Source organism: Adiantum capillus-veneris, chromosome 5 (genome assembly GCF_014529385.1).
Source record: "Adiantum capillus-veneris isolate H3 chromosome 5, ASM1452938v2, whole genome shotgun sequence".
Taxonomy (NCBI): Eukaryota; Viridiplantae; Streptophyta; class Polypodiopsida; order Polypodiales; family Pteridaceae; genus Adiantum; species Adiantum capillus-veneris.
In genome coordinates this window covers 148,347,044-148,635,401 of record NC_140935.1, presented here as the reverse complement: position 1 = coordinate 148,635,401, position 288,358 = coordinate 148,347,044, and the positions used below count along the sequence as shown (strand labels likewise).

Here is a 288,358-nt window from a genome sequence, read left to right as displayed (position 1 = left end):
CAGCCATGGTTGCCTATCCAAAAGCGTGCCGCGCCGGCGCGGAGAGGTTTCGAGCACAAAACGGGCTTTCACTACCTTGAAGAGTCTCCTATAACCTCCGTCTCCTCTGCCCTCACAGCATGTTTCCTCCATGCTCCCTCTCACTCGTTTCTTCTCCTTTCCTCCTTGCTCATCACCCCTCTATGCCACGTTGCCACCACCTCTCACACTTTTTTGGTGAAGAGGATACATCCCGGATTGGAAGCTCCCCAATAATTTTAGGAAAGATTATCAAAACACCCCTCTAAATTGTGGAAATTCCAAAAATACCCTTGGTATATTGTCATAAATTCCCAAAATGCCCTTCAAATTTTCCCTCGTTATGAGAGTAAATTTCTCCAAAAATAATTTTTTTTGTAGCTCTTCATAAGAAGACTGATTGTCTATCACACAAGATGCTAACACTACAATTTGAGTTGGTTATGCATGCTTTGGAGATGAATTGCTTCATTATTTTTAGACTTAATTGCCTTTTTTGTGAGGTAATTTGTAACAAATTACATGCTAATAACGCAAAAATAGATATCAATTGTCAAAAGGGAATAAAGATTAGAAAATCTTGAACAATCCAACCAAAATAGATACAAAGGTATTTTGGGAATTCATGCATTTCTCTCTCTCCCTCTCGCTTTGTTGTAGTAGGTTGACCATGGTCCACCATGCAATCACTCCTTCTCCACCTTCCCTCATCGTCCCTTCTGACAAACCTACACAACAACATGCCTTCTCCTTTTTCCTCTAAACGGAGGGCACTGTTATCTCCTTGCTCTGTGATTGTCCCCCCCCCTCTTGATCCTCAACATGACTTGTCTATGCCCTGGACTCTTCTTGTGCTATGTTCGAAAGTATGCCATGTTCGTGCGGTAACGTAGAGTACATCACCAAACAAGGAGGATTCATTCCACTTCTCATGCCGTGATTCTCAATAGGACTCCTGTTTTCTCTCTGTTGTACTCTGTCTGAATGTATGTTGTGTCCACACGAAGATGGTTCGAGCACAAAACAAAGCAAAATTTAGATATAGTGCTTATATGTCTTTTCTGTAACCACTTCATTCAAGCGCTTGATTAAGATCCTTTCATGGATAGAGAGGATGAGTAGAGCTTGTCAAAGGGACTTGAGGTCTCGCTCGGTTTTTCCTTTTGCTCGGTAAAGTATGCTCGGTGTATGGTAAGACTCCAAGCCATGCAACACAGGAAGAATAGTGAGATGGTTCATCATTATTTTGGAATTTGATTTCACTATGGTTGTAGAAAAGGGCACTACACATCAAAGAGAACATCATTTGTCAAGGATTATTTCAAGAGAATCACCTAAAGGGGTAGACAATGATCTACCAAATGCCTATTTGTTCTCCATGGAAATGATACCTCAATGGTCGAAAAACATGGTATCGTTGATGACCATAGCTCAAGTGGATTCTGAAATACCACTTGCTATTACAATCAGATAAATCGAGCAATTGGCTATGTATCAATTACTAGCTGGTAGGCTATACAAAAGAAATCGAGATGAAATATTTCTCTTATGCATTAATCCAGAAGAGAAAAACCAGTACCTAAGTCAAGCACATATTATTGTAGTAGGACTTCACTTTGCGGAAGATCAAACTATGCAAAGAACCTTGAGACTTGGAGTATTTTGGCCAACTATGAGTAGGGATACTGGATCTTTTGTAAAGGATTGTCTTCAATGTAAAAAAAAAAACACCCATACCTCATGTAACATTGTTTCAAATGTCGCTTGTTGCTAAGTGGAGTAACTATCTGGTTACTTACTTATCAAGACGAACATTTTTGGAGGATATGAGTAAATGCCATCAAAGAGCAATTGAAACTAAAGCAAGAGACTATGCTCTTATTGGAAACCAATTGTATCGGAGAGTTAAGGATCAACATTTGTGTCTTTATGCAAATGAAGAAAAGTATATTCCAATTATAGAACAAGCACATGCTGGATTAGCTAGAGGTCACTTTTCTAGTGAGACCTCCACAAGAGCAATCTTAGTGGCAAGCATATGGTGGCCAACACTTTTTGCAGATGCCAAAGAATATGTTCAAAGGTGTGATGCTTGTCAACGAGTAAAAATGCCAACATGTGTAGATAGCATGCCCTTAAGACCAATGACGGGGGCTAGAGCTTTTGTAAAGTGGGGTTTAGACTTTGTTGAGCCAATATAGCCACCTGCTTATAGAACCCAAGCTCAATATATCATTGTAGCTATGGACTATTTGACCAAGTGGACTGAGGCTAAAGCAACTCAAAAGAATGATGCCAAAACCATTGCCACATTCTTATATGATTATGTATTCACGAGGTATGGACTGCCAATAAAAATTGTCAGTGATACGGAAACTCATTTCCTCAATGAGGTAATCGAGTATTTGCCTAATGAGTTTATGGTCATCCATAAAAAATCATCTCCCTATCACCCACAGGCAAACGGACAAGCTAAGCATACAAACAAAATTCTTAGCTCGATATTGACTAAAGTGGTTAGTTCAGGAAGGACAGATGTTAGCAGCGGCTAACACAGGCTACACCATTTATGCACCAAGTTGTGGATGTGCCATAGTGCACAGTATTTACTTTTCATTGTATAGGGATTGGGTTCATTTAGGACTTCCAAAGTTGTATGAGTCTAGGCTAGAGAGCTCACGTTATCCCATAGTTGAAGGGTTTGAGGCCCAAAGCTATAAGAGAGCGCTATGCTTAATGAGAGGTGATTCTTGAGTGGTACTTTTGAGAACTCTCTCCCTATAGGAGGTCTTGATGGCTTAGCCTTTGAGCTTAATGCCCATGCTTAGAAGGCTAGTGCTAATCACATGTAATTAGTGTAATCCTCTCTTAATTAATCTAGTCTTCATTATGTTGTCAATCATGTTTATCTACTTTCCTTCATTGTTTTGAAGTGTTGATCTTCTCTAATCTAACTCTTACTTATGCCAAGCTACTCCGATTAGTGTCCTTATCTAACTCTCTCAATTAAGCGGAGTGGATGTACTCGTGATTGAAGGATTAGAGTTGTCCTCTAATGGTGTGCTTATGTGTGTGTAGGTTTAAGAAGCCTTGAGCTTAATTTGATTATGTGTGGCTTGATTTGGACACCATGATTGGCATGGTTGGGGTGGCCGACTTGAATGTGATCTTGTGTGCTTAATCGTCAATGCATTTAATTAGAGTTGTGCTTGAGAGATTCCAAGATTAGTGTGTTTCACTTCGTTGCTTGATGTGTGTAGATGATTGCTTGAATTGATGCTTGATGTGCGATTAGCATTAGTTGTTTGGGACCATTTCTATTTGCATTGGAGGATGCACGCTCTTGAATCCTCTCAATATTTGCATCTGATGACGCTCTCGCACATTCTTTGTGTGATGCCTCCAAGCCCTAGCCGGGTCATGCTCTCTCTCTCTCCGGATTGATAGATTTTGTGGGAGATTGCCTATGCTATGGCGAGGCTCCAACATAGGCAATCTCCCACAAAATCTATCAATCCGGAGAGAGAGAGCATGACCCGGCCAGGGCTTGGAGGCATCACACAAAGAATGTGCGAGAGCGTCATCGGATGCAAATATTGAGAGGATTCAAGAGCGTGCATCCTCTAATGCAAATAGAAATCATCCCAAACAACTAATGCTAATCGCATATCAAGTATCAATTCAAGCAATCATCTATACACATCAAGCAACAAAGTGAAACACACTAATCTTGGAATCTCTCAAGCACAACTCTAATTACATGCATTGACGATTAAGCACACAAGATCGCATTCAAGTCGGCCACCCCAACCATGCCAATCATGGTGTCCAAATCAAGTCACACATAATCAAATTAAGCTCAAGGCTTCTTAAACCTACCCACACACAAGCACACCATTAGAGGACAACTCTAATCCTTCAATCATGAGTACACCCACTCCGCTTAATCGAGAGAGTTAGATAAGGACACTAATCGGAGTAGCTTGGCATAAGTAAGAGTTAGATTAGAGAAGATCAACACTTCAAAACAATGAAGGAAAGTAGATAAACATGATTGACAACATAATGAAGACTAGATTAATTAAGAGAGGATTACAGTAATTACATGTGATTAGCACTAGCCTTCTAAGCGTGGGCATTAAGCTCAAAGGCTAAGCCATCAAGACCTCCTATAGGGAGAGAGTTTTCAAAAGGACCACTCAAGAATCACCTCTCATTAAGCATAGGTCTCTTTTATAGCTTTGGGCCTTAAACCCTTCAACTATGGGATAACGTGAGCTCTCTAGCCTAGACTCATACAACTTTGGAACTCCTCAATGAGCCCAAGCCCTATAAAATGAAAAGTAAATACTGTGCACTATGGCACATCCACAACTTGCTGCATAAATGGTGTAGCCTGTGTTAGCCGCTGCTAACATTCCCCCCTTCCTAATTTGGCGCACGTCCTCGTGTGCCGATGAAGAAAAACACGGTGACATGGTAGAAAGCAAGTCCATGGAAGAAATGTTGAGCTGCAAAACATAAGAACAAGTAATGAGCATCAAAGGCCACCAAGATTGAACAAAACATGAAGCATAAATGAACAATCATGCAAAGTGATTTTTTGCTTCTAAAAGATGGGTCAATCATAGTCAAAAACTAGACAACATAAAGCAAAAAAATACTCAAACTATTGTGAAGATTAAACCACTTGAAATTTCGATTTTATGCATGAAACACAAGCAATCAATTATGATCCTAGGCTAATGTAAGTTGATAAACTTACTAGCCTAAAAACTATGTGAACAATCTTAATAAATCATTCAAGTCTATCATGTCTATGGGCTATAAAAAAGCTCCTAATCTATTAGTACATTGTCAAAGTTTTTTGAAGCTCATGGAAGTTTTGATTTAGTCATTCATTGAAAAATTAAAGCACAATCACAAGGCTACCACCCCAAGGCAAGTCTAGGTGCGACTCTCAGCTTCTTGAACCCTCAAGAAGGTGTTCCAAAAGCCTACTAGCTTACCAAGGCGACGGCTAACCCCTATCAGCCCAGGGCATCAGTTTAGGGCCTTGACCAAGCGAGCCAAGGTGATTCCCCTTGCCTACCAAGTGCCGATAAGGCGCTAGGACTTTACAGACACAACATAACATAGAAGTTTTATTATCATGTGTCTTAGTAGCATTTTTGCTACTTTTTTGGACATTTCTCTGCTTCATGGTTCATTTTTTAGCACTTTTTTTTTGCTTTCTTTATGAGATACTAATGGCAATTGGACTAAAAAAGACTAAATCCTAATCATAGCCCTAGGTCATGACAAAAATGAGTGGAGTATTACGACTGTCACTAAGAATCTAGGACTAGCAAGAAATGAACCTACATTAACCTAAGGTCAAGGTCAATTACCTATGATTAACATACATAAAACCTAATTTTTTAATGAGTTTAATTTTCACAAAGCAAAGTGTTGAAACTTTAAAATGCCTAGCTTTTGAACATGAAAAAAAACCATAGCTTAGAAGCAAAATTTCACTTAAACCAAGCAGGAGAAAGGAGAGATAAAAAGAGCAAAATCATGGAAGGATTACACCTATTCATGCTCTTTGTACATCCTTGAGCAAGCATCCCCTTTGTGTAGAGAAGTCTCTTGATCCTTTTTATTTGCAAAAAGAAGCCTTTTGAAGCTAAGTGTGAACACAAGCTCCAAAAGCCAATTATTGAAAACCAAAAACACACAAAAAACATTAATGAAAACCTAAAGCTAGGGTCTTGCATACCCGAATTTGCCAAAGGGAAAAAACCCAAGGGAAAAAAATGCCTTTGGTTATGCACATGATGCTCTAAAGTACTAGCAAATTTTTGCATACATATCAACCGTGAGAGATAAAATGAGCTTTTACATAAGCAAATAGTGCAATTTCAACCATCTCTCATGCATGATTCAAAGTTGACTAGTTTCTAGCTCACTTGAAGTATGGAATTTAAAACAAGGCAAGAGCTAAAACATAATGCAACTTTGATGAAATGAAGTGGCTCTCGATAGCCAAATTTTACAATTTAAAGCTTTCCAAAAAGTTGGCTAACAACTAGCTCAATAAATTTTACAATTTTAGAGCATACTCTATGAGCTAGAGATGACTACAACTTAATGAAATGAAAATGAATGGCTCTTTTTTAACTCAATTTAGTATTGCACACACACAAAAATTAGGTGCACGATTCCAATTTTTTTGCTCAATTAGCAACGAAATTAGGCCAATTATTAATGCTTGCACACACATTTATTGCAAAATCATCAATCTACAAGCATTTAGGCATCCTATTTGATTACAATTTCATTCCAATTTCATCAAATTAGGCATAAATTCCATCAATTAGGCACACACACCTAATTTTAGCAATGATTTAGTAACTCAATGGGATCAACTTAATCAATCAAAAATTGAACGGAGTAGGTCAATCCACTTACAATTGATTGCTTGCTCGCTTAATTCTTGCTCCTCGCGCAGACACTCCATTGCACACACATGTGTGCAACTCCGATTCGGTCCAAAATTGATCAAAAAATTGACCAAAATCAACACTCAATCACGTGATTAGGCTTAGATTAGAGCAATTACGAGTGATGATCCTCCTCAATTCAGGGGATTTAGCATACATTCCAAATCAAAATTAGTGGTAAGGTTAGCACAATTAGCATGAAATTAGCATGAAATTAGCATGAAATTAGCATGGAATTAGTACAACTAGCACGAAATTAGCATGAATGGGATGCAAAATTAGTGAAGGTTAGTGAAAAATTAGCAAAATCAAAAGAGAATCTAGGGGTTTTTGGGGTGAAATGACTCTATACACATCCAATTAAACCTAATTACACTACACATAAATCAAATCCTACCTAATTACAAGAAATGGGTAATCAAATTACTCTTATCTTTTGCAACCTCAACTCCACTAGCGTAGGCAACCCGTCCCCGACAACGGCGCCAATGTTGGAGGCTCGCCATAGCATAGGCAATCTCCCACAAAATCTATCAATCCGGAGAGAGAGAGAGAGAGAGAGAGAGAGAGAGAGAGCATGACCCGGCTAGGGCTTGGAGGCATCACACAAAGAATGTGCGAGAGCGTCATCGGATGCAAATATTGAGAGAATTCAAGAGCGTGCATCCTCCAATGCAAATAGAAATCATCCCAAACAACTAATGCTAATCGCACATCAAGCATCAATTCAAGCAATCATCTACACACATCAAGCAACGAAGTGAAACACACTAATCTTGGAATCTCTCAAGCACAACTCTAATTACATGCATTGACGATTAAGCACACAAGATCGCATTCAAGTTAGCCACCCCAACCATGCCAATCATGGTGTCCAAATCAAGTCACACATAATCAAATTAAGCTCAAGGCTTCTTAAACCTACCCACACACAAGCACACCATTAGAGGACAACTCTAATCCTTCAATCACGAGTACACCCACTCTGCTTAATCGAGAGAGTTAGATAAGGACACTAATCGGAGTAGCTTGGCATAAGTAAGAGTTAGATTAGAGAAGATCAACACTTCAAAACAATGAAGGAAAGTAGATAAACATGATTGACAACATAATTAAGAGAGGATTACACTAATTACACGTGATTAGAACTAGCCTTCTCAGCATGGGCATTAAGCTCAAAGGCTAGGCCATCAAGACCTCCTCTAGGGAGAGAGTTCTCAAAAGGACCACTCAAGAATGACCTCTCATTAAGCATAGGGCTCTTTTATAGCTTTGGGCCTCAAACCCTTCAACTATGGGATAACGTGAGCTCTCTAGCCTACTCATACAACTTTGGAACTCCTAAATGATCCCAAGCCCTATACAATGAAAAGTAAATACTGTGCACTATGGCACATCCACAACTTGGTGCATAAATGGTGTAGCATGTGTTAGCCGCTGCTAACAACAGACTGGGAAATGAATCTCCATGCAGCTCTATGGGCTTATCTTGTTTCATTTAAAACAAATTTAAATGCTATACCCTTTAACCTTGTTTATGGTCTTCATGCCATACTACCAATAGAATTTCTATTGCCGACATTAAGGGTAGATAAAATCCTTGTGTGGATTGGACATGAATTGTCAAAAAGGCTTGAAGATTTAGAAAATCTAGATAAGCAAAGGCTAAATATCGTAGCTCACATCTATGCACAAAAGCAGAAACAAAAACAGCTTTTTGATTCCCATCTAATAACAAAAATCTTCAAGAAAGGGGACTTAGTTTTAGTCTATTCCCTTAAGCAACACATTTCCAAGTTTAAGAAAAATGGAAACGGATCGTTTATCATTGAAGATGTGTCTCTAAGAGGAGCAGTTAAGCTATCCACCCTAGATGGTGAACCAATGGCTAATTGGATTAGTGGATGCCATTTAAAGAAATACAATTTTCCGCTAACCAATGAATTGCTAGAATGAATCCATGCCGCCAAGCAAAGGAGGATTAAACGACAGAGCAGGTTATTGATGAAGCCCAAGAGGAAGCTTGTCTTTGGGTACTCAAACAGAAATTTGCTCTCAAGAATCAACAGATACCAATTTCCATCAACACTTTGGAACTAGATGACCGACAATGGGAATTGCCTAAAGATGCAGTGTCAACAGATGATGAATGGTTAGACGGAATGGACCTGCACATCAAAGTACAGCTCAACAATCATAGCACAAATACACACTCCTTCTTTTGGTAATCATTTGTACTTTGTGACTTTCATTGATGACATTATGCACAACATGCACGGGTATATATGCTTAAGAGGTAAGTTTAAAGTGTTTATGTGCTTCAATTGTTATTTTTTGACTAAAATGTATTTGATTGTAGTATGGGCACCCTCCTTTGTGATCAAGGGGAGAGTAGATGTCAAAAGAATTTAGATGCATTTTTGGTTGGTTGTGGGATAAAATAAGAATGTACAATGCCTTATACACCTTAAAAAAATGGTGTTGCTGAGAAGAAAAACAAGTCAGTTATTGAGATGGCACAATGTATGGTCAAAATCCAAGCTTTTTCACATGCTTTCTGGAGAAAGGTTGTTATGTGTGTTGCCTATATACTTAAAAGCGTCCCACTCTTGTCTCACTAAAGCTTTGTAGTTTACAACTCCATACGCCGCATGGCATGATAAGAAGCCATCTAATGGTCATTTGCACATGTTTTGCTGCTTGGTTTATGCTTTAGTACCCCAGCAACAACATAAGAAATTGGATGATAAGGCTGCAAAATGTATCTTTGTTGGTTACATTGTTGAGATGAAGGGTTATAAGTTATATCATTTGTAGTTGATGCATATCTTGACGTCTTGAGATGTTGTTTTTGTGGAAGATGCAATTAAACCCTTATTGTTGTGTATTAAAGAGACATGTATAAGCTCACATGAAATGTTTGATACCTTGCTGCCTATTTTCAATGGTGGGAATACAAATGTAAGCCCAAATAAAGGAAATATTCATCCCTACCCACGTTTCAAGTGATGTTATATATCAGCCTATTTTTTATGCAGATGTAAATGATGCACTTGAAGAGAATATGGTTGAAAATGAGACAGCTAAAGGTATGCCAAAATTGTTGGTGCATACTTTGCATGATAGTAAATAGGATGCTCCTTTGTTTAGTCATACTCATTGGGATCCTTTAATGCTTCTTGTTCATCAAATTGCCATGCTTTGGCTATGTCGAGTATGCACAAAATTCAAAAAAATGGATGCCTACTATGCAAGATGAATATGACGCACTTGTGAAAAACTACTCTTGGTCTTTATGTGACTTGCATACTGGTAAGAAGACCATGGTGCAATTTGGTTTTGTATGCTAAAATGTAAGCCGGATGGTAGTATTGATTACTACAAGGCAAGGCTTGTTGCAAAAGATTATGCTCTCCCACTTGTTGTATGACTACTGCTCATTTCATTTGTGGATTGCCACCTATGTTGGATGGGATGTACATTTGTTGGGGATGATAAAACTAATTTCTTGAATGGTGACTTGTATGAGGAAGTGTATGTAATGTGGCCTCATTGTTTTTTCAAGAAAGAACAAGAGAAGAAAGTGTGTAGATATAGTAAAGCATTTTATGGTTTTCTATGTTCTTGTGCTTTGTATGAGAAGATGGATAATCACTTTACTGCATGTGGCTTTTAAAATAGTCCAACTAAGATAACTTTGTATGTAAAGCGTGCAAATGATGTATATCTTATCGTTGTGCATGTGGATGATTTATTGTTGAGTGGTATGCATGAGACACCTATCGCTAAACTTTTTAAGGCTCATTTGAAATTTGGAGCTTTTGCATCATTATTTGGGTACCCAATTTAAGCACTATGATAAAGGTATTACATTATGCTAAACAAATTACTCACAAACATTGATTAAAAAATATGGAAAGTTGATGATTACAAGCTAGTTGCCACTCCTATCGAGACATGTCTAAAGTTAAATCTAGTAGTTTACATGATGTTGGAGATCTTGCAAATGTTAAAATCTACTAGACAACTATTGGTTTCTTCATTTATGTATGCTTTAGAAGGGCATATATTATGTTACAGTCTCACAAGTAGAAAAATTTATGCATAAGCCAGGGTCTAAGAATCATCAGTAGGCAATTAAGTGATTTTTTGCTACTTAAGTGGCACTATACATCTTGGGTTGTTTTATCCTCCAAAGGGGTATCACTGACTCCAAATTTACATTCCTTTTCTAAATTGGATTGGGCTAGTTGCTATGATAGAAAAGTTTCCATAAGTGGTTTTTGTGTCATGCTTGACAGTTCATGCATATCTTGGTTGAGCAAGAAGCAACTTATTGTGGCCAACTCTAGTTGTGAGGTTGACTACACAACTATGGTTGAGTGTGTGTGTCTCAAACACCTTATGGTTGATTCAAGAGTTGGATAGGAGTTTGACACTCTCATCTACATTGATACTGTGAATTGGTAGTTTCAAGAAACCTAGTCTCTCATGCTCACAATAAGCACATTGAAGTGCATTATTACAATGTCAGGAAGAGACTCTCAACTCGAAAGATCATCTAGGCTTATGTGCTAGCACAAGACAACCTTGTAGATATATTCATAAAGGTATTGCCTTGTGAGAAGTTGGAAGCTTTTCACACATCTTTGGGCTTGTTTCCCCTTGTGGACTGAGTCCATAGAGTATGACACTTCCCTATACTCTATGTGCCATCTCTCATTCACATCACTCGCAAGGGGATCATTACCATGTACATGGCAGTGATGTGTCTGAATGCACTTAGGACCATTGGTACACTTTTTCCCCATATTAGGGGGTATTGTGTTTCTTGAGTTTCTTCTCCATGTCCAGGCGGTATGTGTATTCTTGCAACCCTAACTCAACATCTATGACTTTGTTCAAGTCCTTAATCAAATCTAATAGACACTCTTGCTTGCTTGTTGGACCCTTGGCCATCTGTTGTCTCTTGTAGAAGAGGTATTTTTTCTCTAGAAGCAAGTCATAGTCCATGGAAATTGAGCTATATCTATTATTATGTACACTCTTTCTTGATATTTGGTGGATGGGTGTGAGCATTGTTTTGTGAGACGTGATCCTTCTTCATCAATGCAGAAGACACTCTAGAGAACATGAGTTTTGTGATGTGTGTAGAGATGGTGGTAGGGAATGGTTGGTTGTGCTTCTACACACTCATCTATCTTGCAAGACGGTGCTCCAGATGTGTGCTCTCTTACCAAGTGTATGGACCTACTAAGTGACTAAACTTTGTCTTGTAGCTATATATTTAGCATTGTTGTATATCATTATGTTTTTGTAACTCCGAGTTAAGTCATAATTATATTGATTTATACAACAATTAGACCTTAGGTGCAATATTCTTACACACAAAGCATATATATAGTAGTGAGAACACATTTAAGTTTCTATGGATAATAAGTTTGCATCACACAAATGCAGCTCCAATGGGAAAGGAATGGGCATGCTATTAGCTTGACATGATGGGTTCCAAAAAGAATGTATGTGCCTGTTTCACTACAATACACCTTCTTTATAGCAATAGATGACTTGGCATTGATAGAATTTGAGCATGCCTTAGCCTACAATTGTAGCGCTTCCTCCTCACTTGCATTTAGATGAATAATTTGATTTCAATCAATGAGAACACACCTTCAATATGACCTGATTGTCTTGAGCACTTTATTTGTTCTTTTTAAAACCATCCACATGGGGAAGTTAGCAAGTAGAAGGTTCATATATATCCATGTATTTACAATTGCACACAGCTATACATTACACCCTTGATAAGTAGTTGTAAAATGACCTCCCTTATGGGGGAAGTATGATTCACCCACACTGAGAACACAACCCATGAGTCTTGAACCCACCTTTGGGTTACATCACCACTAAGGCCTCACCAATTGAGCTATGCTTCTTGGGTGGCATTTTCTTTTTGTGATGCACTTGATCTTGCTTGAATAATTATTTCTTGACCTATTAACTGAATAAAATCATCTTTGGTAAGTAGCAAGCATATATGACTAAATTTTTTAGGTTCTAGCGTGGTTATATCACTTGTTAACCATAAGTGTAGGTGAATACTATATTAAGAAATAAAAAATCATTTTAAAATATTCGAGGGAGGATTTATGCATCTGGGATGTATATTATGTGTTCTTAATACACTTTCTTGTACATTTAGTGTCTACATGTTAAGCTTGCTATTGTTAGAAAGCCTAACAACTAGCGATGTTCTACATAGAATTGTGATGGCGACAAAAAAGATGAGAAGCAATCTAGAGATAGATTCTGAGGTTTTTCACACCAAAAAAGGAAAAACACAGCCAATGGGATCTATATTAACATGTCTTGAGAACAACGAGCTCTTATATGGTTATGTTTGGTCCTCCCCTTAGTAGTTTGCTTGTGTAAGATGTTGGGGTTAAGGTGGTATGCCTTACCCTTGGTTGGGCACAATGTCTGACCGTCTAGACTCCCCTTTCTTTTACCTTATTCTTTGTACATATACAAGAATATGGTTATGTTTGGTCCTCCTCTTAGTAGTGCATGCTCGAGTGAGCTCCCATCTCTTGCCTATGTGGATGAGATGTGTTTGTTTGTGTAAGATGTTGGGGTTAAGGTGGTGTGCCTTACCCTTGGTTGGGCACAATGTCTGACCGTCTAGACTCCCCTTTCTTTTACCTTATTCTTTGTACATATACAAGAATAAGGAGCTCTCTCAGTCTTCTACTTGAGAGGTTAGCTCCACCCACACACAATCTCCTTCTTCTCTTTCCTCTTGTTAACCACTTACGGACACCCTATTACCTTTGAAAGATACCTTATCACTTTATTTGAGTCATGGATCGGGCTTCTCAGTCCTATAGGTGCGTAGGTGATCATCGATGAGAAGCGCACCACTTATCTCATTGTTTACATTATTTTTTCTATGACCGACCACTGTGGGCGCCCATGTGTGAATGGGTTAGATTCATATAAAAGGTCCATTTTTGACCTAAAATCCTCATTCTTGAGGTGCATGCTAAAGAATTTCTCTTGCTCTACCTCTACCTTCTTCTCTATCCTGTGCTCACGAGTGTGTGTGTTGAGAGAGAGAGAGAGAGAGAGAGAGAGAGAGAGAGAGAGAGAGAGAGAGAGAGTAATCGAGCATTGCGGCGGCATCAACATCGGTGAGGCGATTGAGCACACTGGAGGCTCCCTCTTCTTCGTGCCATGGAATCCTTCATGACGACAAGCATTGAGCGGTGAGTGACACACCATTTCCCATTTGAGCTTACTAGGATAGTCTAGTTGTGTGCTTGTAGCCATTTGTGGCTCACACACAGTGTTCGACAAGTCCCCAACCTTTGACACGTACAGTAAAAGAGCACATATTTTTAGTGCCACTACCGGGGATTCCCCTGCACCAAGCTCGAGGAGCACTGTCTTGTGAAGCCATTCATTTTTTTTATTTTTATTTTTTTATTAGATCTATCACTGCTACAAGGTGTGCACAGCTTTGTGTAGGTTTTGTCAAATCTGTTTAAGCTATGTAATGTGCATGTTTGTTAGTGTTAGTACATGTGTACTGTGCAGGTTTTTTGAAGTGGGCAGTATTGAGCAGATTGTCAGTTAATTAGTGTTGCAGTGTGCAGTGTTAATTAGTGTTGCAGTGTGCAATGTAGCTAGTTTTGATAGACGTGCAAGGTGCAGCTACGCGCATTAGGCAAGCTTTGTGCACATGAGCTTGACGTCCATGCAACACAACCTTATCCACGGAAAGTTTTTTTCTTTTAAAATGGCCAAAAAATTTGAAATAAAAAACCAAAGGAAAAAAGAAATTTTCTTATATTAAAAGAAAGGGATCGGGATCATTCCCCAAGCCCATGCCTCAATCCTAAGTCTTATGATATAGTATAGACACTACTATATATATAGAGAGACTATCTTCTCAAGAGGAAGGGAGGGCATGTGGTACCCTTCCCTTGACACTTACACCCTTGGACTTACTAGTTTTAGCCTCCTTTCCGACTAGAAAAATACATTTTTGAGGATTTGGAGGGCCTTAAGTAATCAAATCGGGGGCTGTAAAGCACAGCACATTCCTCTAACCATGACACTTGTTTTGAGCTATCACATGCTATATTCCATGTCTTGGTAAAAAAAAAGGACCAAAAAGACAAAAACAATTGAGAGTAAATTTGGGTTGCAAAACATTCAAAAAACTAGGTGAGTAGCCTTTACGGGTACTCACCAACACTTCTACGGTGTTGAGGGCACATGCACCTATGCTCTGGTTGTGTGATAGAGTATGATCATATAGAGATTGTCTCCATTTACACGGGCACCCATTATTCCTCCACATTAGGCTCTAGGCCCTTAGAAGGGAACCAAGGAAGTACCACTCAGGACCCACATATTGCTTCTAGTGACTCTTCCTTTGACTATGAAATCATGGAAGGTTACCCAACGCACAATCTCGATAGTTTAAGACAAAACATACATGCCATGAGCCCATAGTGGGCCCATGGTCCAAGCTGAGCGTGCTTAGCCGCTTGACCCACATATTGCATCTAGTGACTCTTCCTTTGACTATGAAATCATGGAAGGTTACCCGACGCACAATCCCGATAGTTCAAGCCAAGACATACATGCCATGGGCCCATGGTCTAGGCCGAGCGTGCTTAGCCGCTTGAAAGAGACTTTTAGTAGAGCCACTCGCTCTGAACATGGAGCTAGCGATGTAAATGAAGGGAGTGGGGAAGTAAATTCACTATTCATCATGACCAATGTAAACCCCATGCTCCTAGAGAGTGTGCATGTGAATACTCGATTCACTGCACTGCTTGACTCTTTAGAGCTATTCTCCTCAGAGGTTATATTACTAGATGGTAGAAATCTTGCCAAAGTTCAAGAGGTTGAGTGATATATCCTTGTAGCTAGGGAAAAGGAAATCTAAAGCTTACGCAAGGCAGAGCAACGAAGAGAGCTAAAGTAACAGGCCCCTATGTCCTCTTGAAGTAGCAACCACTAAAGGTCAATCCATAGAGAGCCACATTGCATCTAGTGCAATGGACACCCCTAGCACCTCAATCCTAGATGGAACATTTCTAAATGAGAATTGGGAGTATGAACTACAAACGGAGACTTTAACCGAGCTATACATAGGTCATACCTATCACATGGGTTGGTAAGATGTCCTACAATCCACATCGGGTTGCTACTGGTGTAGAGGAGCAACAACAAAGAGTATGTGATGTCATCCATATGGTATTGAGCTGGAGAGGCAGAACAAAGGGATCCACATGCCTTCAACAGGTCTCATGAGATTCTTGGATACAGGGAAGTCTAAACAAACAAATTTATCACAAATGGAGACTCCCTCAGTAAGCCCACTGGATCCTCCATATGATGTTCTGTAAGGGGTCTCTGTACAATCTGAGTCCACAAGCGATAGCTCTACCTTTCCAAGTTTAGCTCATCTTTCTCTTGATGACACCATGGCTACCATGCCTACCTCAGTGATGGGCATGACAAAAAACATGCCATGGACCTCATTTATTAGTAAAGAACCACTACATGGTGACCCAATGCCTACAACAATACCTACAAGTGTGTATCAATCATATGCACCTATAGGCCCTCAAGCTTCTCATGTAGCACCTATCCCTCCCATTGTTCTAACAACTTATGCTCCATGACCACAACATCCAAGCCCTTATTTCAATGAGACCATACCACTTGGCATTTGCATGTCATATTCCACATCTGATATGCCCAGGGCCACACACATGAACTTTGGGCCACCGCATGGCACAACATCATACGCAGCTTGGGACCGAAGGATCACCTGTATGTCTAACCCTATACAAACTCTCATTCCACATGCAGTCCCGAGAGCATCTGTCCCCACTATACATGCTCACTTGGGTGACTTTGGAAACATTTTCTCAAGCTATCGATCAATCTATTGCTAAAAATATGCATAACACGCTGGAGAGGGGGAATGGGGAACACACTCGACACACATGCAATCGCCCCTATATAGCTCAAGGTATTCACAGCACCCTTGTCCTCATGAAAACACCTTCAAAAAAGACAATTCACACCAACAAGGCCTAGCTTGCACTTTGCTCAACGGACACACGACCTGCACAGTCGCTAATACACAGCGATCACACCGATCTTGCCCGCTTCTAGCTGTTCCACAACTCAACACCTCACTCTCTTTCTCTCTCTCACATAGAGGGGGCCCGGGGGGGTGCACACGCTCACACACACCGGCACCACACACCTTGGACAAGGGCAAAGAAGAAAGGGGGGAAGGGGGAGAGACAACATCAAAATCGACAATGACAGCTTCTCCTTCAAACGAGAAACCATGTAAAAACTCCATAAACCGTGCTCAAGGAATCTCCATGGCCATCGCCGCTTCATACAGAGGGGCACACACCTCCCTCGACAAACCGAATCAATCGGCACACGCCGTGATGGGAAAATTCACCTCTCGCTTCACTTCGGCCGCAGCTCCGTGTCTTGGTAGCCCTCACTAGCTTTTTCTCCTACAAAGCTCGTGCCCTTCCAAGCCGCTTAGCGGATAGTGCGTGTCAGCCTCGATCGCTGAGAGCACGAAGCCTCCTCTCTCTTTTTTCCTCCTCCTCTGCAGTGATTATCCGTCAACTTGAAGTTGGCGCATCTCGATGCCACTGACTCCAATCGGTGAGCCAAAAATTTTGGCTGACTTTCCAACTTGCATGCGATTTTCTAGAACTGCAGCGAGCTCAAAAATTCTGGTCGGCACGCCTACCAATTGGACCCAGTGAGTACGTACCCGACCCCTTGGCGAATGTTCCACATGCGATAACTTTCTCGTCTAAGCTCTGAATGGCAATCGGAAAAGACCGGCATGCTCCACATCTCAAGCTTTACAAGCGTACCCATTGATCCCCTTTTTTTCCACCTGTCTGTACCTGCCCTGCCCATCGAGGATCTCCAAAGCACTCCATCTTCAGACAATCATAACTTTCACATTGGGACTCTGTTTTGACGAGCCGTTTGGACGGGCTCATAGAGCATCTCGAAGACCACATTCTAGAGGATCAACTCAACATATTGGGCACCTTTACCTATCATCCCAATTGGACGAGTCTGGGGCCCTTTTGGCCTAAAAAATTGCATCGCGTATACATCTGCGCTCCCACTTGCCTGCCCATGGCCTTCATACCTGCTTTAGCTATCTAGCTTGCACCTGCTAGAACCCTTTGCACTACATAGCATACTTCACATCATCATTCACACTGAACATACCATGCCCTCCTTCCCAACCATATAAAGTGAGATCCTCCTCAAGAAAATCCTGCACCTGCTCGACAACCCACTTCATAGTTTCACTTATGAGCATACCTTTCAGCCACCACACACAAGCCTCCTTTGACATCTCGAACAAGCCCACACCCTTGGACTTTTCTTCATGCTCAAAAGGACCACTCCACTTAGCGGGAAACTCTTTCAACATAGGCACCTTGGTCGCCATAACTTCCATACTCACCTCCATACCAGCCTCTGCCGATACCACCACAGCAATAGACTTTTGCTCTCCAAAAGAAACCTCCACATGTAGAGGGACAGACCCTCGTACCACCTGCTTTCGGGTCAAATCTTTCCTAGCAAGAACCTGTGTCTCTTCATCCATCTGTTGGGGTATAAAGCCTAATGTGGTCGCCCAGGAAAGTGGGCGGGCTGCCAGGTATGTACACATATTCTTTTGTAAAAACCTAATAAGAACTCACTATGCTCTACACATTACAGTAGAGCGAGTTCAGCATATCGTCGTGCTCTTCTTCTCGCACTCTCTCTCGCGTCGCGCTTCCGCTCGTACTCCTTCAACTGGTATCAGAGCTCAGATCGAGGCTCGGTGTTCTCAGAATTTCATTCTGAGGTCATCTCGGCCACCGTTCGGCTTCGACAAAGGTCTGCGCAGGTCATTTTTGACTACGTGGTCTCGACGGATGTGTAGATCCGACTCTGCAAATTTGGGGTTTTTGGCCTACGACTGTAGGTGCTGAGGATATCGACACTCCCAGAGTGTTGATTTGTGGTTGTCTACACATCGAAGGACGGCTCACAGTTCTTGGAGGCGTGTCACATACGACACGAGCGCATCTACACACAGACTGTAGGCGACATCCACTAGTTTATCAGGTAGCTTGTGTTTGCTACTTGATATTCCAGATTTCATCCTGACATTGCAGGTACTTCCACATGGGATGTATTGTCAAAGATGATGTATGTTTGTTGAGGGTTTGCTGGCTGTGAGTCACGCAGCAAACAACCGCCGCAGCGGTTACAGCATATAGTGGGAAATTTGTGGATGTATGACTTTGTGGGAAGTCTATGTACTGTCAGATTTACTGCAGCCTTTGTTGAGGTTCGAGTGAGGTTTTATTGAGCTGGGGGATTCTCGAATGTTGAGATCCTTTCGGTGATACAGGTCTTGGAGCGATCCCTCGAGCACCCTTAGATAGGCAACTAGGATGTATTGACTGTGAGTTAGACAGTTGGGATTGCATCTTTGCTTTACTGCCGTTGAGGCATTGTCATAGTCTATGCTTACAGGACAGTGACAGGACAGTGAGAGACAGTACAAGTGCATGACAGGTTTACCCGCAGCTTACAGTGTCAGAGAGACAATGTTTTTTGAGCTGTTTTTGGTCTGTTTTTTAGTACACCAGAGCCATTTTACAAAGGAGACTATGCCAAAATTTATGCAGAATCTGAAGCTTTCTTAGTTCATTTGACAGGTTGATATTGGTTCAGAGGTCAGTTTACAGGGGAAACTCTGCCGAATTTTTCCCAAGAAAGTAAACCATTGTGAAGCGTAGCTATGGCTGGATCACAGGACACTGCTCTTTACAATATCAAGAAGCTGGATGGAACCAATTTCCCATTGTGGAAGAAGCAGATTTGGCACGTGTTGGTACAAAAGAAGCAGATAAAACCTATAAAGCTCAAGGGGATAAAACCAGAAGATATGGACGAAGATGAATGGAGCGAAATGGATGAATTGGCACTTTCTACCATTATGCTGACTTTGGCAGAAAGCGTTTACTTCAATGTAGCAGACGAGATGTCGGCTTATCAAGCATGGTTAAAGCTGAGTGATCTTTATGAGAAGCAGAGTGCAGCTTCACAGGTATACTGGCTTAAGAAGCTTGTTGACTTGAAGATGAAAGAAGGGACACCTATGTCCAATCATCTGAATGAATTCAACACAATCTATAGTCAATTGTCAGCTCAAGGTGTCAAGTTTGATGAACCTGTTAGAGCTATGTTCCTGTTGATCACATTGTCGGAAAGTTGGGACACTTTTCGCACAGCTTTGAGTAATTCTGCACCTCTAGATGGTTTGAACATAGCAGGTGTAGAAGGAAGTTTGCTTACTGAAGAAACCAATAGAAAGACAATGTACAAAGGCAAAGGAACAGCCTTAGTTGTCAGGGGAAGGACCAAAGAAAAGTACAAAGGTGGAAAGAGGAATCAGTCTCGTAGCAAGTCCCGCAATGCTAAAGGCAAGAGTGACATAGAATGCTACCATTGTGGCAAGAAGGGTCAGATGAAAAGAGACTGCAGAGAATGGAAAGCAGAAAAAGGCAAAGAGAAAGCTGAAGACCATGGTGAGAAGAACAAGTCCTCAATGAAGATTCAAGAAATAAATGTGACAAACACTGTTGCAGAGGATGAAAGTCTAGTGTCAGGAGACATCTACTTCTTGAAGAATACAATGGACTCGGCTCTTCTTACAGCATCTGATGGAAATGCACTGAGTGACTGGATTATAGACTCAGGGGCATCACTTCATGTGTCTCCAAACAAGGAGTGGTTTACCTCTTATGTGACCACTAAAGATCATGTTCGGCTAGGAAATGGGCAGATATGTGAGATCTTAGGTGTTGGCGATGTTCAATTGAAGTTTCAGAATGGCTCTTCTTTCACACTGAAGAATGTGAGACATGTTCCCGCAATTACAAAGAGCTTGATCAGCACAGGTTTACTTGATGATGCTGGCTACGTCACCACTTTTGGACAGAACATGTGGAAGATATCCAAGGGTTCTATGACAGTAGCACATGTAGTAAAGTCTGGAGGACTTTACATGATTTATGTATCAAATGTCTCTAAAAATGTAATCAATGTAACCGAGCAGCCGAACGTTTCTTTGTGGCATAGCCGGTTAGGACATATGTCCAAGAAGGGAATGGAAATCTTGTCTCGTTCTGGTTATTTGCCTGGCTTTTCATTTAATGATTTTGAATTCTGTGAACATTGTCTGTATGGTAAGCAAACACAGCAGCCACATAAGCATAGAAGCAGTAGAAGAGATACACAGTTGGCACTTGTTCATAGTGATTTGTGTGGACCTATGCCTAACATATCTCTAGGGGGAGCTTCTTACTTTATGACATTTATAGATGATTACTCGAGGAAAGTATGGGTTTACTTTCTCAAGCACAAGGATGAAGCTTTTGGTGTTTTCAAAACGTTTGTGACACTTGTGGAGAATCAGAGTGGCAAGAAGCTTAAATGCTTACGCACTGACAATGGTGGAGAGTATGTTTCAAAGGCCTTTCAGGACTTTTGTGAGTCAAAAGGTATAAAACGTGAACTTACTACTCCTTACAATCCTCTTCAAAATGGTGTTGCTGAGAGGATGAATAGGACCATACAAGAGAAGGTCATAAGTATGTTGTCTACTGCACAACTGCCAAATGGGTTTTGGGCTGAAGCTGTATCAACAACTGTTCATCTTGTAAATAGATCTCCTAGCAAGGTTTTGCAGAAGGATTCAGTGCCAGAGATGGTATGGTCAGCCAAAATGCCCTCATACAAGCATCTCAGAGTCTTTGGCTGTGAGGCATATACTCACGTTCCAAAGGAATTTAGGAACAAACTTGAGCCAAAGAGTAGAAAGTGCATCTTTCTAGGCTATGGTAATTCTGGTGAGATGGGGTACAGACTTTGGGATCCCGAGTCCAGAAAGGTTGTCCGCAGCAATGATATTCACTTTAATGAATCCAAATATCATTCTAAACCAGAGAGGGTTGAGGAGATTAGAAGAGTTGTCTTCCAAGAAGATGGACCTGCACGTGCAAGACAAAATGTCAGGGCTCAAGAGGCGCAAGGGCAGGATAGAGTGGAACCATAGGTTGTGGCTGAGCCTGAGCCACCTATTGTGCATAGATCTGGACGTGTCACGTGACCTCCTGATAGGTTTGTTCCATCTATGAACTATGTCATGTTGACTGATTGCAATGAGCCTTCATGTTACAAGGAAGCAGTGCAAATGAAGGACTCCGGGAATTGGCAATTGGCCATGCAGTCAGAGATGACAGCTCTGCATAAAAACAAGACATGGAAGCTAGTTAAATTACCACAGGGCAAAAAGGCTCTACCTTGTAAATGGTTCTATAGGTATAAGATGACCGCTCATGATAGTCAGCCAAAGTACAAAGCAAGGCTTGTTGCCAAGGGCTTTAAGCAAGAACAAGGCATTGACTTTGATAGAGTCTTCTCTCCGGTGGTCAAGATGACTACATTGAGATGCTTTCTTGCATTGGTTGCCATATTAGATTTGGTGTTGCACCAAATGGATGTCAAGACAACGTTCTTGAATGGTGATTTAGATGTGGAAATTTACATGAAGCAGCCAGAAGGGTTTGTTGAGAAAGGCAAGGAAGATTGGGTATGCCAGTTGTTAAAGAGTCTTTATGGCTTAAAACAATCACCGAGGGCATGGTACCATAAATTACACAAGTTTATGCTTTCTCAAGGCTACAAACGTAGTGAGTTCGATCACTGTCTATATACAAAGAAGGCTAAGGATGGTAGTTGGCTGATCCTTATTTTGTATGTGGATGACATGTTGATTGCCGGCAAGCACTTGGAAGAAATTTCAGCTTTGAAGTCAAAGATGGCAAAATCGTTTGACATGAAAGACATGGGTGAGGCAAGTCATATACTTGGTATGCGCATTGAGAGAGACAGATCAAAGAAGTTGATTTGGTTATCTCAAACAGAGTATATTGACAAGGTTTTGAAACGTTTCAATATGGAGAAGGGAAAGGCACTGAGTGTTCCATTGCCACCATATGTGAAACTTAGCAAACAAGATTGTCCTGTGTCTGAGGAAGAACAGGCTGAAATGGATAAGATTCCATATGCATCTGCAATGGGTAGTTTGATGTATGCAATGATTGCTACTCGCCCAGACATTGCATTTGCAGTGGGAGTAGTAAGTCGATACATGTCAAACCCAGGCAAGAAACATTGGGAGGCAGTGAAAGGAATATTGAGATACCTGAAAGCTACAAAGAGTATGCGTATATGCTATGGGAGTTAGGAGCTAAGTGTAAAGGGTTTTACAGACTCAGATTATGCAGGTGACTTAGACAACCGAAGGTCTACGCCAGGGTATGTCTTTACATTGGCTGGTGGAGCAGTATCATGGCGTTCTAGATTATAAGATTGTGTTACTCAGTCTACTATAGAGGCTGAATATGTTGCAGCATCAGAGGCATGCAAAGAATCAATTTGGCTTAATCGACTAGTAACAGACTTGGGAATCAAAGAAGAGATGCCTGTGTTATATTGTGATAGTCAAAGTGCTATACAATTGGCTCGCAATCCAGTTTATCACTCAAAGACAAAGCATGTGGATGTGAAGTATCATTTCATCAGGGAAATGGTCGAGGATAAGCAACTTCAGCTTGTCAAAGTTCACACCACAAAAAATCCTGTTGATCTACTTACAAAAGGACTTCCCTCAGAGAGCTTTGCACATTTTCGCAAGCAGTTATGTGTAGGGTAGTACATCACTTCTCTACATCTCTTGTATATTAGCTTGTATAGTAGCTTCTCTCACACTTAAAGTACCACATTGGACTTTAAGTGGGAGGTTGTTGGGGTATAAAGCCCAATGTGGTCGCCCAGGTAAGTGGGCAGGCCGCCAGGTATGTATACATATTCTTTTGTAAAAACCTAATAAGAACTCACTATGCTCTACACATTACAGTAGAGCGAGTTCACCATATCGTCGTGCTCTTCTTCTCGCACTCTCTCTCGCGTCGCACTTCCGCTCGTACTCCTTCACCATCTCACCCACCGGGTCATCAAACCCCCAGTCACTTTCATCTTCAATGCATTCCTTGCCAAAAGAACCTATATCCCTACCTGTGCAATCCACAGGTGATTGCAGTTGCTCTTCCCTTCGATAAGTATCCGATGCCTCTCCCTTTCCATCTTCTTCAACCTGTTCTTCTTCCTTAGCCACAACAACTCTCTCCTTCTTGGGAAACCCTTGTATCTGTCGTACAATTAAAGCACCTTCCACAGCTACCTTGATAAGCATCGTCATTATCATGGTGCCACACAACACCCTCACCTGCATGTCGTCGCTCTCAAGCTCCGACACTCTTCTTTGCTCTTCATTCATAGTGGCAACCACCACATCTTCATGCATATAATAGGGTAACCTTACCTTTACCAACATTGACCCTTCGGATTCTATCTCCCAGCTTGTATCTCTATCCTCCTTGATCGTTTCCCAAAAACTCGAGTTTGTAGACTCATCATCTTCACCATAGGCCGATTCAATTTCAACACTATCATCCTCTAGATGCTCCACAAAAGCTGGACCATCGCCGTGCCCACTTTTGTCATCCAACCCCAAGCTCTTAGCACCTACAACTTGACCATGATCTGTTATCTTTTCATACAAGCACTCCACCAGAACAGGCTCCACCTCTTCAAGTTACCTTGGACACTTGGCATCTGCTAACTCCTCTACACACAAGCTCTCTTTACCAAAGGGCTCATCTTCGCCTACAAGCTCCTCCACAAATGGAGTAGATGCTTCACCAACAAGTAATTCCCAAGGAACATAGTCAATCATAGGTCTTACCCTAGCAGGATCCACACTTCGCATCACTCGCACCATCCTCGACAGGCCCATAGAACAAACTGTTGCTTCAACAGACACACAATCTGCAGGCTTTAACAAGCCTAACTCCAGTTTTCTTTTCATTTTCTTCCTCTTCACCCGGGCAACTCTGACTGCCTCGCCATAAGTCTTTGGCTCGTCATCATTCACTTTATCTCGAACTCGAGGACACATGCAAGCTAGGAATTTCTCCATCTTGAAACCATCCGCATTGACCACTCCGGTGACAGCCACTAAATCCTTCTAGCTTGATTCAAACTTTTCGATAAAAGCATCGACATTTTCACTTACTTCTTGCCATAGCTCTTTAATCTTTGCATCCGCTTCAGCAAGCCGACACCACTTTTTGAAACTTGTGTAGAAATTGCTCTCGAAAACCAGTCCAATCTTGCTTATCCGCAGCTTCTAGACCATCAAACCAGGCTTTTGCTTTACCTCGCAGCATCAACGGAATTGTCTCCAGCTTTTCTTCATCACTCCACATTTGCAATGAGAGCATAAATAACTCAAAATCTGCCAGCCATTCATCCGTATCTTCATCACCATTGAAAATTGGGCCAACACTCTGCCACATTTTCGCTTACAAAAACATCACAATCGAGCAATCAGCGTGCTCCTCAGTGGGGGCACCAGAAGATGGAGAGGGGGAATGGGGAACACACCCGACACACATCCAATGGCCCCTATATAGCTCAGGGTATTCACAGCACCCCTGTCCTCTCGAAAACACCTACAAAAAAGACGATTCACACCAGCAAGGCCTCGCTTGCACTTCGCTCAACGCACACACGACCTGCACAGTCGCTAGACAGCGATCACACTGATCATGCCCGCTTCCAACTGTTCCATAACTCAACACCTCCCTCTCTTTCTCTCTCTCACATAGAGGGGGCCCGGGGGGGCGCACACGCTCACACACACCGGCACCACACACCTTGGAGAGGAGAAAAGAAGAAAGGGGGGAAGGGGGGAGAGACGACGTCAAAATCGACAATGATAGCTTCTCCTTCAAACGAGAAACCATATACAAACTCCATGAACCGTGCTCAACGCTACTCCATGGTCATCGCCGCTTCATACAGAGGGGCATACACCTCCCGCGACAAACCGAATCGATCGACACACGCCTCGACGGGAAAATTTACCTCTGGCTTCACTTCGGCCGCAGCTCCGCGTCTTGGTAGCCCTCGCTAGCTTCTTGGTAGCCCTTGCTAGCTTCTTCTCCTGCAAAGCTCGTGCCCTTCCAAGCCGCTTCGCGGATAGTGCGTGCCGGCCTCGATCGCTGAGAGCATGAAGCCTCCTCTCTCTTTTTTCCTCCTCCTCTTTTCCCACGCAAAAAAGAACCCCCTCCTGCTCGAAAAAAACCTCGCTCTTACCCTTCTTTTCCCTTTTTCTTCCCTTATCAAACTTGCTTCCAAAGTTTTTCTTGAGCCGTAGCGCCCGACGCTATGCTTCTTCTAAAAGCCCACAAATCCTTTTTTTGACTTAATTGTTGTGGCTCACTCCCTTTCTTTTCTCCAACTCGGGCCACAACTCACCTTTTTCATTTACAACAAAGAAAGTCCAAGCATTCCATTCGCACACGGTCGGTGCTCCACGTGCTCGGGTTTGCCCAACACTCCTCTTGTCAAGCTACCCCCTCCCAGCTTCACCCCCTGGAGAGCTTTTTCGCATTCGGAACACTTCCCATCCTTTCACCGCAAGTCGCTCCATTGGAAACAAATCAAGTCCGCCCCCCTCTGCAGTGATTATCCGTCAACTTGAAGTTGGCATCCCGATGTTGACTCCGATCGACGAGCCAAAAAAAAAGGCTAACTCCCCAACTTGCATGCGATTTTCTAGAACTGCAGCGAGCTCAAAAACTCTTGTTGGCACGCCTACCAACTCGACCCGCGGAGTACGTACCCGACCCCTGGCAAATGTTCCACAGGCTATAACTTGCTCGTTTGAGCTCTGAATGGCAATCCAAAAAGACCGGCATGGTCCACATCTCAAGATTTACAAGAGTACTCATTGATTCCATTTTTTGCCACCTGTCTGTACCTACCCTGCCCGTCGCGGATCTGCAACGCATTCCATCTTCGAACAATCATAACTTTCACACCGGGAATCTGTTTGATGAGCCATCTAGATGGGCTCATAGAGCATCTTCAAGACCACATTCTAGAGCATCAAGTCAACATCTTGGGCACCTTTACCTATCATCCCAATTGGACGAGTCTGGGGCCTTTTTGGCCGAAAAAATTGCATCGTGTATACATATGCGCTCTTACTTGCCTGCCCATGGCCTTCATACTTGCTTTAGCTCTCCAGCTTGCACCTCCTAGCATCCTTTGCACTGCATAGCACACTTCCCAGTGCGGACCAACTTTGGTTGCACCAACGCCTGATAGAGAGCCTAGAAGTCAGGTAGTACAAATAGCCAAACTTACACAAAAACTTAGTGGAGACGGGAATGTGAGAAAGCATATCAAAGTATTTGAACAAATATGTTATTCCCTAGGAGAACACAATGAGTTTCATAAGAGTAATGCTTTAGCTTGACCTTGAGTGGGAAGGCTAGAGATTGGTATAGGACCCTAAGGGTGGAAGACAAAACGACTTACCCTACTCTTAGGAGACTGTTCTTGAAGAGTACATACGAGAGGGAGTTCTTTGGGGTGTAGCCTCTCAGCTCCAAAAAGACCAACAAGAGGAAGGGGAGTCCGTAAAAGACTTTATTAGTTTCTTGAAGCATTTGAACTCTCTTTGTAATCCAAATGAGCGCTTCAATAATAACCAATTGCTCAATAGATTTACTAGGGGACTATGGCATGAGGATATCTACAATGGCCTAGTCAGTAGAGGTATAAACACTTGGCAAGCAGTCACCACCAATGCGATCCAACTGGAGGACAATTTAATGATGCAAGGAGAAAGAGTGTCTGTTGAGCCTAAATCTACTAGCTCGCAAGGAATGGGGCATGAACCAATGACCATAAAGCCTATTGCTAAAGAGCTAAAGATATCTGAGATGAATTTAGCAGATCTCACCAAGGCCATTCAAAAAAGTCTTAGAGACAATCCTGCTCCACAAAACAATCATATGTATCCAAGAAGAGAGCAACAATAGTGCTTAGTTTTCTTTGGTCCACATAGTACCAGTGAATGCCCTACATTTAGCGTAAAATTTATTGGGAATTGCAATGCATGTGGGAGGTATGGTCATCAAGCCAAGGATTGCATAGTATTTAAATGTGCAATGGCCAATAGACCAACCTTAGCATGGACGGACACACCTTGAGTGCCTGCATTGATGCCGATCCCCACTTCGTGAACAACCATCTCAACACATGGTCCCTAGGGTCCAGAATGTTGTTCAAACAACACCATTACCACCTCTAGTGCTACGACCCTAACCCCCAAAGAGAGAGAGAGAGAGAGAGAGAGAGAGAGAGAGAGAGAGAGAGTATGTGTGAGTGAGAGAGAGTCTACGTGTGTGCAAACTGGCAATGTTTTCTTTTTGAACCACCCGAGAATGTGTGGTAGCTTGTGAGGGGGAGGCTAGGTCTTTATATAAGGGGACAAGGCTGATGAGGATCTGCCAAATGTCAGGTACAGGAGGAGGGAGCTCTCTGAGTTAACTAAATTCTAATTCACTTAACTTGGGCATTTTATGCATGTCCCGATACTTGTCATGTGAGTGCATGGCCCTTTAGCCCTTCAATTTTTCCATAATTTAAAAAAGTTTACCCTCTTAAGTGTGAGCTAAAGTGCACATTCTAGACCTATTTTGGATGCCACCAGGTGTGTTAGAAAACTCTCTTTAGTGACTTCAAGATGCACACATTGATACACATTTTTTATTACCTACGATTAGACTAATTTGTTTTACAAAAATGGACATGCTGGTGCAGCCACATTTGGTCGGCCCAGGGAGATTTCAAAAGCCAGTACATGGAGGTTCACAAGCAGGTAGCAAAGTGCTTGAGCAGGTAATCGATGGTGTGTACACCTAATGCTATTCGGATGTGTATACCAAATGAGGTACTTAACACTAGAATGGTAACAGGACACTTTTATGTCCTTGGACACTTTTGTGTACTGTTAAGTGACCATTTTGCTTGAATTATTTGAAGAGTATGAAAATGAATTTCTAGGTGCTATATATCCACAAAGTTGCCTTATGAGCTTAAAAAAATTAGCTTTTTTTTTTTTGAGTATTGATCTCACTATTAACCTTACTCTTGCACAACATTTTTGAACCTAAACTATGTGAAAAAACGGGTCCTGTTTTTGGCCTTTTTTTCAAATTTTGGCAACTATACCACTCTAAACTTCATGTTTGTGAGGTTTAGATGGCTAGAGGTTAGGCCTTCATAGTTCTCAACATGTTTTGATGCTTGTAGGGAGAGCTAAGTGTTAAAATTGAAAGTTATGACCAATTTATAAGAATTGCATAATCTTGTTTTTTTGGCCAAAATTAGCACTTTTATGATTTTTTTGGTGGCTTTCTTGATACCCAAATTCAATTTTGATTGTGTAAGTGTAACGTATAACATAAAGCTAATCTTCCTTGAGTTTTGGGGGACCTAATATGCTATATAGCATAGTATATGATGATGGTTGAGTTTTTTGATTGCTGAAGAATACGATACATTTTAGAGTAGCAAGTATAACTTTCTCAATATTGCTAGTTTCTTAGGCCAATTGTGTGTATTTTGTAGGTAGTAACCATATATAATCATAGACTACAAACTTGGCTAGATATTGAGTAGTTTTTATGGGTTTCTAGAGGTCATAATGCTAAACCCAGTTTTTTCATGTTTGCTGTATTTAGCACTTTATCATTGCCCCCAAGGTTCCAATTGTAAGAGATCCATTATCCTTTTGACATGCTCCATGGCTCCTTTTGAATCCAAAGACCCAAAGGAAACTAAGAAAACGTGTATATAGTATCTGTATTGAGCGTGGCTATAGAAACTTTGATGATAGGTCCGCAGAATGGCAAAAATGTAACTTTTTTGTACCTATTTTTTTTGACCAAAAAAAAATTAGTGAGGTAAAAGCAACCATATGTTTTGGTCACCAACGCATTGAAGTTAACGGGGCATTTTATCTCACATCCTACAAAAATCCCCAGTCTTATTTATATGCAATCAACTGTAAGAAATTGCTGTTTTGGGCAAAATGCACTAGTCCATCAACTTTAGAGGCTTGTAGTGACCAAGGGATGAGAAAAATTACAAGTTTCTCATTTTTTCCATATGTAGTACTTATTGAACTATAAGCTCATGAACGGATTTTTCAAAATGAGTGGATCTACTATGGTTTTGGAATTTTTTCCCAATACCCTGAAAGGACACTTTTATGTCCTGTTAGGTTACCATTCCAATGTTAACAAGCCAAGGGTGTCTTCAAGCATTGTTGAATGTAACTTAAGGATGATATAGTTTGATGGGTTTCCCCATTAGATCGTGCCATCATGTGTGAAGGATGGTTGCTCAAGTTCGGCGAGCTCAAATCTTATTATGTGCTTGAAGTCAAGTTTACTACATCTTGACGATCGAGAGCTATTTCCGAGGAGCCTACTATGTGACCATTTCAGGGACTAAGTATCAAAGAGATCGATGCTCAAGTTTGAAGGAGGCATTCGAAGGTGTGACATGAGTTGGCGTGTTGGGGCCCTGACACTCAAAGTTTTTGAAAGCTATTAATAAAAAAAAAGAGTTGCAGTGGATAGAAGGTGGCGCCATCTGGAGGGCAAGCAAACCGGAGGGAGGCGTTATCTGCATGCCGGGGGTTCCATTAGAGAGGTGGGTCAGTTTTTGCATAGGGGGAACCTCGCTATTGGCCTGAGAAGGTAGAGGGGTCCGGGGGCCGAGCTGCATGGGAGGGCAGCCTGTTGTTGCAGGCAAGGATCAATTGATGCAGGCGGGCTACTGTAGAAGGAGCCGCCATACCAGGGCCGCCAAGGCGTGAGGAATGAGGAGGGCGTCTCCAAGCATGAAGGGTGGCGAGGGTTGCTATAGGGCCTAGATCTGAGGAGCCACAGGTGGCTACAAGGAAGGCAAAGGGGCTGAGGGCAACCAGGGGGTGATGATTGGTTGCAGAAGGATGCAAAGAGGGGACCCAAGAGTGGATTCAAGAGTCTGCAAAGAGAGGTGGCAAGCTGCCTATGAGGAGCCAGCACTCCAAGTCATAAGCTGGTGGGCACGCAGGTGAAGAAGTAGAAGGCCGCAAGCCATCAGTGTTGAAGCCTGCATATAAGGATGACCAACATCATAAGGAGTCAGTTCTATGCAAAAGGAGTAAGGACGAACGAGGGCTAAGGGGAAGGAACGTCAAGAGCCGCATGAAGGGCCTGCATGAAAACTGCAAGACTTTCAGTAGCGTAAAAGGGAGGCCGTAACAGGTGGGCGACGGCTGTGGGTTGAAGGCCATGAACACAAGGCACCAAAGCAAGGTATCTAGGGTGGTCGTCAGTTGTAGGTTGGTGGACGCCAAGAGAGGACACAAGAGATGCTGCGGGAGCTATCTAGGTGCATAAAGAGGTAAAGATGCAAGCTATCTAGAGCGGGGCCAAAGAATCGAAGGGTTGCAGGAAGAGGAGGAGGGAAATCGGGCCATTCTCTTACTCATAATCCACCAAGGGCTCGTTGAAAGCTTCACCAAGGAGCATGTCTTTTTGAAACCCATCAGTATAGTGCTTGCTCTAATTTAAGCCAATTGAATTATCTCTAGTCTCCATATGCTTGTTGTTTTCGGGACATATATAATTTTTCTTTCCCCCTTGCATATGCTTATGTGGATGTCATAAATGTAAGTGGATCTTGTGTGTGGGTACTCTATCTAAATGTGGCGTATACCAGGCATTTCAAAGTGTCTGTGTATGCCAATGGTTATGAAAGTATCCGTATGTGCTGGCCTACTCTTGATTACATATTTATGGGATCGGGTGCTCTTAAGGGTTGAGGCTTGGTCGTATGATTGCATGATGGGAGGTTGGGTATGGGCAGTCGGGGATGTTCAGGTTTGAGCAAGTTCAATAGAGTCGATTGCAAATCAGGTTTCTAGGTGTGTGTTAAATAGGGGATCGGGGTGCTGTGGAATCACTGGGCTATAGAGAGGCATTGACTGAGTGTGCTGGTAGTTTTTCGACTTCCTCCTTTCCATCTTGTGGTGCCCCCACTGAGGACCCATTGATTGTTTCCTAAGAAGGTGTTCGTGAGTCAAGATGAAGCAGGAGTTTGGTCCAGTGTTCAAAGGAGATGAAGATGCTGATGACTGGATACCCGATTTTGAGCTATTTATGCTGGCAGTATTGTAGATGCCAGGTGATGAAGCAAATCTCCAGACTCTACCTTTGGTGCTGCGAGGTAAAGAAAAATCTTGGTTCGATGGCTTAGAAGATGCTTACAAGCAGAATTGAATCGGATCTCGAGATCACTTTCTACAACGTTATCGAAAAGTGGTCTCGGTTTTGGAAGGCTTGCAGCAGGACGTAAGTGCAAATTTTGATGCTTTTGTTGATAGATTTGAAGCTTATTGGGGGGATTTGCGGCTGCTACCCAGGCAACAAATGCGGAATATTTTAAGCGGGAAAGGTTTCTATCTTGCTTGCATCCCTATGTTCGTGAGGGTGGACTATGAAGATCCAAGAACCTTTGATGAAGCTGTCAAAGTTGCCAGAGAAAAGAGTCGAAAGATGACGAAGAAGATGGAGGTAGGATTGTTACAATCTACAATCACGGTAGCCAGTGGACCAAGGCCCCAACAAATTGATGAGCAGCAAGAGGTAAAAGCTCCTTCTTTTATTGATATGCATTTGATCAAAGCATGTGAAGCTGATGCCAGGCTAGAAGAGGTAGAACAAGTACCAGTAAGGGCTCAAAAGGTGCAGAGGCATATTCAGAGTGCCACTCAGCTTGCTTGCTCAAGAGGACGAGGTGATAGAAGATCTTAAAGAAGAGGTCTCAATTCTAGAGCCAGCAACAGCAAGGATGACAGCAAATGTGCAAGAATCGGCAAGATCAAAAGAGGAGTTTGAAAGTTCTCATAGCTCCAACAGCAGTTTGGATACCGATGCTACATGGGAGACAGAATCCATGTATTCTAGGTATGAAAGTTATGATTTTTTTCGTGTAGGTGAGGTGGAGCAAGATGTATGCGAGTTTCCTACCACTCAGCTAAAGGTCGAAGAGAAGTATAGTGCTGCACCTTGTGTGAATCTGCCAGTCGAGCAGCCCTATCAAATGTCTCCTGATGGTGAGTTCCTATTGGAGGAAGAGGTATGGTTTGATTGTGCATCTGACTTAGTTGAAGAGAAAGTTTTTGAGGATGACTTGCAGGAGGTAGGAACAAAGGCTTTGGTAGGTCAAGTTTATTTATCTATGCAGGGGGTGGGGCAACCTTGCCTTGATGGGCATGTCGAGGTGTACTTTGAAGTTTGAGTTTGTGTGTAGCCGTGGAGAGTTAGCTCCGGAAGATGACTCTATGGAAACGGATGCAGGTGCAGCCTATAAGAGTGATGCTTCATGCAAAGAGGAAGGTGCCACCAACCTTGCAAGTGATGAGGTGTTTGATGAATAGGTTGAAGCTCGAGCAAGTCATACTCTTGAGTATGAAAAGGTGGCCTTGGAGCCATTTACAGAGGGTTTGGGTATACGTTTGCAAAGGGAACATATTTGCTTGGCTATGCAACAGGTGGAGACAAATGGAAAGGTCTTGCTATTTATGTGATGCTATGGATACATGTGTTATTGGAGGTTGCTTTACAGGTATTTTTGTATCAGTGGCGAGGCTTTTTTGAAGTGGACTACCATGGAGGGTTCTGTAGTAGATGGCAGGATAGCTGCTTATGATTCAGGTTTCTCAAGTGATGGTAAGTGTGCTTATAGCAGACACGAAGAATTATGGATGCAGGGTGACAAAGCTCCATGCTATGGAGAGCTAGAAGGGTGGCATGTCTGTTGGCCTACAAATGCAAAGAGGGGCTTCTGCAAAGTGCATGCTTTACAGGTGGATGACAATGAGCAATGCTTTGTTTTTTATCCAGGTGGACTGTATGTCATGCTTGGGAAGCTAAGGCTTTCCATTTGATCCCGGAGGAGTGGACAAACACTAATTTCTTCCTCTCTTTATCTCTATACCACTTATGTAGTCATTATATATCCTTTTTCTCATGTAATCCTATTTTACCTAAATAATGCTATGGTTGAGCATAAATGCTCAACTAGGGGGTGGGCAATGATGGTGCAACCAGATTTGGTCGGCCCAGGGAGAGTTCAAAAGCCGGTACATGGAGGTTCACAAGCAGGTAGCAAAGTGCTTGAGCAAGTAATTGATGATGTGTACACCTGATGCTATTAACTGTGTATACCAAATGAGGTACTTAACAGGCCAAGGGTGTCTTCATGCTTTGTTAAATGGAACTTAAGGATGATATAGTTTGATGGGTTTCATCATTATATCGTGCCATTGTGTGTGAAGAATGGTTGCTCAAGTTTGGCGAGCTCAAATATTTTTATGTGCTTGAAGTCAAGTTTACTACATCTCGACGATAGAGAGCTATTGCCGAGGAGCCTACTATGTGACCATTTCAGGGACTAAGTATCAAAGAGATCGATACTCGAGTTTAAGGGAGGCATTCGAAGGTGACATGAGTTGGTGTGTGAAATGGGGGCATGACACTCAAATTTTTTGAAAGCTATTAATAAAAAGAAAACCGAGTTGCAGTGGATAGGAGGTGGCATCATCTAGAGGGCAAGCAAACCGGAGGGAGGCGTTATCTGCATGCGGGTGGTTCCATTAGAGAGGTGGCACCATCTGGAGGGCAAGAAAACCGGAGGGAGACGTTATTTGCATGCGGGTGGTTCCATTAGAGAGGTGGGTCAGTTTTTGCACAGGGGGGAACCTCGCTATTGGCCTGAGAAGAGAGAGGGGCCCGGGGGCTGAGCTGCATGGGAAGGCAGCCTAATGGAGGCAATGTTAGGAAATAAGACGTAGCTAAATAGATAATTGAGTAGATTACTTAATGGACAGAGACAGATTTACATACACGAGATTATAGAGTAGAGAGAGAGAGAGAGAGAGTACACATGATATACGTGGTTCACCCAATGTGGGCTACATCCACGGGAAAGCATCCACTCAATGGCTTTAGTACTTCAAAACAAGAAGTAGTTTACAAAGGGATTATACCCTTAATGGAGCTCCCGCCTTGCTTCACTCTCACCACCTCACACTCACCTTGTTGCATCAACTTCACACACTATGAAATGTGTGTAGAAATGGCCTCCTTTTATAGGCCAAAAGGGCTACCCTCTCTCATGAGAGGCAGCCATGTGTAGCCTCCCTTGTGTAGATAAGTCCAAATCGGACCCTCCAATCCACCCATGTGTGGCCGCCCTTGAGAAGACAAGTCCGCTTTTGAATTCGGTCACCGGCCATTGACTTCCAACCACCGGCCGCCGGCCATTGACTACCGACCACCGGTCAACCGATGGTTAATTTTCGATCACTTTCCGGCCGCCGTCACGGCCATAATATTCCGGCGAGGAAAAAAAGTTGCCCCTGACTCTTGGCCGTGAAAATTTTGGTTTCTGATGAGTGATTTTCCTTCATGCACGATGGCTTCTCCTCACAATGGGGGCCTTACAAATGTACGCTTTTATCGTAAAAAATTACAAGGGTAAATCAGGCTCCATACTTAAAAGGCAAGGACCAGTTGATGCAGGCAGGCTGCTGCAGAAGGAGCCTCCATACCAGGTCCGCTAAGGCGTGAGGAAGGAGGAGGGCGTCTCCAAGCATGAAGGGTTGCGAGGGATGTTATAGGGTCCAGATCTGAGGAGCCATAGGTGGCTACAAGGAAGGCAAGGGGCTTAGGGCAACCAGGGGGGTGATGATCGGTTACAGAAGGCTGCAAAGAGGGGACCCAAGAGTGGATTCAAGGGTCTACTGAGAGAGGTGGCGAGCTGTCTATGAGGAGCCAACACTCCAAGTCATGAGCTGGTGGGCATGCAGGTGAAGAAGTAGAAGGCAACAATCCATCAGTGTTGAAGACTGCATATAAGGATGACCAACATTGTAAGGAGACAGTTCTATGTAAAAGGAGTAAGAACAAACAAGGGCTAAGGGGATGGAACATCAAGAGGCTCATGAAGGGCCTGCATGAAAACTACAAGACTTTCAATACTGTAAAAGGAAGACCATAACAGGTGGGCGACGGCTGTGGGTTGAAGGCCATGAACACAAGGAACCAAAGCAAGTTATCTAGGGTGGTCATCATTTGTAGGCTGGTGGACACCAAGAGAGGACACAAGAGATGCTGAGGGAGCTATCTAGGTGCATAAAGAGGTAAAGATGCAAGCTATCTAGAGCCGGGCCAAAGAATTGAAGGGTTGCAGGAAGAGGAGGAGGGAAATTGGGTCATTCTCTTACTCATAATCCACCAAGGGCTCGTTGAAAGCTTCACCAAGGAGCATGTCTTTTTGAAACCCATCAGTATAGTGCTTGCCCTAATTTAGGCCAATTGAATTATCTCTAGTCTCCATATGCTTGTTGTTTTTGTGGACATATATCATTTTTCTTTTTCCCTTGCACATGCTTATGTGGATGTCATATATGTGAGTGGATCTTGTGTGTGGGTACTCTCTATCTAAATGTGGCGTATACTAGTGATTTCAAAATGTTGGACGGGAAGCGACTCACACACCCATGAAGTCCATGCAAACACTACCTAGATCAACATAATGTCAATCGACACGATAGGCACACGGAGGAAATCTTTTTAGCTCGTCAAGCTGAGACCATCCTACACATACAACACTCAGGAAGGCCAACTAAACCACAATCAAGAACCTCACTGCTCTCAACTACACCACCTAGCCACATACACACATACGGAAGGTAACTCACCTAATCATGCCAGATTCATACGAAAGTTAAGGAACACCATCCCCTCACTAGGATACACCTGTCCCTAAGCTTCTACACTCAAAACCCTCACTCTAAACCCATCTGTGAAAAACGCGTTTGATGACAGAGCCGAATTCTGAAAGTGCCCAAAACTGAAATTTATGAGTACCTATGCGTAGCTTATGTCGCCACGATTCTATAGACTACTAGCACGCAGAAAACAGACATCGTTTGATACACTTACGACCACAAGTAGCTCGTAGATGCGTCTGCGTGTGCGCTTCGTCTCGCGTAGAATGCTTGGCGTCGTCACGTAGCTCTCCTCGAGCCTACAACAATGGTGCAGTCGGATCTCCAATGTGTTGAGCGAGCCGGGCGTAGCAAGAGGATGAAGCTCACGCTCACTCTCCTTCTCTCTCACACACAGTAGACGGCAGCGCTAAAGTTTGATTATGATTAAAGTATCTTTACAAAATGACCTAGGTACCTTATATACTAAGGCTACCTTAGGTTTAACCAAAAATGGGGTTGAAAGAGTCACATGGCTTTGTATTTACAATCTGGAAGTGCCATTGCACTCCGGCTTCTGAAACTAGAATAACTACTCATTACAAATGACGTTTATAGCCATAATCCGCAGCATTTCATAACTCGCAAAAGATAAGACTTTGGTACGAAACTTAAGTTATGTCGTGTTGTTGACCCAACGGTCAACATTCTCCCCTTCCGCATTCATGTCATCCCCGACATGACCTGATTGTCGATGGCGATGTGATTTTTGTTGTCGTTTTGTTGTTATAAAGAAAGTATAGACTATAGCCTTTGTAGTAGCTTGTCTTTTTCGTCCAATCCAATGTACATAGTCTTCACATGATTTAGGAAAATCATAATTGATGACGAACTTTATATCTTTCACATCCACGCTCCGAGCTGCAGCATCTGTTTCTGTCATTATAGGTCTACTGCCAGATCTAAATTCAAAAAGAACCCAATGTCGTTTAACTTGACTCTTATCATCATGGATAGAGAAAGCTCCATCCATCATTTGCTCCAGCAAATTTGTGAATTCGGAGTATTTGTGATTCTCAGAAACAACTTCTACAATCTGTAGAATTCAGTGATTGGCTTTCTGATCTTGTAAGCCAATAACAACTTTGTAAGGAGTTATGTTGTGTTGTTGACCCAGCGGTCAACACTTTGCTGTTGTTTTGGCTTCATCTGTTGCACTGCTTGTATCTTTGTCGAACCACAACAAGAACTATGATCCATTAGAGCAGACATCTATCATCATAACCATTTATCTTTTGAGATCCTCTGATTACTTTTATTTCTGCTCTTCTTCATTAGGGACTTCTTTGTTCCTGTGCAATCATGTTGTTAGTGTTGTCTGCAGCGTTGTCATTGTAGGCCATTCTTCGACTCTCCATTGAGGAGAAGTATGCTATGATCTGAAATTGGTGCTCCAATTCATTTGTCAATTGATTTGAGTAGCATTTCCTTATTGTTGATGTAGAAGGAATATGTACAAGAGGATGGTGATAGGTGTCTTTAAATTAGGGTCTAAAATCTGGATGACCAAAGAGAAAAAACCCAGTGGAAAAAAAATGCCTTTGGTATACTCTCTTATTGGAGTCGAGCAGTTGAACGTGAAGTACATGTTCATGAAAGGTGAGTGCTTGGGTGAAACACGGAAAGAGTGCCTGGTGCAAGTGCCAATTATGGGACACTCTATATGCATATGACAAATTTGTCAACAAAAGCATGCAATGTGAAAGAAGGAGATGATGGGTGTTTCGAGGAATAAATGTAGCACATGTGACATCAAAAGATGTCTCAATAGCTTCCACCTTTCCAAGAAGGGTTTCTGATGTAGAAGTTTCTCCACTCGTATCTCACTGTGCTTAGTACATGAGTGTCTTTTGGACCTTCTCCTTCACTTCACCAGACCTAAGTACTTTGACTTCGACTCTTTTGCTCACCTATACCTGCATGAGCGATACAATGTAAATATGCTCAACTCTTCCAGCTTGAGCAGTACCTAGAATAGCTAAGACGCTTAGACCACAGAGAATATTACTTGAAGCTTTGGGACTAACACCTCACTCATTTTGTGGCTTAGCCACTCGATTCTGTCTTTTATGACTTGTCGGTTGCATGTTGACACTGCTTTGTGACAAGTTCTTTGGCTGTTGTAGTGGCTGCTGAGACATACTTCGTGAAGTTTCATCGTTTTCCTGTACCTTCTTCTCTTTGTAGTGCTCAGGCCTCTCGTCAGTCTTTTCTTCGTGTGGATTATGGAAATTTTTATTTATTTTTAATCATAAACAAAGAAAATCTTAAAACAACTAAACAAAAGAAAAATCATTCAAATAGAAATCTAAATGCTATGTACACTATACACATGTCCCTAGGTGCTCATATATGGATTTTGTCCCCATACTCCTCTGTACACTACTATGAGGGCATATACTCTAAATTTCGTCAAAAAATTATCACAATAAAACGCAAAAATTCAATGCATCTCACAAAACATTGCCCTCTAATAGTCATAATGTTAGGTCCGCATTGATAATGCCTCCCCCCTTCCTATTTGGAGTCATCCTTTACGACAGGGTATCGCAAAGGTTATGTGTTGTGCTTGGGCAATTAAAAGTTGTGCTTATGCAAGCCTTGTAATGTAGCCCTATTATGCATACACAGTCAATGCATGGAAAAGATTTATGTTGTGCAAGATGTGGGTATAAGCAATTTTCTTATTGACATTTGTTGGCGAGGCTTCCTATTCTAAGCAATGTAATGGTCTTTGAAGCTCCTGTATCGTTGCTTGATTGAAGCGACTTGCTCTCTTCTAACCGTACTGTAATCGTAGGAAGAATTGTAAGAATTCAAGTGGTGATGCACTGACAGTAGTTTTGTTGTTCTTCGACCCATTTCTTTGCGATTATTGGTTGTTTTGTTGTTGCTGATGCTTGTTTGGGAACCCATACTTGCCCGTGCTCCGTTTGTGTTTGAAGAGACTTCTTTGGGATACACCTTTTTGTTGTGTGAGTCGACAGTGGTCTTTGCTTCAGCCCTTGTACGCTTGGTTGGGGATGGGATTTAGGCTTTGAAAGTTGATACTGTGGTTGTTTTGTAATCCAAATGAATTCCCGACTTTTTGGTGATTGAATAAACTTCTTTGGAGCCCACACCTGAGTTGTGAAAGCTTGCGACTTTGTGATATTCTTACCCGTTCGTGCACCCTTTCCTTGTTTTTGTTTTGGTGTTGGATCTTGTGATTTGTCATTAGAGATCTTTGTCTTCTTGATCCATATCTGTTTTTGGCCGATCTGGCTTTTTGGTATCCAGATTTGTCGAGATTTTTGGCTTTGACTTGTTGTCCTGTTCTTTTGACCTGTCATGGTTGTTGCTGAAGGGGTTGGTGATAATGATGGCCTGAGTTGATGATAGGGGATGTCAAGATTCATCATTATCGCTACTATCCTCAGGAAGGTTGACTTCTTGTACTTTCCCTTGATTTTTTGGCTGGTAGTGGAAAGTTACTGTCTGTTTTCTCGTGGGTGGTAGTTTCTTGGAGGACTTTTCTAGCCCATTGATTAGAGCATTGTTAGCTCGTTGTTAGCAACGAGCATTGTTAGCTCGTTGCTCTGGTCGTATTCATCCTAGCTGAGTCTTTGCATCCTTACTAGGAGCCATGTATGAGGATGCTTGTGGTGGCTGTGTCTTCACGAAGGACTTTGGTATCCACTTTTGATGCACTTTATTCGTGTAGCGATGACATTGATTCCCGGGTCGTTGATCTTCTAGAAGTTCGAAGTGTTCTACAGAGTCATAGAACTGGTCGTCTTCTTCATCTTTTGATCCTCCACATTTCTTTGTTTGCTCCTTATTTCGAGAGCTTGTTGATGTCTGGACCTCTTCGTTTTCCTGGATTACACTTACTGCAAAATAAGGAACGACATCATAGTCATTTTCATCACAAAACTTTGTTGTGGGAGCATCCTCCACGGCGCACACGTCCAAAGTAGCCAACATGTGTTCCCATCCAAAAGGCTCTAACTCTTCTTCAGGAAATGGTTTAGGGATATAGTCCCTGTCCTCTATAAACCGCTCTAGGATACATTCCTCATGTTTCAAGCTACAACATTGTGAAGCTCCACACATCCACAGTTCTTTAGGCTTACCCAACCAAGCTGCAAGTTCTGATCCTGCTACTGTGGCGGAATCAAACTCCTCAAGCGGTGTTCTCGTCACATCTCTATAGCTATGGTCTCTCAAGTTTACCTTTGTTATGGTTTCCATATGTCTTAGGTATATATGGTCATAACCCCAATCTTGGACCATTTTCAATTGTCGCATGAATGGTCTTCCCAGAATGATGTCAAAGTTGTTCTTCTTGCCAAAGTCGACAACAGCAAAAGTGTGTTCATATTCAATGCCACAAGAAGTAACAAGTACTTTTTCTAGCAGTCCTAGGGGCTTTTCCTTGTGTCCATCTGCAAGCTCCAGGGTCATTTGTGTGGATATCAAGGCAGGTTTTCCCCATTTTTTCCAAACTTCTTTGGTTACAATGGCCACGCTAGCTCCACTGTCAAGGATTGCCATGGTTTTTACACCACTAAATTCCATAGGGAGGGTGGTTTTTCCATCTTCTCCCTCGTAATACTCACCTACCTTGTTTAATGGCATTGGCCTAGTATTTAGTTGAGGCATTTCAAGCTCTTTGATGCCTTCCTCGATTTGAGTCATTGGGGTTTTTACACCAAATTTCTCTAGACATTTACCCACATTAGCTCACATGTTTGGTCTTATTCTGAGCAGCTCAGCTAACATTATTGTACAGGTGACTGGGGTAGATAGAATATCTACTAGCCCCTTTGAATCGATGGCCTTGTTGGGAGACAGTCTCTGTGATGGGACTGCAACCACATCTGACTTGGTCTCGTACTCTCCCATGTAGGACGGTAGTGTTCTTAGTGAATGGGGTTGACTATCCATAGATTGTACAGATCCTTTGTCGCCCCAATACGATCACACGTCTAGATTCATTTGAGATCCAGTCTCAAATTCCTCTATTGGTGGTAGAAACACTCCTCGTTCATCACCAGTCTTGTCTACTCGTCTTCTTAGGTCATCGGCTTCATTGGCCTCTCTGACTTGTTTCCACAACTCGTCAAGACCATCTATCTCTTTACAATCCTCAGGTATAGCTTGGTGAAATCCCTCGGAAGAGTTATCAGTGGTATTCAGTACTATCCTTGGTTCTAATGCTGGGTCTTTGAGGTTTGGTATGTGCTCATGACTAGAATCTGGCTCTTTTAGTTCCTGGTTTGGTGGGATTACTTGTGTAGGCATGACACGGATCACGTACTCAGGTTTTGCAACTGGTGGTTCTAGTAAATCTTGGGCTGTTTGTTGGAGCCCCATTGGTCCAACTGTTGTAATGAGCCCATTTGTAAAGCATATCAAATTCCATTTTTTATGTCAAAGACGTCTTATCAGTTTGATCCATTCGTCTGGATTATGTAAATATTAGTCAGTTAGTCAGGACTCAGATTTATTCCCACTTTTGTAATCATGAGCAAGAGAACCCCATGTACATTTTTTGAGCTAAGGTGACTAAAGTATAAAAGTCACCTTAGAACCAATTTTTGAATAACATTTGAATTAATCCTGTGTCGTACGAGTCTGAGAGAGAGAGAGAGAGAGAGAGAGAGAGAGAGAGAGAGAGAGAGAGTGTCTTAATTATCCTCTTCGCTACGCGCTTCTCCCTCACCGGATTCATGGCGCAACCACACCACCACGATAGTCTCTCCGAGAGCTACGCGTCCACACCACGCATTTGCCGTTTTGAGTTGATCGCGATCGATTCTTCCTCGAGCTTGTTTTGCTTGTAAGTAGCACAAACGGTGTCTGTTTTCAATAATCAAGTGCTTCATGGAATGAGAAAGAGATTAGCTACACATAGATATTGATAAACTTAAGTTTCGCCCACTTTTGGATTATGACCTGTTGGTCTATCGCGACAGCATTCGAGATAGCTAGGGTTCAAATCTGGTGAGATTAGACTTATAGGTAAGTATGTCCTAGTGAGAGGATGGTGCCTAGTAATTTTGATGCGATTCTAAGTTCATTGGACGTGTAAACTGTGTTGTGAGAGTTAAGGGATAGGGTGGGTTGCATTCTACCAGGGTTAGTGATTGATGCATCATAAAAGTGCATATGTGTAGATTGGTCTCAGCCTGACAAGCTAACAAGATTGCCTACGTACACCTACGGGTTAGTCGTGTCATCGGATGATAAGTATGTTGTCTGTGTCATGCTCATGAGTATGAACAGGGGAGTAGTTAAGCCCTAAAACATCGGCGCCGCTGCCGGGGACACAAGACCTTAAGTAGGGAGAACTACGTCACTCGTGTGATGGTTAGCATACTTTAGTTTTGACTAGAGAGAGCTTAAACTTTTAGAACAAGATCCAGGATAGAGTATCCTGAGGTCTAGTGGATAGCCAGGAAGCTTGTGTCTTGCTGAGGGTCTGCGACTAGTTAGATTTAGTTAAATAGGATAATGAGGAGTTATGGGTTTTGGTTTTGAGTGCTTGTTATACTTGTGAAGAAATAGAGTAGAAAAACGCTGTAAAACCGCAAAAAACAAACAAAAAGAAGAAACAATAAGGTTGTTTGCTTGCCTTGAAAGCAAAACCCACCTCATATACCCTTGAAAGGGGTGAAAAGAGTAGACATTGAACTTTATGATTCAACACTCGAGAAAACATAAAAACTATGACCAAAACCAACAAAAGAAAAAAAGAAAAAAGAAAACAGGTGATTGTCATAAGGAAACACTAAGTGAACCTAAAAGAGGCCAAGATGAGATATAACCATTAGCCAAGGGTAAACTGACTGTGTCATGAGGTATGACTGATGTGCACAAGTTTAAGATGCAGTGTCATCAAATTTGCATCACTTCAAGTGCAATGGAGTTGTGAATTGTCAAAGAAAAGTGAAATTTTTGAAGTGCTTGAGTTTGAGGTCAAAATAAGTCCAAACTTCACAAAACTTGGGGGATAGACTTTTATGGGCACAGGGAACAAGAATATGCAAAAACAGACAAAAAATTGAGTCCCTATTGCTCACTGCCTGGTCTATCGCGATAGACTGGTGAAGGTGGTGTTTGTCTAGCAACAAGCAAAAAACCCTTACACCACAAGCTAAACACATCAATACAAGGGTACTCACAAAAATTGAGTGAATTTGAACACCAATTTTGACCCCAAAACTTCAAAACTGGTGTTTGGAGTCTGGATTCTGATCCAAGGGCAAGAAGTCTTTGACCAGATGTCCAAACAGTGCCAAAATTGGTCAATGAACTACACAAGGGGAGACTAAACTAACTGTGGGGAAAACTTTGGAAAAAAAGCTAAAAATGAAGAAAGAGCTCAGTCTATCGCGATAGACCAAGGAACTTTCTGCTAGGGAACTTTTCTTTCAAATTTTCCCTAGGGAGAGCTTTATCAGGGCCTAAATAGCAGACACACCAAAATTCAAGGCATTTAGATCACTAAAGGTCAATCTAAGGGTCAGATAGAGAATCAATCTCTGACTGAAATACTAAAAGGGGACCAAAACCCAAGCCAAGTGTCCACACTTCACAAAACTTGAGGGATAGGCTATAGAGGGTAACTGGAACCCAAGGGTAAAGTCACAATTTTGAACTGACTTGTGCTGAGCAAACTGCCAGTCTATCGTGATAGACTAAGGAAGTAGTGAGTCAGACATTTTTTGCATTTTGTGACTATACTGCTAGAACATACTCTCTATATAGATCCCAGCCATCATTTCATCATTGAAATTGGACCACCAGAAGACTGACTAAGTGGTTGCTGCATATACTTGAAAGATTTTTTGGTAATTCAGGGAAAACATTTGTGAACAGACTAACCATCCTTGTGTAGATCCCAGAAGGAGGTCATCACAAAGCTATACAGGAAGAAGGAGTCCAGGTAATCTTTAAGTTTGCAACAAAACTTTCATTCTTATGTATTTGAGGTCAAGAGCCTTTGTTAAGTCGGGAGCTAAAAGTGTCAAAAGTCAAGTTAGCACCACGTCCACAGAAGAGAGTGTAACTCAGACGAGACTAGACCCATTGGCACCAATCATTGAAGGGAAGTGATACTGACACTTCGTCAGAAAAGTCCTTCTTCATGATGGGGAGTCAACAGCCAGTAGGTTTCAACGGTGAAGGACCAATGCCAGGGGGGAGCACCTCCGTATATCCTTTAAACAAAACCAAGTTCACTATAATCTTCTTGGAAGGAAGTAACTCGAGGGGAGACCTAGTCTAATCTGACTATCGGGGACGCAAGTGTATCTGTATTGAAGAAAGACCGGCTCAGAGACTAGAGATAATTCAAGTCTACGATGATGGAGACAGATTCAGAGACGAAAAGGGAAACCACTATCTGATAGTAAGTAACCCTGAGGATTACAACAGATATGGGGATAACATGGCCAAAGGGAAAATGGTTTCAGAAACCCAAGAACCGCCTCCTAACATTGATCGACTTGGAGCACTTTTTATGTATGATAAGAAAACAACCAGAGTCCCAACCTATAATGAGAATGTAGGGATTTACAAGCATGAAAGTGAAGGAATAGTCTCTTACTTTCAATGCAAGGAACCCTACCCAAATGAATTAAGCAAAGACAAGGTTCTTTACTTATTTTCTTATGAAACTGCTATGGGGAAGGATATTGTTTTTGTTGACAGATACGGGCGAGAATACAAACATATTCTCCCAGAAGAGGTTGAAAAGGCAACAGTTCCGGGAGCATCGACCTATGGCCCCGACGAGGTACCAAGAGCCACCTACTCCCCTAGCAAGTCGACTAATCCCTTTTCAGAAGAGTATGATGCTACCTCATATTCTACCCGACCATCGACGACCAACTACCAGGACCAACCAGCTACTCAGCCATCACTGTAGGCATGGCTTCGACAGAGTGCTACATTAGAATAAGACCGAACCCGAGAGGGTTATCAAACCGCACGAGGGTTAAGGGATTTACAAGAACCACCACTCTATGCACAAGTAAGCCAAAGACTCAGGGGTCAACTCAGCTTGGAAGAACACCCCGAGAACGAGTTCGGAGAGATGAACCATCTCTCCCGAGAGCTGTTAGAAATTATGGATTAGGAGCACCATTGGGAGAAGAACCTGGCCACTACAGAAGACTAGAGGAGGTATATCGACTAAGACAGGGAGATCCCATGATGAGATTTGGAGACCATCATAGAATTAGACCTTCTCAAGTGCAAAAATGGATAAACAAGAAATATACGGGAAGCAAGGATCCAAGAGATCATGTAGCAACCTTTGTGCGTGTAATTAGAGCTGAAGAGGTGCTACACTTTCCCACCCAATTTGTAGGATTCGGTTTAACCTTAGAGGATGATGCGGCTACATGGTTTGACTCGGTGGAGCGAAGAGACTTTGAGTCTATGGAGGAAGTGTTTGACAAGTTTATCGAGGAATTCTCACAAAGGGGGATAGCTCATAATACCGTCTCGCAAATCCATAAATTCAAACAGAAAGATGGAGAGTCCATGCGAAAGGCCGCCCTCCGATTAAAAAGATATGTTAAATTCTGTCCTGTGGAAGAACTGCCAACTCAGTCCAGACTTATGCTTATATTTATATAAGGACTAAGGAATGCAGATCTTCAAAAGGACTTACATATGAAAAGGAGCACTACGTTGAATGATTTGACCAAGGAAGCGCTATACCTTGTGGACAATTGTGCGGTCTACAAAGAGGGTGAGTTCAAGGATCTTTACGATGATTCTTCCTCACAACAAAGCGGGAGCAAGTCTGCTAAGACAACACTGAAGGGGGAAGTAGCGGTAAGCCAAGAGCAGCTTGTAGAGGAAGTGCTTAAAAAGATTAACTTGTATTCCAAACCACAAGCTAAACAACCAAAATGGTGTGCGATTGAACAAAAATGGACAAACCATGGAACGGAGGAGTGTTATTATAACAAGGGATATGTGAGAGAACGACCATATGCTCCACAAGCTCAGGCGACATCTCCTCAAGTCCAACCGATGCCTAGATATCAGACTGGCAACCTACCAAGACCTGTAGGTGCAGAAAGACCACAACCAGTGTTGGGACAACAACCACCCCTACCAGGATTACGACCAGTCGGCATAAGATACACACCCACAGTAACTAAGTCGGACGAGAAGGCTTTGGTACCTATGCATGCATACTACGACGAGCCCAATGGATATGCGGAAAACTCTGTCTATTATTCACAGGATGAACCCTCTACACCAGAACCATGGAGCATGATAGGAAATACAGGACCACCAATTGCTGCACAGGCAGCGGGAGAAGGACTATATAGCCTGGATGAAAGAACACTATTTTTCATAGCCAACGGAGGCATGAGCAGGCAAAGAATTGCTCACCAACAAAGAGGAGTTCCAGGAGCACCTCAACAGCCTAAAGGACCATGCTACAAGTGTGGAGGAGACCATTGGCTGAGGGATTGCCCTCATGACGAAATCATTAGGGTCAACGCATATTGCACGGAGTGTGGAATTACTCACTTGATCCCTGATTGCCCTAAAAACCCAAGCAAAGGAGCAAAAACTACCTTGAATATGCTGGGAGCGCTACCGTCCAGTGGAGGGTCAGAAAACGAAACTCCGATTCCTGTTAAGGTCTTGACGAGAGCCCAAGCAAGGAAAAATGACAATCAGCCCAAGAGTAACGATGAAAATCAAGAAGAAATCAAGACTGAAAAGTCTAGTGTCAGTCGTGAAAATCCTTGGAAAGAACGAAGAGCGAAAATGAAAGCTAGACGTGAGCGAAAACAAAAAGATGTAGAAGTTGAGCTAACGATAGCTTGAGAACAACTTAAACAGCAAAGAGAGTCCGACTCTCTAAAATCAACAGAAGGACCAAAGAGTGCAAGCTCAGGAGGGTCGGTATTGGTAGATAAGATCAATGAACCCTTAGATGCAATCTTGCAAGCATATGAAGCAAGATTGAAGAACAGACAGACCCTAGAGCAAAGCTGGATGACATATCCATATCCAGAGATAGAAAAACAGAGACAAGAGATGTGCAAACAGCTGATTGAAACTGTACAAGCTTTATTGGAGCCTCCACCTATGGAAGCGGGAGATAGAGTAATCAAACCACCAAACCATGAAACACCTCACAAAACCGAACAAAGGATACCCGACAAGATAGAAAACATTAAATCCTTGCCGGATGTAGAGGATGCAAAAGACATACCTAATAGCACTGATGAATCACTGAAAGATTTTCCACCATATTCGTCTATTGTGAAAGAAAATTGGCCTGAAGAGCTATGGAAAACGGTGTGAAAAGCTCAAGAAAAATATGAGACAAAAACAGTCGAGTCAACGCCTTTCTCGGAGCTGAACTTGAATAAGACTCCATGGGATTTGGACGTTAAATCATTTCAAGGGGATAATGGTTCAGTTGCATCCGAAGATAGCAGACCACAATCTCTCAGAACTTTTCCATCATATATGGGGGACTATGAGGCAAGATCAGAAATTCGAAGAGTACCTTCTCAGAGAATAGGCAGTTCAAATCAATTGGACACTAAAATCCTGACAGACTTGTTGACCACTCCGGTCAAGTGTACAATCACATTGGCAGAATTGTTAAAAATTAGGCCAAGCATGTGGACGAAAGTGGGCAAATGTCTTGAAAAATTTGGCATAAGGACACCTCTTAAGTTCTTCGAAACCGAGCTTAATGACACAGAACCGAAGAAAGTCAACACTAGACTAGTGCCACTCAATAAGGTAGGAGAGTATTGTGAGGGTGAAGACGGCAACACGACCCTACCAGTTGAGTACAATGACATAGAAACTAAGGCAATACTTGATAGTGGAGCTGGCATTGCCATTGCGACCAAATTGCTATGGGAAAAATGGGAAAAAACAGCAATACGAACAACTAAAATGAAATTGCAACTGGCGGATGGGCACATAGAAAGGCCTATAGGATTGCTTGAGGCAATCGTGGTATCTTCCTGTGGCATAGAGTACGAACATACCTTTGCCATAGTAGATTTCGACAAGAAGAACAACTATGAAATTATCCTTGGTAGGCCGTTCATGAGGCAACTCAAAATGGTGTAGGATTGGGGGTATGATTATTTGTATCTAAGACATGGTGAAACTACTACACGCGTAAACATGAAAAATCATAGCTACCATGATGTCACGAGAATCCCTGTGGAAGAATTTGACTCAACCACCATTAGTGGATCAGAAGTCCCAACGTGGCTTTGTAAGAAAAAAGAGATATGGTTGTGTGGGGCATCTCAACGTAGTGAATTTGACCACGATGAAAGGACACTAGAGAGGGTCTTGGAAGACGATGCCTATATACGAGAACCTTTTCCTGAAGAGAAGCTTGAACCCCTAGAATGGTCTCAAATTTTAGCTACATTGGATGTATGCATCAATGAAGTCACTCCCACCAAATTTTGTTATGAGAATGTCTACGATATCATACCATACTACATGTTGAGCAAAATTGTGGAGGAGGACGAGGACGAGGTAGATACTGAGAATACGAGGATCCATAAAACAGAAATGAAACTTGAGATTAAGATAGTGGGCTATGTGGACATCCCCACTAAAGAAATCAATTAGGAAGGAGAAGAATTTTATGATTCTTCTGATCAAAGTGAAAACAAGGATAACGCGGATGACGAGAAGTCCAAAAATACAGAGGGAGACGACAATCAAGATCAAGACAATGACGTCTTCTACAATTTCCCAAACCAAAATGAGAGACGTCAAAAAAGATACAAGAGTAAAAGACACCACATCAATACACCAACCAGGTTGAGACCTATGCCGAAGTTTGAGGGTAAGACACATTTCCTTATGAACATTCATGCTGTTGATTGTGCTAAGGATAAAGTGTCAGGAAGATTTCTTAAGGTTGCTAAAGACTCAGGATTTAAGTCCAGATTGTTGAAACCTAAGAAAACCAGCAAACAAAAAAAAAGAGTTCCAACAGAAAAACTGAATGTCTATAGTAGTCCAATTATGACAAAAATTGAACGGAAAACGAGATACAATGAGTGGAAACAAAAAATTAAAAATGTATGGACAACTGAAATGGAAAGTAGCGATGGAACGAACGCTAGTGATGGGAGTAAAAAGATAGATGTACCTCCTCACTATTGTAAGTACACCATTCAGGAAAGAAGATTGGTGGTTCAGCAACCAATGAGGGAGCCTAAATCAAACAAGTCCTGCGACGGGCTAGAGAACGCCAAGAAAATAGACTTAGCAAAGCCAAGAGAAAATCCTCGACCTGCTTACATTGCCACAGATCTAGGTCGAGAAGAGGAGGACTTACTGATCAAAACACTTAAGGAATTTCGAGATGTATTTGCCTGGTCATATAGAGATTTGAAGGGAGTGGATCCTAACATTTGTGAACATTCAATCCCTCTGAAGTCTGATGCAAAGCCAAGCAAACAACGTCCATACACGTACAATGAGACATTCGCCAAAAGGATAAAAGAGGAGATAGACAAACTTATGGAGGCTGAATTTATTTATGAGATAGAACACACGGACTGGGTGTCCCCGATAGTGGTGGTACCTAAGAAAAACGGGAAATTATGAGTGTGTGTAAATCTCAAGAAGGTAAACGCAGCAACTATAAGAGACAACTACCCTTTACCTATCACTGAACACGTCCTGGAATGAGTGGCTGGCAAGCAAGCCTATAGCTTTATGGACGGATTCTCTGGTTATAACCAATTGGGGGTCAAACTAGAAGATCAATACAAAACAGCATTTGCAACAAAATGGGGCATATATGCATTTAGAGTAATGCCATTTGGCTTGACCAATGCTCCAGCCACATTTCAGAGATTAATGACACACGCTTTTAAAGAATACTTGCAAAAACTCTTGGATATTTACATGGACGACTTGTGTGTCTATTCTCTATTGAGAGAAGACCATATAGATCATCTGAGAAAGGTATTTGAAAAATGCAGAACGTATAGGATTTGCCTCAACCCAGAAAAATGCGTATTCATGGTACGACAAGGTAAAATCTTAGGCCACATAGTGTCGGCTAATGGAATTACCACTGATGAAGACAAGGTGAAGGTGATCATAGAATTGCCAAGACCAAACACTGTATGAGAGGTACAATCATTTATGGGACATTGTGGATACTATCAACATTTTATCTACATGTACGCTATAATAGCAAAACCCTTGTATAGTCTAATCACGCTCTTCATTTGGACAAATGAATGTGAGGAGTCATTCCAGAAATTAAAAGATGCATTGGTATCTGCACCAATTCTAAAAGCACCAGATTGGTCAAAGATCTTCCATGTACATGTAGATGCTTCGGCATTTGCAATAGGCTGTATACTAGCACAACCAGATGAGGGAAAGACGGATTTTCCAATCAGTTATGCTAGTAGACAACTCAACAGTGCAGAAAAGAATTATACTACCACTGAAAGAGAAGGATTAGGTATGATATATGCCGTAAAGAAATTTCGGCATTACTTACTCGCGAAAAAATTCACATTCTTTGTGGATCATCAGGCACTCTTATACTTAGTAAACAAACCTTGCAACACGGGACGAATTGTAAGATGGTTCATTGTGTTGCTGGAGTTTGATTTTACGGTAGTGGTTAAGAAAGGAAAAACTCATCAAAGAGCAGACCACCTTTCTCGATTACTACATGGCAAAAAAGCTACCGGAGTAGATGATGATCTCCCAGACGCATACCTGTTTAATATAGAGATGGTACCGAAATGGTCAGAGAAAATTATTCCGTTGCTGACATATGGAATGAATCTTGACGACAAATACACGGTGGAAGACATTAGACAAGCACGAAATTACACAATGCTTGTGGGAAGAATGTACCATCATGAAAACGATGGGATTCTAAGATTGTGTATAGACCCAGAGGAGTACGAAGCGTATCTAGAGGAGGCCCACACACAAACAGGGGGATTCCATAGAGGAAATCAAATGATGTATGCACAATTAAGAAGACTTGGAGTGTATTGGCCAGGAATGGCAGGCGATGTAGCCAATTACATCAAGAAATGTGACTTTTGCACATCCAATGCCACTGTGGATTATGCCACATTATACCAAGTGACAGTAGCACCCTCATGGAGTCATGCTATTGTGGATTATTTGACTAATAAGGAGCTGCTAGGAGATTGGTCTAAAGCCAGACAAAAGGCTTTACAAATCAAAGCAAATAGGTATACCATCATTAGTGACCAATTGTATAAAAGAGGAACTAATGACCAGCTGAGGTTAGTTCCTCATGAAAATGACTACTTTCCATTATTGGAACAGGCTCATGCATGCATAACAGGTGGTCATTTTTCAACAGAGAGAACTGTAAAAATCATTATGATTGCAGGGATTTGGTGGCCGACCATGATTCAAGACGCAACAGAATTCCTGAAAAGGTGTGATGAATGTCAACGCACTAAGGTACCAGTTAAAAGAGACGAAATGCCTTTAAGACCAATGGTGAGTGCCCGAGCATTCGCTAAATGGGGATTGGACTTTGTTGGTCCTATCACTCCCCAGCGTATCATTCACAAGCACAATATATCATAGTGGCCACGGACTACATGACCAAATGGGTGAAAGCAAAAGCCACAACAAAAGCAGACGCTAGAACCACGGCACAATTCTTATATGAATATGTGTTTACACGTTATGGCCTTCCAATCGAGCTGGTAAGTGATAGTGGGACACACTTTGTAAATGAAGTTATCCAACATCTCTTAAATGAGTTTATGGTAATTCATCGCAAATCTGCATCCTATCATCCACCCTATCATCCACAAGCCAATGGCCAAGCGGAAGCGACAAACAAAGTATTGTGCACGGTTCTCACGAAACTGGTTAGTGAAACAAGAACATATTGGGATCAGATGCTCTATTCGGCATTGTGGGCTTATCGAGTTGCATATAAAATAACACTCAATGCTACACCATTTAATATGGTATATGGGTTAAATGCAATATTGCCTATTGACTTTTTGATCCCACACTAAGGGTAGCAAAATAGTTGGATTGGACAGGGCATGAACTTTCAGAGCGGTTAGAGGACCTTGAAAAATTAGATGAGTTACGACTCAACGTTGTAGCGGACATCTATGCAAAAAAAAGACAACAGAAAGAGTTTTTTGACAAACATGTCAAGAAAAAGGACTTTAAAACGGGCGACTATGTCTTAGTATACGCCCTTAAACAGCATGCAAAAAAGATAAAGAAAAGGGGCATGGGACCTTATTTGATCCAAGAAATATCGTCCAGCGGAGCAGTAAAACTATCGACACTAGATGGAAAATAAATACCGAACTGGATTAGTGGGTGTCGTTTAAAAAAATATCATCTCCCTTTAACACCGGAAATGTTGTTTCAACTGCATTATGGAAAAACATATAGACAGGAACAACAACGAATTCAAGACCAGGCACAACAAGAAGCAAAGGAACGGATTGCTAAACGAAAGCAGTTTATCAGGACAATAAACATGGTCACCCCAATGATGACTGACGAATATCCTCTTTCAACATCCCAAACAATCGAAGCGGATATACAAAGCGACGAATTAGAAAAGACCATGACAGATCTTAAGGCTCAGGACGATAGCATCATCAACGACTTGGAAGATACATGGTGTAGTCCTTACATAAAAGCTTATGTAGGCACAAAACAAGTTGAAATCTATGCATTGCTTGACACTGGAGCAAAAATGAATGTCATCAGCTTTGAGCTCTTTCACAAACTTGGACCAATGAAGACGATTCCAAAGACACACAGGTTGAAAGTAGCGTCGGGTGATGAGGTGACCACAATGTGGTCTATTATAATACCAATCACAGTGCAAGCACACCTGTACACTACAAAATTCCATGTATTGCCACCAAGTAGGTCAGCAACTCCGTGTATCTTAGCAGTGTCATGGATGAAAGCTAGCAGGGTATTAATTGATTTGGATACGAATGAGGCACTGTTCAGAAAGGAAAACTTTTTAGAACCCTTCTTTTCATATAACCAATTCATATCAAGGAGGAAACAAAAGTCAATACAACCGCAAAAATCTTTCCAACAACAAACAAAGTTTACAAGTCCAGCAACGTCTTATCAAAAATCAGCAACCATGCAGGGAACCAGGCAAGTTTGGGTACAGCGTACAGAGCTGACCGAGGCACAATTACATCAAAAGCGGCAATACAAAGTGTGGATAAGGCGCGACAGCCTAATTCCTATAAAAGAGGAGTTTGAAGAACAGACACAACACTGAAAGCCAGCAAATCTTCAAAGAAACATAGTCAATCTGTCAAATACGCAACGGACTATATTGGTATGGAGGCCAAAAGTTCCAATTCAAAACGAGCCAACAACAAAAGAAGGGCGGACAAAGATGACAATCGTGCAGCTATCTATAACCGTGAAGGTCAAGCAACATCATACAAATAGAACGAGGAAACAAACAGAATCAACAATGAAAACTACAAGGATGTATTAGACACAAATCATCAAGGCAGCAAGAGAGAATGTTCCACCAGATACGACAATAGCGATTTCAAAGGCACCACATACGCCAATTCAAAACCAGTGGAAAACAATCAAACAACGGGCGGCGGAGTTACAACTACTACTTGCAAAGAAAATCTGCCAGCCAATTCAAGATACCACAGAAAACCTCAACGACAAATGTCAATAAGCGAATCGCTTATACCTTCCTCTTGCACTGCATACATTCTTTCTACATGCATTGACCGTACACGCATATAGGGCTATATTACAAGGCCTGCATTAGCACGAGTTCAAACCCCTGCACAACACATACCCTTGACGATACCCTGTCGTCCGGGAGGACTCCGACTAGGAGGGGGGGAGGCATTCCAAATGCGGACTCATCATGTCATATATTAGAGGGCAATGTTTGCGAGCAATTTTTCAACCATTTTTTGCGTTTTATTGTGTGATTTTCGGAAAAAGAATATGCCCTCGTAATTAATCAGAATCGGGGACCAAATCATCATTCATGAGTCCCTAAGGATGTATATAGACTATAAAGAGAGTCAAATCTGGCCAAAAACTGTCTAAAAACAGCAAAAAATAGGCCAAGGTTGACGATAGTGACCGAGATTGTACATAGAAGAGAGAAAAGTGAGCTACAAAGTGTTTTGCTTCTCATTGGTATTTTTCTAGGTTAGAATTGCTATTTTCGGATTATTTTGGGATTTATTTGCTTTATTTTAGCCATTTTCTAGCAAAAATTATAGAAAAAAATCCGCAATCCAGATGGAAACACAAAAGAAGAGACACATGATCATAGCAAGGTAAAGAAGACACAAAAAAAATAAGGACTGCAAAGGTGACAGAGCAAAATGACCACCGTCATGAAGGGTCCTCCAAAAGGAGAAATCTACAAAAATGGTAAAATTGGAGCAACCGAAGTCCAAATCAGGAAATTTGCGAGCCTAAACCGCATCTCGTAAAAAGTTATGGCCACAGGTAAAAGATGGGAAAATTTGGTGTCGAAGTCTCGATTACATATAGAGAGACTAGGCTAGAAATCCCTCATTTGAGTCATTTTCCATAGTGAGAGAGAGAGAGCTCCCTACAGCAGTTGAGAATTCCAGGAGCTCATCCATCGCGCACGGTCGCCAAATCGACATCAGATATGAGAGGTATGCTCGTCAACACTGACTCTAAGTGTTGTTTACTTCAGTTAGTCGCAAAACCTAGCCGGCCTCACAATCACAACCTGTGCACACATACGGTAGAATGGCTGTTAGGGAGACCTAGAGGCCACCAAATGGGACCAAAAGTGAAAGGCACAATGCTAATAGCTTAGGGATCGAGCCTATGACCTCGGTAAGCGTGAAGGAAGCCGCTCAAAAAACCCTAATTTAGCAGGACCTGCAAATGGGCGACAAAACCAAGGTGATCGAAAATGAGCCAAAATTCATAGACAGCAAGCCAATGACCTCGACAAACCGAATGAAGGGTTAGATTATGAAAAAGTTCGTCAAAACGGAGCCTAAAGTCCCTATCTGACAAAAACCGCACAAAGCGTCACGATACTCTAACGGGACGACCAAGTGACAAAATTACACCAAATTCAACAAGGAACATCGAAAGGAGGTCAACTACGGGATGGAATGTGTCCACTCTAGAAAAAAAGTTCTTCCACTAGGGCAAATGCCAGCAATAGGCCAGAAAGACGTCCAAATGGTCGTTCTTGGTGTTTCAAACACCAAAACAAAAACCGGCTGCTTGGATGGAAGGTCAAAAGGAAGTAGAAGACAACCGGAATCATACAAAAGATCAAAAGGAACTGCGGCTATCACCTAAGTGGTCTACTTCGACTTCAGGACCAGCTAAGTGCTGCAAACAGGGAGTACATTCTGCTAAATTGATTAAAACTTGATGTGTGTGTCTAGGAGGGCCTATTAACACCATGAATGTCAACTAACATCAAAAAACTGGTAAAAATGACAACAGTCTATCGCGATAGACTTGAACTTGCACTTAGATAAGGGAAACTTTGACTTTGGCTTCATGAGGGGTGCTAACAAGGAATGTTAACCACCAATATCAAGTCAAAGTGCCAGAAAAATCTATTTTGGCCAAAAAGCTCAGTCTATCGTGATAGACTTGCTGCAACAATTTTTGGGGGGAAAGACTTTTCAAATTTTTATAAGCTAGACTTGGGGAAGAAAATGAAGGTAGTACACCAAATTTTGTGCCAAGATGAACTCATATAGCAAGCTGAGAAAGACATGCAGACAACTCAGAGTCAGAACAGAAATTCTCAAGGGCAGACAGGTAAAATTTACATGTAAGGGGTCAAGAAACCTTGCATCAACTGGGAGAAGGCAGATAGATGGTCACAAAGCCAAAAAATGACAAACTGACACTAAGTCCCAGTCTATCGCGATAGACCAAGCAGAGGGATACTGGACCATCTTATCAAAAATCTGAATTAGCAGCTGTCTTCAACATGATGCAAGATGACCACCCACTAAGTTTGAGCCCAAAACAACACAAAATGAAGGAGATAGACCAACATCTCTCTAAAGGGAATCTGGAAAATTGGGAGTTGATCCAAAAAGGGGTCACTTGACATTCATTTGAGGTGAAAAGGGGATCAGACCATGTGCAAGGTATGGGAAACCAAGTGGTGGAGTCACAACTGCAAAAAAGGACCCAGATCAAAAAAATGCCAGTCTATCGCGATAGACTAAGAAAAAGTAGAAAAGGGACAGGTTTTGAGCTTTGGCTTATGGAGTGACCTTACATGCCATGAGAGAATACACCATACAAAGTTTCAAGGCATTTGGACTTGTTCTCCTTCAACTACAACATCAATTTAAAGCCGCCAAAGTCGAACAATGGAAGAACTTGTCTATCTACTAACATTTTATCTTAACTAATCTTGGGATTAAGAAGGCTCATCTAGATACATGATTAAGTGGTAATCAATTTAGGAGAGTAGTACTATGTTTGTGCATTAACCGATAATTGTGATGACAGGATCTATGGAGGCTTCTTAGGGAAAAAGAAAAGGCAAGAACCTGGCAACGGAAGGTGCAGCACCCTATGCACTTCTACCCAATTCTTTAAAGCCAGAAGCCACATGGATACATGCAGATGTGCAACAAGCAGCGGCCTTTCAGATATATCAAGGTTCATATATGGATGACAAAAGAAACTTAGTGGATACGGTGATGATTCCCAAGGAGGCAGAGAATTACTTGAAAAGATCACCACAAAGGTCATGGCTCAAAAAAGTCGGCTTGTGGAACTTTGTGTCACTACCACCAGTAGGGATAGATTTCAAGAGGGTACAGCATCTAATAGAGACTATCCAAGAAGATGGAACTTGCAGAGTGGCAGGCATGGATAATGAAGTCATGGAGATCCAGATCACCAAAGAGATCAACAAAAAGGCATTGAAACTGTCAGATCAAGGAGCAAACATGAGAGAAAGAAGGAAAAATCTCACAGTTTACTTGCAAAAGTCCAAACTACCTTCTTTAGAACTCATAGCAAACCCAGAAGTAAGAGAGCTAACATAGATCTACAGTCAATGTTTGTTGAGCTACAGCAAAAGGCCGCCAAGATACACTACACCGCACGGGAGCATCTCAACCACATTGACATGGGCTATGGGAATGACCTGTGAGTTCTACATAGATCACGCGTCATATCTGTTTGAAGAAATGACAAAGCTAAGGCATGACAGACCCAATTACATTGCAGGAGGAGAAGTCCTAACCAGAGTAATATACCATGCCATAGGTGCGGCAGATCAGTTGCCACCTGCCCCTCATCAGAACGACTGGCTCGTATTAAGGGAAAATAGTGAAGACGGATCACAAAGGAAAGTACCGGCATCTATTAATACCATTGGAGGATGCAAGCTGGAAAGAGTGACAAGAAGTACACAAGAAAAGATGGCTGAAGAAAAAAAGAACTGAAGAGGAAGATGCCCGACTAAAGAAGCGAAAAGCGGAAATGGAAAACAACACCAGGTTGCAGAAGATAGCAAAGATGGAAAGGATGCTAGAAGGGTTTGATCTAGAAAGATCTCTACAAGGCGATGTAGGCATCATTTGAAAACCGTCTAGTAGCACTTTCACACTGAGAACGAAGAATAGAAACAACCCAGCTTTTGAGCTGGACTGGTTCGAGAAATACATCCAAGAAAGAAATGCGAGGGATGAGCCAGAACTGCTACTAGAAGAGGAGGATCTCCAAACTTTGAGAGATCAGCTGAGGCCGACTTCACGTGATCAGGAGACACCGCCGCCATCTCCAAGGCCAGATACAAGTGAGAGGCAATCTAGCCCACCTGCTGAATCTACTTCGTATTCAAAAAGCTCACGTCGAGATGATAGAGTTTACACACCGCCCAATGAACAGGAAGAAGAAGAAGGAACAGATAGACGCCAAAACATTGGAACCATATCACAAAGTGATAAAGGCAAGCAAAAGGTGGTGGATCAGTCTAAAGATAAAGCTTCCTCCTCTCAAGAAATTGAGTTGGAAGCTACTATAGATGAAGATTTGCAGTCAATGGCGGCAATACTAAACCGAACAAGACTGCACAGTCAATGGTTAGCTGATCAGAACCGGTCCAACAAAATGAAGCTACAAAAAACTGATGAGGAAGTTCAGAGACTGCAAGAGCAAAGAGAAGACACTCTAAAGCTGATCAGCATCAGAGATACTGAAATATTGGGGCTCAAAGGCACAGTAAATCTTCTCAAGGACAATTTACAGGAATCGGAAGACTTCAATGCCATATGTGAAGATACAATAAACGTGTTCTTTGAAGATGTCAGTGAAAGAGACGAATACATCCAACAGTTGGAAAAGGAAAAGCAAGATGCGCTAGAGGCCATCACAAGTTTGCAAGTCTTCATCGATGACTTACAAATTGAAGTCAAAGATTTAAGAGCAGTAACAGATATCCAAGCAAGAGAAATCGAACGCGCCACAAAGCAAAAAACGTCGCTACCAACAACACCAGTAGTCCATCCAGAAGAAGAAGTGGCTGCACTAAAGAGGGAGCTGGAGTTAGAAGGAAAACAGCGTTTAATGATTGTTGAAAGTGCGCTTAGAGAAGAAGGTGAACTACAAAGACAAATTTCAGATTTGCAAAGTGAACAGCAACAAGGACCATCTCCTGACAGTGAAATGGAAAGCATTGTTTTCGCACTCAGGGAAGAAAATGAAAACCTGTACATCACGATAAAACAGTTAGAGGAGTCGGCCGCTAAAAAAGACATGGAATTTCAAGCTCTACAAATCAATAGTAGAACAATGACCGCACAAATCGCAAGTCTACAAAGTGCAGGGCAACACCAAGGACAGGGACGAGTGCACATGGAGCCAGTAACAACGAATTTGGCTGGACTCACCGAAGTTTATGGGGGTCAAGATGAGTACGACGAAGATTCAGATGAACAGGAGTCACATACGCAGACTGATCAAACCGGCTCCAAAGACCAAGAGACAGAAGAAGATTCAGTCACGAAGATGGAAGAGCAGAGGCTAGCCGAGCAGATGGAAAAGCAAACAGAAATGATATGGTACAAGGCTATGCAACTCGAAAAGGAGTTGCTACAAGGGCTTTCCAAATCAGGCAGAACAGCAACAGAGCTACGGCAAGAATGGAATGCGCCTATGTTACCTTATGCTCTGCTGAAGTATGAGACTCTAACACATCAACGGCAACTCGAAAAAGAAGAACAAGTGCCAGTATTTGAAGGAGAAGTACAAGATAGGGAACGGCAAAACAGAATAGTGGACAGCTAGCCAAAGTGGAGGCGTCAATGGCTATTCGACCATCCTCATAACTTGATCCACTTAGTCAACGCACCGCCTGAGCTGAGGAATGACAGAACGTTTTGCCCAACTCCCCGAACATACACCTACAACCAACATAAATCACTATAGAGCAAAAATCCGACATGGCTGAATTATCCAGTAATGCCAGGGCTAGTAGAGGGAGAGAGAATATCCGGTTCTTACATGGTAAAAACCCTGCAGGGCGCTATAGCAAAATTCGGAGGCTCTCCTGACCTATCCTGCAAGATGCTATGTAAAATAGCTCGTACATTTTTGGCCTGTCTCACAACCTTCTCAGAAAGCTGGACATCAGAGTATATGAATACTGAAAGAAGCATCTCAGAATTGCCATATGATCTAAGTGGGCCATCGACAGAGCCAGTATTGTATGCTTATTTCAAATGGCTGATGTTTCTGCGAAGCTACCATCTTTAGACATTTGAAGAAGCATTTTACACGGGCTTCTTCATGTATAAGTCAAAAAATTTTGGCCCATTAATGGCAAGTGACTCTATGCGCTATGATGCGTTTCTACAGCAAATCACTCAAGAAAGGCGACAACGACAATAAAGACAAAGACGATCATGTCGTGGTAGACATGAACTAGGAGGGGGGGAGTGTTGGAGCCCCATTGGTCCAACTGTTGTAATGAGCCCATTTGTAAAGCATATCAAATTCCATTTTTTATGTCAAAGACGTCTTATCAGTTTGATCCATTCGTCTGGATTATGTAAATATTAGTCAGTTAGTCAGGACTCAGATTTATTCCCACTTTTGTAATCATGAGCAAGAGAACCCCATGTATATTTTTTGAGCTACGGTGACTAAAGTATAAAAGTCACCTTAGAACCATTTTTTGAATAACATTTGAATTAATCTTGTGTCGTACGAGTCTGAGAGAGAGAGAGAGAGAGAGTGAGTGTGTCTTATCCTCTTTGCTACGCGCTTCTCCCTCACCGGATTCACGACGCGAACACACCACCGCGATAGTCTCTCCGAGAGCTACGCGCCCATGCCACGTATTCGCCGTTTCGAGTTGATCGTGATCGATTCTTCCTGGAGCTTGTTTTGCTTGTAAGTAGCACAAACGGTGTCTGTTTTCAATAATCAAGTGCTTCATGGAATGAGAAAGAGATTAGCTACACATAGATATTGATAAACTTAAGTTTCGCCAACTTTTGGATTATGACCTGTTGGTCTATCGCGACAGCATTCGAGATAGCTAGGGTTCAAATCTGGTGAGATTAGACTTATAGGTAAGTATGTCCTAGTGAGAGGATGGTGCCTAGTAAGTTTGATGCGATTTTGAGCTCATTGGACGTGTAAACTGTGTTGTGAGAGTTAAGGGATAGGGTGGGTTGCATTCTATCGGGGTTAGTGATTGATGCATCATAAAAGTGCGTATGTGTAGATTGGTCTCAGCCTGACAAGCTAACGAGATTGCCTACGTGCACCTACGGGTTAGTCGTGTCATCGGATGATAAGTATGTTGTCTGTGTCGTGCTCGTGAGTATGAACAGGGGAGTAGTTAAGCCCTAAAACACTGTTTGAATCATTTTATGGCACATTTCAAACCTTTGCTTTTCTAGCTCCGCATAGGGATATGTCATCCACCTTTGTTCTTGGGTTTGATTGTTTTTGAGCCTCGCATCATAGGCTTTCAAGAGGGCATCTAATGTCTCACTAACCTTGTCTGCCAACACAGATCCTCCTGAACTAGCACTTCTCGGTTTCTCATCCGTTGATGGTTCTTCTAGAGGTTTAACCATCTGTGTAAGAGAAGGTGCCTCCTTTTCCTCATGTTGTTTTATCTTCTCCTCAGCTTCGGTAAGCTTCTCAGCTAAGGATTTTTTCTCTCGTTCCCTGCGTGCTTTCATCCTAGTCTTTCTAGCTTTCCAACTATTTCGTTTGCTCTTGGTTTTCTGACTAGGTGCGTCTATCTTTGGTCCATCGTCTGTCTTTGTACTCGTGTCACTTTCCGTGTTCTTTGTCTCTGGATTCTCATCAGATTTCTTTTGAGCTTGTGCTCTCGTAACCACTTGAACTGGTACGACATTTTTATTTTCTGAGCTACTAGGGAGCTGAACAATCCCTGATACATTTGTAGTGATTTTTCTGATTTGGTTTGGTTTTTTCAGGCAATCGAGGATCAAGTGAGTGATGCCACACTCAAGACAATAGGCATTTACTTCAGTGATCTCCGTATGAGGACATTGTTTGACCAAGTGGTTGTCATGACTTTTGTGACAATCTATCTCTGGTTGAGGAGATTTTTTTAGCATTCCCTCTTGGCTATAAGCAAGCTTTGACCTAGATAAGCCGCTATTTTCAATGAATCGCAATGTCCTTTTGTCCATTTCATACCTTCTTTCTTTCGACTGAAACCCAGGAGGTGGAGGTTGTACCTGCCTCACTACTCCATGTGTTTCTCTAACATTTTGTTTCTCCTAAGGGTAGTACCCACTTTGGTTTCTATACCACATTGTAGCTGGTACTGGTGTTGGTTTATTTGATGCTTCCATCATTGGCATGTATCTCATGTCTACCGGCATTCTAGCACCTGGCAGCGGAGGTTGTTGTCCTAAACTTGTCCTAAGACAAGTTGTGGCCTTAAAACTCCTACTGGTCCCGGCGCATTCCCCGTAATGTATCTAGGTGGAGTAGGTGCTTCTGGAACAGGTTGTACATACCTCTCCCTAGCATTTTCCATGCTATAATAGCACTCTTCCCCCATATGGTTCGTCCATTTTCTCTCAATTTCACACCACTTCGGCTCTCCCAAATCAGACCTTACAAGAGGAATCAACCTCTTGACCAAGTCGTTGATAAGCTTTTCTTGATCAATAGGTGCCGTTGGCTTGGCAATGGACTCACTTATTTGTGAAACACTGTGCTGAGAGGATGTGTCATCTGCTTGACTCTTTAACACTAGGTTGCTAATGGGACACTTTTATGTCCTGTGAAGTGACCATTTTTCTTGAATTATGTCAAGAGTTTCAAAATGGATTTGGAGGTGCTATCTGTCTAGAAAGTTGTCTCATGAGCTGAAAAAAACTTGACATTTTTTTGGAATATCAATTCCATCTTTAACCTTGTCCTTGCACAACATTTCACAACCTAAACTGTGTGAAAAAACGGGTCCTGTTTTTGGCTTTTTTCAACTTTTTGCAACTATACCACTCTAGAATTCATGTTTGTGAGGTCTATAATGCTAGAGAACTATCTTTAGCAGTCCTCAACATGTCTTGATGCTTCTAGGGAGAAATAAATGTTAAAGTTGTAAGTTATGACCAAATTACAAAAATTGTCAAATCCTGTTTTTTAGCCAATTTTAGCTCTTCTATGATTTTTTTGGTGGCTTTCATGATATCCAAATGCAGTTTTGATTCTCTACATCGCATATTGTAACTTAAAGCTAATATTTCTTGAGTTTTGGGGCACCTAATACCCTATTTTGCATAGTAGACAACGATGGTTGATTTTTTCAATTATAGAAGAAAACGAAACATTCTAGTATATCAAGTATAGCTTTTTTAATATTGTTAGTTTCTTGTGACAACTACATGCATTTTGTAGGTAGTAACCATATCTTGTCATAAGGATCAAATTTGGCTAGATATGGAATAGTTTTTATGGGATTCTACAACTCATAATGTTGAACCCAGTTTTTTCATGTTTGTTGTATTTAACACTTCATCTTTGTCCCCAAGATTCCCCTTGGTAAGAGATGTATTATTCTTTTGACATGCTCCATGGCTCCTTATGAACCTAAAGGACAATAGGGAACTAAGAAAACATGCATATATTATTTGTATTGAGTGTGGCTATAGAAACTTTGATGATAGGTTTGCAGAATGGTAAAATATTCAACTTTTTTGTACCTAATTCTTTTGACAAAACAAAAAATAGTGAGTGAGAAGCAATCATATGTTCTGATCACCAACCCATTGAAGTTAACTAGGGACTTTATCTCAAGTCCTACAAAAATCCCTGATCTTATTTTTATGCAAAAAAACGTAAGAAATGACTGTTTTGATGAAAATGTACTGGTCCATCAACTTTGGAGGCTTGGTGTGACCAAAAGATGAGAAATTTTACAAGTTTCTTATTTTTTCCATGTGTAGTAGGCCTTGAACTATAACTTCATGAAAGGATTTTTCAAAATGAGTGGATCTACTATGGTTTTGGAGGTTTTTTTCAAAACCCTGAAAGGACACTTTTATGTCCTATTAGGTTACCAACCTAGTGTTAAGTCCGTTTCTTTGTATGCCTCACAGTTATCCACTAGATAAAGAGCTTCTTTGATCAATTCGTTTAGCGTCATCCTCCTTATCATATGCAGATCCTTCTGAAGGCCCGCATGTCTCATTCCCTGGATAAAGATCAGCATCAGTCGTGCTTGCGTAGGTAATTCCGCTCTCGGACAGAGCTTAACATATCTCTTGAGCCGTAATGATGCTTTGCGTACTGATTCATCCTCTTTCTGTTTGAATCTATGGATTTGCGAGACTGTGTTGTGAGCAATGCCTTTTGGCGAGAATTCTTCAATAAACTCCTCAAACAACTCATCTAGGGTCTCAAAATCCCATTTTTCCATCGAGTCAAACCATGTAGCTGCATCATCTTCTAGAGTCAATCCAAATCCCGCAAACTGTGTCGCAAAATCTGAAACTTCCTGTGCTCTAATCACTCTTCTAAAAGCCGCTACGTGATCTCTCGGATCTTTATCTCCGAAGTATTTTCTATTTACCCATTTCTGGACTTGGGATGGTCTAACTCATCGATTGTCTACAAGTCTAGACAGAGACTCTCCTAATCCTTCTCTCTTTATCGCTCTTGAAGGAAATCCTGGTGGCTCTCTTCTTGGAATTCCTATAGGAATTCTCGTGTTTGGTGGAGGCATTTGTGGTCCTTCATTGACCAAATATCCACCTCTTTCTAGTACATTATGTGGATTTGCGCTTTCTACAACTCTCTATTCTCGTCCATACTTGTCGACAACTATAGATCTCCATTGACAGTCGACTCCGTATGTGTAGACATATAAGAGCTTGTAATCCGTTATCTCTTCTAGGTATGGATCTGAGCACCTATAAAGATTGACCTCATTGTCGTCAATGTATCTATATAGTCCTTCACTCTCACGACCAATTATCCAAACTCTCTCAACAAGATGGGTCTTTATCAATTGCAAGTTTGGAAGATCCATTGTGGGAGGATATTCCTCTATCGTCAGGATCTTCAAGCTTGTGTAAGCTGCGTTTGAATCTAGGGTAGACATGATTTCTGGGCTTAAGAACTTTTGCTTGGTCAAAGTAGACTTAGTCCACTGTGTTCAAGTTCTTTGGTTGGGGAAAAGTCGAAACTATGTCCAAAACCGCAACCGTTTTCTCACAATTCTCGCAAATTGTCGCTTTCAGACACCCCTAACTTCCGGATGAATTTTGAGGCCTTAAACGTCGTTTTTTTCAAAATCGATCTAAATGGTTGGCTACGTTTTGATATAAAAAATTTTCGGATCCGATACCGTTTGTGAAAGTTATGGCCAAAACAGCAGTTTAGAATGGTCAAAATGAGTCCAAATTCAATTTTAAAAGAAGATTTGGGATCTCTGTGACACTGTGAACACTCCTGTATGGTCAAAAGTACAGTTGGACCCTAAAACTGGCCTAGAGACATCCTACGCGTAGGATGTCTATATGCTCAGAATTTTACCTAAAAATGGCCTTGAGACATCCTATGCATAGGATGTTTTTTTGCTCAGAATGACTTGAAATTTTCACCCCAGCTTCTCCTTGATGTGCTGATCACAGTGGTGTGCTCATAGGTTGGTTTGAAGTCCTAAATCATGCTGGGGACATCCCACCCGTAGGATGTCTTTTTGCTTTGTTTCAGCTCAAGCTTGCACTGTAGCTTCCCCTTGATGTGCTTAACTCACAGCTATTTTTACTTTCTGATTCTGACACCTATAGGTTGGTCAAATGATCAAGAATCTGTTCCAAAAGCTTGATGTTTGTTCTGATGAATTCACCAGTCAAATCAACTCCAAACTGGACCAAAATTGACTAGGAGGCTTGCCTAAGGCTATACAATACCCTGCTATATCCACAGTTTGAATTTTGGTTTCAGAATTATGCCTTAGACATCCTACGCGTAGGATGTCTAACTGCTCATAATTGCCCCAAATTTGAACCACATACTCTCCTTAAGGTGCTGATCACTATGGTATGCTTAGAAATGTGTTTAGAGTCTTAAATCACACAGAAGACATCCTACGCGTAGGATGTCTTTTTGGACTTTTTGACCCCAGACATGTCCCACAGCTTCCCCTTGATGTCAACAACCCAATGCTATGCTTAGATTTGAGTTTGGATGTCAAAAGACCCCAAAACTAGCTATTCTTGCCTTTTTCAGTCAAAAATGTTAAAGTCTGGTTAGGACCCCCGTTTCTCCCCCAAATGAGATGAAAACTCTCTCAGTCACTCAATATATCATGTAGATCATGCTCCTGCAGCCATCGTATGGTTTTGGTCTTGGAATAATGCCTTGGCACAATTTGGGTAGGATGTCTGGCAATTTCAGTCTATCTGGCCTTATCCTATCAAGATATGGTCAAGTTCCCCTTTCCATGTGAAAATAGGGTAAAACCTATCTTCTAAGCACACTGGTAACCTCAGATTTCCAAAAAAAAAGTGCCCAGATCACCCTGTAGACATCCTACGCGTAGGATGTCTACTGCTGATTTTTTGAGACTAAAGTGTCCCTGATACTTCCTTATGCTCTCAGCAAGTGCAAGTATGCTTCACAATTGCAAAAACATGCAAAAATCACTCAATTAAGCCTTTCCTGAAATTTTACGTTTTCTAACTTCGCCTTTTGGCTTTTGGTCAACAAAAATAGCGAAAAACACCCAAGTCAATATGTTACTAGGGTAAAACCTACCCTCTGAACCCACTGGTAACCTCAGTTTCCCCAAATTCCCTACCAAAAGTGCCTTGGAGACATCCTACGCGTAGGATGTCTACTGATGAAATTTTTGGCAGAAATCATCCATAGGCCTCCCCAAGTCTTGAGCACTAATTTTCAAGCATTCCTAGCAGTTTTTATGCAAAATTGTGCTCAGAATCTTAAGTTCCTTGTTTTCGCGTTTTTGACACTCCGTCTTTGGTCTTTTGGGTGTCAAGAGTTGGTCAAAACTCTAGTTTCAATGTATGCTTAGAGTAAACCCCCCCTTCTGAACACACTCGTGCAGTCAGAATTTTCAAATTTGGTCTCCAGAACCCCCTTGAGACATCCTACGCGTAGGATGTCTATGTTTACAAAATTGCAGGTTTTCTTCACAGAACCCTTGCAAATGCTCTTTTATATGCACAACATCAGTCAGTCATACAAAAATATCCACAAAAGATTGTTTAATGCATTTTTACCCTCAAAAGCACACTTTTTCGTGATTTCAAATGCAATCAAGCACTTTAGCAAATAATTCAATACTGAATAGCTCTAGATCAGAATCGGATCACTTACCTAAAGCTACTCCTACAAATCATATGGGGTTTTGCATCTATGAGTAGAAAAACGCTTCACTGCCAGACACGGACTAGTAAATGCTTTTATCACCTCACAAATCACTCGACCACCAACAACTACTCTAATCCATAGATCCTAACTAAACCTATCTAGTCGCAGACCCTCGGCAAGACACACGCTTCCTGGCTATCCACTTGATCACGGAATATCCTCTTCCGGATCCACTTAAGAAAAACGCTTTCTTTAGCCAAAACTAAATCAAGCAACCATCACACGAGTGTTAGTAGGAAACCTACTTAGGTCCTTGTGTCCCCGGCAACGGCGCCAATGTTGGACGGGAAGAGACTCACACACCCATGAAGTGCATGCAAACACTACCTAGATCAACATAATGTCAATCGAGGACACAGATGACACGATAGGCACACGGAGAAAATCTCTTTAGCTTGTCAGGCTGAGACCATCCTACACATACAACACTCAGGAAGGCCAACTAAACCACAATCAAGAACCTCACTGCTCTCAACTACACCACCTAGCCACATACACACATACGGAAGGTAACTCACCTAATCAGGCCAGATTCATACGAAACTTAAGGAACACCATCCCCTCACTAGGATACAACTGTCCCTAAGCTTCTACACTCAAAACCCTCACTCTAAACCCATCTGCGAAAAACGCGTAGGATGACAAAGCCGAATTTTGAAAGTGCCCGAAACTAAAATTTTTGAGTACCTATGCATAGCTTATGTCGCCACGATTCTATAGACTACTAGCACGCAGAAAACAGACACCGTTTGATACACTTACAACCACAAGTAGCTCGTAGATGCGTCGGCGTGTGCGCTTCGTCTCGCGTGGAATGCTTGGCGTCATCACGTAGCTCTTCTCGAGCCTATAACAATGGTGCAGTCGGATCTCCAATGTGTTGAGCGAGCCAGGTGTAGCGAGAGGATGAAGCTCACGCTCACTGTCCTTCTCTCTCACACATAGTAGATGGCAGCGCTAAAGTTTGATTATGATTAAAGTCTCTTTACAAAATGACCTAGGTACCTTATATACTAAGGCTACCCTAGGTTTAACCAAAAATGGGGTTGAAAGGGTCAAATGGCTTTGTATTTACAATCTGGAAGTGCCATTGCACGCCGGCTTCTGAAACTAGAATAACTACTCATTACAAATGACGTTTATAGCCATAATCCACAGCATTTCATAACTCACAAAAGATAAGACTTTGGTACGAAACTTGAGTTATGTCGTGTTGTTGACCCAGCGGTCAACACAAAGTGTCTATGTATGCCAATGGTTATGAAAGTATCCGTATGTGCTGGCCTACTCTTGATTACATATTTATGGGATCGGGTGCTCTTAAGGGTTGAGGCTTGGTGCTATGATTGCATGATGGGAGGTTGGGTATGGGCAGTCAGGGATGTTCAGGTTTGAGCAAGTTCAATAGTCGATTGCAAATCAGGTTTCTAGGTGTGTGTTAAATAGGGGATTGGGGTGTTGTGGAATCACTGGGCTATAGAGAGGCATTCACTCAGTGTGCTGGTGGTTTTCCGACTTCCCCCTTTCCAACGCTTAGGGTACTGCTCCTTCAATTAATGAACGGGGGTACAAAACGTCATTGAGGCATGCATAGTACATTCTCCCCAACCTAAGAAATCAAAATGACCTCATTTTGGAATAAGTCGAGAAAATCCTTCAAGAGATTTCTTTCATCTTCCCAAGTGGCATCTTCTTCAGGGTAATCTTTCCATTGGACTAGATGCTCTCTTAGGGTTCTATTTCCAAGGTTTCTTTCTCTAGATTCTAGGATTCTGTCAGTTTGAAGCTCAAGAATTCCTTAGTTGGGCACTACAATTTTTTCATCATCAAGAACATGATCTGTGTTAGGGATGTATTCCTTCAATTTACTAACATGGAATACATTATGAACCTTGAGATGAGAGGGTAGCTTGAGTCTATAGGCTTGACTCCCTATATTCTTTTCTATCAGATAGGATCCACAATATCTGTAGCTAAGATTCTTATACTTGCCCAAAGATAGGTTACTTTTCTTTGGCTTTACTCGTAAGAAAACTTGATCTCCAAGATTGAAGGTTCTTTCTGATATGCTTTCGTCTGCATACTTCTTTTGTCGATCCTTAGCAGCTTGAATGTGTGTACGTATTGCCTTAGTCTGGGCCTCCATATCTTCTAGCATTTTCTTGGAAGCTTTGACTCTTATAGTTGGATTTGAGAAATTTAAAGGTGATAAACAATCCTGACCATAAAGTACGCAGAAAGGTGTCATTTCAATACTTTGATGGTGGGATGCATTATATGCAAACTCCACTAGGGAGAAGTATTGGATCCACTAGTTAGGTTCTCTTTTGCAATATGCTCTTAGGATGTCTTCAATGACTTGATTCACACATTCCCTTTGACCATCAGTCTGAGGATGTACTAAAATTCAAATGGGCACCATTGGCTCTAAACAGTGAAGTCCAAAAGTTAGAAGTGAAATTAGTATCTCGGTTGCTTACTATACATTTTGGAAGTCCAACAAGTCAAAAAAGCTCCTTGACAAAGAGTCGGGATACATTTGAGGCAGTATAGGTAGTCTTTACCGGGATGATGTGGGCAACTTTAGTCAGCATATCCACGACTACCATTACGGAGTCATATCCTCCCTGAACTTTGGGTAAGCCGGATACAAGGTCCATATTGATACACTCCCACTTCATTTGAGGTATATCTAGAGGTTGAAGTTTCCCGGGGAGTTTTACCCTTTTATCTTTACCTCTTTGGCAGATTAAGCATTGGTGAACATACCATAGTGCATCTCCATTCATTCCTTGCCAATAAAAGCTCTTCCTTACTGCATTGAGAGCTTTGGCATAGCCCGGATGTCCAAAGTTTGGCTATCATGAGTTTTATAAAGGATAGTTTTTCTTAAGGTTGCATTCTTCGGCATACACAATCTATGCCTGTAATATCGTAATGATGCTTCATTTTTGAGATATCTTATCCTTCACGATAGCAAGTTTCTTATGATAATCGGGGTCCATTTGTGTAGCTTCCCTTACCTTGACCCAAATTGGGTTACTAGGCATAGAGATTAAGCTTACAAAGGCTTTACGGCTCAAGGCATCCACTACTGAATTCTCCTTGCCTAGTCTATAGACAATTGCAAAGTCAAACTTCTTGAAGTAAGCTGACCCACCATCATTGTCGCATATTGAGTAGAGGTTGAGTAAAAATCCACTTAAAGCTTTTGTGATCAGTCACTAAAGTAAATCTCTAGCCCAATAGAGAATGCCTCCATAGCTTTAAGGCATGAATGAATTCTAATAATTCAAGATCATTAGTTGGACAATTTTGTTCATGAATCTTCAGCTTCCGATAACGGGTCTTCTTTCTTGCGTAAGCACTCCACCAATTGCTATACCACTGGCATCTGTAACCCTTCAAAGGGCTTTGTGAAGTCACGTAACTTTAAGCATGGAGATGAGGTTACCTGTCATTTAAGAGCTTTGAAACTCTCATGGTTTTTAGCATTCCATTAAATTGTTGTTCCCTCCTTTAGAGGATTAGTCAAAGGGGCAACATTTGCAGCATAATCTTTGAGGAAGATGCGATACCTACCTGCTATACCAAGAAATCCTCTGATTTCACTAACATTTTGGGGTCGAGGCCAATCCACAATACCTTTAACCTTGCCTGGATTTACTGAAATTCCATTAGTTGATACAATAAAACCCAAGTATTTGATCTATGGGGATGAAAAGATACACTTGCTCTCCTTAGCGTACAGTTAGTGTTGGCGTAGGATCTCAAGAACTTTTTGTACATGATTTTTTCCTCAAAAAATACGAGGACAAAATCATCTAGGTGTTCTTTGAATATATGTTGCATAAGACAATTGAAGGTTGCTGAGGCATTCGTCAATCCAAAAGACATAACAATGAACTCGTAATGTCCATAGTGAGTGTTAAATGTTGTCTTCGGAATGTCTTCTTTCCCAACTCGAATCTGATAGTAACCTCACCTTAGGTCTATCTTTGTAAACACTTTTACTCCGTGAAATTGATCTAGTAATTCGTCGATGCGAGGTATCGGGTACTTGTTCTTTACTGTAACTTGGTTCAATTCTCTGTAATCAATACAGAGTAAAAGAGTTCCATCCTTCTTCTTTTGAAATAGAACAGGTGCTTCCCAGCTTGAATTGCTGGGTCAAATATATCCTTGTTCAAATAACTGACAAAGATGCTCTTTTAGCTCAATCACTTTAGGTAAGGACATTTTATAGGGTCTTTTTGACACAGGTGCACTTCCTGGAAGAACTTCAATTTCATGATCTATATTCCTTTTTGGTGGTAGCTCGGTGAGTTCCTTAGGAAATACATCGGCAAACTAACTTAACCATGGGTTTTCAATTTTTACTTTCTCAGGGTCCACTTTGTTGGTCTTTACTACATAGATTTTTTGTCCTAATTTTCTATGGGCTTTTAGGAGTTGACTAGCTTTAACTAAGTAAACCTTTGGAGCTCCCCTCTTTCCTTGGATTAAAGCTTCTTCGCAAGTTTGATCCCTAAAAATTAATTTTCCTTCTGAACGCAAGATGCTAGCTGTGTTTGCTACTAACCAATCCATTACCAATATTCCATCGTTGTTCGAAGCGGCTAACGGCTACACCATTTATGCACCAAGTTGTGGATGTGCCATAGTGCACAGTATTTACTTTTCATTGTATAGGGCTTGGGCTCATTTAGGAGTTCCAAAGTTGTATGAGTTTAGGCTCTCTCCCTAGAGGAGGTCTTGATGGCCTAGCCTTTGAGCTTAATGCCCATGCTTAGAAGGCTAGTGCTAATCACATGTAATTAGTGTAATCCTGTCTTAATTAATATAGTCTTCATTATGTTGTCAATCATGTTTCTCTACTTTCCTTCATTTTTTTGAAGTGTTGATCTTCTCTAATCTAACTCTTACTTATGCTAAGCTACTCCGATTAGTGGAGTCCTTATCTAACTCTCTCGATTAAGTGGAGTGGACGTACTCGTGATTGAGCGGTTAGAGTTGTCCTCTAATGGTGTGCTTGTGTGTGTGTAGGTTTAAGAAGCCTTGAGCTTAATTTGATTATGTGTGACTTGATTTGGACACCATGATGGGCATGGTTGGGGTGGCCTACTTGAATGCGATCTTGTGTGCTTAATCGTCAATGCATGTAATTAGATTTGTGCTTGAGAGATTCCAAGATTAGTGTGTTTCACTTCGTTGTTTGATGTGTGTAGATGATTTCTTGAGTTGATGTTTGATGTGCGACTAGCATTAGTTGATTTGGGATGATTTCTATTTGCATTGGAGGATGCACGCTCTTGAATCCTCTCAATCTTTGCATCCGATGACGCTCTCGCACATTCTTTGTGTGATGCCTCCAAGCCCTAGCCGGATCATGCTCTCTCTCTCTCCGGATTGATAGATTTGTGGGAGATTGCCTATGTTATGGCAAGATTCCAACATTTTCACACACAATTTATGCAAAACTACCATTCCTCAAGCATCTAGGCATCAAATTTCATTCCAATTTCATCAAATTAGGCATAAATTCCATCAATTAGGGACACACACCTAATTTTAGCAATGATTTAGCAGCTCAATGGGATAAACTTAATCAATCAAAAATTGAACAGAGTAGGTCAATCCACTTACGATTGATTGCATTCGAGCTAATCCTTGCTCCATGCGAAGATTCCATCATTGGCATGTATCTCATGTCTACTGGCATTCTAGCACCTGGTAGCGGAGGTTGTTGTCCTAAGACAAGATGTGGCCTTAAAACTCCTACTGGTCTTGGCGTATTCCCCGTAATGTATCTAGGTGGAGTAGGTGCTTCTGGAACAGGTTTTACATACCTCTCCCTAGCATTTTCCATCTATAAAAGCACTCTTCCCCCGTATGGTTCGTCCATTTTCTCTCAATTTCACACCACTTCGGCTCTCTCGAATCAGACCTTACAAGAGGAATCAACCTCTTGACCAAGTCATCGATAAGCTTTTCTTGATCAATAGGTGTCGTTGGCTTGGCAATGGACTAACTTATCTGTGAAACACTGTGCTGAGCGGATGTGTCATCTCCTTGACTCTTTAAGTCCTTTTCTTTGTATGCCTCACAGTTATCCACTAGATAAAGAGCTTCTTTGATCAACTCGTTTAGCGTCATCCTCCTTATCATATGCAGATCCTTCTGAAGGCCCTCATCTCTCATTCCCTGGATAAAGATTAGCATCAGTCGTGCTTGCGTAGGTAATTCCGCTCTCGGACACAGCTTAACATATCTCTTGAGCCGTAATGATGCTTTGCGTACTGATTCATCCTCTTTCTGTTTGAATCTATGGATTTGCGAGACCGTGTTGTGAGCAATGCCTTTTGGTGAGAATTCTTCAATAAACTCCTCAAACAGCTCATCTAGGGTCTCAAAATCCCATTTTTCCACCGAGTCAAACCATGTAGCTGCATCATCTTCTAGAGTCAATCCAAATCCCGCAAACTGTGTCGCAAAATCTGAAACTTCCTCTGCTAATCACTCTTCTAAAATCCGTTACGTGATCTCTCGGATCCTTATCTCCGGAGTATTTTCTGTTTACCCATTTTTGGACTTGAAATGGTCCAACTCGTCGATTGTCTACAAGTCTAACCAGAGACTCTCCCAATCCTTCTCTCGTTATCGCTCTTGAAGGGAATCGTGGTGGCTCTCTTCTTGGAACTCCTATAGGAATTCTCGTGTTTGGTGGAGGCATTTGTGGTCCTTCATTGACCAAATATCCACCTCTTTCTAGTACAGTATGTGGATTTGTGCTTTCTACAACTCTCTATTCTCGTCCATTCTTGTCGACAACTATAGATCTCCATTGATAGTCCACTCCGTATGTGTAGACATATAAGAGCTTGTAATCCGTTATCTCTTCTAGGTATGGATCTGAGCACCTATAAATATTGACCTCATTGTCATCAATGTATCTTTATAGTCCTTCACTCTCATGACCACTCATCCAAACTCTCTCGACAAGATGGGTCTTTATCAATTGCAAGTTTGGAAGATCCATTGTGGGAGGATATTCCTCTATCGTCGGGATCTCCAAGCTTGTGTAAGATGCGTTTGATTCTAGGGTACACATGATTTCTGGGCTTAAGAGCTTTTGCTTGGTTCAAGTAGACTTAGTCCACTGTGTTCAAGTGCTTTGGTTAGGGAAAAGTCGAAACTATGTCCAAAACCTCAACCGTTTCGTCACAATTCTCGCAAATTGTCGCTTTTAAACACCCCTAACTTGCGGATGAATTTTGAGGCCTCAAACGACGTTTTTTTCAAAGTTGATCTAAGTTTTTTTCAAGTTTTGCTCTAAGATCTGTAGAGCCGCTCTCAGGCTACGTTTTGATATAAAAACTTTTCCGATCCAATACCGTTTGTGAAAGTTATGGCCAAAATAGTGAAATGCAGTTTAGAATGGTCAAAATGAGTCCAAATTCAATTTTGAAAAAAGATTTGGGAGCTCTGTGACACTGTGAACACTCTTGTATGGTCAAAATTACAGTTGGACCCTAAAACTAGCCTAGAGACATCCTACGCGTAGTATGTCTATATGCTCAGAATTTAACAAAATTTGGTCCAGATACTCCCCTTAAGTCCAACAACACAATGGTATACTTAGAATTTTATTTGGACCTAAAATTGGCCTTGAGACATCCTACGTGTAGGATGTCTTTTTGCTCAGAATGACTTGAAATTTTCACCCCAGCTTCTCCTTGATGTGCTGATCATAGTGGTGTGCTCATAGGTTGGTTTGGAGTCCTAAATCAAGCTGGAGACATTCTACGCGTAGGATGTCTTTTTGCTCAGAATGACTTGATATTTTCACCCCAGCTTCTCCTTGATGTGCTGATGATAGTGGTGTGGTCATAGGTTGGTTTGGAGTCCTAAATCAAGCTGGAGACATTCTACGCGTAGGATGTATTTTTGCTCTGTTTCAGCTCAAACTTGCACTGTAGCTTCCCCTTGATGTGCTTAACTCACAGCTATTTTTACTTTTTGATTCTGACACCTATGTTAGGGTATAAAGCCCAATGTGGTTGCCCAGGTAAGTGGGCGGGCCGCCAGGTATGTACACATATTCTTTTGTAAAAACCTAATAAGAACTCACTATGCTCTACACATTACAGTAGAGCGAGTTCACCATATCGTCGTGCTCTTCTTCTCGCACTCTCTCTCGCGTCGCACTTTCACTCATACTTCTTCAACTGGTATCAGAGCTCAGATCGAGGCTCGAGGCAGCACTGCAGGAGGCTAGAGTCACCAGCTCAGATTGGAGTGAAATTCGACAGGCGAAGACACAGCCCCAAATCTCGTGGGAGAGCTCGAAGGCCCTGGTGTGCTCAGAATTTCATTCTGAGGTCATCTCGGTAACCGTTCGGCTTCGACAAAGGTCTGCGTAGGCCATTTTTGACTACGTGGTCTCGGCGGGTGCAGATCCGACTCTGCAACTTTGGGGTTTTCGGCCTACGACTGCAGGTGCTGAGGATATCGACACTCCCAGAGTGTTGATTTGTGGCTGTCTACACATCGAAGGACAGCTCACAGTTCTTGGAGGCGTGTCACATACGACACGGGGGCATCTACACACAGACTATAGGCGACATCCACTAGTTCATCAGGTAGCTTGTGTTTGCTGCTTGATATTCCAGATTTCATCCTGACATTGCAGGTACTTCCACATGGGATGTATTGTCAAAGATGATGTATGTTTGTTGAGGGTTTGCTAGCTGTGAGTCACGCAGCAAACAACCGCCGTAGCGGTTACAACATATAGTGGGAAATTTGTGGATGTATGACTTTGTGGGAAGTCTATGTACTATCAGATTTACTGCAGCCTTTGTTGAGGGTCGAGTGAGGTTTTATTGAGCTGGGGGATTCTCGAATGTTGAGATCCTTTCGGTGATACAGGTCTTGGAGCGATCCCTCGAGCACCCTTAGATAGGCAGCTAAGATGTATTGACTGTGAGTTAGACAGTTGGGATTGCATCTTTGCTTTACTGCCGTTGAGGCATTGTCACAGTCTATGCTTATAGGACAGTGACACGACAATGACAGACAGTACAGGTGCAGGACAGGTTTACCCGCAGCTTACAGTGTTAGAGAGACAGTGTTTTTTGAGCTGTTTTTTGGTCTGTTTTTTAGTACACCATAGCCATTTTACAAAGGAGACTCTGTCGAAATTTATGCAGAATCTGAAGCTTTCTTGGTTCATGATTTGACAGGTTGATATTGGTTCAGAGGTCAGTTTACAGGGGAAACTCTGCCGAATTTTTCCCAGGAAAGTAAACCACTGTGAAGCGTAGCTATGGCTGGATCACAGGACACTGCTCTTTACAATATCAAGAAGCTGGATGGAACCAATTTCCCATTGTGGAAGAAGCAGATTTGGCACGTGTTGGTACAAAAGAAGCATATAAAACCTATAAAGCTCAAGGGGATAAAACCAGAAGATATGGACGAAGATGAATGGAGCGAAATGGATGAATTGGCACTTTCTACCATTATGCTGACTTTGGCAGAAAGCGTTTACTTCAATGTAGCAGACGAGATGTCGGCTTATCAAGCATGGTTAAAGCTGAGTGATCTTTATGAGAAGCAGAGTGCAGCCTCACAGGTATACTGGCTTAAGAAGCTTGTTGACTTGAAGATGAAAGAAGGGACACCTATGTCCAATCATCTGAATGAATTCAACACAATCTATAGTCAGTTGTCAGCTCAAGGTGTCAAGTTTGATGAACCTGTTAGAGCTATGTTCCTGTTGATCACATTGCCGGAAAGTTGGGACACTTTTCGCACAGCTTTGAGTAATTCTGCACCTCCAGATGGTTTGAACATAGCAGGTGTAGAAGGAAGTCTGCTTACTGAAGAAACCAATAGAAAGACAATGGACAAAGGCAAAGGAACAGCCTTAGTTGTCAGGGGAAGGACCAAAGAAAAGTACAAAGGTGGAAAGAGGAATCAGTCTCGTAGCAAGTCCCGCAGTGCTAAAGGCAAGAGTGACATAGAATGCTACCATTGTGGCAAGAAGGGTCACATGAAAAGAGACTGCAGAGAATGGAAAGCAGAAAAAGGCAAAGAGAAAGCTGAAGACCATGGTGAGAAGAACAATTCCTCAGTGAAGATTCAAGAAATAAATGTGACAAACACTGTTGCAGAGGATGACAGTCTAGTGTCAGGAGACATCTACTTCTTGAAGAATACAATGGACTCAGCTCTTCTTACAGCATCTGATGGAAATGCACTGAGTGACTGGATTATAGACTCAAGGGCATCACTTCATGTGTCTCCAAACAAGGAGTGGTTTACCTCTTATGTGACCACTAAAGATCATGTTCGGCTAGGCAATGGGCAGACATGTGAGATCTTAGGTGTTGGAGATGTTCAATTGAAGTTTCAGAATGGCTCTTCTTTCACGCTGAAGAATGTGAGACATGTTCCCGCAATTACAAAGAGCTTGATCAGCACGGGTTTACTTGATGATGCTGGCTACGTCACCACTTTTGGACAGAACATGTGGAAGATATCCAAGGGTTCTATGACAGTAGCACATGGAGTAAAGTCTGGAGGACTTTACATGATTTATGTATCAAATGTCTCTAAAAATGTAATCAATGTAACCGAGCAGCCGAACGTTTCTTTGTGGCATAGCCGGTTAGGACATATGTCCAAGAAGGGAATGGAAATCTTGTCTCGTTCTGGTTATTTGCCTGGCTTTTCATTTAATGATTTTGAATTCTGTGAACATTGTCTGTATGGTAAGCAAACACAGCAGCCACATAAGCATAGAAGCAGTAGAAGAGATACACGGTTGGCACTTGTTCATAGTGATTTGTGTGGACCTATGCCTAACCTATCTCTAGGGGGAGCTTCTTACTTTATGACATTTATAGATGATTACTCGAGAAAAGTATGGGTTTACTTTCTCAAGCACAAGGATGAAGCGTTTAGTGTTTTCAAAACGTTTGTGACACTTGTGGAGAATCAGAGTGGCAAGAAGCTTAAATGCTTACACATTGTCAAAAGGTATAAAACGTGAACTTACTGCTCCTTACAATCCTCCTCAAAATGGTGTTGCTGAGAGGATGAATAGGACCATACAAGAGAAGGTCAGAAGTATGTTGTCTAATGCACAGCTGCCAAATGGGTTTTGGGCTGAAGCTGTATCAACAGTTGTTCATCTTGTAAATAGATCTCCTAGCAAGGTTTTGCAGAAGGATTCAGTGCCAGAGATGGTATGGTTAGGCAAAATGCCCTCATACAAGCATCTCAGAGTCTTTGGTTGTGAGGCATATACTCACGTTCCAAAGGAATTTAGGAACAAACTTGAGCCAAAGAGTAAAAAGTGCATCTTTCTAGGCTATGGTAATTCTTGTGAGATGGGGTACAGACTTTGGGATCCCGAATCCAGAAAGGTTGTCCGCAGCAATGATGTTCACTTTAATGAATCCAAATATCATACTAAACCAGAGAGGGTTGAGGAGATTAGAAGAGTTGTCTTCCAAGAAGATGGACCTGCACGTGCAAGACAAAATGTCAGGGCTCAAGAGGAGCAAGGACAGGATAGATTGGAACCACAGGTTGTGGCTGAGCCTGAGCCACCTATTGTGCATAGATCTGGACGTGTCACGCGACCTCCTGATAGGTTTGTTCCATCTATGAACTATGTCATGTTGACTGATTGCAATGAGCCTTCATGTTACAAGGAAGCAGTGCAAATGAAGGACTCCGGGAATTGGCAATTGGCCATGCAGTCAGAGATGACAGCTCTGCATAAAAACCAGACATGGAAGCTAGTTAAATTACCACGGGGCAAAAAGGCTCTACCCTGTAAATGGGTTTACAGGTATAAGATCACCGCTCATGATAGTCAGCCAAAGTACAAATCAAGGCTTGTTGCCAAGGGCTTTAAGCAAGAACAAGGCATTGACTTTGATGAAGTCTTCTCTCCGGTGGTCAAGATGACTACATTGAGATGCTTTCTTGCATTGGTTGCCATATTAGATTTGGTGTTGCACCAAATGGATGTCAAGACAGCGTTCTTGCATGGTGATTTAGATGTGGAAATTTACATGCAACAGCCATAAGGGTTTGTTGAGAAAGGCAAGGAAGATTGGGTATGCCAGTTGTTAAAGAGTCTTTATGGCTTAAAACAATCACCGAGGGCATGGTACCATAAATTCCACAAGTTTATGCTTTCTCAAGGCTACAAACGTAGTGAGTTCGATCACTGTCTATATACAAAGAAGGCTAAGGCTGACAGTTGGCTGATCCTTATTTTGTATGTGGATGACATGTTGATTGCTGGCAAGCACTTGGAAGAAATTTCAGCTTTGAAGTCAAAGATGGCAAAATCGTTTGACATGAAAGACATGGGTGAGGCAAGTCATATACTTGGTATGCGCATTGAGAGAGATAGATCAAAGAAGTTGATTTGGTTATCTCAAACAGAGTATATTGACAAGGTTTTGCAACGTTTCAATATGGAGAAGGGAAAGGAATTGAGTGTTTCATTGCCACCATATGTGAAACTTAGTAAACAAGATTGTCCTGTGTCTGAGGAAGAACAGTCTGAAATGGATAAGATTCCATATGCGTCTGCAGTGGGTAGTTTGATGTATGCAATGATTGCTACTCGCCCAGACATTGCATTTGCAGTGGGAGTAGTAAGTCGATACATGTCAAACCCAGGCAAGAAACATTGGGAGGCAGTGAAAGGAATATTGAGATACCTGAAAGCTACAAAGAGTATGCGCATATGCTATGGGAGTCAGGAGCTAAGTGTAAAGGGTTTTACAGACTCAGATTATGCAGGTGACTTAGACAACCGAAGGTCTACGTCAGGGTATGTCTTTACATTGGCTGGTGGAGCAGTATCATGGCGTTCTAGATTACAAGATTGTGTTACTCAGTCTACTACAGAGGCTGAATATGTTGCAGCATCAGAGGCATGCAAAGAATCAATTTGGCTTAATCGACTAGTAACAGATTTGGGAATCAAAGAAGAGATGCCTGTGTTATATTGTGATAGTCAAAGTGCTATACAATTGGCTCGCAATCCACTTTATCACTCAAAGACAAAGCATGTGGATGTGAAGTATCATTTCATCAGGGAAATGCTCGAGGATAAGCAACTTCAGCTTGTCAAAGTTCACACCACAGAAAATCCTGCTGATCTACTTACAAAAGGACTTCCCTCATAGAGCTTTGCGCATTTTCGCAAGCAGTTAGGTGTAGGGTAGTACATCACTTCTCTACATCTCTTGTATATTAGCTTGTATAGTAGCTTCTCTCACACTTAAAGTACCACATTGGACTTTAAGTGGGAGGTTGTTGGGGTATAAAGCCCAATGTGGTCGCCCAGGTAAGTGGGCGGGCCGCCAGGTATGTACACATATTCTTTTGTAAAAACCTAATAAGAACTCACTATGCTCTACACATTACAGTAGAGCGCGTTCACCATATCGTCGTGCTCTTCTTCTCGCACTCTCTCTCGCGTCGCACTTCCGCTCATACTCCTTCAACCTATAGGTTGGTCAAATGATCAAGAATCTATTCCAAAAGCCTGATGTCTGTTCTGATGAATTCCTAAGTCAAATCAACTCCAAATTGGACCAAATTTTCCTAGGAGGCTTATCTAAGGCTATACAACACCCTGCTATCTCCACAGTTTGAATTTGGCCTCTAAATCATGCCTTAGACATCCTATGCGTAGGATGTCTAATTGCTCATAATTGCCCCAAATTTGAACCATAGACTCTCCTTAAGGTGCTGATCACTGTGGTATGCTCATAATTTTTTTTAGAGTCCAAAATCACACAGAAGACATCCTACGCGTAGGATGTCTTTTTGGCCTGTTTGACCCCAGACTTGTCCCACAACTTCCCCTTGATGTCAGCAACCCAATGCTATGCTCAGATTTTGGTTTGGATTTCAAAAGACCCCAATTTTAGCTGTTCTAGTCTTTTTCAGTCAAAAGTGCTGAAGTCTGCTTAGGACCCCCGTTTCTCCCCCAAATGAGATGAAAACTCTCTCAGTCACTCAATATATCATGCAGATCATGCTCCTACAGCCATCCTATGGTTTTGGTCTTGGAATAATGCCTTGACACAATTTGGGTAGGATGTCTGGCAATTTCAGTCTATCTGGCCTTATCCTCTCAAGATATGGTAAAGTTTCCCTTTCCAGGTGAAAATAGGGTAAAACCTACCTTCTGAACACATTGGTCAACTCAGAATTTCAAAATTTCCACCAGATCACCCTGTAGACATCCTACGCGTAGGATGTCTACTGCTGATTTTTTGAGACTGAAGTGTCCCTGATGCTTCCTTATGCTCTCAGCAAGTGCAAGTATACTTCACAATTGCAAAAACATGCAAAAATCACTCAATAAGCCTTTGCTGAAATTTTACGTTTTTTGACTCCGCCTTTTGGCTTTTGGTCAACAAAAATAGGGAAAAACACCCAAGTCAATATGTTACTAGGGTAAAACCTACCCTTTGCACCCACTGGTGCAGTCAGAATTTTCAAATTTGGTCTCCAGAACCCCCTTGAGACATCCTACGCGTAGGATGTCTATGTTTACAGAATTGTAGGTTTTCTTCACAGAACCCTTGCAAATGCTCTTTTATATGCACAGCATCAGTCAGCCATACAAAAATATCCACAAAAGCTTGTTTAATGCATTTTTATCCTCAAAAGCACACTTTTCCGTGATTTCAAATGCAATCAGGCACTTTAGCAAATAATTCAGTGTTGAATAGCTCTAGATCAGAATCGGATCACTTACCTAAAGCTACTCCTACAAATCATATGGGGTTTTGCATCTATGAGTAGAAAAACGCTTCACTGCCACACACGGACTACTAAACGCTTTTATCACCTCACAAATCACTCGACCACCAACAACTACTCTAATCCACAGATCATAACTAAACCTATCTAGTCGCAGACCCTCGGCAAGACACACGCTTCCTGGCGATCCACTTGATCACGGAATATCCTCTTCCGGATCCACTTAAGAAAAAAACTTTCTTTCGCTGAAACTAAATCAAGCAACCATCACACGAGTGTTAGTAGGAAACCTACTTAGGTCCTTGTGTCCCCGGTAGCGGCGCCAATGTTGGAAGCTCGCCATAGCATAGGCAATCTCCCACAAAATCTATCAATCCGGAGAGAGAGAGAGAGCATGACCCGGCTAGGGCTTGGAGGCATCACACAAAGAATGTGCAAGAGCGTCATCGGATGCAAAGATTGAGAGGATTCAAGAACGTGCATCCTCCAATGCAAATAGAAATCATCCCAAATCAACTAATGCTAGTCGCACATCAAACATCAACTCAAGCAATCATCTACACACATCAAGCAACAAAGTGAAACACACTAATCTTGGAATCTCTCAAGCACAACTCTAATTACATGCATTGACGATTAAGCACACAAGATCACATTCAAGTCGGCCACCCCAACCATGCCCGTTATGGTGTCCAAATCAAGTCACACATAATCAAATTAAGCTTAAGGCTTCTTAAACCTACACACACACAAGCACACCATTAGAGGACAACTCTAACCCCTCAATCACGAGTACGCCCACTCCACTTAATCGAGAGATTTAGATAAGGACTCCACTAATCGGAGTAGCTGAGCATAAGTAAGAGTTAGATTAGAGAAGATCAACACTTCAAAACAATGAAGGAAAGTAGAGAAACATGATTGACAACATAATGAAGACTAGATTAATTAAGAGAGGATTACACTAATTACATATGATTAGCACTAGCCTTCTAAGCATGTGCATTAAGCTCAAAGGCTAAGCCATCAAGACCTCCTCTAGGGAGAGAGTTCTCAAAAGGACCACTCAAGAATCACCTCTCATTAAGCATAGGTCTCTTTTATAGTTTTGGGCCTCAAACCCTTCAACTATGGGATAAAGTGAGCTCTCTAGCATAGACTCATACAACTTTGGAACTCCTAAATGAGCCCAAGCCCTATACAATGAAAAGTAAATACTGTGCACTATGGCACATCCACAACTTGGTGCACAAGTGGTGTAGCCGTTAGCCGCTTCTAACAGCAAATCACTAAATTGATGTGTATGTGAGGCTATTCTGGTCATGGAGTAGGGCTAATTGCCAAAATTAGGGCAAGATTTGAATGTGTGTGCCTATTTTAAATAACTTTGATGAGAAGATGTATGGTCAAATTGAACACCTAAATGCTTGTAGATTGATGATTTTGCAAGAAATGTGTGTGCAAACATTAAGAATTGGCCTAATTTCGTTGCTAATTGAGTAAAAATTGGATTTGTGCACCTAATTTGTGTGTGTGTGTGCAATGTTAAATTGAGTAAAAATTTGATCAATTTTTTATTAAAATTGAGTTAATTTAGCATGTATATACTGATGTATGTGTGATCAAGTGTGCAATTGATGAAATGCAATGAGTGTTTAATGAAATTTTTGCACAAATCGACGGCCTAAATTTAGGTGTGTGTGCCTAAGTAATGGCCAATTATGCCTAAATTGGGGATGAATAATTGGAAGCAAGTACCAATTATGATGATTATTAGACCTAAAGATTGGTGTGTACATAATTGATCGATTTGGGATTTTGATATGAATGACTCAATTTGTGCGTAATTGGGGATGATTGAGGTGCAATACCATTACCACATATGCTAAATTGATTAGATATGGTGTACTTTTAGTTTTCCACAGCCACGTATGAATGACGAATATAAATCGGGTGGAGCGATTAAGGGTATTGGATATGAGCAATTAATGTTGCAATGATCTATAAATTGGGCTTGGATTGGAACTCCAACTACAAGCAATGCGAATAGGAAGTGGACACATGAGGTACACAAAGGAAGGAGAGATTTTAGTTTTTTTTATAAATGGCTCAAATTTTCAATATGTCGGACCGTGGCATGATCTGTACGCGTTAAAATTGGCTTGAAATGAAATTAAGGATTGCAAATATCACTAGATGTGATATATTGCAATAGAAGCCTAAATTGGTTGCATGGTTGTGTATAGCATAGGGCGTCAATGTGTGATTTCTTAAGTTTTGGTTTTCGAACTTTTTTACACTACTATAGGTGTTTGCCGTGGAAACGAGCTCCAAAAGCTTTTTCTTATAAAGTAAAAGGAGAAGAAAAATAATAATATAAAAAAAACGAACCTTGCTGGCCTCATTTTTTCACCAAGCCAAGAAATGAGCAGCCTGAGCACCCAAGCCTGGCTTATAGCGACACACACACCCATTTTCAACTAAAAGCCAACCAGCCTGACAGTTTTGGCTTGGTGCGCACTTGAATCCCACACACATTCACACACCTACTGACCCGGGGCCAACCCCACCCACTTGACTGACTGGGCGAAACGCACAAGGGCCGCATGGTTTCCCAAGATGGCGCATCATCCCTACACACACACACACACACACACACAAAATGCTAGGCCCAAGTGCGATACTGCTTGTGGTGTGTTGAACTGCGAAGATTTCACATGTGAACTCCCGCCAAAGTCACAACTGGCTGCCTTCTAAGGGCCATACACCTGTGACCCACCCTAACTCGCCTTGGCTTGTAGCTCACATGAGACACTCACACAACGTTTTTGCGACTGTTTTCTGCAGCTCGCCCACCCCGCCCTAATGCTCTCCAGTATCCTCGCGACTCACGTCACACACACACCATGACGCCTGTATTCCTCCACCTTCAGAGTTTCAACTTGCACCTGCACATGGCCTTGGTCTTCAAGTATGACCTACTCACACAGCCTCTGCGGGATCTACGCATATCGACAAGAATCAATTTGTCGTTATCCTTGGCCCCACTACTCGCATCCCAAAACTTGCTTGTTGACACACAGCATTTACTGCAGCTGCTCCAACTCGCAACAGACATGCCACTCTTGGTCCAACATCCCAACTATCTTCCCTCCCGATTCTCCCCTTTCACACTCACTCGCCCTTGTATTCCTATTATGGGATGCAACCCACCACTAGTAGCTGGTTAATGTTTTTCTGGAGCGGGTGTCAGAGCCCAATAAGATGAGGTGAATATGATTCAGCCTTTCTAAATTGAACTCCTTCCTTGTTATCATTGAGAAGCTTTGCTTCTACTGACACAACCCTCACCTCCCAACCTTTGCACTGGTCACATCAATGCAATCCCCAAAACCTGAGTGCCTCCTGACTCCTGTCCTCGATTGCATTTTGTTGCAGGGTTGCAGCAGTTACTGTAGTACTACACGCTTGTTGACTATTCTATCCATGCTGCAATTGATGCCACAATCAAAGGAAACACACACACACACACACACACACTCGATCTCTGCCACCACTGTCGGTGTCCTTGATCCACACACAAACACACACAAGCACAACCACTTGCCCGCCATCTATGCCTCCTGAGCCCTGTTTCCTCGCTACCTAGCTCAGACTCTGCTCGACAATTCTGTCTCATCCTTGCCCACTTGCCATCGAGCTCGCACTGATCAAGCTCGAAGCTATTCGGCTTGGAAAAGGTACCGTTTCTGTGCCGCGTTTCTCCCTGCTAAAAACTGGCTCGTCCTGTCACCTGCACGCAGCCACCAATTCCAAGGCATCAACATAAAATACAAATAAAAATACTATTGAAAAAAATGAAATGATGATTTAGGGGGCTCGTTCCCACCTTTTGGCATTGCACCCAGCTCTGCCAAAAGTCTTGCTTGGAAATGGGCTCGTCTCTTGCATCTTCACCACCTTGCAGCTCTATCACCTCGATATTAGCTACTTAGCTTGACTCTTGTGTGTGTATATGGCATTTAATATTTTGAGCTCATTTGAATGTCAATGGATCCCTTTGACCTTATGCACACGTTTTTTCTTTTTTGTAGACAAATATCAATCTTTGCACGGATGTGTTTTGTGTTAAATTTTGTGTTTAGGCTAAATGTCAAATGATTGCCAAATACTAAAATTGATTATTTTAAACAAGATGATTATTGGTTTCCAGAGTGTGGAGCTTCCATTTACCTATTGAAGGGCATCTAGTGCACTCAATTGCAATTTTTGCCTTCAAAGGGTTACATCATTTTGAGTTTATGAGCTTAATGCTTTGCCAAATTCCCACTAAGTTAACTCATAAATGATCATGACTAGCTGCACTTTATAGCCATTATACTCCCCCTCTTTCTTCACTTGTGCTATATAAGAGAAAATTTCTAAAATTTGTGTGCATCTATTTGGCAATGGGGCATTACACTTTTAGTGCTTTGCAAAATAAAATGAATTCTTTTTAGCATGCAAGCCACCATTGAATGATAAAAAGAGTTTTCATCTAATCATGATCACTCTTTTCTCGTATGTTATGTCTGCCATAATTGCTCTTTAAGAGCAAAAGTGTGAGCATTGATACGGTGTGATGATTGTGAGCATTTCCATGCATAAATGAATCTCATTGCACCTAATTTTTGGCTTATGCATTAGGTTAGTGCCAGCCACCTTGATTGAAAACTTGGTTGAAAAAAGGAAAATTTTTCTTTGTGATATATATATGCATGCGGACATGAGAGTCACATTGTTGGAGGATGAGTTGATGCATATTTGGGACTTTGTGCTTAAACTTAGCATTGCTTTTATATTAGTGCTTGACTTGAATGACATGCTTGCATAGCACTAAAATTTAAGCTTGTTTGATGGCCAAAAGTAAGCAGGAAAATTTCGGGCTTGTGATTGAGCATTCTTTAAGTGCTTGTATTCGATGTACAAATGCTTAAAAGCTCTAACATTTGAGTTGTTTTGAAGGGGTGTGGCAGGTGTGTGATTCCAAATGATCCAAAAAGGGGTCATCATTGCAATCTATTGCAAAATTTGGCTAATTAGAGCCATTCCAAATGTTTGGATTAAAGTTCTAATGCTAGCTCATAGATTGGTCTAAAAAAGCAAATTTCTTCATTCGAGCCAGTATTTACCCAAAAATTTTGAGCTTTCAAGTACATAATTTGGCTAGTGAGAGCCATTCATTTTCATTTCATCAAGTTGCAGTCATCTCTAGCTCATAGATTGCACTAAAAAATTGTCAAATTTATTGAGCGAGTTGTTAGCCAACTTTTTGAAAAGCTTTAAAATGTGAAATTCGGCTTTCGAGAGCCACTTCATTTCATTCAAAAGATGCATTATTTTCAGCTCTTGTATTGTTTTTTCCATACTTCAAGTGAGCTAGAAACTAATCAACTTTGAATCATGCATGAGAGATAATTGAATTTGCACTATTTGCTTATGTAGAAGCTCATTTTATCTCTCATGGTTGATGTGTATGAATAAATTTTCTATCAAAGAGAATCATGTGCATAACCAAAGGCATTTTTTTCCCTTAGGTTTTTTCCCTTTGGAAAATTCCGGTATGCAAGACCCTAGCTTTAGGTTTTCATTAATGTTTTTGTGTGTGCATTTGGCTTTCAATAATTGGCTTTTGTAGCTTGTGTTTACACTTAGCTTCAAATTGGCTTCTTCTTTTGCAAATAAAAAGATCAAGAGACTTCTCTACAAAGGGGATGCTTGCTCAAGGGTGCTCAAAGAGAATGAATAGGTGTAATCCTTCCATGATTTGGCTCTTTGTTCATCTCTCCATTCTCTTGCTTGGCTTAAGTGAAATTTTGCTTCTAAGCTATGTTTTTTTCATGTTCGAAAGCTAGGCATTTTAAAGTTTCAACACTTTGCTTTGTGAAAATTAACTCATAAAAAAAATAGGTTTTATGAATGCTAATCATAGGTAATTGGTTTGACCTTAGGTTAATATAGGATCATTTCTCATTAGTCCTAGAATCTTAGTGATAGTTTTAATATTCCATTCATTTTTGTCATGACCTAGGGCTATGAATAGGCTTTAGTCTTTTTTAGTCCAATTGCCATAGACATCTCATAAAGGAAGTATTAAAAAAATGTGCTAAAAAATGAACCATGAAGCAAAGAAGTGTCCAAAAAAGTAGCAAAAATTCTACTAAGGCACATGAAAATAAAAATTATATGTTATGTTGTGTCTATGTGAGGCCTAGCGCTTTATTGGCACTTGGTAGGTGAGGGGAATCACCTTGGCTCGCTTGGTCAAGGCCCTAAACCGATGCCCTGGGCTAATAGGGGTTAGCCATCACCTTGGTAAGATAGTAGGCTTTTGGAACACCTTCTTGAGGGTTCAAGGAGCTGAGAGGCGCACCTAGACTTGCCTTGGGGTGGTAGCCTTGTGATTGTGCTTTAATTTTACAATGAATGACTAAATCAAAACTTCCATGAGCTTCAAAAAGACTTTTGACAATGTACTAATAGATTAGGAGCTTTTTTATAGCCCATAAACATGATACACTTGATGATTTATTAAGATTGTTCACATAGTTTTTAGGCTAGTAGGTTTATGAACTTGCATTAGCCTAGGGTCATAATTGATTGCTTGTGTTTCATGCATAAAACTGAAATTTCAAGTGGTTTAATCTTCACAATAGTTTGAGTATTTTTTTGCTTTATGTTGTCTAGTTTTTGACTATGATTAACCCATCTTTTAGAAGCAAAAAATCACTTTGCATGATTGTTCATTTATGCTTCATATTTTATTCATTATTCGTGGCCTTTGATGCTCATCACTTGTTCTTATGTTTTGCAGCTCAATATTTCTTCCTTGGAATTGCTTTCTACCATGTCACCGTGTCTTGCTTCACCGGCACATGAGGACGTGCACCAAATTAGGAAGGGGGAGTGTTGGAAGCGGCTAACGGCTACACCATTTATGCACCAAGTTGTGGATGTGCCATAGAGCACAGTATTTACTTTTCATTGTATAGGGCTTCGGCTCATTTAGGAGTTCCAAAGTTGTATGAGTTTAGGCTAGAGAGCTCACGTTATCCCATAGTTGAAGGGTTTGAGGCCCAAAACTATAAAAGAGCCCTATGCTTAATGAGAGGTGATTCTTGAGTGGTCCTTTTGAGAACTCTCTCCCTAGAGGAGGTCTTGATGGCCTATCATTTGAGCTTAATGCCCATGCTTAGAAGGCTAGTGCTAATCACATGTAATTAGTGTAATCCTCTCTTAATTAATCTAGTCTTCATTATGTTGTCAATCATGTTTCTCTACTTTCCTTCATTGTTTTGAAGTGTTGATCTTCTCTAATCTAACTCTTACTTATGCTAAGCTACTCCAATTAGTGGGGTCCTTATCTAATTCTCTCGATTAAGTGGAGTGGGCATACTCGTGATTGAGGGGTTAGAGTTGTCCTCTAATGGTGTGCTTGTGTGTGTATAGGTTTAAGAAGCCTTGAGCTTAATTTGATTATGTGTGACTTGATTTGGACACCATGATGGGCATGGTTGGGGTGGCCGACTTGAATGCGATATTATGTGCTTAATCGTCAATGCATGTAATTAGAGTTATGCTTGAGAGATTCCAAGATTAGTGTGTTTCACTTCGTTGCTTGATGTGTGCAGATGATTGCTTGAGTTGATGTTTGATGTGCGACTAGCATTAGTTGATTTGGGATGATTTCTATTTGCATTGGAGGATGCACGCTCTTGAATCCTCTCAATCTTTGCATCCGATGACGCTCTCACACATTCTTTGTGTGATGCCTTGTAATAGGACTAAGTTTTTAAGTTCTAAAAGTCGAAAAAAAATGGAGTAGGACATATCTTTTGTTTAGCACGATTTGGAAGATTGTTGAATAGTCTATTAAATAGAGCTTATATGAATGAGTTTGAGATATTAAGAGAGAACATATATTCTTTTTTTAAATAATACACTAAAGACGTATTTGATAAAGATTAATGAATAACAGATAGTCTGTCTATGAACAGTAAAATTGAAATTTTTATTAATATCAATGTTTTATATTTATGTGTTTTAGCTTAAAATGCATGGATAGGCTTAAAATAAGTTGCAAAAGTAGTGGAGACCCAAAAATAGAGGTTTTATGAGTTGCGACCTAAAAGTTGCGTTTTTAGCCAAACAGAGACGTTTCTCACAATTCTGTCCTCGCTGCCTTGTAGACTAGACCTATTCCCGTCTTTTTGAGTACCTGGATTGCTCTGTTCTGAGTTCTTTTGTAAAAGTTATGATGGAAACAAACAGAAGGAAAAAGCAGTGTAGTATACACAAGGACATGCAGACATACAACATCATACAGCTCTCCCTGCTATCAACCAAGAAGTGGATTGTTTCTTCATGGTGGAGTATTGAAATTGAGATTATGAAGGTATATAATTATGTTTTTTTATTATTATTATCATGTTGAATTGGTTGCACGAGTATGTTCTTTTGGCTATTTTGTAGGCGATGCAGAAATTAGTGTATGAAACAGGATCTGTGCAAAGTGTCATGATAAAAATCTAACCTTTACGGATCGCTTAGCAATCACGTTCTTATCTTATTCTCGTAGGTATACTTTGTGCGAAAATCGCGCAGGCTTTTCGAGGAAAAGAAGGATAAAAGCACGACGGGTGGTGCATTTGGGGATCATTCAAAGATCTCCTCTTCTGCGAGTGCGAGTGCGAGTGAGACGCTCCATGCAAGCGAACTAAAGCTCGGGGGTGGTCGGGAGGTTCGAGCTCCGTACAACGGAGTGCGCCTATATTCAATTGCTCCTTTGTTGTATCAAATGTCTGCAAAGATTCATCAATACAAAGATCTCTTTCTCTACCTTTTGCTATCTATCTCTATTATTCTATTCCTGTGACAATTGGTATCAGAGCAAGCGGTTGATTCTGGACATGGAAGGATACAAGAGGAGGATGAAGGAGAAAGAAGACCTTATTCGACGACTATAAGAAGATCTGGAACAAGAAAATCGGGAGCGTGCTGAGCCTCTGCGGGGCAAAGCAGCACGAGAGCCTGATATCTATGTGGACTGGATGGCAAACATGAAGGCAAAAACCATGCTACTCCACGAGGAAACAATAATCATCGTGGCGGCGATGGGGCACCTGGCGGTGGTGATGGTGGGAACGGTGGTGGTGGACGTAGAGGTTGTCAACACGAAAAGGAAACGATGACCATATGGAAAAAGCGACAATCAAATCATTCTTAATGAAGGCTAAGCTTAAAGATTTTGATGGCATAAGAAAGATATACAAAGATTTAGAAGCGTGGATTGAAGAACTCAAAGATTTGGATTATACTTTCAATATCGAGAACACGACCACCAGACTTTCGAATGCTCGAGCAAGGTGACCGATAAGACAATACGTACCAAGATGGCTCAATTGGAGACTTTTGGCGATGCGTACAATAAAGGTAAGTCATCTACCCCTTCTTTGTGATGTTTTATGTCTTTGATACGTCCTTTGAAAGCTTCTGTGAGATCGAATTTATGCGTAGAAGTTGAGATTAAAATTTGAATTTCTTAATTGATTTGGATAGTTCATTGCTTCTTATCGTCTAAATTGATTGAGAAATTAAACTTTAAATTAAATCGAGAAGTTAAAAGACTTGTGGACTTAACTAGTGGTAATAATAGTTTCACGAAAGAGTTAGTAGAAAATTTGTTTTTTTTTCTTTGAAGAGTCAGAAGCATAAAGATGATTTCTATATCATAAACATTGATATGCATGATATTATCATTGGTATCAATTAGATGATTGAAAATCATGTTTTGATTGATTGTTAAGAAAGAAAAATATATCTTTAATCATTTGATGATGATAAGTCACACTCTTCGTGGAAACAAAGAGATTCTAAATCTAGTTTTGACCGTGGAATTGATAAGGTGACTTAGATAAGGGTGTGAGACGTTGCTTGTGTTTGCTAATGATATTAAAGAAGAATCTGGGAATAAAGAGAAAGAGACAAATCTAGAATTTGTAGAGGATCTCTTATATGAATTTAAGGATGTGTTTCCGGATGATCTTCCTGGTATACCTCTGCCTAGAGCGGTAGACCATGCCATAGATCTATATCCAGGAGCAACACCTTATTCAAGGGCTCCATACAGGCTCAATATTGATGAGCTTAAAGAGCTCAAGATACAACTTGATGATATTTTGAAAAAGGGTTTCATTAAACCTAGTGTATCTCCTTGGGGTAGTCCTGTGTTATTCCAAAAGAAAAAGAATGGTACATATAGGTTATGCATTGACTACAGGGGATTAAACAAAAAGACCATTAAGAACAAATATCCTCTTCCTCACATAGATGAATTTCTTAGTGGTGCCGCAATATTTTCAAAGGTCAACCTTCGTTCTGGCTACCATCAAATCTGCATCAAGGCCGAGGACATTCCAAAGATTGCTTTTCGTACACGTTATGGGCATTATGAATTTACAGTTCTTGCTTTTGGTTTAACTAATGCACCAGCAACTTTCATGTGCTTAATGAATAATATTTTTCACCCGTATCTTGATGACTTCATTTTGGTATTATTGGATGATATTTTTGTGTATTCTAAGAATGAGGAAGATCATGCATTACACTTAAATAAAACATTTGAGGTTTTGCGTGAACATAAATTCTATACCAAAGCAAGTAAGTGTTCTTTTGCAAAGGATCAGATTGTGTATTTGGGAAGAGTGATTTCTAAAGAGGGGATTCACATTGATCTTGACAAAGATAAGACTATTGTGGAGTGGCCAACACCTAAGTCATTAAGGGATGTGAGAAGCTTTATGGGTCTAGCACAATAAGAGAGAGCACACATTAAAAATTTCTCTAAGATAGCAAGTCCTTTGACCGAATTGACCAAGAAAGACAAGGGTTTTGTGTGGACTTCTACCTGTGAGACTGCTTTTGAGACCTTGAAGGCTAAAATAGCAGAAAATTGTGTTTTAAAAGTGTCTGAGATGGGCAAACCATTTGTTGTGTCATGTGACGCTAGTGGTGAACAATTAGGTTGTGTTTTGACACAAGAAGGAAGAGTGGTTGCATATGAGTCTAGGAAATTAAGACGACATGAATTGAACTATGCAACACATGATCTAGAATTACTTGCTGTTGTTCATGCATTGAAACATTGGCGTCATCTTTTGCTTGGTGTCAAATTCGAATTGCGTACTGATCATCAAAGTTTGAAGTATATTTTCACTTAGCCATTGTTAAATAACAGACAAAGGAGATGGATTGAATTGCTGGCTGAGTATGATTTTGATTTGAAGTATTTGTGTGGAAAAGAAAACAAAGTTGCAGATGCATTGAATCATAGGTCCATGTGTAATTTGTTGACTATTGTGCGATCCAATTTGATTGATGGGATACATGCCGAAGTTGAAAATGATTCTTTTTACATGCCTATTTTGAAATTCTTGCGTGAAAATATTGGTGAGATGTATGAGAACAGATATCACTTGTATAAGGAAAATCTGTATTATTATGACTGCTTGTGTATTCCTGCAAATTTCTGCTTTTAAGAGTCAAATTCTGCATGAGTGTCATAATTCACCTTTTTCTGGTCATCTTGGATTGAATAAGACATATGAAAAGATTAAAGGTTCATTCTTTTGGCCGCGTATGAAATTGGATGTTAAGACTTATGTGCGTGAATGCTTTCAATGTCAACAAGTTAAGATTGAACATAAGAGGATGCCTGGTGACCTTTAACCCTTAGACATTTCTTTACAGAAGTGGGAATCTATATCCATGGACTTTATCATTAGACTTCCTACTACTACTCGTGGAGGGTATGATTCAATATTTGCGGTGGTAGATAGACTCACAAAACAAGCTCACTTCTTTCCTGTAAAAATAACTGATACTGCATTGACCATTGCACGCTTGTTTGTGAAAGAGATATTTCGTTTGCATGGCATGCCCCAGAGTATAGTGTCTGACAGAGATTCTAAGTTTACTTCTCATTTCTAGAGAGCGACTTTTGACTCTATAGGTACCCAGTTACGCATGTCTACTGCTTTTCATCCTCAAACTGATGGGAAAACGGAGAGAGTGAATCGTATTTTAGAAGATATGTTACGAATGTATGTCAATGAAAACCAATCTAATTGGAATGAATATCTACCTTTGGTTGAATTTCCATATAACAGTTCATATCATTCATCTATTAGGATGACTCCGTTTGAGGCAATGTATGGCTACAACTGTCCCACACCTATTAATTTTCTTAACTCGAGGAATAAGGTAGAACTGTCACGTGAGATGCTTGAGAAAATGGATAGCGAGTTGGCCAAAATCAAGGGAAATATTAGAGAAGCTCAAAAGAGACATAAATTGTATTATGACAAGAAACATCGTGTTGTGAAGTATGAAACTGGTGATATGGTTTTCTTAAAGGTTATTCCTGAGAAGTCTTATTTGATTCTTGGAAAGGATAGAAGATTGCCTCCACGATTTGTTGGGTCGTTTAAAATTTTGAAGCGCATTGGTTCATTAGCTTACAAATTAGAATTGCCTCCTCATGTTAAAGTGCATCCTGTATTTCATGTGAGTTTATTGAAAAAGTATATTCGTAATGTGCATCATGTTTTACAGGACAACTCTAAGTTGAAAGATGACAGAACATTGATTGTAGAACCAGACTTAGTGCTAAATAGGCATGTTAAACATCTAAGAAATAGAGACATTGTGGAAGTTTTAGTTAAGTGGCAAAACTATCCAGTAGAGAATGCATCATGGGTTGATCTTAGTGTTTTGCAAAGAGAATTTTTCTCTCTTTCCAACTCTGAGGACAGAGTTAATTTTGATAAGGGGAGAAGGTAATAAGACTAAGTTTTGAAGTTCTAAAAGTCGAAAAAAAATGGAGTAGGACATATCTTTTGTTTAGCACGATTTGGAAGATTGTTGAATAGTCTATTAAATAGAGCTTATATAAATGAGTTTGAGATATTAAGAGAGAACATATATTCTTTTTTGAAATAATACACCAAAGACGTATTTGATAAAGATTAATGAATAACAGATAGTCTGTCTATGAACAATAAAATTGAGATTTTTATTAATATCAATGTTTTATATTTATGTGTTTTAGCTTAAAATGCATGGGTAGGCTTAAAATAAGTTGTAAAAGTAATGGAGACCCAAAAATAGAGGTTTTATGAGTTGGTCACTAAAAGTTGCGTTTTTAGCCAAACAGAGACGTTTTTCATAATTCTGTCCTCGTTGCCTTGTAGACTAGACCTATTTTCGTCGTTTTGAGTACCTGGATTGCTCTGTTCTGAGTTCTTTTGTAAAAGTTATGATGAAAACAAACAGAAGGCAAAAGCAGTGTAGTATACACAGGGACATGCAGACATACAACATCATACAGCTCTCCCTCCTATCAACCAAGAAGTGGATTGTTTCTTCATGGTGGAGCATTGAAATTGAGATTATGAAGGTATATAATTATGTTTTTTTTTTATTATTATCATGTTGAATTGGTTGCACGAGTATGTTCTTTTGGCTATTTTGTAGGCGATGCAGAAATTAGTGTGTGAAACAGGATCTGTGCAAAGTGTCATGATAAAAATCTAACCTTTACAGATCGCTTAGCGATCACGTTCTTATCTTATTCTCGTAGGTATACTTTGTGCGAAAATCGCGCAGGCTTTTCGAGGAAAAGAAGGATAAAAGCACGACGGGTGGTGCATTTGGGGATCATTCAGAGATCTCCTCTTCTGCGAGTGCGAGTGCGAGTGCGAGTGTGATTGGGAGTGCGAGTGAGACGCTACATGCAAGCGAACTAAAGCTCGGGGGTGGTTGGGAGGTTCGAGCTCCGTACAACGGAGTGCGCCCATATTCAATTTCTCCTCTGTTGTATCAAAAGTCGGCAAAGATTCATCAATACAAAGATCTCTTTCTCTACCTTTTGCTATCTATCTCTATTATTGCCTTTGGTTGTCATGCATGGCCCTGTTGGACACCATGTGGTTGATTATGGCCCTGTGGGCCTGATGTCCCACCACCATTGTTGGGATTGTGTGCGTTTGACATGCAATTGCCTAATTTGCCTTGAATGCCATCTGTCGTCAACAGTGTTGGTACAAAAGTACCCAATTCTAATTGCACGTTATTAAAGTTATCAATTCATAGGGTGGGGTGGTGAACTTTGCAGGGACGCATCAAGGATACACCCACTTGAACATCCCATTTCGAGTTCAAGAATCACCCATTCGATCTTTAGGGTCTCTTTGGATAATTTCTATGCCCAAAATAAAAAACTTTATGACAGAAACAAATCCTCTCCTTCTATTTATTTCTATCAATGATGGAAATCATTTGAGTTTCCCATATATTTATTTATTATTATTATTTTGTTTATAATTATTTATTTTGGATGCGTTCGCTTGCTATTCTTTCTCTTTCTTGCTATGTGTCAAATATCTATATGTCCTTTATATGGACTAGTAAAGCAGCGCCGCCTTCGGCGGCGGCATGGCCCCTCTTACCCTCAAGCTCTTCACTGTTGACAAATTTCACAAAAGAAGATCAAGAAAATTACTCTCTCTTCTTCTTTCTATCTTATCTCCCCAATGTCCCCCGCCCCAACTCCCCCCTCCGTCTCTCTCTCTCTCTCTCTCTCTCTCTCTCTCTCTCTCTCTCTCTCTCTCTCTCTCTCTCTCTCTCTCTCTCTGTCAATCACACTTGACCATGTCAATCAACTTCAAAATTTATGCTGAGGAAAAATGTGTCTCAACTTAATATCATGCCGTTTTCTATCTGCAGCTCTCTCTCTCTCTCTCTCTCTCTCTCTCTCTCTCTCTAGTTGTCTTTCTTGCCATCCCTCCTCCTATCTCTATTTCTATCTCCCCAATGTCAATCAGCTTCAAAATCTGCGTTGTGAGCAGTTTTGGGAAAAATGTGTCTCAACTTAATATTATGTCGTTTTCTATCTCCGGTTCTCTCTCTCTCTCTCTCTCTCTCTCTCTCTCTCTCTCTCTCTCTCTCCAGTTGTCTTTCTTGCTCTCCCTAGTCCTCCTCTCTCTATCTGTATCTCCCCAATGTCAATAAACTTCAAAATCTGCGTTGTGAGCAATTTTGGGAAAAATGTGTCTCAACTTAATATCGTGCCATTTTCTATATGCGGCTCTCTCTCTCTCTCTCTCTCTCTCTCTCTCTCTCTCTCTCTCTCTCTCTCTCTCTCTCTCTCTCTCTCTCTCTCTCTCTCTCTCTCTCTCTCTCTTCAACGCAAGGGGAAAAGGAGAAATTCCACCCCAAAATAGAGTAAAATAGTGTAAAAACCCAAAAAATAAACCTAAGTTTCTAAAATTTCCTCTTGGCTCTCTCTCTCTCTCTCTCTCTCTCTCTCTCTCTCTCTCGCTCTCTCTCTCTCTCTCTCTCTCTCTCTCTCTCTCTCTCTCTCTCTCTCTCTCTCTCTCTCTCTCTCTCTCTCTCTCTCTCTCTCTCCCTAGCTCTCTCTAGCTCTCTTTCTCGCTCCCCCTCCTCCTCCTCCTCCTCTGTGTGTGTGTGTGTGTGTGTGTGTGTGTGTGTGTGTGTGTGTGTGTGTGTGTGTGTGTGTGTGTGTGTGTGTGTGTGTGTGTGTGTGTGTGTGTCTCTCTCTCTCTCTCTCTGCGTGTCTGCGCTCAGAGAGCATTGCCCGACCTCCTCTACTGAGTTTGCTCTCTCTCTCTCTCTCTCTCTCTCTCTCTCTCTCTCTCTCTCTCTCTCTCTCTCTCTCTCTCTCTCTCTCTCTCTCTCTCTCTCTCTCTCTCTCTCTCTCTCTCTCTCTCTCCGTCGTTTTCAATTTCGAAAATGCCGGTTGAGGGCGAGGGGAAAAGGAGAAATTCCGCCCGAGAATAGAGAAAAAGAGTGTAAAAAACCAAAAAAATAACTCTCTCTCTCTCTCTCTCTCTCTCTCTCTCTCTCTCTCTCTCTCTCTCTCTCGTACATGTGGCCATTTGGTAACGCGAGCACGTGGGAGCAGGAGTGCGCAGTGCCAGCGGCCCGCCTCGCGTCCCGTCTCTCTCTTGCGATGCGCACAGTCAAGGCTCATTTTGCGTTCTCTCTCTATCTCTCTCTCTCTCTCTCTCTCTCTCTCTCTCTCTCTCTCTATCTCTCTCTCTTCGCGCTCAGCTCGCCTTTGCCTTAAAATAGAGAACTCTCTCTCTCCCCCCCCCCCCCCCCCCCCTCTCTCTCTCTCTCTCTCGACTCTGCGACGTATGCAGTGTTCGGGAAAAATGTGTCTCAGCTTAACATCATGCCGTTTTCAATTTCAAAAATGCCGGTTGAGGGCGAGGGGAAAAGGAGAAATTCCGCCCGAGAATAGAGAAAAACAATGTAAAAAACCAAAAAAATAACCTCTCCCTCTCTCTCTCTCTCTCTCTCTCTCTCTCTCTCTCTCTCTCTCTCTCACGTGTGGCCGTTTGGTAACGCGAGCACGTGGGAGTAGGAGTGCGCAGTGCTGGCGGCCCGCCTCGCGTCCCGTCTCTCTCTTGCAATGCACACAGTCAAGGCTCATTTTTGAAGGGTGACGCTACCCTTCATTAAGCTATATTTAGGCAAAAATTAGAAGGGCTACTCATAGATTTTTCAATATTCTACCCTTCTTTTGAAGGGTAAAAATATTTTTGCCCTTCACTGAAGGGTAAAAGTGCCTTCGAAGGGCGTCGAAACCTTCAAAAATTAGGCCTGGCGGAGCAGTCCCCTCTCTCTTAGGCTCGCGTCCCGTCTCTCTCTTGCGGTGTGCGAACAGTGGCGGAACAGCGCGCGTGTTTGGCTCAGAGGCCACTGTCGGGAGGTGCCGGTTCAAGCAGACAGTGATGCGTGGCAGGGGAGGGGGGGGCGGAATTCCCTCCCCCTTTATTTGTAGTATAGATATGATAATTTTCGTGTGATTATCCGCCAGGTCCACCAAAAATGTTTCACGAACCCTGCTTGGCCTCTAAAGATTTCAACTTTTTTATTTTTTGGGGTCTAGAGATGGCAGCTTGATCGCATGAAATGGCCCTCCTCTTTCTTGCCTGCGATGGATCGCATCTTGCTCGTCGAGGCAGGGAAGAAGGGTGCCTTGCATGACCGTGGAGCAGTGCTCGAAACAAACCTAGGTGTAGTGTAATCCCACCTACAAATATTGACATTTACCTCTAAATTTTATTTTTGAAAGTGGAAAAACCTACAAAATTTCGCAAAAATGTTTTGCGAACCCTGCTTGGCCTCTGAAGATTTCACCTTTTTCATTTTTTTGGGGTGTAGCGATGGCAGCTTGACGCGAAATGGGCCCCCGCTTTCTTGCCCGTGATGGATCACATCTTGCTCGTCGAGGTAGGGAGGAAGGGCACCTTGCACGACCGTGGACTCGTGGAGCTCAGGCCGGACTCCGGAGGAGATCGTGCGCAGAGCTTGGTATGAAGGCAGTGTTTGGGAAAAGTGTTCCTCAGCTTAGCCTTGAGCCGGTTGCAAAATCAAAGTAGCCGGTTGAGGGGAGGGCAAGAAGGAGAAAATTGCGCTTAAAAATACATGAAAAATAGTGTAATTTTGTAAAAATGATGGCTAGTATTGTAAAATTTCCTGTTCAAGTCTGTCTTGGAGGGATTTTTGGATGTTGGTGAAAATGAATTTTCTTCAACACTGCATGATGAAGGCCGCCTCTCTCTCTCTCTCTCTCTCTCTCTCTCTCTCTCTCTCTCTCTCTCTGTGTGCACACTGGCGTGCGGCTGCAAAAGGCATGTCTCGGGATGCGTGGCACGGGGGGGGGGAGGGGGGGAGGGCTCAAAACGGTGCTTGACAGGCGGCAGTAGTCACTCTCTCTTTCTCGCTGTGAGCACACTGTGCTGCCGGATTGCAAGCACCACTGGCCGATTGAAACAGCACTCGCCATGTGGGGGGGGGGGATCCCTCCCCCTGTATCTGTAGTATAGATTATGAGATGTTCCATGAAAACATTCGTTTTATGATATCAAATTTACTTTTCTTATTTTCCTTTGCTCTCTAAGCAAAAATCCCTACTCTAAATTTCTATGTGGCTTCTATTATTAAAAAAAATGCTTCCCATGATAATGATAAGCAAACAAAAAGAGAAGAGGGGTTCCACTTTTGCATCGCCTTCCCTCTCCTTTTGCAATCTACTTCTTTGTTATTTGTTAGTTTATCTTGATTAAATTTGTAATCAAGTTAGCTAGTTTTGATAAGATTGTGTAACGACATTGAGCACTTTTGAGGCAAAAAAAAAAATCATACATTTAAAAAAGCATCAAAGAAGTGAGCTAGGAGAACCTAGCTTTAAAACTTGTCTCAGCATGCCTCTCATTGTTGGCGTGATTTTGACACTACTAGGAGTGTTCTACTACAAGTAGAGCGTAGAGGGCCCTACAAAATACCAAGAATAACATGCTATAAGCGATAAAGTACAGATTTTCATACCTGGAGAGACGCATGTGTTAGGCTGTGTTAGGGAGGATGGAGGCGGCCGAAAGCCATGGCGAGAAGGGTGCAGAGAGAGAGAGAGAGAGAGAGAGAGAGAGAGAGAGAGAGAGAGAGAGTCGACACACTACACAAAAACAACACTATGTCTCGATTACTTTGCATAATCACTTTTACATATATAGAGTGTGACTTACTTTCCATGCAAACTACAAGTAGATCTGCATGCCTTTAAGAGACATTTCCCATGGGTATACCAACAAGGGCTTGAACCCAACAACCCCCCCCCCCCCCCCCCCCGCCCTTCAAGCCTAAACCACTAACAATGGACTCGAGATAGACTTTGGTAGAGTTCAATCACCTGAAACTATGAGTAGAAGTCCCCACCTGACAATAACATAGGTGTGTGTGTGCACTTCCCTCATGCAACTATCAGTGTGACACAAACCAGAACTCAGAACCAAACATAAAGGGACGGTCTTACCAATGATGTGTGGCAGTGTCGATAACCCGTACATTTTGTCATAGTAATAAATATCTAATTCTCCTAAATGATTTTCTCATGTTAAACTGATCATTTAATATGGGGAAGTGACAAGGGAGAAAAAGCTAGAATATTGGTTAAGCTAGCAGACCGACCACAGTAGGGATCCAACGGAGGGAAAATAGGGATCCAAAGGGGGGAACCATCTGCAAAAGAGAAATGTGCAACAATGGGCTTAAAAGACCCTAAGGTTCAGCCCAGTAGGTGCTCCCAATTTTGGGAAGGGGTTATTAATTAGAATCTGGCTAGATGCCCTTGAAGGTTTGAGGGAAAAGAGGGGTGGAGGGGCACGTGGTGGATAGAGGAGAGGAGAGAGGAGGAGGTAGATTTTCCTGCGAGGCGAAGGGAGGGCGCACATTGCAGGGAGCGATGGGCGATGAGAGTGATGGACGCATGTGCACTACTTGCGTGCGCGCGCCGAAGGCCATCATAAAAATTGCTGCAATTTATAGCAGGGTACGAGCCTCGGTTGTGCATGAAAGCAGAGGGAGATACAGGCCAGGACAATGCAGTGCAGGCCATGGAGATTCATGGCGTAGAGGGAGGGGAGTGTACGAGCATGCAGGCTGCCGAAGGCCATCATCTGTTGCTACAGTTTATTGCAGGGTGCGAGCCTCGGTTGTGCACGAAAGAAGAGGGAGATAGAGGCCAGGACAATGCAGTGCAGGCCATGGAGATTCATGGCGCAGAGGGAGGGGAGTGTACGAGCTGGAGAGGAGCAAGGTTGGAGACGGTGTTGTCCGCGATGGAGCTGTTCTCCATGGCTCTGCAAGCACGAGGCGAAGCAGTCGAGGGAAGAGAGAGGAGAGATGGAAGAGGATCTGGCCAGATTCGGGTTAATCAGACCGCAGACCCAGTAGCCCATTAAGACCTCAAAAATGCTAAGGTTCCAAAATTCAAAGGTTGTGTCCAAAGGTCAAACATTAGGGGAATTGGATGCTTTGTGTGTGTCACAAAAAGTCTTCATAATCCCTACATAGGAGGGGGCGAGCCTTGCAAGTAGGGGATGAGAGAGAAACTCACACACACACTCACACACACACTCACAAGCTTCATTTGTACACAAGGGGAACGAGGAACACATGACAGCTCCCTAGCCCAGATGCCCACAAGGTGTACTCAAATCCTATTGGATGGCCTTGGAGGTGGACCAATGATAATTAGGTTAGAGTAAATCTAGTTTAATTAATTTAAAAACACTTAATAAAAGAACCAATAGGAATTAAGCTCTCTAGAAGACTATTGGACAGTATCCCAAGGGGACCAATGAGCATTCAACAACCCAATGGCTTGCCTAGTTCCTATTGGCAAGGAGGCAAAGGGGTCCAATGAGAGTTTAGTTGCATTTATTAATTACCTAAAGCTCTTACAAAAGGGGAAAGGGGGACACATGTCAGAAGGCTATCACTTATGCTGGTTAATTTCCGTTGGCTAGGCCTGGGGAGGTCCAATAGGGCTATAGCATGAGCAATTAGCAAGGAGGGTCAACCAAGAGAGAGAGGGGGATGATTTTTGCAAGGCAATATCACACACACTCACACATCTCATGTGTGAAGCAAAGAAGACTCGATCTCTCTCCGTCTCAAGCTTTAATGGAAAGCTTACCACCTACTCCAAGCTTGTGAGAAGGGAGGCCTACACCAACAACTCTTGGCTTTGTGATGCACATCCAACCAAGAGCCAAGCTTCAATGCATGCTCATCTCCTCTACCATGCCGATTACTAAGCTAAGCTATGCTAATATCAGTGATTATATACATCTTTCACGTAAGAATACTCCTTCTTCCTCTCAATCTACTCTCATACCTCGCTAGCTCTCACCATCTTCGAAGGTGTGTGAGGTCTTGGGTCTGAGACCGTGAGGTAATTGATGTTGTGTTTGATAAGTGTTTTGCTTAGTGCATGAAGTTTCCATCTTCATTGCACTTTGCTAGTATTGAAGGAACACAAATAATTGTATTGTAAAATGTCTCTCTTGATGGGAGAAACCATAATACAAAGCTTTTTGGAGGGGGGACCGGCTCCATGCAAATCCAGTCCTCAACTCTTGTAAATTGCTTAATTTCTCTCTCTTTTGAAGTGTTGTTCATGCCATCTAACTAGGTGTTATGCTTTTTGTTGCTCTCTCCACCCAAGCACTCTTGTTATTCTCATTAGGAATCTATTCTAATGAAATGTTCAATATGTTCATGCTATTTTCCGCTACACACAAGTTACTAGACCATTAAATGTTACATTGGTATCAGAGCACAAGGTTTCTCTTTTCTTGCTCAAGAAGGAAGGTCCTCAAGCTAGCTATAAATGGTTGGTACTATTAATTGCATATGAGTAAGTAGAATAGGGAATTTTTAGCCTTGCAGTGCACCTGCCTTTGTGCAGTTACGGGGCATCATCGTCGAGAGCTATGGTCTTAATAGTGGAGTCCTACGGGGCTTGCCTACGGCTTAACCACTATTGAGATATTAGAAGCTTGATAGGAGCCGGTGTTGTTTTGGTGTTGAGAGACCCTCTCTTCTATTCCTTGCAATTAATGATATTCGAGCCACGGGTACACTAGCTTGAGTGCTTTTTCTAAAGGAATAAAGAGGAGTAGCAACTAGGGCTTGAAGTGATAAAGTACACCTAAAAGTGTTAGAATGGCTGACAATAGTAAAGAGAGTGAAATTAATGTTGATAACTTTGATTTTGCTAATGAGGAGGCTACTAATGATGCCCCAATGCTTGTTAACTATCTTGTTTCTAGGCTTCAACAAGCCATGGGCAATCCATCCCTCCAAAGTGAAGTGCAGCGGCAGCTTCGTGCTCATGGGATTCTGCAAGCTCCCCACCATGACGAGAGAGCACTTAGGAAGCCTCCTTGCGAGACTTCCAAAAGAGGCCTCTCTCCGATTCGGGAAGAAAAAGAGGATCCATATGAAGGGCTCAAAAATTTTCTCCTTGATGATGCATCTCCTTCTCAAAGGAGAAATCAAGAGCCTCCACCGAAGGAACGAGAAAGAAGTGAGTCTCCCGCCACCTCGGTGGAGATGGCTCCACGAAGACGGCGGGCTAAACGCTCTCCATCACCTCCAAAATGGAGAAGACCATCGCATACTTCTCCACACCATACTTCAAAGAGGGATGACAAAAAGCAAGAGAAGAAAAAGGTGAGAAAGAGGACACCCTCTTCTCCATCTTCTCCATCATCTTCCTCTTATGAAAGTGATGTTGAAGACAAAGAAGATCAAGGAAAGAAAAAGGCGAGAAAGAGGTCACCCTCTTCTCAATCTTCCTCAAATTCTTCATCTTCTGAAGAAAGTGATGGTGCCACCTTTGAACCATAAAACAGAAGAGGCCATAGGAAATCCTATGCCGCGTGGAAGAGGTCGTCCAAGCTCAAAAAATTCAAAGATGGAGGGAAGAGCATCTCTTTCCTTACCTATGATGGCACCTTTGGTGCTGCGGACAAAGTTTTGGCCTTTATCCAACAATTCGATGCGGCATATGGAAATGAGGGCTTCACAGAGTCCTCTAAGCTACGCCATGTAGCTATGCACTTTCAAAAGTCCGCCAGACAATGGTGGTGTAGCCTACGGGCCAACGGTGAAGCTCCACGAACATGGAAATCTTTAAGAGCTTCTATTATGAAGCAGTTTTTGGCCACCGATGCCAAAGACAAAGTACTTACCAAATGGAGAAGCTTGAAGCTTTCTCCCTACAAATCCATTCACAAATATCTAGACAAGTTTTGGGATTTACAAATCAAAGCCACTGTCTTCAAGAAGTTGGATTTTGGAGAGCAAAAGCAACAATTGTGTGCGGGCTTAACTAAAGAAATGCCGGAGTATGTCAACTCCCAAAGGCCACGCAACATATCGGCGGTTATATACCATACTATGGTGGCCTCTCGAATCAATTTCCAAACGGGGGCTAAAAGAAATTCTAAGCCCACGAAAAACAAGAGTTCCAATGAGCCTAAAGGGAAGGACAATGTCCACTGTCTCCTAAGGGTTACTCCAATAAAGCTAAAGAGAAGGGAGTTTATAAAGACAAAAATAAACTCTCTCCTGTAGAGCTTGAGCGTTATCGCAAGGATAACCGTTGTTTCAAGTGCGGCGAGCAAGGGCATGTGTACCGCGCTTGTCCCCAAAAGAACACCCACCATGAACCTCCTAGAGCTACCTTGGTCGAAATCCAAGAGGAGGAAATTCACCACAAAGGATCTCCTCTATGCCATGCTTGGGGAAAGTTAAGAGAACATGATGCTTTTATTCTCTTTGACCCTGGTTCTACTCACAATTTTATATCTATAGAGTTGGCCACCAAGCTAGGCATACAAGCCTACGAGATGGGAGATGTCCTACCTGTAGACGGTGCTTTCAAGGGGCAAGAAGCTTCAGTCACTCCCTTAAGCGGGAAATTGAGGCTCCATGTCCAAAGCTATGTGGACAAAGAGGACTTCTTTATCTCTCCTCTCAAGCATGAGGATGTAATCCTAGGGGCACCATGGTTTGATCGCATGGCTACCAATGTTAAATTTCCTGAAAGGAGAATCTTCTTTAAGTTTAGGGAAAAAGATATGTATGTAGATGCTAAGGAAATGGGTAACACTATATCCATTGTACATACACAAGCTTTCAACAAGTCAATAAAGAGCTCTATTTCCATGTACATGATTTTTGTTAAAGATTCTCAAAATGAACCAATTGTTTAGCAAAAGAAAATATACACAATCAAAAGGAATTAGAGCTATCCAATTTTCTCAAGGGTTTCAAGATGTCTTTATTGACGACATCCCTTGTGAGCTACCTCCTAAAAGAGGCAATGATGACCATGCAATTGAACTTCTTCCAGGAAGTTCACCGCCTAACAAACCTCCTTATAGAGTTTTTCAAGCTCAACAAGAGGAGATTATGCGGCAAGTCCATGAGTTAGTTGAGAATGTCATGGTTAGGCCTAGCTCATCTCCATTTTGTTTTCCTGTGCTACTAGTGCAAAAGAAAGACAGCACATACGTGTGTCGACTATAGAGCACTAAATAGGATAACTATCAAGAATAGGTTTCCCGTTCCACGGGTAGAAGACCTATTTGATAAACTAGAAGGGTCCACCTACTTCAATAGGATTGACCTAAAAAGTGGCTATCATCAAATAAGGATAGTTGATCAAGACATTGTAAAGACCGCATTTCGCACTACATTTGGTCTTTACGAATACATTGTCATGCCTTTTGGCTTGGTCAATGCACCAGCACATTCAACCACTTGATGGAGAAGCTATTTAGGCCTCACCGAACGTGTTCTTTGATGATATCATCATCTACTCTAATTCATTAGACGAACACAAGCAACACCTCCAGGTAATATTTCAAGTTCTAAGAGAGAATAAACTTTATGTTAATCGAAAGAAAAGTGAATTTTTCTTACAAGAGATTCAGTATTTAGGTCACATTATCTCTCAAGATGGCATCCAAATGGATCCATCAAAGTTAGATGTAATAAAAGGATGGCCTAAACCAAGGAATATCCATGAGTTAAGAAGCTTTATAAGTATGTGCGCATACTATAGACACTTCATAGAAAAGTTCTCACTAATAGCAGGACCATTACATGACCTAACAAAGAAAAACGTTAGGTACACATGGTTTGCCAAGGAGAACAATGCTTTTGAAAAGCTTAAAGAAAAGCTTATTTCTCAACCTGTGCTTCCACTACCGGATCTGTCAAAGCCATTTGAGGTCCAATGTGATGCTTGTGGTGATTGTGTTTTGCTTTAAGAACGGCATTCCATAGGCTATGAAAGTCGAAGGCTCGACCGTATTGAGCAAGCTCTAGGGATATATGAAAAGGAACTCCTCGCATTTCTACATGCCTTAGACTCATGGAAGCACTATTTATTGGGAACTCCTTTCATTCTGCAAACAGATCACCAAAGTCTTAAGTACTTTATGACGCAGAACAAGCTCTCCAACAAACAAATGAGGTGGACAAACTTTCTTTTGCAATTCATTTTCATATTTCTCACATTGTTGGCAAGCATAATCAAGTAGCCGATGCACTCTCAAGACGGCCGAGAGTGAATGCGGTTTCCATAGCAACTCACAATGATCTATCTTCTATGATAGATGAGTATACTATTGATCCCGGTTTTAGAGATGTTATTTCAGCCCTTGCACTAGGGAAGAAAGAGGAACCATTTACTTTACAAGATGGTTCTCTTCTCTATGGCAATAGACTATGCGTTACTAGCTCACTACGTGAGAGAGTAATGTATGAATCTCATGCTCCTCCTTATGCAGGGCATAGAGGGATTCAGTCTACTCTAAAGGGGATTGAAACACATATTGCTATTGGCCTACCATGAAAGAAAACATACAAGAGTATGTTTCTAAATGTGTGGTATGCCAAAAGACAAAGTTTGATAGAGAGAAGCAACCTGGATTGCTTCAACCTTTGCCTATCCCTAATTCACCATGGGAGAGCATATCCATGGATTTTATCTTTGGATTGCCTAAGTCTATCCATGGGAATACGGGAATATGGGCGATAGTAGACACGTTCAGTAAACAAACTCATTTTATACCTGTCAAAGAGACTATCAAAGCCCATCAAATGGCAACCCTCTTCATTTCACAAATCTTCAAGTACCATGGCTTGCCAATGTCCATAGTGTCGGATAGAGATCCTAGAATGACCAGTAACTTCTGGAAGGGTCTCTTTGAGAATTTAGGGACAAGGCTAAATTTCTCTTCAGCCTATCACCCGCAAATGAATGGCCAAAGTGAAATAGCTAACCTAACAATTCTTGATCTACTAAAAGCCTATGTAACGGAAGTAGATCAAAGGTCCCAATAGGAGAAGTACTTACCCTTAGTGGAGTATGCCTACAATAATATAGTACATACTTCCATGGGAAAAGCACCTTTTGAGGTAATAGAGGGAAGATCAAAAAGTCCCTTGCTACGTAAGGTACACGGGAAGATCTTCGCTGCAGATGAGTATAGGCGACACCTACAAGAATCTTTCCAAAAGATTAAGGATGCTATCTCTATCTCACAGCAAAGGAAAAATGCTGCTGCTGACAAGCACAGAAGAGTCGAAGCCTTTAAAGAAAATGATTGGGTCTTACTCAAATTTCCCAAGGGTCGATTAAGGCACACGACGAGCAAGAGTCCTACGGGACACCAAAAGTACTATGCTAAGCTAGCAAAAAGGTACTATGGTCCCTTCCAAATTTTTAGGCCAATCAATGAGATGGCCTATCAACTCAAGTTGCCCAACCATTGGCTCATACACAATGCTTTCCATGTGAGCCTACTAAAGCCTTACAAAGGAGAACCACCTCAAGAACCAACTATTGAAGACCCACCGGAGATCGAGGATCAAGAAGAGGTGCTGCAGCCCGAGTCCATTCTCCAACATGAAGACAAGGTACTAAGAGTCGGTAAGACTATCCCACAATATCTTACTAAGTTTAAGAATTATCCTTTTGAAGATGCTAGATGGATGCAAGGCATACAATTAAAGGATAACCTAAACCTTGCCAATGCTTACAATGCTTCCCTAGAGTAAGCAAATGTACAAATGTTAAAAATGAACAAATTTTTTGTCTTATAAGACTCTCTTTTTCTTTATTGTGCACAAAAATGTAGTATGCATGCTTAGATCAAGTTTGTGGATATGACGTCTCTCAAACACTAAGTAGACATTATCACTCTACTATGGAAGATTGATAGGACTAATGTGCAGACATGCTTGCGGCAGCTTAGGCTCTCAAGCGCCAAATGGACTAGTCATCCATTCTGGAATGATGTTGTAGGGTAACATACGGATCCACTATCCGCTAGGAAAAAGGACTAATGAATATGCTTTATCTTCTCTACCCCATAGTCGAGGACGACTATGATTTCAAGAGAGAGGTAATGTCATAATAATCAATATCTAATTCTCCTAAATTATTTTATCATGTTAAACTGATCATTTAATATGGGGAAGTGATAGGGGAGAAAATGCTGGAATATTGGTTAAGCTAGCAGACCGGCCACAGTAGGGATCCAAAGGAGGGAAAATCGGGATCCAAAGGGGGGGGGGGCATGTGCAAAAGAGCAATGTGCAACAATGGGCTTAAAAGACCCTAAGGTTCAGCCCATTAAGACTTCCAAAATGCTAAGGTTCCAAAATTCAAAGGTTGTGTCCAAAGGTCAAACATTAGGGGAGTTGGATGCTTTGTGTGTGTCACAAAAAGTCTTCATAATCCATGCATAGGAGGGGGTGAGCCTTGCAAGTAGGGGATGACAGACAAAACTCACACACACACACACACTCACAAGATTCATTTTTACACAAGGGGAAAGAGGGACACATGTCAGCTCCCTAGCCCAGATGCCCACAAGGTGTAATCAAATCCTATTGGATGGCCTTGGAGGTGGACCAATGAGAATTAGACTAGAGTAAATCTAGTTTATTTAATTTAAAAACACTTAATAAAAGAACCAATAGAAATTAAGCTCTCTAGAAGACTATTGGACAGTCTCCCAAGGGGACCAATGAGCATTCAACAGCCCACTGGCTTGCCTGATTCCTATTGGCCAGGAGGCAAAGGGGTCCAATGAGAGTTTAGTTGCATTTATTAATTACCTAAAGCTCTCACAAAAGGGGAAAGGGGGACACATGTCAGAAGGCTATCACTTATGCTTGTTAATTTCCGTTGGCTAGGCCTGGGGAGGTCCTATAGGGCTGTAGCATGAGCAATTAGCAAGGGGGGTCGACCAAGAGAGAGAGAGAGGGGGCTGATTTTTGCAAGGCATTATCACACACACACTCACACATCTCATGTGTGAAGCAAAGAAGACTCTCTCTCCTTCTCAAGCTTTAATGGAAAGCTTACCACCTACTCCAAGCTTGTGAGAAGGGAGGCCTATACCAACAACTCTTGGCTTTGTGATGCACATCCAACCAAGAGCCAAGCTTCAATGCATGCTCATCTCCTCTACCATGCTGATTAATAAGCTAACCTATGCTAATATGAGTGATTATGTGAGGAGATGTACATCTTTCTCGTAAGAATACTCCTTCTTCCTCTCAATCTACTCTCATACCCCGCTAGCTCTCACCATCTTCGAAGGTGTGTGAGGTCTTGGGTCTGAGACCGTGAGGAAATTGATGTTGTGTTTCATAAGTGTTTTGCTTAGTGCATGAAGTTTTCATCTTCATTGCACTAGCTAGTATTGAAGGAACACAAAGAATTGTATTGTAAAATATCTCTCTTGATGGGAGAAACCATAATACAAAGCCTTTTGGAGGGGGGACCGGCTCCATGTAAATTTGGTCCTCAACTGTTGTCAATTGCTTAATTTCTTTCTCTTTTGAAGTGTTGTTTATGCCATCTAACTAGGTGTTATGCTTTTTGTTGCTCTCTCCACCCAAGCACTCTTGTTATTCTCATTAGGAATCTATTCTAATGAAATGCTCACTATGTTCATGCTATTTTCCGCTACACACAGGTTACTAGACCATTAAATGTTACACATTTTATTGACAAATGACTCACATAAAAGGAAACATAAAACAGAATGAAAACTACAGGACATCACTATTTACGAACACATCTTCATCACTTTCAACCTTACTGATCTTGTCGCTTATTCTTCTTATGAAGTTGATTGGCCTTTCCACAATGGATGCAAGGATTTTTGCTGAGACAATACTTGGTTTGATGATTGCTACCACCACATATTGCACACGGTCTGGTGCTGGTAGTAGGCCTAGTTGAAGTCGTATCCCTGGTTGAATTCGTAGTCGAAGTGCAACCACGAGCTACATATGCAATCAGTACGAAAGAACTAATATGTGGTACTCGTTTCTCTTCGTCCTGCAATGAATTAACAATACCATCCAAAGAAGGCAGCGGATCCTTCTCCTTTAAAATAGTTACAATTTGACAAAATTTGGCAGGTAGCCTCTTAAGAAAAACGGCTATAAGATCTTTATCTGGGACAAGAGCTTCAACATAAATCAGTTGAGTGCGGATGCTTTGCAGATTCTTAGCTAAAGCTGCAATATTCTCATCATCACGCATAGAAAGAGATATAACTCCATTATAAGGCTCATTTTAGAGTATTTCGCTTTAGTACCAAACACTTTCTCTAGTTCCATCCAAGCAGTGTTGGCAGATTTCATTTCATCCAGACAATGAATAAAATCATCTTCAAGAGATGTCATAATAATACCTAATGCTTGCTCGTCCTTGCGTTGTTTCTCAGAATATAGTGCTCTGGGTAATTGCAACGTGTATGCGTGCTTCATCGGTTGACAGGGGCTTCACGACACTCCATTAATTTTTTTGCATAAGATAGCCTTTTACTTTAATTTGCTAGGTGTGGAAACCGGACCACATTAAACTTGTCGATTTTGGACACCATAATTGAATCTTGAAAATTTGATGAGATGGAGATTCCTGTTGAGGATTATACTGCATGCGAAGTACAATTTGGATGACACTTCATTAGTCAGCATTGCTAGGCTATACCTTGAAAAACTCTGCCTGTAGCTTATCAGCATCATGGGAATTTCTTGTTGATGTACTTGCTTAGCACATGCAGTGCAAGGAGGACTACCACTAATAATAAAATGTGTGCTGCCTGGCAGTGTATGTGGATGGTTTGAAATGCTAGACTTAGTGGATAATCACACTATTTGTGAACCCTAGCTTCAATAGGAGATGCATTAATCAAATCTTTAAGAATAAAAATAAAAAATAAACGAGTGTAGTTTGCAGACAGTCGACGATGGCGTTTTTAGCCTCCTGGAAATGTCGGCTCTGTGAAGCACCACGAGTAGACCCACAGTAGCCCCGAACGGCTTAGCTCTCAAGCCCCTGTGCGCGGTTTCTGGCCTTCACCTTGCTTTCAAAGAACAAACAAGAAAGATGATATGATTTAGTAAGATCAATGCAAGCATGCACACCACATACACAAAACCATGTCCATTTTCTCGAGCATCTTCAACACCTCCATACCTATTTCATCTATTCTCTGCAAGTGTGACAGTAGCAAGCAGGGATGATGACCACCCAGGTACTGATAAAATGGCCTTTCCTTTCCTTAACCGCTCACTTTCAAAGCCACCCTTCACATGAATTCCAATAAGTGGGTTTTGCTCCCTTAGAAGCACTCTTCTCAACAACACTTTGTGGCCTTTCAGAGAGCTCTCCCTTTGAACCCCAGTGCTGCTCTGATACCATTGTTAGGCTGTGCTAGGGAGGGTGGAGGCAACCGGAAGTCATGGTGAGAAGGGTGCAGAAATGAGAGAGAGAGAGAGAGAGAGAGAGAGAGAGAGAGAGAGAGAGAGAGAGAGAGAGAGAGAGAGAGAGAGAGAGAGAGAGTCTACACACTACACAAAAACAACGCTATGTCTTAATTACTTTGCATGATCACTTTTACATATATAGAGTGTGACTTACTTTCCATGCAAACTACAAGTAGAACTGCATGCCTTTAAGAGGCATTTTCCACGGGTATACCAACAAGGGCTTGAACCCAACAACATGAACACATAAACCACAAAGAGACTGATTTGATAGAGACAGACAGTGAGAGAGAACACAAAAAACATGTGCAAGTGCACCTCCTTGCACATATTTATTTATGGATTTCTTGAATGCTCAAATAATTAGCCCAAATATACAGTGACCATGGCTCATAAAGAGCACTTTAATAATAAAATAGTCATAAATGTTGTATCCTCTTGCATAGTCCATTAACTTTCTTTTTCCACCTGTCAGCTGCAATATATAAATATATTTGCATTTCTATTACACTACTGACCTAGTGCTAACCATCAGTAGATTGGCATAAGTTGAAAAATTCCTAATATTATTTCGAGGATTACTATATTAAAAAATTTGAATGTATTGTTGATTATTGTTCTACTACTGGGACAAGGGAGCTCGAATATAGGAAAAAATTTCAATTTTCTTACTTGCTGACCTACTCAACCGATCGCTAAATTTCAACCTTGCCTTGACGCTGCACTTTTGAATTGGACATCATCATCACTGACCTTACATTTAAAGTTAAAGCATAGTGTCAATGTGATTTAATTTGTTAAGGTAGAAATGAAGATGTATAGGTCTACATTCATCATTTTTGGAATTGTCTCATTCAGCTTCAGGCCATTGAATATGCCAACAGCCATAGAAAACTAAAGCGTAAGTATATATGTGGGTTAGTACCACATATTCATGCTAAGGTAGATATGTTTGGGCCACCTTCACTATCAAAAGCTATTAACTTGACTCTTAATGCAGGGAAGAAGAAAGATGGACATCAAACCCACACTGGTCAACCTACTAATACTAACCGCAACAAGAGAGTTCATTTCTCTCCTAATTTTGACAGGAACAAGAATAAAATCCGTACCTTCTTTAAGAGGCGTATATTTGACCATTTTGCTACACGTTCTCATCCCCATGGAAACAAAAAAACAACGTGCAGCAAAGCGGAAATTAAAATCATTCAAACAGTCAACGTCCTAAACTTTCCAACGATAATAAAAAGGTGAACTGTTTTAAATGTTTTCAATTCAGCCACTATGCAGATAAGTGCCCAAACAACACTGCTAAGAGAAATGGTCATTCCAATGGCCAACCCGATGGAGTCACACATAATGTCATGCCAAGGGTAGGACCGGACAAGGCTAAGGGCCAGGACGGACATGCAATCAAGGGGGTCTCTATGTTTAGCAGGCAAGGGGCCTATATACAACATGGCTGGGTGGAGACTAGCATGTTTCAATCCCCTCTGCCTTTCACTGGTATCAGAGCAAGGGCAACGATGAGAGTTTTCCATAGACACACAATTCAAGCAGTGAGCAAGGCAACTCGGCAGGAGTACTTCAGAAGGTACGTAGTGCCTTTTTTTTAGTTTGGACACATTATTCAAGTATATGTACAAAATCTTGCTCCAAAGTGGTTATGAATCAAGGTAACATTTTGTAAGTTATCTAGTGGCAGTAAAGCAAGAACAAGCAAGTCTTGTGGCTTGTGAAGTGACACTATGGCTTATAAGATAGCAGTATTGGGCAAGGCCTATTGCTGTTAATGCACCGGTATTCGGCAAGGCAGACAACTGTCAAACAAGTTTTCTAGGGCATGGCTCCTATGCAAGTTGTCTACCATTGATGCAGTCAGGCAAGGACAAAACATTGTGTTACCTAGAAAAGAGCTGTTAGCAGCAAGCTAACTCAAAGAACTCGGATAACATTTTTTGGAGCTCTTATTGTAAAAACACTTATTATTTTGATGAATCGGGAATGTTGTAACTCCTACTTTCCAGATAAACAATGTAATTGATGAGTCGGGGATATAAGCTTCCAGATTGTATCAACCTGTTTTTAGTTAGAGCTCCCAGATTATTAGTTTTGACAACAAAAACCTTGGCTAAGGTATAAAATCCAGTTTTTGTAAGTTTTTCAGAAGTTTTGGATAATAGAAACACAACGTGAGCAAACGGCGCTCACTTCTCTCCTTCTCGCGCTTCCTACTCCCTTCTTGATTGTCACATTGCAGTGTAGTCTATTGTGTTGCAACCACAGGTAAGATCTCTACGCATTGACATAAGCATTTCATGGTAATCCATAGCTTTTGGCTTCGCCGACCCGTGGCCTAATTTCATCATAAGTAGGAAGTTAAGCTTTAAAATCATAAACTAAGTATAGGCGGGGTATTAGGACATCATTGCTAAGCATTTAGATGCATTCTGGGTCGAAAAAAACTAGGTCAAAAACTCACTGCTATTAATAATTGTGATTTTTGCATTGACCTAAAGTGAGATTTGAGACCATAAGTATGTGTGCTTAGGTTGTTTGATGCTATAACGGTTGTGATTTATTTGCTGATGAGAGATTATCTTTTTGTGATTTCTATCATTTGAGTGTTGCTTGAGTTAGATCCGAGTTGTTTGTTGTTTTCCAAGAGATTGACAACCTCTTGTAGCCTCTATGCACTAGTTGAGTCAGGTTCGTCCCATGGATTGACAATTATATTCGTGGTTCTCGCTCTGTCTGCAATTTGATAGGAGTGAGTTTAAACACTCGTTGGTGCCGTTGCCGGGGATTGAAGAGATCTAAACTAGGAAAAAACACGAGCGTCTTGTGAAGTTATCCTTTAACTTCCTCTAGGATCACCTAGAGTCAAAACTTTCTTTGTAAAACCGCATAGCTTAAGATTGTCGTCTTTTGCTGTGTAGAGGTAGCTTGGAAGTAGGTTGTACTTGCTAAGTATCTTTTAGGATTTTGAGAATGATTGATCGACGAGACAAGTCTTAAGATCAAGGCTCAAAAAACCATAAAAAACAAGAAAACGAGTGTTTGTGGACACTTTCCACACAACCCCATTGCAGTAGAACCTAGGAGTAGGGTAAGTAGAATCCGAGGTGAACTCTCAGAACATTGCTCTATCCAAAAGAATCAATTGCGAGTTTTTTATGTGAAGCTATAGAATTTCAGGTCTATGGCTAGAAATAGCACCAGAAGACTGTCCACCATTGAATCCGACTGGAGATTATGCTTTTAAAGTTGTATGAACCAGTGGCATTTGATGTAAAATTTCAAGAGTTTGCAAAAACTCAAAATATTTTTTTTTTCTTGACATTTTAGGACAAATTAAGTTTTGACTTGACTCAGAGGCCTAAAATAGCTCATGAAAAGACTGTCCACTGAAAAAGTTAAAAAAAGTGCTCATTTGACTAAAGTAAATAATAGCGATTATTTACTTTTAGCTCAAAATCGACCAAGGTTGATACAGAGACTTTGTGCATGTGTACAAACATCTTTTGTAAAGGCCCATAGAATTTGGATCACCAAACTGACCAAAAACTTGGTAAAAACTGAAATCTGTACTGACTGTCAAGAACTTAATTAAGTGTAAATTGGGAAAATTTTATTTAAACTCAGTCAAACTTGACTCATAGGCTTATATTGATGTGATAAACAAGTGTACATGCTCAGTTGACCAAAAAGATGCAAAAATTTATCAAAAGTAAATAATCGCGATTATTTACTTTTGTCCCATTTTTCAGCTTTTTTGACCAAACTAGCATACCACTAGTTTTAGCATGTTATATTAAGCCCACAAATCAAATTTGGTAAGATTTGGATCATTGAAGTGAAAATTGTGGCCAAATTTGCAAAGTCAGTCTGCAGACACAAAACTGTTGACCATTTGAACAAGAATTATCCAAACTTGATGAAACTTGGCTAGGGAGCTTAAGTTGAGCTGCTTAACCAATCTGTGTCAAGATTGTGACAAAAATTTGCATAAAAATAACAAGAGTAAATAATCGCGATTATTTACATCTCTTACAAAACTAGACATTTTTGCACATTTGAAAATACCACAAGGTCAAGCATATCAAGTAGACCACACAAATCAATTTTGGTGAAATTTGGATCACAAAAGTGAGACTTAAGCCATGAAAACTGAGTCTGTGGACACGAAACAATTGATAACTCAGCCAAAAATTTTGTTCAAACTAAGTGAAACTTGTCCAGAGACCTTAACAAGTTGCATACTTGACAAAACAAGCCAAAAAGTATAAAGAATTAAGAAAAGTAAATAATCCCAATTATTTACTTCTGATACACAGAGAGACTTTTTGACTTTTGAGCTTGTACAGTGTTAGACCAACATAATACAAGGCCATCGAGAAATTTTGGGTTCAATCGGATCCAAATTGGTACATGTTCACTCAGTTTCTAGCTTGCAGATTAGTCCTTTGGCTTTCTGCTAATATAGAATCTGAAAGTCTCAAAGGTTGACTCACTTAGGAAATTGAAGTGATACACATAGATCAATCACAATAGTTAGCAATAAATTGTACAGTCTTTGTAAAAGAATAGCTAACTTGATTAAAACTGATACAAGAATCAGGTTGCAGACAAGGAATTGAAAGCTTGACATAAGTTGCAATCAAGTCAAGTGGAAGAAGTTGACAACAAGTCAATCCAATAGTAAGTACTCTATCCAGGGCTTCACAAGTCTATATGAACCTTAGATCTGGTCGTATGCTAGTAAACCAAGGCATATTTGGAGAGACCGCTAGTAGAGTATCCACCAAAGAGAGTGTGAATCAAGACGATCACTTGGACACTATATTTAAAGAAGTCTCAGACACTTTTTTAGAATCAACATCTGAAATGTCTTCCTATGAGACTCATTCAGAAACTGGAACGACAGTGCGGTATAAGCACATACTCTCTTTTTATAATACTAATCCCATGGAGCTCAGGTTTACCTGGATCCTAATGAAGAGTATGCTATTCACATTGATGACCATGACATAGAGTTTGAAGAAGAAATCAGGGCAAACAAATAAGGAAAAATGTACATGGATAAAAGCGGAACATAGTATTTACAAGTTGAAAACCCTGACATGATAGACAAATGGGGATTAGAAGTAAATACCATAATTCCAGATATGCAGCAAAAGAAGGACCCCCGACTATAGAATTTGAGGGATACGATCAAGTTGATTAAAAGCCTTTGAAACGGCTTAGTATGGATAATCCTAGGATCGAAGTCTATTGTTGGGAGGATAGAAACGTCAAAGATCTTCTATGGACTGCTCATGCCAAATCAGGACAATTAACACCCATGAAGATCATCTATATCTTCAAAATTAAAGATAAGGGTTCAATAGATCTACCAACCTACCTATTTAGGGATTGTTATAACAATAACTTTGTTATGACGAGTCCTGAAGAGGTAGAACAAACCAAATACCAAGGGTACTCCATAAGGGATTGGATATTGGGCCAAGGACAAGAAACTATTTCAAGAGATGAACTCCACGAGAGATCTTTTGAGAGCAATGTAAAAAAACCAGAAACTACCTCATCACGAAGAAAACTGGGTAACACTAAAGCCTGTCCAGGGCTACATGAGTCACTATTTTCAATAAACTGGTTTGAAGAACTCGAAACAGAATCAAGTGCCAGGAGACCGGGAGTTGAACCAAATAGACGTGTCAGATTAGCTGATTTTCAAAAATAGGTCAAAAAATACAGTGGATTTGGGGATCCATATGACCACTTAGCAAGCTTTAAATAAGTGCTAAGAGCATAACGCATATTTGATTTCCATACTCAATTTGAGGGATTTGGAATGACATTAGAAGGAAAAGCACTAACATGGTTCCAAAACATTCCACCAAGGTCAATCATGGACTTAAATACATTAGCTCAAGGATTTGTAGTTGCATGTTCCAAGACAGGGATAAAACATAATATGGTATCTCACATCTATAGCTTCAAACAGAACCAGGTGAGTCCGTAGGGATTGTGCAACTAGAATGAAGCAGTACATTGCAAGGTGCCTAGAACTAGAGATACCTTCAGAAGAAAGACTAGTATCATTGTTTCTAGAGGGACTGCTACACAAAGAACTTCATGCTATATTGTATAGCAAGAAACATATGACCCTAGAAGAGTGTGTGTCAGATGCTATTGACTTAGGAGAAAATTATGATATTTCCAATGAAGAAGATGCCCCTAAGGATAATCAAAGTGAGAAAACAGCATCCACCAAACCAGCACAAGTGGGAATTGCTACTGCAACATCGTTTATAGCCATAGAAGACATGCTCAAAATAATGAACGACATAATGAATAACATACAAAAAGCACATATGAGGGGATCAGAGAAAGGGATACCTCAATAGGGACAACCAATTAGGCCATAGAAATGGTGTGAAATCAAGGGTAAATGGACGAACCATGAGACCAATGAGTGCTATTACTGACCAAAGTATGATGGAAATGTTCAATACGTGCCTATGAGGTCACAAGGACAACACATGCTACAGATATCAGCCTAAAATGACCCTAGATCAAAGACCACCGATGGGTATGGAAAGACCTCAACCTGTGTTGGGTCAACAACCTCTATATCCTGGACATAATGCAGTGCCTGTAAAGTACATGCATTTAGAGGGAGTAATAGATGAAGAAGCACTAGTACCTGTTACACCCTATGCTGAGCCTAGTCCATCTACAGTAATGGTAGAAGGAGATTGGTATAATTCACATCCACCACCAATGGAAGAACCTGTGACTTATACTACACCAGAGCTTACACCAATGTACTATGTAGCTTATCAATGTGTTAGACCTCCTTTGGTAAGACCCATGATTAAGCCAAGAACTGGAAACTGTCATAACGGTGGTGCAGATGATCCTTGGAAAAAGAATGCCCAGAGCCTGACAAGAACATTAAGCTAGTTGAAGCTTTTTGAATACAATGTTGTAAAAAGGGAGGACACTTCCCTGAATATTGTCCAAAAAATCCTTTAAACAAGGGTAAAACAGTAGTAAACGTAGTCCAATTGATACCTAGTAGCTCATTTGAGAGTAAATCGATTGTTCCAATCAAGGTAATCACCAGAGCCCAGGCTAAGAAAAAGAAACATAACTCCTCTGATGATTCGGAGAATACTAAAATTTCCTCTCAAAAGACCAAAAGAAGTAGAAGCAAAAGATACGAGATGAAAAAATAAAAAAAAGGACTGAAATTGAGGAGAAAGCAAAGAAACTATCCCAAGAAAAAGTGAAAGAAACTGGAAGTGAAATCAAGGAAACTACCGTGAAATCTGGAGGATCAATTTTGGTAGATAAAATTTTTGAGCCAATTAATGCAGCCTTGGAAGCTTACCAAGCGGAACTTAAAACATGCCAAAACATGGAAAACAAATGGAAAAACTATCCTTCTCTAGATATGGAAGAAGCTAAGCTTGAAGCTTAAAATTTTTGAGCCAATTAATGCATCCTTGGAAGCTTACCAAGCGAAACTTAAAACATGCCAAAACATGGAAAACAAATGGAAAAACTATCCTTCTCTAGATATGGAAGAAGCTAAGCTTGAATCTTATCAAAATTTGGTAAGAATTACTCAAGAGATGCTGGAAAAACAAAAAACCAAGCTCGAGAATATGGCAAAACGTGAGGAGCTTGTGGTAGGAACCAGTAAAGAGAAATCCAAAGTGGTGGTAGAACCCCACCTTGAAACAAAAGAGCCATAATTCATAGCATCGGACAATGAATATGTCTTCCATTTGTAGAAGAAGATTGGCCAAGACACTTATGGGAAAAATTTAGAGAGATTAATGATGGGACCCTAACTTTGAAGTCGGCTCCTATAGAAAAAATTTGGTTAGACAATCTACCTCCAGATATGGACAAGGATGTACAATCCTTGTATGATTGCGGCTCGGAAGCTTCAAGAATGTCTAAATCATTGACTTTGAAAATACTACCCTCTTACTTGGGAGATAACGAAAATGAATCCATAGTGTGTAAAACCCCACCCCTCAGATGAAAAGAGCCGAACAGACCCTAGAGGTAGACAACGTCCAGTCAATCATGTCTACACCCATTCAATGCACTCTTACTTTAGGAAAACTATTAAAAATCAGACCATATCTATGGAATGATCTACAGAAAACTCTAGAGAAGGTGGGGATAACAGGGCTAATCATAAAAAATTTGAGAAAATTGAAATGTGAAATGTATAACAAAGAGATTATATCTGTTCTAATGAACAAAGCCGGAGAATACTACGAAGGGGAAGAAGGAAACACGACCCTTCCAGTGAGATATAATGATATAGAAACCATGACAATACTGGATAGTGGGGCAGGCATAGCCTAGCCATGAAAGCAGTATGGGAATCATGGGGGCAATCGGCCATTAGACAAACTCAAATGAAATTGCAATTGGCTGATGGACACATCGAAAGCCCCTTAGGACTGCTTGAAAAAGTGATAGTTAATTCTTGTGGGATTGATTATCAACACACTTTTGCAATAGTGGACTTTAGAAAGAAACTCAACTACGAAATCATCTTGGGAAGACCTTTCATGCGACAAGTACGACTCATCCAGGATTGGGGAAACAATTATTTGTACATGAACCAAGTGGGATCAATAACAAGGGTTAATCTAAAAGATCACACTTATAGAGATGTCATGAAAACGTCCATACAAGAATTTGACTCAGTCTCATTCAGCTAAAATTAAGCTTCCATCTTGGTTGAACAAAGACACACCTATTTGGATGTGCGGAGCCTCAAAAAATGGGAGCTTACAAGGAGAAGAATGTATCTTAGAAAGGGATTGCACAGACGAAGCCTATGTACATGAACCCTTTCCAGAGCATTTGTTTGAGCCATTTGAGTGGACTCAAATTTTAGCAACAATGGATGTATGTGTAATTACATCTATGCCTACTCAATTTTGCAATGAGGATGGCTATGACATAATTTCCATACAAATGAGCTCAACTCTTCACATTGAAGACAAAATTCAAGAATCCAAGGACTTGATGAAAGCTCAACAAGTCTTTTCAGACCTGTATTATGATGCAACTTATGAGTTGAAAGAACATTCAGCTACCTCAGATGATTTAAGGTTAGAAAAAGAAGATGTGAGAGCTAAGCTACTCATGAAAGGAGGGGAGGAAAAGGTTTCTTGACTTTCCAAACCAGAAACCGAGAAGACAGAAATGGTATAGAAGAAAAAGAGACACAAAAAACTTGAAAGCTAGACCTATGCCATCAGTCTCCAGTAGAACATGGTTTCTGATGCAGATAGATGCACATGATTGTGTCAAAGACAAAATCAATGGTAGATATCCTTTAAACGAAAAGCAGGAAATATAAAAAACATTGAGAAAAACAAAAAAGAAAACTCAAGCAAAACCTAAATACTAGGACAAGGATTCAACCATGACACGAGTTGAACGGAGAAATAAGTATCAAGAGTTGAAGAAATCTCTAAAGGAGATATATACAACTGAAATGGAAACCACTGAGAAGGAAGGTAAAGATGTAATGAGTGTTCCATCCATTACAAGAAATATACTCTCCAAGACCAAAAAATCATAGTCGAACAACCTATCAGGGAACTACAAAAACAGGGCGAGTCCTACGAAGGGCTTGAAAACGCAAAAAAGATAGATATGGCCGAACCAAGAGAAGAGCATATAGCATATACCTGCCTACATTGCGAACAACCTGACGGAAGAAGAAGAAGAGCTTTTGTTAAGCTTACTGAAAGAATACCGAGATATCTTTGCTTGGTCTTATAAGGATCTCAAGGGTGTTGATCCAGAAATCTATCAACATACCATACCTATGAGAGATGATGAAAAACCAAGCAAACAAAGGCCATACACTTATAATGAGACATATTCCAGGAAGATCAAAGAAGAGATAGAAAAGCTAAAGGACGCCGAGTTCATTTATGAAATTGAACACACAGATTGGGTGTCTCCAATTGTGATAGTACCAAAGAAAAATATAAAATTAAGAATGTGTGTCAATCTCAAGAAAGTGAATGCAGCTACCATTAGAGACAACTTTCCTCTCCCAATCACTGTGCATGTTTTAGAACGAGTTGTAGGCAAATAAGCTTACAACTTTGTAGATGGCTTTTCGAGATACAATCAACTTTTGGTTGACCCCAAAGATCAGCATAAAACTGCTTTTGCAAATGAATGGGGTATTTTTGCCTATCGGGTAATGCCTTTTGGGTTAACTAATGGTCCTGCCATTGTAGATGGCTTTTCGAGATACAATCAGCTTTTGGTCGACCCCAAAGATCAGCATAAAACTGATTTTGCAACTGAATGGGGTATTTTTTCCTATCGGGTAATGCCTTTTGGGTTAACTAATGGTCCTGCCACCTTTCAAAGATTGATAAGCCATGCTTTTAAATAATACCTTTGGAATTTCTTGGAAGTATATATGGATGATTTATGTGTACATTCATCAATCCGGGCTACTCATTTTGAACACCTCAAAAAGGTATTTGAAAAATGTAGACTTTATAGTATTTGCTTAAATCCTGAAAAATGCACATTCATGGGCAGACAAGGAAAACTTCTTGGACATATAGTGTCTAAAAATGGCATAGCTACTGATATGGATAAAATTCATGTTATTGCTGATTTTCCTAGACTGACAACAATCAAAGGGGTTCAAGCTTTCATGGGACATTGTGGATATTATAGACGATTCATTTACATGTACGCTATGATTGCAAAACCCATGTACAGCTTGATTACACTCTTTGAATGGACTGATGAGTGTGAAGAATCCTTCATGAAGCTTAAGCAAGATCTCACTTCATCTCCAATCTTGAAAGCACTAGATTGGAATAAGATAGTTCACATACATGTAGATGATTCCAATTTTGCCATTGGGTGTATAGTATCTCAACGAGGAGACGGGAAAATTGATTTTCCTATTTATTATGCTAGTAGACAGTTGAATATGGTAGAGAAAAACTATATAACCACCGAAAGGGAAAAATTAGGAATGATTTATGCCGTAAAAAAGTATAAACATTACCTATTAGCTAACAAATTTGTGCTCTTTGTGGACCACCAAGCCTTATTGTACTTGGTCAACAAGCCATGCAACACAAGAAGAATAGTGAGATGGTTTATCATTCTTTTGGTATTTGATTTCACTATAGTTGTGAAAAAGGGCACCACTCAACAAAGAGCAGATCATTTGTCAAGGATTATATCAGGAGAACCACCGAAGGGAGTAGACAATGATCTATCCAATGCATATCTGTTTTTCGTGGAAATGATACCTCGATGATCCAAAAATATGGTATCCTTGATGACCATAGATCAAGTGGATTTGCAAATACCACTTCCTATTACAATCGGATTAATTGAGCAATTGGCTATGATCAATTACTAGCTGGAAGGCTGTACAAAAGAAATCGAGATGGAATATTGCTTTTGTGCATTAATCCTGAGGAGAAAACTCAATACTTAAGTCAAGCACATATTACCATAGTAGGACTTCACTTTGCGGAAGACCAAACTATGCAGCAGATCTTGAGACTTGGAGTATTTTGGCCAACTATGAGGAGTGATGTTCACTTGTTTGTAAAACAATGTCTTCAATGCCAGGAACAAGCACCCATACCTCATGTGACATTGTTTCGAATATCACTCGTTCCTAAGTGGAGTAACTATCTAGTTACTTACTTATCAAGGGAAACATTTCATATGAGTAAACGCCACCAAAGAGCTATTGAAACTGAATCAAGAGACTATGCTCTTATTGGAAACCAATTGTATCGAAGAGGAAAGGATCAACATTTGCGTCTTTGTGCAAATGAAGAAGAATATATTTCCATTATAGAACAAGCACATGATGGATTAGCTGGAGGTCACTTTTCTAGTGAAAGCACCACAAAAGCAATCTTAATGGCAAGTATATAGTGGCCAACACTTTTTGCAGATGCCAAAGAATATGGTCGAAAGTGTGATGCATGTCAACGAGAAAAAATGCCAACCCGTGTAGATTGCATTCCTTTAAGACCAATGATGAGGGCTAGAGCTTTTGCAAAATGGGGTATAGACTTTGTTGGGCCAATACAGCCACCTGCTTATTGGACCCAAGCTCAATATATCATTGTAGCTACTACTGACTACCTGACCAAGTGGGTAGAGGCTAAAGCAACCCAAAAGAATGATGCCAGAACCACAACCTCATTATTGTATGAGAATGTGTTCACAAGATATGGACTGCCAATAGAAATTGTCAGTGATAGGGGAAATCATTTCCTCAATGAGGTAATTGAGTATCTGCTTCATGAATTTATGGTCATTCATAACAAGTCGGCTCCCTATCACCCACAAGAAAATAGACAAGTTGAGCATACGAATAAAATTCTTAGCTCGGTATTGACTAAAGTGGTTTGTTCAGGACGGACAGATTGGGAAATGAATCTCCATGCTGCTCTATGGGCTTATAGAGTTTCATTCAAAATAGCTTTAAATACTACACCATTTAACCTTGTTTATGGCCTTGATGCCATACTGCCGATAGAATTTCTATTGCCGACATTAAGGGTAGCTAAGGATCTTGAGTGGACTGGACATGAACTGTCAGACAGACTTGAAGATTTAGAAAAGCTTGATGAGCAAAGGATAACTGCTGTAGCTCACATCTATGCACAAAAGCGGAAACAAAAATAGTTTTCTAATTCCCATCTAGAACAAGGATTTCGAGCTAGAGCTGAAACTAGAGCAATCACCAAGAAGAGACCTTGCACTGATGCAGGTCCAAAGAGAGGAGCAACTGCTCAAAGAGATATCAAAATTAAAAAGAGTCAATCAGCTGTTGAGAGAGGGACAACCAGAGACACAAGAGGAAGCAGGTACCTCTGAGAAACCAACTGTTGACATACCATCAGTCTCATTTACAACTGACAGCAGGGATAGAAGGAGAAGATGATTTTCAAATACCACTCACTGTAGCTGAGTAAGTACCCATGGTCCAACTTTCTAAAGTTGAGTAAGATGCATTCAAAGAGCAGATTGCCCAGGAGACATATGCAGAATGGAAAGCAACAATGGATTGGGAGTTGAGAGTTCTCCACTCAGTCGATGTAACTCAACTCACTCCCAACCAAATCAATGCTCAATGGCATCAGCAATCATTGCCATACCCTTTGATCATAGTGGAGCTATTACAGGTAAAAGAAAGATATACAAAGATATGCAGGCAGAAGGCTTAGAGGATGTCCACCCCAAGTGTAGAAAGAGGTAGTTAAACAAGAATTCAAGATGTCTGATTCTGTTCACAAGAGCACTTGCCGCACTACAGAAAGACCCAAGATACTGTCTTTGTACCAAGAGTGAGGACATGGCAAGCATTAGAAGCACTAAAAAAGAAGAGTTCGACATTGATGAACTACCCACGTCTACCAACTTTAGAGTAGGGACAGACAACAGAGGAATACATGGTGAAAACCCTAACGGGTGCCATGACTTTCTTCAAGAGCCTTCCTAACCTCTCATGTGCCATTTTGTACAAGATTTGCAAAATGCTCCTCACATGCATTCAAGCTTTTCACGAGCCAGAGCAATCCGGAGCACCATGGATGTCTTTCTTCGAAGGCAATAAGGGCCTTTGTTACGACTTAAGTGGCCAACCTTCCGAAGAAGTCCTTTACGACTTCTACGCCCGATGCATGTTTTTGCCCTCTAGCAATATGTTGGCGTTTGAGGAAGCATTCTATACAGGTTTCTTCACTTGGCAAACGAAGATATTTGGGCCAGTGATTAGTAACCTTACATCAAAATTTGTTGACTACTCAACCATTGAGCTTAAAAACAGAGTCACCATGCAATTCCTGCAAGTTCTTGACAAAGAGAGAAGACTCAGATATAAGAAAGCATTACCCTCTCTTCTATTCCTTGCAATTAATGGTATTCGAGCCACGGGTATTAGCTTGAGTGCTTTTTCTAAATGGGTAAAGAGGAGTAGCAACTAGGGCTTGAAGTGCCAAAGTACACCTAAAAGTTGTTAGAATGGTTGAGAATAGTAAAGACAGTGAGATTAATGTTGATAACTTTGATTTTGCTAATGAGCAAGATACTTATGATGCCCCGATGCTTGTTAACTATCTTGTTTCTAGGATTCAACAAGCCATGGGCAATCCATCCCTCCAAAGTGAAGTGCAACGACAACTTCATCCTCATGGGATTCTCCAAGCTCCCCACCATGACGAGAGAACACCTAGGAAGCCTCCTTGTGAGACTTCCAAAAGAGGCCTCTCTCCGATTCGGGAAGAAGAAGACAATCCCTATGAAGGGCTCAAACATTTTCTCCTTGATGACGCATCTCCTTCTCAAAGGAGAATTCAAGAGCCTCCACCAAAGGAACAAGAAAGAAGTGAGCCTCCTGCCACCTCAATGGAGATGGCTCCACAAAGACGGCGGGCTAAACGCTCTCCATCACCTCCAAAACAGAGAAGACCATCGCATACTTCTCCACACCATACTTTAAAGAGGGATGACAAAAAGAAAGAGAAGAAAAAGGAGAGAAAGAGGACACCCTCTTCTTCATCCTCTTCCTCTTATGAAAGTGATGGTGAAGACAAAGAAGATCAAGGAAAGAAAAAGGCAAGAAAGAGGTCACCCTCTTCTCCATCTTTCTCAAATTCTTCATCTTATGAAGAAAGTGATGGTGCAACCTTTGAACCATCAAAAATAAGAGGCCATAGAAAATCCTATGCTGCATGGAAGAGGTCGTCCAAGCTCAAGAAATTCAAAGAGGGAGGGAAGAGCATCTCTTTCCTTACCTATAATGGCACCTTTGGTGCTACGGACAAAGTCTTCGCCTTTATCCAACAATTTGATGTGGGGTTTGGAGATGAGGGCTTCATGGAGTCCTCTAAGCTACGCCATGTAGCTATGCACTTTCAAAACTCCGCTAGGCAATGGTGGTCTAGCCTATGGGCCAACGATGAAGCTCCACGAACATGGAAAGCTTTAAAAGCTTCCATTACGAAGAAGTTTTTGGCCACCGATGCCAAAGACAAAGTACTCACTAAATGGCAAAGCTTGAAGCTCTCTCCCTTTGAATCCATCCACAAATATGTAGACAAGTTTTGGGACCTACAATTCAAAGCTACTGTCTTCAAAAAGTTGGATTTTGGAGATCAAAAGCAATAGTTTTGTGCAGGCTTAACTGAAGAAATGGCGGAGTATGTCAACTCCTAAATGCCACGCACCATATCGGCGGTTATACACCATACTATGGTGGCCTCTCGAATTGATTTCCAAATGGAGGCTAAAAGAAATTCTAAGCCCACGGAAAACAAGGGTTCCAATGAGCTTAATGGGAAGGATAATGTCCAAAAGTCTCCTAAGGGCAACTCCAACAAAGCTAAAGAGAAGGGAGTTTACAAAGGCAAAAATAAACTCGCTCCTGAAGAGCTTGAGCGTTATCGCAAGGAAAACCGTTGTTTCAAGTGCGGCGAGCAATGACATGCGTACTGCGCTTGTCCCCAAAAGAACACCCGCCATGAGCCTCCTGGAGGTACCTTGGTTGAAACCCAAGAGGAGGAAACTCATCACAAAGGATCTCCTCTATGCCACGCTTGGGGAAAGGTAAGAGAACATGATGCTCTTATTCTCTTTGACCCTGGTTCTACTCACAATTTCATATCCACAAAGTTGGCCACCAAGGTAGGCATACAAGTTTACGATATAGGAGATGTCCTACCCGTAGACGGTGCTTTCAAGGGGCAAGAAGCTTTAGTCACTCCCTTAATCGGGAAATTGAGGCTCCATGTCCAAAGCTATGTGGAAAAGGAGGAATTGTTTATCTCTCCTCTCAAGCATGAGGATGTAATCCTAGGGGCACTATGGTTTGATTGCATGGCTGCCAATGTTAAATTCCGTGAAAGGAGAATCTCCTTTAAGTTCAGGAAAAAAGATATGTACATAGATGCTAAGGAAATGGGTAACACCATACCCATTGTACATACGCAAGCTTTCAATAAGTCAATAAAGAGCCCTATTTCTGTGTACGTGATTTTTGTTAAAGACTCTCAAAATGAACCTAATGTTTTAGCAAAATAAAATATACACAACCAAAAGGAATTAGAGTTATCCAATTTTCTCAAGGGGTTTGAAGATGTCTTTATTGACGACACCCCTTGTGAGCTACCTCCTAAACGGGGCAATGATGACCATGCAATTGAACTTCTTTCAGGAGAGTAGTCGATGCACTCTCAAGACGGCCGAGAGTGAATGCGGTTTCCATAGCAACTTACAATGATCTATCTTTTGATAGATGAGTATGCTATTGAACCCGATTTTAGAGATGTGATTTCAGCCCTTGCACTAGGGAAGAAAGAGCAACCATTTACTTTACAATATGGTTATCTTCTCTATGGCAATAGACTATGCATTACTAGCTCACTACGTGAGAAAGTAATGTATGAATCTCATGCTCCTCCTTATGCAGGGCATAGAGGGATTCAGTCTACCCTAAAGGGGATTGAAACATATTTCTATTGGCCTACCATGAAAGCAAACATACAAGAGTATATTTCTAAGTGTGGTATGCCAAAATACAAAGTTTGATACAAGGAAGCAACCCGGATTTCTTCAACCTTTGCCAATCCCTAATTCACCATCATGGATTTTATCTTTGGATTGCCTAAGTCTATCCATGGGAATACGGGAATATGGATGATAGTAGACATATTTAGTAAACAAGCTCATTTTATACTTGTCAAAAAGACTATCAAAGCCCATCAAATGGCAACCATCTTCATATCACAAATCTTCAAGTACCATGGCCTGCCAATGTCCATAGGGTCGAATAGAGATACTAGAATGAACAGTAATTTCTGGAAGGGTCTCTTTGAGAATTTTCTAAATTTCTCTTCGGCCTATCACCTGCAAACGGATGGCCAAAGTGAAATACCTAACCTCACAATTCTTGATCTACTAAAAGCATATGTAATGGAAGTACATCAAAGATCCCAATGGGAGAAGTACTTACCCTTAGTGGAGTATGCCTACAATAACACTGTACATACTTCCATGGGAAAAGCATCTTTTGAGGTAATCTAGGGGAGATCAAAAAGTCCCCTCCTACTTAAGGTACACGAGAAGATCTTCGTTGCAGATGAGTATAGCAGAGACCTACAAGAATCTTTCCAAAAGATTAAGGATGCTATCTCTATCTCACAGCAAAGGACAAAGGCTACTGCTGACAAGCACAGTAGAGCCCAAGCCTTTAAAGAAAATTATTGGGTCTTACTCAAATTTCCCAAGGCTTGATTAAGGCACACAACGTGCAAGAATCCTACGGGACACCAACAGTACTATGCTAAGTTAGCAAAAAGGTACTATGGTCCCTTCCAGATTCTTAGGCCAATCAATGAGATGGCCTATCAACTGATGTTGCCCAACCATTTGCTCATACACAATGCTTTCCATGTGAGCCTATTAAAGCCTTACAAAGGAGAGCCACCTCAAGAACCAACTATTGAAGACCCACCGGACATCGAGGACGAGGAAGAGGTGTTGCATCCTGAGTCCATTCTCCGATATGAAGACAAGGTACTAAGAGGTGGTAAGACTATCCGACGATATCTTATTAAGTTTAAAATTATCCTTTTGAAGATGCTAGTTGGATGCAAGGCATACAACTAAAGGATAACCTAAACCTTGTCAATGCTTCCCAAGAGTAAGCAAATGTACACATGTAAAAAATGAACAAAGTTTTTTTTGTCTTATAAGACTCTCTTTTTATTTATTGTGCACAAAAATGAAGCAGTATACATGCTTAGATCAAGTTTGCTTAGACGACGTCTCCCAAACACCAAGTAGAGCTTATCACTCTACTATGGAAGTCTGATAGAACTATTGCGGCATACATGCTTGCGGTAGCTTAGGCTCTTAAGCGCCAAATGGACTAGTCATCCATTCTGGAACGATGTCGTAGGATAACATAGGAACGCTCTACCCGCTAGGAAAAGGACTAATGAATATGCTTTATCTTCTCTACCCCATAGTCAAGGATGACTATGATTTCAAGAGAGAGGTAATGTCATAATAATCAATATCTAATTCTCCTAAATGATTTTCTCATGTTAAATTTATCATTTAATATGGGGAAGTGCCAGGGGAGAAAAAGCTAGAATGTTGGTTAAGTTAGCAAACCGGCCACAGTAGGGATCCAAAGGAGGGAAAATAGGGATCCAAAGGGGGGGCCATCTTCAAAAGTGCTATGTGCAACAATGGGCTCCAAAGACCTTAGGGTTCAGCCCATTAAGACTTCCAAAATGCTAAGGTTCCAAAATTCAAAGGTTGTGTCCAAAGGTCAAAAGCCTAGGGAAATTGGATGCTTTGTGTGTGTCACAAAAGTCTTCAACCATCCCTACATAGGAGGGGGCGAGCCCTAGAAGTAGGAGATGAGAGAGAAACTCACATACACACAGACACACACAAGCTCCCTTTATACAAAGGGAATGAGGGACACATGTCAGCTCCCTAGCCTAGATGCCCACAAGGTGTACTCAATTCCTATTGGATGGCCTTGGAGGTGGACCAATGAGAATTAGGCTAAAGTCTAGTTTAATCAATTTAAAAAAACTTTATAGAAGAACCAATAAGAATTAAGCTCTCTAGAAGACTATTGGACAGTCTCCCAAGGGGTCCAATGAGCATTCAGCAGCCTAATGGCTTGCCTGATTCCTATTGGCTAGGAGGCAAAGGGGTCCAATGAGAGTTTAGTTGAATTAATTATTTACCTAAAGCTCTCCCAAAAGGGGAAAGGGGTACACATGTAAGAAGTCTATCACTTATGTTGCTTAATTTCTATTGGCTAAGCTTGGGGAGGTCCAATGAGGTGCTAGCAAGAGCAACGCAAGAGGGGTCGACCAAGAGAGAGAGGGGGCTGAATTTTACAAGGAATTATCACCTACACACTCACACTAGCTCATGTTGGCAATAAGAAGAGTCTCTCTCTCTTATCAAGCTTTAATGGAAAGCTTATCACCTACTCCAAGCTTGTGAAAAGGGAGGCCCTACACCAACAACTCTTGGCTTTGTGATCCAACCAAGAGCCAAGCTTCAATGCATGCTCATCTCCTCTATCATGCTAATTACTAAGCTAAGCTATGATAATATGAGTGATTATGTGAGGAGATGGATATGTTTCTCATAAGAATACTCCTTCTTCCTCTCAATCTACTCTAATATGAGTGATTATGTGAGGAGATGTATATCTTTCTCATAAGAACACTCCTTCTTCCTCTCAATCTACTCTCATACCCTGCTAGCTCTCACCATCTTTGAAGGTGTGTGAGGTCTTGGGTCTGAGAGTGTGAGGGAATTGATGTTGTGTTTGATAAGTGTTTTTCTTAGTGCATGAAGTTTTCATCTTCATTGCACTAGCTAGTCTTGAAGGAACACAAAGAATTGTATTGTAAAATGTGTCTCTTGATAGGAAAAACCATAATACAAAGACTTTTGGAGGGGGGACCGGCTCCATGCAAATCCAGTCCTCAACTGTTGTCAATTGCTTACTTTCTCTCTCTTTTGAAGTATTGTTCATGCTATCTAACTAGGTGTTATACTTTTTGTTACTCTGTCCACCCAAGCACTCTTGTTATTTTCATTAGGAATCTATTCTAATGAAATTCTCACTATGTTCATGCTATTTTCCGCAACACACAAGTTACTAGACCATTAAATATTACAGTGTTTCTCAAGTTAGTCTCATTGGTGCACTTCTCTCAACACGCTTTGAAGAAATATTCATCAAAACCAAGCTTCATAAGCTACGACCATCACCCTTCTTCATTCATTGGGGAAGGAATGGGAAAGTTTTTCTTTGAGGGTATTTATTGCTATCATGGGCTTCTAGGTGAAATTTTTCAAATCAATGACCATAGTTCACATAAATCTTTTGAAAAGGCTTATTCAAGCTTCAAGTGGTAAAGATTAATCTTTCTTTATCCAATCATTCATAGAGTGATGGACAAACAAATGAGCTAAATCAAGTCTTAGAGCAGTACCTTTGATGCATAATCAACTATCATAAAGACAATTGGGTAAAATTGATGGCCCTGGTTGAGTTTGCCTACAACAACACAATTTATGCTTCCACTTGGTATACCCCATTCTTTGACAACTATGGCTAGCACCCAAGGATGGATGTCCACATGAATCATTGAGTGAAGAATTCGACTGCTATAGATTCAACCACACATCTACAAAGCATTCACAAAGAATTGACAATGAATATGAGAAAAGCTCAATACACTACAAGAGGTTATTCATATTAGCGACGCTCAAAAAAAAATTTCCCGGCGTCGCTATGAGCGTCGCAAATTAACTTGTAAATTTGCGACGCTCATAGCGACGCCGGCTGGGCTAAAAAAATAACAGAGAGCGCCCAAAAACACAGATCTCAGATCTGAGTTTTTCGGCGCCCTCAAGCAAGGAGCAGGTAACGCTCTCCCTCTCTCTCTCTCTCTCTCTCTCTCTTCTCCACACACACACACACACACACACACACACACACACGAGGAGAGGAAGGAGAGCCAGGTATGCTCCTTCCCTCTCCTCACTCTCATGTTCCCTTCCCATCTTTCTCTCTCCCTCTCTCTTTCTCTCTCACACACACACACACACACAGTGTTTTTGAGAGAGAGAGAGAGAGAGAGAGAGAGAGAGAGAGAGAGAGAGAGAGAGAGAGAGAGAGAGAAAGACTACAAACATAAACAAAAACGCACACACACATACATAAACAAAGAATGCACACACACATTGAGAGAGGAAAAGAGAGAGAGAGCATGCATAAACAAAAAACGCACACATTGAGAGAGGAAAAGAGAGAGAGAACATGCATAAACAAAAAACGCACACATTGAGAGAGGAAAAGAGAGAGAAAACATGCATAAACAAAAAAACGCACACACATTGAGAGAGAAAGAGAGAGAAACTAATTTAACGTCGTAGGAAACTAATTAAAATTAAAAGACCTAAAGATCTAGCCGACGAGGAGTTGAACTCAAGACCTATTATTCAAGAGGGAAATGGCATAACCAATCTATCATACTTGGCATGGGTGATAGAAAGGTTATACCATTTATCTCTTTTTATTGGCACACACATCCACACACGCGCACACACACAAGAAGAAGAGAGTTATAACGTCGTAGGAAACTATCCTGAAAGACGTTAAAGATTAGGTTAGATGTAGACTTACGTTAAATTAGATTTAGGTTTATTTAAGTTAAATTAGATTAGATTTAGGTTTATTTTTAGTTAGATTTACCTTTATTTACGCTAGATTTAGATTTACGTTATATTAGATTAGATTTAGGTCTCCATAGACTGCGATGCCTGCATGAAGCGGGTGAAGAAAGCCCTCAATGGAATATAGGGTATTGCTGCCTTTACTCATGGTGGGCTCCATCGATCCAAAAGTACTGGTGAAATTTCTTCAGAAGATAGGGAAGAAGGTGGATCTTCAGGGCGGCAAGAATCACTACATCCCCGACAATGACCATCTAGACAACCTCTAGTCATTCAACAGCAACTTCAAAGTTAGTAACAAGAGCAAGAACGGTCCAAAGGGCCAATTGCTGCCGTCAGATGTGGATGCAGATGAGGCACCGTCACCGCCGGAAGTTAACTCTCACATCTTTAGTGATGAGAATGCCAACTCTTGCCGAGTTATGTGAAAAATTATGTGTTAAATCAGTTTTAAGGTTCTTATAATCCCTGTTAGTTTAGTTCTTTGTTTTTAATATAACATAATTTACGTTAGATTTAGATTTATGTTATATTAGATTAGACTTAGGTTTATTTAGGTTTACCCACACACACACACACACACACACAAGAAGAAGAGAGTTTTAACGTCGTAGGAAACTATCCCAAAAGACGTTAAAGATTAGGTTAGATGTAGACTTACGTTAAATTAGATTTAGGTTTATTTTTAGTTAGATTTACGTTTATTTAGATTTACGCTTATTTACGTTAGATCGAGTCCACGCAAGAATTACTTACGGTTTAGGGTTTAGAGTTAGACGAACAGTGAAAAGATCTACTGTGAAAAGATGTTAAGATGCTGTGAAGTGCTACAGCTAGAGAAGAGGCAAAGGGGTTTTGTCCACTACATGCAGTATCATGTAGACGTGGGTCTGTAGATTTCTTGTACCCACAAATATAGGTATTGACCAATAAAGATGAGATTATAACCCGGTGGTTCTGATCTCCGTGCACCTCTAGACCGAGGTGTGCGGGGATTGGACATGACTAGAGAATGTGAGGTAGAGAGAGAGAGAGAGAGAGAGAGAGAGAGAGAGAGAGATAAGACGAACAATGCCGATAGAATATTAAATTTGTTGTCCAGGTTATAAGATTTTTATCCTCATTATGAGTAGTGACGAGGATGTGGGACCATCCAACCGAAACACCTATCTCTCAACGAGGGTCTTATGTCCTTGTAATCAATGCAAGCATGTTGTGCGACGGACAAGACGTGTTTCTTTGCAGCACGTTCGCAAATTTAGCGAGTTCGATCCATGTATTATAGATCGAGTTGTTGCCAATTATAACTCGTCGGACTCTGACGCTGGCCAACAAGCAGCAATCTTCCAACCCAATAGACGTGTTCACAGGCGCTTTGGTCAAGTAGCATATGTGAGGCCACAAGATGTAGCCTCTGACAGCTCCGGGGATGATCATGCAGAGCACATTCCCAACGAGGCAATGTTTGAGCCCGAGATTGATGAAATGATCGAGACGATCATGGATTCAGAAAGGCTTATCTATGATGATATGAAAAGTGAAGCCGATACGCCATTGTATAATGGAGCACGTATGTCTAGATTGAAAGCACTCCTGGTTCTTCTCAACATGCAGGCAAAGTTTAGATGGAGTGACACTAGCGTCACAGCACTTTTCAGGTGATCTATTACAATTAGTTTACTTTAATAAAACTCTAAATGTATAATGATCCGATAGATTTTTACACGACTGTATCGTATTTTTATGTTGTGTAGATTGCTTAAAGAGCACATACTACCAGCTGACAATGTGATGCCAGATTCCCGAGATGAAGCAAGAAAGATTTTGCAAAACTTGGGGATGGATTACAATTCTATCCACTCTTGTCCTAATGACTGCATTCTTTTCAGAGGGGAATACATAGACATGGAGAAGTGTCCGAAATGTGATTCCGAAAGATATCGAGTAGATCTCCACGGGACAAAAATTCCACAAAAGGTGTTGCAACATTTTCCTCTGTTTCCTCGCATCAAGCATTTCTTCGAATGTATGTCCATGGCCGCCCTAGCATCATGGCATGAGGAGAATAAATCTTCGGATGGTGTGCTACGAATTCCTACAGATTGCGCAGCCTGGAAACATATACATGGAACATGGTCGGATTTTGCGAGGGAAGCTCGAAATTTGCGCAACCGGCCTGGCTATGGATGGCGTAAATCCATTTGGTCAAAGATCAACATCTTACAGTGTATGGCCCGTTGTCATCGTCAACCACAACATTCCCCCGTGGTTGACTACGAAGAAGGGGCACCTATGGCTAAGCTTGATTGTTCCAGGGCGATATAAAGTGGAGAATATGGATGTGTATCTTCGTCCACTATTGGAAGAGCTACAACAATTGTGGATTGGCATAGAGGTGGTGGATATGAGCCGACACACAAGACGATGGAATGCTTTGATCAGAGGCATTCTAATGTGGACCATGCATGACTATCCCGGGCTAACAGAATGCTCAGGTGATCTATTGACACTCCTGACTCAGACACTGTAAATCTTGTTTTTTCCCATAGTTGATCTATTATCATGTGTATACACGCAGGGCTTCAAACAAGCGGATACAGAGCATGTGTCACATGTGGACCTATACTGAATGCACGTAGGGAGCCCTCACTGAAGAAGCAAATCTACGAAGGTCATCAAGCGTATCTTCCAGAGAATCGTGTGTTACGCGACGGATTTTTGGGAAGAGAGCCACCAAGGATGTCTGCACAAGCATGGTTAGAGCAGAAGGAGATGTGCGATGACGGATTGCCTCCAGGGATGAAGAGACTTTAATCTAGACGTTCATAGTGGACTTTAATATCATTGCATAAAATGTGGACTTTAATATCATTGTTGCACATACTTTACAGTTTATTTTACCGGTTGCCATTGAGGGATGTTTGTCTCTCGACATCCTGTGGTGGCGGAACTCACTTACTTCGGCACGATACAAGAGATTTTGAGGATCGATTACAGAGGATTTTTTGTCGACTTATTCGACGTGCAATGGTTCAAGATAATCATGGAGGGTCGCAACGCTACTGTGCGTAGAGGAGAGTCTGGTTTTCTTGAGGTGGATTCTACTAAGAAATGGACTGACCTAAGAGACACTTTCGTACTACCCGAGCATTGTGAACAAGTAAGTATGTAAATAGTTAACATCCCCCTTTTACAAGTTATGTGCTTGAAAGCTCTCATGTAAGTTATGTGGCTCTGGCAGGTAATATTTCATCCTACAAAGTCTACATCAAACTGGTGGTACGTCATAGAGGTAGCCCCTCGTAGTGTAAGGACGTATGAAGGCTACCATGTGCCAATCACAACGGCATCAATGGAGGAGATCAGAGAAGATGCTCAATCAGAAGCCGCTGCAGTGGTGCCAGACGAGCATCAAGATGCTACTACTCTATATGGGGTGGATGCAGAGGAGCTACAAAATGAAACAGAGGATATGTGTTTAAACGGAGAGCTCTATATAGATATAGGAAGTTATGCTGAGTTATGCGAGGATGAGAGAGAGATCTCTTAAAGCCACAAATATTGTATTTGAACAATTTTGCTCTGTGTTGTAAAAGCTCTGGCTCTCTAAGTACCTTCCATGGTGTATAATGCTCTTTTCTACTCGCGCTCACATCTTTTGATTGAAAATTCTGAGTTTTCGACTTGCCTCTTCTATCACTCAATTCATTGCGTCATTGTATTTATATGCGTCATTACGTCATTGTATTTAATGGTCTTTGCGTCATTGTCTACTCTTTTCATTCAATATTAAGTTTAAATATTCGTGTGTTTAATGCAGGTATGGATGATGAGGAGTTTCTTTCTTCTTTGTCACCGCAGCAGAGACAGTGGTACGTGGAGGATCATCGCTCTGGCGCATCATCGCGCGTTCCTACTCCATCCGCATCTCCCTCTATTTCGGAGCATTCGGCGCGCTCCGAAGCTTCGGCGTCGACGAGACGATCTTCACACTCGTCTAGACACCGGCGCTCTAGTGGTGGCGGTGGCGGTTGTTGTGGGGATTCCTCCGCCGATGCCTCCACACCGCCTCGTGTTCGACGAGGCTCTTTACCCTCCCCTTCTTTGCCCGCCCCCACACCAGACACAGCATCGCCATCTACGCCAGGTTTTGCGCGGCTGACTGTTCCTAGCAGCTACACACCTCTACCTACTCCGCCAGGAGCCACCCCACTCGACACTCCTCGCTTCGGGGCCCTGACGCCGGTGGAGACACCTGATGTCCGTACCCCCATCGACACGCCGCTAGAGACCCCTGTCGGGACACCCAGGTTCATGTGTCACCGGCCAGAGGGCTTGCCTTACTCCGTCGAATTCAGCGGCGGCATCATCATGGATGATGACGGCAAGAAGGTGATCTCGCGCATGCGTGGTCTTTGCTCTCAGCTGTTTAGACACTACATACTAAACAAATGGAGTGAAGTACCAAGTGATTTAAAAAACAGAGTCATCAGCATACTTCATGATGAGTTTCCCGTTCCAACACGGGATCAGCGCTTCAACGAAGATCTGATGAAGATTCGAATGCGCGAATATTGCAAACACAAGCGTTCCGAAGTGCAAAAAGCAATCAAGCATGGGTGGAACAGGCCAGATTGGCTGGCCAAAGAAGATTGGAAGAATGCAAAGAAAGCAGCGCGCGAGAATCCTGACAAGTGGAAGCAACAAAAGGATGTAGCCAGAGCGCGAGTAGAGGCAGGGAGCTCGCACCACTTGGGGAGCGGTGGATGGGCATCATTTGAGGCCGATTTTGTAAGTGTTTTGGCATTTCTCTTTATGTTTGATAGTTTAGGGTTTATGAGTTTTTTAATTCTAACATAATGAAATCTTTGTATGTTTTGACAGTGGTCGATGACAGGACGTGATCCCTCACCGTACGAGCGCGAGTACGCAGGCAGGAAGGGCTTAAATGCCCTGATGGACATTCTCAGTTCTCGCGGCGGCATGGTTAGTATTAGGGTTTACTCTTTTCTATTTTTTGTATTGTTTTATAAATGTCGTTATATGTTTATACTTACTTAAAGCTGTCTTATTGTCTTTTTTTGCAGAATCTGACAAATACGCCGCTTGGATGCGATGAGACGTCTGACTAGACGACGTCAGTTTAGCCGTAGCTAGATAGCATTAGTTTAGGGTTTCTCATAGCTTATGTATCATGAGACGGATTTTATACGTCTTTTTGAACCATGTATATTATTACTGCAGTTCATTTTGCCAATCAATTCTTTATGCCTATGATGTTGTACAATCGTCATAATTACATTTGCCAATCAATTCATTTTGCCTATGATGTGTACAATTGTCAATTTTACGCTTGTCAATTTTGCAAACAATGCGTCTTGTGGGTGACTATTTTGGGTCTATTATCTACCCTTGCACTTTTCTTAAAAAGTGAATCAAGTACAATATGGTTGATGGGTGGCAGGGCATTCAATGCCCTGTCACCAAAAAAAAATTCTCTCGGGCGTCGCTATAACCAATGCTATTTATGGCTCTGGAGCGTCGCTATAGACTTCTGTGTAAACGTCGCTATAATCGTCGCTATGACCGTCGCTATATAGCGACGCTTTTAGCGGCGCATATAGCGACCCTCTCGTAGCGACGCTATTAGCGACGTCGGGGGTTATAAAAACCCAGAGTATTTCCGTCGCGAACAGCGTCACAAGAGCACACAACCTCTTGTAGTGATAGAGGTATAAATCCAGTGTAGACAAACACTGAATGCAACATCCACCATATGAGATTGGGGATCGAGTGTGGCTTCTCCGCCACGATCTGTGTTCATCTCGTCCTTCACAAAAGTTGGACTATCAAAGACTTGGGTCATTCAAGATAATTGGCCAAGTGAATCTAGTCACATACCATCTCCAGCTACCACATTCCATGAAGATTCATCCAATCCTTCATGTTTCATTATTGGAACCTTGTCATCAATGCTAGATTCCTGGCAGATGCTCACAGCCACCACCACCCTTCAAGATTGATGGTCATATACAGTTGAGAGAAAACTTGACTCCAAAATCTCTCGTGGAAGACTTTAGTACCTTGTACATTGTAAAGTCTATGGTGCAAGCAAACAAACATGGGAGCCTACATCTAACCTTCATCATGCACCAGCCAAATTTTGTGAGTTTCTTCAACAATATCTATCGGACCTTGCCCCTACATCAAGAAGGACGACCGCTCCTCGTGGAACTTTGTTAAGCCTCACGCACATTCCTATCACCTAAGACGGACGCCGTATTATTTATTTGGTAGAGTCAGGTACTGGGCTTGTTGGTCCAATAGGAAAAGGGTAAGAGTGATCGCGGATGAGAGTCGCACTCTAACTGGAACATTCAAGGGATTAGTTGGCTAAGCATGGGCGCCCAAGTGTGAATGGAGTGAGCTCATATAAAAGTCAACTAAACCTAAAATTCACTCATTCTCTCATTTGTGCAATTGAAGAGTACTCTTGCTCCATCTTCATCTCCTTGTGTGTGTGTGTATGAGAGAGAGAGAGAGAGAGAGAGAGAGAGAGAGAGAGAGAGAGAGAGAGAGAGAGAGTGCTATTGAGCATTGCGACGACGGCACCACGGGGAAGCGGTTGAGCACGGCGCAGCGGTGGCTCCTTCTTCTTCGCGGCGAGGAATCCTCCACGACAACAAGCGTAGAGCGGTGAGTGACACACCATCTCCATCTTTGAGCTTACTAGTTTAGGCTAGTTGCATGCTTGGAGCCATTTGTGGCTCGCACACAGTGTATCGACAAGTTCCTTTGCATTAATACGTGCAATAGACGCGCACATTTTTGGCGCCATTTCCGGGGAATGCCATACACTAAGCTTGAATGACACTTTGTGCTTCTTTGTGGTGCAATTTCAATTGTAGGAAAGGTAGGGAAGGGAGGTGTGTGTGTTGATAAGAAGGAGTTTGTTTTGCTACTGTGTATTTCTTTGTTAATGAGGTTTTGAAAGGTATTGTGTTTTGTTTTCTTTGTGATAAGGTGTTAGTATTAAGGTTGTAGATCCATAATGTTAGTTCTGTGTAAAGTACAGTAAGTAGGAAGTAGATCTATTAGAGCTAATGAAGTGTGTTAGTGTGTAACAATAGGTGTATTAGTTGTAAGTAGGTAGGTAGAGTGTGTGTGCTCACGTGAAACAGCGCGGCCGTAGCGACCTTATCCCAAAAATAAATAAATTTTTTTTTTTTAAAGTAAAATTTTAAAGGTAGGATCAGAATTGGGAATATCCCCCAGACCCAAGCCTAGACTTCAAAAATCTTCGGTTCGGTCATGGAAAAAGTTCTCCAAACAACTCTCCGAATTCTAGAGAGATGCTTCCACACCCAAGTTTCAAATCTTGATTCCGAAGAAAAGTTGGGGAGAGACGTAGTGGCAGTATCTAACTTGATATCTGCATAGCCTACATATTTATTTTCGTGACAAGTCACACACTCCCATAATCCAACTGTTTTTTCTCTCCCAAGCCCAAGCTCATGCTCAAGCTCAAGCCTCAGTCTCCTTTTAAAATTACGTATTTTAGCCTCACACGTAGCTAAAAATCGACCTTTTTGACGACCAACGAAGCTTCAGGTGACCGAACGTTGTGCTATAAAGCACATCGCGATCCTCTGAGTGATACGCTTGTTTCGAGCTATCACACACTCTAATAAAAAAACCGATCATTAAAAAACATTTAAAAACATCAAAAAACGAGTGAAAACGGACGTCTAAAAAAGTAAGCTGTTAACCTTCGAGGTTATTCGCCGACACTTGTAGGGTGCCAAAGGCACATGCATGTGCGCTCTGGTCGTGTGCTAGAGGCAGAGCAACTAGAGGGAATTTTGACTTACGCTAGTTCTCAATATCCAGCTACCTTAGGTTCCGGGCCCTCAGCGGGGACCCAAGGTAGTGCAAACCAAGACCCAATCATAGCGGCCACACATATGAACTTTGGGCCACCACATGGCACAACATCGTACCCAACATGGAACCCAAGGGCTTCCTATGCGCCAAGCCCAATGCCAATACCTACTCCACATGTAGTCTCTGGAGCACCGTCACCCACGGTGCCTGCTCACTTAGGTGACTTGGCAACATTTGCTCAAGCTATTGGTCGATCTATTGCTGAGAATATACGTAACACGCCTGATAGACAGCCTAGAAGTAAGGCAGTACAAATAGCCAAGCTCACACAAAAATTTAGTGGAGACGGGGATGTGAGAAAGCATATCGAAGTGTTTAAACAAATATGTGATTCTCTAGGAGAACACAATGACCTGCATACGAGTAATGCTTTAAGCCTAACCTTAAGTGGGAAGGCAGGGGATTGGTATAGAACCCTAAGGGTGGAAGAAAAAACAATTTAACCTAATCTTAGGAGACTGTTCTTGAAAGAATACATACGAGAGGGAGTACTTTGGGGTGTAGCCTCTCAGCTCTAAAAAGCCCAACGAGAGGAAGGAGTGTCGGTGAGAGACTTTATTAGTTGCTTGACGCATTTGAATTCTTGTTGTAATCCAAATGAGCGCTTCAACAATAATCAATTGCTTGATAGATTCATTAGGGGATTACGACATGAGGATATCTACAATGGACTAGTCATTAGAGGTATCCCCACTTGGGAAGCAGTCACCACCAATGCGATCCAATTGGAGGATAATTTAATGATTCAAGAAGAAAGAGTGTCTGTTGAGCCTAAATCTATTAGCTCACAAGCATCAAGGCATCAGCCAATGACCCTAACACCTATTGCTAAGGAGCCAAAGATATCTAAGATGACTTTAACAGATCTCACCAAGGCTATTCAAGAGAGTCTTAGAGACAATCATGCTCCGCAAAACAATTATATGTATCCAAGAAGGGAGCAACAATGGTGCTCAGTATGCTATGGACTGCATAGTACCAGTGAATGCCCTACTTTTAGAGTAAAATTCAATGGGAACTGCAATGCATGTGGGAGGTATGGTCATCAAGCTAAGGATTGCATAGTATTTAAGCATGATGGCCAATAGACCAACCTTAGCATGGACAGACACACCTCGAGTTCTTGCATTGATGCCGGCCCCACCTCTTGAACAAACATCACAACACATGGTCCCTAGGGCCCAAAATGTTGTTCAAACAACACCCTTACCACCTCCAGTGCTAGGACCGCAACCACCACATCCGAGAATCACTTCTGTGAATCAAGTGGGTTGTGAGTCATCTATTGCTTGTTTGGAAGGCTATGAGGAGGATATAGACCCTAATATTGCCTATGGGATGGATGTGCTTGAAGAAATTCCACAATACTACATGGAGGACTATTGGGGACAAGTCAAACCTGTCTATCAAGTAGCTGCTCTTGCTGCAAGAGGCCAAAATATCAATTACACTCCTAAGAGACCACCTCTTCAATGCTATGAGTGTGGAGGTCCACATTGTGTGTCCGAGTGTCCTATTAGGCTACAAAAGAATGCCACACTAATGCAAACCAATCAAGCGAGCACATCTACAATGCTGATACTCATGTGTAATCGATGTGTCATAGATCATTTGATTGCCCAATGTCCAAATAATCCAAATGCACCGAAGATCGCGTCATTAAACTTGATTGAGGTTATGGAGGAGCCATCACAAAGTACAATTGTGGTACCAGTAAACGTACTCACATGATCAGGCTCCAAAAACAAAATTATATTCTTGAGGAAAGACACACGGCATGAATTTCCCAATCTCAAAAAAGGAATAAAACACGAAGGAAGAGATTTCAAAAAGCAGCGAAGTCAGACCTCAGTTCAGAGACCAACATAGGGACTCGTGATGACCCCGTATATATGAACGATATTGAAGAGGATTCTGATTCAGGTGAAAACATGGAGACCAAAACGACCACTAAGATAGAAACCAACAAGGAAGATCTTCATGAGCCACTATGGCCAGGATCCAGGAAGAAGATAGGAACTTATCCAAACCCTACAGAGGAGATCGAGTGAGTCAAGCAATTAAGGAGTTTGGTAGAAGATACCCAAAGGGATCTAGAACCAACACCTAGGCAGATCCAGATTATAGACACCGTGTTCCCTACGCAACAACAACCTCACCAAGTCCATAGACCCTTAGCCATACCTAGTGTCATCCAGGAAGAAAGTGACTTAAAGTCATGTGAAAGTGTGCATGCTCACTTCTTGATGGAAAGAATGTTTACAGAGGGACTACCTGGTCCTATCAAAGAAATAGAGATCCAATCTTCCCCACTTCAAGGGACTGAAGCCCAAAAGGTGCCGTTGAACATTTCCAAATTGATGGATTTCATGTCTTCAGAAGTTAGAACCACCATCATGTCCAAACTATATAAAGACCCTGAGCTAGTCTCAACTCTTCGAACCTTCCTCAATAGAGAACTGAAGTTTGGGCTACCACAATTTGCACAGATGGATGGAGCTAGGGAGATGCCAATAGAGGAGGAACACTTAGATCCACAACCCAACCTAGATGAGAACCTTGTGGTAGAAATACCTGTTAACAAGTTGGGACAATACTTTGAGGGTGATGAATCCAATGCGACCATACTAATCACTACTAAGGGATTAACTGTGAAGGGAATCCTTGATGGTGGCGCTCGGGTTAGCATTGTGACTAAATTTTTTTGGGAAACTATGGGAAGACCTCACCTTGCGACCACAACCATAGTAGTGAAGATGGCCAATGGGTCTATTGTTAAACCTATTAGGATTCTAGAAGATCTCAAGATCAAGGTCTTTGGACATAAAATAAGAATTACCTTCATTGTTATGGATTTCTCCAAGAACACTATGGCATCAGAGATGATCTTAGGACGTCCTTTCATGAGGGAAGAAAAAATGGTGCATGACTGGTGTAAAAACCATGTCTACTTGCAGTTCCAAGATTCTGTTATTCGAGTAGATCTTGTAACACGTCGAGCACATCCTCTAGGAAATAGGTTCATAATTGATCATAGACCTGACACCACAGTTCACTCGGCCCCATTCGAGTATTGTTACACATGTAAAGTGGACACTGATGTTGGGGAAGATTCTCCTTATATGGATGTACTACCTGGGATGACTGAGTCGGACAATGTGGATTGGGTCCACCTAGCAGCAACCATAGACACTTGGGGAAACAGGGGGATGACCTGGGTAACACCTGAGGGGGATGAAATTCCACCACTCGTACCCTTAAATATGTTACAAGCAATGCATATATCTTCTGAAAAGACTTATCCTAAAATAACAAAGAAAACATACAAGTGGGTCCCTAAAGCTTCTTTAGCGACCATAGCTTGTGCTAAAAAACAAAAGCCTTGTAAGAAACGTCCCACTCGCCCCAAAAAATGTAAGAAAACGTGGCGGTGGATTCCTAAACGACTATTGGAAGCCCAAGGCTACTATCAAGCAAAAGATCAAATCTGTGTGCCAAAACGTAAATTGTGCTCTTACTTGTCACCGAGCCCATGTGAGCTCAATCCCATGGATCCAAAACAAATTGAAGATCGCAGAAAGGAAAAAATCACAGAATGCTATACACCCACTCCAGAGCTAGTTTGGGTACCAAAGAAAGAACGATTTGTTTCACCTAGCTCAAGAACAGGGACATCAAATGAAGCTTCTTGCTCTTCGTGTAGTTCCTATACGAAAATAGAAGCTTTGACACAACCTCCACCTACCATTGTACATATCCATACAAGCAAGAAAGGGCTTGCACCTTCCGTTGTAAGTTCACCACCTACAACAATGTTGTAAATAAAATCATGGGAGAGTACCTTACCACCCTTGCAACTAGATGAAACATATAGGGTGGTCGAAAACTATTGGTTAAATCCTTCACCCATAACAACTTGGAACAATTGGTTTTAAAAGGTGATGACATCATTCCAAAAGGTATGAGCTACCCAAGGAAGGGGAGAGTGTTTGCTGACATTCATCATTCACTTTATTCCCTCTCAACCTTCCTCCCTGAACTCTCAATCTCCAATCTTAGGGAATGTATATATAAAGCCTTATACTCAAGATAAAAAAGTAAAAGAGCAAGAGCCATAACACAAAATCATAAAAACACATTATGCATAAGAACATAACCCTTGTAATATTTTCACTCTAACCATCATCTATTTGCGTGTACAGATATGGCTAGTACGCTAGAGTCATCCACTCCTGCCTTGAGTGAGAGGTACCCTCGTTACTTTTCATAAATGTTTCACATGGTCTTTTCCGTGCTTGCCTGTGAATGGGATTTGTTAAGTACGCTAGCATGTGAGAGGAATTTTGAGGAGTTAGAATGGCTGATACGTCTCTTGACCACGACTAATCCATACTTAGTAGAGAGTGTATCTCCCATTGCACAAGCCTATCCTTTTGACCAAGATGACTATAGGTGTCTAGTGACCTTCTTCGTAAACATTGGTGCCTCTGATGATGAAGAAGATTTACATGATTATACGGATGGCACATATGGTCTCACAGATGATGACTTTGTTTTTCTCGACGATGAGGATAGGGGTTTAGCCTTAGGGTTTCCCCCCAATCTCTACAATATCCTATTTTCTTGACTCTCTAGGGGGAGTGCAAATAATTAGGTTAGGTTTCCTTATGTTTTTTAATTATGTTCAATAAGTGTTGGTACCTTTTTCCATTGATGTGCCTCCTAGAGGTATTCTTTGTGTTTCCTAGTGTGTACAGGAACGTGTTGCTATTGTTAGGATTTGGACCTTCATAGAATCTTTTTCTCATTCACACTTCAAATCAAGCGTGACCATCAACACAAACAGGTGTTTCTTGTCCATTAGCATTGCCCCTTATCTTTTTGCATCCATGTTTGTCTGCTTTAATTGTGATTGGTAGCGTAATATTCAATGTATTTGCTTAGTATCAAACATTAAATTCAATGTAATTTTTTGTCATAATCACTTGTTTAGGTTTAAAAATCAAGCAGCCCGACTAAGCTAGTTTGACCAAGCTAGGCGTTAGAGATCTTCTCTTAATACCATGGGGAATGCCTTCGTAATAATCTATGGTTACTTAGGCTCTTAATCCGATTTAGGCAGCATTGTGTGCAATGTACTAGGGATTTCTAGTGGGCTTAGTCCCTATTGACCTTTAGCTTAAGTATTATAAAGGGAGTTTACTAGTGTAATGAGCCTGGGGAGGGTAACAGTGTTATATGACCCCACAAAGTTACAAAATTAAAATGCTGAAAATGAACAAACAAAAAAATCAGAGTGCCATAATGTAAAATCTTAAGTTGGAAGAGAAACCTCAGCTTGATTTGTTACTCCACTCACATGTATCGCCTATGATACTAGAGCCCTAGAGGTTCCCAGTGTGGGCACTTTTCCTTGAAAAGCAAAAAACCCAAGGCATACAAAATAAGCACACACATCAAAATTGAAACAATGTGAAAAGACTTTGTGGGATCAAAAAAAAGTAAACAAGTCAGGCGATGATTTCATGAGAATTCCTTTTATCGTAGCTTAACTACGAGGTCTTTTAGGTATAGCCTCTAGTCAGCCCTCGGACATGAAATACTTGGCTCTCGCGATTAAACAACTTAATTGACCAGAGAAAATTGAGAAGCTTACTCATGGTATTAATAGTCGATCTTTAGTGCCTTTTGATCGTTAAATTAGCGACCCCAAACTTGTTTAGTTTTTTACCTTCCCAACTGTGTATGCGTTTGATTATATTAAAATTTAATGTTTATTGCTGACAAATGGTTTAAAATTCTGTTACCAATCAAATTGTCTGCCTACAACTGCATATGCTTTTTAATTGTTTATGAGAATGCAATTACTATGCCAATGTTGTCTGATTTTGCAGTGACTAAAGGAGGTTAAGGACATTCATCTCAAATGCTCTTCCACCTCGACGAACGAGCTTCAACTTAATAGCTTCCGAGGATGGAATCTACATCAGGAAGGGGGGCATGTTAACCCTCACGCACATTCCTATCACCTAAGATGGACGCCGTATTATTTATTTGGTAGAGTCAGGTATCGGGCTTGTCAGTCCAATAGGAAAAGGGTAAGAGTGATCGTCGATGAGAGGCACACTCTAACTGAAACTTTCAAGGGATTAGTTGGCTAATCATGGACGCCCAAGTGTGAATGGGGAGAGCTCATATAAAATTCAACTAAACCTAAAATTCACTCATTCTCTCATTTGTGAAATTGAAGAGTGCTCTTGCTCCATCTCCATCTTCTTCTTCATCATCTCCTTGTGTGTGTGTGTATGCGTGAGTGAGAGAGAGAGAAAGAGAGAGAGAGAGAGAGAGAGAGAGAGAGAGAGAGAGAGAGAGAGAGTGAGATCGAGCATTGCGACAACGCCACGAAGGCGGCGAAGCGGTTGAGCGCGGCGCAGCAGCGGCTCCTTCTTCTTCGCGGCAAGGAATCCTCCACGACAACAAGCGTAGAGCGGTGAGTGACACACCATCGCCATCTTTGAGCTTAACAGTTTAGGCTAGTTGTGCGCTTGGAGCCATTTGTGGCTCGCACACAGTGTATCGGCAAGTTCTTTTGCATTGACACGTACGCCAGACGCGCACAAACTTGTAGCTAGAGGAGGGAGTATTGTCACAAATACGAGCTCTTCAAAAAGTCCTAAAAATTTCTATAAGAATCTAGAAGATCCTAGAAAGTTCTAGAAGCCACTACAACAAAAAAAGGTGTCATCGACGCAGATATCGACGCACTGCGTCGATATACGCGTCCCTGTGAGCCAATTGCTATTTGCGACGAAGATATAGACGTAGATAGCAACGTAGATAGTGACGCACATAGCGACGCAGATAGCGACGACCATAACAAGAAAAAAAAATCTTGGGCAAAGGGCAGGTAGCCCAGCCTATGCCCAGTTAAAAGATGGACACAGCCACAGCCAGACTTCCTGTCCTCTGCCCAAGAAAGCGAGCATCACCAAAATCAACCATGCTCCCATGCGCAAAAATTTCGGCAGAGTTTACTTTGTTTTTACATAAACTTTTCAAAAAAAACCATATCATGTATACGCCTCCTACATGCTATCCATGTAGGATCTCACATGAGATTTAAGGCCAATGAAAGACAAGTACCGTACCAACTTAAAAGCATAACCATAACGAACCATAACCATAACTTAAAAGCATAACCATAATCCAGATAACCATAACCATAAACAAAATTAACAAAAGCCATAAGCATTACCAGAAAGTTAAACATGACCATTAACAAAACCTGAACCATAACTATGTTTATACAAGAATAGGAGAAATAACCATGTCTATACAATGACAATGACAATAATCATAACCATAAGGGAAACAATAACTGTCTGAACAATACTTGTCTATACAAAAAAGAGACACAGAAGCGTGTCGGTGTCTCACAAAGCATATATATGAAATCCGGTCGACTAATGACTAGGCGTCGCAACCTGCACATAGGACAACTCACAAAATTAGTATTGATATTACTTCACATATACTTACTTAATTAAATCAACTCACACATATTAACGTCCCACCTCAAGCGATCAGCGAGACTGTAAGGCCTCCCAGTCTACAGGCTCTCCTGAAGCTTCAAGATCATTCAGTACTTCATAGATACCTCTGCGATATCCATCTGGCTCCTCCTGGCGTGTCGGAGCTCGATGCATCGCAAGATTCTGCGTTTATACAAAAATCTAAGTAATAAGAATACATGATTCATCGCGTTTTAAAAAACGCCATAGTTAAGATTGGATTAGAAACTCACAAACTCATAGCGAAAGGTGTCGAAGCCTCCGCTACCAAGATCAGATGTCCCCCTGGTCATCTTTCGTACCTACGTGGCCTCACGCTGCTGTCTCAACTGCGTGTCCGCTGTCCGCTCATCCTCCCTGATCTACAGCCACGTCTCGTGTGGGATGCCCGAAGGCTTCGGCGAGCCGGTCCTGAAAGCCTTCCGAGCTGCATCTCGTCGATGTTTCACGGTGTCCCGTGCAACACCCTTGATCCACCTCCTCAGAACAACGGAAGAACCCTGAGCAGGCTGGTACTCTCTCAGGATGGTCTCCACTATGTAATTGACTTTGTCCCCATCCTGACCACCCCAAGACGTCAGAAGGTTGGTCGAAAACTACAGCTCCGCGAGCTAGCGAATCCGCTGTCGCATCTCAGTCCCAACTCTATCCATGTCAACAGAACCATCTGCCTTTATAGTATAGAGCTTGGAGACACTAGGATTGTATGCCCCCCAAGGTGTTAGAGGTGTGTCGAGAGGTGTACCTGGGTAGGACGGGGGTCGTGAGCGAGGAGGGGTCGAAGCATCTGTGGACCCTCCTCCACAGCAACCACCACCTCCACTTGACGATCTCCGAGATCGGCGAGTGCGCCTGTGCTGCGGACATGAGGACGTACCCGCCTCTGTCCCACCCCTAGGTGTCGAGGCGGCCGTGATGGGAGAAGCAGGCGTCGTACCCATAGGCATCCTCCCCTTCGTAGCATCCCCCCCCGTAGCGTCGGACCCTCCGGTGTGAAGCCCGGAGGCGTAGTACCCGTGCCTCTGGCTACCGAGTACTGAGTAGCCTCTGCCATCTGAGCAGGCATCATCCGTGTAACGAAGCCCATGAATGCATCTGCACTCATGGAAGCGGGATCTGGAATCTGGTCTGCCATACTAAAGTCCTGCACAAAGAAAGTAAAATAAGCATCAGAACACAATTGTTTAAATTAACTTTAAGCTTAATTTTAAATCAACGTCTTCACACAAACACTTACAGGCCTAGGCCTCGACGAGTCAGGCATCATCGATAAGATCTTGCACCATATCATCGTCTATCTCTAATTGCAAACATAACTCTGCCCCAACTCGTTCTGGCAGATTGTCTTCATCCATTGCATCTTCATCTACAAGTGTCAATTCTGGCTCGTCTGCGTCATCCCTCGTATATCTGTCAGCTTCCTCTGCCATACCTTCGTCCATCTCATCTAATGTCATAGCAGTATGGACGTCGTCTGACTGACTTTCCTCCAGGAGATCTTGCCCTTCAAATACTTGTTTATTTCTTGGAGCAACCTGAACCACAAACCACCATTGTCGCTCTCGAGGGTCCGGTACAAAGACCACTTGCTCGCAATTTTCGGGGAGAGCAAATGTGTCGCTCGCATCTGTCCAAATCTTTGTAGAATCTATTTGCACAAATTTGTTTCCATCTCTGCGTACCGTTGCATTGCGACCAGAAGTAATCACCTTGAACCACTTCACATCCAACAAAAACATCTCAAACCGCCTGAATCTTACTTTCAGGATATCTGACACCAGACCACAGTAATCCAGGTTGCTAGTGCTTTCATTCGTGTCTCTAGCACTGGCCCTTCTCTTTTGATGAAACTAACCATTACCCCACTGTCAAACGTGTTTCTTCTGCTGTCAATTTGTTGTGTTCTAAAATGATTTCCATGTGACCACAGTGCCATGTATGTATGATACTTCCAGTCACATCCAATAGCCAGCTCTTCCTCTTCTAGAGATATGGGTTCTCCGATCTGTCGAGCTTCTCTCACTGTCTTTTCCAACCATGCCATTGTAGGGAATTCAGGTAAAGGAGCGAGATAGTCTGGCAAGGGTAAGCCTCTAGTCGTTCGACTTCGCCTGAAATCCTGTTGCTCCCTATTGCGTCTCTCTTTCTCTTCTTCGTGCCTTTCAAGCCATTTTTGCATCGGCGCTGAATTTAGTATACAGAACTTCATGATCTTTTCTCGCATGGCCAGGTTCATTTTCTTCGGCACCCCTTGCCCTTGCGACTCCTCTCCCACCAGTCTTGCATCCTCCTCATCGCTCCACAGTCGAGGCATTTCTGGGTCAGAAACGGATAGAAATTCGGTCGTCAATACAAGAGACTCTTGCACCAGCCATCCTTCTGCCATGCTCCCCTCTGGACGCGCTTTTTGGTGAACAAAACCCTTAAGTGTTTTCATGAACCGCTCTAGAAAGAACATCCAACGGCTGTGGACTGTACCTACCACACTGCAACCCCATCTACTACATGGACGAGCAAGTGCATTTGGATAGTTAGGCAGCTCGTGGGTAGATACTTCTCAATCATGTAAACTGCCTCAATGGAGTTAGCCCTTGCGAGTGCAATAGATTCCTCCCGTATCTCCTTGGAAGAGATCCACCGCACTAGCTCTGAAATCTTGTATATGCAGGTCCGCACTTCCTCCGTTAAACATCCCTTGATCGCAATTGGAAGAATGAATTGCAAGAACTTATGCTAGTCGTGCGATTTCAATTCTGACAGTTGATCGTCACGGGTGAATGCTATCTTGAGACATCGCATATATCCTGTTGGCGTCCTGAACTCTGAAATCACCCTTTTCACTTGTGGCTCTTCGTTTTTTAGCAATACCCATGGCGCTCTTGGAAGTTTTGTTTGGCCAACTACATTGGTGAAAGGCCATAGCTCTGGCATCTTTCCAATTGACTGCAAATCATCTCGTGAAGCTCGATTGTCTTTCATTCCCATGATTGTCTTCCAGAGGAGCTCTCCGACATTCTTGAATATATGCATTGGATCCAGCAAATGGCTAATTAGTAGATCACCCCAGTATGGCAACATATGGAGAATGGATAAACGTTTCATTCTTGGAACAGGTTGCCCCTCATGTTGCCCCCGTCAGTGACACCACTCTTGTACATGCATAGGACGACATTCGACGCGACCAAGCTGACCTTCGCGCAAGTGATGGCCATCTGGAAGATAATGGTGGTGGCCTTGATAAATTGTCTTTCGAAGAGAGGCAGAATAGCGCACATCCAAAGACTGCCCGCAAATTGGACATGCATTGTATCCCGAAGTTGTTAGCCCTGTATATATTAAACCATGAATCAGGCCAAGGCAAAGGGATTGCGAATAGGGAGAATTTTTTAAATCAATAACCATTACCAGAAGCTTCTCCGTATCCTGGTCAATCATGCATAGTCCACATAAGAAGTCCATGGATCCTTGCATGTTGTTGTCCTACTGGTTCAACCGCATCTGCTATGTTGATCCCATGCCATAACTCCTGGAGCTTGTCAACTAGTGGAGCTTTGCGTCTGGCCTGGAGGGGGGCATTTCATTGCCAGTCGGGAGAAGTTTCTCCCACAATAACCTGTTTAAGCCACATTAAATTAAAAAGCTCTCCGAGCACATCACCGTTGCAATCGGAAAATCTCTTTTGTAAATTACGTACCTAAACAAAGCAGTGACGCTTGCATCTGACCACCCGTACACTGACTGAAGACTCAAAAACGCCAGACAAGTACAAAGCACATATATTTTGGTGCCTTCATAGATTAGTTGACGTGCCAACTTCCTCAACATGTCTTCAGGAGATAGGCGCACGGCTTCTGGTGCTGCTTCGTTCACGTTCTCCTCGCTTATCTAGAAGAAGGCATCCAGCATCTCCTTCATGCCATCGTCTTCTGTCTGTAAGCCCTTTTCTGCTTCCATCCATGGCTCTGTATTGGTCGGACCTTCACGCATAATCTTTTTTCTCTGTCTCTCAGATGTAGGTGCTATGTCGCAGAAATCAATGCCCGTTCCGTAGGAGTCGTATCGCAGATTCTGTACGGTTTCTCTAGCAAACTCTCCGTACTTGTGCACATGCTCATTACATATCCTACGCTTGCGCAGGATTTGATACTTGCAGAGCGTGCACGAGCATGCAATATTTTCCTCCATGTTAGTTGATGACGTTGCCATCTACAATGATTATGAATGTTGTTTTAATATATATATATATATATACTCCTCACAATGTTAACTACCTCGCATTCTCTAGTCTTGTCCAATCTCTGTACACCTCGGTCTAGAGGTGTACGGAGATCAAGACCACCGGGTCAAAATCTCGTCTTTATTGGTCAAATCCTATATGGAAAGACACATACGTGGACTCCCAGGTGTACATGGCAATGCATGTAGCAAGCAAAACCCCTTTGCCTCTTTTAGTTCCATAGTTTCTTCTCTGTCTACGTACCCTATCTCTCGTTCTTTCTCTCTCGATCTCGCTCTCGCTATCTCTCTTTCTCTCTCTCTCTCGATCTCGCTCTCGCTATCTCTCTCTCTCTTTCTCTCTCTCCACTTCCCTATCTCTCTCTCTCTCTCTCTCTCTCTCTCTCTCTCTCTCTCTCTCTCTCTCTCTCTACTTACCTATCTCTCTACTGATCAAACGAGCGACTGAGCTAGGGAGATCTAGACGCCCACGACTGCGGAGGACTACACAACATCGACAGAGGCTGCATCAGAGGATCTAGCTAGGTCACTTTGGCTCGACATGCACAACGCCCGGTCAGACTACTGACCATGGAGGAGATTAATGATGAGATCCGTCAGCGACAGATGCTGGATCTCCTATGATCTACCTATCCCAACTAGCTGGTTCAGCCGTTTAGTCCACACTCAGCAATTTAGGATTCCATAATATTTTATTTTGTCATCTTCTTACTCTGACTTTGTATCAGATCCATCACATTGTAACTTTCTTGTCTCATGTCTCATAGGTCACTTTGGCCTTTCGAAGACGTTAATATAACATTTCATTTCATTTCTCTCTTTAATTTTAATTTCCTAAGCATACATTAATTCTCTCTCTCTCTCTCTCTCTCTCTCTCTCTCTCTCTCTCTCTCTCTCTCTCTCTCTCTCTCTCTTTCCTACACACACACACATGCACACACACACACACACACCGCTCTCTCTCTCTCTCTCTCTCTCTCTCTCTCTCTCTCTCTCTCTCTCTCTCTCTCTCCTACACACACACACATGCACACACACACACACACCGCTCTCTCTCTCTCTCTCTCTCTCTCTCTCTCTCTCTCTCTCTCTCTCTCTCTCTCTCTCTCTCTCTCTCTCTCTCTCTCTCCTACACACACACACACGATGTAGAGAGAGAGAGAGAGAGGGAGGGGTTGGGGGGGGCAGGGATGGACATAATACCTGCGCAGCAGGTTTCGGCCAAGATCTGAGCAGGCAAAAATGGCCCCTGCACGCGGGTTTCGCTTTTTTCCCCCAAATTTTCTTGCGTCGCTATAGGCGTGGATATACGCGTCGATATACGCGTGGAAAATAAATCCTTTCCAAGTGTATATCGACGCACACTGCGATGCGTATATCGACGCGTATAGCGACGCACGCTAATTACGTCGATATACACGTGGAAAAGCATGGCCGTCGATATTTCCGGTCGATATCTTCATGTAGTGTTGTAGTGAGCTTGAGGAAGAACCTAGAAGGTTCTTGACCTCCTTAAGCTTGAGAAAGAACCTAGAAGGATCTTAGCCTCCTTAAGCTTGAGGAAGAACCTAGAAGGCTCTTAACCTCCTTAAGCTTGAGAAAGAACCTAGAAGAATCTTAACCTCCTTACCCTTGAGGGAACCTAGAAGCTTCTTAACCTCCTTGAGCATGAGGAAGCACCTAGAAGGTTCGTAAACCTCCTTAAGCTTTAGTATAAAGAGAGGTCTTGAGCTAGAATCCCCTCCGTCTTCTCAGTACGAGTTGTGACACTCTTGCAAGGTACATCTTCTTCCAGTTCTTGTTCTGTTTTCAAGTCTTGCCTTGTACTCGAGTCTTGTAATGCAAGTCTTTAATCAAGTTTTCTTTATCAAGTATACGGTCTTGTATCAAGATCTCTTAATCAAGTATTAAGTATTGTAATCAAGATTAGTGTTGTAATCAAGTTACAAGCTCTTGTATATTGTGAGCACTTCCTCTCGCTCTCTTCTAGTGCGTCTTGAGCTAGAGCGACATGAAGTGCTCACAATATACAAGAGCTTGGAACATGATTACAGCACTTAATCTTGATTACAATAATTAATACTTGATTAAGAGAACTTGATATTTGGTTAAGGAAACGTGATACAAGACTTGGATTACAAGACTGGAGTACAAGGCAAAACTTGGGTACAAGGACAAAACTAAAAAACAAGACAAGAACTGGAAGAGGATGTACCTTGTAGGAGTCTCACAACTGGTGTTGAGAAGAATGAGGGGCTTGTAGCCCAAGACCTCTATTTATAATAGAGCTTAAGGAGGTTAGGAACCTTCTAGATGCTTCCTCAAGCTTAAGGAGGTTAAGTTCTTCCTCAAGCTTAAGGAGGTCAAGAAGCTTCTAGGTTCTTCCTCAAGCTTAAGGAGGTTAAGAAGCTTCTAGGTTCTTCATTAATTAGGAAAAATGTGGACTCTCCTTGGGCCATATAGGATTAAGGTTAAGTAGGCTCCAGCTAATAGGAAGAGAGCAATGTATATAAGTTTAGAATCTAAGAAAGTAGAGAGAATAATAGGGTTGTCCACTCATTTATTGCTTTGTATCCTAGAGGGAGGTGGATGGGTAAAAGAGGGAGGGGGAAAAAGGGAGGGGGGGAGTGGTGGGCCCACAGATACGTTTTTGCAAAAACCCTAAAATTTCAAAATTAAAAAAAAAAATCAAAATATTTCATCCAAAACTCCCCCCAAACCTATTCTATGATCAAAAAGTCATTTTCTCACTCTAGAACCTTTTTTCCAAGACTCCCTTCCTCCATAGGCCCTTTCCATAACACAAAGTTCTCACTCTCTCTCTCTAAACTCTTACACCTTCCTCCTTCTTCAAGCTCTCCATTGCAACTTTAAGCTCCCACTCTCTCTCTCTAAACTGTCTCCCTCCTCCTTCCTGAAGCTCTCCATTGCAACTGTAAGCTCCCACTCTCTCTCTAAACTGTCTCCCTCCTCCTTCCCCAAGCTCTCCATTGCAATTTCAAGCTCCCACTAGCATCCATGGCAAACAATGGTCAAAATAGACGCCCCAAACCCATCATTCAAAGTATGGTTCTCCACAACTCGAAGAATGAGGAGCAGCAATGGGAACCTCAGGTTTTTCAAGAAGGTGTGTGGGTCTACATGCAACCTTCCGCAATCGGTCCCCATCGTGTTCGTGAAACAACAAACGTTGATCTCCATTGGAAGGGAAGACTAATAGGCTTCAAGCAAGTAAGAGACAAGGGTACGCTGGCAATCGTTCAACATGTTTTCATGTTTGGACACATGCGTCTACGAGGGATCACCAACCCAAGAGATTTCCTTGTAATTGTATGTCCCTTGCATTTCAATTGTTTTGGTGGTAACAAAAAAATGGACTTTTTATATCTCACGGACTGTTTTGTATCTATGTAGATGTTTTCCCTTCTAGCCTTGTGGAGGAGAAACCACTCTCGTGCCTTTCAGGCACATTTACGGCCATGCATGCAAGTCTTGGGGATATGCTCTTCTCCAACACAACTTCATCAAACCTTGCACGACAAAGGGTGTTCTTCTACACCCACAAGTACATTGTACCTACAGATGAGGAAGGCTACGGAGAGCTATAACCTTTGGAGGCTACAACCTTGCGTAGCATGGAGTGGCCAAAACCAGATGCATTCACTGTAATGTCTTTGAAAGCCAAGATTGTAGTTGATGTGAGAGCATCATTAAAATTTGGAAAAGCCTCGCGTTCCGTTGGGCTTGGATGGTGTTGTCCTATTCATGTCTTCGCTAGCACTTTGGATCTTTGCCTTTCCATCATACAAATACTATGTATGTTTGCAAAGATGTACAATACGATACATTGGAAGCCATCCTTGGCGAGAAGTGGGGGTATCTTGAAGGACTTCACAACGGAGATCGCTTTTGGTGTCAGGTTGGAAGTTTTGGCATTGCTATCCGTTTCATCAAGGTGCGCTCCACCCTTTACATGCGGTACCTCTATGAAAGGTGGATGTGCAAGCTTGGTGAATGGATTCCATTGCAATCCACCGATGCTACAATTGAGGTATTTGATATTGCAATCAAATTGTCGAGTGGTGCGGTTGAAACCGTCCAAGTGAACAAGCACTGGATGGCCAATGTGCGAGAGCACTTAGTGATAATGGGTTTAGAGCATGGAGAAGATACAAAATTTTGGATCGACCGACGTAAGGTAAATAATTTTTCTCTCTTAATTATGTTATATTTATGTTCTTTTGATTATTCCCTGCTCTAAGTTGGGTATGTTATTTCTTTTTTTTTTTGCTAGATTGCTAGCCGCATGGAGAGCACGATTCAAATTGAAAAGGCGTGGACGTCGGAAGAGAATTTAATTTTATCATTAGAGCAGTTATGTTTTGTACTTAAATTTCTTATAATATCACAATTGTAAGTTCAAGCAGATGGTTGTATCAAATTTTGGCAATGCACATTATCTTAAAGTTGTAGTGATGTGTTTTTAGAGTTAAATGATTGTAATTTAGTTTATAAGTTTTTTATAACTTCTTGTTATTTGTGTTACTTTATGAAAATTGTTTAATATTTTAATTATTGTTATTATTACTATTATTTTTTTTGGGGGGGAGGGGGGGGGGGGACGTGCTATATAAAGCCTCCTAAACCCTACCATTTTCACACTCTTTGCCTGTTCACACTCTCATTTGAGCTCCAACACTCTTTGCATTCCTACTTTAAAAGCTAGCATTATGGCATCCTCCTCCACCCCTCCTGAAGCCACGGCGTTACAACGCTTCCAAGCGTTTTTACAAACAATCGAGTGGCAAGATCGTGACGATCTTCACAATTTCTTCACCCAATTCCCTGATGTGAACGCAACTATTCACCTAAACAGCCAATCTTTTCAGCCTATCTTGGAATTTTTTGAATTTTACATCGACAAGTATGTTGTACCAATTGTCGGACAAGGGGAATTGTGGATTCCATGCGATTTGCTCGCTATATACACAAAGGCGATCGGCCTTTCACCCAGCGACTTCAGCGATTTTGTGTAATTGCGGGTGAGGCAGGTCAGTACATTGAAGATTCACGTTTGAAAAAAAAGAAGGTCGGCACCCAGTTTTTAAGTCGCTTGGCGACTTTTGTGTTTCTTCTTGCGGAGGAGCCTGAAAGATCTGAGGTGAGTTTGCCTAATTTGCGCCTTGGGGGTGTCGTCAAGGACACAAAGGAGCCCATTACAGCACCCTGGAATGCAAGCAAAGAGGGAAATATTCCTGCCCTAACCTACCCAGGAGGTGTCATGGATGCCGCCAAATCCATGGGTGATGAGGGTGCAAAAGCATCCTTTAAGCCCGCTGCAGATGCGCCAGAGGAGACATTAACTCCGGAGGTTTTTTTTGAACACCTCTCCCCAATTGTGATAGATGGGGAGGAATATTTGTTTTTACATGATCTTGAAAAGACTTTTGACATCCGCATGGATGAGTGTCTGTCCATCCTCTGTGCCACTGTAGAGTCTTCTGCCATTGATCCCTCTTCCGATCCTTTGGATCGAAGCCTCCTTCCCCTTGGAGAGAGTGTGGTAGATACAGTGGAGTTGGCAATGGTGGCGGTGATAGATGCACCGCACTCATCTGTGTCGGAGGATGAATTTGTAGCTACACGCGCATTTCTTGAATCCCAACGCACTCCTATGCCTGTTCATATAGATGAACTTGAGAGTGTCGCTATGGCTCCCAATTCATCTATTTCTCTTGACAGCAAAGGCATAAACAATGAGGACGACGAAAAACAAGAGGTATTAATTAATTTTTGTTTTGTGATTACGTTAATTTTCATTGTTCCATTCTGAAATCTTATTTACCTATTGATTCCTTTGTAGAATTTTGTGGAGCTGGATGAGCATGCAGGTCGGGGAGAAGATGGTAGGCGCCAAGCTTTTGGATGGCAGTCGTCTCTTGCGCATTACCTTGGCAAGCTCCCCCAGGACGGCTTTGCGATAATCCACAAGGAGTACACTCCTTGTGGTCAATTTTGGGTGTCAATGATGAAAGCAATGAGCCGCATCCTATGCCTGTCAACCATATCTCAAGCCTCCCAAGTTATATATCTTGTAAATAAATCTCTGGCCAGTGCTGCATTTGTGACACACATTTGTGGTCGTGTGCTTTGTAACGTGGCCTTAAGCAAAGCAGTAGGTCTAAGCAATGTGGAACAAATTGCTTGGGATGTGCTGCACAAACAGCTTCCTTGCGCCCAAGAGCTCCGAGAAACATTGCTCGCCATATCTTAGATGGCTCAAGCAGTCAATAGCTGCATAAATCTTGTAATTAACTCCTTCAAATATGTAATGAGATATATCACATCTTTGTACTTTGTTATTTTAAAATTCAAATGGAAATTGATTTTAACTGGTACTTTCCAACTTCTGTATTGAGCTTATGGTACGATAGATGGTACGTGATTGGTTCTATCTTGCGATACGATTGTGCAATTTTTTGAATCAAAATATAGAGTTTTTTTCATATAAATAACATCAATAAAACCATAATATCATATAATTCTTATAATTTTAGCCTAAAAAAGGTTTAAATAGGCTGTCTAGAGGCCTGCCGTAAAGGCGCGCGAGAAAGCAAAAGTAACTTTTACTTTTGCCTTCTCGCGCGCCTCTGCGGCAAGCCTCTAGACAGCCTATTTAAACATTTTTTAGGCTAAAATTATAAGAATTTTATGTCTTTTTTGGTTATTCAATCAACCACACTTGGTTGACAGATCTTATATCCACATCTCTCTCTCTCTCTCTCTCTCTCTCTACTTAGTTTTACTTATATCACTTAAAACACAAATGTACACGACTCGTTATGTTTGAAAAAGCCACGACTCGTTATATTTCAAAAAGATATCTTTACATTGGCAAAATTGCATAAAAGTCAAATTCAATCTCTTTCTCCTCTGATTCGGCGCGTAAGAGCTAAATCCTTGGGCATTATTGTCACCCATTTTGCATGAATAGCACACAAGTTGGTGTCTTCAAAAATAGAAATTAGATGATATTATGCCACTTCTTGCAGAGCTTCTACGGCGATACCTTGAACTCGAAACGCCATTCGGTAACTTTGCATGATCTCTTTCACCAAACGTGCGAATGGTGCCTTGCGTATGAGAAGGTCTGAAGTTTTTTTATAGTGACGAATCTCTTGCAACGCCTTTGGAATGCGTCGCTTCACAGCACGAGCCCGCTGCTGAGGGATGGTAGGATCTGGGACATGGGCCTTGCGAGGGCGAACCTTGAAAAACTTTTTCTTTTTACGAGAGGGCTTGCGAGGAGGAGCTTGTGCATCTTCAAGGTCACCCTGTGCTCTGAATGGCTCTTCAACTCCACCGTGCGCTCCAACTGGCTCTTCTGCTACATCCTCAAAATCCTCTTCATTTAGTAGCCCATGATCACCTCTAGGTTGATCTGATGGCAGAGCGCCGAAGCCACGTGGCAATGTCTTCCCAGCCGGAACTCGATGATTGCTTGGGATCTCCTGTCCACTCCATGGTGGGCTTTGTGCTTCGTTGTCCGTTTCGGTTTCTGTGTCTGATGTCACTACCCGTCTCTTCTTGCGTGACAGTTGTCCACCTTGTTGCTCTTCACCTGACCATTCTCTCTCCATCTCTTCTAAGAGCTCTTGTTCATGTATCCAAGGTGGTTTTTGAGCACCTTGGATGGTTGAGTGAGAGTGAGCGAAAAAAGGTTGATCTTTTCTTGCTGTTTGCTTTGTGCGTGCCATGGTGTAAGAAGGGGCAAGATTGAAAATGAGACTCTCTCTTCTCTAAAAGCCCTCTATCTTTTAAAAAAAAGGTCTCTTCACACTTGACCACTTAAAAAGCCTCTTAATATCATCAAAATATAAAAAACAAAAAATGGATAAATGGAAATGTATTATATGCAACTCAACAAAGATATCTACAAACATAAACATTACATTGCATAGCATCATTTGTTTTACATGTTGGGTAACCAACGTTTGCCCACTCTATGGCGATTTTCATGCCACCTAGCATGATTAAGGGGTCCGGTAGAGTTTCTCCATTTCTCTTTAGCAGTAATTCGAGATTGTCTCCTAACCTCCTTGGCAAGACTTGACTTTCGCGCTCGTTCTATGGCATGACATCTCCCCAAAGAACAACGAAAGAACCAATCAAACATCTCCTTCATGTAGTTGGATCTCGTAGTTCTACCACCGTGACGTGTATTTTTAAAGTAAACTCCTTTGGCTCGATAATGTGATTTTTCCATTCCTTGAGTGCTCCACACGTCTAATGAACCATATTTTGACATAAAGAATGCTCCATGCGCATACAAAATATGCTGCATCAAGAAAAAATGCTTAGATCAAATAAATATTTATGTATGGCATCAAAATTTGAACTGAACAAAGTAACTTACCATGTAGTGTGTGATATTGCTCTCTCCCCACGCTTGCACAAATGCTTTAGTGAAATTCAAAATGTGATCTTTGAACAAATTTTGTTGCTCGCTCGTGGTTTGGGGTTTCCACATGATTTGAAGCACTAACTCCAAGTGGTGCCACACTTGCCTACGTAGATTTACAAGCACGGGATTTGAATCTTGATCGGTCGTACACTTGCAAAGCGCTTTCCATAGCTCCCATGGAGCATCCTCTTCAACCCTCTCCTTTCGCATCTCTGGTTTCTTGAAAAACCTAAGTGCTTTCACACCATTCATAGATACTTTTTGTGGCACTTCATGCATATTTTCCACCTCACCGATGATAGAAACATTGCCACCATGACATCCAATCGAAGTTAGAATTGTTTCAACTATTCCAATGGCTTCCACGGATCTGGAAAGTGGTTTCATTGTGAAAGCGTACTCTATGTGAAGCTTTAACAAGCGATCAAATATACGCATAAAGGCATGCAAAGTGCAAAAGTGTACATTTGTAAGTGGAAAATTGATAATGGGATGCCATGTTCTATCTTTTGTCGACCGATTGGGGACCTCCATGATAGGACACTTCAACACCGAGCACACCCAATCCCTTGCATCATCATCCATTGACCCTGTTGCTTGACTTCCCTTGACATTTTTCTTTGAAGACGTGGAGCCACGAGTACTCTCCTTCTATCCTCGTACACAATATGGACAAGGAAGAAGTGATGAAGCACCTTGTTTACACCCAAGTATACATTTGATTGTTTTTAGATCACCTCCTAAGTGCCACTCAACATCAAATGTACCTACTCCATCTACTTCTAGCTTTTCTCCCTCTAGTTGTGCCTTAATAACCTCTTTGATCCACGGGATCATAGAGAAGACCCATGCCAACACCTCATGAGTCTCTTTCGGAACTTCAAAAGCTCCTAACCACCAAATTTCTTTTTCCGATTGTACACTAAATGATGGTTTCTGAGAATGATCATTGATAGCATCGACTTTTGCAAAAAACATTGCCTCATTCATGAGTGTCACACTCATACGTTCCAATCTCCCACTACAAGAGGTTGTGTGCTCTTGTGACGCTGTTAGCGACGGAAATACACTGGGTTTTTATAACCCCCGGCGTCACTAATAGCGTCGCTACGAGAGCGTCGCTATATGCGACGCTATATGCGTCGCTATATAGCGACGCTTATAGCGACGGTCATAGCGACGGTCATAGCGACGGTTATAGCGACGTTTACACAGAAGTCTATAGCGACGCTCATAGCGACGCTACAGAGCCATAAATAGCGACGGTTATAGCGACGCCCGAGAGAAATTTTTTTTGGTGACAGGGCATTGAATGCCCTGCCAGCCATCAACCATATTGTACTTGATTCACATTTTAAAAAAAGTTCAAGGGTAGATAATAGACCCAAAATAGTCACCCACAAGACGCATTGTTTGCAAAATTGACAAGCGTAAAATTGACAATTGTACACATCATAGGCAAAATGAATTCATTGGCAAATGTAATAATGACAATTGTACAACATCATAGGCATAAAGAATTGATTGGCAAAATGAACTGCGGTGACAAATGTAATAATATACATGGTTCAAAAAGACGTATAAAATCCGTCTCATGATACATAAGCTATGAGAAACCCTAAACTAATGCTATCTAGCTACGGCTAAACTGACATCGTCTAGTCAGACGTCTCATTGTGTCGAAGCGGCGTATCTGTCGGATTCTGCAAAAAAAGACAATAAGACAGCTTTCAGTAAGTATAAACATATAACGACATTTATAAAACAATACAAAAAATAGAAAAGAGTAAACCCTAATACTAACCATGCCGCCGCGAGAACTGAGAATGTCCATCAGGGCGCTTAAGCCCTTCCTGCCTGCATACTCGCGCTCGTACGGTGTGGGATCACGTCCTGTCATCGACCACTGTCAAAACATACAAAGATTTCATTATGTTAGAATTAAAAAACTCATAAACCCTAAACTATCGAACATAAAGAGCAATGTGAAAACACTCACAAAATCGGCCTCAAATAATGCCCATCCACCGCTCCCCAAGTGGTGCCAGCTCCCTGCCTCTACTCGCGCTCTGGCTGCATCCTTTTGTTGCTTCCACTTGTCGGGATTCTCGCGCGCTTCTTTCTTCGCATTCTTCCAATCTTCTTTGGCCAGCCAATCTGGCCTGTTCCACCCATGCTTGCTTGCTTTTTGCACTTCGAAACGCTTGTGTTTGCAGTATTCGCGCATTCGAATCTTCATCAGATCTTCATTGAAGCGCTGATCCCGTGTTGGAACGGGAAACTCATCATGAAGTATGCTGATGACTCTGTTTTTTAAATCACTTGGTACTTCACTCCATTTGTTTAGTATGTAGTGTCTAAACAACTGAGAGCAAAGACCACGCATGCGCGAGATCACCTTCTTGCCGTCATCATCCATGATGATGCCGTCGCTGAAGTCGACGGAGTAAGGCAAGCCCTCTGGCCGGTGACGCGTGAACCTGGGTGTCCCGGTAGGGGTCTCTAGCGGCGTGTCGATGGGGGTACGGACATTAGGTGTCTCCACCGGTGTCTGGGCCCCGAAGCGAGGAGTGTCGAGTGGGGTGGCTCCTGGCGGAGTAGTTAGAGGTGTGTAGCTGCTAGGAACAGTCAGCCGCGCAAAACCTGGCGTAGATGGCGATGTTGTGGCTGGTGTGGGGGCGGGTAAAGAAGGGGAGGGTAAAGAGCCTTGTCGAACACGAGGCGGTGTGGAGGCATCGGCAGCGAAATCCCCACAACAACCGCCACCGCCACCACTAGAGCGCCGGTGTCTAGACGAGTGTGAAGCTCGTCTCGTCGACGCCGAAGCTTCGGAGCGCGCCGAATTCTTCGAAAGAGAGGGAGATGTGGATGGAGTAGGAACGCGCGATGATGCGCCAGAGCGATGACGCTCCACGTACCACTGTCTCTGCTGCGGTGACAAAGAAGAAAGAAACTCCTCATCATCCATACCTGCATTAAACACACGAATATTTAAACTTAATATTGAATGAATAGAGTAGACAATGACGCAAAGACCATTAAATACAATGACGTAATGACCCATATAAATACAATGACGCAATGAATTGAGTGATAGAAGAGGCAAGTCGAAAACTCAGAATTTTCAATCAAAAGATATGAGCGCGAGTAGAAAAGAGCGTTATACACCATGGAAGGTACTTAGAGAGCCAGAGCTTTTACAACACGGAGCAAAATTGTTCAAATACAATATTTGTGGCTTTAAGAGATCTCTCTCTCATCCTCGCATAACTCAGCATAACTTCCTATATCTATATAGAGCTCTCCGTTTAAACACATATCCTCTGTTTCAGTTTGTAGCTCCTCTGCATGCACCCCATATAGAGTAGTAGCATCTTGATGCTCGTCTGGCACCACCGCAGCGGCTTCTGATTGAGCATCTTCTCTGATCTCCTCCATTGATGCCGTTGTGATTGGCACATGGTAGCCTTCATACGTCCTTGCACTACGAGGGGCTACCTCTATGACGTACCACAAGTTTGACGTAGACTTTGTAGGATGAAATATTACCTGCCAGAGCCACATAACTTACATGAGAGCTTTCAAGCACATAACTTGTAAAAGGGGGATGTTAACTATTTACATACTTACTTGTTCACAATGCTCGGGTAGTACGAAAGTGTCTCTTAGGTCAGTCCATTTCTTAGTAGAATCCACCTCAAGAAAACCAGACTCTCCTCTACGCACAGTAGCGTTGCGACCCTCCATGATTATCTTGAACCATTGCACGTCGAACAAGTCGACAAAAAATCCTCTGTAATCGATCCTCAAAATCTCTTGTAGCGTGCCGAAGTAAGTGAGTTCCTCCACCACAGGATCTGCATCAGAGAAACGTCGTCGACTAGACTGTTCAAATTTTGCCATGATTCCACAATCTTGAGTAAAACGCTTTTTGTCGATCCGTTTCACCCTAAAATGTCGACCTTTACACCATGTTGCTGTGTATGACTTATACTACAACGAACAAAGATTATGAGTGGCCGTTCAAACGTTTAGAAATAAAGTCACTAGCTAGTCGTACATTGCAAACTTACCTTGGTCGCGCAACCCCGAGAGTACTCCCACTCTTCCTCAGTCACTTCGTCACCGCATTGTTGTGCGCTTTTCAATTGGTTGTTCAACCATCTTAAGATCATGAATATTGGTAGGCTCTCCAGAACCGTCGGATAGTGCATCGGTGGTCGTCTTCCCCGTCTCCACTCGATTCGTGCCCTTTGTCGCTCTTGCTTTGCATCCTCATATTGTGAAATCCACTTTTGCATCACTGGATTGTGAAGCATGCAAAATCGGTTGATTTTAGCCTCTAGATCTTCCGTCATCTTCTTCTCAACACCGAGATTGCACATGACAATCCCAGATATGCGCTCATCATCTATGGTTCGCCATAGCATGTCCCGGGCTTTATCAAATCCGTCTAGCCACTCTCCAATGTACACTAGGGACTCTGATACCAACCAACCTTCTGCCATGCTACCCTCCGGACGTGCCTTTTGACGCACATATCCCTTAAGCGTTTTCATGAAAGGTTCTAAGAAGAACATCCATCTGGAATGAACTGTGCCAGCTATTTCCACCTCATCAACTATGTGAACAAGAAGATGCACCTGAATGGTTAGCATGGTAGTAGGAAAATGTTTCTCAAACATACACACAAGCTCCGCAGCATTTAGTTTGGCGAATGGTATGGAGTCTACGTTGATCTCCTTTTGTGAGATCCATTGCACCAGCTTTGCAAGTTTGTAGATTGTGTTACGGATGTCGAGAGACAAACATCCCTCAATGGAAACCGGTAAAATAAACTGTAAAGTATGTGCAGCAATGATATTAAAGTCCACATTTTATGCAATGATATTAAAGTCCACTATGAACGTACCTGACACATTTTATGCCAATCGTGTGACTTCAAACTGGTAAGCTTTCCTTCTTTAGTAAAACACGTTTGGAGCGAGTGCATTACGCTAGTGGGGGTCTGCAAAGATCGAATGGTCTCTTTTACTTTGCGTTCTTGGGCTCCTATGAAAATCCATGGTGCTTTAGGGAGTTTTATCGATCCATCAGACGCTGTTTGCGGCCAATATTGCTCCATACGATCCACATTTCTAAGGTCAACTCTGGCTCCCAAAGTATCTTTCTTGCTGGTCAGATGGTCCCATAGTAGATTACCCACATTCTTGAATATGTGCATTGGATCGAGCAAGTGATTGATCATGAGTCGGGGCCAGTATGGTAACTCGTACCATAGAGATAGTCTCTTCATCCATGGAGGCAATCCGTCATCGCACATCTCCTTCTGCTCTAACCATGCTTGTGCAGACATCCTTGGTGGCTCTCTTCCCAAAAAGCCGTCGCGTAACACATGATTCTCTGGAAGATACTCTTGATGACCTTCGTAGATTTGCTTCTTCAGTGAGGGCGCCCTACGTGCATTCAGTCTAGGTCCGCATGTGACACATGCTCTGTATCCGCTTGTTTGAAGCCCTACATGTATACACATGATAATAGATCAACTATGGGAAAAAACAAGATTTACAGTGTCTGAGTGAGGAGTTTCAATAGATCACATGAGCATTCTGTTAGCCCGGAATAGTCATGCATGGTCCACATTAGAATGCCTCTGATCAAAGCATTCCGTCGTCCTGTGTGTCGGCTCATATCCACCACCTCTATGCCAATCCACAATTGTTGTAGCTCTTCCAATAGTGGACGAAGATACACATCCATATTCTCCACTTTATATCGCCCTGGCACAATCAAGCTTAGCCATAGGTGCCCCTTCTTCGTAGTCAACCACGGGGGAATGTTGTAGTTGACGATGACAATGGGCCATACACTGTAAGATGTTGATCTTTGACCACATTTGATCTTTGACCAAATGGATTTATGCCATCCATAGCCAGACCTAAGCACAAATTTCGAGCTTCCCTGGAAAAATCCGACCATGTTCCATCTATATGTTTCCAAGCTGCGCAATCTGCAGGAATTCGTAGCACACCATCCGAAGATTTATTCTCCTCATGCCATGATGCTAGGGCGGCCATGGACTTACATTCAAAGAAATGCTTGATGCGAGGAAGCAGAGGAAAATGTCGCAACACCTTTTGTGGAATTTTTGTCCCATGGAGATCTACTCGATATCTTTCGGAATAACATTTCGAACACTTCTCCATGTCTATGTATTCCCCTCTGAAAAGAATGCAGTCATTAGGACAAGCGTGGATAGAATTGTAATCCATCCCCAAGTTTCGCAAAATCTTTCTTGCTTCATCTCGGGAATCTGGCATCACATTGTCAGCTGGTAGTATGTGCTCTTTAAGCAATCTACACAACATAAAAATACGATACAGTCGTGTAAAAATCTATCAGATCATTATACATTTAGAGTTTTATTAAAGTAAACTAATTGTAATAGATCACCTGAAAAGTGCTGTGACGCTAGTGTCACTCCATCCAAACTTTGCCTGCATGTTGAGAAGAACCAGGAGTGCTTTTAATCTAGACATACGTGCTCCATTATACAATGGCGTATCGGCTTCACTTTTCATATCATCATAGATAAGCCTTTCTGAATCCATGATCGTCTCGATCATTTCATCAATCTCGGGCTCAAACATTGCCTCGTTGGGAATGTGCTCTGCATGATCATCCCCCGAGCTGTCAGAGGCTACATCTTGTGGCCTCACATATGCTGCTTGACCAAAGCGCCTGCGAACACGTCTATTGGGTTGCAAGATTGCTGCTTGTTGGCCAGCGTCAGAGTCCGACGAGTTATAATTGGCAACAACTCAATCTATAATAGATGGATCGAACTCGCCAAATTTGCGAACGTGCTGCAAAGAAACACGTCTTGTCCGTCGCCCAGCATGCTTGCATTGATTACAAGGACATAAGACCCTCGTTGAGAGATAGGTGTTTCGGTTGGACGGTCCCACATCCTCGTCACTACTCATATGAGGATAAAAATCTTATAACCTGGACAACAAATTTAATATTCTATTGGCATTCTTCATCTTATCTCTCTATCTCTCTCTCTCTCTCTCTCTCTCTCTCTCTCTCTCTCTCTCTCTCTCTCTCTCTCTCTCTCTCACATTCTCTAGTCATGTCCAATCCCCGCACACCTCGGTCTAGAGGTGCACGGAGATCAGAACCACCGGGTTATAATCTCGTCTTTATTGGTCAATACCTTTATTTGTGGGTACAAGAAATCTACAGACCCACGTCTACATGATACTGCATGTAGTGGACAAAACCCCTTTGCCTCTTCTCTAGCTGTAGCACTTCACAGCATCTTAACATCTTTTCACAGTAGATCTTTTCACTGTTCGTCTAACTCTAAACCCTAAACCGTAAGTAATTCTTGCGTGGACTCGATCTAACGTAAATAAGCGTAAATCTAAATAAACGTAAATCTAACTAAAAATAAACCTAAATCTACTTTAACGTAAGTCTACATCTAACCTAATCTTTAACGTCTTTTGGGATAGTTTCCTACGACGTTAAAACTCTCTGCTTCTTGTGTGTGTGTGTGTGTGTGTGTGTGTGTGTGGGTAAACCTAAATAAACCTAAATAAACCTAAGTTTAATCTAATATGACATAAATCTAAATCTAACGTAAATTATGTTATATTAAAAACAAAGAACTAAACTAACAGGGATTATAAGAACCTTAAAACTGATTTAACACATAATTTTTCACATAACTCGGCAAGAGTTGGCATTCTCATCACTAAAGATGTGAGAGTTAACTTCCGGCGGTGACGCTGCCTCATCTCCATCCACATCTGACGACAGCAGTTGGCCCTTTGGACCGTTCTTGCTCTTGTTACTAACTTTGAAGTTGCTGTTGAATGACTAGAGGTTGTCTAGATGGTCATTGTCGGGGATGTAGTGACTCTTGCCGCCCTGAAGATCCACCTTCTTCCCTATCTTCTGAAGACATTTCACCAGTACTTTTGGATCGACGGAGCCCACCATGAGTGAAGGCAGCAATACCCTATATTCCATTGAGGGCTTTCTTCACCCGCTTCATGCAGGCATCGCAGTCTATGGAGACCTAAATCTAATCTAATATACCGTAAATCTAAATCTAGCGTAAATAAACGTAAATCTAATTAAAAATAAACCTAAATCTAATTTAACGTAAGTCTACATCTAACCTAATCTTTAACGTCTTTTAGGATAGTTTCCTACGACGTTATAACTCTCTTCTTCTTGTGTGTGTGCGCGTGTGTGGATGTGTGTGCCAATAAAAAGAGATAAATGGTATAACCTTTCTATCACCCATGCCAAGTATGATAGATTGGTTATGCCATTTCCCTCTTGAATAATAGGTCTTGAGTTCAACTCCTCGTCGGCTAGATCTTTAGGTCTTTTAATTTTAATTTGTTTCCTACGACGTTAAATTAGTTTCTCTCTCTTTCTCTCTCAATGTGTGTACGTTTTTTTTTTAATGCATGTTTTCTCTCTCTTTTCCTCTCTCAATGTGTGCGTTTTTTGTTTATGCATGTTCTCTCTCTCTTTTCCTCTCTCAATGTGTGCGTTTTTTGTTTATGCATGCTCTCTCTCTCTTTTCCTCTCTCAATGTGTGTGTGCATTCTTTGTTTATGTATGTGTGTGTGCGTTTTTGTTTATGTTTGTACTCTTTCTCTGTCTCTCTGTCTCTCTCTCTCTCTCTCTCTCTCTCTCTCTCAAAAACACTATGTGTGTGTGTGTGTGTGTGTGAGAGAGAGAGAGAGGGAGAGAGAAAGAGGGGAAGGGAACATGAGAGTGAAGAGAGGGAAGGAGCATACCTGGCTCTCCTTCCTCTCCTCGTGTGTGTGTGTGTGTGTGTGTGTGTGTGTGTGTGTGGAGAAGAAAGAGAGAGAGAGAGAGAGAGAGAGAGAGAGAGGGAGAGCGTTACCTGCTCCTTGCTTGAGGGCGTCGAAAAACTCAGATCTGAGATCTGAGTTTTTGGGTGCTCTCTGTTATTTTTTTAGCCCAGCCGGCGTCGCTATGAGCGTCGCAAATTTACTTGTAAATTTGCGACGCTCATATCTACGCCGGGATTTTTGTTTTTTGAGCGTCGCTGTGTGAGCGTCGCTAATATGAATAGCCTCTTGTAGTGTCCGTCCTTTGTCAATTTGACATTCATCTAACTTAAGAATAAATATGAGCTTCTCTCCAAGTACTGAAACAACACAGGAATTGAATTGTTATACTAAATGATATTCAATACAAATAAAAAATGACATTACAATTTGTATTACCATGTGGAGACAAAGCATAAAATTTAACCATAGCTCGTTGTAGTCGTTTCAAGTCAACAAAAATATTGTTGAATTGATGATAACTAAAAGACTTTGTCCCATTAGGAATAGTATTGCCTCCTTTTATATTACCACGTGACTTGGCACTCGTGGAAGAGTACACCATGGATCCTTCAATGTGTTTGTATTCGCCAAGGGATTCCCGAACGAGATCATTGTTTGCTTTTTTGGCAAGTCGGACCCTATGTGGAATAGGAAATAAATTCTTGGTGATGCCTTGCTCTCATAATGCATCTTTCATCAATCCATGAAGTGCATGGTATGCATTTGTGCTGATCCCAACCTCATCACAAGCTCTCTGGACATCATCCTCAGACACAAGGTTAGAGATCTTTTTTAGGATCTCCTTTGTGATGGCATCTTTCATGTGTTTGGCCTTTTCACAACCTATGATGTAAAGTATATCTTCCTTTGAGATGCATCCTAGGAGAAGATTGCAACGGTCCTCTTGTCTAAAACTTCCACACACATCTTGTATATATGTCCTATTTCAAAAGGTGAACCGAGTTACAAATTGATGAAAATTATTTGAGAGTTATGAACATTGTGAATTTAAAAAAATACCTGGTTGCCGTGATCCGCTTCTTACGTGCCCCTCCATTAGAGGCTAAATTTTCAATGGAAGAGAACTCCCTCTTACGCTCACGCATGTCAAATGGAGTGGCTTTTAGGTGCATCATTACAATCTGTAGCTTAGTTACCTCTGTTTTTGTAGCATTCATCTCCTCTTTAAGATCTTTGAGTTGTTTCTCTGTGGAATGTAGTTGTTGTTGGATATTTGTGGAATGAATGTGTAACACTTGACATTGTTGTCGGAAATATGCCGACGCATGCACCTGCGTGATTGGAGTCCAATCTCTTGCAATACCCAAGAAGACCACGTTCTCCTTCTCCCACATATTTGATTAATCTTGGGAGTGTATGGAATGTCGGATGACAGCCCACGAGCGGATCTTTTGGATACAACCCTTCATCAAGCCACAAGTCAACATTGGTTTCTCCTCGAAACCGTCGTACGGATGCCGGTTGAGATGCTTTCTTGTCATTTTTTCTTTTTGGAGCAAATTCGATCGGTAGACGCAGACTGACATTAGTTGACCTAGTAGATGACGGCGCAGGTGATTCATTGGTTATGTCGCGAAGAGACATGGTGAAAAGTTATGATGGGGAAAAATTTTGATAAGATATACTTTTTGGGATAAACAGACAATTTTTGGGATAAAAAAACTTAAAAATATATTTTTTTATATATAGGTTCAATTTTTGAGCTCAAAGGAGGGAAATTTTAAAATTTTTCATTTTTAGGCTTTATTAGATGGACGTTTTGATGATGTGGCATTATCTATTTATTCTTGGAGTTAATGTAGAGAGGGACCCAAGGAATTTTAGATTTGGATCTTATAAAAGCTAGATTCTTCTAAAAAAATAATATTATATATAAATATATATATATAGGGACCTTTTGAAAGCTTAAAAGATTCATTTTGAAGATTTTATTAAAAAAATCATTTTTTGGGGTAAATTGATACACAAACTGAAAAGTGTCTTTTGTCATAACTACTTACTCTCTTTGTTTGGTGAAAGGTAGAGAGAGAATGGTTCTTCTCTCTACTTTTACTCCTCTCTCTCTTTTTACTTCCCTCTCTCTCCTACTTTATCCCCCCTCTTCCTCCTACTTTACCACCCTCGTTCCCTACTTTTCCCCCCTCTCCTATCTAGAGAAAAGTTAGAGAGAGAGCTACAAAAGTAGCCCTATTTATAGTCTTTGCTCCCTCCATCCCCTAAAAAATTAGCTTTAATCCCTTAAAATTAGGATTCCTTACATGGCCCCAAGGGGGTCCAATTTTTTCCTAATGAGTTCTCAAGTTTAAGGAGGTTAAGAACCTTCTAGGTCCTTCCTCAATCTTTTAAAATTTTCTAGGAACTTATAGATTCTTCTTCAAACTTTTATAACTTTCTAGGAACCTTCTAGAATCTAGTAGATGCTTGTAGAATCTTTTAGAAATTTTTAGAACTTTCTTAAATCTTCTAGAATCTTCCATAACTTTCTTCTAAAATCTTCCAAAAATTTCTAGAATCTCCTTAGTGCTCTCTTGTAGGAAACTCAAGAAGACCGACTCTCAAGAATGTGTGACATTAACTCCTCCTCTAGTGACAAGTTCCACGAGGAGCTGTTTTGCTTCTTGGCATGGGAGCAAGGCTTGTTGGATGTTGTTGATGATACTCATGAATTTTGGACCAATGACAAGGATACAACACTGAAACATGGAAGATTGGATGAATCTGCATAGATAGGGGTGCTATGTGGCTGGATTCACCTGGCCATCTATCTTGAATGGTCTAAGTCTTTGATAGTGCAACTTTTACAAAGGGCAAGATGAATGTAGATCGTGGCGGGGAAGTCACACTGGATCCCCAATCTTGTATGGTGGATTTTGCATTCAGTGTTTGTATGCACTGGCTTTATACCTCTGTCGAGCTCTTCTGATATTCATTGTTAATTCTTTGTAGATGTGTGGCTAAATCTGTGGCGCTCAAATTCTTCGCGATGATTCATGTAGATATCCATCCTAGGGCGCTTGACCATAATTTGCAAATAATGGGGTATGTCAAGTGGGAGGCATAAACAGTGTTTTTGTAGGAAAACTCATCCAACGCTAGCAATTCTACACAATTTTCTTGATGGTAGTTTATTGTGCATCAAAGATATTGCTTTAGAACTTGATTCAACCTCTCTATTTTACCATCACTCTATGGATGATTGGCTAAAGAGAGGTTAATCTTTACTCCTAAAAGCTTGAACAATCCTCTCCAAAAGCTTGATATGAATTTTGACCCTTGATTTGAAACAATGTTGTGTCGAACTCGACCGTGAAGACTATAGTGAGGTTTGAGGGTTGGAGGGTTGCAAGAGTAGCATCAATTGTTATTGTAGGTGTTGAAGTTCATGTAAATATCCACAAAGAAAAGCTTTCCCATTACTTCCCCAATGAATGAAGAAAGGTGATAGCCGTGTCGTATCTTGTGAAGCTTGGTTTCAACAACTTCACCAAAGCGTGTTGAGAAAGGTGCACCGATGAGACTAGCATGGGAAGCACCATCCAAGTAAAGCTTTATTTGCATGCATATAAACATCTCCACTTGTTGAAAAAAGACTCTAAACTTTGATCTTGTCTCATCATTATTTTCAAGTGGGTTGACCTTGGGTTCCCTCCTTTGTTTTGGTGAACCAGCTAAAACCACGAGTGGATTTTTGCACATATTGGCTTCATGTAGTTCTTGGAATGGGGTTTGAAGCTCTTGCACCACTGGACCTAGCAAGTGTTCTTGGGATGGGGGTTGAAGCTCTTGGGATGGGGGTTGAAGCTCTTGCACCACTAGACCTAGCAAGTGCGGTTGATCTACTTGCACCACTAGACTAGTCGAATTCATGGGTGGATTTTGGCACATAGTGACTTTACGTAGTTCTTGGACTCGGTGTTGAAGATCTTGCACCACTGGACTTGGAAAATGTGGTTTCTCTTGTTTCTATGGAGCATGTAACTCCAGGGTTTGTTGCTGCAACTTTTGCAACTTGAATGCTACACGGTTCCAAATATAGACTCCATGTCTTGGCATTGGGCAAAATCAAGCTTTAGTCTTGCCAAACTGTTGTGTGTCTCAAGCTAGAAGAGAGCAAGAGGAGGCGCTCACAATACACAAGATATTGAGACTTGATTACAACACTTAATCTTGATTACAATATTTAATACTTGATTAAGAGAACTTGATACTTGATTAAGGAAACTTGATACAAGACTTGGTTATAAGAACAAGACTAAAAAACAAGAGAACTAGAAGAGGACGTAGTCTCACAATTGGTGTTGAGAAGACTGAGGGACTTGTAGTGCAAGACCTCTATTTACACTAGAGCTTAAGGAGGTTAGGAACCTTCTAGGTGCTTCCTCAAGCTTAAGGAGATTAAGAACCTTCTAGGTTCCTCCTCAAGCTTAAGGAGGTTAAGGTTCTTTCTAAAGTTTAAGGAGGCTAAGAACCTTCTAGGTCCTTAAGGCCTCAAGCTTCTAGAACTTTCTAGGAACTTCTAGATTCTTCTTCAAACTTCTAGAAGTTTCTAGGAACCTTTTAGAATTTAGTGGATGCTTGTAAAATCTTTTAGAATCTTCTAGAACTTTCTTCAATCTTCTAGATTCTTCCATGACTTTTTTCTAGAATCTTTTCAGATATTTCTAGAATCTCCTTAGTGCTTTCTTGTAGGACTCAAGAAGACTAACTCGCAAGCATCCGTGACATTAAATTATTTTATGAGCACGTCTCGAGCTATAAGAGAGTGCTCACAATTAACAAGATCTTGAGAGTTAATTACAACACCTAATCTTGATTACAATACTTAACTCTTGATTGAGAGAACTTGATACAAGACTTGATACTTGATTCATGAAACTTGATACAAGACTTGGATTACAAGACTAAAGTACAAAGAAAGACTTGATTGCAAAGACAAGACTCAAAAACACAACAAGAGCTAGGAGAGGACTTACCTTGCAAGAGTCTCACAATTGGTGTTGAGAAGATAGCGGGGCTTGTAGCCCAAGAAGTCTATTTATACTAGAGCTTAAGGAGGTTAAGAAGCTTCTAGGTGATTTCTCAAGCTAAAGGAGGTTAAGAAGCTTCTAGGTTCTTTCTCAAGTTTAAGGAGGTTAAGAACCTTCTAGGTCCTTTCTCATGCTTCTAAAACTTTCTAGGAACTTCTAGCTTCTTCTTCAAACTTCTAGAAATTTATAGAACTTTCTAGAATCTACTTGATGCTTGTAGAATCTCTTGAAACCTTATAGAACTTTCTTTAATATTCTTGAATCTTCCAGGACTTTCTAGAATCTCCCTAGTGCTTTCTTGTAGGAAACTCAAGACACTAACTCTCAAGCATCCATGACATTACCCCCTCCTCTAGCGAAGTTCTACGAGGAGCGGTTTTGCTTCTTGGCATGGAAGCAAGGCTTCATGGATGTTGTTGATGGTATTCATGAAGTTTGGACCAATGACAAGGCTCCAACACTAAAACATGGAAAATTGGATGGATCTGCATGCCTCCCTTTTGCAATGCCTCACTTGCTTTCCTACTCTCGAATCTGCTAATGGTACCTTGTCACCCTTTTGCTTAATGCGGCCCTCCCTCTTTTTCAACCAGGTGCACCCATGGTCATTGGTTTGACCGCCAGCTTGTCTTTGCAATCCCCTAGATGTCCCTTGATGCAGTTTATAGCACTTCAATTGCCCCAACCTTCACCTTTTGTATGGAGCTTCACTTTAATTTTTCCATGTTTTTGGTGCTACCTCCTTTTTCCTTGGCGTCATGCAGATAATGCCTCCTCCCAGATGGTGTCAACTCCCTGTAATGCACTGAGGCGGCCTCTCTTTCTCATGCGCTCAAGATTCTCTTCTGTAGCGGGCCTTGCTCTGTGGTGCTGGCCACCCCACCCCCCCCCCCCCCCAACACTGGCTGGCCATTCCCTCTGCTCCAGGCCTGCATCCTTCCCCTTGTGCTCTTGACGGCTCTGCCGTACCGCCCGACCTAAAGCCGGCTCCTTACTATCGCTGCTCTTGGAGGGCACCCACCTTGGCACCCCTTTTCTTGCACACCTTTCGGCGGTCTCTAGCACCCGAAAGCCTCTCGACTCCTTCTCATGCAGTTGAAGGCATCCCTCTTGTGCAATAAACGACGCAACGAAAACTTCTCAGGCCTCCCACTTTGCAACAGTGGCCCCTCCTGACGACCTCTTACCTGTAGTGCCTCGACAGTCTCTCTCTTCACACAATAGCCCTTTCCCTCCCGACCGCCAAACCCGCTCACAGGTTCTCTGCAACACCCTGCCTTCCCAGATAGCATCCCTTCCACACACTCTTGCACTTGGTACATCTCGGCCCTCCAATTTTCGTTCAACACCTTCTTTGGCTACAACTCTCGGTGCTCCCCTTCATGCCCTCTCCTGGTGCTCCCCATGCTTATTCATCTGGGCCTGGTTCTCCCCATGACCAGCTCCCCCTGGCCACTTCCTTTCCCTTGCGCCCCCAAAAGGAGTCCCCCTGCCCCCCCCCCCCCCCCCCCCCCCCCGCCCCCCCCAGCTCACGGATTTTCCCTCCCCATGCAACTGACCCGCCTCCTTTTTCCAACTTGCACCCCCCCAAAAAGCCACAGCTTATGGATTTTTTCCTCTCTTCATGTTGCCACCCAGTTTGACCTCTCCTGTAGCCGGCCTTGCTCTGTGGTGCTGGCTACCCCCCTCAACACTGCCCGGCCCTTCCCTCTGCTCCAGGCCTGCGTCCTTCCCCTTGTGCTCTTGATGGCTCTGCCGTACCGCCCAACCTAAAGCCAGCTCCTCGCAGCTACCGCTGCTCTTGGAGGTCACCCACCCTGGCACCCCTTTTCTTGCACACCTTTCAGCGGTCTCTAGCACTCGGAAGCCTCTCGACTCGTTCTCATGCAGTTGGAGGCATCCCTCTTGTGCAATAAGTAGTGCAACGGAAACTCCTCAGGCCTCCCACTAATTTGCAACGCTGGCCCCTCCTGAAGACCTCTTACCTGACGTAGCGCCTCGGTAGTCTCTCTCTTCACACAGTAGCCCTTTCCCTCCTGGCCGCCAAACCCACTCACAGGTTCTCTGCAACACCCCGCCTTCCCAGATAGCGTCCCTTCCACACTCTCCTGCACTTGGTACCTCTCGGCCCTCCAATTATCGTTGAACACCTCCTTTGGCTGCAACTCTCGGTGCTCCCCACGCTTACTCACCTCGGCCTGGTTCTCCCGTCGACTAGCTCTCCCTGGCCGCGTCCTTTACTTGCGCCCCCCCCAGCTCATGGCTTTTCCCTCCCCATGCAACTGACCCCGCCTCTTTTTTCCAACTTGCACCCCCAAAAAGCCACAGCTTACGGCTTTTTTCCTCTCTTCATGCCGCCACCCAGTTCGACCTCTGCATGATGATCCTGATAGTTTCATAAATGAAACTTTATATTTAAATGTGGTTATAGTAAAAAACAACTTTTATTTAAGCGATGGTTCTCACAGCATTTGAGCGGTCCATTGTTTTTGGCTTGTGGCAAAAGCTTCGTCCCTTTGGCAATGATGAAAATGGTGCATAACATATTGTAAGCTCCTTGAGCTCTTTTAGTACACCGCATTAAGCATACAAAGCAATGCTAAACATGGCATGTTTTTCTTGCAACCTTCGACCGGCACTTTTGCTATCAAGGCATTACAAATGATGACTTATCGCATGAATTACCCATCAAAAATCTTAACTTAATTACCTGTTAAGCATAACCTGCAAACAAACTCAATCTCTATGTTTTGACCCTATTTCCCATCGTGGAAGTGTAGCAACACGACATCCACCCCCTCAGAACCGGCACAGCCTCCAGTATGTGCCAATGGCTCTTAATCAAATTTTCATTTCATAATCATCGCATCTCCTGCACATGCAACAGATTGAAACCCTGTATCTAGAACCCACCATCTCAAGTATGTTGTAGCTAATCGTGTATACGACTTGACCATCAAGCTTGATTTTGGAAGCTCTATCAAGCTCAAGTATGCTCTAGCCCATCATACACACAGAATGGCCGTCAAGTTTTGCCCTCTTTTGATATCAACCCAAAAGATGCGTAGATATCCCAATTGCCCACAGCGATTGAATGAAATCTAGCCTTGTAAGCTAGTTGCTTGACCATAGAAACCACAAACCCCAAAAGAAGAACTTGCCCTCATAGCATAAATCTAATAACAAAAAACCCACTACAAGAGGTTATGTGCTCTTGTGACGCTCTTAGCGACGGAAATACACTGGGTTTTTATAACCCCCGACGTCGCTATAAGCGTCGCTCAAAGCGTCGCTACGAGAGCGTCGCTATACGCGTCGCTATAGGCGTCGCTATCTGCGTCGCTATAGACGTCGCTATATAGCGACGATCATAGCGACGTCTATAGCGACGCAGATAGCGACGCTCTCACAGAAGAGTATAGCGACGCATATAGCGACGCTACAGAGCCATAAATAGCGACGCTTATAGCGACGCCTGAGAGAATATTTTTTTGGTGGCAGAGCATTGAATGCCTGCCACCCATCAACCATATTGTACTTGATTCACTTTTTAAAAAAAGTGCAAAGGTAAATAATAGACCCAAAATAGTCACCCACAAGACGCATTGTTTGCAAAATTGACAATTGTACACATCATAGACAAACTGAATTGATTGGCAAATGTAATAATGACAATTGTACAACATCATAGGCATAAAGAATTGATTGGCAAAAGGAATTGCGGTGACAAATGTAATAATATACATGGTTCAAAAAGACGTATAAAATCCGTCTCATGATACATAAGCTATGAGAAACCCTAAACTAATGCTATCTAGCTACGGCTAAACTGACGTCGTTTAATCAGACGTCTCATCGCGTCCAAGCGGCGTATCTGTCGGATTGTGAAGCATGCAAAATCGGTTGATTTTAGCCTCTAGATCTTCCGTCATCTTCTTCTCAACACCGAGATTGCACATGACAATCCCAGATATGCGCTCATCATCTATGGTTCGCCATAGCGTGTCCCGGGATTTATCAAATCCGTCTAACCACTCTCCAATGTACACTAGGGACTCTGATACCAACCAACCTTCTGCCATGCTACCCTCCGGACGTGCCTTTTGACGCACATATCCCTTAAGCGTTTTCATGAAACGCTCTAAGAAGAACATCCATCTGGAATGAACTGTGCCAGCTATTTCCACCTCATCAACTATGTGAATAAGAAGATGCACCTGAATGGTTAGCATTGTAGTAGGAAAATGTTTCTCAAACATGCACACAAGATTCTCCGGAAGATACGCTTGATGACCTTCGTAGATTTGCTTCTTCAGTGAGGGTGCCCTACGTGCATTCAGTCTAGGTCCACATGTGACACATGCTCTGTATCCGCTTGTTTGAAGCCCTGCATGTATACACATGATAATAGATCAACTATGGGGAAAAACCAGATTTACAGTGTCTGAGAGAGGAGTGTCAATAGATCACCTGAGCATTCTGTTAGCCCGGGATAGTCATGCATGGTCCACATTAGAATACCTCTGATCAAAGCATTCCGTTGTCCTGTGTGTCGGCTCATATCCACCACCTCTATGCCAATCCACAATTGTTGTAGCTCTTCCAATAGTGGACGAAGATACACATCCATATTCCCCACTTTATATCGCCCTGGCACAATCAAGCTTAGCCATAGGTGCCCCTTCTTCGTAGTCAACCACGGGGGAATGTTGTAGTTGACGATGACAACGGGCCATACACTGTAAGATGTTGATCTTTGACCAAATGGATTTACGCCATCCATAGCCAGGCCTAAGCGCAAATTTCGAGCTTCCCTGGCAAAATCCGACCATGTTCCATCTATATGTTTCCAGGCTGCGCAATCTGCAGGAATTCGTAGCACACCATCCGAAGATTTATTCTCCTCATGCCATGATGCTAGGGCGGCCATGGACTTACATTCGAAGAAATGCTTGATGCGAGGAAGCAAAGGAAAATGTCGCAAAACCTTTTGTGGAATTTTTGTCCCGTGGAGATCTACTCGATATCTTTCGGAATCACATTTCGGACACTTCTCCATGTCTGTGTATTCCCCTCTGAAAAGAATGCAGTCATTAGGACAAGCGTGGATAGAATTGTAATCCATCCCCAAGTTTCGCAAAATCTTTCTTGCTTCATCTCGGGAATCTGGCATCACATTGTCAGCTGGTAGAATGTGCTCTTTCAGCAATCTACACAACATAAAAATATGATACAGTCGTGTAAAAATCTATCAGATCATTATACACCATGAGTTCTATTAAAGTAAACTAATTGTAATAGATCACCTGAAAAGCGCTGTGACGCTAGTGTCACTCCATCCAAACTTTGCCTGCATGTTGAGAAGAACCAGGAGTGCTTTCAATCTAGACATACGTGCTCCATTATACAATGATGTATCGGCTTCACTTTTCATATCATCATAGATAAGCCTTTCTGAATCCATGATCGTCTCGATCATTTCATCAATCTCGGGCTCAAACATTGCCTCGTTGGGAATGTGCTCTGCATGATCATCCCCCGAGCTGTCAGAGGCTACATCTTGTGGCCTCACATATGCTGCTTGACCAAAGCGCCTGCGAACACGTCTATTGGGTTGCAAGATTGCTGCTTGTTGGCCAGCGTCAGAGTCCGACGAGTTATAATTGGCAACAACTCGATCTATAATAGATGGATCGAACTCGCCAAATTCTCGAACGTGCTGCAAAGAAACACGTCTTGTCCGTCGCACAGCATGCTTGCATTGATTACAAGGACATAAGACCCTCGTTGAGAGATAGGTGTTTCGGTTGGACGGTCCCACATCCTCGTCGCTACTCATAATGAGGATAAAAAACTTATAACCTAGACAACAAATTTAATATTCTATTGGCATTCTTCGTCTTATCTCTCTCTCTCTCTCTCTCTCTCTCTCTCTCTCTCTCTCTCTCTCTCTCTCTCTCTCTCTCTCTCGCTCTCTTTACCTCACATTCTCTAGTCATGTCCAATCCCCGCACACCTCGGTCTAGAGGTGCACGGAGATCAGAACCACCGGGTTATAATCTCGTCTTTATTGGTCAATACCTATATTTGTGGGTACAAGAAATCTAGACACCCACGTCTACATGATACTGCATGTAGTGGACAAAATCCCTTTGCCTCTTCTCTAGCTGTAGCACTTCACTTCATCTTAACATCTTTTCACAGTAGATCTTTTCACTGTTCGTCTAACTCTAAACCCTAAACCGTAAGTAATTCTTGCGTGGACTCGATCTAACGTAAATAAGTGTAAATCTAAATAAACGTAAATCTAACTAAAAATAAAGCTAAATCTAATTTAACGTAAGTCTAATGACTAGAGGTTGTCTAGATGGTCATTGTGTCGGGGATGTAGTGACTCTTGCCGCCCTGAAGATCCACCTTCTTCCCTATCTTCTGAAGACATTTCACCAGTACTTTTGGATCGACGGAGCCCACTATGAGTGAAGGCAGCAATACCCTATATTCCATTGAGGGCTTTCTTCACCCGCTTCATGCAGGCATCGCAGTCTATGGAGACCCGCATCTAATCTAATATAACATAAATCTAAATCTAGCTTAAATAAATGTAAATCTAGTTAAAAATAAACCTAAATCTAATTTAATGTAAGTCTACATATAACCTAATCTTTAACGTCTTTTAAAATAGTTTCCTACGACGTTATAACTCTCTTCTTCCTGTGTGTGTGCGCGTGTGTGGATGTGTGTGCCAATAAAAAGAGATAAATAATATAACCTTTCTATCACCCATGCCAAGTATGATAGATTGATTATGCCATTTCTCTCTTGAATAATAGGTCTTCAGTTCAACTCCTCGTCGGCTAGATCTTTAGGTCTTTTAATTTTAATTAGTTTCCTACGACGCTCCCTTAGTTTCTCTTTCTTTCTCTCTCAATGTGTGTGCGTTTTTTTGGATCGTATGCATGTTTTCTTTCTCTTTTCCTCTCTCAATGTGTGCGTTTTTTGTTTATGCATGTTCTCTCTCTCTTTTCCTCTCTCAATGCGTGCGTTTTTTGTTTATGCATGCTCTCTCTCTCTTTTTCTCTCTCAATGTGTGTGTGCATTCTTTGTTTATGTATGTGTGTGCGTTTTTGCACTCTCTCTCTCTCTCTCTCTCTCTCTCTCTCAAAAACACTATATGTGTGTGTGTATGTGTGTGTGTGTGAGAGAGAGAGCGAGGGAGAGAGAAAGAGAGGAAGGGAACATGAGAATGAGGAGAGGGAAGGAGCATACCTGTCTCTCCTTCCTCTCCTCGTGTGTGTGTGTGTGTGTGTGTGTGTAAAAGAAAGAGAGAGAGAGAGAGAGAGAGTGAGGGAGAGCGTTACCTGCTCTTTGCTTGAGGGCGTCGAAAAACTCAGATCTGAGATCTGAGTTTTTGGGCGCGCTCGGTTATTTTTTTTACCCCAGCTGGCGTCGCTATGAGCGTCGCTATAAGCGTCGCTATAAGCGTCGCAAATTTCTTTGTAAATTTGCGACGCTCATAGCGACGCTTATAGCGACGCTCATAGCGACGCCGGGAATTTTTTTTTTTAGCGTCGCTGTGTGAGCGTCGCTAATGTGAAGAACCTCTTGTAGTGACCACTACCATACAATCTGCTACAAAAACAACAAAAATTGCATTCCCTTCAACCTTGATCTGCACTTCAATATCCTCCAGGATCCCAAGGCATTGTTACCATATACATGTGGTAGTGATGTGTGTGACTAGGACCGCCGGGGCATTTTTTCCCTCTTTAGGAGGTTTTTTCCCCCGTGCATTGTATATACGCCCATCACTCTAGGGCTATCTATCTTTCCATTTCACACTAAGTAACACACTCTCTATTGTGTGCCTTGAGCTTCCTTTGTCTTCTCCAAGTTGTGTGTGTTTCTCTGCAACCCTAATTCCAACAATTGGTATCAGAGCAGGTCACGTCCTCCCGAGCTTAGTCGCCAGCTGCTCCAGCACACGCTTGCTCATTTTCTCCGATTTCAGTGAGCTTTGGGCTCATTTCGGCCTCCGTTTCCACTACAGACAGTACTGCACAGGCTATTTCGTCATTTTGTGCAGAATTTCTGTCAGTGCCATTTTCTGCATAACAGGTGCCTTATAGTCTTCTACGGTTTGTGCTATATAGCACAGGTTATTCCCGCTCCGTTTCTCCTATTTTCGGGCAGTTTTCACATCAGGTGCAGCATTTACCATGGCTGACAACAACAACACAGATGTGTTCAAGATTTTTGTTGTTGAGGACAGGTTGGATGGGGACAACTACCCTATGTGGGCTTATATGATGCAACATGTTCTTGTGTCAAAGGGTGTCTGGAACATTGTGCAGGGCATTGATGTACGTCCTGGTTTTGAGGATGTAGGCGATGTTGAGGATGTTGCAGGTCTTACTGCAAGGATTGCAGTTGTTAGAGTTGTTTTGCCTACGGCAGAACAAGCTCGTTGGGATGTTAAGGATGCGCAGGCTCATGCATTGATTGCGTTGTCTGTGAAGCGCACCATTGTTCCTCACATCCGTTCAGCAAAATCTGCAAAACAAGCTTGGGATATTTTAGCAGGTCTTTATGCAAGCCGCAATGAGGCTAAAATTGCTTTGCTGCGTAAAGATCTGGAGTCGAAGATTATGCATGAGGAAGATGATATGGACACTTTCCTTGCTAGTGTCAAGGATATCAATGAGCAGCTTATTTCTGCAGGTGAAGTCATTTCAGACAGTTCCCTTGTGCAGACTGTTCTTGATGCCTTACCAGATTCCTACCAGACTTTTGCTAGTACTTGGAGACTGATGACCCAAGGAAATCCTGAAGTTGTCAAGTTTGATGCATTATGCACATTGCTGTTGCAAGAGTCACTTTCTAGAAAAAACAGGACTAGGCAGCGTGCAGTTGAACAGGCTTTTATTGCTTCTCAAAGAAAGGGTGGTTACAACAATGCAGCCACTTGATCTTATGGTTCTGCTGCGAGTGGCAAAAATTCTGTTCCTAATGCTTCTGCTGGCAGTACTTCGTCTGGCAATTCTGGTGATAAGGGCAAAAAGAAGATGCGTTGCCATTATTGTAAAGCCAATGATCACTTGATCAAGTCGTGTCCTAAGTTGAAGGCCAAAGAGGCTAAGAAGAAAGAGGGTGGTTCCACTACAAATGTAGCCATTGTTGAGTGTTCTGTGAAAGGAGACTGTGTTGTTGATGTCGATATAGAATGGGCTTTTAGCGCAGAGTGCACTTACAATCCTGCTGTCCATGATGCATCCTTGTCAGTTGCTACAGATTCACATGTGTGGTATTTCAACAGTGGTGCTACAAAGCACATTACCTCACATCGTGAATTGTTTACCTCTCTTGAGTCTGTCCCTCATGGGAATTCAGTCACTTGTGCCAACAACGCCTCTTATCCAGTTCAGGGAGTTGGAAAGATTGTGCTCACTGCTGCTAATGGCAGTTCCTTCACACTTGTTGATGCACTTTATGTACCTGGGATCAAGAAGAATCTCTTGTCTGTATCCGCACTTGCTAGACCTGGACTTGTAGTCAAATTTGTGGATGACATATGTACAGTTCATGATCTCAGTTTTGGTGATGAAATTGTTGCATCTGGGCTTTTGTGCCGTGGGTTGTATAAGCTCACTTTGTATGACAAGTGTGGACAAAATTTTGCAAATGTTGTTGCAGATTCAAGGGCTATTTCAGATGCAAAACTTTGGCATGCACTTTTTGGTCATCTGAATTTTGCCAGTTTGTTGCGTTTGTAGAAATCTGATATGGTTGCTTCTTTGCCACCTCTTAAAGCACCTGTCAAACATGTTTGTGAAGGTTGTATTTTGGGTAAGATGCAGCGTTCTAAGTTTCCAAAGGATGGTTCAGTTCGGGCCACATGTAGGTTGCAGCTTGTGCATAGTGATGTTTGTGGGCCCATGCAAACTCCGTCCTTGGGCAATTACCTGTACTTCGTGACTTTCATTGATGATTACTCCAGGCATGCATGGGTATTTCCGCTTAAAGCAAAGTCCGAAGTTTTTATGTGCTTCAAACAATTTCTGGCTATGGCTGAAAATGTCTCGAAATGTACTATGGGCACCCTCCGTTCGGATCGAGGGGGGGAGTATATGTCTCATGAATTTAATGCATTTCTGGCTAGTCGTGGGATAAAACACCAATGTACAGTGCCTTATACACCTTAGCAAAATGGTGTTGCTGAGAGGAAAAACAGGTCACTGACGGAAATGGCACAATGTATGGTCAAAAGTCAAGCTTTGCCGCATTCTTTTTGTCTTGAGGCCATTATGTGTGCCACTTATGTACTTAACAGTTGTCCTACGAAAGCTTTGCAGTCTATTACTCCATATGAAGCATGGCATGATAGAAAGCCTTCTATTGAGCACATGTGTGTTTTTGGCTGTTTGGCATATGCTTTGGTGCCATAAGTGCAGCGCAGAAAACTGGATGATAAGGCTGTCAAATGTATTTTTGTTGGTTATAGTGCTGAATGCAAAGGTTACAGGTTGTATCATCCGCAAACAAAACGTATTCTGGTTTCATGGGATGTAGTGTTTGTGGAAGATTCTGTTCATCCCTTGTTGTCATGTACTAGAGACAGTAATGTAAGCCCACAGGACATTTATGACACTTTGTTGCCTCTTTTCAGTGGTGGAAATACGAATGTAAGTTCCAATGAGGAAAATGTACAGCCTATGGGGGTTTCCGAAAATGTTCTAGATCAGCCTATTACTGATGCAGATGTACATGATGTACTTGATGAGGAAAGGGCTGAAAATGAGCAGGCTAGAGGTATGCCAAAACAGCTGGTGCACACTTTGCGTGACAGTAAATTGGATGCACCTTTGTCTAGTCGTACTCGTTCAGGCTCTTGCCATGCATCTTATGCATCAGATTGTTATGCTTTGGCTGTGTCTAGCTACATGATATTGAGGAGCCTCTGACTTTTGATGAAGCACAAAATTCAGAAAATTGGATGGCTTCCATGCAATCAGAATATGATTCACTTATAGAAAATGACACATGGACTTTATGTGATTTGCCTCCTGGCAAAAAGGCCATTGGTACGAAGTGGGTTTACAAGTTGAAACGCAAGCCGGATGGTGAGATCGATCGCCATAAGGCTCGACTTGTTGCAAAGGGTTATGCACAGCAAAAAGGCATAGATTATGAAGAGACTTTTTCTCCCACTTGTTGTATGACTACTGTGCGTTTTCTATGTGCATTGGCAGCTCATTTTGGTTGGGATGTACATCAATCAGACATTGTTACTGCTTTCTTGAATGGTGACATATTTGAGGAAGTTTATGTAACGCAGCCTCGCGGTTTTGTCATAAAAGGACAAGAGGACAAAGTGTGCAAATGTAACAAGGCTTTGTATGGGTTGAAGCAATCTCCTCGTGCTTGGTATGAGAAAGATGACACTCATTTGGTCAAACAAGGCTTTCGTAACAGTCCAACAGAAAGCACATTGTATGTAAAGCGTGAGGGTGATGTACTTCTCATTGTGGTTCTTTATATTGATGATTTGCTCATCACTGGACCAAATGAGAGACATATTGCTGAATTTAAGGCTGATTTGAATGCTACTTTCAAGATGAAAGATTTGGGGCTGTTGCATCATTATTTGGGTATACAGTTTAAGCAGTGTGATGGTGGTATTGCCTTGTGTCAGAAAAGTTACATAGAGACATTGCTATGTAAGTTTGGACTTGAGGATTGCAAACCTATTGCCACTCCCATGGAAACAGTTTTGAAGTGGAGTCTACATGATGCTGGTGATCCTGCTGATGTCACTCTTTACCAAACTCCTATTGGCTGCCTCATTTATGTATGCAACACGAGGCCAGATATTCAGTTTGCAGTCTCACAGGTCAGCAGATTTATGCATAGCCCAGGGTCTAAGCATTGGCAGACTGTCAAGAGTGGTGGCACTTTACATCTTGGCTTGTTTTATCCCAAGGGGGGATCATAATTGCCGCCAGACTTACATGCTTTTTCGGTCTCTGATTGGGCTGGTTGTTTTGACATGCGAGTGTCCACAAGTGGTTTTTGTTTCATGCTTGGCAGTTCATGTATATCATGGTTGAGCAAGAAGCAACCTACTATGGCCACTTCGAGTTGTGAGGCTGAGTACAGGGCAGTCTTCATAGCTATAGTTGAGTGTGTATGGCTCAGATGCCTTATGGCTGATTTGGGTGTTGGACAGGACACTACCAACACTATCTACAGTCACAGTCAGAGCACACTGGCAGTTGCGAAGAACCCAGTTTTTCATGCTCGCACAAAGCACATTGAGGTGCATTACCACTATGTCAGGGAGAGGCTCTCAGTAGGAGAGATCAGCTTGGCTTATGTGCCAACACAAGACAACCTTGCAGATCTTTTCACAAAGGCATTGTCTCGTGAGAAGCTTAAAGCTTTCCACAAAGCTTTGGGCTTACTCCCCTTTGTGGACTGATCCTGTCCTCAGGGCATGTCACTTCCCTTTACTCATGTGCCAGCTCTCGTTCACCGCAATATCACTCCAGGGGGGATTTGTTACCATATACATGTGGTAGTGATGTGTGTGAACACACTAGGACCGCCGGGGCATTTTTTCCCTCTTTAGGAGGTTTTTTCCCCCGTGCATTGTATATACGCCCATCAAGGGCTATCTATCTTTCCATTGCACACTAAGTAACACACTCTCTATTGTGTGCCTTGAGCTTCCTTCGTCTTCTCCAAGCTGTGTGTGTTTCTCTGCAACCCTAATTCCAACAGGCATGTACATCAAGCGTCTTAAAGCAAGTGCATCATGATAACCTCCTGGATCAAATAGTGTCAACCACCCATAGAACTTCTGTATGAGCTGCCCATAATTGCATACATTCATAGGTACTATGCTTCGCATTTAGGTCAAAGGACCTGTTAGCGGGTCGCCGCGACGAATGTCTCTAGCATAGCTTTCTAGCACTAACATAATGTCAATACTCAAGGAAAGTGACTGGATGGGGCACAGAGACTCTATGAGATCGTCAATCTCAAGAAGTGAACCTTAACAAGAAAACACAACAACTCTACAAGCAAACCAACACTCCAATGATCAGGAAATCTGCCTATGTCCTTTCTCACAACTCTAGGTCATCACGCCATTTCGGCACTTGAACGGACTCGAAATGCAACGAAACTTTAGGAGGAGGTCTAGGACACCTAGAGGCACTATCCTAGCAAGTCTGGTCACAATCCAACAAGGTACCAAAATCACAATCCATAATGAAAAAGGTCCTAAAAACTGCAACAGAACATGCCAAAAATGTCGTCCTATGGTCTAAGAACACTCTCCTATGGTCAAAACGACTATAAACAACAATTTAAGCACTTAAATCTGCAATTACAACTCACAGACGTGCAGTCGCGAACCACAACAAAACTGACAATGCTTACACTAGAATGAAAGAGCAAAGAAAGAGGAACACAATGCAAGTTTCGAAATTGAAAACAGATTACCAGACCATTAGTTGCGTTGATTACAAGTTTGGAGTAGCTCGTACCTTGAGCGTACATTTTCTGAGCTCCTTTCTCCTTCTAAAGATAAGAATCCTTTCACATTAAAGTTATTGACCTTTATACCTAGGGCTTTCTAAATGGTCGGTGGCCGGCTCACACGGACCTTTACAAATATCATTACAACATTACGACTCAGGGGATTGATTGCTACTCTGGAATTAGGATTTACACAGAGTATTACTACACTAGCTCGGAAAACTAATAGAGTACAAATGTGGTGTCCGGCTACGTGTCCGACCAATTGGGCGCCCATTTGATTTATCTTTAAACATTCCCCCCCTTCCTAAATCATGTTGTCCCTTGACACGACCTTGTGCAGTCTTGTCATAGGGTTGTCTTCAGCTTTGTCTCAAGGTAGGACTTCAGCTTGGGAAGTTCTTTGTCGTTGATGACGCTCCCCCCTTCCTTGACTGATTCATATATGCCATGTTGTTGATACGTGATTTGATCCTTGATTTTTGAGGCAACTTTTCTTTTTGTTGTGCATTCGTCTCTTTGTTGCCAGTCTTGGCCATCATGAAGAGGGATTTTCATGTTTTTGAGTTTGTAGAACTGAGCCTCTTTGTGGTGCTAACTTTATGATGGGTTTGCTTTCCATGTTCACTGCAATTTGATTTTTCCACAATAGGTAGCGGGTGTTGCATTGTGTGAGCTACTTTTGATTGTTGTTGATGACTCTCTTGCAGAATTTGTCATTGCTTGTTGTTGTAGGCCATTTCCATTTTCTGATGGAGCTTTGTTTTCGCCCTTGAAGGAGATAAAATATTCTCTTGATAAGCATATGGAGACCTGCAATTTTTGCTCCAAGTCGTTGTTGATTGATTTGGTTCGCCATTTTCTTATTGTTGATGTAGAAGGAATATATACAAGAAGTTGATGATGAGGTCTAGATTAGGGTCTTAAAACCTAGATGACCAAAGGGAAAAAACCCGGTGGGAAAAAAGTGCCTTTGGTATACGCATTATTGGAGTTGAGCATTTGGACTTGAAGTACCTGTCATGCAAGGTGAGTGCTTGGGAGAAACAAAGCAAGAGTGCCTAATGCAAGTGCCAATTATAGGACACTCTATATGCATATGAGAGATTTGTCGAACAAAAGCATGAGGTGTAAGAGATGGAGTTGATGGGTGCTTCAAGGAACAAATGTAGCACTTGTGACATCAAAGGATGTCTCAATAGCTTCCACGTTTCCAAGAAGGGTTTTCGATGTAGAAGCTTCTCCACTCATTCCTCACTGTGTTGAGTGCGTGAGTGTCTTTTGAACTTCCTCCTTCACTTACCACTATACTACAATGACTTTGACTCTTATGCTCACCTATACGAGCGTGAGCAACACAACATAATTATGCTCAACTCTTCTAGCTTGAGCAGTACCTAGGATAACTAAGACGCTTAGACCACATAAAATTTTACATGAAGGTTTGGTACTAATGCCTCGCTCATTTAGTGGCTTAGCTGCCCGACTCTGACTTGTATGCCATGTATTTTTAACGGCGAGTTGGACTTACCTATTCAAGGCCAGAAACCCAATTCCATAAGTTCTGGAAATTTAGGCCTGTTCCATTGTGTTGGTCTTTGGATGCCACCATTTTGTCGAGTAGATTGGCATATTTTGGCTCCTCTTGACTTGCTTGTCGTATGTTGACACTGCTGTATGAAACAAGTCCTTCAGCGCTTGTAGGGACTGATGTAGCTTTTGCTTTATCTCCCATGAGAAGTGGTTGTTGATAGGTGTGGTTTGTCTGTGATTGAGTTTCCACTAGCAATTTTGGAACCCATCTTGTTTTTGGTCCTTGTGTGACCATCTTTGGCATTTTATCTTCTTCTATAATTTGATGGACACTAGGCTTCGGTAACCAGATCTGATGATTTGCTTTGTAGAAGCCTTGATTTTGGAGTTGATGACGAGGTATCCATCTAGAGATTGCAGCAACCTTGGTTGCAATTGGCTTCTATTGGCTGTTGGTTATCATTTCTTGCCATTGGGTAGAAACTTGTGCCGCATGATTTCTCTTGGTTGTTCCAGATTGAGCTACAATTTTTGGTAATCATATTTGAGTATTACCTTCATAAAATCCTTGTGGTTCGAGTAGCTTGACTGGAATCATCCGTTGCTTCACTTGTTTGTCTTGGGTAGCTTGGCCGAGGTCTGACTTTGGTACCCAAACTTGTCGCATTCCTTGCTGCTTTGATTTTTGCTTTTGCCTTTTGTGGTAGTTTTTTCTCTTGGTTGAGTTGTTTGTCTCCTATTGATAGCACATCTTGCTCTTTGTAGAACTCGTTGGTTGAGGTGGGTAGGTCCAAGCTATTACTTTAGGCTTTTTGGCCCAAACATTAGTGTTTCTTTGGAAGTGGCCCTGAGAAGTGATTGACTCATTTGATGCTACCCACCTTGTCACCTTTTGTTGTTGTGGTTGAACCCGTGTTTCATATGTATCCAAACTGGGTCTTTCACTTGGATGTTCTCTTTGGATACCAACACTTGGTTGACATGCTTCGGCTTCTTCTGGATGCTTTTTTGTGGCGGAAAGTTTGGTTGATAGACTTTTTGCTTTGGTTTCCATTGCATTGTTGGTGATATGGCTCTTGATGTAGAGGCTTTGCGGGAAATTTGATGGAAGCTCGTTGAAGGTAAAGTCTTCTTGCGAGGTTGATATGCTTCAGTGTTTACCTTTGCTTTACCTTTTTCTGTGATGGTTGGCAATTTCTTCTCCGCATGGATTTGAGAGGCTTCATGGAGTCTTACCGTTGTCGTTGTTGAATCTTTTGATTGTTGTCAAAAGAAGATGTTCCTCCAGCTTTCTGTCAGGATCAGACTCTCTTTGATATGATGGGAGTCGATTATGTGGAAAGTATCTTTATACTCCCCAGTACTCAATTTGAGTACGGCTTCTGCCACTCCAAAGCTAGGAATTGGAATTTTTGAACTTGTGTACACGATCTCCGCTAGCTCCGTGATTGGTGGCTTTCCCATCATGATCCAAGTTCCATATGTCATTAGATTGTTTGTTGCTTCTGGATCTATCACAGCTGGACATGTTATTTTGAGTCCTGTTTCTCCGTATATGCCAAATTTGATCGTCGCAGGAGACAATTGATCTTCTTCCTTGTCCTTGTTCTTCTTTTGATCTTGCGTTTGTTGAAAATTTGACGTTGAACTTGGAAACTTTTCTCCTTCATCTACTTTTGTTTACGCTTTTTCTGTAGTCGACTTCTTTGAAACAACTTCTTGTGATTCTTCAGGTATATCAACGATGACATATTCTCGTTGTTGCTCTGCTTCCTTCATGTGCGCGCACTTTGCATCATGCTCCATGACGTAGCTATCTATTTCACCTTCTCTGCTTTCACACTCACAAACCTCGTTATCTTCCTTCAACACCTTTATCATAAACAAGGGAGTTATATCATACCCATCTTCATCACAAAATTTAGTCAGGGTCACCTCATTCACACACACATCAAGAGTGGCCAGTATTTGATCCCGTCCAAAGGGTTCAAATAACTCCTCTGGAAATGGTTCTGGTGCATATGCCTCATCTTCTACTGAACGCTCTAGGATGCAATCTTGCTTTCTAAGACTTCCACTCTCAGGAGCTCCATACATCCAAATATGCACTTTGCTTTCCAAACCAGTTGTGGAGTTTAAGTCTTCCCCCGGAGTTCGTACTACATCTTTATAAGTATGATTTGTGACATTGATCTTCATAGTGACATCCTTGTGTCTCAAGTAGATATAGTCATAGCCCCAGTCTTGTACCATTTTGAGCTGACGCATGAATGGTCTGCCCAATATGATATCAAAGTTGCTGCTCTTGTCAAAATTCATTATGGCAAAGGTGTGCTCATACTCGATCCCACACAAGGATATAATGATTTGTTCTAATATTCCAATCGGTTTCCCGTGTATCCATCCGCTAATTGCAGTTTCATTCGATTTTTCCTAAGAGCACGCTTTCCCCATTTTTTCCATATCTCTTTGGTTGCAATGGCAATTCCTACCCCACTATCTAATATAGCAACCGTCTTTACTCCTTTGTACTCAAGTGGTAAGGTGGTGTTTCCTTCTTCTCCTTCACAGTAGTCACCCACCTTATTTACTGGTACTGGCTTTGTCTGTGGCTTCTTAGGCAAGGTGTCATCTATGTTTTTGTCAGCAAGTTGGTCATGTGAAGGGATTTTCAAGCCCATCTTTTCCAGGTTTTTGCCCATTTGGCCCCATAGATGCGGTCTAATTTTTAGTAGTTCTGAGAGATAAAGTGTGCATTGTATAGGAGAAGACATCAATTCATGCAAGCTCTTGGTATCCATCATTTTTGGTGTGGCTTTCCACTGAGAAGGTACCATTTTAACCTCGGATTTTGTGTTGTGTTCTCCTATGAAAGATGGAAAAGTCTTCAGAGAGCGTGGTTTACTCTCTTCAGATGTGATAGACCCGGCATCCCCATATAAAGATCGTATATCTCCTGGGAAAAATTCGTGATCCATGTTTATTTCAAGGATAGGTGCTGACTGTAAGGTAGCACTACCATCTTTTTGGTTTCTAATCGATTCCCACAAGGATTGTGGCCATGGTTCTTCTACCTGCGGAATAGGCATCACTGGTTGTTGTGAGTTCACCCCATCTGTGGTATTGGCTACTTCCCTTGTATCTAAAGGTGCCTCAACTCCTGGCTCTTCCTGGTCTCTGTTTACAATACCATGGCTTTCACGAATTAGCACCTCCATTTTTGGAGCATCTAGAACTGGTTCCATAAGATCTTGGGCCTTTTGGATGAGCTCCTTGCACATTTGAAACCTCTCTTTTTCATACCCTCGATGAGGATACGTCAGCCATCTACCCTCTTGGGTTTGGTTGGGTTTTAGCCTAGCTTCATAGGCCTTCAAAATTGCATCTAAAGGTTCAAGGACTTGTTCCACTAACACTGAACCTCCCGAGCTAGTCTTTGACTCTTTAGGTCCCTTTGCGTTTTTGTTCCTTTCTTGCTCTTGTCTAAGCTGCTCTCTTGTTTGATTCAATTTAGTTTCCAAAGCAGCTTTCTCCTGCAGCCTCTTCGCTTTCATTTTCTCCCGTTTGGCTTTCCATGACTTTCGCCCTGTTCTCACCGATATGTTCTTGATTTCTGTTTGAACAGGCAATGTGGCTTCCTCAGCTGGTTTGTTTTTTGTAGTTTCTTGAGCTTGAGCTCGAGTCATCACATTTAAAGGAATGGCGGGTTCTACCTCGGATCCGCTTGAAGAAGGCATCATGCCTACAACATTCATTGTTGCTTTCCCTTTGTAGTCTGGATTTTTAGCACAGTTTTGGCGTAGATGGTCTATCCCACAACGTTCACAGAACACAAATAATTCTATTTGTGGACCCTTGTTTGGACAACTTCGTGCCCACTGATCACCTCCACACTCATAGCATGGACCTCCTTGTTTCAAAGTTGGAGATCCAACCAATCGTTGTTCTGTCCCAGTCAGAATATTTTTTGAACCATACTCTTGATGATTGGCTATGAACATGAGAGTATTCCCATCGGAGTACTGGTTTCTCATGGGTTGCGGCATATATGTTGGCTAAGTGTAGTTGACTACTACTCTACTATCATTCAAAATAGGTAGTTGTTGACCTAGCACACATTGTGGCTTTGGTTGAGTGCTACACCATGAAGTGGGGTGATGCCCTCTGCAAGTATTGCATATCCTCAATTGAGGATGTCGTACAGTTAGGTTTTGTATGTAGCCTTGGTTTATTCTTCTAATCACCCCCTCAACCACTTGTTCAATGATTGGTTCCCAAGGAGTTTGAATATCTTGCTTTGTGGTGGGTTCGCTCTTTGGAGAAGAGGCACTACTAGTCGTGTTGTTTATATCTTTAGTCACCTCTCCGTAGGCCTTGCAATTGTCAACTAGATATAGAGCTTCTCTAGTGACTTGGTTTAACACTAGGTTGGTAATGGGACACTTTTATGTCCTGTTAAGTGACCATTTTCCTTGAATTATTTCAAGAGTTTCAAAATGGACTTTGAGGTGCTATCTATCTAGAAATTTGTCTCATGAGCTGAAAAAAACTCGACATTTTTTTGGAATATCAATTCCATCTTTAACCTTGTCCTTGCACAACATTTCACAACCTAAATTGTGTAAAAAAACGGGTCATGTTTTTGGCTTTTTTCAACTTTTTGCAACTATACCACTCTAGAATTCATGTTTGTGAGGTCTATAATGCTAGAGAACTATCTTTAGTAGTCCTCAACATGTCTTGATGCTTGTAGGGAAAAATTGTCAAATCCTGTTTTTTAGCCAATTTTAGCTCTTCTATTATTTTTTTGGTGGCTTTCATGATATCCAAATGCAGTTTTGGTTTTCTATGTCGCATATTGTAACATAAAGCTAATATTCCTTGAGTTTTGGGGCACCTAATACCCTATTTTGCATAGTAGACAACGATGGTTGATTTTTTCAATTATAGAAGAAAACAAAACATTGTAGTATATCAAGTATAGCTTTTTCAATATTGTTAGTTTCTTGTGACAACTACATGCATTTTGTAGGTAGTAACCATATCTAGTCATAAGGATCAAAATTGGCTAGATATTGAATAGTTTCTATGGGATTCTACAACTCATAATGTTGAACCCAGTTTTTTCATGTTTGCTGTATTTAGCACTTCAGCTTTGTCCCCAAGATTCCCCTTGGTAAGAGATGTATTATTCTTTTGACATGCTCCATGGCTCCTTATAAACCTAAAGGACAATAGGGAACTAAGAAAACATGCATATATTATTTTTATTGAGCGTGGCTATAGAAAATTTGATGATAGGTTTACAGAATGGTAAAAATTAAACTTTTTTGTACCTATTTCTTTTGGCAAAACAAAAAATAGTGAGTGAGAAGCAATCATATGTTCTGATCACCAACCCATTGAAGTTAACTAGGGAATTTATCTCAAGTCCTACAAAAATCCCTAATCTTATTTTTATGCAACAAAAAGTAAGAAATGACTGTTTTGATAAATATGTAATGGTCCATCAACTTTGGAGGCTTGGTGTGACCAAAAGATGAGAAATTTTACAAGTTTCTTATTTTTTACATGTGTAGTAGGCCTTGAACTATAACCTCATGAAAGGATTTTACAAAATGAGTGGATCTACTATGGTTTTGGAGGTTTTTTTCAAAACCCTGAAAGGACACTTTTATGTCCTGTTAGGTTACCAACCTAGTGTTAACATTGTGCATCCTTTCAAATGTAGGTCCTTTTTGAGAGTTTCATTCCTCAAGCTCTCTATGAAGAGAACTGATAATCTCTCATCTTGCGGTAACTCTCTCACATAACATCTATCAATGTATTGTTTGAAGCGAAGCAAAGCTTTCTTCACTCTTTCGTTCGCTTTTTGTTTGAAAGCGTACATTTGGGACATTGTGTTATGTTTGATTCCCCTTTTTAAGAATTCCTCTACAAACTCTTGTAAGAGTTGTGCTATGTTTGGAAAATCATCTCTATTTAGTGGTTGGAATCAAGTCAAGGTTGTTCCTTCCAATGTTAACCCAAATCCCTCATACTGAGTATGAAAATGCGCAATCTGTTCAGCTCTCAAAACTTGTTTGAAGAGTGAGACATGAGCTTATGGGTATTTGTCCCATCGTACTTTGTTTTGACACATTGAGCCACTTGATATGGTCTTAATCGATGTGGTTCAGTCACCAATCTAACTAGTTCATGGTCTCTTAGAAAGACATATCTCGCTCTCTCCTCTAGTCTTGGAGAAAATCCCAGTGGAATCCTCTCTGAAGTGTACTCTGGCATCGTTTTAGGCTGAAAGTAAGTACGTAGAGATCGGAGTACCCTTGTATGTGTATTTTTCTAAGTCAATTGGATCTACAAATTTGTACTCTCTTCCATACTTATCTACCATTAAAACTTGAACTCCATTGGCATCTGTATACGTTAATGCATAGAGGTTCTTATCGGTGGTCAACTCCCTAGCATTGGGTTCTACACACTGGTAGAAGATATATGGATTCCCGTTTGTGAATCTATACAAGCCCTCATAAGTGTAATCTGTAAGCACTCTCATGGATTCATTGGCTTTGACGAATCTCACGTTCGGTTTGTTGATCAGAGGATGCCCCTCCTCTATGTATTCTCTCAATCCCTCTGTTGAAGGCATTGCAACATTTCTTACGTTTTTCATGTCTCCGAGTGGAGTAGAAAACCCTGGTGGTGAATGATTTGTCATGATTAAGGATCACTCAAAAGTTTCAAGATCTTCCTTAACAATCCCACTTTGTCTTAGTGCAACCTATCCCCTTTTGTCCTTGATGAGGTCTCTCAAAAGTAAAAAATTTGTGACTTTTTGGTCTCTGGAAACTACTCTTGGGGTACCCTAAAATTTTGGATTTAGGAAACCTAGAAAAAGTCAACTCTAAAACCAAAACTATTGCTAGGTGTCTGATATTGCCCGCAAGCTTTCTTCCTAGCTATACCTGACTCAATTTGGAGTTGTCTATCAAACGTTAGAGCAATTTTGGTGAACTGCACTTGAAACAGCACTCAAAACAGTCTCAGGACCAAAAAACGGGAACTTTTCCTTGTATCTTGGTCTCTAGAAGGTATTTTTAGCTCAAACTTGAGATTTGGGATGTTCTCAAGTATGTCTACAAGATCACCAAGTCAGATACCCCCACTATGCTAAGAGGTACATGGATCGCGATCCATGTTCCTATCAAATTTTTTTCTCCAAATTTTTACTGTGTGTAGACAAGGTCATGTGTAGGATCTGTACCAATTTTTAGCAAATTCTGAGGTTGAGATACATGGATCGCGATCCATGTTCAACCACATCTAGACTTGTCCTCTTAGGAGTTTGTTCCTGACTATGTCCACAAGTTAAATCTCAAATATTTTTGGATTTGTACTTGTTTTGATAGGTCAAATTGCCAACACTAGGTTTGTACTGTTGTTTTCAGCGTGTCACCTGTTTTGATCCCTTTTGACCCAAATTTGCTCAATTTTTTCCAAAACTGAACTTGGGGATATGTTTTCTTGTGTATGCACTACTGATCTGGAAAGTTTCAGGTTAAGTTGTCACTATGGGTACATGGATCGCGATCCATGTTTGGAGCCCAAATTGACTTCTCTTTGTACCATCACATTCAACATGATTAGTAGATCCTATGGTATCAATTTTTTTGAAAATGGACCCCTGGATTGAAAGTTAGGTCAGTTCTAGCACTTGCACAAAGTACTTGGCATTCCGGGCTTTTGGTTTGGTTTTTGGTATCCAAATTCAATTTTGAAAAGACCACTGGATTCCTTGTGATGTCCTCTAGCTATGGTGCAAGTTTGGTATCAGTTTGTGACAAAGGAACATGGATCGCGATCCATGTACTTATGTGTCAGATTGCACTGAAACTTGGCACATAGCTTGTCCTTGGTCTCTTGATCCTTGCTATATGGTTTTTATGCGATTTGGACTTGTTTAGGCCAGGCAAAAGTCAATTCATAGGTCTGTTTTAGGGTTTTTACCTTGGAAAGTTTTTGGCTCTTTTCACCCACTTTTTGAACTTTTTTGACAAAATTTCTTTGGAGACTTTTGTTCCCAATGGGCTTTGCTACAAACTCGAAAAGTTCATGTCCAAAAATTTCTCAGAGGTACATGGATCGCGATCCATGTTGCACCACTTTTGGATCTAAATTTTTTGTGTGCTGATAGCTTGTGATATTTGTAGCCTGCTCCACAAATCTTTTTGAATTTGAATCAGTTTTGCCCTACCAAATATGACTTCTACAGTCTGCTGTGACAGTTTTGACAATGTTCTGTTTTTTGCTCTTTTGACCACTTTTTACTACTTTTTTGCATTTGGTTCTTTTGGCAAGAGTGTGTCTATGTCTCAGCTACCTACTGCTCAAATCTCAGCCAAAAAAGTTTCCAAAATTTTTCATGAGGTACATGGATCGCGATCCATGTTTGATGACATTTTGACATGAAACTTGGTCAGCTTGTAGTCCATGTTATGGTGATACTCTTCCCCAAATCTTTTTGAATTTGGCCAACTTTTTTCTAATCAAAAGTGAGTTTTTCTGTCTGCCCTTCGGTTTTTGACTAGTTTCTGTATTTGGCTATTTTGACCAACTTTTTTCAATTTTTTGACATGGCCCCTTTTGGCAACGTTGTTCCAAATGATATCAGGGATGTACTTGTTAAATATCAACCTAAAATGTCAAAAGGGTACATGGATCGCGATCCATGTTTGGCAACATTTTTTTATAAATTTTGTTTTGCAGGTTCTCTATGCCGTGTAGAAGCAAAATCTCACCCTTTTTGAATTTGGATCCCAAAATCTCAAGATTTGCTCAATTTTCTGTCTGTAATACCTGTTTTTGCTGTTTGTGCCCACAAAACCAATTCTGAAGTGATTTTTGGGTTTTTCTTTCAAGCAAACTTGATGAGAGCAGTTTTCCACTGATGCTCACTGTAACTGGTCACTTTTTACCAAAAATGGTTTTTTGGGGTACATGGATCGCGATCCATGCTTTTTCACAGATTCTGGCCCAACTTTCTAGATTGATTCTAGAGAGTATGTTGATGCCCTTGATCCACAAATTTTTGAATTTGGATCACTTTTGAGGTCTCTACCATCAAATTTTCAGAATTTCAGAGTTATGGTCATTTTGTCCAAAATATGGTTTTCACCCTTTTTACCCTCAATCTTTTAGCCCAAATTTGATGGTGGTAGTTTCTACTTACCCTACTCCTAAGTATTGAAATGAAACATGAAACAAAAACAAACAGAATGGTACAAAATAAAGTTGTAACGGAAAACAGTACAGCACTCTGAAAGCATAGAGAAAATCGGAGAATGAAATGCTTTTGGCTATCTCACTCACAAACCTCTTTACTTCTCAAGAATAGATCTAGCAAGTCCTCGACTTCTAGACCCTATCAAGCATTAAACCCTGTGTCTAGCTGCTTCACTGCTAAGGTGTAAATGGAATGGAGAGACAAATCTTAGAAAAAGAATGCTCTAAAAACGCACTAGGTCACTCATCATCTAAGGATCATCTCCCCGGCAACGGCGCCAATGTTAGCAGGTCGCCACAATGGACGTCTTCAACATAGCTTTCTGGCATTAACATAATGTCAATACTTAGGGAAGTGACTCCGATGGGGCACGGAAACTCTATGAGATCTTCAATCTCAAGAACTGAACTTTAACAAGCAAACACAACAACTCTACAAGCAAACCAACACTCAATAATCAGAAAATTTACCTATGTCCTTTCTCACAGCTCTAGGTCATCACGCCATTTCGGCACTCGAATGGACTCGAAATGCAACGAAACTTTAGGAGGAGATCTAGGACACCTAGGGGCACTATCCTAGCAAGCCTGGTCACAATCCAACAAGGTACCAAAATCACAATCCATCATGAGAAAGGTCCTAAAACATCAACAGAACATGCCAGAAATGTTGTCCTATGGTCTAAGAACACTCTCCTATGGTCAAAACGACTATAAACAACAATTTAAGCACTTAAATCTGCAATTATAGCTCACAGACGCGCAGTCGCGAACCACAGCAAAACTGACAATGCTTACACTAGAATGAAAGAGCAAAGAAAGAGGAACACAATGCAAGTTTCGAAATTGAAATTAGACTACCAAATCATTAGTTGTGTTGATTACAAGTTTGGAGCAGCTCGTAGCTTGAGCGTACGTTTTTTGAGTTCCTTTCTCCTTCTAAAGATAAGCCTCCTTTCACATTAAAGTTATTGACCTTTATATACCAGTGGCCGGCTCACACGGACCTTTACTAATATCATTACAACATTACAACTCAGGGCATTGATTGCTACTCTGGAATTAAGATTTACACAGAGTAATACTACACTAGCTCGGAAAACTAATAGAGTACAAATGTGGTGTCCGGCTACGTGTCCGACCAATTGGGCGCCCGTTTGATTTATCCTCAAACAGGACCACATCATAGAGCTAAGCATCTCTATCAATGACGTAGATATCAACAGCTCCACATCACCCCCTCTAGTTGAAGAGGTCCGAACATCTAAAAGTGGCACATCTAGTGCTCTGACATTCATAAACTGATTTTGATCTTCAATGGTAACTGCTTAAATGCGATCTGCAATCGGCACAAAACCCTCTAGAGCCTCATCAAGCATCTCCATTAACTCTTCTTCATTTGCATCATGTTTTGGATCACTTTGTCGACTTCTCAAAAAATAAGGGGCTCGAAATTCATCCAGTGCATCATCCAAAATAAGGTCTTTATCATTCCTATCTGCATAGATTCGTTGCACTACCTTTGCCATCCCTCCAATCTCTAACCCCGGCTGATTCGCGTCAGGTTCACCAAATTGTCGGAGTGCGCGTGTCTCCAGGGTCGACCGGGAAAGCACCAGGCTTCTGGCTGCAGACGTAGATGTAGTCTAGGTGCAAACCAAGGATAACTAGTGTAGTTAGGGCCAATTTAGTGTTAATAAGATGGTATAGAGGTGTTTAGAGAGAATTGTAAGAGAATAACACATATCAAAACACAGTTAATTGGCTAAAATCCAACTTAGAACATATATTAACGCTTAATTAAGCTACCAAACAGAAGACGCTTCCATTAAATAGATGTCCGGAACTCTTGATACAAATCGATTGCATATGCCAACGTCAATATGCCAGCTGATTTGAAATCTGCTATTCAGATAACCCCAAACCCGAAGGAAGCAATCCTCATCTTGCCAGAAAACTTCACCCTGCTTATCCCTTCTCTTCAATATCCCTCTCCTTTGCAAGCTCGAGAGAGCTTCCGAAAACTCCCTTCTTCTTTCACCTATTTGCTCCCCTTCGTTGCATCAAACTCTTGAGAAAGAGAGAGAGCCAGAGAGATTTCTGGTCTCCTTCCGCCCCTCTTCCTGCCTTGAGCAAAAAAAACGGTCTTCCTCCCCTCCTTCCTCTTTTCTCCGTGCTCTCCTCCCCCAAACTGCCAAAAAAAACGAGGGCACCCCTGGCCGTGTGAGTCCTCCCTTCTATTTTCGGACCCCCTTTCTATTTTTAGCACCCTTCACATGCATGTGAAAGCACCCCTTTGTGGGGGCCCCGCCTTGAGCCCCAAGTTACCCAGTCGCGATGCCGCTACTGCGGGCACCGACCCTTACCAAAAAATTTTGGTGCCTTTTTGGCACACATGGGAATGCCCCTTGGGAACCGCGATGTCATCACCTGCATCGTGGATAGCGCCGCCCACGACCGCTGGGGCAAACACCCAACACGCCACCGCGCAGAGCCGGACGTGCCCACTCCATAGCCCAGAGCTCCACGAGCTCCCACGCCTTCATGTGTTGCATGCGAGGCCGCCCTTGCCTATATACCCCAGATCTCTACTACCCGCGTGAGCATGTGGGATAGGCCCTCGCCACGTGGTGGTCACGTGGGTGACCACCCCTCCAAGCCTCAAAAAACTCATTTGAACAAAAACCCCCATTGGGTGTACTTCCAATTTCCAAGCCTTGCCATTTGTGGCTCCGATATCGGATCGCCAAGCCGCAAAATCCAATTGATAATTAACACACCTTTTTGGTCTCCACCCATCTTGGCCACATTTTGTCGACTTCCCTAGGCGTTCTAACCGGACCAACTAAAATCTAGAGAAATCTCCTGGCACCATACAACCACCACTTGGCATCAACTTCAATTCACACTAACTTGCCAACCAAGGCTCCGTTTGACGTGCAGTCACTTCCAGTGGTCTACTCACACTGCATACTTGGCATCCAGACCCTGGCGAGGCTCCAAAATTATCAAATGGCACATTTACCGAGGCGGCCCGCCCAGCTCAAACCTGGTCCCCCGGCAAAACTTTGACCTGCCATAACTTGCTATCCATAGCTCTGATCTGCAATCTAAAAAGATGGGCATGATCCGTAATTTGAACACTACGCGTCTATACACTGACATCCACTCGAGCCACGTGTCCCCAACTGCCCTGTGCGGCAAGGATCTGCAAGGTACTACACCTTCAAACTCCAATATCTTGGGTTTTGTAGCTCCATTTGATGACCTGTCTGGACCTGTTTCCTTCAACACTTCAAACTCTACAATTTTGGGCCAAAAAAAATCACTTTGATCACCCTTCATCTGCCACCCTGTCAGGCCCTATCTGCAGTGTTTTTTATCTAAAAACCCACATAAAGCATATCTCATTACCCTCTTACTGTCATAACAACTCTTAACATTACTAATAAGTTTGGCAAAACCTCCAATAAGCATGCAGATTTGCATCTTTGTCCCCGTGCCCGCAAAACGGCATGACATTCACCCCCTCTAAACCTGCACATCCTCCAATGTGCCAATCTTTAGAAGTCGTTTAAGGCAACATCATCAACAGAAGATGCACCCTCATCATCTAAATCCCTATCTTCAGACACGTAGAAGTCTCCACCTTCAACTTGAAGGTTGCGTGTTTGTTTCACGTCATGTTCCCCAAAAGTGTCGGAGTGTAATTTGTTTAGCTGGGAACATGTGGGGTGCTTGGTTGTGAGAGAGTGTTCGGTCGAGATGGCGTAATCGGAGAAAAGAGTAGCAAAACAGCGTTATCACACCCCAAGAGGAGAGAGTGATAATTATGGCCTAATTGAAAGATAATTGCACTATGATGAGTTGGAATTGTAATAAAGGCATTTACAAATAATGATGTAGCAGCTTGTGACACGACACAAATATGTGGTTCAACCTACTTGAAGCCCATAACGGCCTTTGGTATGCTGAGCTGCACCCATGTTTCTCCTTTCACGCGGCCGTGCTTTGTAGCTTTGCCTGATACAACTCTCTGAAGCTCCCGGTCACCCTTTGGCTCCCCTATAGCATAACACTCCTCCTCCAGGCGAGCTCTTTGGTGGCCCCCCTCCCTTTTGCAATGCCTCACCTGCTTTCCTACTCTCGAATCTGCTAATGGTACCTTGTCACCCTTTTGCTTAATGTGGCCCTCTCTCTTTCTCAATCAGGTGCACCCATGGTCATTGTTTTGACCGCCAGCTCGTCTTTGCAATCCCCTAGATGCCCCTTGATGCAGTATACAGTACTTCAATTGCCCCAACCTTCACCTTTTGTATGGAGCTTCGCTTTAATTTTTCCATGTTTTTGGCGCTACCTTCTCTTCCCTTGGCGTCATGCAGATAATGCCTCCTCCTCCCAGATGGTGTCAACTCCCTGTAATGCTCTGAGGCGGCCTCTCTTTCTCATGCGCTCAAGCTCCTCTTTTGTAGGTGGCCTTGCTCTGTGGTGCTGGCCACCCCCCCCAACACTGCCCGGCCCTTCCCTCTGCTCCAGGCCTGCGTCCTTCCCCTTGTGCTCTTGATGGCTCTACCGTACAGCCCGCCCTAAACCTGGCTCCTCGCTACTACCGCTGCTCTTGGAGGGCACCCACCTTGGCACCCCTTTTCTTGCACACCTTTCGGCGCTCTCTAGCACTCGGAAACCTCTCGGCTCCTTCTCATGCAGTTGGAGGCATCCCTCTTGTGCAATAATCGGCGCAACGGAAACTCCTCAGGCCTCCCACTTTGCAACACTGGCCCCTCGTGACGACCTCCTACCTGTAGTGCCTCGGCAGTCTCTCTCTTCACACAGTAGCCCTTTCCCTCCTGGCCGCCGCCAAACCCGCTCACAGGTTCTCTGCAACACCCCCCCTTCCCAGATAGCGTCCCTTCCACACTCTCCCGCACTTGGTACCTCTCGGCCCTCCAATTGTCGTTCAATACCTTCTTTGGCTGCAACTCTCGGTACTCCCCACGATTACTCACCTCGGCCTGGTTCCCCGCTCACAGGTTCTCTGCAACACCCCCCCTTCCCAGATAGCGTCCCTTCCACACTCTCCCGCACTTGGTACCTCTCGGCCCTCCAATTGTCGTTCAACACCTTCTTTGGCTGCAACTCTCGGTGCTCCCCACGATTACTCACCTCGGCCTGGTTCTCCCCTCGACTAGCTCTCCGTGGCCGCCTCCTAATTTACCCAGCTCACGGCTTTTCCCTCCCCATGCAACTGACCCCGCCTCTTTTTTTCCAGCTTGCGCCCCCCCCCCCCTCCCCCAAAAAGCTACAGCTTACGACTCTTTTCCTCTCTTCATGCCGCCACCCAGTTCGACCTCTGCATGGCAATGTTGATAGTTTCATAAATGAAACTTTATATTTAAATGTGGTTATAGAAAAAAACGACTTTATTTAAGCGATGGTTCTCACAGCAATTGAGTGGTCCATTGTTTTGGGCTTCTGGCAAAAGCTTCCTCCCTTTGGCAATGATAAAAATGGTGCATAACATATTGTAAGCTCCTTGAGCTCTTTTAGTACACCGCATTAAGAATACATATCAACCAAAGCAATGCTAAACATGGCATGTTTTTCTTGCAACCTTCGACTTGCACTTTTGCTATCAAGGCATTACAAATGATGACTTCGCGCATGAATTACCCATCAAAAATCTTAACTTGATTACCTGTTAAGCATAACCTGCAGACAAACTCAATCTCTATGTTTTGACCCTATTCCCCATCGTGGAACTGCAACGACATGACAACGTGGTTCTTGGATTGGGGGTTGAAGCTCTTGCACCATAGGATTGGCAAGTGTGGTTGCTCTACTTGACACACTGAACTAGATGAAATCATGGGTGGGTTTTGATACATATTGAATTGGGGGTTGAAGGTCTTGCACCACATGACCTAGCAGGTGTGGTTGCTTTACTTGCCCCACTAGACTAGGCAAAATCATGGGTGGATTTCGGCACATAGTGGCTTTATGTAGTTCTTGGACTCGACGTTGAAGGTCTTGCACCACTAGACTTGGCAAGTTTGGTTGCTCTATTTTCCATCGTGCAATTAGCTTCTGGATTTGTTGCTGCAACTTTTGCAAGTTGGATGCAATGCCTTCCAAAATAGACTGATGCATTGCTAGGCAAGATCAAGAAGTGGAGTCTTGCCAAACTGTTATGAGTGTGTCTTGAGCTAGAAGAGAGTGAGAGCAGGCGCTCACACTGAAACTTGTGGGCACGTCTTGAGCTAGAAGAGAGCAAGAGGAGACGCTCACAATATACAAGAGCTTGGAACTTGATTACAACACTTAATCTTGATTATAATAATTAATACTTGATTAAGAACTTGAGACAAGACTTGATACTTGATTAAGGAAACTTGATACAAAACTTGGATTACAAGACTGATCAAATACAAGGCAAGACTTGGTTACAAAAACAAGACAAGAACTGGAAGAGGACGTACCTCACAAGAGTCTCACAACTGGTGCTGAGAAGACTGAGGGGCTTGTAGCCCAAGAGCATTCTTTATACTAAAGCTTAAGGAGGTTTAAGAACCTTCTAGGTGGTGCTTCCTTAAGCTTAAGGAGGTTAAGAAGCTTCTAGGTTCTTCCTCAAGCTTAAGGAGGTCAAGAATCACTACAAGAGGCTCTTCATATTAGCGACGCTCACACAGCGACGCTCAAAAAAAAAATTCCCGGCGTCGCTATGAGCGTCGCAAATTTACAAAGAAATTTGCGACGCTCATAGAGACGCCGACTGGGGTAAAAAAATAACCGAGCGCGCCCAAAAACTCAGATCTCAGATCTGAGTTTTTCGGTGCCCTCAAGCAAGGAGCAGGTAACGCTCTCCCTCTCTCTCTCTCTCTCTCTCTCTCTCTCTCTTTCTTCTCCACACACACACACACACGAGGAGAGGAAGGAGAGCCAGGTATGCTCCTTCCCTCTCCTCATTCTCATGTTCCCTTCCCCTCTTTGTCTCTCCCTCTCTCTCTCTCTCACACACACACATACACACACACACATAGTGTTTTTGAGAGAGAGAGAGAGAGAGAGAGAGAGAGAGTACAAACAAAAACAAAAACGCACACACGCATACATAAACAAAGAATGCACACACACATTGAGAGAGAAAAAGAGAGAGAGAGCATGCATAAACAAAAAACGCATGCATTGAGAGAGGAAAAGAGAGAGAGAACATGCATAAACAAAAAACGCACACATTGAGAGAGGAAAAGAGAGAGAAAACATGCATACGATCCAAAAAAACGCACACACATTGAGAGAGAAAGAGAGAGAAACTAATTTAACGTCGTAGGAAACTAATTAAAATTAAAAGACCTAAAGATCTAGCCGACGAGGAGTTGAACTCAAGACCTATTATTCAAGAGGGAAATGGCATAATCAATCTATCATACTTGGCATGGGTGATAGAAAGGTTATACCATTTATCTCTTTTTATTGGCACACACATCCACACACGCGCACACACACAAGAAGAAGAGAGTTATAACGTCGTAGGAAACTATCTTAAAAGACGTTAAAGATTAGGTTATATGTAGACTTACATTAAATTAGATTTAGGTTTATTTTTAACTAGATTTACGTTTATTTAAGCTAGATTTAGATTTTACGTTATATTAGATTAGATTTAGGTCTCCATAGACTGCGATGCCTGCATGAAGCGGGTGAAGAAAGCCCTCAATGGAATATAGGGTATTGCTGCCTTCACTCATGGTGGGCTCCGTCGATCCAAAAGTACTGGTGAAATGTCTTCAGAAGATAGGGAAGAAGGTGGATCTTCAGGGCGGCAAGAGTCACTACATCCCCGACACAATGACCATCTAGACAACCTCTAGTCATTAGACTTACGTTAAATTAGATTTAGCTTTATTTTTAGTCAGATTTACGTTTATTTAGATTTACGCTTATTTACGTTAGATCGAGTCCACGCAAGAATTACTTACGGTTTAGGGTTTAGAATTAGACGAACAGTGAAAAGATCTACTGTGAAAAGATGTTAAGATGAAGTGAAGTGCTACAGCTAGAGAAGAGGCAAAGGGGTTTTGTCCACTACATGCAGTATCATGTAGACGTGGGTGTGTAGATTTCTTGTACCCACAAATATAGGTATTGACCAATAAAGACGAGATTATAACCCGGTGGTTCTGATCTCCGTGCACCTCTAGACCGAGGTGTGCGGGGATTGGACATGACTAGAGAATGTGAGGTAAAGAGAGAGAGAGAGAGAGAGAGAGAGAGAGAGAGAGAGAGAGAGAGAGAGAGAGAGAGAGAGATAAGACGAAGAATGCCAATAGAATATTAAATTTGTTGTCCAGGTTATAAGTTTTTTATCCTCATTATGAGTAGCGACGAGGATGTGGGACCGTCCAACCGAAACACCTATCTCTCAACGAGGGTCTTATGTCCTTGTAATCAATGCAAGCATGCTGTGCGACGGACAAGACGTGTTTCTTTGCAGCACGTTCGCGAATTTGGCGAGTTCGATCCATCTATTATAGATCGAGTTGTTGCCAATTATAACTCGTCGGACTCTGACGCTGGCCAACAAGCAGCAATCTTGCAACCCAATAGACGTGTTCGCAGGCGCTTTGGTCAAGCAGCATATGTGAGGCCACAAGATGTAGCCTCTGACAGCTCGGGGGATGATCATGCAGAGCACATTCCCAACGAGGCAATGTTTGAGCCCGAGATTGATGAAATGATCGAGACGATCATGGATTCAGAAAGGCTTATCTATGATGATATGAAAAGTGAAGCCGATACGCCATTGTATAATGGAGCACGTATGTCTAGATTGAAAGCACTCCTGGTTCTTCTCAACATGCAGGCAAAGTTTGGATGGAGTGACACTAGCGTCACATCGCTTTTCAGGTGATCTATTACAATTAGTTTACTTTAATAGAACTCTAAATGTATAATGATCTGATAGATTTTTACACGACTGTATCATATTTTTATGTTGTGTAGATTGCTGAAAGAGCACATACTACCAGCTGACAATGTGATGCCAGATTCCCGAGATGAAGCAAGAAAGATTTTGCGAAACTTGGGGATGGATTACAATTCTATCCACGCTTGTCCTAATGACTGCATTCTTTTCAGAGGGGAATACATAGACATGGAGAAGTGTCCGAAATGTGATTCCGAAAGATATCGAGTAGATCTCCACGGGACAAAAATTCCACAAAAGGTTTTGCGACATTTCCCTCCGCTTCCTCGCATCAAGAATTTCTTCCAATGTAAGTCCATGGCCGCCCTAGCATCATGGCATGAGGAGAATAAATCTTCGGATGGTGTGCTACGAATTCCTGCAGATTGCGTAGCGTGGAAACATATAGATGGAACATGGTCGGATTTTGCCAGGGAAGCTCGAAATTTGCGCTTAGGCCTGGCTATGGATGGCGTAAATCCATTTGGTCAAAGATCAACATCTTACAGTGTATGGCCCGTTGTCATCGTCAACTACAACATTCCCCCGTGGTTGACTACGAAGAAAGGGCACCTATGGCTAAGCTTGATTGTGCCAGGGCGATATAAAGTGGGGAATATGGATGTGTATCTTCGTCCACTATTGAAAGAGCTACAACAATTGTGGATTGGCATAGAGGTGGTGGATATGAGCCGACACACAGGACGACGGAATGCTTTGATCAGAGGCAGTCTAATGTGGACCATGCATGACTATCCCGGGCTAACAGAATGCTCAGGTGATCTATTGACACTCCTCACTCAGACACTGTAAATCTTGTTTTTTCCCATAGTTGATCTATTATCATGAGTATACATGCAGGGCTTCAAACAAGCGGATACAGAGCATGTGTCACATGTGGACCTAGACTGAATGCACGTAGGGCACCCTCACTGAAGAAGCAAATCTACGAAGGTCATCAAGCGTATCTTCCAGAGAATCATGTGTTACGCGACGGCTTTTTGGGAAGAGAGCCACCAAGGATGTCTGCACAAGCATGGTTAGAGCAGAAGGAGATGTGCGATGACGGATTGCCTCCAGGGATGAAGAGACTATCTCTATGGTACGAGTTACCATACTGGCCCCGACTCATGATCAATCACTTGCTCGATCCAATGCACATATTCAAGAATGTGGGTAATCTACTATGGGACCATTTGACCGGCAAGAAAGATACTTTGGGAGCCAGAGTTGACCTTAGAAATGTGGATCGTATGGAGCAATATTGGCTGCAAACATCGTCTGATGGATCGATAAAACTCCCTAAAGCACCATGGATTTTCACAGGAGCCCAAGAACGCAAAGTAAAAGAGACCATTCGATCTTTGCGGACCCCCACTGGCGTAATGCACTCGCTCCGAACGTGTTTTACTAAAGAAGGAAAGCTTACCGGTTTGAAGTCACACGATTGGCATAAAATGTGTCAGGTACGTTCATAGTGGACTTTAATATCATTGCATAAAATGTGGACTTTAATATCATTGCTGCACATACTTTACAGTTTATTTTACCGGTTGCCATTGAGGGATGTTTGTCTCTCGACATCCGTAACACAATCTACAAACTTGCAAAGCTGGTGCAATGGATCTCACAAAAGGAGATCAACGTAGACTCCATACCATTCGCCAAACTAAATGCTGCGGAGCTTGTGTGCATGTTTGAGAAACATTTTCCTACTACAATGCTAACCATTCAGGTGCATCTTCTTGTTCACATAGTTGATGAGGTGGAAATAGCTGGCACAGTTCATTCCAGATGGATGTTCTTCTTAGAGCGTTTCATGAAAACGCTTAAGGGATATGTGCGTCAAAAGGCACGTCCGGAGGGTAGCATGGTAGAAGGTTGGTTGGTATCAGAGTCCCTAGTGTACATTGGAGAGTGGCTAGACGGATTTGATAAATCCCGGGACACGCTATGGCGAACCATAGATGATGAGCGCATATCTGGGATTGTCATATGCAATCTCGGTGTTGAGAAGAAGATGACGGAAGATCTAGAGGCTAAAATCAACCGATTTTGCATGCTTCACAATCCAGTGATGCAAAAGTGGATTTCACAATATGAGGATGCAAAGCAAGAGCGACAAAGGGCACGAATCGAGTGGAGACGGGGAAGACGACCACCGATGCACTATCCAGCGGTTCTGGAGAGCCTACCAACCTTCATGAGCTTAAGATGGTTGCACAACCAATTGAAAAGCGCACAACAATGCGGTGACGAAGTGACTGAAGAAGAGTGGGAGTACTCTCGGGGTTGCGCGACCAAGGTAAGTTTGCAATGTACGACTAGCAAGTGACTTTATTTATAAACGTTTGAACGGCCACTCATAATCTTTGTTCGTTGTAGTATAAGTCATACACAGCAACGTGGTGTAAAGGTCGATATTTTAGGGTGGAACGAATCGACAAAAAGCGTTTTACTCAAGATTGTGGAATCATGGCAAAATTTGAGCAGTCTAGTCGACGACATTCCTCTGATGCAGATCCTGTGGTGGCGGAACTCACTTACTTCGGCACGCTGCAAGAGATTTTGAGGATCGATTACAGAGGATTTTTTGTCGACTTGTTTGACGTGCAATGGTTCAAGATAATCATGGAGGGTCGCAACTCTACTGTGCGTAGAGGAGAGTCTGGTTTTCTTGAGGTGGATTCTACTAAGAAATGGACTGACCTAAGAGACACTTTCGTACTACCCGAGCATTGTGAACAAGTAAGTATGTAAATAGTTAACATCCCCCTTTTACAAGTTATGTGCTTGAAAGCTCTCATGTAAGTTATGTGGCTCTGGCAGGTAATATTTCATCCTACAAAGTCTACATCAAACTGGTGGTACGTCATAGAGGTAGCCCCTCGTAGTGCAAGGACGTATGAAGGCTACCATGTGCCAATCACAACGACATCAATGGAGGAGATCACAGAAGATGCTCAATCAGAAGCCGCTGCGGTGGTGCCAGACGAGCATCAAGATGCTACTACTCTATATGGGGTGCATGCAGAGGAGCTACAAAATGAAACAGAGGATATGTGTTTAAACGGAGAGCTCTATATAGATATAGGAAGTTATGCTGAGTTATGCGAGGATGAGAGAGAGATCTCTTAAAGCCACAAATATTGTATTTGAACAATTTTGCTCCGTGTTGTAAAAGCTCTGGCTCTCTAAGTACCTTCCATGGTGTATAACGCTCTTTTCTACTCGCGCTCACATCTTTTGATTGAAAATTCTGAGTTTTCGACTTGCCTCTTCTATCACTCAATTCATTGCGTCATTGTATTTATATGCATCATTACGTCATTGTAATTAATGGTCTTTGCGTCATTGTCTACTCTATTCATTCAATATTAAGTTTAAATATTCGTGTGTTTAATGCAGGTATGGATGATGAGGAGTTTCTTTCTTCTTTGTCACCGCAGCAGAGACAGTGGTACGTGGAGCGTCATCGCTCTGGCGCATCATCGCGCGTTCCTACTCCATCTGCATCTCCCTCTCTTTCGGAGCATTCGGCGCGCTCCGAAGCTTCGGCGTCGACGAGACGAGCTTCACACTCGTCTAGACACCGGCACTCTAGTGGTGGCGGTGGCGGTTGTTGTGGGGATTCCGCCACCGATGCCTCCACACCTCCTCGTGTTCGACGAGGCTCTTTACCCTCCCCTTCTTTGCCCGCCCCCACACCAGCCACAGCATCGCCATCTATGCCAGGTTTTGCACGGCTGACTGTTCCTAGAAGCTACACACCTCTACCTACTCCGCCAGGAGCCACCCCACTCGACACTCCTCGCTTCGGGGCCCAGACGCCGGTGGAGACACCTGACGTCCGTACCCCCATCAACACGCCGCTAGAGACCCCTGCCGGGACACCCAGGTTCACGCGTCACCGGCCAGAGGGCTTGCCTTACTCCGTCGACATCAGCGGCGGCATCATCATGGATGATGACGGCAAGAAGGTGATCTCGCGCATGCGTGGTCTTTGCTCTCAGTTGTTTAGACACTACATACTAAACAAATGGAGTGAAGTACCAAGTGATTTAAAAAACAGAGTCATCAGCATACTTCATGATGAGTTTCCCGTTCCAACACGGGATCAGCGCTTCAATGAAGACCTGATGAAGATTCGAATGCGCGAATACTGCAAACACAAGCGTTCCGAAGTGCAAAAAGAAATCAAGAATGGGTGGAACAGGCCAGATTGGTTGGCCAAAGAAGATTGGAAGAATGCGAAGAAAGCAGCGCGCGAGAATCCCGACAAGTGGAAGCAACAAAAGGATGCAGCCAGAGCGCGAGTAGAGGCAGGGAGCTCGCACCACTTGGGGAGCGGTGGATGGGCATCATTTGAGGCCGATTTTGTAAGTGTTTTCACATTGCTCTTTATGTTCGATAGTTTAGGGTTTATGAGTTTTTTAGTTCTAACATAATGAAATCTTTGTATGTTTTGACAGTGGTCGATGACAGGATGTGATCCCACACCGTACGAGCGCGAGTACGCAGGCAGGAAGGGCTTAAACGCCCTGATGGACATTCTCAGTTCTCGCGGCGGCATGGTTAGTATTAGGGTTTACTCTTTTTTATTTTTTGTATTGTTTTATAAATGTCGTTATATGTTTATACTTACTGAAAGCTGTCTTATTGTCTTTTTTTGCAGAATCCGACAGATACGCCGCTTGGACGCGATGAGACGTCTGACTAGACGACGTCAGTTTAGCCGTAGCTAGATAGCATTAGTTTAGGGTTTCTCATAGCTTATGTATCATGAGACGGATTTTATACGTCTTTTTGAACCATGTATATTATTACATTTGTCACCGCAGTTCCTTTTGCCAATCAATTCTATGCCTATGATGTTGTACAATTGTCATTATTACATTTGCCAATCAATTCATTTTGCCTATGATGTGTACAATTGTCAATTTTGCAAACAAAGCGTCTTGTGGGTGACTATTTTGGGTCTATTATCTACCCTTGCACTTTTTTTAAAAAGTGAATCAAGTACAATATGGTTGATGGGTGGCAGGGCATTCAATGCCCTGCCACCAAAAAAAAAATCTCTCGGGCGTCGCTATTTATGGCTCTGTAGCGTCGCTATGAGCGTCGCTATAGTCTTCTGTGTAAACGTCGCTATACGCATATAGCGACGCTCTCGTAGCGACACTCGTAGCGACGGTTTTAGCGATGCCGGGGGTTATAAAAACCCAGTGTATTTCTGTCGCTAACAGCGTCACAAGAGCACACAACCTCTTGTAGTGAATCTTCTAGGTTCTTCCTCAAGCTTAAGGAGGTTAAGATCCTTCTAGGTTCTTCTTCAAGCTTAAGCTTCTAGAACTTTCAAGGACCTTCTAGATTCTTCTAGAACTTTCTAGGAATTTTCCAAGAGCTCGCATCCGTGACTTAAGAACACTTTCATAGCACATAAGCTGTACTTTTCTTTCTTAAATCTATCTTTCCTCACCATGGTTTGCCAAACTAATCATATCTAATAGAGATTCCAAATTTTATAGTGCTTTTTGGACTAGAATTTTTGAAAATCTTGGTACTACCCTTGACTTTTTCATTCCTTCCTGAGTCCAATGATCAAATGAAAGAGTAATCACACCATCATTGATTTATTGAAAGCTTATATGTATTCTCAACCAAAGAATTCAAGATTACCTGTATATATTTTACAGTTTGCTTATAACAATACCACTCACTCTGCTATAGGAAAACCTTCATTTGAGATTGTGTACGGTCACTCTCTTCTTACTCTTGCTTCACGTCTTTCTAATATTGTGTCGATTGCAGATAGTTTTGCTCCAAATATTCATGACATTTTATGTAGGTGTTTTATTCTTTTATTAAGCATTCACAAGAACTTTATACTAAGCATGCTAATAAGTACCGAAATACACATGAGTTTAAGGAAGGTGATTATGTTATGCTTGGAATCGAAAAGTGAAGAATTAAAAGTGTTGATACAAATGTTTTTGTAAAGCTTGATCCCTATTTTTATGGTTCATTCAACATTTTTGTGTTATAAATGATTTTTCATTTTGTTTAGATTTACCTTTGCATTGATACATTCACAATGCTTTCCACATTAGTCTCTTACGACCCTATCGAGGATCACATTACATTTACGAAGATCCATCTTCACTTGTAGATCACGAAGGGAAATTCATCCCTGACCAAATAGTTGATCATGAGACCACCACCACATACACCGGTACGGTTTACAGCCGCTATCTTTTGACTTTTAAAGGCCACCCTAGAGAAGATGCTAAATGAATGTGTATATATATATTTTGAAACTTTTCAAAGCTTCTCCACACATTCCATCACTCACAATCCAGTTGATTGTCTATTGAGCAATTGAGGATAGTTGTTGTCCTTGGTGGGAGGGATGTGATGAGATTGGGCACCCTCCTATTGTATGTGGTTAGCATTTGCACAGTGTTGTAGTTATTAACCCAATATGGTTTCATTGTATAAAGGGTCATGCAATAATTGATAGTAACCGCTCATGGACTAAAGTTTAAGAGGGGCCTCAAATAATTAGCACCTAAAATAGGTTAATAATAAAATTAAAAACTCAAATCCACAAGAGGTGCCATGGAGTTTGGGGGTTATAATTTTAGGCCATTCTTGTGCAAGATTCTCCTATCTCAACTCTTTTGTCAAGCTATGTGTACAAAAATTATGTTTACATCTCCTTCTCTTACAAGCTATCACTATCAAGTCTATTATGTGTGTGTGTGTGTGTGTGTGTGTTATGTTCTTTTTAATTAAATATACACAAAAGAACATAAAAGTTCAAAAGGTAGCTGGCTTTAGACAAGTGACAAGGGGTAGCACAAAAACAACACTTAGCCTTTGAATTATTTTTGTACATAGCTATATGAATGAGGTCTCATTCTAGTGTTTATATACAAGGGGTAATCTGTATTGATTGATTGTTCCATAAAGTGGCAAGAGTCTGGTACATCAGTGACGGACAACAGCTAAGCCAAAAAACTTTCAAGAAAGGATACAGTTCTCACCTGCATCCATGCAAACAACACAAATTTAGATATGTTAGGCTTGAATGCACTTTACAAGTGTCAATGGACTTTATCAGTTGTTATCCATGTCCATCTTACAATCTTTTTAACTTCAAAACCATTGTCCAAACCAATTTTGTAATCTTGTTTTGCAAAGTATAAGGTGTGTGTGTTTTTTGTTTCTTTTAAGTTCATTTTATACTTGTAATCAAAAAGCTCATCACTCAGTTAAGATACAAGTGAGTTTTTGTAGGTTATAGATAAGGTTATTATATACCCCAATTTCTAAACCACTTTTAAATAGATATTAAATACATAAAATTTTGATAAGAAGGCCACAACCCCTTCGGATCCAAATGTCTTACTCCCGGTTTTGCCCACAAAACATTTTGTGTCTTCATACCAATTAATTTGTAATGTATTTTGCACTTTTGACTATATTGATCTTTGAATGAGTCCAATGGTACCACAAACCTTAAAAAATGTTTATGTATAGTCCATTCCAAGAGAGAGCACCAATTAATTTGTAATGTATTTTGCACTTTTGACTATATTGATCTTTGAATGAGTCCAATGGTACCGCAAACCTCAAAAAATGTTTATGTATAGTCCATTCCAAGAGAGATCACACAACTGTAACTACTTGAAGTTAATGAATCGACACCCGAGCCTAGTGTAACCACTCCCAGAGAGAAAAGAAAATGTAAGCCTTGCAATCCTTATGCACATGCACCCAAATTTTAAACTATATCATTTCCAATAGATATAACCATAATGAAAAACGCCACTATTTTGCCTGCCCAAAACAATTTAGGATGAACGAGGCACAATACCCATCCCTCCTCCCTCATTTTTTTATATTAAAAAACAGCGCAACAACCTAAGCTCCCATGACAAAAAAAAACAGATGACATGCAACATCTTTGTGTAACAAATTATACTTTAGCTCCTATGGTCATAAGCTATGCACTTATTTATCAAATACACAATAAAATACAGTCCGATTGGTGCATTAAGCAGCCAATATCTACCTTTTACGAGTCTAATATCTTGTGGGATCTTTGAAATAAACCCAAGTGCCTCATACTCCAAAATGGCAAAGGGAAATAAAAATATTGTTTACAGTATGCAGTACTACCTCGAGACCTTTGCAAGATTTTAATCAAGCACAATGTGGTATACAAGTCAAAAACCAAAAAACCTTTTACTGTATGCGGAGAAAAAAATAGTAGTTAACTGCAAAAAGAGCCAGAAGGTGCCTCAACTCGTATACTTAATGCAATGCCGAAAAAACTAATTGTTATGTTTGTCAAATACGGTGCATCATACCCAAAGTACACAACAATGAGATGACACATTATAAAAAACCATATACACGATGGGCCAATGTAGAGTACCAAAATTAGAGGATGTTGTAAATTAGAAAAACAGAGCCAGTCCTGCAAGGTACAAACCTGAGAAGCACCTTCATGTTATACCAACTCCATAGCACCACAATAAGCAGGCATAACAAATCCCTCCCACCTCACTTTCACATACACACACAATACGCAGAATAAGGCTAAGTGAGGGGCACAAAGCAACCCTCACCTCATTATCTAGCAATACACCGCAGGTTGATGTGTTGAGTAAAGCCCAGCAAAGAGAATCACCTCCACGATCTGCTCATTCAGCATGTCAGGTCCTCAAGGTGTATGATTACAGGTGGCACTCCCAAGGTTATTCATGTAGAGGCTAAGGTAAGAGAGAGATGGAACCATTTAAGTAGAAAGCCTGTAGGCATGCCAGAGAGAGCTAAATGGTAGAGGGGCAGAGAGGTAGGCCAAACGGGGTGTGATGCCTTTAATATGCACGCAAAGCTGCTAGTGGGCCATAATTCCCTTAAACATGTGCTACAAAAATTGAGAGTGGGTGATTATCCAGGCGCCCCTTTGAGGGGTAGAGTCCTATGCAAGTTTACAAAAAAGGCCAGGCCCCCCGAAGGGTATCGTCCCACGTGGGGTCTTTGTAAACTAAGGAAAAGGCTCCAACTTTAAAAAAGAGGTAGACAATATAAGAAACACGACCTGATGGTTAGAGAAAAACAAAGGTCACCCTGGGGGGGGGGGGGGGGGTTAAATTCATCCCCTATTTTATTATGTGGACAAGAGGGTTTAGAAGATTAGTTTTGATTGTGCAAAAGATGCTTAAGGCACAAGGTGCCTAATGTGTATCTAAAGGCCCGGTCTAATTTATAGTTGTGGGTGTGAGTGTGTTCCTTACAGTAGTATGAACTAGGTAGAGGAACAACCAAAGTCTGTAGAGGCTTTTTTTGGTAGGAGAGTTGTGAGGGGATGGTAATACCCAAAATTAATACGTGTGTGTGTGTGTGTGTGTGTGTGTGTGTGTGTGTGTGTGTGTGTGTGTGGGTGTGGAAAAAGACGTAGTTACTTATGTAGTTGACAGTAGTACGTGTGTGTGTGTGTGTGTGTGTGTGTGTGTGTGTGTGTGTGTGTGTGTGTGTGTGTGTGTGTGTGTGTGTGTGTGTGTGTGTGTGTGTGTGTGTGTGTGCATGTGTGTGTATGTTGTCCTTGTCTATTTGTGTATATGTGGGCTTTGGAAGAGGGTGCGAGGAAAATTGAATAGATTAAGCATGCGATTTCCCAATAGTTCTATGAAAGCTTCTAGTTTGTGGTAATCGGCACGTGATCTCCAAATTTCAAGGAGAAATTTTGAATCAACAACACTGGATTTAGTATCATCAGGACTACTCATCACATATGGATGTGCCATCATCAACACTGGGATGGCTACATCCCTCTCATCCATAGGTAGTGTCCTGGCATCAACTCATCCGTCTGTAGCATGAGAATATCAAAAAACTCTATGTTTGTCATCTATGTATGTGCCTCTAGGGAGCAAACCCTCTCTACCTCTATTTGCACAAACTTTGACAACACCTGTTGTGTCACACCGGAGCAATTCCACTCCACCTCTGCCTCTACAAAGTCAAGTGACATGTCCTGCACAACTACATGCTCTGTCTCTTGATCATACTTGAGCTCACCCACGAATCAGACACGACTCGTCTCTGACTCCTCATATGTCAGTGTTTTCATTGAGACTATACCATCTCATACTTGAGAGACCAGCAATGGGTAGATGATAAAGGACCTAGGTCATCGCGAAATGACTAGGTGATCCAACTGCATCTGGAAAGATTGCTCTCGAAGCAATACTTGACAGCTGCTATCTCTCAAGCATCTCACTGAGATCAAGCCTTGTGTAATCTCTGGAACATAATGCACATGTCATAGTATGTAAGATGCACCACTAGGGAATGACAAGCATACACCCTCTATGTCATATATTGATTCGTCAGCTAGATGCACATGACCAAGGCTCCCACTAGCAAGAGTGAGATCCTTGGTCATGTCATATATCTCTTGCAGGCTCTGTCATATAATGATATGTCAGCTAGATGCACACGACCAAGGCTCCCACTACCAAGAGTGCTAAACCAATCACGACATGATATGACGTGGAACACATACTCATCTAGCAGCCATCGAGAGAAAGTGTCATCTCTATCAAAAATAAAATCAAGAGGAACACTAGAGATAAATGTGACAACATCATCACTGGCATGCAAAGACATCTCTCTGATATGTGTCAAAACTATCTGTGCATCACCCATACATCTCTGTCCTACCTCATATGTCTAAAACAATGTCTAATGTGCCCCATATGACCACAATGCCAACAATGCATGTATTAATAATGGCGAGATCTTTGTCTCTCACAAATTTTCACTGTTGACTCTGATTTGCCATGCATGATGGGTATAACATTTAATGGCCTAGTAACTTGTGTTAGCAGAAAATAGCATGAACATTGTGAGCATTTAATTAGAATAGATTCCTAATGAGCATAACAAGAGTGCTTGGGTGGAGAGAGCAACAAAAAGAATAACAAGCGTTCTTGGGTGGAGAGAGCAACAAAAAGCATAACACCTAGTTAGATAGGCATGAACAAACTTCAAAAGAGAGAGAAATTAAGCTATTGACAACAGTTGAGGACCGGATTTACATGGAGCCGGTCCCCCCTCCAAAAGGCTTTGTATTATAGGTTTCCCCCATCAAGAGAGACATTTTACAATACAATCCTTTGTGTTCCTTAAATAACTAGCTAGTGCAATGAAGATGGAAGCTTCAAGCACTAAGAAAACACTTATAAAACACAACATCAATAACCTCACGGTCTCAGACCCAAGACCTCACACACCTTTGAAGATGGTGAGAGCTAGCGGGGAGAGGAAGAAGGAGTAGTCTTACAAGAAAGAAGTATATCTTCTCACATAATCACTCATATTAGCATAGCATAGCTTAGCAATTAGCATGATAGAGGAGATGAGCATGCATTGAAGCTTGGCTCTTGGTTGGATTTGCATCATAAATCCAAGAGTTGTTGGTGTAGGCCTCCCTTCTCACAAGCTTGGAGTAGGTGATAAGATTTCCCTTAAAGCTTGAGAGAGAGTCTTCTTGCTTCACACATGAGCTAGTGTCAGTGTGTGTGTGTGTTTCTCTCTCATCCCCTACTTACAGGGCTCGCCCCCTCCTATGTAGGAATCATGAAGACTTTTTTGTACACACACAAAGCATCCAATTTTTCTAAGGTTGACCATTTGACACGACCTTTGATTTTTGGAACCTTAGCATTTTGGTAGTCTTAATGGGCTGAACCTTAGGGTCTTTAAAGCCCATTGTTGCACGTTGATCTTTTGAAAATGGCCCCCCCTTTGGATCCCTATTTTCCCTCCTTTGGATCCCTAATGTGGCCGGTTTGCTAGCTTAACCAATATTCTAGCTTTTTCTCCCTTGGCACTTCCCCATATTAAATGATCAGTTTAACATGAGAAAATCATTTAGGAGAATTAGATATTAGTTATTATGACATTACATCTCTCTTGAAATCATAGTCGTCCTCGACTATGGGTTAGAGAAAATAAAGCCTATTCATTAGTCCTTTCTCCAACGGGTAGAGGATCCCTATCTTACCCTACGACATCGTTCCAAAATGGATGACTAATCCATTTGGCGCTTGAGAGCCTAAGCTACTGCAAGCATGTCTACACATTAGTCCTATCAATCTTCCATAGTAGAGTGACAAGACCTACTTGGTGTTTTGGAGACGTCATCTCCGCAAACTTGATTCTAAGCATGCATACTACTTCACATTTGTGCACACAATAAAGAAAAAGAGAGCATTGACAAGGTTTAGGTTATCCTTTAATTGTATGCCTTGCATCCATCTAACATCTTCAAAAGGATAATTCTTAAACTTAATAAGATATGGTCAGATAGTCTTACCGCCTCTTAATACCTTGTCTTCATGTTGGAGAATAGACTCGGGCTGCAGCACCTCTTCTTGGTCCTCAATCTCCGGTGGGTCTTCAATAGTTGGTTCTTGAGGTGGCTCTCCTTTGTAAGGCTTTAGTAGGCTCACATGGAAAGCATTGTGTATGAGCCAATGACTGTGCAACTTGAGTTGATAGGCCATCTCATTGATTGGTCTAAGAATCTGGAAGGGACCATAATACCTTTTTGCTAACTTAGCATAGTACTTTTGGTGTCCCGTAGGATTCTTGTCCGTCGTGTGCCTTACTCGAGCCTTAGGAAATTTAATTAAGACCCAATCATTTTCTTGAAAGGATTGGGCTCTTCTGTGCTTATCAGCAACAACAGCTTTTTGCCTTTGTTGTGCGATAGAGATAACATCCTTAATCTTTTGGAAAGATTCTTGTAGGTCTCGGCTATACTCATCTCCAAGATCTTCTCGTGTACTAGCAGGGGAATTTTTTAGCTTCCCTGAATTACCTGGAAAGGTGCTTTTCCCATGGAAGTATGTACAATGTTATTGTAGGGATACTCCACTAAGGGTAAGTACTTCTCCCATTGGGACCTTTGATCTACTTCCGTTACGTAGGCTTTTAGTAGATCAAGAATTGTTAGGCTAGCTAATTCACTTTGGCCATCAGTTTGCAAGTGATAGGCCAAAGAGAAATTTAGCCTTGTCCCTAAATTCTCAAAGAGACCCTTCCAGAAATTACTGGTCACTCTAGGATCTCTATCCAACACTACGGACATCGGCAAGCCATGGTACTTGAAGATTTGTGAAATGAAGAGGGTTTCCATTTGATGGGCTTTGATAGTCTACTATCGTGCATATTCTCTTTTTCCCATGGATAGACTTAGGCAATCCAAAGATAAAATCCATGGACATGCTCTCCCATGATGAATTAGGGATTGGCAAAGGTTGAAGCAATCCAGGGTGCTTCCCTCTATCAAACTTTGTCTTTTGGCATACCAACATTTAGAAACATACTCTTGTATGTTTGCTTTCATGGTAGGCCAATAGAAATATGTTTCAATCCCCTTTAGGGTAGACTGAATCCCTCTATGCCCCGCATAAGAAGGAGCATGAGATTCATACATTACTTTCTCATGTAGTGAGTTAGTAACTCATAGTCTATTGCCATAGAGAAAATAACCATCTTGTAAAGTAAATGGTTCCTCTTTCTTCCCTAGTGCAAGTGCTGAAATCATATCTCTAAAATTGGGATCAATAGCATACTCATGTATCATAGAAGATAGATCATTGTGAGTTGCTATGGAAACCGCATTCACTCTCAGCCGTCTTGAGAGTGCCTCGGCTACTTGATTATTCTTTCCAGCAATGTGAGCAATATGAAAATGAAATTGCAAAAGGAAATTTTCCCACGTCATTTGTTTGTCGGAGAGCTTGGTCTGCGTCATGAAGTACTTAAGGCTTTTGGTGATCCGTCTACAGAATGAAAGGAGTCCCCAATAGATAGTGCTTCCATGAGTCTAAGGCATGTATAACTGTGAGGAGTTTCTTTTCATATATGCCTACAGCTTGCTCATCAGGGTCGAGCCTTTGACTTTTAGAGGCTATGGAATGCTCTTCTTGGAGAAAAACAGCTCTAAGGCAATCACCACAAGTGTCACATTGGATCTCAAATGGCTTTGAGAGATCCGGTAGTGTAAGCACGGGTTGAGAGATAAGCTTTTCATTAATCTTTTTGAAAGCATTGTTGTCCGTGGTAGACCATGTATACCTAATGTTTTTCTTTGTTAGGTCATGTAATGGTCCCGTGATTAGTGAGAAATTTTCTATGAAGTGTCTATAGTATGCACACATACCTATAAAACATCTTAATTCATGAAGATTCCTTGGTTTATGCCATCCTTTTATTACCGCTAACTTTGATGGATCCATTTGGATGCCATCTTGAGAGATAATGTGACCTAAATACTGAATCTCTTGTAAGAAAAAATCACTTTTCTTTCGATTAACATAAAGTTTATTCTCTCTTAAAACTTGAAATATTACCTGGAGACGTTGCTTGTGTTCGTCTAGTGAATTAGAGTAGATGATAATATCATCAAAGAACACTCCAGTAAAGGTTCGGTGAGGCTTGAATAGCTTCTCCATTAAGCAATTGAATGTGGCTGGTGCATTGGTCAAGCCAAAAGGCATGACTATATATTCGTGAAGACCAAACGTAGTGCGAAATGCGGTCTTTACAATGTCTTAATCGACTATCCTTATTTGATGGTAGCCACTTTTTAGGTCAATTATACTAAAGTAGGTCGACCCTTATAGCTTATCAAAGGGGGATATTTCCAGGCGATCAAGTTTTGGTGGGCGCTTTTTAGGAATCAGGTGAGCAAACTCTTAAATATATTCTCTCTTCCTCCTTGTCGACTCTTTCATGTTTTTCATATCTCTATCTCTCTCTCTCACAAAGAGAGAGAGAGAGAGAGAGAGAGAGAGAGAGAGAGAGAGAGAGAGAGAGAGAGAGAGGTATTAGGGAGGTTGAGACATAGACAAAGATATGCGAGCTAAACAAATTGTTTCAAAAACAACAGAGACAAGGGTACTTAAAACAAAAACACCCATTAATAATAGAAAGTTACATTTTATTGCACTTGCATTACATAGGCAAGAAGCGTTCATCTTCTGGAAGGCCCGGTTTTAGGAGTAGATGTGCTGCCTTTGAGTGGCAAAAGAAGATTCACCACGTTCCCTAGCTGCTGCGTCATTTCCTCCTCATCCTCCTCTGTGATGTGCCCAATCTTCTTCTAGCAAGAGAAAGCAAATTGTCCCTTCTCGTTCAAGCTGAGTAAGCTCCGCATATTGAGTTCCTTGAGGCATTGATAGAGGTGATATACATTGATTGTTGCCTTTAGAGCCTCCCTAAACCAGTCGGCTCCATACAACGCCTCTCCGTTGGGAATGGCTTCCATGGCATCCCATGCAGACTTGATTTTATTCTCAAGATCGTCGGACATCGTGAAAAGTAAGAGAGGTGTGCTACGGAAGCTAGTGGACACTTTCACAAACATAATTCAAGCTATGGCAATTTATAGCCATTGTGGAAATATTATATTACTTTATATACGATTTGACACATAAACAACCAGTTCTCAAATTTGAAAAAAACTGCAAATGAATGTACCAAAATGTGGCCATCATAAGATAAAATTAGAAACTAGTACAATTGTTCATTTTGTGAAGCATACTAAGAAAAAGTGAGAATTGACAAATGCTATGCATCCATGCCTGGATAGGTCCGGCTTCGTCTTAGTGCCCTGAAGATATCAGCATCTACCATGATTGGTTAATGGATAAACATGTTCTCATTTTGGCTTAACCCTAGCACACGCAGATAAATAAAATACAGATGTTTACATGCAAGATATGGTTTTTGCTTTGACACCCATTCCATGAAGTCTGGACATGTGCACGATGGCTGGTTGCAAATACAAACTTTGTACACCCCGACATGACCATCTTCACTTTTGGTCTCTACTTTGAAGACCTCATTAACACCATCTGCTGCACATATCTCTTCTACGACCTTTGCTCTTAGGGCTAGTGCTAAACTGATCTTGTGAGCAGCATCCTTGAAAATGGAAGTCCGATACCATACACGCACACCATCTCGCACTGTGGCTCTTGCACTGCCTTCAGGAGTGGATGTATCTTTTGACTTGAAAGGAGAGTTGGTCGTATTTTGTGCAGGAGCAACCGGCGTTACATTAGATATATCTTCTTTGCTGAGCTCCACTTGATACCCCCCTTCATGCAATATTTGCACCTCATCCTTCGATAGGTTGGTGCCCACATGCACGGGCCAAGTATGTGGTGGATGCTGAGGCTGCGGCTCAATGTTCTGGTCTACTATATGGCAATGCAAGACATGATCCGGACAAAATCAAAACCATTGACGCACCACACCATTTGGATGCTTTCGATATCCTTCAGAAGATGGGGTTGGTATACCAAGGCTAGAACCTGCAATACTGCATCTACACCTACGTCCTCCTCTTGGCGTTCCGCTACATGTGACCCTACTACCTTGTGGAGTTCGACGTATGGCCCACATTGCCTCATTGACCTTGCACTCAACTACATACTGCCCACCAGAACCTATACTTCGTTTTGGGGTTTTTGATATCCCTTCTTCTACAAAGTTGATCTTACATGGTCTTCCACACTTCTTGCGATCTTTGGTGATCGAGTTGTACTCAGGCCTATGCGATGCATCATCTTCCACGTTGATAACCTCATTTGGCTTGTGTTTTTGCCTTGATGTCTCCTTATCTCCTGTCAATGGAGTTGGTTGTTTATACATTGGAGTGCCCTCAGTAGCCGCATTCACTGCTCTTATCACTTGGATGGGACGTTTTTCATGGCGTTCCGCAAGCTTTTGTATTGATGGACCCTTCCCAATGTGTCTTCCATGGCTGTATGAAATGGCCTTTGTGCTCTGTAAGATGGAGTTTGCAAGGTCGGTTGTACATGCATCATATAATGAAATGCGTTTACGAAAACCCTCCCCTGCTAGCCAGCTGCCATGCTTGCTCTCCGCAAGGTTAGTGCGTGGAGTGTTTGGTCCATCAGAGCTACTTTCTATGCATGTCATAATGCCACCCCAATGTGCAATACAAATTTCCCACCAACTAAGCCATGAATCCATGTATGGAATGTTACGGTCTATGCAATGACCGTTACGCCACCATTGGCATATCAGACGAGCCTCTGCTACTGTAGCCTCTTTTGTTGGTGCTTGCCTCCACTTCTCACACATTTCTTTGTGTGTGTGTTGAGAAGCTTGCACCATATACTTCATTGTGTGTTGATTCAATCTTTGCTTCCAATGGAAAAGACAAGAACGCTCTCGACCGCTCATTCTATTGGTCTTGTCACCACCATTGAAAACAATTCGAACTGCATTCCAATTTGCTTGAGCTTCATCCGCCATGAAGCCAAAGAAATTAGCTTTGTCACACCCACACGATATCATTACATCATTGAGGCACTCCCAAAACAAACATTGTGTTTCCATGTCTTCCTGTTTCATTTCACAAGTTGCAATAGTCAAAAGGTCCTGCATGCTACAAACAAATTGTTTTAGAGAGAGTCAAAGCAAGCCACAAAGCTCTTAAGGTGCTCCATGTACCTTGGATCATAGACATGACATCCCATATTCACCCATTTGTTAACACGTCTGGTGTGATCAAATTGGATCCACACACGTTGAAGATCGCCATCCTGATCTTGTCTCATTCGGTCCACACCGGATGCTGGACCAATTGTGGACATTTTGAAGACATAACATTTATCCCCCTCCGTACCTTGACCAGGAAACCGGCTTCCATGGGAAACTTCATATGTGCAGTCTCGCTTCAGCTTTAGGAGTGCATCAATGCCAAAAGATTCTTTGTCAATCCCTCTACGTAAAATAGAGGCTGACCTTCGAAACCTAACAATGTTAAAGTGTTTAGATAAAAAATAATTTAGCATAGAGTTTTGCATCGAAATAAGAATCTAGGAAATGCTCGTACCAATTATCTTGCACCAATGGCCCCAACTCCTCAGCGATTGCAAATAGCTGTTGCTCGACTAAAATTCCTTCGTTGGTGTTGTTGCAAAAAAGTGTTGTACTTATAATTTCTTTTACCAAACACATTTGAACCTTCTTGGCTCCTGCGTGTGGGTCAATAGTCGAAATCCTTTGCACCATCACCTTGGTGTTTTCCATTAGTGTTTTGGATGTGCCGCTGCGCACATCGTGTCGATGTGTGCCATGATGAATCATGACTCTAGTGGCAGTCTCATCGGATGGCATGACATAGTATACTACACAATCACATGTTGCAATATAGAAAGCAATTGCCTTACAAAAGTGGCATGTAAGGCTCTTATCTCCAATCTTACAATATTGTCCAGGTGCAGTTGCCTTTTGTATGTACCCGTTGAAATGACTTGTATTGGGAATATGATAATTAACCAAGCGGATACATTGTTCATTCACGCACTTGAGAGATCCTATGCAATGACTAAGACGCACTACACTTGGAAAAACAATATTGGTCGAAGTCGAAGGTTTGGGGAGTCGGGTGACGGGAACATTTAGGAGATAGTACACCCCGCCCCCTCCCCCGCCACGCAGGCGGTGAGGAAGGGGGGGGGGGGGGGGGGGGGGGGTCATGTGCGTTACCGCTACCGGGGGCGGAGCGGCGTGGCGTTTGCATGCAGGGCCGCTACTTGGGGCGGAGGCGAGGGCGGGGGCAAGGTCGCTACCGAGGGGCAGGCAGGGGCGCTACCGGGGCAAGGGGGTGGAGGCAGTCGGGCCGGGGCGTTGGCCATGGGCGGGAAGGGGCACTAATGCAAGGTGGGCTGAGGAGGGGGGGGGGGGGGGGGGGGGGGGGGGGGGGGGGAGGCGGGGCGGGGCGGGGCGTTGGCCATGGGCGGGCAGGGGCACTAACACAGGGGGGGCGGAGGCGGGGGGGACGGGGCGTTGGCCATGCGCGGCCAAGTGCCCATGGCCGGCATATGCGACCACGCGCCCCTAGCCAGCGCATGGCCACACGCCCCCATGCGGGGACGTGTGTCCACCCCTGGCCAACGCGTGGCCAGAGGCAGATTACACACACACACTCGTACGCGTGGCAGTCCACGTCGACATGTAGGGCCACGCAGGCTGTCGCATGTCCGCGTGGACTTGCCACGTGTACCGTCGTTAGCCGACAGTACACATGGCGTGTCACGTGGCCACGCGCACTGCCACGCAAGCAGCGCGCAAACCACGTGTACTGTTGGTGGTCGACAGTACATGTGGCGTGCCACGTGTACTATCGCCTAGCGGTAGTACACATGGTAGGTCACGTGGCATGTGCACTACTTGCGTGGCAATGCGCGTGGCCATGTGGCCTGCCACGTTTATCGTCGACCACCGAAGGTACACGTGGACTACCACGTGTGTGTCCACACACACACACGTTGCAAAAAAGTGTCCACACACACACACAAATGCACACACACGCGCCCATGCAGGCATGTGTGTGTGCACACACACACACACAAACACACACACACGCTGGCGTGTGTGTGCCAGTGTGTGTGTGTGTACACCACACACACGCGGCTGCGTGCAGCACGTGTGTGTGCACACACACACACACAAACGCCAGCGCATGTGCATGTTTGCACACACACACGTGCATGTCCACGGATATGCACACACACACACACACACACGCGACGCACACGTCAACACACACACACACACACACACCTTCACCCTCCTCTCACACACACACAAGGATAAAATAATTAAATTAAAAAATTAAAATTAATAAAAAAATAAAAGCTTAAATAATTAATTTAATAAATAAAAATAAAAGCTTTATAAAGAGCATTGACTTCCTCTTTTCACTTTCTTCATCTCTATTTTCTTCTATTGCAAAGATCTCTCTCTCTCAAGTTTTCTTTTGCTCACTTATCTTTCTTAAACTCTTACCTACAATTTCTCATAAATCATACCTATATCTATCTTCTTTAATTCTTTAGCGCAAGCATGAGAACAAGAAATCAATCGAAAAATACTAGTGTCGTGGATGATGTTGATGGTACTACATCGCAAGAAGTACCTCCACGATACACACAAGATACCGAACAATCTCAAGCCTTGAGTTCTTTAGATCGCATTGTGTCCATCATAACTGGAGTGGATGGAACAACACAATCAAGCGGCAGACCCAGTCATCGTGTGGAAACAGGTACCACACTTGAAGATGTAAGAGATGAAGCATTTGGAAATGTGGTCGACAAGCACATTTCATTGGGCTGGGTGGATTCTCATAGAGCTCCATACGATGGCAAACTTCCATGCTTGCCTCTATGTCGACTTCTTTCAAACCCCGCCATCCGCATGCATGATGACCATGTGGCCGATTTGCAACTCTCCATTGCAAACAAAAGCTACCAACCAACCATGGAAAGATTTGTTGTTAGTTAACGGATTCCTGGGGAGGAACACAAACAATTTTCTCGTCGTGGTCACGCTTCGAGGGATCTTGCAATGTCATATGATTTGGATGAGGAGATTCGTCAAATCCCCGAGCTTAGTCACATGGTCGAGAGGTACTTTGTGGTTTGGGATGGTAATCACAGATTGGAGGCATGGATGCGGTGGATGAACGAGAATGACATCCCAATTGAGAAGGCACCAAAGTGGAGTGCGTTCTAGTTGATTTTCAACCCCATGAGACAGCGGAGTTTCTATTGGTTTTGGGAATGATCAATAGGTAAGCCCAACTTTTTTTTGTGTGAATGTAAATGCATCTTATTTTTTAACTATGTAAATTACAATCGAGTGTTAAACAGGGCCACAAGGGTTTTAGTGCCTCACACAACTGATCATGATATTTTCATGATGAGAAAGCTAGGGTTGGCGGACCCTACTTCACTTTTGCAAAAATTCCCCGAAAGAGCGCGTTTGACAGCAGAAAGGGCTTTGAATTTTAGAGGTCTAAACAAGTCAGTGGCTAAAATTGCCAATGGCTGTCCTTGCGCAACTCATTTGGAAGGTATGCTTTAAACCAATGCTAAATGAGAATATGTTTTGATTGCGAAATATTATTACATGTATTTTGATTGAGTCCTTGGCAAATGATAGGAAGAGTTCGATCATATGTTTAGTAGTAAAACGGGAGGGCTGCCATCAAAAGGGAGTTTTGACTATGAGTTGACACCTGACGCATACGAGGAAAGCATCAATCTAGCGCTATCTCAAACGGAGCAATATTTTACGCGCAAAGGGCTTGAGATAGCCACCATTGCAAATCGAGAGAATGGCAACGATTTTTTCCATAAATGTATATCATTTATAGATTGGGACGAGAAGACCACAAAAATGACACCCTCGAGAGTGGCAGAGGTTGCACGTGCACGCATTAGCCCAAAAGAGTAAGTAAATTTCATTTAAATCATTCAATATATTTCTCTTTTTATTATGTAGCAATGAAAAATAAGTCTCGCTTTTCCTTTGCTAGGAAGTGCCGCTTGCTTGATTTGCTCCAAGGCGGTGATGCATCCTTGAAGGAGAATGGCATAGGGTTGACGGAGAAGGCGTGGATCCAGTGGCTTCGATATCACGTGTATTGGTGGCAATTTAAAAGATTAGATTTAGTGATTATGTGCATCAGCTAGCAATTTGTTGATAATCTAACTTGTGACTTATTATTTGTTGTAGGAGAGTGCTTGAGATGGCCGAGAAAATGGAGGCCGAGAATCATGATGTTGCTATCCAACACAAGAAGGCTAAAGGTAGGCATGGTTGCACACTTTCCCACACATTATTGACTTACAAACGCAAGCACTTTGACAAGGTCTTCAAGAAGTGGAGTGCTCGGATCAAGTCCACACAGGATCCCGAAGAGCAACCCCACTTTGCTTGCACGACACGACGCTTGTTGTACAGGTTTGACATCTTTAATTGAAAAGTTAAGAATGTAGTAGGACGCACTAATATTGTTCTCGGTGGCTCAAAACATTGTGGTCTGTCTTGTAGATGGTGGAGAGATGCTCTTGTCTTTCCCATTCCCAAGCACCCCAGTGATGCATGGTGCATGTCGAAGAGAGAGGAGACGGGCTTATATCCTGACGAGTGGATAGACGACTTGCGGCCAAAGGGAGCGTGGCTCAAGTGTCCTTGGTGGCTGGACTACCCGGACAAGGAGTACCCACCCGAAGAGGAAGAGCTATACATAGGTATCATTCTACATAGTTTTTACCTTAGCCATGCAGCAATACAATATGGGCTCAATAACTGTTCTTTTTTAATTAATAGCGGAGCATACTGCGTCACCAAAGAAAGCGGTTGTGATAGAGGATGATCTATCTCCAAACACATCAAAGAAACCGGACAAGAAGAAACATGCCTCAAAGAAAGACTCGCAAGTAGAACCGGTTGACAAGCAACGTGGGAAGAGAAAGAAGAGGGATGTTGTTTCCAGTGATAGTGAGAGCGAGCATGTGGTTGAGGAGTAATCTGTAGAAGTCAGCGATAGTGCTCATAGCCTTGGTGCTATGAGCCACAGTGTATCGACACTATCCTTCACTCCAAGACTAGTGGGGGGCATCCAGGAGTCCCCTCCATGTTCACCATCACATGGCAGGGCTGCAGAGGACCTATCAGACATGGCCAGAGTTGTAAGAGATAACCATCCAGGTACGTGAAAATGGTTAATGTTGTGTTGTTCTCTTTAGCATTGCTTGAAAGATATATTTGATCTTATGTTGCTACATATAGATATGCATGTAGAGCCACGCCACCTTGAAATGCATGCTAGTGTCAAGGAGTTGGCAAAAGCTATACCAGATGTGTTGTGCAATGACAGGTAAGCCACGCTAATTTACAATCAAAGTTATGTCCACAATTTTAGTGCTAACAAAGGTTGCATGCAGTTCTATGCAGTCACTACGTAGATTCTTGGGCTCTCTATCAGGAACAGGGCAGATGAACCCCAGCTTGAGATTGGGTGGCGTGTGTTTGATGTACATGGCCTTTCCCTTACACACTAGGCCACATGCAGCTAGCACGAGTGGGGTTCCTTTATGGAACCAATGGGATAATGAGCTTGTGGATGTTGCATTCCTTCTGGCAACTGAGTTTCTTTTGATTGATGGCATGGTTGTGGCGACATGTTGTGCAGAACATATGTCCATTGTCACTTCGAAGGCAGAGGGAGCTGGTTTCCAGTTGTTGAGGATATTGCACATACGACTGACGGAGTATAGTTGCACGACTATTTAGGACTATTTAGAGGGGGTATGTTTTTTTTTTTTGATAATGAATAGTAACTTCGATGTTTGCATTTCAAAATAATAAAGTTTTACTGTTATTCATAGGTTGGTACTTTGTTGCTGGTCATTTTTTCACCCCCTAGAACCGGTGGGTGTCGGCTTTCGAGGTGTGATCGAGCGGATGGAGAGATTGCAGCAAATGTACATGGCTTCTCTGTAGATGACGACATGTTGTGGGAGAAGCTACCAGGTTCAGATTCCACACAGTGGACGCTTGATCGTATGGGCATGCCTTATTGTAGAGGTGTTGAAAGGAGTCCAGCGTTTGCCAGGTGGTAGAAACTTTTTGGAAGTTTTTTTGATTGTTCGTATAAAATTATAGGTATAATAAATCTAAAGATTTTTTTTTTTTGTAGATGGCTACTAGGTACCTTCACAGACATAGGAGATGCTGTGTTCGATTGTTTTGCAGGAGTGGGGACATTGCCAGCAAAATCTTTACTACTACGCAGGCATTGCATCAATTGTGAGAAGGATTGGGCAGTTTTTAGTGCTTGTCTGGAGCCAGCTCAACGCCTACCTTCCGATTTAGGCTCGACATTGATGTTTCATAGGAGTGTCAGAGCTCAGGTAACTGAGCAACCAAAGTAGGTGTTAGAGCAGCTTCATCCGCTAGAGCCACCTTTCTCGACACCACTCAGCAGTCAGGGCGAGGCAGTAGCAGCACCGTATCCCACTTTCACGGCCCCAGTTTTGGCATGGCGTGCAACTGGACCATCTCCTAGTGCATTCATTGCCTCCACATCTGAGGCCCCGCCCGGAGTTGACCAAAGCCTCCTTCACTACCTACAGCCCCCCCCACATATAGTTTGTACCCTCTGCCATTTGGAGGAGTTCCCCCACCATTTGGTGCACTACCCCCGTTGGCACGACCTTTGTTTCCTCCGAGAGCATATGGCCCCCACCGCCCTTCTTTCATCCACGTCACCCATGATGTATCCCCCCCCCATATGTATTTACTTTTGATGCAATGGAACACATAGATTTGGGGTTTGCTATATGAAATAGACCATAACTGTGTGTAAGGAACTTCTGTTTCTCTTATTAATAGTGTATTGAATGCATCCATGGTGTTTTTTTGTTTGAATGTAAGTTGGTCGGTAAACGACAATCAAATTTTAGTTGAAGAGAGAGAGAGAGAGAGATGGGTAGATTGTCCCTTCTTTTGGGAATCCACTCGCTCGATTCTTGAAAAGCGCTCGTCAAAAATTGCTCGCCCAAAAATTGCACCCCTTATCAAATAGGTCTTCTACCTGTGGAACGGGAAACCTATTTTTGATAGTGATCCTATTTAGTGCTCTATAGTCAACACACATATGATATGTGCTGTCTTTCTTTTGCACTAGTAGCACGGGTGAACAAAATGGAGATGAGCTACGCCTAACCATGCCCTTCTCAACTAACTCATGCACTTGCCGCATAATCTCCTCTCGTTGAGCTTGAGAAACTCTATAAGGAGGTTTATTAGGCGGTGAACTTCCTGGAAGAAGTTCAATTGCATGGTCATCATTGCCTCGTTTAGGAGGTAGTTCACAAGGGATGTTGTCAATAAAGACATCTTGAAACCCCTTGAGAAAATTGGATAACTCTACTTCCTTGTGATTTTTTACTTTTTCTTTTGCTAAAGCGTTAGGTTCATTTTGAGAATCTCTAACAAAAATCATGTACAAGGAAATAGAGCTCTTTATTGACTTATTGAAAGCTTCTGTATGTACAATGGGTATGGTGTTACCCATCTATTTGGCATCTATGTACATATCTTTTTTCATGTACTTAAAGTAGATTTTTCTTTCAGGGAATTTAACATTGGCACCCATGTGATAAAACCATGGTGCCCCTAGAATTACATCCTCATGCTTGAGAGGAGAGATAAAGAAATCCTCTTTGTCCACATAGCTTTGGACATGGAGCATCAATTTTCCGATTAACGGAGTGATTGAGGCTTCTTGCCCCTTGAAAGCACCATCTACGGGTAGGACATCTCCCATCTTATAGGCTTGGATGCCTAGCTTGGTGGCCAACTCTGTGGATATGAAATTGTGAGTAGAATTAGGGTCAAAGAGAATAAAAGCATCATGTTCTGTTACCTTTCCCCAAGCATGGCATAGAGGAGATCCTTCGTGGTGAGCTTCCTCTTCTTGGATTTCGACCAGGTAGCTCTAGGAGGCTCATGGCGGGTGTTCTTTTGGGGACAAGCGTGGTACGCATGCCCTTGCTCACCGCACTTGAAACGACGGTTATCCTTGCGATAATGATCAAGCTCTTCAGGAGAGAGTTTGTTTTTGCCTTTGTAAACTCCCTTCTCCTTAGCTTTATTGTTATTGGAATTGCCCTTAGGAGACTTTTGGACATTGTCCTTCCCCTTAGGCTCATTGGAACCCTTGTTTTCCATGGGCTTAAGATTTCTCTTAGCCCCTGTTTGGAAATTGATTCGAAAAGCCACCATAGTATGGTGTATAACCGCAAATATGGTGCGTGGCCTTTGTGAGTTCACATACTCCGCCATTTCTTCAGTTAAGCCTGCACAAAATTGTTGTTTTTTCTCTCCAAAATCCATCTTTTTGAAGACAGTGGCTTTGAGATGTAAGTCCCAAAACTTGTCTACATATTTGTGAATGGATTCGTAGGGAGAGAGCTTCAAACTTCGCCATTTCAGTGAGTACTTTGTCTTTGACATCAATCGGTGGCCAAAAAATGCTTCTTGGTGGAAGCTCTTAAAGATTTCCATGTTCGTGGAGCTTCACCGTTGGCCCGTATAGACCACCATTTTCTGGCGTACTTTTGAAAGTGCATAGCTACATGGCGTAGCTTAGAGGACTCTGTGAAGCCTTCATCTCCAAACGCCACATCGATTGTTGGATGAAAGCCAAGACTTTGTCCGTAGCACCAAAGGTGCCATCGTAGGTAAGGAAAGAGATGCTCTTTCCTCCCTCTTTGAATTTCTTGAGCTTGGACGATCTCTTCCACACAGCATAGGATTTCTTATGGCCTCTTCGTTTTTATGGTTCAAAAGTTGCACCATCGCTTTCTTCAGAAGATGAAGAATTTGAGGAAGATGGAGAAGAGGGTGACCTCTTTCTTGCCTTTGTCCTCCTTGTCTGCACCATCGCTTTCTTCATAAGAGGAAGAGGATGGAGAAGATGGAGAAGAGGTTGACCTCTTTGTCGCCTTTTTCTTCTTTTGATTTTTGTCACCCCTCTTTGAATTACGGTGTGGAGAAGTGTGCGATGGTCTTCTCCATTTAGGAGGTGATGGAGAGTGTTTTGCCCACCGTCTTCATGGAGCCATCTCCGCCGAGGTGGCAGGAGACTTACTTCTTTCTCCTTCCTTTGGTGGGGGCTCTTGAGTTCTCCTTTGGGAAGGAGATGCATCATCAAGAAACAAATCTTTGAGCCCTTTGTATGGATCCTCTTCTTCTTCCCGAATCGGAGAGAGGTCTCTTTTGGAAGTCTCACAAGGAGGCTTCCTAGGCACTCTCTCTTCATGGTGGGGAGTTTGGAGAATCCCATGAGCACAAAGCTGCCGTTGCACTTCACTTTGGAGGGATAGATTGTCCATGGCTTGTTGAAGCCTGGAAACAAGGTAGTTAACAAGCATAGGGGCTACATTAGTAGCCTGCACATTAGCAAAATCAAAGCTATCAACATTAATTTCACTCTCTTTACTACTATCAGCCATTCTTAGGTGTAAACTTTTTTAGGTGTACTTTGGCAATTCAGACCTAGTTGCTATTCCTCTTTACCCCTTTAGAAAATCACTCAAGCTACTGTACCCGTTGTCGTGCAGCTCTGCTCCTATGCTAAGAAAGATGGAAGAAAAATGCACATCAAGTTTGTTTGAATCTTACATGATGAATGAACAGTGATTAAGGCTTAGTAACAGGCCAAGTTTAATGTTGAATGTATATCAAATGCGGTTGAAAGGGCCAAAACATGCATTAACTATGCTAAAAAGTGTTATGCTTAAAGTGGGAACGGATGGGATATTGTGACCTAGAACTGTAGTGCTTGATGTGCTCTATCGGCTTGTCTTTACGGCTCGTCGATTGGAGCTACGGTAAAGAAGTTATGGCAGTTTAAAGTTCAAGTCGATTGCAGATCCGTACCGGATTGGGCAACTGCAGCTAAGGTGAACTGGGGTGGCAATTGGGACTCAAGGTTTTCCGGGGTCGTCCTGAGAACACTAGTTTTAGTGCACACAAGGGCCAAATAATAAGGACGCCCATAAGCCCATAACCGCTTGGCCATTGCCTAAGGATGGGTGGCCACCCAATTAAAGGGGAAATTGAATGTGAAAGAAGAGGGAAGAAAAGGCAAAAAGCGTGCAGGCAACGGGCGAGCGCAGAGAGGAGAAAAAGAAGCTCGTAATGGCTTGCAAGAGGCTCGGATGAAGATGAAGCAGAAGAAGAAAATGCTCGCCAAGCCATAACGCTCAATTACGGCACCACCAGAGGCGGATTTTGTGTTGGTCTGGTAACAGGCCAAGTTTAATGGTGAATGTATGTCAAATGCGGCTGAAAGGGCCAAAACATGCCTTAATGATGCTAAAAAGTGTTATGCTTGAAGTGGGCATGGATGATATTGTGACCTAAAACTGCAGTGCTTGATTAGCTCTACCGGCCTGTCTTTACGACTCATCGATTGGAGCTACGGTGAAGAAGTTATGGAAGTTTAAAGTTCAAGTCGATTGCATATCTGTACCGGATTGGGCAACTGCAGCTAAGGTGAACTGGGGTGGCAATGGGGACTCAAGGTTTGCTGGGGTCATCCTAAGAACACTAGTTTTAGTGCACACAAGGGCCAAATAATAAGGCCGCCCATAAGCCCATAACCGCCCGGCCATTGTCTAAGGATGGGTGGCCACCCATTTAAAGGGGAAATTGAATGTGAAAGAAGAGGGAAGAAAAGGCAAAAAGCATGCAGGCAACGGGCGAGCGCAGAGAGGAGGAAAAGAAGCTCGTAGTGGCTTGCAAGAGGCTCAGATGAAGACGAAGAAGAAGAAGAAAATGCCCACCATGCCATAACGCTCAATTGCGACACCAACAGAGGCAGATTTTGCGCTGGTCAGTTCCGGATCTTCCACATCAGCAAGGCCGCTCCCACGCCATGTCAGTCATGGCGTCGTGACTGCGTGGTGGGGCAAAAAATCGAAGAGGCTATTATAAGGGGATATAAACGAAGAGGAAAGCGTTCGAAGAAGGCAAGAAAACCAGGGCAAGAGAAAAAGAACCAAGGAGCAAGACGAGCATCACGAAGTGGAGAAGAGGGGGAATAGCAAGAGGCAAGAGAAGCTCTCTCGATCTCTCTCGGCCTTCTGGCAAACCGGAATAGATTTTCTCTCTCGCTTGTTCTCATACAAGCAAGGTGCTCTTTCTCTCGTGCTTGAGAGAGCAAAGAGCTCGAGAAAGAAAAACATCCAGGAGGAAGACAAGAGGTCCAATTAGCAATCTTTCTCTCGGCCTTTGCTAACAAAAAGGACACTCTCTCTCTCGGCTTAAGCAAGGAGAGAGCAAACAAGGCTCGTACGCAGTCTTCGGAGAAGAAGGCCAAGCTTTGGCATAGCAAGCAGGACAAGTTTTGAGAGCTCGGAGCAAGCCAAGCATGAAGGGAAATTGGAAAGTCTAGAGCTAAAGAAAAGGCAAGATAGTGTTTGAAGACAAATCAAACAGATGGAACCGAGAGAATAGGATTTTCCTCGTTCAGCAGGCAACCTACTTTAATTATTTCTTTTTGATGAATTGTGGAGCCGTTAACAGCTCGGAGTGATCTATAATGGGAGTTTCAGCTTCTAAACTGTTATTAGCATTATTTAATGGTGTCGTTAAGGGCACTTCTTCTTGATTGCACATCAATTTTGTCGGTGTTACCGATTTTCGAGCAAGTTTTGTATGTCGATAGCATTACCAAGTAATTAATAGCTGCTGTATTGTGCGGTGCGGCAATTTTTTGCTCTCGATTTTTCCACAGCCAGCAGCCCAGCGCTGACCTGGCTCAAGTTTCGAACACTTATCCCCCGACACCTGGCGAACCTGACGCGAAACCCAAGCCGGGGTGGGAAAATTGTTGAAGCCTATGTCTACACCACAAGAGGCAGCCATGCAGCAGATGATGCAGCAGTTTGCAGCATACATGCAACAACAACAGGACACCCAACAACAACATAATTTGTAAGAACGGATTCGTGAAGCTCGGTAAAGTGTTACGAAAAAGCTGCAACGGTTTGAGGGCCGAGATATTTCAAAATTTTGCAATTTGTATGAGCAGTCTATGGAAGATAATGGTATTGAAGACCAAGATTCAGTGGAAGGATTTCATTTGATTGCAGTGCCGGAACTTAGGGCCCGGATTAAAGAAATTTAGGCGGCTCAAGGTGTAACAGACTTGGACACTCCAAGTCAAGAATCAACCGCGACAGCACCAAATAACCACTTCAAAACAATTCACGGATCACAATAAATTTGCACTGGCCCGGCGGAGTTCCGTGCCTAGAGATATTGGCCCCAAAGACTGGCGCCCCTTTCGGTATTTCTTTTTATATTAATCAAATCAAAGTACAAGAGAGTGACTAGGGTTTCACTCTCAGACTCTGCGTCCTGATGCCCTGAGACGTGAGGCCCTCACCGCTAATTTAAAGGTTACAAGGGATGCCCAAAAGCAGAGCCCCAAAAGCTTCAAATCAAAAGCAACTGCTCTCTCTCTCTCTCACAGAGAGTCAAAACTTGAAAGCAAAAGCATTCTCTCTCTCTTTCTCATTGCGTAGAGAAAAAACAAGATTCGCGTTGGTCATCATTATTAAAAAAAATAAAAATAAAAATTTAATAGCCTCGGCGATTCTCAAAAATTAGGGTTTGCAAGAATTTTAGGGTTTTTGGTAGAAATTAGGGTTTCTGCTGTCCGCCACATCATCACTTTGTGACAGACCCCCCTCTTGAAAGCATTGTAATCGACCGCGATTATGCCTGCAAAATCAACAAAAGCCATAAACCGTCTTAGCAGACACTGACTGTTAGTACCTACGTACTAGGAACACACATCTAGCACATGTACAAAATTGACAGTCACATCACACGACATCACAGGACATCACCAGACATCACATGACATTCAACATTCATTTAGATCTTAGACCATGATTTATCGGCAATGTAGCTAGCAATCACATCTAGGTCCAATCGGGACCTCATCGATGTCCGATTGACTAACCCCTATTGCAACCATGTCTATTCGAGATCAATTAGACCAAAATGCTGCAGTCATTTCGGCTATCAATTCCTGCACTCAAAAGAAGTCAAGAACAAATCAGTATCATAATCAAGAATTCCATTTCATAAAGTCATCCAGCAGAATACTGTCAGCTATCAATATCCCTGAAGCTCAAAGAGACATCAGTGACTTTAGTATCCAAATCGAGGCATCTGTTGACAAGGGAGAGGAGTGAATCCCATCTTGTGCATCCCACTGCACCAGATCTCCGGCCAAGCTGAATTCTGGGTTTCGTTTGGAGTAGACTATGCTAAACCAAAATATCGAGGTAAAGTTTCACAATCCGAGGAGTATCTGCTAGGTCCTCCTCCTCCATCCACTTCGCATCAAATGCAGAAAAGTTCTTGAACTTAACCAAGAACTTCCTTCAGACTTTACCTTTCTTCGTATCGTTATGTGCCAAAATCTGTTCAGGAACAAGGATCTCCTCGTTTTCTTCGTATCGTTATGTGCCAAAATCTATTCAAGAACAAGGATCTCCTCGTTTTCTTCCACTTCGGGTTGCTCATCAGGCTCCCCATCATCAGGCACATCACCCTTAACAGGCTTCAAGAGACTCACATGCAATGCATTGTGAATCCTCCAAGTATCTGGCAGTTTCAATCGGAAAGAGACATCATTTATCTTGTCATTTAGTGATCTGGAAAGGTCCGTCGTATCGCATACTAAGCTTTGGAAAAATCCTCTCCTTTCCCTTTTTCTTTTGTAGGCGTGCCTTCTCAAAACATAAGAGCACCCAATCATCCTCCTTCAATTTCAAGTCGGGACGATGGCGATCCGCTGCCCTTTTTTTGTAATTCTTGAGACTCCTGCAAATTCTTGCAAACCTTGGCAAAATCCATATCCAAATCTCACGAATATTCATCCGCTTCAAATATCTAATCTTTCGTGCTCAGGAAGGATGGAACCTTCGTAGCACTTTCAACAATCTCACATGGCATCTTCCCCGTCGAATAGTGTATCGTGTTATTGTAGGCAAATTCCACCAAAGGTAAGTTCTTTTCCCATTGAGTCTTCTGATCCGAGATACAAGACTTCAATAAATCTAAAATCACTGAATTGGCAATCTCAAATTGCCCGTCAGTCTGCAAGTGGAACGATGATGAGAACTGCAACTGCGTGCCAATGTTCTCCCAAATTGCCTTCCAAAACAAACTCATAAATCTGGGTCTCTGTCGGAGATAATCGTCTCAAACATGCCATGTAATCGGAAAATCATCGTGATCTTTCTGTGTTCTTGGGAGATCAAAAATGAAATCCATTTCAATACTTTTCCAGGGGCGGGTGGGTATGGGTAAAGGCTTTAACAATTCCTGTGCCTTATGCTTGTCAAAATTGACCTTCTGGCATACTAAGCAACTGCGCACAAACTCTTCCACATCCTTTTTGAGTCTCGGCCAAAAAAAGTATCTCTCTACCCCCTTCATGGTGGTAGCAATGCCGTGGTGACTCGTAAAAGGTGGACAGTGGAATTCAGTCATAACCTTTTCCCCCAACGGTTGTGTAACGCACAACATAGTCTTTTTCATCAAGTAGCCTTCCCGAAGGGAGTATCCAGCTACTGTCTCCCCATCCCGTATCCGTGTGAAATATCTGCAAAATCTGTATCTGTGGCATATTGATCGACCATATCCTCGAAGCTCCTATGATGTATCATGGAAATAGCTAGATCCAACGGCTTTCGAGACAAAGCATCTGCCACCACATTCTTCTGTCCCTGCTCATGGACAATCTGGAAGTGAAATTGTGACAAGATGTTCGCCCACCACATCTGCTTTTCCAAAAGCTGCTTCTGTGACAAGAAGTAGCGCAAACTCTGATGGTTTGTAAAGACAGTAAAATCCGCTCCGAGTAGGTAATGCCGCCACTGAGTAAGAGCACGGTTAACCACCAAAAGCTCTTTCTCATAAATCTGTGTTGTCATCTCTGGCCTAGAGAACAATCGGCTCTCATAAGCAATGACATGGCCTTCTTGCATCAAGACCGCACTCAAACTATAACCATAAGCATCACAATATACTTCAAATGACTTCTGCAAGTCTAGCAAAGTCAAATCTAGTCCTGTAGTCAATTTCTCTTTCAATGTCTGAAAGGTATTCACCTTTGTGGATCCCCACGAGAAAGGGAATCCTTTCTGTATCAAGATATGCAAAGGGGAAGCAACCTCTGCAAACTTTCGAATGAACCGTCTGTAGTACGAACACAGTCCCAAGAATCTTTCAACTTCATGGACATTCTTCAAATCGGGCCAATCACAGATAGTGTCTATCTTGGCCGGATCCATTTTCACTCCTGTTGTTGCTGAGACAAAGTGTCCCCAAAAAGAAAAAATGTATCTCTGAAGCATATGATCTCTGTGGTCTGCTTCATTCCTGGAGAAAACAATGATATCATCAAAGAAAGTGCCAACAAATAGCAAGTACTCTTGAAAAATCATGTCCATCATCCGGTTAAATGTCGTAGGAGCATTGGTTAAGCCAAAAGGCATCACCAAAAACTCAAATAACCCAAAAGTCCTCCGAAAGGCTGTCGTGTAGACGTCTCTCGGCGCGATTCGGATCTGATGATATCCACTCTTCAAGTCAATCTTGCTAAAGCATGAGGATCCCCATAACCTATCGAGTATATCATCGATCCTAGAAATTGGAAATCTATTCTTGATGGTGATTTCGTTGAGAGCGCTATAATCGATACACGTTCTCCAAGATCCGTCTTTCTTCAAATCCAACAATAGTGGAGAGCAATACGGTGAAGTACTATGCTGGACAAGACCCTTTTCCAAGAGGTCTTTCACTGGGTTCATAATATTTTCATTCTATACTCGGCTCACACGGTAAGGTGGCCGGTTCGGTGGCGTGCTTCCAGGTATCAGATCAATGGTTTGATCTTCAGGCCCTCTGAAAAGCAATCAGCATGAGTGTGGAGAAAAATCTTGGCATTCTTTTGATCAGGTCAAAACATATTCAACCTTTATCCATCATTCAGTTCTCTCCCAAAAGAATGAGTAAAGAAACTGAAGTTCAGCAAGTACAATCTCTGAGCCCTTCATTTATCAAAGTCGCTTTCTCGGCCCGGTAGTCAACCACGTCATAGCTCTTGTGGTACCAAGGGATCCTGAGTAGAACTCCACTCGCGTGCCATGAAAACCCTCGTCATTGCAAACAAAGTTTTCCAATGCTCAGTGTAATGGAAACATCCCATCCGAGTGCCAGTCAAACTACCTCCGCCTGTGTCGTCAGTCTGTCGGGCGTAATTCCAAATCGAGCCACCAATTCCAAGTGAAAAGAAGTTGGCCTTGGCTCCTTCAAAAGAGCTTCCTGATCCTTCACTTTGTCCCAAAAGCGCCAAAGTTTGTACTTTCATTCATTAGATTCGGTGCAGGTCCCACGCCATGTGGTACCAGTTCTGCTTTTCTATCTGCCTTTTCTGCCACGTTCCTCAGCTGCTCTCAAACTCTCAGTCTTGTCGTCATTCTTATCATTTTGTTCTTTCAGTGCCTGTTTAGGGAACTTCGCGGAGATATGTCCATGTTCCCCGCATCCAAAGCACTTCCCCTCCTTGATGAAGCGAGCTTTCTCCTGAGGAGTAAGCTTGGGTCGTGCATCCTTCTTCTCTGGTTGCTCTTTTTCCTTCTACTTTCATTCCTAGAAGTCTGTTCGGGTCGTTGTGCCATGGCCTCATCTGTGGGGTAGGTCAGACTGCCAGAGTGAATGGCAAAGCCCCGCTTCGCATGACTCATCAACTCCTGAATAGAAGCTGACTTCTGTTCCAAGCAATGATCTCGGATCTCTGTAGGTAGACCCAAGGTAAACCACTCAATCTGTTCTCTGAACGAGATCTTCTTGAATGAAGAGGCGGGTAGAAAAGAGCTCCAGAATCTTTCACAATAAGCATTGATTATATCTTTCTTGGTCATCCGAAGATGGTTCCAAGCAGCTCGTACATCTCGTTCATATTCTTGCGTCAACCAAGAAGAAATAAAAAGATTCTTAAATTTCAGTCATTTAACTGGTGCAATCTTGTTTAAAAGAAGAGTGGACCACCAAGTACGAGCATTCCCCTTAAAGTAAGAGGTAGCTCTCCGAATCTTGGAGTGCTCTGAATAGCGTCCTCCCATGAAAGTGATGTCAAACTGTTGTATAAAATACAAAGCCTTCGAAGCATCTGAGTATCCTGAGAAAGTATCAAACTTGATCGAGTGGCCACCTTCCTTAAACTCTCGGACTTTCTTGCTTTTATCTTTGAGAAAGTCATACTGGTTGGCTTTGTAAAAATTCTTCTTGTTCGCATAAAAGTTTCCATCATCAGAATCTGAGCTGTCTATAGACAAGTCCTCAGTAGAACTGTCAGTCACTGGGCAACAGTCTCTGGGCAAGATTTAGTCTTCTTTGCCTTTTTCTTGCCCTTTCAGAAGCTTTGTTTCTTGCTTCGCTTTTTACCTTTTCTGTCTTCTTCGATCGAATTTGAAGAGCTAGAAGAACTGCCAGAAGAAGAAGAAGAAGAAGAACTGGGTACTCCTTCAAATCGAACACGCTTCTTCTGTTTCTTTGCCTTGTCAAAAGTCGACCGACGACCCAAATATCCCGGGAAGTCAGTGCCTTTCTTCTGCTTTTTGCCGTGCTTTGTGTCTTTCTTTTGCACGTCGAAAAGCTGAGCAATCTGTGCATCAACCACGTTCTCCAGTTCCTTCTCCGTATATTTCTTGGAGGCAGAAGGTTTCTTGAGAGCTAGTTTTGGGAGTGGTGTTGTGGTTCTCTGCCACCCCGTCTGTACCTCTTCCAAAGAGGTCTGGTTCATATATTTTGCCATCTTCGAGTCCCTGGCAAAATTGAGCATCATCTTTGTTGCATCATCAATCAATTGACGACGCTCCATCTCTCGCTGCTCCGCCTAAGTAGGCCTAGGCGGGCCATACTCCGTGCCAGAATCTTTGTTGTGATCCCTGTCTGCATCTCCAGATGCAGAGAGAGTCGACTGATCATTGCCTGAAGCCATAGGTGCCGCGGAAAAAAAATTCGGGGATCATATTTCCCGGAGAAGAGAAATCGGCCGTGCTCTGATACCACTGTAACAGACTTGGACACTCCAAGTCAAGAATCAACCCCGATAGCACCAAATAACCACTTCAAAACAATTCACAGATCACAATAAATTTGCACTGGCTTGGCGGAGTTCCGTGCCTAGAGATATTGGCCCCAAAGACTGGCGCCGTTTTCAGGATTTCTTTTTATAGTAATTAGATCAAAGTACAAGAGAGTGGCTAGGGTTTCACTCTCAGACTCTGCGTCCAGATGCCCTGAGAAGTGAGGCCCTCACCACTAATTTAAAGGTTACAAGGGATGCCCAAAAGCAGAGCCCCAAAAGCTTCAAATAAAAAGCAACTGCTCTCTCTCTCTCTCACAGAGAGTCAAAACATGAAAGCAAAAGCATTCTCTCTCTCTTTCTCATTGCGTAGAGAAAAAGCAAGATTCGCGTCGCTCATCATTATTTAAAAAATAATAATAAAAAAATAATAATAATAGCCTCCGCAATTTCCAGAAATTAGGGTTTTGGGCAGAAATTAGGGTTTGCAGGAATTTTAGGGTTTCTATAAAAATTAGGGTTTTTGTTGTCCGCCACGTCATCACTTTGTGACACAAGGACCGAACTGGCAAGACTTTAAGAAGGCACTGCAAGAGGAATATTTTCTGGAGGATTCTTAACGGGTGACCAGACAGAGTTTTACAAAGTGGGTACAGAAGAAGGGTAAAAATTTATCTGCACGAGAAGTGTTGCGAGAGTTTGAAAAGAAGTTTGATGAGTTATCATCAGCAGAACAATGTTCTTTGAGGGATCAAAAGGTGGAATTGTTTATTCAAGCTGCTGATCCACGACTACAAATGAATTTTGTGCAATTATTGGAGGATCCGACGGGAGAATTGGGATTGAAATCAGATTGGAAAATAGTCTCTAAAGCGGTGAACATGATCGTAAAACGACAGAAGCGAGTTGATAAGCAAATCATGAGCGAGGTACTAGATGATGATGAAGAAGAGATTAAAGAGAAGTCACCCTAGACAGTACCAAAGGTGGAGGGGCATGTTCTTGACGATCTGGTTAAAGGTATTCAAGAACTAAATTTGAATTTCAAAACTGTTAAATTTGAAGGGTTAGCTGCAAAGGCGTCTACTTCTGAACCTAAGTAGCAGCAGCCACCACGTAAAAATTGGGATCTATGCATATGGTGAGATAGTGAAGACCACAGGTATGTGCGAGAGTGTAATGAGTTTGATGAAGCTTATAAGAAGAATGTGGTTTTTTGGAAAGACAAGAAGATTCATCTCAGGGCGACATGGGAAATGCTCCGCTTAAGACCATATTAGGTAAAGTGGGAAAATCCCAATTCCCAGGTTGGACAAATTTCAATATATCATGTACAAAATATAGAGATTTTGTCAAAAATTTGAGTTTTCTTAAGGTCTCATTCCACTTTATGCACATACAATACACAATGAAAACAACTAAAATACCATGGTTTCAATCAATTGGATTATTAGGAGACGAGTATATTGCATCCATTATCGTTGTCTATGTTCTACTGTCCTACCTACAACTTATCTCAACATGGAGAGCTTGGTTTCTAGGTCCACCACTTGTCCAAGTTAATGTAAAAGTGACTCAAGGTTCACAACTTGTGAAAGCAAGGATCCATTGAGGAATACAATCCACTTGGCTATTTTTCCTTAATTTATTGCATGTGACATTCAAGCAAGGTCCACTTCTAATCTATAACTTCTTAATTTGAGGCATGGGGCATACATAAAATATGTAGCATATGCTCTATTGCCTCATAGGAAGGTTGGTTTCAAGGTGCACTTATCCATGCTAGCCTATCTTGGAGAAATGATGGAGCTTGCTTCTCTCCTTGTTTCAATGGATACTAGCTTGGACAAGTGGTGGACCTTTGCTTCTCTCTATGTTTCAATAGAGTTAGCTTGGACAAGTGGTGATCTTGGAACAAAACCCCCATGTAAAACATATCATGGGTATTCCAAGTGATTAGAAAGATTACCATTTAAGATATAACCTTATAGGTTGGACAAATGGAGCTTGGCTTGGAGAAATGGTGGACCTTTGATTCTCTCCATGTTTCAATGGAGCCTATCTTGGAGAAATGGTGGAGCTTGCTTCTGTCCATGTTTCGATGGAGCCTAGCTTGAACAGTTGGTGGACCTTTGCTTCTCTCTATGTTTCAATAGAGTTAGCTAAACACGTGGTGGATCTTCAAACTAAGCCAACTACTATCAATGTTTCCTAGCTTGGACAAGTGGTGGAGTGTTTCTCTACTCCATGTTTCAATGGATCTTAGCTTGGACAAGTGTTGGACCTTAAAACAAAAACCCCATGTACAACATAGAATGGATTTTCTAGATTTCAATGGAGTCTAGATTTAACAAATGGTGGAGCTTGTCTTCATCCATGTTTCAATGAAACTAGCTTGGAAAAGTGGTGGACCTTGTAACACCCCCCCATGTACAACATATCATTGGTTTTCTAAGTGATGGGAAGGAATACCATTCAAGATATAAACTTATAGCTTGGATAAGTAGTTGACTTTAACACCAAATTCATCATAATACAATGAAATACAGGTTAGCCAATTCCTAAATCTTGAGACCAAACCTCCCATGCTATTAGAGATAATATATTGGATAAGTGGTGGACCTTCTATTATTTTCCCATGCCTAGTTTAGACTACCGGTACACTTTGCAGCTATAAAGGTTGGACGAGTTGTGGAGCCTTGTTTCTATCCATGTTTTAATGGATCCTAGCTTGGACAAGTGGTGGACCTTGGAAAAAAGCTTCCATGTACAACATAGATGACGTTTTCCATGTTTTAATGGAACCTATCTTGGACAAATGGTGAATCTTGCTTCTCTCCATGTTGATTTTGGAACTACCTTAGACAAGTGGTGGAGCTTTTCTTTTCTACTCTTCATAATACAATGAAGTATAGGTTGGTTACATGGTGAATCTTAAGGCCAAACCTCCCATTTTACTAGAGATGATAGGTTGGACAAGTGGATCAACCTTCTATCATTTCTCCATGACTATATTGGACAATTAGTAGACCTAACATCTCTCTATGTTGTCTAGAGATAATCTTGGACAAGTGATGTGCCCTGCTTCTCTCTTCCCTTGGTTTACTAGTTTGAAGACTTAGTATATATACTTTCTTAGATCTAGCTTGAACAAGTGGTGGACCTTGTATCCACAATCTTAATTCATTACAAAAAAGTATATGAAAAAATAACATAGGAATCTTGGTTTGAAGGTCAAGCAATTAGGTTCCAAATGCACATAATAATATATTTTCCACCCATAATAAAAGAAAGTTAAATATGTTATTACCAAATTGACAAAGGTAACGTACTCCAAGAATTCTAGCTTTGCATCTTGTCAGATCTAAATCTTCATCAAGGCGACATGCATGTATACATCAACTTTCAAGCCATTCAAGAATACATGCACTTAAATTCCATAGTTTTGTTTTCAAAGTCTTTTAGGTTCTAAAACTCTTTCACGTAAAGTATGTAATGACAAAATTCTTGAAGCAAACATTTGTGCCCAAGAAAAAGATCCCTCTCACATATTTAAAGTCCATGAATTCTCTGATCCATACTTACAAGTTTTATTTTGACATCAAACATCAATTCTCTCATAGTTACAAATAAATGCAACCTCGATATGAATTGACAAAAAATGAATTTCTTTTACTATATGACCCAACATAGGCCCCAATCAAATAAAAAATGAGTCTCCAAAAATTTGGGTGCACTCTAGCAATACATCAGAGTACCCTTACAATAGGATGCACTCCAATAGTACATTGAAGTCCCCTTAGAGTAGGGTGCACTCCATTCAAGTGTTCATAAAATTGACACACCTTTGTTTTTTTTTAAAAAAAGACTATATCAAATTATACAAATGTTGAAAGATACACACTAGAATAAAAAAAGCATCTTATGGCCATATTTATTCAATTCTTTCGTGTTGACAAGTACACACCAAGGACATAATTTGTCTCAGAATCACTATACTGATTTACAATTGTGTTGTATGTATAGACTCTCTTATCTCTTGCATACAACCATCCTACCAACCATGGAATTATGGTTCTCTGCAAGAAGTTTTGAAGTTGCTCGGAAGTTTGCCTCCACATCTTTGGAAATATAAGATATGTCCCTGGCATGTTCCACATCACCCTATATGGAGTGTCATCAAAAATTAAGGTATTGTTTGCATCCAAATCCTCAAATATCTTCCAAATATCACTCAAATTTTTGTGATAAACCCTTGTAAATCCTAACATAATATTTGGATTTTGGCAATTTTTGTTACTCATAAACACCTTGAACTTGGTATACTGCTCAGGAAAACATTTTTGTGTGATGTGTTGCACCCTTGTTAAGTTATAGCAACTCCATATCCATAGCTCAAAGTATTCGGCACAAAAATCCAAAAAACTTTGTGCGTCTGGTCGCACCACATGATAAACTTCATCTTTATCCTCCACAAGTCGCATGTGTTGAGCCCAAGATGGCATAGAATCTCCATGTTTCATTTCAATTGTCTTGAGAAGTAACCCCTCTAGATCCAAGATAAGTACTCTTTTGATGTCCTTGAAAGAAATTGGTAGGTGATAAGGAGGTGATTCATTCCTTGGACAAGGTCTTGGAGGAGGTTGGATGGGTAATTCAATAGTTTTGTTCAATTTATGCCAGCATATAGCCAATCCATTTTTCTATAATGGTTCTGAAATTAAAGAACAAGAACACTTAATGCAAACACAACAATAGACATGAGTTTTACATTGTCTACTCTAAGGTTTTATTAGATACCAAAATCCATCTATGATCTACTCATTAATAGAAAGAAAGTCAAATTAAAATCCTGACTCTTTTTTATGCTACACTCTCTCTTAGTCTCAATACCATGGAGGTCAACTAGACTTAAGTCAACTAATAACTACTACTTGTTCTTAAAGGTATGCTTGAAGTGCATAAGGCTTAACCAATGCTCTAGTGTAGAATGGGTATTTAGGTCTCAAGGTCTACCACTTATCCAAGCAAAGATCCATTTAGATATGGAAACCCAATTTTTCTTAATATAATGATATAGAGTGGACAAGTGGTGAATCCTGAGACCAAACCACTCATGCTACTAGGGATAATAGGTTGGACAAGTGGTGGACCTTGAATGTAAACCCCCCATGTACAAAGTATCAGGGTTTTGGGTATTTCAATCGACTCTAGCATCTTCGAGACATGGTGGAGCTTACTTCTCTCCATGTTTCAATGGATTCTATCTTGGATAAATGGTGGAGCATCATTCTCTCCATGTTTCAATGGAGCCTAGCTTGGACAAGTGGTGGACGTTTGTTTCTCTCTATGTTTGAACAGATTTAGCTTGGACAAGTGGTGGACCTTGGAACAAAATCCCCATGTAAAACATATCATGGACATTACAAGTGGTGAGAAAAAATACCATTCAATATATAACCTTATAGGTTGGACAAGTGGTGGACCTTAACACCCAATTATTATTAATATAATGACATAGAGTGGACAAGTGGTGAATCTTGCGACCAAACCTACTAGGAAAAGTAGTTGGACAAGTGGTGGACCTTGAATGCAAACCCCCCATGTACAAAATATCACTCATGCTACTAGGAATAATTTGGTATTAAGGTCCATGTTTCAATGGAGCCTAGCTTGGAAAAGTGGTGGACCTTTGTTTCTCTCTATGTTTCAATAGAATTAGCTTGGACAAGTGGTGAACCTTGGAACAAAACCCCCATGTAAAGCATGTCATGGGCATTACAAGTGGTGAGAAAAAATACCATTCAAGGTATAACCTTATAGGCTGGACAAGTGGTGGACCTTAGCACCCAATTCCTCTTATTATAATGACATAGAGTGGAAAAGTGGTGAATTGTGAGACCAAACCTAGTAGGGATAATAGGGTGGACAAATGGTTGACCTGAATGTAAATCACCCATGTACAAAATATCATGGGTTTTGCGTATTTCAATGCAACCTAGCATCTAGGAGACATGGTGGAACTTACTTATGTCCATGTTTTAATGGAGCCTATCTAGGAGAAATGGTGGAGGTTCCTTCTCTCCATGTTTCAATGGAGCCTAGCTTGGACAAGTCGTGGACCTTTGTTTCTCTCTATGTTTAAATATGGTTAGCTTGGACAAGTGGTGGATCTTGGAATGAAACTCCCATGTAAAACATATCATGGGCATTTCAAGTGGCGAGAAAGGATACCATTTAATATATAACCTTATAGGTTGGACAAGTGGTGGACCTTAACACAATCTAATGACATAGAGTGTACAAGTGGTGAATCTTGAAACCAAACCACTCATGCTACTAGGGATAATAGGTTAAACAAGTGGTGGGCCTTGAAATAAAACCCCCTAGAGTGTTTCAATGGATCCTAGCTTGGAAACATGGTAAAGCTTGCTTCTCTCCATGTTTCAATGCAGCCTATCTTGGATAAATGGTGGAGCATCATTCTCTCCATGTTTCAATGGAGCCTAGCTTGGACAAGTGGTGGACCTTTATTTCTCTCTATGTTTGAATAGAGTTATCTTGGAAAAGTGGTGGACCTTGGAACAAAACCCCCATGTAAAACATATCATGGGCATTACAAGTGGTGAGAAAAAATACCATTTAATATATAACCTTATAGGTTGGACAAGTGGTGGACCTTAACACCCAATTATTCTTAATATAATGACATAGAGTGGATAAGTGGTGAACTTGGGACCAAACCTACTAGGGAAATAGGGGACAAGTGGTGGACCTTGAATGTAAACCCCCCATGTACAAAATATCACTCATGCTACTAGAAATAATTTGGTATTAAGGTCCATGTTTCAATGCAGCCTAGCTTGGAAAAGTGGTGGACCTTTGTTTCTCTCTATGTTTCAATAGATTTAGCTTGGACAAGTGGTGGACCTTGGAACAAAACCCCCATGTAAATCATGTCATGGGCATTACAAGTGGTGAGAAAAAATACCATTCAAGCTATAACATTATAGGTTGGACAAGTGGTGGACCTTAACACGCAATTACTCTTAATATAATGACATAGAGTGGACAAGTGGTGAATCATGAGACCAAACCTACTAGGGATAATAGGTTGGACAAGTGGTGAACCTTGAATGTAAACCCCCCATGTACAAAATATTATGGGTATTGGGTATTTCAATGGAGCCTAGAAACTTGGAGACATGGTGGAGCTTATTTCTCTCCATGTTTCAATGGAGCCTATCTAGGAGAAACAGTGGAGGTTCCTTCTCTCCATGTTTCAATGAGCTTAGCTTGGACAAGTGGTGGACCTTTCTTTCTCTATATGTTTTAATAGAGTTAGCTTGGACAAGTGGTGGACCTTGGAATGAAACCCCCATCTAAAACATATCATGGGCATTTCAAGTGGTGAGAAAGGATATCATTTAAAATATAACCTTATAGGTTGGACAAGTGGTGGACCTTAACACATAGTTCTTCTTAATATAATGACATAGAGTGTACAAGTGGTGAATCTTGAGACCAAACCACTCGTGCTACTAGGGATAATAGGTTCGACAAGTGGTGGACCTTGAATGTAAACCCCTCATGTACAAAATTATGGGTTTAGGGTATTTCAATGGAGCCTAGCTTGGAGACATGGTGGAGATTGCTTCTCTCAATGTTTCAATGGAACCTATCTTGGAGAAATGGTGGATCATCCTTCTCTCCATGTTTCAATGGAGCCTACCTTGGACAAGTGGTGGACCTTTGCTTCTCTCTATGTTTCAATAGAGTTAGCTTGGACAAGTGGTGGGTCTTGGAACAAAACCCCTTTGTAAAACATAGCATGGACATTACAAGTGATAAGGAAAAATATCATTCAAGATATAACCTTACAGGTTGGAAAAGTGGTGATGGACCTTGACAAGTGGTGAAGGATACCATTTAAGATATACCCTTATAGGTTGGACAAGTGGTGGACCTTAACACCCAGTTATTCTTAATATAATGACATAGAGTGGATAAGTGGTGAATCTTAAGACCAAACCACTCATGCTACTAGGTATAATACGTTAGAGAAGTGGTAGACCTTGAATGTAAACACCCCATGTACAAAATATCATGGTTTTAGGGTGTTTCAATGGAGCCTAGAATCTTGGAGACATGGTAGATCTTGATTCTTTCCATGTTTGAATGGCACCTATCTTGGAAAAATGATGGAGGTTACTTCTCTCCATGCTTCAATGGAGCCTAGCTTTGACAAGTGGTGAACCTTTGCTTCTCTCTATGTTTGAATAGAGTTAGCTTGGACAAGTGGTGGACCTTTGCTTCTCTCTATGTTTGAATAGAGTTAGCTTGGACAAGTGGTGGACCTTGGAATGAAACCCCCATGTAAAACATATCATGGGCATTTCAAGTGGTGAGAAAGGATACCATTTAAGATATAACCTTATAGGTTGGACAAGTGGTGGACCTTAATACATAGTTCTTCCTAATATAATGACATAGAGTGTACAAGTGGTGTATCTTGAGACCAAACCACTCGTGCTACTAGAGATAATAGGTTAGACAAGTGGTGCGCCTTGAAATAAAACCCCCATGTACAAAATAAAATGGGTTTAGGCATTTAAATGGATCCTAGCTGGAGACATGGTGGAGCTTTCTTCTCTCCATGTTTCAATGAAGGCTATCTTGGAGAAATGGTGGAGCATCCTTCTCTCCATGTTTCAATATAGCTTAGCTTGGACAAGTGGTGGATCTTTGGTTCTCTCTATGTTTCAATAGAGTTAGCTTGGACAAGTGGTGGACATTGAAACAAAACTCCCATGTAAAACATATCATGGGTAGTTCAAGTTGTGAGAAAAAAAACCATTTAAAAATATATAACCTTATAGGTTGGACAAGTGGTGGACCTTAACACCCAATCCTTTTTAATACAATGACATAGAGTGGACAAGTGGTGAATCTTGAGACCAAAGCTGTCAAGCTACTAGGGATACTAGGTTGGACAAGTGGTGGATCTTGAATGTACATCCCCTATGTACAAAATATCATGGGTTTAGGGTGTTTCAATGGAGTCTAGCATATTGGAGACATGGTGGAGCTTGCTTCGCTCCATGTTTCAAGTGGTGTACCTTCAATTATTTTCCCATACCTAGTTTAGACAACCCATACACTTTGCAACTCTAAAGGTTGGACGAGTGGTGGAGCTTTGTTTATTTCCATGTTTTAATGGATCCTAGCTTGGACAAGTGGTGGACCTTGGAAAAAAGTCCCCCCTGTACAACATAGCTGAGTTTTTTCATGTTTTAATGGAAGAGAGATTTGACAAATGGTGGAGCTTGCTTATCTCCATGTGGATTTTAGAACTAGCTTGGACAAGTGGTGGAGCTTTTCTTTTCTACTCTTCATAATACAATGATGTATAGGTTGGTTACATGGTGAATCTTAAGGCCAAACCTCCCATCTTACTAGAGATGATAGGTTGGACAAGTGTTCAACCTTCTATCATTTCTCCATGCCTATAATTAGACAATTAGTAGAACTAGCATCTTTCTATGTTGTCTAGAGCTGAGCTTGGACAAGTAGTGGACCTTGCTACTCTCTTCCCTTGGTTTATTAGTTTGAAGACTCATTATATATACTTGCTTAGATCTATATAATTACTCATTAGTTAGGTTACAAGTAGGTATGTAATTTGTTAGCCTCAAGGGACTTTGAATATTGAATAGTAAGAAAGTCAAGTGCTGGTTTGAAGATCTTTTGCTTATCTAAACTAGACTCTAACTCAATAATAAGTCTCTTAAGTTCCACGAATTGTCCTATCTAGGCTCCAAAAGAGTCTTAATTGGTTTGTGCTAGATTCTAACTTCCTTGATGGGGTAGAATCCTAAAAAATGAGGCACTATAAGTTTTACCTTAGCTCAAATGGATTTTTCACTTAAACTAGACTGCAATTTGGCACTCTAGTCTTTGTCTTGATGGAGTTTAACACTAGATACATAGTAGTGATATTTAAGCTTCATGTCTCTTCACTTGATCGAGATATGAGACCATACTTTCAAGGTCACCACTTGTCTTACCTAAAGACCAATGTGAGACATGGGAGCAAGAAAGCCATCCGATATTGTTTTAAGGACTATTACATAGACAATCAATAACTTAAGTAAAGCAAAAAGACTTGGATCTTTCACAATTAATAACTTAAGTAAAGCCAAAAAGACTTGGATCTTTGACAATTTTTTTCAAACTAAAAAAGCACAATCTCATGCTAACAAAACTATAAATCACAATTGAAAGTTTTGAACAAGAAAAAGATCAGCAATCTTAATAAGAAGGATACTTTTCATTTCATTTGATGATTACAAACTAAAAGAAAGTCTCTCAAGAAATTGATAAACAAAAAATGTAGGTGACTGCTTCATTATTTTGAGCAAACATATCAAAATCTCTATTGATTGAGCTCCATCTAGTAGTATCCTTTGTAAGATCCTGCAGGAAGGAATAAAAAGAAAGATTTGTTAGATACCATGCACATGAGTGTTCAAGCATGTGTATCAAGAATATATGACATGTCACTAGTACCTTAGGGTTGCTTTCTATCCAGCCTTAGAAGATTGTTCTCAGCTTTCACCTTATTTATATAAGCCTTTGCTGTGGTTGCCTTCAAAACTCCTTTTGTGTTACAACCCAATTGCCTAGCTAAAGTGGTCAATTGTGACGCCTTCATGCTTTCAATGGGTGTACGCTCCTTTGCCAAGATCTCTTGTATTTGGGCTCTTCTCATTTCATTGCGGTGGCTTGTGTCACTTGCATTTTCAATGATAGTTTCATCCCTGTCACCTTTTGCAGGTGGTATTCTTCTTGTAAAGAACACCTTAGCTGACCAAACATCATTTTTCTGCTTCCAATACTCCATGATTTGTTTGTATTCACTATCATTTGTCACTATAGGTTGTCCATAACGATTAGAAGCAATTAAATCACGCACATCCCTTCTCTCATCAAGCTGAATCAAGTATGGCAGTAGCTCCTCCAAGAGCATATTGTCAACCATCTTCTCAGCATCAAATTGTGGTGGAAAAATGCAATTGTTTGCTGGTGAAATACATCCCTTGTAAGGAGAGTCATCAATAAGCACTGTTCTTTGTGGATCACATTCAAACCCCATGGCAATTTTGGCTAGAGGCTTGAACATTGCCTCAACGTTTGGATTGTCGGGTCTAAACAATTTTTGAGTTTGAGCGGTGTAGCAAACATCTTGCGACCAAATTGCAAAGAAAGGCAATGTATCCTCAGCTAAGTTGTTTAGTGCTGCAAGGATTTGATACACATTATTCCTAGTAGCTGTCGACCAAATTGCAACATTAAACCTTTGTAAAATAGTCTTCAAGAATTGGATGCAACCTGGCCTGAGTATAATATATCTTTTTGAATCCATTTGCACTGAGTTGTGGTGTGAGGATGGTTGAGGGGAACGTTTCAACAATAGACCATTTAAATCCAATATAATTGTAAGCATGGATTTCTCAACATCTACGCTACATGACGTAGTACCAATTGGCAATAGCTCGTGAGTGGACTTTTCAGTCTCTTTTGATGTATGTTGCATTTTTGAAGCATCGATTTCTTGGTTCTCATTATTGGAAGCTTGCTCAAGTTGCACAACACTAGACTCTAGTATAGAAATATCATCCATCTTGGGCACTTTAGAAACCATAGAATCTATGGATTCTATAGTTGTTGACTGAACCATAGGAGCATTATCCATCCCAGTTTGTGAATCTAAGAAAACACACACACAAATGGTATCTCAAAACCACTAGAATTTTATTCACCATATTTATATGTAGAACTCCTAGTAAGAAATTTATTTAAGGTAAAGTCGTTGTTAGAATCCTTGCAACCATTTTCAGCATTCGTACACCAAACACCACTTGTCTAAAATACAATCTACTAACTCAACATTTTCCATCCTACACTTTATTAAAGATGAGTACTTAAAGTGAAAACTAAAAGCCACCCTTGTTGAGGAAACATGGATACAAGGTCCACCAAATGTCCAACCTAGACTACAAGAAAACAATTAGAGATTTGGCTTAGATTTGGATTCAAAGGCCACCACTTATTCAAGTAAGATAACTCCACTTGTTTAAGACAGTAATGTTTGAAGCCCCACCACTTGTCCAACCTAGACATTGATTAAATTTTGGTAAGATTTATCACAAATCTAGAGTAGAATCAAGATTCTATGGCCAAGGTAGTCAAATAAGTTAGACAACACACAAAGCATAAGAGCACTTTAGATTCTCGTTGAGCATAAACTAAACAATAATCAAATGTTATATTCACTTGAGATTTCCATCCATGAAAAATTAAAATGATGCATGTACTTGAGATTTCCATCCATGTACAATACTTTACAATGTCAAGTAAAGTTATAGTCAGCAAACAACTCTTCTCCTGCTTCAACTTGACAAATAGTCTCAATGCATACATGGCCATATTCTTCTGACTTGATGTGTGAAGAGGTGCATTTATGCCAAGGTGGCAAATTTGGATCAAATGTATAGCGTACGTTGGGACAGACATTTTGTACTGTGAGAACTATTTATATAGCCCGACACGTTTTCTTCTTCTACACAACCAATAATGTATGATTGATCTTCCTCTTCTTCTATGTTTGGATCCTCTAGAAGAGAATATTTATAAGCTCTTGGAAAAATTTTGCATATCTTTTTCCAGTCTTGAAATCTATACTTATGCCCTCCATAGTTTAGAATAGTCAAACCACTTTCCAAGGTAGTATGCACAAATAGCCCATAACCAGCTCCTTCAATACATGAAAGTCGCACTTCAAAATCCACACCGTTAATATGGAAAATTACATCTTTGGGAATAGGAAAAGTTGGTGTCCCAAAAGGATCTTCATGCCAATCATAGTGTGAAATACATCTAGTTTTTATATCACTTAACTCCTTTGTGTCTGCAAAAAGAAGAAAATATTATGCATAAAATAATGACAATATCAAAGAAAGATATCATTATTTTATAGTCCAATAGGTCCATTGTATGGAAGACTTAGAGTGCCTCTTACATGGTGCCTCCAAGGTTTCCAAAAAATAAAATCATTGGAAAAAAAAGGCCACTGTGTCTCCAATCTATTGCCCATTTGAAGCATAGAGAGAACCAAGGTCCACCACTTGTCCAAGCTAGACATGGAGCATTGACACAAGATCCAACACTTATCCAAGAACCCTATAGTATATGTGGTAACATGGGATGCATTGATGCAACAAAAGTAGTCTAGCCTCCTCATCCATCTCTTTTTTCTTGTAGCCTAGAGGGATTAGTTTCAAGGTCTATCACTAGTCAAAAACTACACATAGAACATTGATACAAGGTTCCCGCACCACATGTGAAACCTATCATCTCTAGTAGCATGGATGGTTTGATATCAAGGTTCACTGCGTGTCCTACCTATACTCTATTGTAGCATAGAGATTCTGGTTTGGTGGTACTACACTTGTCCAAACTTGGCTTGTTGTTGATATCTGGAGGTAATCAAGGGTCCTCCACTTGTCCAAGTTAGGCATATAAAACAATTGCAAGGTCCACCATGTGTACAACATATGATTGATTATAGCATGCATGGTCTTATTTCATGGGCAACCATCTTCTCTCCAACATGTGTCCAACCTCGGCTCCATTGAAGCATGGAGAGAAGCAAGGTCCACCACTTATCAAAGCTATTATTTTCTCCCAGTGCTTTCAAAACCCATAATACGTTGTACATGGGGGGGGGGGGGATTCTTGTTTCAAGGTCCACCACTTGGCTAAGATTGGATCCATTGAAACATAAAGAGAAGCAAGCTCTACCATTTTTCCAAGCTAGGTGCCATTGAAACATGAAAACCCCATAATATGTTGTATACGGGGGGTTTTTTTCACGTCTACCACTTGTCTAAGCTATGGTCCATTGGAACATGGAGAGAATCAAAGCTCCACCACTTTTCTAAGCTAGGATCCATTGAAACATGGAGAGAAGCAAGCTCCATTGTTTGTCTAAGCTAGGCTCCATTGGAACATGGAGAAAACAAGCTCCACCACTTGCCTATTATTGCATAGAGATTCTGGTTTGAAGGTCCACCACTTGTCCAACCTTGCCTTCATGTATGGAGATAAAAGAGTGCAATGCTTCTCTAAGCTAGGGACATAAAAGAGTTTCAAGGTCCACTACATATACGATCTATGATGGGTTGTAGCATGGGAGGTTTCATTTTAAGGTTGACCACTTCTCCAGCTCCGCTTGTCCAACCTCAGATCCATTGAAGAATGGAGAATAAAGGTGTACCAACTCTCCAAAATAGGCAAGAAAATCTCTATAAAACCCATGAATTGTTAATATATGCTATGCTGTGGAGTTTTGTTTGAAGTCCACTCCTTATCCAAGCAATTGAAGCTTGGAATCTAAGTAAGAATATCTATTAGTCCAAAGATAGATCCATTGAAACATAGAGAGAATCAAGGTCCACCACTTGTCCAAGCTATGCATGGGTAATTGATATAAGGACCACTACGTTTTCACCTATACTATGCTCTATCATGGATGGTTTCATATCCCACCAATTTTCCAACCTATTTAGTAGGTTGTATTATGGGGGTTTGGTTTCAGGTACTTCACTTGTCTAAGGTGGGTTCCATTGAACCATGGAGAGAACACTATGTCTACCACTTGTCCGAAATATGCTCCTTTAAAACATAAAAACAAGGTCCACCACTTGTCCAAGCTAAAGTTTCTCTCCATTGAAGCATGGAGAGAAACAAGGTCTACCACCTGTCCAAAATATGCTCCATTGAAACATAAAAGCAAGGTCCACCACTTGTCAAGCTAATATAACAAATGGGTGTTGGTTACAAGGTGTACCACACTTGACTAAACTAGTCTTCATGCAAGGTCTACCACATGTCCAAGCTATATGAGCTTGTTTTGAAGGTCTACCACACCTCTTGAAATTAGGATCCATGTAAGGTCCACCTTTTGTCAAGCTATGCATTTAATGAGTACTAAAACTAAGTAAATTGCAGTACTTAAATACCTTTCCAAGCTCATTAAGATTTTGGTCTCTAGGCCACCACCACATGTCTAATCTATGCTCTAATTGATTACTTATGCTAGTTCTCAAAGTCCAAACATAAGCTCCCTTCTAGCAAGGTTAGTTTAAATTTAGGCTCCAGCACCTGTCTAAGCTAGGTTCAATTATGAGAAGCATCACCATTTAACCATGCTACGATCTAATGTATCATATCAAGGGGGTATTGATAAAAGGTCCAAAACTTATTGAGTTCAAGCTCTTAAGTAATTAAGTCTTTGTGAGTATTAAATGTTATAGTTTTAGTCTACAGATCCACCATTCAAAAACTCAAGTAATTTACTATTTACATTCAAACCTTGAATGCTTGAGATAAAAAATACAAACTCAATCAATACTATATAAAGCAAAATCTAACATTAAGAGTATCAAATCAGTAACAAGAAACACTAACATGCACAAGAAACTCAAAACATACGTGTCTCCATTTCCAAAAAGTCCTCCATTGACAGAGGATGGTGTTGTTGTTGTTCTTCTTCTCTTTGTGGAGAGCACTCCTCTGTAACAGGCACAATGTCGCCTGATTGCGAAGTGGATTGTTGAAGTCCAGCCCATTTTTCTATATCTTCATGAGACTTAACAAAGTCTAGCAGCATGGTCTCCACGTTTTTGCCTCCTCCACACTATCAATTAAGCAGATAACTTCTTTTTTCTGTTGTATTCCTTCTTGTGCAACCAAGGAGCCATCACCAAAAACATCAACAAGCTTGCGGTCTTCAAAACAATATGTACGAATGTAGTGCTTGACCAAAGCTCTTTTTTTTGGCCTCCAAATATTGCAAATCTGACATATCGTTATCTGCTACTTGAAGAAGAGAACAATCAATTGGCATGGGATGTTCCTCTGATCTTCTTCTCAGGTCTTCAAATGCATTGCCTTGTCCCAAGAAGGCAATAACTGTTAGGAATTGAATTGCTCCTTTGCAAGGAGCTGATGGAAAGTGATGCAATGCACCACAACAATGGTAGCTCAGATTATCTCCCATGGCGTGAAAGGCACATTGCAATTTTGTGAAGTTAGTGAAATCCACAAATGCAAGAAAGACAAATCCAGGATCTGTTGACCCTCCAGCAATAGCCAAGATCCCATCCAAAGCATTGTTAAATGTCTCTCACTCCACTTCAAATTGCCTCCAACGTTTTTTGTCATATCTAAAACACATAAGCCAATAGGCACTTTATTATTGAAGTGGCGCATCAAGTAGAGATTGCCTTCCATTTGTAGGCTCACCACATAGATTGACCATGGCAAATCTCTAGGCTCAGTTTTCTCTTTTGAAGGTGAATTGCCCATTGCATGTATTTTATTGCTCCATCTGGAAAAGCCATTTTCTTTGTTCCACGCGTCAAACTAGATCTGATCCATTCCTCGCATAGCATTAAAATTGTTTTATAAACAACATCATTGATGTTATACATTTTGACCACCTCCTCCCAGTCTTTACATGGTGAAGACTCATTCAAATTGTTGAAGCCTTCAAGAAGTGCATCTTGAATCAATTTGTCTTGCTTCAACTGCTTGATTCGATCATACATGTCAGTTGCATCACCATCCTTTGCACTCTTTGACAGTAAAATCTTCTCATCTCTAATCTCTTCTTGAATAGTCTTTACCTCTGATTCCTCAAGGCCACAAAGGTATCTAAATACAGTTGTTGGGGGTTTCTTATTCTCCTCTTCTAGATTTTCAATGATTTCTATCCAGCAATCATAAACTAAATCAGAGTACGTGACCATGTGTGCCTGTTTAGCAATCCAACTTGCTGCTGCACTCATTCTTGCCAATCGAAGAAAAGCCTAAAAAGAAATAGAGAAATAATTAAACTATTGAGCAAGATTTGTTAATTAAACACTATCAAAAAGACAAAGAAAATAACTTACATCCCATCCGGCACGAGATGCATGTCCCTCTGCAATTCCACTTGCTGCCTTTGGTGGTCGTCCTGAGAAGATCCATTGACTCCGTAAATGTCTCAATATTTGGCTGTAAGGTTGCTTGACATACAATGCCTGAGCCTCCTCATTTGCAATGGCAGATATAGCAGTTGCAACAAATGGAGGAGCATTCACAACAATGCGAGCCTTTCTAAATTTATACACGCTAATCAGTCTTTCAAAGATCTCTTTGTTGTTTTGTTCATTGTGAAGCAAAACTTTTGCAGCATAGATTGAATGCTGCCCATCAAGAATCCAATAATGATAATCTTTAATTTTTTGCTCCTCTACCTCTTCTACTGCCAAAGGAGTCCCCTTCTTTGATTTTGCATTTCGAACAGGCATCAAATATGCACATGCTGCAGGCTTGGTCGTACTCCGTGAAAATCCAAATAACACACTTTCAGCGTGTTTTTTATCCATAATACGTGCATTATAGTGATCAGGAGCAAGCCAACAATTTTGAATAGGGATATCAAATTCCCTATATTGGAAAGGAAAATAATTTATGTACTTATTCATTCCACCTGTATCTTTTTCTTGTCCTTTCATGGCCTCAGCTTCTAAAACATCTGGATCCACAATTCTCATCTTTGACATTGAACCCTCTGTTGATGAGGATGCCAAAGATGCCTTGTCTACATCCAAAATGGAACTAGTTCGCTTAGCTTCTACTTTCTGCACTTTTGCTTGCTTCTTTGTGGATGGTGGTCGTGAAGCTTTCACCTTTTTTCGTTGTAGTGTGGCAATGATGGAGCTTTGAAGTTGATCTGCTGTGATATTTGGATTTGATTCTGCAAACTTCCATCCTCGAGAAAACATTGTCTCTTCTTTGTTTCTAGACATGCGCTCCAATGCATATGCTCCTGGAGATAGTTGAAATTCTAGATTCATTGGAACTAGAATGTCAATGCATTCCACCTCTGGATGACTATCAACTACAGAGACAGATGCTTCCACAACTTGTCCAACATCTTCAAACAAGCTGTCATTCTCCTTTTTGGCAATAAATAGATGCACCTTATGAAATTGTGCACCCTCTATACCATGTATGTCCAAATACCATTCCTAAGATCATTGCAAGTATAGTCAACTGAGACAGCAACCCTTGCAACCTGTTTTTTTGGAGCCATCTTTCCTGAAACAAAAAAAAACCAAATGTTATTTTAACATATACTTTTTTGTAATGGATTAAGTTTGTGTGAATACAAGTTCCACCACTTGTTCAAGCTAGATCTAAGCAAGTATACATAGTGATCATTTAAGCTAGTAAACTAAGGGAAGGGAGAAGTAAGGTCCACCACTTGTCCAAGCTAGCTCTAGACAACATGGAGAGATTCGAGGTCTACTAATTGTCTAATATAGGCTAACTATATTGAAACATAGAGAGAAGCAAAGGTCCACCACTTGTCCAATCTAGGGTCCATTGAAACATGGAGAGAAGGATGCTCCACCATTTGTCCAAAATAGGCTCCATTGAAACATGAAGAGAAGCAAGATGCACCATGTCTTTGAGATGCTAGGCTCCATTGAAATACCTTAAACCATGATATTTTGTATATGTGGGGTTTAAATTCAAGGTCCACCACTTGTCCAACCTATTATCCCTAGTAGCATGAGTGGTTTGGTCTCAAGATTCACCACTTTTCCACTCTATGTCATTATATTAAGAAGATCTGGGTGTTAAGGTCCACCACTTGTCCAACCTATAAGGCTATATCTTAAATGGTATTATTTACCACCACTTGGAATGCACATGATGGGTTTTACATAGGGGTATGGTTCCAAGGTCCACCACTTGTCCAAGCTAACTCTATTGAAACATAGAGAGAATCAAAGGTCCACCACTTGTCCAAGCTAGGCTCCATTGAAACATGGAGAGAAGGATGCTCCACCATTTGTCCAAGCCAGGTTTGATTGAAACATGAAGAGAAGCAAGCTGCACCATGTCTCCAAAATGCTAGGCTCCATTGAAATATCTTAAACCCATGATATTTCGTACATGGGGGGTTTACATTCAAGGTCCACCACTTGTCCAACCTATTATCACTAGTAGCATGAGTGGTTTGATGTCAAGATTCACCACTTTTCCACTCTATGTCATTATATTAAGAAGATCTGGGTGTTAAGGTCCACCACTTGTCCAACCTATAAGGCTATATCTTAAAGGGTATTCTTTCTGACCACTTGGAATGACCATGATAGGTTTTACATGGGGGTTTGGTTCCAAGTTCCACCACTTGTCCAAGATAACTCTATTGAAACATAGAGAGAAGCAAAGGTCCACCACTTGTCTAAGCTAGGGTCCATTGAAACATGGAGAGAAGGATGCTCCACCATTTGTCCAAGATAGGCTCCATTGAAACATGAAGAGAAGCAAGCTGCACCATGTCTCCAAGATGCTAAGATCCATTGAAATACCTTAAACCCACGATATTTTGTACATGGGGAGTTTACATTCAAGGTCCACCACTTGTCCAACCTATTATCTCTAGTAGCATGAGTGGTTTGGTCTCAAGATTCACCACTTTTCCACTCTATGTCATTACGTTAAGAAGATCTGGGTGTTAAGGTCGACCACTTGTCCAACCTATAAGGGTATATCTTTAAGGGTATTCTTTCTCACCACTTGAAATGTCCATGATATGTTTTACATGGGGGTTTGGTTCCAAGGTCCACCACTTGTCCAAGCTAACTCTATTGAAACATAGAGAGAACAAAGGTCCACCACTTGTCCAAGCTAGGCTCCATTGAAACATGGAGAGAAGGATCTCTACCATTTGTCGAAGCTAACTCTATTGAAACATGGGGGGTTTACATTCAAGTTTCACCACTTGTCCAACCTATTAACGCTAGTAGCATGAGTGGTTTGGTCTCAAGATTCACCACTTTTTCACTCTATGTCATTATATTAAGAATATCTGGGTGTTAAGGTCCACCACTTGTCCAACCTATAAGGCTATATCTTAAGGGTTATTCTTTCTCACCACTTGGAGTGACCATGATATGTTTTACATGGGGGTTTTGGTTCAAGGTCCACCACTTGTCCAAGATAACTCTATTGAAACATAGAGAGAAGCAAAGGTCCACCACTTGTCCAAGCTAGGGTCCATTGAAACATGGAGAGAAGGATGCTCCACCATTTGTCCAAGATACGCTCCATTGAAACATGAAGAGAAGCAAGCTACACCATGTCTCCAAGATGCTAATCTCCATTGAAATACCTTAAACCCATGATATTTCGTACATGGGGGGTTTACATTCAAGGTCCACCACTTGTCCAACCTATTATCTCTAGTAGCATGAGTGGTTTGGTCTCAAGATTCACCACTTTTCCACTCTATGTCATTACGTTAAGAAGATCTGTGTGTTAAGGTCGACCACTTGTCCAACCTATAAGGGTATATCTTTAAGGGTATTATTTCTCACCACTTGAAATGTCCATGATATGTTTTACATGGGGGTTTGGTTCCAAGGTCCACCACTTGTCCAAGCTAACTCTATTGAAACATAGAGAGAAACAAAGGTCCACCACTTGTCCAAGCTAGGCTCCATTGAAACATGGAGAGAAGGATGCTCTATCATTTGTCGAAGCTAACTCTATTGAAACATGGGGGGTTTACATTCAAGTTTCACCACTTGTCCAACCTATTAACGCTAGTAGCATGAGTGGTTTGGTCTCAAGATTCACCACTTTTTCACTCTATGTCATTATATTAAGAATATCTGGTGTTAAGGTCCACCACTTGTCCAACCTATAAGGCTATATCTTAAAGGGTTATTCTTTCTCACCACTTGGAGTGACCATGATAGGTTTTACATGGGGGTTTGGTTCCAAGGTCCACCACTTGTCCAAGATAACTCTATTGAAACATAGAGAGAAGCAAAGGTCCACCACTTGTCCAAGCTAGGGTCCATTGAAACATGGAGAGAAGGATGCTCCACCATTTGTCCAAGATAGGCTCCATTGAAACATGAAGAGAAGCAAGCTACACCATGTCTCCAAGATGCTAATCCATTGAAATACCTTAAACCCACGATATTTCGTACATGGGGGGTTTACATTCAAGGTCCACCACTTGTCCAACCTATTATCTCTAGTAGCATGAGTGGTTTGGTCTCAAGATTCACCACTTTTCCACTCTATGTCATTATATTAAGAATATCTGGGTGCTAAGGTCCACCACTTGTCCAACCTATAAGGCTATATCTTAAACTTTATTCTTTCTCACCACTTGGAGTTACCATGATAGGTTTTACATGGGAGTTTGGTTACAAGGCCCACCACTTGTCCAAGCTAAATCTATTGAAACATAGAGAGAATCAAAGGTCCACCACTTGTCCAAGCTAGGCTCCATTGAAACATGGAGAGAAGGATGCTCCACCATTTGTCCAAGATAGGCTCCATTGAAACATGAAGAGAAGCAAGGTGCACCATGTCTCCAAGATGCTAGGGTCCATCTAAATACCTTAAACCCACCATATTTCGTAGATGCTGGGTTTACATTCAAGGTCCACCACTTGTCCAACCTATTATCCTTAGTAGCATGAGTGGTTTGGTCTCAAGATTCACCACTTTTCCACTCTATGTCGTTATATTAAGAAGATCTAGGTTTTAAGGTCAACCACTTGTCCAACCTATAAGGCTAGATCTTAAAGGGTATTATTTCTCACCACTTGGAATGACCATGATATGTTTTACATGGGGTTTGGTTCCAAGGTCCACCACTTGTCCAAGCTAACTCTATGGAAACATAGAGATAGGCAAAGGTCCACCACTTGTCCAAGCTAGGCTCCATTGAGACATTTAAAGAAGGATAATCCCCCATTGGTGGAAGATAGGCTCCATCGAAACATGAAGAGAAGCAAGCTGCACCATGTCTCCAAGATTCTAGGCTTCATCGAAATACCTTAAACCCAGGATATTTTGTACATGGGGGGTTTACATTCAAGGGCCACCACTTGTCCAAGCTATTATCGCTAGTAGAATGAGTGGTTTTGTCTCAAGATTCACCACTTTTCCACTCTATGTCATTAAGAATATGTGGGTGTTAAGGTCCACCACTTGTCCAACCTATAACTCTATATCTTAAAGGTTATTCTTTCTTACCACTTTGAGTGACCATGATAGGTTTTATATGGGGGTTTGGTTCCAAGCTCCACCACTTGTCCAAGCTAACTCTATTGAAACAGAGAGAGGAGCAAAGGTCCACCACTTGTCCAAGCTAGGCTCCATTGAAACATGGAGAGAAGGATGCTCCACCATTTGTCCAAGATAGGCTCCATTGAAACATGACGAGAAGCAAGCTGCACCATGTCTCCAAGATGCTAGGCTCCAGGCAAAAACATTAAACCCATGATATGTCATAGATGAGGGGTTTACATTCAAGGTCCAACACTTGTCCAAGCTATTATTGGTAGTAGCCTAAGTGGTTTGGTCTCAAGATTCACCACTTTTCTACTCTATGTCATTATATTAAGAATATGTGGGTGTTAAGGTCCACCACTTGTCCAACCTATAAGGCTACATCTTAAAGGTTATTCTTTCCTACCACTTGGAGTGACCATGATAGGTTTTACATGGGGGTTTGGTTCCAAGGTCCACCACTTGTCCATGCTAACTGTATTGAATCATAGAGAGAAGCAAAGGTCCACCACTTGTCCAAGCGAGGCTCCATTGAAACATGGAGAGAAGGATGCTCCACCATTTGTCGAAGCTAACTATTTTGAAACATGGGGGGTTTACGTTCAAGGTCCACCACTTTTCAAAGCTATTACCGCTAGTAGCATGAGTGGTTTTGTCTCAAGATTCACCACTTTTTCACTCTATGTCATTATGTTAAGAATATTTGGGTGTTAAGGTCCACCACTTGTCCAACCTATAAGACTATATCTTAAAGGTTATTCTTTCTCACGACTTGGAGTGACCATGATAGGTTTTACATTGGGGTTTGGTTCCAAGGTCCACCACTTGTCCAAGCTAACTCTATTGAAACATAGAGAGAAGCAAAGGTCCACCACTTGTCCAAGCTAGGGTCCATTGAAACATGGAGAGAAGGATGCTCCACCATTTGTCCAAGATAGGCTCCATTGAAACATGAAGAGAAGCAAGGTGCACCATGTCTCCAAGATGCTAGGGTCCATCTAAATACCTTAAACCCACCATATTTCGTAGATGCTGGGTTTACATTCAAGGTCCACCACTTGTCCAACCTATAAGTCTATATCTTAAAGGTTATTCTTTCTTACCACTTGGAGTGACCATGATAGGTTTTATATGGGTGTTTGGTTCCAAGCTCCACCACTTGTCCAAGCTAACTCTATTGAAACAGAGAGAGAAGCAAAGGTCCACCACTTGTCCAAGCTAAACTCCATTGAAACATGGAGAGAAGGATGCTCCACCATTTGTCCAAGATAGGCTCCATTGAAACATGACGAGAAGCAAGCTGCACCATGTCTCCAAGATGCTAGGCTCCATCAAAAAACATTAAACCCATGATATGTCGTAGATGAGGGGTTTACATTCAAGGTCCAACACTTGTCCAAGCTATTATTGGTAGTAGCGTGAGTGGTTTGGTCTCAAGATTCACCACTTTTCCACTCTATGTCATTATATTAAGAATATGTGGGTGTTAAGGTCCAGCACTTGTACAACCTATAAGGCTACATCTTAAAGGTTATTCTTTCTTACTACTTGGAGTGACCATGATATGTTTAGAATGGGGGTTTGGTTTCAAGTTCCACCACTTGTCCAAGCTAACTATATTGAATTATAGAGAGAAGCAAAGGTCCACCACTTGTCTAAGCTAGGCTCCATTGAAACATGGAGAGAAGGATGCTCCATCATTTCTCGAAGCTAACTCTATTGAAACATGGGGGGTTTACGTTCAAGGTCCACCACTTGTCCAAGCAATTACCACTAGTAGCATGAGTGGTTTTGTCTCAAGATTCACCACTTTATCACTCTATGTCATTATATTAAGGATATCTGGGTGTTAAGGTCCACCACTTGTCCAACCTATAAGGCTATATCTTAAAGGTAATTCTTTCTCACGACTTGGAGTGACCATGATAGGTTTTACATTGGGGTTTGGTTCCAAGGTCCACCACTTGTCCAAGCTAACTCCATTGAAACATAGAGAGAAGCAAAGGTCCACCACTTGTCCAAGCTAGGGTCGATTGAAACATGGAGAGAAGGATGCTCCAACATTTGTCCAAGATAGGTTCCATTGAAACATGAAGAGAAGCAAGGTGCACTATGTCTCCAAGATGCAAGGCTCCATCTAAATACCTTAAACCCACGATATTTCGTAGATGGGGGATTTACATTCAAGGTCCACCACTTGTCCAACCTATTATCGCTAGTAGCATGAGTAGTTTGCTCTCAAGATTCACCACTTTTCCACTCTATGCCATTATATTAAGAATATTTGAATGTTAAGGTCCACCACTTGTCCAACCTATAAGGATATATCATTAAGGTTATTCTTTCTCACCACTTGGAGTGAACATGATAGGTTTTACATGGGGGTTTGGTTCCAAGGTCCACCACTTGGCCAAGCTAACTCTATTGAAACCTAGAGAGAAACAAAGGTCCACTACTTGTCCAAGCTAGGCTCCATTGAAAGATGGAGAGAACGATGCTCCACCATTTGTCAAAGCTAAGTCTATTGAAACATGGGGGGTTTACGTTCAAGTTCCACCACTTGTCCAAGCTATTATCGCTAGTAGCATGAGTGGTTTTGTCTCAAGATTCACCACTTTTCCACTCTATGTCATTATATTAAGAATATTTGGGTGTTAAGGTCCACCACTTGTCCAACCTATAAGGCTATATTTTAAAGGTTATTCTTTCTCACCACTTGGAGTGACCATGATAGGTTTTACATGGGGGTTTGAGTTCCAAGGTCCACCACTCGTCCAAGCAAACTCTATTGAATCATAGAGAGAAGCAAAGGTCTACCACTTGTCCAAGCTAGGGTCCATTGAAACATGGAGAGAAGGATGCTCCACCATTTGTCCAAGATAGGCTCCATCAAAAAATGAAGAGAAGCAAGCTGCACCATGTCTTCAAGATGCTTGGCTTCATCGAAATACCTGAAACCCAGGATATTTTGTACATGGGGGGTTTACATTCAAGGGCTGATACTTGTCCAAGCTATTATCGCTAGTAGCATGAGTGGCTTTGTCTCAAGATTCACCACTTTTCCACTCTATGTCATTATATTAAGAATATGTGGGTGTTAAGGTCCACCACTTGTCCAACCTATAAGTCTATATCTTAAGGGTTATTCTTTCTTACCACTTGGAGTAACCATGATAGGTTTTACATGGGGGTTTGGTTCCAAGCTCAACCACTTGTCCAAGCTAACTCTATTGAAACAGAGAGAGAAGCAAAGGTCCACCACTTGTCCAAGCTAAGCTCCATTGAAACATGGAGAGAAGGATGCTCCACCATTTGTCCAAGATAGGCTCCATTGAAACATGACGAGAAGCAAGCTGCACCATGTCTCCAAGATGCTAGGCTCCATCGAAAAACATTAAACCCACGATATGTCGTAGATGAGGGGTTTACATTCAAGGTCCAACACTTGTCCAAGCTATTATTGGTAGTAGCCTGAGTGGTTTTGTCTCAAGATTCACCACTTTTCCACTCTATGTCATTATATTAAGAATATCTGGGTGTTAAGGCCCACCACTTGTCCAACCTATAAGGATATATCATTAAGGTTATTCTTTCTCACCACTTGGAGTGACCATGATAGGTTTTACATGGGGGTTTGGTTTCAAGGTCCACCACTTTTCCAAGCTAACTCTATTGAAACATAGAGAGAAACAAACGTCCACCGCTTGTCCAAGCTAGGCTCCATTGAAACATGGAGAGAACGATGCTCCACCATTTGTCGAAGCTTAGTCTATTGAAACATGGGGGGTTTACGTTCAAGGTCCACCACTTGTCCAAGCTATTATCGCTAGTAGCATGAGTGGTTTTGTCTCAAGATTCACCACTTTTTCATTCTATGTCATTATATTAAGAATATTTGGGTGTTAAGGTCCACCACTTGTCCAACCTATAAGGCTATATCTTAAAGGTTATTCTTTCTCACCACTTGGAGTGACCATGATACGTTTTACATGGGGGTTTGGTTCCAAGGTCCACCACTTGAATCATAGAGAGAAGCAAAGGTCCACCACTTGTCCAAGCTAGGCTCCATTGAAACATGGAGAGAAGGATGCTCCACCATTTGTCCAAGATAGGCTCCATTGAAACATGAAGAGAAGCAAGCTGCACCATGTCTCCAATATGCTAGGCTCCATCAAAATACCTTAAACCCACGATATTTCGTAGATGGGGGGATTACCTTCAAGGTCCACCACTTGTCCAAGCTATTATCGCTAGTAGCATGGTTTGGTCTCAAGATTCACCAGTTTTCCACTCTATGTCATTACATTAAGAATATCTTGGTGTTAAGGTCCACCACTTGTCCAACCTATAAGGCTATATCTTAAATGATATTTTTTCTCACCACTTGGAATGTGCATGATATGTTTTACATGGGATTTTGCTCCAAGGTCCTCCACTTGTCCAAGCTAGATCTATTACATATATATTGTACATACAATATTCAACTAGATTCCGTACCTATCATGTCTAGTAGCATGGATGCTGTAGCTTTAAGGTCCACCACTTGTCCAACCTATACTCTCTTATGTAAGAGAGATCTCGCTATAAATTCAAAACCTTCCCGCCTAAATTTAAAATTCAAAATCTGATTGCCTAAATTTAAAATATCCCTCCCAAATTTTAAATATCCCGCCCAAATTTTAAAATTCAAACTTTTTTATAAAAATTTAAATTTTACCACTTAAATTTAAAATATTCCACACGAAATTTATTTTAAATTCAAGTTTACCACAAAAAGATATCATTATACCACCTAAATTCAAATATGCAAACCTCAAATCATTATATTGTACATAAATTCAAACAAATTCAAATTAACAAGCCTAAACTGATATTAGTTTTCATAGATATGAATTTATCACACCTAAATTATATCACCATATTAGAGAGAGTGGTTAGAGAATTTGAACAAGGTCCACCACTTGTCCAACCTAGATACCAAGAAGGATTGAGTGTACAAGGTATTGTTTGGAGGTCCTTATAGTCCACTGGTCTCAAGGTCCACCACTTGTGGTAAGGGTCACCAAAAAGTGTATATATTCATCCAAAGAAATACACGTATTTTTGGTCTACATGTCCTAGTTTCAACCATTTATGTCCATTAGGTGTATCACTAAACAACACTACTATTTTTGAGAAACAGAAGTTACAATCATATCTACAAATGGATTAGAGGAAAATCAGCTCAGCATACATCCAGAACTCGCTACAAGAATCGACTTTAACAGATCACGCAAGTAAGTCTTCCATTCAAGTTTACTAGTATTACAATGTGTTAGTTATTTGTGATATTTATGTATGTATATATACTATGTGTGAATATCGTAATTAAGTGTAATTGTGTATTTGCATTATGTATGAGTATTACAATGAAATAACACAAATATACATACATACACATAGATAACACAGACGCACACATACATGAGCATGTATTTTCAAGAGAGAGATAGCAAGATACAGAGATAGATAGAGAGAGAGAGAGAGAGAGAGAGAGAGAGAGAGAGAAATACCTGTTTTCTAGAGAGAGGAGAGAGAGAAAGATAACAGATTTCATTGTGTTTATGTATGTGGAAGAGAGGAAGACGATGTATGGAAATATGTGCACGTATTTTCAAGAGAGAGACAACAAGATAACAGATTTCACTGTGGTTATGTATGTGGAAGTGAGGAAGACGATGTGTGGGAATATGTGCATGTATTTTCAAGAGAGAGACAACAAGATAACAGATTTCACTGTGGTTATGTATGTGGAAGAGAGGAAGACGATGTGTAGGAATATGTGTATGTGTGCGGGGATATTTTTAAACGACGTATCTCTGTCTTTTGACAAGAGAGTGTGTGTGCAAGAAGAGTTACAGAGAACCATCTTCTCTATGTGGAGAAAGACAGAGAGTGAGAGAGAGAGAAATACCTGTTTTTTCTCTATTCGTGAGGTGTGCAATGTCTCCTGAGAAGAAGCTATGCCCGATCCTGCCCTTCTGGAAAGTGTTGCGTACGCTGCTGTTTCTTTATCTTGTGCGCGAACTTTCAATCCTGTGCGCTCCACCTGTGTGTTGTGTACGATGCCGGGCTTGCTCCTCTACGTGCGCGTATACTCCAACTGTGTGCGATCCGTGTGCGCTTTCTGTGTGTTTGCTGCTCGCCTGCTTTCTCTGTGTGCGTTGCTCGTGCGCTCTCTCTGTGCCTAATCTTGATAGGGTTTATTAGAATGCCACGTATGCTACAAGTCCATGTTTTATCATAGGATTAAAAAAAACAAAAGCAATATAAAACATTAACCAATTCACACAGCCAAAATTAAAGAAATCATGGTTGAAAATATGCAAAACATGCGTAACTCTATACTATGAATTCACTTTTTAAAAAAAATCTTTGGGCGCTGCCCCTAGCCCTGCGGGGGCGCTGCCCCTCGACCCGCCCGGCAGTCGCGTCGAGAGGTGACAAGGGGCTGCCGCCCCTTGACCCCGCCCGGGGCGCTTCCCCAGGACCCCGCCCGGAACAATATCCCAAAATCAGCCTCCCAAGCCCCTCCATCGAGAGCGCTATATTCCACATCCCCATCAAGAGCGCTACCCCCAAACCTCACGTGGAAGCGCTGCCTTGTCACCCCATTGTGGCATTGCCTTAAGACGCCACATCTGGAGTGCTAAATGGGAACATTCTTCATTAGTGAAATTTTGAACATAAATTATATTTAGCATATACTTAAATATAATACAAATATTAACATATTAACTATACTACTAATTTACTATAGCAGTTCTAGATTATGTCCCATACTATATTTAAGGTGCCAAAGGTTTGGCCTTATGGTCCTAGATTTAGCCAAGTGGTCAACACATATAGGACCAAGTGCACACTGTGCCACAAAACTTGGCCACCACTTCACTTGCCAAAGTTTAGGCCACATGGTCAATCCTAAGTTTCCAATGTTCTTATTATGTCACCTTTTGCCTCGTGGAAAACCTAGGCTTGTTTTCACATACTCAGGCACTTCAAGCCATAATAAATTTTCATTACTCTTCGGCAACCCTTTTGTTCAAGTCTTTGAAAAAACGTTGCTTAAGGCCACCCTAAACCATTTTCATTTAGGGGTGTCTAAAACTAGCTTTTTGGCAATTCGAGAAGAAAATGGTCAAAGTTTTATACTTAGTTTTAACCACTTGACCAATTCAAATATTGGAAAGCAAGGTCTTGTAATACTTTTCTTTGGACATCACACATTAAAACTAGGTCCCTCACTTGTCCAAGCTATGCTCTAATACAATAAAGGGCTTTTGGTTTCAAGATGCACCACTTTCCCAACCTTGATTCCATTAAAGAAGCTAGCTCTACTTAGACATTTAATAGCAAGGTCCTGTAGCAGTTCACATTGAACATTTTCCATGGCAGCTAGCTCCACCACTTATCTAAGCTATGCTCTAATACAGTAAGGGGGTTTTGGTTTCAAGATCCACCACTTGTCCAAACTTGATTTGGGAAGCAAGGTCCTATAATAGTTTGCTTTCGACATTCACCATTACAACCAAGTCCACGACTTCTACAAGCTATGTTCTAATACACTAAGGACGTTTTGGTTTGAAGGAGAACCACTTGTACGACTTTGTTTTTGGAAGTAAGGTCTTTACATAGTTAACCTTGGACCTTGGACATTGGATACTACAACTAAGCCCACCGCTTGTCCAAGCTATCCTCTATATATAGCCAAAGGGTTTGGGTTTCAAGATTCACCACTTTTCCAACCTTTCTTCCATTAAAGAAAGGAGGGGCATTATAACTAGGTCCACCAATTGTCCAAGATATGCTCTGATATAGAAAGGGGATTTTGGTGTCAATAATCCACCACATGTTCAACCTTGCAAGACTCAAGGGATACTTGGACATTGGAAAGCATAGTCCTATAGTAGTTGATAGGTGGTAGTGGGTATAACAACTAGGTCCAACCTATGCTCTCATATAGCAAAGAGGCTTTGGTTTCAAGGTCCACCACTTGTCCAACATTGCTTCCATTAAAGAAATGAGGGGCTACGTAAACATTGGCAAGCAAGGTAGAAAGGTCCTAAGGTATTTCACCTTGAATATTGGGCATTATAACTAGGTCCACCACTTGTCCAAGCTATGCTCTGATATAGAAAGGGGATTTTCATTTCAAGGTCCACCACGTGTTCAACCTTGCAAGACTCAAGGGATACTTGGACATTGGAAAGCATAGTCCTATATTAGTTGATAGGTGGAAGTGGGTATAACAACTAGGTCCAACCTATGCTCTCATATAGCAAAGAGGCTTTGGTTTCAAGGTCCACCACTTGTCCAACCTTGCTTCCATTAAAGAAATGAGGGACTACGTAAACATTGGCAAGCAAGGTAGAAAGGTCCTAAGGTATTTCACCTTGGATATTGGGCATTATAACTAGGTCCACCACTTGTCCAAGCTATGCTCTGATATATAAAGGGGATTTTCGTTTCAAGGTCCACCACGTGTTCAACCTTGCAAGACTCAAGGGATACTTGGACATTGGAAAGCATAGTCCTATAGTAGTTGATAGGTGGCAGTGGGTATAAGAACTAGGTCCAACCTATGCTCTCATATAGCAAAGAGGCTTTGGTTTCAAGGTCCACCACTTGTCCAACCTTGCTTCCATTAAAGAAATGAGGGGCTACGTAAACATTGGCAAGCAAGGTAGAAAGGTCCTAAGCTATTTCACCTTGGATATTGGGCATTATAACTAGGTCCACCACTTGTCCAAGCTATGCTCTGATATAGAAAGGGGATTTTCGTTTCAAGGTCCACCACGTGTTCAACCTTGCAAGACTCAAGGGATACTTGGACATTGGAAAGCATAGTCCTATAGTAGTTGATAGGTGGCAGTGGGTATAACAACTAGGTCCAACCTATGCTCTCATATAGCAAAGAGGCTTTGGTTTCAAGGTCCACCACTTGTCCAACCTTGCTTCCATTAAAGAAATGAGGGGCTACGTAAACATTGGCAAGCAAGGTAGAAAGGTCCTAAGGTATTTCACCTTGGATATTGGGCATTATAACTAGGTCCACCACTTGTCCAAGCTATGCTCTGATATAGAAAGGGGATTTTCATTTCAAGGTCCACCACGTGTTCAACCTTGCAAGACTCAAGGGATACTTGGACATTGGAAAGCATAGTCCTATAGTAGTTGATAGGTGGCAGTGGGTATAAGAACTAGGTCCAACCTATGCTCTCATATAGCAAAGAGGCTTTGGTTTCAAGGTCCACCACTTGTCCAACCTTGCTTCCATTAAAGAAATGAGGGGCTACGTAAACATTGGCAAGCAAGGTTGAAAGGTCCTAAGGTATTTCACCTTGGATATTGGGCATTATAACTAGGTCCACCACTTGTCCAAGCTATGCTCTGATATATAAAGGGGATTTTCGTTTCAAGGTCCACCACGTGTTCAACCTTGCAAGACTCAAGGGATACTTGGACATTGGAAAGCATAGTCCTATAGTAGTTGATAGGTGGCAGTGGGTATAACAACTAGGTCCAACCTATTATCTCATATAGCAAAGAGGCTTTGGTTTCAAGGTCCACCACTTGTCCAACCTTGCTTCCATTAAAGAAATGAGGGGCTACGTAAACATTGGCAAGCAAGGTAGAAAGGTCCTAAGGTATTTCACCTTGGATATTGGGCATTATAACTAGGTCCACCACTTGTCCAAGCTATGCTCTGATATAGAAAGGGGATTTTCGTTTCAAGGTCCACCACGTGTTCAACCTTGCAAGACTCAAGGGATACTTGGACATTGGAAAGCGTAGTCCTATAGTAGTTGATAGGTGGCAGTGGGTATAAGAACTAGGTCCAACCTATGCTCTCATATAGCAAAGAGGCTTTGGTTTCAAGGTCCACCACTTGTCCAACCTTGCTTCCATTAAAGAAATGAGGGGCTACGTAAACATTGGCAAGCAAGGTAGAAAGGTCCTAAGGTATTTCACCTTGGATATTGGGCATTATAACTAGGTCCACCACTTGTCCAAGCTATGCTCTGATATAGAAAGGGGATTTTCGTTTCAAGGTCCACCACGTGTTCAACCTTGCAAGACTCAAGGGATACTTGGACATTGGAAAGCATAGTCCTATAGTAGTTGATAGGTGGCAGTGGGTATAACAACTAGGTCCAACCTATGCTCTCATATAGCATAGAGGATTTGGTTTCAAGGTCCACCACTTGTCCAACCTTGCTTCCATTAAAGAAATGAGGGGCTACGTAAACATTGGCAAGCAAGGTAGAAAGGTCCTAAGGTATTTCACCTTGGATATTGGGCATTATAACTAGGTCCACCACTTGTCCAAGCTATGCTCTGATATAGAAAGGGGATTTTTGTTTCAAGGTCCACCACGTGTTCAACCTTGCAAGACTCAAGGGATACTTGGACATTGGAAAGCATAGTCCTATAGTAGTTGATAGGTGGCAGTGGGTATTACAACTAGGTCCAACCTATGCTCTCATATAGCAAAGAGGCTTTGGTTTCAAGGTCCACCACTTGTCGAACCTTACTTCCATTAAATAAATGAGGGGCTACGTAAAAACATTGGCAAGCAAGGTAGCAAGGTCCTAAGGTATTTCACCTTGGATATTGGGCATTATAACTAGGTCCACCACTTGTCCAAGCTATGCTCTGATATAGAAAGGGGATTTTCGTTTCAAGGTCCACCACGTGTTCAACCTTGAAAGCCTCAAGGGATACTTGGACATTGGAAAGCATAGTCCTATAGTAGTTGATAGGTGGCAGTGGGTATTACAACTAGGTCCACCACTTGTCCAACCTATGCTCTAATATAGCAAGGATGCTTTGGTTTCAAGATCCACCATAATTTCCAACCTTGCTTCCATTAATATAGCAAGGAGGATTTTGTCTCAAGGTTCACCACTTGTCCAACCTATGCAAACCTTTTTTATGTTGTAGCATGATTTTTTGTTTGAAGAGTATTTTTCTATAACTATGGATTTAACAATGTTATCTTTTTCACTTACAGGATGGACTTTGAATTTGGGGAGAAAGTACATATGATACTTGAAAATGAAATTGTTGGTATTGGCTGTGTGTGTAGAACAGATCCAGATTCCACTTGTGGTGGTACAAAGATAGGACAAGGAAATGTCTCCATACTAGTGGAGGAATGCTTGAAGGATGTGGTCCTACCTTTTCCTACAATGGATACTTCATCTCTCCAAGGCTCATTATGGAGTGTTGTTCGATGGTCAAAGCTTCTTTTGCAATCTTTTGTATTAAATGGGAACTTAATTGATCCACAGGAAAGCTACAATGGTGATGAAGAACATGATCATTCTGATCCTCTAGTTACAGATGCAATACCTATGACAAGCCCAAAATTTGAAGCAATGATTCGAGAGTCTTGGAGAAATCAGAGGGTCCTTTTAAAAGATGACACAATGATGCAAACCATGAATGAAGGGGCCATCTTATATGTATTTCCACATGATTATGTCAACTTTCAGGAACTTGGTCCTGATTGTGTGGGTGTGGGTATTGAAAGAGAAAATGCAAGCATTGATGATGTGGTTGAAGTGGGTAGCATCACTTTGCTAAAGTGGCCCATCAAGCAGACAACAATGTTGAATGGGAGCCCATTACAACGATTTGTTCCTGTTGATGGCATGCATGCTACATATGAGGATGTATCCAACGATGACAATGTTGGAAAAAAACTTGATGGGAGTAATGTTCTCCAGTTGTCAAGGAAGAGACGATACACTTTCATGAACAGGACTCAAAAATCAAAAGCAGCACCAGCTTTGACTTTTTACCTTTCAAAAAAATCAATTCAAAGGATATCATGCATTGATTGTTGTGCACAAAAATGTTGGCAGTTTGCAGATCGTGATATGGTGACAAGGTTACGACAACAGTTTTGGGGAGAGTCTCAAAAATCACGCACTAATTATGTTTATGATGTTCTTTCTATATGTTATCAGAAAGATGAGAAGTCACGATACCAATTCAGGCTAAATGGCTCTATTGTTTGTTGTAGAGCATGGTATGAGCTACATGGAATACCAAAGACATCATTTTATCGATACAAGGAGAACTTTGAAAATGGTGTGCGCCAATATGTACATGGGAACACATGTACATTGAGAAGGGGACTTCAACATACTAGTTTAGCAAGAGCACTACTAAATGAGTTTGTGGAAAACAACTCTGAGAAGATGCCACATAGAAGTAGAACACTGCTAGATGGCTCAAGAGAGACTCAATTGGTGATTCCATCAACATACAAACAAGTGGATATTTTATGTGAAATCAACACGACACTTGACCAAATGGGCTATGAGAAGAAGCTATCCCAATCTTCTTTTGGTAGAATTTGGAACAAAGAGTACCCACATGTCACTTTAACAAAGATGAGTGAGTTCTCTAAGTGCAATATTTGTAGCTCAATCAAGGCAAGGTTAGAAGCTAAACCTTCTCTTGAAGAGAGAGCTCTTCTCTTGAGGGAGAGAGAAGTTCACATGGCACAACAAAAGAGTTGCAGAAGCCTATATTATGCATGGTGCACGTATTCAGAAACTCAACCACAAAAATATGTATGCATAATCCATGATAAGATGGATCAAAAGAAGACTGCCATTCCCAGATTACGCATTGTTCCCAAGGGTGTGGATTCAGGATATAATCTGCAGGTGGCATTGATTGGCATGATCACTCATGGACATGGAGAAGGTCATTACGGACACTTTGTCTTGAATGGTTTGTGGCCAGCTGATCCAAATCTTACAATTGGCTCAATTGCTAATTGTTTACATAACCTAGAGAGGATAGATAAGCATCCTCTTGGTGATCTAGTAACAAATGGACTTCCAAGGAGCAATATTTCACTACTACATGCTTTGAACTCAAGGGATGCTTTGGACTACCATAACTTGAGTGATGGAAAAGAGCCCATTGTGCAATCGTCAGAAATTGCAGAAGAGGAATTGGGGTCAACATTTCGCAGATTGCCAGAGAACTTGTTGCTACAATTGGATAATTGTGCAGGGGAAAACAAAAATCGATACTTATTTGCCTATTTGTCAATGCTTGTTGCAAGGGGTGTTTTCAAAACCATCCAGCTGGGATTTTTAATGGTTGGGCATACACATGAGGACATAGACGCCATGTTTAGTAGGTTTTCAGAGAAGCTGAGAGTTACACAAACCTATACTTTGCCACATTTGATGGATACATTACGAAACAGCTCATCTTCATCTCCAGCTCCATTTTTTCTCACAAAGATCCCCGATTTCAAGCAATATTGTGATGGCTATCTTTGTGATGGACAAGACATACTTGTTGGACATTCCAAACCACTTCAGTTCAGGTTCTTTATGCAAGATGAGACACCAATGATGCAATATAAGGCACATGTAGGTGTATCAAGTTGGAGTGGAAGTATTTGCCTTTGGAAAACAGACACAGAAGGCAAGCCAATGTTACCACATGGAGATCCACCTCTAGTACAAATGGCGGAGTATGTCAAGGCCCACGAAGAAGTCATTTTGGGGCTAAAGAACTATATAAAATTTTGGAAAAATTTAGGGAATGGTTCAAGTATTCCGCGATATTATAGACCCGTGATAGATTATTGGAGTAAGGTAATTGAAGAGATTGGAAAAGCAATCATATCAGAGGGAGTCTTGTATGAAATGTTTTGGCCAAAAACTCAAGAATATTCTCACCTACAAAGCACTACAATGAATTTGCAACAAGGAGCAGAAAGATTCCTAGGCCTTGAAGAGTTGAACGATCATTTTTGTGGGCCTCAACGAGATAGGCCAAGGGAAGAGTTTGACCCTATGTCTGATGTGCACCAAGGTGACTTTCTTATGCTTGTTCCGAGTGACACAGAAATCTATCCAGTGTGGCTTGCAATGGATTTATCTGACATTGATAATGAGCCTACATCACCAAACTACAGAAAACTCTTGATTCAATATTGGGCACCTTGCGCGAGAAAAAGTGGGATGACAGATACTCAAGCTTACAGCAATCGTTGGAAGGGTTATTGGGCTGTCAACTATAAGGACCCACAAGTGTGGGAAACTGTAGATGCAATTGTTTGGTCCTGGAGACCCAACAAAGAAGGACCATTTTCTAGAATAAAGATTCCAGAAAGGCATGCTCTAAAAGCCAAAGATGGCCTCACTCGTGCACATCAACCACACTTGGATCAAAGTTCAGATATGGTATCAAATGTGGAGTAGAATTATGTGGAGCTTCTATTGTGACTATACTAGTCAGTTTGTAAACAAAATCTTTTTTGTATCTTCCTTTGTTTTATGTAATTTATAGTTATTATTCAAATCCATGTGTTGTACATCCTCTTGACTTTTGGTGTTTATCAACACCACAATCCTATGAGATTTTCACTTTATTTACTAACCACACACCTCAATTTTTCCCACTTTAAGTGGAAAATTCCCAAATTACATGAATTTAGTCGATTTGGAGATTCCCATAATGTGAGATTTTTACCAAAATACCTAATATGGTCTTGCTTGAACTTTGGCAGAGGCTGAATGAAGAAGATAGTGGAGGAAATACAGCATAATGTTGCTCTTGTGGAAGCAACTACATATGGGCTGCAAGTTTGTGGTATGGAAGATGATGAAGGTACAGGTGCAAAGGGCCAGTTGTGGCCATATGCTTTAAAGACAGCAGAAGCAGGTAAGGTAACATATGGGAAGTTACACCAGGTGGGGAATTGAATTCAAGAAACTACTGGGTGGACTGATCCAGTGGATTCTCTTTCGGTATATGCTTATATTGCTAAAGCTCAAGCCAATGAAGCTATGGTGGAAGAGAAGCGAAAAAGAGATGAAGAGGTGACTGGAGCCTCACAAAGGCCAACGAGATCCAGCAACAAGAAAGAGGAAGCGCCTGCTCCTAAACCTGCTCCAGAGGTGGTTATGGAAGAGGCTCCGAAGGATAAGAAGCAAGGTAAGCCTAAAGGGCCCTCGTATAAACTCAAGTCTAATATTGAATTGGCTACAGATTTGAAGAAAGTTTTTGAAGAACATATCCTAAATAGTAAAGTGAAGCTCACATTGGGGGATATTCTAGGAATTGCTAAGCACGAGTTTCATGAAGAAATCATCGACATTATAAAAAGAAAGAGGCAAATACCGAGTGATCAAGAGTCAGATCCAGTTAAAAGCCAAGTGGTTTGTCACATTGAAGCAATTTTGGAAGATTTTGAAGAGTATTTAGCAGATCTTGAAGAAGAAGAGCCAAAGCCTGTGGTGGTTCCAAGCCCGATTGTACCTGAGGTAAGAAACATGCATTTTAATGACGGTGAAGATGAAAAAGTTATACCCAAGAGTCACTTTTTGAGGACTCATTGGGCAAGAGCAACGACAGAAACAATGGTAAAGCTTGGCGACATTAAGGAGCCGGTCTTAGCCCTCATAGACCATGGTTCAGAAATCAATCTCATGGCAAAGAATTTGCACCAAAGGGGGAAGTGGCCTATTGATGTGGATCACGGGTGGCGTATTCCAGCTGCCAACATGCTTCCTGGGGATCTTTACGATGCATGTGCGAATGTTAAGGTAACTATTGGGGATGTCTGTGATGAGCAAAACTTTTTTATACAGGAGCATTCCTCCTACCCCTTGATTCTAGGACAACCCTACATTATGGCTGTGCGGATGGAAACTACGGTGCTAGATGATGGCTCGGCCTATGCCAGGGTTTGAAGCTGAGATGGTAAGAAAGCGGTTCAATTTCTAACCGTATGTGTTGATCATGCTAGAAACAAAGACAGTTTACGTGATCGTCCAATGCCAAAGATACGTCAGGAATTTAAAGAACAAAGATTTGCTCAGGATTTTCTTGGGGTGCCACTATAAAGCGGGACTATGGTGGTGCAACTGAGGAGAAGTTCTCACAAAGAGAAACCTTCTCTTCAAGATTTTTGGGGTTGACATCTGAGGGTTCAGTATCTTACAGGAAATTTAATGATTTAACTAAATGGGAGAACAATATGTTTCAAGCATTCAAAGTGACTTGCAGGGATGTGATGTGCTAGAACCTGAGGATGTGATTTAAGGAATCTTCGAAGAGATTTCTTATGTTGATACTATGTCAGAGCTTGAGGATATCAAGAAAAACATATTAGAAAGTGGAACTGAAGTTGTTAAAGTGCACTCAATGGACATGTGCGAAGAGCTGGACATATACGAGGCACTTATGCATATTGAGGATGACTTGGATAAAGAAGTTGAAGCACAGGTAGAGACGAAGTACAAGATAGTTGCAAAGAAAGTGAGACCTGTGGCTACACCTCTACCAGAGGGAAGTGATGGAGTAATTAAAGAAGCTTCTTGACAGCCTATGCTCAGAAATCCTAAGAACATTGGGCACAAATTCACTAAAGAGACATTGTAGCAGCTGAAGGCTGGAGAAGATGGTTTTCTCAACGATGAGGAAATCAAGTGTTTCCAAGGTATGCTCGAAAAACATGGTAAAGCTTTTGCCTTTGAGCCAAGTGAGATTGGGTGTGTGGATCCAAGTTTGTTTCACCTATGGTTATATTCACTGTTCCTCACATGCCATGGAGCTTACGTCCTATTCCAGTTCCTAAATCTCACTTGCCAAAGCTTATCAATTTGCTTAATGAGAAGATACAAATGGGAATCTTGGAACCATCATGTGCGCCATACTCTAACCGATGGTTCACTGTTCCGAAGAAAAATGGTACTTTAAGGTTCATATAGGATATGCAGCCTGTTAATAAGGTAACAATCCGCAATGTGGGTACCGACCCAATTGTGGATGAATTTGCTAGGGCGTTTGCAGGTAGGTCAATTTACTCTATGGGTGATCTTTATTCTGGATATGATCAATTTCAGTTAGCTTTGGAGAGCAGGGATCTTACTACGATGCATACACCTCTCAGATTGGTAAGGATGTGCACTCTACCATAGGGTGCTACTAATTCTGTAGCTCATATGATGAACGGCATGAATAAGGTATTAAGGGACTTTATCCCACATGTTACTATGCCTTTCATTGATGATCTACCGATTAAGGGCTGCGAGGAAGGCTTAAAAGATGAAGTAAAAGATCAGAGGGGGTGCCGACAATTTGTTGCTCAACATATTGCTGACTGTGATGCTATTTTATCCAGGCTTGAAGAAGTTAACTTAACACTTTCAGGGAAAAAATCAACTTTTGGTGCCAAAGAGGTTATAATTGTAGGGCACATGTGCAGTCCAGAAGGTAGAAGGCCAAGTCCGGCTAAAGTTGAAGCTATTCAAAAGATGAAGAAAACGTGCTCTTCGGTTATTGAAGTTCGTCAGTTTCTGGGTGCATGTGTATTCTATCTTATTTGGTTGCCACATTTTTCTCATGTTGCAGAAGTGCTTTATCAACTGTTGAGAAAAGGTAAAAGATTTGTTTGGGAAGAAGTTCACACACGAGCTATCAAGAAATTAAAGAAGATGCTTCTTGAGGCTCGGACCTTAAGAAAAGTCGACTACAAATGCGGAAGGCCGGTAATTTTAACAGTTGACACTAGCTCGACAGGTATTGGATGGGCTATAGGTCAAGATGATGAAGAAGGGAATAGGTATGCGGTTCAATTTGGAGAAAAAGTGCTCAATGCTCACCAAAGAGGCTACCCACAGGTTAAGAGAGAACTTTGGGGCGTTGCTACTGCTCTAAGGTCTGATAAAGAATACTTTATTGGAGCTTAAGTCGTGGTAGAGACAGATTGCTTGCCACTGATAGGGATGATTGCAAATTGCTCTACTCCGGATATTGCTATGCTACGATGGATAGCCTATATTAAATCTCTTAATCCTGAATTTTTCCATATTGCAGGTAGAGATAATCCTGTTGTTACAGATATGTTATCAAGAGCTAGGTTTGAAGATGAAGAAGAGATGATGACCAGAAGTGATGATGTTGGCTTGAAGTTCTATTCTTCTTATCTGCATGCAAATTGTGGAAATATTGCTCATACTTTTGAGGTGTTTTTTGAAGAGTTCTATGAAGGAGAATGGATTTTGATTGCTCACTACCTTAGCACTCTTACTAAGCATGAAGGGTGGACGGATCAAGAGTACAAAAAGATAAGGAAGAAATATTACGACTATTTTCTGAAGGATGGGCATTTATGGAAGCAGCCAAAACGCTCTAAAGGAGTACCGCAGGGGGTTGTTTGTGATAAAGCGACTCAGCAGTAGGTTATTAAAGAGTTTCATGAAATTTTATGGGCTAGACACAGAGGGGTCTGAGCAACTTTTGTTAAGATTAAAGATCGTTACTGGTGAAAAGGTATGTATAAAGATGTGGCTCAGTTTGTGGAGACATGCCTAATATGCCAACAGTATTCTAATGTACTACATCGAGATGTATTGCATCCCACCTATCCACTCGCTATGCACTACAAGTGGGTGGTGGACCTGGTTACCATGCCAGTAGGTGTCTGGCAAATGCGGTATATTGTTCTTGCCAGAGAGGATCTTACTAATCAGGTGGAAGGCAGAGCTTTGCGTACCAAAGCTACCAGTTCCATATGCAAGTTCTTGCTTGAGGATTTTATTTCCAGGTATGGATGTGTTGGTAGAATGACTATTGATAGAGGAGAGCTGGATGCAGATGAAGCTCGGGATTTCTTTGCTTGCTTGGGCATTAAATTGGCTCTCACTACAGCATACAATCCAGAGGGTAATGGTAAAAGTGAAAGAGGGCATCCACCTATTGTTAAAGCTTTAGCAAAGGCATGCCAGGGACATATTGGTGATTGGCCTAAACTCCTACCATTTGCTTTATGGGCTGATCAAACTACACATAGTTCTGTTACAGGTTTTCTGCCATTTGAGCTAATGTACGAGAAAAAACCCATTATGCCTACAGAGGAAGCAGTTATTTCTTGGACCGTAATGCCATGGGAAGAAGGTATGTCTATAGAAGATTTGCTTGCATTGCACATTCGCCAACTTGAGAGGCGCCAGGAAGATATTGAACAGGCTAAAGTAATGCTTAAGGAAGTGAGGTTGAACTAAAAAGCAGCATTTGATGGTAAGCATAGACTACAACCTCGTGCTATTGAAGATGGGGATTGGGTCCTTGTATATGACAGTAGCCTGGAGAACCAGTACACTGCTATGCGAAAAATGGTTAAACGATGGTTTGGACCATATGTAATACTTCATGTTTATGATAATGCGACCTACAAGTTATGCGAGCTTGATGGCACTGAGCCCAAGGTGCCTATTGCAGGGAAAAGAGTTAAGTTGTTTAAGCAACGAGATGGTGAGATTAATATTGGAGACTTCAACACAGATCAACCTCCTAAAGACAATGTTATGTATGCATCAGACTATGAGTCTGATGATGCTCTTGATGATGCTTTATAAGTACGATTGGCACATACCGGAGGCTGTGCAGGTTCAAAGGGGGTGGATGTCATGCAGCTCCTCTCCTATGCTAAGAAAGATGCCAGAAAAATGCACATCAAGTTTGTTTGAATCTTACATGATTAATGAACAGTGATTAAGGTCTGGTAACAGGCCAAGTTTAATGCTGAATGTATGTCAAAAGCGGCTGAAAGGGCCAAAACATGCCTTAATGATGCTAAAAAGTGTTATGCTTGAAGTGGGCATGGATGATATTGTGACCTAAAACTGCAGTGCTTGATTAGCTCTACCGGCCTGTCTTTACGACTCGTCGATTGGAGCTACGGTGAAGAAGTTATGGAAGTTTAAAGTTCAAGTCGATTGCATATCCGTACCGGATTGGGCAACTGCAGCTAAGGTGAACTGGGGTGGCAATGGGGACTCAAGGTTCGCCGGGGTCATCCTGAGAACACTAGTTTTAGTGCACACAAGGGCCAAATAATAAGGCCACCCATAAGCCCATAATCGCCCGGCCATTGTCTAAGGATGGGTGGCCACCCATTTAAAGGGGAAATTGAATGTGAAAGAAGAGGGAAGAAAAGGCAAAAAGCGTGCAGGCAACGGGCGAGCGCAGAGAGGAGGAAAAGAAGCTCGTAATGGCTTGCAAGAGGCTCAGATGAAGACGAAGCAGAAGAAGAAAATGCCCGCCATGCCATAACGCTCAATTGCGGCACCAACAGAGGCGGATTTCGCGCTAGTCAGTTCTGGTTCTTCCACATCAGCAAGGCCGCTCCCACGCCACGTCAGTCACGGCATCGTGACTGTATGGTGGGGCAAAAAATCGAAGGGGCTATTATAAGGGGATATAAACGAAGAGGAAAGCATTGAGGAAAAAGAACCAAGGAGCAAGACGAGCATCAGGAAGTGGAGAAGAGGGGGAATAGCATGAGGCAAGAGAAGCTCTCTCGATTTTTCTCGGCCTTCTGGCAAACCGGAGGAGATTTGCTCTCTCTCTTTCGCTTGTTCTCATACAAGCAAGGTACTCTTTCTCTCGTGCTTGAGAGAGCAAAGAGCTCGAGAAAGAAAAACATCCGGGAGGAAGACAAGAGCTCCAAGCAATCTTTCTCTCGGCCTTTGCTAACAAAAAGGACACTCTCTCTCTAGGCTTAAGCAAGGAGAGAGCAAACAAGACTCGTACGCAGTCTTCGGAGAAGAAGGCCAAGCTTCGGCACAGCAAGCAGGACAAGTTTTGAGAGCTCGGAGCAAGCCGAGCATGAAGGGAAATTGGAAAGTCTAGAGCTAAAGAAAAGGCAAGATAGTGTTTGAAGACAAATCAAACAGATGGAACCGAGACAATAGGATTTTCCTCGTCAGTAGGCAACCTAGTTTAATTATTTCTTTTTGATGAATTGCGGAGCCGTTAATGGCCCGGAGTGATCTGTAATGGGAGTTTAAGCTCCTAAACTGTCATTGGCATTATTTAATGGTGTTGTTAAGGGAACTTCTTCTTGATTGCGCATCAGTTTTGTCGGTGTTACCGATTTTCGAGCAAGTTTTGTGTGTCGATAGCATTACCAAGTAATTAATAGCTGTTGTATTGTGCGGTGCGGAAATTTTTCGCTCTCAATTTTTCCACAGCCAGCAGCCCAGCGCTGACCTGTCTCAAGTTTCAAACACATATCCCCCAACACCGTGGCTCGAATACCATTTATTGCAAGGAATAGAAGAGAGGGTCTTTCAAGACCAAAACAACATCGGCTCC

General features: G+C 41.8%; 1 pseudogene; it reads left to right on the top strand.

Moving 5' to 3' along the window:
* Window positions 1-30,319: 30,319 nt before the first annotated feature.
* On the top strand, window positions 30,320-33,939 carry LOC147458264 (uncharacterized; annotated as a pseudogene).
* Window positions 33,940-288,358: the final 254,419 nt, after the last annotated feature.